At 40.3% G+C, this 288,358-nt stretch overlaps 15 protein-coding genes across 27 annotated transcripts; 7 read left to right on the forward strand and 8 right to left on the reverse strand.

Annotated features, from left to right (window-relative positions):
* Nucleotides 1-23,929: 23,929 nt before the first annotated feature.
* LOC117810946 (myocyte-specific enhancer factor 2A-like) lies at nt 23,930-55,061 on the forward strand. Its single transcript, XM_034680955.1, is given in 11 exon segments — nt 23,930-23,974; nt 24,679-24,869; nt 29,831-30,034; nt 39,274-39,304; nt 39,307-39,407; nt 41,194-41,395; nt 42,234-42,287; nt 45,527-45,687; nt 50,821-50,947; nt 51,272-51,374; nt 53,344-55,061. Coding segments are annotated over 10 exon segments (1,368 nt in total). The 5' UTR covers nt 23,930-23,974; nt 24,679-24,815; the 3' UTR covers nt 53,675-55,061.
* Nucleotides 55,062-56,816: 1,755 nt separating this feature from the next.
* mctp2b (multiple C2 domains, transmembrane 2b) lies at nt 56,817-114,740 on the forward strand. 6 transcript variants are annotated; one of them, XM_034680743.1, is made up of 24 exons: nt 56,880-56,903; nt 58,100-58,191; nt 74,668-75,241; nt 82,519-82,566; nt 86,191-86,308; nt 90,862-91,004; nt 92,235-92,311; nt 94,327-94,441; nt 94,607-94,639; nt 96,769-96,939; nt 99,259-99,389; nt 99,994-100,180; nt 101,474-101,567; nt 101,662-101,764; nt 101,869-101,971; nt 102,147-102,248; nt 102,361-102,435; nt 103,519-103,638; nt 107,196-107,309; nt 109,727-109,768; nt 111,732-111,841; nt 112,092-112,201; nt 112,704-112,801; nt 113,740-114,740. In XM_034680743.1, exons 3-24 carry the CDS (start codon nt 74,717-74,719, stop codon nt 113,785-113,787), a joined length of 2,667 nt encoding a protein of 888 aa, XP_034536634.1. In that variant the 5' UTR covers nt 56,880-56,903; nt 58,100-58,191; nt 74,668-74,716; the 3' UTR covers nt 113,788-114,740. The 6 variants fall into 6 exon arrangements, with proteins under 6 accessions (XP_034536635.1, XP_034536634.1, XP_034536636.1 ...); XM_034680744.1 differs by lacking the exon at nt 58,100-58,191 and having other exon boundaries at nt 56,817-56,903; XM_034680745.1 differs by lacking the exons at nt 56,880-56,903; nt 58,100-58,191 and adding an exon at nt 62,376-62,491.
* Nucleotides 114,741-121,793: 7,053 nt separating this feature from the next.
* LOC117810967 (high choriolytic enzyme 1-like) lies at nt 121,794-149,637 on the reverse strand. Of its 5 annotated transcripts, XM_034680982.1 has the most exons (5): nt 149,373-149,637; nt 149,161-149,248; nt 148,810-149,011; nt 148,508-148,640; nt 121,794-122,810 (listed from the first exon to the last, which is right to left on the reverse strand). In XM_034680982.1, exon 5 carries the CDS (start codon nt 122,696-122,698, stop codon nt 121,895-121,897), a length of 804 nt encoding a protein of 267 aa, XP_034536873.1. In that variant the 5' UTR covers nt 122,699-122,810; nt 148,508-148,640; nt 148,810-149,011; nt 149,161-149,248; nt 149,373-149,637; the 3' UTR covers nt 121,794-121,894. The 5 variants fall into 5 exon arrangements, 2 of the variants coding, with proteins under 2 accessions (XP_034536873.1, XP_034536872.1); XM_034680981.1 differs by having other exon boundaries at nt 148,791-149,011; nt 149,161-149,637; XR_004630894.1 differs by lacking the exon at nt 121,794-122,810 and adding an exon at nt 145,516-147,958 and having other exon boundaries at nt 149,161-149,637.
* A 3,100-nt stretch (nt 149,638-152,737) lies between these two features.
* Nucleotides 152,738-159,613, reverse strand: LOC117810696 (COUP transcription factor 2-like). Its single transcript, XM_034680625.1, has 3 exons — nt 158,577-159,613; nt 156,904-157,428; nt 152,738-154,622 (listed from the first exon to the last, which is right to left on the reverse strand). The coding sequence occupies exons 1-3, from the start codon at nt 159,079-159,081 to the stop codon at nt 154,348-154,350; spliced, it is 1,305 nt and encodes a 434-aa protein (XP_034536516.1). The 5' UTR covers nt 159,082-159,613; the 3' UTR covers nt 152,738-154,347.
* An 11,759-nt stretch (nt 159,614-171,372) lies between these two features.
* LOC117810287 (solute carrier organic anion transporter family member 3A1-like) lies at nt 171,373-218,660 on the reverse strand. Its single transcript, XM_034680045.1, is given in 12 exon segments — nt 171,373-178,147; nt 178,493-178,557; nt 180,863-181,035; nt 183,543-183,678; nt 185,203-185,401; nt 185,583-185,747; nt 185,852-186,121; nt 186,327-186,425; nt 211,477-211,705; nt 211,707-211,906; nt 211,909-211,936; nt 218,335-218,660. Coding segments are annotated over 12 exon segments (2,103 nt in total). The 5' UTR covers nt 218,497-218,660; the 3' UTR covers nt 171,373-177,770.
* A 2,214-nt stretch (nt 218,661-220,874) lies between these two features.
* On the reverse strand, nt 220,875-221,839 carry LOC117810293 (high choriolytic enzyme 2-like). The gene has a single exon (XM_034680052.1). The coding sequence runs from the start codon at nt 221,773-221,775 to the stop codon at nt 220,969-220,971; it is 807 nt and encodes a 268-aa protein (XP_034535943.1). The 5' UTR covers nt 221,776-221,839; the 3' UTR covers nt 220,875-220,968.
* A 2,641-nt stretch (nt 221,840-224,480) lies between these two features.
* LOC117810288 (high choriolytic enzyme 2-like) lies at nt 224,481-226,395 on the reverse strand. Its single transcript, XM_034680047.1, has one exon. It carries the CDS (start codon nt 225,457-225,459, stop codon nt 224,647-224,649), a length of 813 nt encoding a protein of 270 aa, XP_034535938.1. The 5' UTR covers nt 225,460-226,395; the 3' UTR covers nt 224,481-224,646.
* Nucleotides 226,396-228,478: 2,083 nt separating this feature from the next.
* Nucleotides 228,479-229,624, reverse strand: LOC117810290 (high choriolytic enzyme 2-like). The gene has a single exon (XM_034680049.1). It carries the CDS (start codon nt 229,455-229,457, stop codon nt 228,645-228,647), a length of 813 nt encoding a protein of 270 aa, XP_034535940.1. The 5' UTR covers nt 229,458-229,624; the 3' UTR covers nt 228,479-228,644.
* A 3,337-nt stretch (nt 229,625-232,961) lies between these two features.
* LOC117810292 (high choriolytic enzyme 2-like) lies at nt 232,962-233,885 on the forward strand. Its single transcript, XM_034680051.1, has one exon. The coding sequence runs from the start codon at nt 232,962-232,964 to the stop codon at nt 233,772-233,774; it is 813 nt and encodes a 270-aa protein (XP_034535942.1). The 3' UTR covers nt 233,775-233,885.
* Nucleotides 233,886-236,551: 2,666 nt separating this feature from the next.
* Nucleotides 236,552-237,673, forward strand: LOC117810289 (high choriolytic enzyme 2-like). Its single transcript, XM_034680048.1, has one exon. It carries the CDS (start codon nt 236,776-236,778, stop codon nt 237,586-237,588), a length of 813 nt encoding a protein of 270 aa, XP_034535939.1. The 5' UTR covers nt 236,552-236,775; the 3' UTR covers nt 237,589-237,673.
* A 2,381-nt stretch (nt 237,674-240,054) lies between these two features.
* LOC117810291 (high choriolytic enzyme 2-like) lies at nt 240,055-241,144 on the forward strand. Its single transcript, XM_034680050.1, has one exon. It carries the CDS (start codon nt 240,225-240,227, stop codon nt 241,035-241,037), a length of 813 nt encoding a protein of 270 aa, XP_034535941.1. The 5' UTR covers nt 240,055-240,224; the 3' UTR covers nt 241,038-241,144.
* Nucleotides 241,145-256,059: 14,915 nt separating this feature from the next.
* LOC117810446 (putative gonadotropin-releasing hormone II receptor) lies at nt 256,060-275,142 on the reverse strand. The gene is made up of 3 exons (XM_034680293.1): nt 274,494-275,142; nt 260,955-261,159; nt 256,060-259,154 (listed from the first exon to the last, which is right to left on the reverse strand). Exons 1-3 carry the CDS (start codon nt 275,040-275,042, stop codon nt 258,643-258,645), a joined length of 1,266 nt encoding a protein of 421 aa, XP_034536184.1. The 5' UTR covers nt 275,043-275,142; the 3' UTR covers nt 256,060-258,642.
* On the forward strand, nt 262,532-265,856 carry LOC117810447. The gene is made up of 7 exons (XM_034680294.1): nt 262,532-262,667; nt 263,013-263,683; nt 263,776-263,817; nt 263,905-263,996; nt 264,424-264,534; nt 264,998-265,274; nt 265,495-265,856. Exons 4-7 carry the CDS (start codon nt 263,908-263,910, stop codon nt 265,708-265,710), a joined length of 693 nt encoding a protein of 230 aa, XP_034536185.1. The 5' UTR covers nt 262,532-262,667; nt 263,013-263,683; nt 263,776-263,817; nt 263,905-263,907; the 3' UTR covers nt 265,711-265,856.
* On the reverse strand, nt 265,845-271,549 carry LOC117810445. Of its 4 annotated transcripts, none has more exons than XM_034680289.1 (15): nt 271,273-271,549; nt 270,362-270,558; nt 270,046-270,271; nt 269,870-269,945; nt 269,420-269,691; nt 269,220-269,283; nt 268,737-268,830; nt 268,255-268,403; nt 267,963-268,160; nt 267,796-267,882; nt 267,405-267,658; nt 267,197-267,325; nt 266,971-267,111; nt 266,714-266,840; nt 265,845-266,234 (listed from the first exon to the last, which is right to left on the reverse strand). In XM_034680289.1, exons 1-15 carry the CDS (start codon nt 271,285-271,287, stop codon nt 266,017-266,019), a joined length of 2,247 nt encoding a protein of 748 aa, XP_034536180.1. In that variant the 5' UTR covers nt 271,288-271,549; the 3' UTR covers nt 265,845-266,016. The 4 variants fall into 4 exon arrangements, with proteins under 4 accessions (XP_034536180.1, XP_034536179.1, XP_034536181.1 ...); XM_034680288.1 differs by having other exon boundaries at nt 269,214-269,283; nt 271,273-271,548; XM_034680290.1 differs by lacking the exon at nt 271,273-271,549 and adding an exon at nt 270,805-271,261 and having other exon boundaries at nt 269,214-269,283.
* Nucleotides 275,143-275,182: 40 nt separating the features above from the next.
* LOC117810467 lies at nt 275,183-282,866 on the forward strand. The gene is made up of 4 exons (XM_034680314.1): nt 275,183-275,369; nt 275,572-276,110; nt 276,204-282,543; nt 282,746-282,866. Exons 2-3 carry the CDS (start codon nt 275,841-275,843, stop codon nt 282,294-282,296), a joined length of 6,363 nt encoding a protein of 2,120 aa, XP_034536205.1. The 5' UTR covers nt 275,183-275,369; nt 275,572-275,840; the 3' UTR covers nt 282,297-282,543; nt 282,746-282,866.
* Nucleotides 282,867-288,358: the final 5,492 nt, after the last annotated feature.

The following is a 288,358-nucleotide window of genomic DNA, read 5'->3' on the forward strand; positions in this document are numbered from 1 at the left end:
TCTTCACACTTGAAGATATAAAGCTAATGCCACTACTTTTGAAAAAAGCATCTAAGGAGCTTATTTAATTTCAGCAATTCACTTTCAAGCCTGTTCCTTATTGTGTACAAGTCTATATTGAGAAGAAGGTGATGCATATTAAAAGAAGGAGAGAAACTGAAACAGACCCAGAGGCCACAGAAGACAACTCACATTGTATTGGTTGACACATTATTGCAGCAGCAGAACATTATGTTTGGCGTCTAGGGTCCTCATCCCTCTTTGCAGATTAAGTATACATGCAGAGGAATGATGAGGTAATTTCTTAGACCACCGAGGCGATGGTGGGGTTTTAAGTTTCAGTACACCACAGATGCAGGCAGAGGTGGAGGGAGCAAACAGAAATCTTGCAGCTTAAATAGACCACCAATGTGGGCTGCGTTTGTGCTGTGAATGTGAGTACAAATGATAGACTAGAAATAAAATAAGAGATGGACGTCAATTAATAATTAGCAGCACTCAGCAGTAAAATATGGACATAACTTGATAAAAAAATGTAAATAAAGATTGTCTGCCATGGTCAAACAAAAGTAAAGAAGCTGAGTTTGACCAACTTAACAACCCATCTTTACAAATCTTAATAATATTTGATATTAGTATTTTAATCTTTGCTGCTGGGCTGATTTTTTTCTCTGCTAGTTGCAACATCCCACAGCAGTAATACAGTCATATCCACTTGCTTAATCAACCTTAAGTAGACCCAGACTTTTGTTGAACAGCCATCTGTAGCGACTCTGTTGGGTTGAAAAAGTGTGATAAAATATCTAAAAATGTTGACACATCATATCACTGTTACTGCCCAGAATCTAATCCACCTCTCCGCTTACATCAGACCATAATGCAAAAACCCTGGTGTCATATTTGACAGTGATTCATCTTCAACAGACAAATAAATTCAGTTGTCAGGTCCAGCTTCTTCCAACTAAGAGCTGTGATGAGACACCTCCTATCACCCTTTCATTTAAAGAGACATCCGCCTACTAATATCATCCCAGCTAGACTATTGTAACTCATTGTACTGAGACATTTCTCAAGCTCCAATTTCAAATCTACAACTTGCTCAAAAAGCAGCTGCCCGGTTAACAAGGTAAAAGTATCACATCATTCTTTTTCTTGCTTGGTTACACTGGCTCTCTGTTCATTTCAGAATACTTTTCAAAATACTTCTCATGGTCTATAAACCTCTCCATGGTCTCACCCTCACATACTGTATATCTCAGAATTCGTTACAGTACCACCAGTCCTCCCCTATACCCCCAACATGACTTATTGGCTGTGCCTCACACATGGAAGGCCAGGACAGAGCTTTTTCTGTAGGAAAATCCTGAGGAGGTCGCTGGACAGACAAACTATTTTGGGGGCTTTTGAGAAAAATCTCAAGCCTTTTAATTATTGACTGACTTTTAATTATGTTTAACCTGATTAAACATGTTTCTATTTCAATCTTCTTTTGTTTCCATAACATGTCCCATGTAAATATACTGAATGTCTCTGTGCCTGCATGTGCACATTCTATATGAAGCTCAGTGGTGCAGAAATCGTTTGCTTTTAAGATGCTATATAAATGTTACAAACTTAGGCTTAATCATTAATTCCTAAATCTGTATTGTCCCCAGGGGCAATTTAAAGGCCTTATAGCAGTGCTGTAAAAACAAGGCTTGCTGTCACCTTTTAAAATGACTGGAAATTGTAAATCTTTAATTAGGGCTATCAACCTTGAATTGCATGCTATTTGGCACTCTTAGCAACCACAGCATCTCTCAGCTTCCTTATGAGCTGTGATAAGATAAAACACCACTGCAATTTGAATGGCACATTTCAACTAGAAAAACTCCCTGATCAGTCGACAAATTAGATGTGACTTGCACATTGTGTCAAACAGAATTAAAGAGTTCTGTGACTAAGACCTCAGGTGCAGCTAATCAGATTGAGGTCAGCGGGAAAGTCTATCACTAAAGCCAACAGAGCACTATCTTGGAGAGTGTAAATCCCCACAGACATGTGGAAAAATTGAAGTTAGCTACAGTGCTTGCATAATGGCAGGCCAGTCAACATAGGGGAAGACTTGTCCTCAGGTTGGCATGCTGAGACCAATCATGAGGAAGATTAGTTTCATGCACACAGGACCTGTATGAAACAGAGAAAGCCAACCAAACTGGAACTCTAGAAAGTGCAAATGCTGTTACATTGACCAGGGATCTCTGGACGTCAGTGAGTAATCAAAGTTATCTCTCTTTGAATAACTGCACACCATATTGACACTGGACATTTAGTGCACTCCTGCATATTTTTCTGAATGTTACACAGTGTTTTTCCTTTAAAACAACATTAAGAATAAACATTATATTTGAGAGAAAAAGAACTTTGAAGCTGTCTTCTGTCTCTAAGTCATGGTTTCAGACCACTCTGGTGTATCAGTACAGCATTTATTTGAATAATAAATCTAAAAGTCTTAACATTTGATTCCCAAATCAACACAGACAATTGTTGCTTTGAATTAAAATTGACTTAAAAATGTTTTGAAATGCAAGTAATGGAAGTCTAAGCATGTAATAAAATGTGATTGATCACATTAGAAATTAATCATGATTTAAGTCCTGTGACAGTCCTGTGCTGTTTAATCCATAATACCAGATCGTTGTACTTCCTGAAACAAGTAACAATGTAGGGGGAGACAGAGCCTCAGACACAGAGTTTGAGCTCTCTCTCCCACAGTGATATATTTGGCCAGCTGTTTCTACCTGGTGCTTCAGCTGTCATCTGACTCATGAACACATGATGGCACCAGAGGTTTTTTTGTTCTCCCTTCTGACAACCTTCTGATGAAATAACTTTAATCCCTCTTCTATTCTTCTTCTCTCTTTTCTTTTCTTTGAAGCCTTTGCACAGAAGGTGGCATAAGGACTCTCTCAAAACTTTCCATGAAATTCTTATTAGTTAATGACAAGCATGTTGCTTTACTACACTCATGCCACCACTATTTGTTTTGAAATTCTGAATCTACACAAAACACATTCAAACAGGTAGTAAAAATATACTAGTGAGAATGAAAAACTGCAGGCTCTTACCACATACTCTATGGTTTAAGAGAAGAAAAATGTCCCATTCAATGTTTAGAAAAGTAAGATTGAGCCATGTGCTGTGAAAAAAACAAAACATTTCGGTCTGTTGAGTGAGATTATCATTGTACAGAGAGAGCATAAATGATACAGATGATACTGAGTAAACTCTAAGGTCTTAAAAAAGGCAACTTTAAAACATCTGCTCAAAACCTGTTTTGAAGATTTCTGGATGGATTCCCTGTAGAAAAGAAAAACCCACATGACTGTATAGCATAAATTGTTCAATACTTTTAATATGCTCAATAGTTTTTGCTAAACTGATGCAGAATGTGATGGTTTTCGTGTAGTGCTGATATTGGTTTAATGATAACACCATGAGACATGATGACAGGAGGAATCAATATTTCCAGTAAGATGTTAAACAATAGAACACACGTATCAATTGTGCACTTTCACAGCCTGAGGTTCAACAAAGGCTTTATAAGATTTACTCAATCGGGACATTGCATTGCATTGAAAGATCATTTTGCAGCAAAATTAGACAGTGGTGTCATATTACTTCATTGCAAAGCTCCATCGTAGCCCATCCCTGCTGTCGCAGAGAGGAGTGTGTGAGTCTGCTGAATAGAGCCTCAGAAACTTGAACCTGTAATCCTTGAGTCATAAGATTCCCTCTTCTTCCTCTAGGCCAGGTGTGTCAGACATACAGCCCGGGGGCCAAAACCGGCCCGCCAGAGGTTCCAATCTGGCCCGGGGGATGACTTTGCAAAGTGAAAAAATAACAGAGAAAACAAGAACAAATTTTCAATAAAAGTAACTGCTATGTCAAATTTATCTTCTTGGGGACGCATAAAATCAAACAGCTGATGGAGTGCATCAGAATGGCGCACAGGGACTTTCTTCTCAAAGTGAGGAAAAAGAACATTGCAGTTTGCATTATCCAGTTTAAATTCATAGACTTTTTAATGCACTTCATGATCCAATCAACACTAAAGTTTACATACTGTATATAATAACTTGTCACAGCAGGTGCGGTGGAACCACAATTTTTGAAAGAAGCCACATATCTTGTGTGTGCTTAATTTATATTTGCGTGCATGGTAGGTGCGCTCCTTCACTACTAACACTAGCACCACTACCCCTCATACAACACCATCCAGCAAGAAAACTGTTCATGCTGGAGCTGAAGGGTCCATTATAGTCAACTTTACCTTCTTCATTATCATAATTATTATATATAATTATCGGTTCTTTTGCTGTAAACATTACACACTCTGTGTCAGGTGAATGGGAAACCTGTGTGTTTGCAGCAGGTGGTCTCAGGGCTTAAAGAATCTAATATTCTGCCCCACTTAATATGAGACTGGTCATATTGAAAAATACGACAGCTGTTTTTGTAAAAAGATAATTCATTAAATGTGGACATTTTCAGAATGTAATTTTTTGAGCAAAACAAAGGGACATATTTGGAGTTGTTGTTATTTAAAGGTTATTATGTTATGATTTTACTGGTGCGGCCCATGTGAGATCAATTTGGGCTGTATGTGGCCCCTTAACTGAAATTAATCTGACACCCCTGCTTTAGGCCAAAGCTAAATAAAGAATCAATACATCAGTTATCAGGCTGGGTTTGTGTTTTGGCTGACATTCTCTTCGGTTTTTCTCATCTCAAAAGTCCTGTATCAACATTTTTGAAATAGTTTGATACCTAATTTAAAATGTCAGATCAATGTTTTGAAATGCTTCCCCTAAGTATCTCTTTTTTTCTATTTGAAATGATCATAATTACATAGAAAACCAAACACACATCATACATGCATCATCATACAGTACATAATAGGAAAACTCTCATTGTCTCGTGCACATGATGGAACTACCACGCGCACGCAGACGTAGCTGCAAACACATACGGTGGTGGGAGGGGCTAGAGCTCGCGCTGACCTGAGTTTGTCAGTTTCCTAAATGTAGCGGATCTTTGTGTTTACCTCCTGGAGACACTCTGAGAGGAAACTAGTCTTATTTACTCAACCACCGAGATAGCAGAGGGGTAAGTAGTGCAAAGCCGTCTGTTTTTGTGCTCAAAAACTCTGTTTTCTGTTTATCTTCCTGTGCTTCATCGACTGAGGGAGAGGGAGGGGAGTCACTACAATGATACCATATTCTTGTTAACACATTGTAGCCTGGTCCGTGAGTTATTTCCAAAACAGCCTGAAAGATGACAACAAATGTTCTGTACAGCTACATTTTCATTAGTTACAGTCCAATCACGGTCATTTGCATGATATGGTGGTTTACAGATACACTGCGTGTGGCTAGGATACGAAACGTGTCTACATGTTGTGATAAGTCGAGGTTCTTTGATGGAGAGCTTAAAAAAACTTTAATAAATAGTGTGAAGCTGCTATCTGCTGTTCTTTCTCCATCGTCTCCTAATATACTGTAATCGGCTGTTGTAAAAACAAACTGCAGTATTACAATTCAGCTCCCTTTCAACAGGAATTACGGTATTTCAGCTCTGTTAACAAGTCAATGTTTATGACTTTATAGCAGTAAATACATCCAAAGTTCATTTGAAATTTTGTGTCTGTTTATGAAAGAGACTGCAGTTAATATTGATGCTCTTTTATCAGCTGCCTTAATAAACCAGACCTTCAGCTTAAAGATTGACTGTTTAACTAATTCTATGTTGTTGTCAGAGGAGATGCTGAACAACCAGACTTTTTTCTTTTCAGCATAGATTCACAACAAGTGATGCATTAAAAACTTGAAGGGGGATTAAAATGGTCAGAGAACAGGACTTACACATGGGGCACAGACAGGGGCGTAGCCATCTTTTCAGGAGTGAGGGGGACAAATTGTTAGGGTTGTTAAGATTTCACTGCAAATGGTATTCTTATCTTACTGTTTCTATCATTATTATTTTTTTAAAGTTTGCCTTTAATAATAGGACAACTGGAGAGAGACAGGGAACATGGGGAGTAGCGAGAAGAGAAAGCCTCTTTTCTCTATAGCCTCTGTACATGTGGCGCACTTAAACAGCTACGCCGTAAATTAAAATGCAAATAGGATTTTTGAATATTGATTTTATTTATGAGTCAAATAATGTGCACATATTTAGAAAAATTAAAAGGATTTCTGTTAATGCAATTTAATTTTCAAATTTGCTTGTTCATTTAATTTTGGTACATATATGCTTCCATAGAAAATAAGTTAAGAGATGTTTTAGGGACTTTAAAAGAAAGAAAGAAAGAAAGAAAGAAAGAAAGAAAAAAAGAAAGAAAGAAAGAAAGAAAGAAAGAAAGAAAGAAAGAAAGAAAAAGCTGTCCCAAGTGACACTTTTTATTGACTTGGAGTGGGAAACACATTCCTACATCCTACAAACTAGCATGATGCACAAGATTTACCCCAGTTGTCTATGTTAGAAGTTTTACTGAAGCCTACTGAAGTAGACCTGACTGTATTTATTGACATCATGAAATCTGGCTGTAGATGTCATACAGGTTGACATACAAACAAGTTTGTCATGTTTTTAAGTGAAAACATAACAAAAACAACACTCTGTGGACCCTGATTTTAAAAATCTCATAATTGCATGTGATATGAACCTAATATATCTCACTACTGAAAAGTATATTACATATTCATATTACATATGAAAAATGATGCCCTTTTTTCCACAATATGAAAAACATGCTCAGTTTTTTCGTCCAGTAGAACAAGGGTTGAGTCAGTTAGTTTGATGGTCACAGGTAGAAAATACCTCCTTGGGTGCCCAGTGATCCTGGTGCTCATCAAACCGTCTTTGATTGAACTCCATCGCGGCATGCTCAGGGTGAAAGGTGTTGTCCATGATACTGAGCAGTTTCCACAGCATTGTCTACCAAGATTGTCATATTTATTTAGTGATTTGCAGTCATGCTTTGTGGGAGAATGTGCTATGTTCACAATGCACGTCTCAAGACATGATTTTGCACGGCGTACAGCACACATTGTGCCCAATTTGGACTGTTTTCCTGCCTTTGAACTAAAATTAAAATTTTGACTTTGACTTGGGTATTTGTTCCAGGAAACATCCCTAATGATGATATCTATCCGTACTGTATTGTATTGTATCATACCATGAGATACCCTGTATTTCAGCCAGGAAAGGGTATCTTGATTTTATCTCTAGACTAATACTACCACGTTTTGTCTGCAAGCATAAAGAAAACTAGAGATTAACAGTGAGGTAAATGTATTTGAAAACTACATGTCCCCGAAAAGTATTAGTTTTTAAAGGAGTCCAATCCATAGATCCTCATCCTGTATCAACATTTCCAACTTCTAATTGATAGCTGAGATGAAAAGCAGCATGTGAATAGACAGAACATATCCTGCTCTGGAGCTCAGGCCTCTCTGGTGCTCCGCTGCCTTTTCCCTGCTTGTTTTTTTCATATTTCATTAGCACGGCTAGCAGCATGTTGTATCAGCTCCAATTATCCTCCCTGTCAGCGGACTGACAGTGGCTGTCTGCTGGCTTTAGTGATTACAGCCTTCAGGGGACAGGTAATCAGGTCATGGTTACACTGCCGCCCTGTCAGACTGCTGAGACCACAGGGAGCACACAGGATGGAAGAACTCCTCCATCTCGACTCAGTTATCTCAGAGCGGGCGGAGATATCCTTGATACTGTCTGGTCTGGAGTGGATACACTTTATTTTGTTAGTCAATGTGTGTGGCTGTTTCTATTCATTTTTCCTGCTTCTTTATGGGTTAAGTTAGGTCATTCAGTGTTCTATGATAAGATAAATAGATTAATTACTTTTTTTTTTTTACTTACAGCCAAGACACAAATATGGACTAAATAACTCTTGAAATCATGTTTTCAGTTTAACAGAGTGATGTTGAATTTAAAAGCTGATATCTGAACAAGAGCCATTGTGAAGTTATTATAAAATGTATTACACAGTTGTCAATTTATTGTTTCAATTAGAGACGGGACATTATTTTCAAATGCTCGAATATTCGTTCTCTTATTAAAAATTGAAGACTGCCTGGTTGTAATACGGTACCCGTCAGACAGTGGCTACAGAGCGTATTATAGCTGTTTGCTAACCGCATTCAATAACAGAAGAAGAATGCTAACTGCATTAAATAGCAAAGTCGAAAACATTAGCGACAGTCGCTGGACATATGCGCGTAGTGGTGTGAGGTTCAGGAGCGGAGGACACTGCAGAGACTGAGTGTGGATGTAAAATGTAAAAATACCAAGCCGCAACCTCTGGTCTAAAAATATGAGTCCAATGCGGAAGTGCTAAAAACTACAGTTCATCGAGGATCTGCTTGAGGCTGGCTCCAGAAGTACCGGAAACCACATACACACCAATTCATAAAGCCGATATTTACAGCAGAAATAAACATGTTTACAGCCTGGTACAAAAGACCAGTGTAGTCTGGATAGCTCATTCCTAAATCGGCACATACTGTACGGGGGTGAAGTTTTTTCTAACGCAGCAATTTCTAAGATATTGAGATTATGAGTCTTCCAATGAGAGGCACAGCTAACTTGACTGACAGGTGGGAACACTGTAGCTGTTGGCTAGGAGGCTCAAAGCCCGCCTCTTTAACTCACAATTGCTCAACAACAGCAATATGGCTGCTGCAGCCGATTGGCCTCAAAACTGCGCTTCAGAAACAGATGGGTGACGTCATGGATACTACATCAATATTTTATACAGTCTATGAAAAATACACGCCACACAGCTGCGTCAAAGAAAAACCAGCACGAAGGTCTAGTCCGACGCTTTTAGTGCCCGCTTCTGGCAGCACCTCGCCCTGCTAGATTATTACGAATAATGACTGACGAGATGCCAGTGGTTATCGAATAGTATTTTAGATTGAAATGCCCATCCCTAGTTTCAATATCAGTGATTACTTGATTATCTGAGTACCGGCAGCCCAAACCCACACTTAACCCAAATTAAGACTCAAGCACAGATGTTTGGATGTAAATCTTTACAGTACAATAAAAATGTATTTGATTTGCCATAATTTGTGCTGGAATGACAGGGAACCACATCTAAAGCCTGTTTTACTTTCCCCTACATGGTTTGTTGGATGTCGGTATTGTTTCATGAAGGACAATCAAAACTGTTTAAACCTGGCTGGAAACATTTCTGGGATCACTGCCATTTAATCACATACACTTGAAAAATGTTACTACAAAGTACAGATGTGAAACTTCTTGTGCAAAAACTTGTGGCTATTCAACACTGTGGAAAATGCTGGCTTTTCTCACATATTAAAGACACTGGAACCCAGGTATGTGACTCCATGATGGCGTTATATCAGAGAGCTATAAGCTGAAGGAATCTTGAGCACAGCAGACATGGTTTGCATACACGTGGACATCTGTGGCAGTGGATTCATATGGGGCTAAAACAGCTTATTACATGATAGATGACTGGCAGCTGCTTCTCCAGACTATAACAGAACACCAAAGTCACACACGGGCAGAGGAAGCTCTTGTGTCAGTACAGTTCTCCATACATGTCTGCATTCAGGTAAGTTCAGTTAATATCATGTTGTTACTCAGCCAGCCAATGAGTCCTATTGTGGAGATCAAACTTGTCAACATGACAGTCCCCCTGTCAGTGAGGTTCCTCTGTGTGGCTGTGTGGACTTCATGTGTTCCCTCCTGGTATTTCCTTTCCCTCCTAGTTTAGCTAATGATAGAATATTTGGGGCCTTGTGGTAAACAGAAATAGCAACACTTCTGAAGGACAGGCTGCTCTTTTTGCACCACATGCTGAAGAAATAGAGGCTGCACTGTGTGTTCTTGTTTGTGTGTTTTATTGAGAGGGCTATTTTGAGTCCTCAGTGACTGACTGACTGACTGACTTAGTTTTTTTTTAATTAGCTTGCTTTAGCGGGCACAAGCTAATGCAGGCTGCTCCTGTGTGGACTTAATGCATTTCTGATCCACTTTGATGGGCTGAGGCGATGCCTTGCTAAAGCAGCGACTTGTATCACACTCAGCAGAGAAGATGAGAGATTTAGCTGACTCTTCTTACAGCGGAGGCTTGCTGTGGGTTTGTTCCTCGTGCTTGTTAATGCTAACATGCAGACTGATGTGAACAGCACACTTGTTTCAACGCACTGAAATCTCAACTGTCAAGATATGCTGAGTCACATGATTATCCATCCAAAAAAGTGTATTCTCGCTCATCCCAGTGCTTGTGTATGCTGTGAGAACACACATGGACCGCTCACAGGACCTCAGTGTTTACTTTTAGAGTCTCCACCCGGAGTGCTCGTGCAGAAAAAGAAAGTGAGTTTTTGTTGAAACAAGGTAATATCAGGGAGCTGATGATGCAGATTAAACACATCTTTAAACATGGTCCGAAATTATTGATTGCATCTGAGTAAGAAAATTGCGGGTATTAATAATGTTCATGAAGAAAGAATGTTGCTCCATCTGTACTTTCTCCTTCTCTTGTTGTAGAACCATAATGTCATGTTTTGGATATTCACTGCAGGACACTGTGCATAGAGCTAGGGCTGGGCAATAATTCAATAACGATAATTATCGTGATGTAATTTTTCTCCATATAAATATAAAAAATGTTTGGTACAAATTTGTCACATTTAAATCTGTAATTACATCCCCCAACCACTAGAAAGGGAGGCGGCGCTAATGTGCCTTAAACGCTAATTGCCACCCAACATTAGACAGAAGAAGAAGACGGCATTGAACAGCCAATGATGTTGCAGGGTGAGAGGTAGGCGGGGCTTAAAGAAGTTTGGAGCAGAATGTAAACACAACTGAAACGAGGGACAGCGTCACTGAAGAAAACTCAAAACCTACCAGCTCAAAGCAGAGTCGTTAGTCTGACACTGTAACGACTCTGCGTTAACTATTTACTTATTACACTTCATTAAAGATACTTTCAGGATGTTGGTAAAAGAAGTGCACGGAGACAAATTCTGCTGTGCATTTCCAACATGTTTCATGTCCACCCAAGCATTGTGAATAACCGTGATGCATTCACTGCACTGTGGGAAACAATATCACTCCGCCATTAACCCTTTGTAACCTTACAGGGGAGTGCACTACTCAAAATGATATTCTATAAGCTGATACACAGTACAAAATTTGATATATATTTGTTGTAAATTTAAATCAAATTATGAAAATAATCTGAGAAAAATAACGATCTACCAACTCTTCTAAAGTGTTACCCTCTCCTCCCCTCCCTCTCCTCTGTCATTTGTGGAAGAGCACATAAAACTGTTGGACTCAACATCTCTATGCAGGGTCATCCAGGTAATCAGGCCCTAGCTGCTTCTTCCAAACCATCCAAACCTCTGGCTGCCTTCCGCCTCACCGCTGGGCCACACACACCTGCACGTTTGATGCTAAAAATGTCACTGAGGGGCACAGAAATTAGGCTTAATAAATACAACCATCAAATAAAACAATTTCCAAATATTAGCCTTGCAATCGGCTTTCCTGCAGTCTTATAAAACTGCCTTTGTTGCTCACAGTAAATAGGTTTCCCTCTGCCCTGCCAACTCAAACAGTAGTGTTAGGTCAATGGCGTTGTGGTTTGGCTTAATTAAACTCAGTGTTGATTCACAGGGACAGGATCCAGACCGGAGTGTGGTTTGGGTCTACTCAGAGTCCTGACTTTGTTGATAATGATGCCAACACTTCATTAATGCTGGCTCTACATGCAGACTCTCACTCTGGAGCAGAAAACAAGGTTGTACCAGGAACTTCCAAACTCTCTGTTTAAGACTGTGTTTAACCAAAGTCCTTCAGACAGGAAACTATACAATGAGAGTTTAAAAATCAATTACGTTTGACCTTATCGACTCTGCTATATAGTCTTGCGGGTTCAGTTCAATTCACATCATTAATATAAAAATGTTCCCAGCACGTTTTTTAATCGATGCACAACTTTCACTTTCCTCAAACCAGACCTTGAAGAAGTGTGTGTTGATTACCACATCGGAGGAACCCACTCATTTCTTACCTTTAAATAGCTTCAAAGTAGCTCCAAGCATACCATTAAAAAACATCTTTTAAAATGTATGCTTTGAGATCATGGCAAATATTCAACTCTGTAATACACCCTGAAGCATCTTAGATACGAAATGCTTTAGTAGCTCTCACTGAAAGGGCCACAGTGTTTGATACTTTAGTGAACACCACTGACGAGAGATTCAGTCAGGATCAATGTAAGTGGAAATGACTCCAACTCAACGCTGCTTTTCATGTATACCAACTTAGAACAGTACACAGTGATTTTTGAGATAGAGATGGTTTAGCTGGAGTGCTTGTGTGTGTGTGTGTTTGTGTGTAGTAGGGTTTAGGGGTGGGGGGATAGGAGACTGCATGAAGGACCCTCAGGATAGAGGCCTCAGATCTTCTTACCATCTCTTCACAACATAAAAAGGAAGATGTAACTTTGCTGAAAGCACAGAATTTCAATGAGAGCTGGTACAAACACAAATGTTAGAGAATTCATTATAATATCATTTATGAGATCAAAAGACTGAGCTGATGCTACTGATCCTCACTGATGAGTAGGGTTGCAAAGGGGTGGAAAATTTCCAGAAAGTTTCAGGTAAATTTCCATGGGAAGGTAAGCTGGGGAATTTAGGAAATATTCCAAATTGGAAACTTTCCATGGGAATTAATGGGAATTAACTGGGAATTGAGGGTAAATTAATGGAAAGGTAGCATAAATATTTGTTTTGTTATAAGCAGACATCCATCCAAAGTAATACAATTAAAAACAGATTTATTTGTAAGTAGAACTTTATCAAGTGTTAAATATTTTATTGAACAATCAATTATATCATTGAAGAACAAAAACATGAATGTTGAGTTAAATATTACGCGTCCCCCGACCTGACCCATTCAAAAATGAACAAAAACGCAATCCCAACAAAGTCCCATTCAAAATGTTAAATGAAAAGTCCGATTCAATATACAAATAAAAAAGCATCTTCCCTCAAGCTTCTCAAGCCTAGCCTCTGCAGGATTCTAGAAATCATCTGTGCATGTGATGGAGGAATGCACAGTGCATGTAGGGGGCATGGTCTCAATAGCCCTGCAGTAAGCAGTGTGCTATGTGCATGTGATTGAGGAATAGCATAGATATTCAGCTGTACTTGCATGAAATCTGGTTGTTTTAGTCAGGATTATGCTAAAATATATTTTCCCCAACTATATTTAAGTTCCCTATTAAGAGCCAACCTTCAATTTAGTAAATTCATGGTTTATTCCAGTTTTCCCCATAAATTCACATTAATTACCATTGAGGTTTTCCAGAATTTTGCAACCCTACTGATGAACTCAGTTGGCCTGCAGGAGCATAGAGCAGTACAAACAGTCCACACTCTAACACTCTTGTGGTGTTTATTAGGGATGGGCACTTCAAGCACAAATACTGTTCAATAATTACTGGAAACTATTCAACAGCTATTCCAAATAGCTCTTTCTGATGCGGCTTCTCCAGCTGTCCCGTCCTTTGCAGAACTGTGCGAGCGTTAGCTGTGTGTCATACAGTGGTGTTGTAAGCATTATTGTAGACTGTCACCCTTGATATTCCAATGTGCCTTAATGACAGATAGCCTTCAGATTCTTCTGTCATTGCTCGGAAAATTAAGTAAAAATATTGAGTAACGCAACTACCGCTCTGCCAACTATCAGCAGCACTGGAAACATCATTTTGGACACACAGTTTGAACTGTGCTGTCTGATGCATTGGGAGCTTACTCTTGGAAGAAGATGTGCCAGAGGTTAGTCCCTCTGTTTCAGAGCTCTACACCATCAAGTTTCAGATCAGCCACAGCTTTTAGATCACAAACTAGATCTAAGGTACAAAAGACACTAATGATGCAAATGTTTGTAAAATCCTAACTAAAGCTTTCCTCAAGAGTTTTCTGTGTAAACTAGGGCAGAACAATTGAACAACATTTAATTGCAGTCACGATCTTGGCCTTCTCATGATCAAAGACACATGATTGATGTGTGCTCTGCTTGTGGAAAACTCTGTGTGGTCATGTATTGAAAATGATTCAAGAACAAATTACCCTGTTTAGATAACATTAGCTAACATATTATATTCTCTGACGTGTATTAATGTTTGTTTATGGACAACTTAATCCACTATACTTGCTCCCTTTCAGTTCTTTCTCACTACACACACACACACACACACACACACACACACACACACACACACACACAAACATGCAAACACTCAGGGCCTGATCCACAAATGAATTGCGCAGCTTTTGCACCCACTGGACCGGAGCAAACAAGCAAAATAGACATTGTTTAATTCACAAATAACATGCAAAGTGTTAAATGCTCTGTCGAGTAAATAGCATCTATATGCATCAGTGTTATTTGCATACATTTTTTTGTACGCCGCCGGACTAATTATGACCCGGTTGCGCTCCCGGCTGGCACTTGACCACCTACTCATGCTTATTTTTCTCAATAAGAACAAGTAGACAGAAAACTTGACACTGTGAGTCTAAAATATGTTTCTGTTCAGTTCCCTTGTTGAAGTCTGAGCCTTCACTTTTATGACTGTATTTTGAACGCCTCAATACGATCCGTAGCTATTCAGTACTGTCAGTTATATACATTGTGTTGTGAAGGAAAAATTGATTCAGGGGAAATAGCGCATTGGGCATTGTTTTTGACACAGAAAACGTTTACGTTTTTTTAATGATTTATCAATAATTGATCGTTACATTTCCAAAGATCGATTACAGAAAATACTTCAAATTTGCATCCCTAGTTTTAACCAATCAGAATCAAGTAAAACTGGAAGACCAGTAAGAGAGCTGAGTCATAATTGGATAGAATTTAGCGCTATCAGGATGAGAGCTACACAGAGCTGCAGAACTTTGTTGGTGATATTGTGTTTGAATATAATAAGCACACTTGCTTTTTGCTTTATGAATTAGAGCTTGAGGTTTTCTCCTTGCAATGCAGTTGATTTGGTTTTTTTTCTCACATTTTGAACATGCTCTTTATTCTTCCATGGTGTAATGCGTGTAGATTTCAGTCTTGGGTGAGCAAAGCATGAAAAGCAAATGCTTTATGTGTTTGAATGTGTTGGACTGTTTTGCTGTCTTTTACATGGAACTGTTTGGAAACTCTTGAGGTTGGAATTTTGTATTTTATTGGCAGAGCTAAAGCCTGCTTTGCTTGTTTTAAATATTGCACTGTGCATGCTCACTGTTACACTTTGGAAACAAAACATTAACCAAGACAATGACTCTTAGCTTTAACACAGGATGGTTTGACCTCAGTTTCACAGCTGAAACCTGCTTCACAGGGAAACATGACCATGGATGAGGAAAAATGAACGTGTTGTGTTGGTTTTGAAAGTTCATTTGAAGGCCAATTAGCGTTTTTATGAAAGGAACAGAGAGCATGGAAGCAGAGCTGTATTTTACAGGGCAGCTTGACTTTCAATCTGTGTTACAGGCATGACATCAGTGTCTGTGTTGAGACAGGAAAATCTTATCCCACTGCCACTGTCATAAAAGCAACACAGTAATGAAATGACATCACAGTGGGTCGGTAATTAAATAAGCAGACTGCTGTCTTGGACTTTTTACAAGGCTGGAAGATTGTAACACTGCAGCATGCTGGAGAAGGGGTGTCGTGAAGGCAGCACGGAGGCTAAGAGTCTTTTGAGAGCCAAATTTACAATGAGTACATTTTATATTACTTTTTCACTGTGCAGCTGACATAACTCACAAAGTCTTCCCTTCTTTTCATCACTTTTGGACACACCTTGCTAAGTAACACAGCATCTTGATTTGCTAAATGAGCTGCAAAATTAATTAAATAATAGACCTGATTACAACTTTAGCCTTATCACAATTAGATAACATTACTGACAGCAATGTAGAAGATTAAAATGTATGATCTGGCCATAAAAATCCCATCTGCATATGTTACGGGTCCCAGGAATGTTACCGCAACAAAAATAAATCCTGCAAAACACAGGTAACACTCAGGAACAATGAAGACACAGGAAGAGCATTTGTTGTCCAGAATGAGTCTCTTATTCACAAGCTTTTGTAACACTTAGATAAGAACATAGATAAATACTGTCAGATGACAGTGCATCACATTCTCTACCAACAATAACATTCTTCAGTAAATAAACCTTATAAAAACATATGTAAGTAACTGTACAGTGGTGAATAGTATTTTCTTGAACCTATGAGATGTGTGGGAGCCTTCCTTCTTAGTATATACAAACCTAGCGACATGTCTGCAAGACAAAACTCTGGTATACAAACTCTTATTTTACCTGAGGGGCAGACAGGCAGCCTAGCAAAGCTTGTGCCTGTGGTGGGAAATACAGCAACTTTAAATAAACACATTAACAACTTTAGAAATTAGACAGAAGTCACTTATCTCAGTGCTCTGAGGATAAACATTTGCGATTTTCCCACAAAGTACCAACCTGCAAAATACAGGTAACACTCAGGAACAATGAAGACACAGGAAAATCATTTGTCATCCAGAATGAGTCTGAGATGTGGGCGGAAGTGTTCCCCACAAATGACCCCTGGCATAACCGCTCCGGCGACAACAGTTCCACCTGGAGTTCTGCTCTGTGTCAGAGTCATTATATAAACACAAAAGTGGTCACCCATTTTGGGTGTGCCACACTAATCAAATAAAGATCCCACTAGGCTAAACGCCATGCCCATGGAGCTCAGTCGAGAAGTTTTGGCTTGCAGCGTGCAGCAGCAGAGAACAAGATTAAACAGCAGTGTCATCAAGAAAAACAAAGGGCCAATATTTTGGAACAGATGGCAAAGAACTGACCCCACTAAAACAGCTTAAGTGTTTGGAGATCTGTCAGGTGTAGTTCAGGGATGTTTAGCCAAGAAAAATAATATGAGTGCGTGAAGGTGTCAGTATTGCCAAACAGTACAACTAACTTTTTTAACCACTGCAAAAACACCACAAAGTGCTGTATGTGTAAGAGGAGTAGTGTTGTGACTCTCATCCTCCAAACTCCCAAAGACAGATTGAAGTCACCAAATGCAGTGATCTTGTTGCTGTGTTGATTTTAAACATGGAAGTGCAATTTAACAAATTGTCCACAAAATAAATAAGTTCTTGACATGAATAAGCATGATCTTAACTTTCATCAAAACAATCGTCATTTTTAACCATAACCGTGCATCTCCAGTTGAAGCCACCTGATCCTTGTGGTCTTCAGCTTGACATTAAATGGCTCTGCTGCTGTTGCATGGAGAGGAGTTTAATAATTACATTTCAGGAGAAAACTCATTAGCTCAGTGACCTGCTGGGCTGCAGAGGCCAGCGTCGATACTCAGGCTGCATGACACCAGAGGCTGTGGGTGAAAGATTAATCACAGTCTGTACTCCTGCCATGCTAGACAGCCGACAACAACCGCATCACTAAGTTTCTTTGCTTCTGTCTTTGTATGAAGGATGGGATAGGGAAATACATTGATTCAGCATCAAAACATTTTGTGAATCAGCATTCATACTTCTAAATAATGAGTTGACAGGTGAACTATAGAGTAGGGGTGGGCGATAAACGATAATGATAATTATAGTGGTATCATTTTTCTCTATAAATATAACATGTACAATAAAACGTTGATATTTAAACCTGTAAGTACACCCCCCAACCACTGGAAAGGGAGGGGGCGCTAGTGTGTCTTAAACGCTAGTTCCCACCCAAAATTAAACAGAAGAAGAGGTCGGCATGGAACAGCCAATCATGTCGCAGAGTAAGCAGTAGGCAGGCTTAAAGACGTTTGGAGAGGAATGTAAACACAGCTAAAACGAGCAACACTGAAGAAAACGCAAAAGCTACCAGCTCAAAGCAGAGTGAAAACATCCTCGACAAGAATGGCCACTAAACTTTATTAGTTCAGATTTTTTGGCTATTTACTAGACTACTAAAGCCCAGATATAAACTAATTAACTGTCTGTTTTTTTTAAATTTCACTCAGGACAAAAAAATCTGCCTTTATAATGATATGAGAGAATGATTTGATATTTATCTTGAAAACTATCTATATTGACTGAAAAATGGCCCTGTGATATGTTGACGACCTGTCCAGGGTGTACCCTGCCTTCTGCCCGAAGCCAGCTGGGATAGGTTCCAGCCCCCTGTGACCCCTAACGGGGTAAGCGGTCAAGATAATGGATGGATGGATGGACTGAAAAATTTTGTTTTCAATATTGCCCAGCACTACTATGAAGTACGATTAAAGGGAAAAATCAGGTCTGTTGATTATAAAATCAAAGATGTCAGTTTCATGAAGGGGACACTGAAAACTCAGATTTTAAAATCTATAATCTATAATCTAAATAGCAATATATTATATACTGTACATCTTTTTTTATTCTGAACATACCTCAACAGTTCTAAAAGTGCAGTAATATTGTTCACTAATTTAAGTATCCCTATAATAAGAGGTGGGTCTCTGTGAATCACATCTTTACGATGGAGGCACACCACTGGTGAATTGACATTTTGAGGTTAATTTAACTGAGTCTCAGGTTTTGTCATTGAACAATGACACAGGTTTGCAGCTCCTGGTTATGACGTGCGTCCTAACTTCTGCTTTTCCAGAGTCTTCATTGTACCAGAGAATCATTTGCATGAGAAAATGTAAATTTCACTGTTAGTTCTTTTAAGATGCTGCATCTCTGTTATGTTTTTACATAAATTGTCATTCGTGCTCCCTACATCAAAGAAAAACTCCTAACCACAGCAGGGCATGTGGGGAGGGACGGCACATTGAGAGACTTTCTAAACAGGGAAGTGTTAAACACTTCAGCCAGTAAACAAGCCTAAGCTCAACCATCTCCCACAGGAAGCAGGTCCACCACACAGCCTGACTGTTTACCATGTAGAAGATCCCCAAAGAACTTTTATAACACTCCATTTATGAAAACTTCAAAGGAGGTCCGGGCTTGCCAGGGGGGAGGAAGAATCTTCTTTCAGTCGGCCTGATTGTGCCTTAAGCCAAAGAGATCCTCTCTTTCCTCCTGCTGATGGAGAGGATGCAAATAAGCTGCTCGAGGTAGAAGGACAAGATGGAGCAAAAGAAGTGAAGTAGAGCAGAGCAAGGAGATGAGCAAAGCTGCAGGGAAGTTAAAGACATGAATAAGGAATGTGATCTGTGTCATCAGTGAATAGTACATTAGCAAACAGTAATAAAACAGAAACTCTTTCATCTTCTTTGAAAAGCTTATGAATCTAACTGTGGCTTTTTCATTACTGATAGCGTTTTTAACTCACCACACAACGACGGCCATAGGTCAGGGCAGTAGACTGAGGGTTACCTAGAGGATGCATACTGTGTACTATCAGCTTGAAGCCTCATTGATTCACACTGAAAGCGACTGGAGCAGGGGTCATGGTGAGGTCAACACAATTAGAGATGAGGCCTTGGTCTTTGATGAGGAGGAGGAGGGATGAAAGGGTTGCCAATTAATCTGCATTGCTTTGTACTGAAAACAACCTGGTGCTGTTCAGACCCAGCATGATTAACCTTCTGCAGCTCTGACTTTGTTTATTCTGTGTATGAGAAGATGTGAAAGAGGAGAGAGAGGGTGTTCATTAGTGCTCACTATGATGGACTTTTTCACGTCTTGTTGACCCCCTTTATTTAAACCTCCGGTCTAAAAATATGAGTGCAGATCATCGAGGATACGCTTGAGGCTGGCTCCGGAAGTACCGTAAACCACATACACACCAATTCAAAAAAGCCGATCTTTACAGCAGAAATAAACATGTTTACAGCCTGGTACAAAAGACCAGTGTAGTCTGGATTTCTCGATCGGCACACACTGTGAGAGGGGTGAATTTTTTTCTAACGCCGCAATTTCTAAGATATTGAGGTTATGAGTTTTCCAATGAGAGGCACAGCTGACTTGATTGACAGGTGGGAACAGTGTAGCGGTTGGCTAGGAGGCTCAAAGCCCGCCTTTACGTCACAATTGCTCGACAGCAGCGATATGGCTGCTGCTGCCGATTGGCCTCAAAACAGTGCTACAGAAACAGATGGGTGACGTCACGGATAATACGTCCGTATTTTATACAGTCGATGATTTACACATATGAAACGTTTAGGTTTATGTATGTCAGAGCTTGCATTCTGAAATTGTAATGATGACTGAATTTTTTTTTATAACTGCAGAGGTTATTATATCTACTATAGGTCTACTGAATTTTATTTTGTGACTCCTATTTTTCTCAGAATGAGATCATTTGCATAATTTGATGAGAAAGAAATATGATAATGTAAACTGTGCATGAGTTTAGTAGTGTCGTTTTGAGTAGTGCACTACGCTTTACTAAGGGTTAAGAGCATAGTGATATTGATTCCCACAGAGCCGTGAATGCATCACAGTTATTAAATCTCTCGGTGGACATTAAAACATTTTCGCAATGCACAGCAAAAGTTGTCTCTGTGCTCTTCCTCTACCTACATCCAGAAAGTATATTTAATTAAGTGTATTAAGTTAATAGTTAACACCCAGTTAACACAGTGCCAGACTAACGACTCTGCTTTGCGCTGGTAGGTTTTGAGTTTTCTTCAGTGTCGCTGTGTTTACATTCTGCCCACCTCTTAAGGCTGATTCATACTTCTGTGTCACCCCTACGCAGCAGGGGCTGACGCAGACATGAGCACCACATACTGGTGCGTCGATGTGTCCTTGTAGTGCAGCAATTCTCCACTGAAACGCTTTGGGGCAGAGTGGTCTCTCCTGCTTCCGGCCCCGCTGCGATCTCTGTTTACTTTTCCACATTGATTCAGAGTGTGTTATGTTATTAATTTACAGCTGATACATGTTGCTGTTTATCATACAGACATGATTACATGAAAAATAGAGAGGAGGAGATGAAATACACAACCGATGTGCAGCCGATGTCCGGGATCCAGGAAGTGCTGGAAATGCTGGAAACACAATGCCATCAAGCGGACCAATCATAGGGCTTGCTGTCTGCATCGATTCCACGTGTAGTTACATTTAAGAGGAGGTGCATGTCAGCTGATATGATGACCATTGTCTTTGATGGTGGACCAAAAGCTGTGAAGAAGAACCACATGAACCACTTATAAAAATAAAGCTTTCCTGAGGTGTCTAAAACCTGCACTCTCTGTTAATGCAAGTCTACCAGAAAATGATCTGACTTGTCGTAGATTTTTTCTCTCTCTACATTTGTGAGTTTTTATGAAACATTTCAATACCAAAATCCTGAAACGCCTAAAAGCAGCTCTTCGAATCATTATAAAGAAATAACCAATCTTGAAGCTGTCAATGTCATTTTGCTCTGTCTTCATGAAGAGGCATCAGTAAGTGTAAGTAACACTATTTCAGAAGCAGTTAAACACTCCTCACTGTGTCTTTGAATAGATACATTTCAAACATTAGTGACATTATGGATGATTATATTATTACCCTTTAGAAATACAAAGGACCAAACGTTTTCATTCTCTAACAGCTGCCGTTCACTTTATGAGTAGAAAAGCTTCAGATAGAAAACTCCATCAAGACTCCTTCAAAATAACAATTAGTGACATTCAGCTATTGTATAGGCATACAAGATCAAATTCAGTGCAATGCAGCCTTGAAGAAGTGTGTTTCACACCCTCACAAAGCATGGTCACGCTGCTTAAGATCCACAGGAATTGGATTTCATGGCTGAGATAAAGAGAAGGGTGTTTTGCTGTGAGGATCGCTTCGGGGGCTTAGCACTTACTGTTTAAGAAACATCTGAGGGGGTGCATTTTTTTTAAAGAGAGGTGCTGAGAAGGTCAGGGCAAGTGTGGATAACTACAGACCTGTTTTACTGTGATATGATAATATTTCAGACCCTTGAAAAAAGATAAAAAACATTGAAACCATTTGATCTGATAAGATATAATTTGTTGTTAGTGTTCTTGTTCACAAGATTAGGACCTGAAAGAAACGAGGGAGCGATATACCGCTCAGTCTTGTTGATGTTGGTGTGAGTGCTGTTTGCTGCAGCCTGTTGGCTCAGCCCGTGGGTCTTATTGATTTCTTCTTCAGCCGGATAGAGTTTCTGCCATAGTAACATATTACATCTGCATTGATCAGGACTACTTGTCTGGGTAGTACATGTGAGAGATGTAGGGCAGACTCCATTGTTGCTCCACAGACTCTGCAGCATGAGACATAGATTTTTTCTCACAAGATAGAAAATCATTTATCACCACATAGGTAGTTGTAATGTAGGGATGTTCTGAAGAGACTGTTTTCTTGGTTGTTTAAAAAGAAATGTAGATTCTGACTAGCAGACTAGTATAAAGTAGGGATTGGCATTTCAAGACAAAACACTATTCAATAATCATTAGCATCTATTCGGCACTTATTCCGATAACCCCCCCCCCCCCCCCCCCCCCCCCACACACACACACACACACACACACACACAGACCTGTCCCGTTAATGGCCCATATGAGTGGCAGTCTCATTAACCAGCAGCAGGATGAGGTGCAGCTAGAAGCGTGCACTGACAGTGTCTGTCTCAGCTTTAAGATGCTCTATAGCCACCGTCTGGCGGGAATACCGTATTACAACCAGGCACTGGTAAAAACAAGGAAAAATTGTACTTTTAAAATCAGAAAATATTTGCAGTAACTGTTCGATTAGTATAAAGGTAAGAAAACAGTCCAAATTGAGCACTATGGGTAAACAAATTGGTTTACAGATTGTGGCTAAAGTTAGCAGAGCTAGCCCCACCAGCCTTCAGTCCTCCCAGTAGGTTAACATCCACATGCATACTTTGCTCCAGTCTGGAGGTTATATAGACACACTATCTGTGTGTTCATTTGCAGCACTACAAGATGCATCTGTCATACTTGTTTACACAAGTACACAATAAAGCTCCTGGACCATCTCTTACAGAGAGACAAAAGTCTAATTACACCAGGATGGAAGCATTTATTTGTATTGTCTTCAAAATGTTTGTGTCTTGCCATTAAATCACTCACATCACAAAGGGGATCAATGCTTGAGATTTTCATCCAAAATATGCAGTGAGTCCTTAAATGTTACATGGTGCACCCTGTGTGGACTCGGGAGAGTCAGCTAAGCTCTGGGATGGTGATGAAGTGGATGGGTTAGAGGGTTGCGTGCAGTCTATCACAAACCGATAGCCATAGTAAACAAGTTAGTGATCAACAAGTGATCAACAAAAAGGCAGCAGTTGAAGGCTTTAAGTATATTTTCAATTGGATGCTTTTAAACAATCACTCATGGGAGGAGATACAATAATGGAAAAAGACTTAGGTAAGTAAAACAAGGTTTCAAATGCATTTTAAATCAACATGGGATTTTCCATTTCATCAATTTATTCTACATTTACAGATCTGTGGTACATTTATGTGGCACTCAGTGATATTGTCTTTCAGCAGATGTAGAGGTCAGTTAAATCTTTAAATAATCACCAATAAATTTCCACTGGTGCATGACAAATGTATCTGCCCCAACTCCCATCCGGGTAATGAGGGGTCTGCAGTGGGGGTTTGGGTGGCTCAGCTCTGGGATCCACATGCTGCAGTAATCCAGAGAGGGTTAGGATAAAGCCAGGCTTTGCCTCACTCCCTGCCTCCTCCCAGATCAGATGAGATTAGGAAAGAGCTAAGGAGCTCTTGGGGAAGGCAGGGCTCAGAAACACCAAGGCGGTGCCGAGGAGGGACACTACCAGGCAGGTGGGAACTCCTGCAGGAAAGCAGAGGCGAGTTCACCAAGACTACAGGGCTGAATATTTAATTTGGTGTTTCTGTGGGAGAGAGCTCCGAGCCAGCTGGACAAGGTGTGTGATGAAGTACATACTCTACATCTAGTTCTCTTGGTCTCTCTGAGTCAGTGTGCTTTTGAGCTTCTCTGTATGTGTGCACTGCAAATCCTGTGGTGATTTGTCAGAGGACTTCTGAAGCCCAAAGGACTTTAAAAGGAATTTTGAGGAACATAACTGCTTTTCTTGGATATGGAAAAATGCTGCTTCACTCCCTGGTAGCTGAGTATTTGGTGTTTTTGAGCATTTCAGCAAACAAAGTTGGATACGTTCATGGATGAAATAGCAAAGAGATAATGTCCGTGTCTCTGGAGTCCTCTCTGTTGGTCTGTGAAAAATTGAGTATTTAATGCCTGACTGGTGAGGTTCTTCCGATAGGATGATTAGAAGCAGTGAAGTGGGCCCAGCAGTGGCTAAGACAGTGGTTAAGAAGAGCTGTGATGCCAATTGAGGAGAAAATTGCTGATGTATAAGTATGAGAAGAAAGCCTGGGGTCTCATTGCAGGAATGATCCAGCAGGTCTTTCCAAACTGACTCAGAAAACTCTGCTGGTGTATTAAACAGTAATGAGTGTACAGAACTATTTGAACTAGAGTAAGAATCTTCTCATGGTAAGCTGATCAAACCCTGTCCCAGAGTACAGACAAGGTGCTGACAGTGGATCATACTGTGATGACTGAATAACATTGGGATCGAGATGTGACCCTGTGTCTGTTTTTCAGAAAACCATGCTGCACTGATGCTGGAGTAACAGAGCTGACAGCTGAGCTATGTGTTAAGGATCGTCTGCAGTGAACCCTTGACTACACGGAGCTTTCTGATATTCTTCTTCTTTGGCTGTGAGAGGAAGTTTTTTGCAATGGGGAGGAAGAAGATCCAGATCACCAGGATCGTAGACGAGAGGAACCGACAGGTCAGTATCATCATCTTCTTTCTATATCTGAGCTATTTAGTTTGATAATTATTCAGAGACTTTTACAGAACCCTCCCCCTAAACTATTGAAATGTATAGATTCTGTAAAAGAACATTATCTTCTTTAGATTCAGAGTCAGTTGATTTCTATAACCAGTATGAGAACCACATCACCAACAGAGCAGTAGTGGATTAGTTGTTTTCTGGTCAAATGATCTATGTGCACAGGAGCTTATGTTCTGCATGAGCTCTATGTTGCTCATATTTCTCTTTAGGACCTATTCTAGGGCTTCTTCTTCACAACTTCTGAGGGCATACTTTTAAAATCATAGTAAATATTTCTGCAGTGGTAAGCAATGTCTACATCTAGCAACATGTTTGGGTTTTTCTGATGGTCATGTTTTCCTGTAAGTACCAATGTTTGGCCCATGAAGCCATAAAGGTTTCATATTAACAACTAGCGTTCCCCTCCATTTGTACCAAGATCATAAAGTGTAACCTGCAACATTAGGAGTTTACTACATTTCAAAAGTAGCTTGAGTTTTCAGAAGAGTATTGTAGGCATGCACAGTATATATTTTCCCAACTAAGTATTGGCAGATAGTGGGAGTATTTTTGTATTGTTTATTACACCAATAATACAATTTTATCAGAAAAAACAATAGATTCTAACACAGCACTTTACAGTGTGCAAGCCGCCATTACATCCAGTTAAGAAGAGCAAGTGCAGCTGCAACAAGCTGAGGAGAGAGTAAAAATGGTGTCACAGGGGGGATAACACAGTTTCAATTGTATTTTGGAAGTTTACAGAGCGGAGGGAAAAGTCCTGAAGTTTTAATGTGACAAGTCTTACAAGTCACCTGAAAAGTCGCCATCGCAACAAAGAATTACTGTAGAAATATGAAGCAGCAGCATACGCAGCTGGCATTAGCACCAAAAAAGTGGCAGGTGCCGTAACTATAGCAAGTAAAGACAAAATCTGTGAATTTACAACACTTGATGACCCACCTTTTTTGAAGATCAAGGAATTTAACATCTAATGGTGTATTTGGAATGGTTTCCTGAGTCACTGCTACTATTGAGACTCATCCTTTCCTGCAATAACAGTGACAGATGTTTGAACCACAGACATTTGGACTTCTGACATTAGTTCAGTTAGTATGTTCAGTTTACGGTTTAGTGCCTGGGTGAAGACTAAAACATGATAAAGACATTATTGTATGTACAGACATGCTCCAGTTCACAATGCAAAAAAACAATGCAAAACTTTCGCACCCCTGAGATAAATCTTAGTATATGTAAGTCCTGGAAGTCTCATTCATCACTTAAAGAAGGGATCCCTCAGGGAACCTTACCTGGTCCCCTGCGTTTTCAATCTAAATAACTCCTAAAGATCCTCTAAGCTGTAACTTTTGAGAGAGCAGTGGTCACAGCTGGTGGCAAGGGCAGTAATTTGGGGTTAGCTGGGTCCGGACGGCACCCTGTCATTAGCAGGGTGGGTCAGTGTTTGGGACACACAGTGGCCTTCTCTCCTCGCTGTCTCCTTGTGCAGCCACACCGCTGCCCACTGGAATCCCTCTCTGTCTGTCTCCTCTATATATATCACCCCCAACAGCACAACAAATACCAGCCTGTCTGGAAGGAGGGCACAAGCCCTGGAAATAGGGATGTGGCTGGAAAATAAATATCTTGGATGATGTTTATATTTGATGTTTGGTTGTCTTGGCCAGAGCATTTTTAGATAGACACTGCTTTTGCTGTCAGGCTTGCATCACTGGAGCCGGCTGTATATTTAGGCTTTTGTGCTCTATTTTTGGAAGTTGGCTTGTATTCTCCTTTCATCTGTCAAGTTATATTAGCTTGTTTTTACGTTTTAAATTTTTTGCATTATTACACAATCTGCAGAAAAAAGTGACTGCATTAGTTGTAGAAATATTAACAAAGGAATGCCTTTTCTGTCTTTTCACAGTAATTGATTTGTCAGACAAGATCAAGAAATAATGAGAGATTTTCAAACCTCTTTGAATTGGTCATTGATGAACATTTAACAGTGACTTCCATTGGAACCATGATGAGAAAAACTGAGGTGTCCTTGTTAACACTATTATATAATATACATTTTCTAAAGGGATGCAACTTTTATTCAGTCACAAATGTTTCTGGTTGTTATAAAAATGTTCAGCTTGGGTAAACATGAACATATGATGCAGCCTTCACCAAACATGTAATGCTGAAGAAGCACAAGCATCTTTCTAAAAACACTTAGCTCCTTATGTGTTTTTAAATACAAATACAACTTTACTGGTGACATTATACACCCTATCAACCCAATGGGCAGATGTTCAAATATCTATGCCCCTTCTCTATTGTGCTTTCTGTTCTACCAAATATATATTTCCATTATTGCAACATAGTAAGGAAGTATAATATTTAAACAATTACACATTTTCAAACTTATGCTTATATCTGTATCTTTTAAAAAAAAACAGTTCTACATGGGCTTGCCCCTCCAGCATTGAACACATGCATAAAAAACATCTTATGATCAGGAGCACAAACGAGAAGATATTGTGATGTACCAAGATGTAAAACCAAATTCAGTCCAATGGTAGTGTCTGTTAGAGGCATACACTCCTGGAGCAAATTACCAGCTCATATCAGGGAGCTTGAGAACTACTTGACCTAAAAAAAAAAAAACAACACTGAAATATTGGTTAAAAACAAACCAGTCATTTTATTTTATTTTATTTTATTTAACCAGGAGAAACCCACATTGAGATGTACTCATGAATAATATCTGTCTCCTCATTTGATGCCTGTTGCCGGGGGCTTTGGCCTCCCCTCCATCCTGTTTTTATAATGTAAAATCTGTTCGTAAGTCACTTCGTTTAGTGTCCTGCTAACTGTCTTGTGACATCCTGTAACTTTAAACCAAGTTTTTTTTGTTTTATAAGTACCTGCCTTAGGACTATGGATGAAACTTAGCTATTGTGCTAATTCCTGCATATTTACATTGAGGCATACTGATGAAATGTTTGTAATGTGCATTGTTCTAATCAAATAAACTCAAATTAGTTAATTGAGAACAGCCAATGTGTTAATATGCATATAATGTAGACTAGCAGTTTCCTGAGTTAAAGCCTCCAATGGGGGCTTGAAGCGAATCACCAGTAGGTCTCCAGGTTCAATACATTTACCTTCAGAACTTTTAGGTTTGCGGTGTGGAGGCTGCTCTTTGCACTCTGCATACGTTAGTAATTTAAAATCACTGTTTACAGAATACATAAAAATGTAGAGTCTGAGTCATGGGTGTGGATTTTCTGCATGGGAAGTATTCTGGTTTGCAGACTGGGCAGTATTGACCCATCATGTTTGGTTTTGGTTGGCGAAACGTGTTCAACTTATTACTCCATGTGTATGTTCCTGACACTGACTGGCACCTGAGTGCGTAAGTTGGCTGTGCAGAGAGCCCTATTTGCTGTTACTATTTTTAATTCATATTGGGAACACTGAACATTTACAACCCTTACCTTTACCAATGATAAATCTTTATAATTTACATTTCAAATATCTCAACAGGCCTGTGAAACCTCTCAGCAGCCAACAGTAGGAGGTCATCTTTTAGCTTCAGGGCTGTAAGTGTGTGGAGGCAGACATGGAGGAAAACACCAGATACTTACACAACATTGCTGTACGTCTTGGAGGTGTGAGAAGGTGTCAGAGTCAGCTTCGAGATATGTGTTGACATGAGTCAGGATCCCAGAAGCTCTGATGGAAGGAAGACATACCCAGATAAATACAGTTGACTCACTGCAGGGAGTCAGCTCCGCACCAAAACAAGGATGAGAAAGTATGATGGATGTGTGGCTTGTGGGATGTGTGTGGGTTTAGTGTGAGCTCTACATTGTTCATCCTTAAGTTTCTCATTTTGACGTTATGATAGAGAAGGAGGGGAACATGGGTGATTTTTCTTTTAAAATGAAATGCGACCCTATCCACTTGGATTTATAATATAAAGACTCTTAATGACAATATTATATAATATTATTCCAATCATGAGTGATCACATTAACATTTCTTAGTTTCCTATCCTCCCACGTTTGTCAGCCACTCTATCAGTGGCTTTCAATTCAGTTCTTCCAGTTTCTTGATCTAAGAGTCAGATCTTGCATGGGAACCTCCCTCCCCCTCCTCTTCCTCAGAAACAGTCTGAGTCACTTTGTCAACAGTTGAGTAAATATCAGTGTCAGTAGCTCATGCTACAGCTTTTATTATTTGATATGCTATCAGATGTGCTGAGTAACATCACTATCCAAATATTTAAATGTACCAAAATGTCAGTTTGGGTTGCACACCATGTCCCTCTGACTTGAAGCTGCAGTGCTATGTCTAAGAGGTTGCCTCTCCTTCTGTCAGTCGATGACCTTTTGGTTTCTGGATATTGAGGTTGAAACGGCTTCTGTTATTTTAATTTAAAAGTTAATTTTCTGCTCAGAGTAGAAGCACTTTGCATCTTTGATAGAGTTTTGAATTGGATGACATTTACCATGGTATCAAAAATGTACACGTGATTGAGTCTTTGTGCTGCTGTGGATGTTCTGGACTCAAGCTGCTACGGATGTGCCGGACTCCAGCGGCAACAGCTACTACTATCCGCCTCATCACTGTCATCTCTCTCTTTCTCTTAATCTCCTCTATCCCTCTTTCCAACCTCAACTCAGTCGAGGCAGATGTCTGTCTAACATGAGTCTGGTTCTGCTCGAGGTTTCTGCCCATTAAAAGGATTTTTTTCCTTGCCTCTGTAAATACACTGCAAGGTGCAATGCTCATGGTGGATTAAGATGAGATAAGACATTTCGTCTGTATGAGAGTAAGAGAGAAATTAATAAAATCTGCAAAAAAGCTCAAAATGGCTAAAAAGAATGAATCCGCTGTTTTCTTTTCTGGTTTCGTCTCTCCAGGTGACTTTCATGAAGAGGAAGTTTGGTCTGATGAAGAAGGCCTATGAGCTGAGTGTGCTGTGTGATTGTGAAATCGCTCTCATCATCTTCAACAGCTCCAACAAGCTGTTCCAGTATGCCAGCACTGACATGGACAAAGTCCTGCTGAAATACACAGAGTACAACGAACCCCACGAGAGCAGAACCAACTCTGACATTGTAGAGGTGAGTGTTGGTATATATCAGATTCAAAGTTGGTCTCCATCTTGTGCTATGATGCCAGCTCTGGTGTTATCATGGGAAGCTCTCGCCTGACAGAATGGTTTATCCAGTACAAGCTTTTCTATAACTGATTGTGATGTTCTGACAGATGATTATTAAAACCTAGTTGCCAATTCCCAGTAGCAGCTGTAAAAGATGTAAAGTGATTTTTTATTTTAGTTTTATTTTAGTTTTCCAGATCAGAAGAGAGCAGTCGTGGCTGATGAATCAATCTGTTTTTCTTTTTCATGGACATTTAGGGCCTGTGTCCACTAACATCATTTTTGAATGGACAAGGTTTTTTCTTTTTATAATACCAATGCAGTTCAGCACTTGAATGTTTGGCATGAGATGTCACAACTATGCTCATGTTACCCTCAATAGAAAGCAGTTCAACCTCTTGAACACTTGTCAGTTTCCCTTCTCTCTTATCGCTCCATCAAAATTGTAAAAAAGGGCAGAACTTCTGACTTCAACTGTGTCAACAACAATGGCGGAATAGAAACTAATCATATTTTCAGAGGTGCTGCTAAGGCCAGGACTCGATTCCCTTCCTTTGTTTTTTACAGTCCCTTTGCAAAATGTCCTTCAGTGAAGCAAACATGAAGCACACAGAGCCATGTAACACAGATTTAATGGTCACTACCGAGGGAATCAAAAGCGCAGCGAGATTACTCTCTTGACCTAGCAACAGCTGGCGTTGGAGGAATAGATATGTTTCGTGGGTAAATGGGCTCTCTGACAGCAAAGTTAGGTGCAGAAAATGATCTAAATAGAGTTTACAGTCGGACTGAAATTAGAGTTTGAGTCCATCTTCACATTAGCTAAATGATGTAGTACAGTTGAGCCTGTCTGCAGCGGTTGACTGCTTAGCTTATGTTTTGGTTCTCCAGCAGGTTTCTCAACAAAGAAGCTGAGCTGACTAAGATCACCTTTGGCTAATACACCTAGTATAGACAACTACTAATGCAAATTTACAATAGATGAAACACTTTTACAAAGTTGGGGACAAATTTACATTTTGGAAAACAGTTATACATTTTATGAAACAAAATTACAATAGTGAAACACATTTAACAAGGCCTAAACACATTTACATAGAAAAATAACCCATTAATAAAAAATTATAGACACCTTTACAAGCGGTGAGACAATTTTAAAAGCGATGAAACAGTCCTACAACAAAATTCCAAACAACAGATTCTGATGGAAAGGGAATGTACAAAATGCAGAGTGAGCGGTTTGTTTTGGGGGACAGAAACGGACTGTCCTGTCAATTACAGGTCATTCTGATATGTCCTTTCAAAATAAAAGTCAAATGAAATTTGAAAAAATAGCGCTTATCTTGGATATTTTCAATAAGAGATTTTGAACAAAGAATCTCAGTTTCCACTGAGTCATTTTAGTTCAGATTAAAAGTGGAACGCTATTTTTTAAAATTTCAAATGGCTGATATTTTAAATTTGCGCATCAGATCAAGCTGTGATTGGCTGGATTATATTATGAGGTTGTCCACTATATTTGTTTTTTAATGTAAATTGGTTTAGACCTTGGTAAACGTGTTTTGCTAATGTAATTTTGTTTTATAAAATTTTAAAATGTTTTCCTAAATGTAAATTTTTCTCCAACTGTGTAAAAGTGTTTCATCCTTTGTACAGTTGCATTGCACTTCCCAGACACCATAAAGTACCCCATACAACCCCACTTAAAAAAAGAACTATCTTTCCCTTAAGTAAATCAGTCAATCAATAGTTGTAACCTATAGTGCAAAATCAAAACTAAAGTTACCTCATGCCACTTTAAGAGCAGATCTAGACTGTGCCGATTGTGAAATTGCATTATGATGCACTATAACATTTATTTAATGTTTGTTAAATATTTGTACAAAAATGACAACTCTCAAGTCAGTACCTGTTACATACCCATACCCATGGTTACAGTTCCAAATGTTTGAAAAAGTTAACATATAGTAGCTTTAAAACGTTATCTTCATTTATTTATTCATTTATTTATTTATGACCAATGACAATGCATTGTTTGATGAGTTGAAAATATCGACAATAGATTGAAAAGCACAACTTTTGCCTCAACAGCCCTTTCTTGGAGACAGTTTTACATGTTACATATGAAGAATTAACATACAGACACACACAGAGTCATAACTGTCTCACTGAAGACCCAGATAGAGAAGAGAGCTGATAGCCTATTTAGTGGGGTCCTGCGACATCATCAGGGTGTTGACGCTGGTAATGTTGCATCATGGTCCCTGAGCAGCACTGTCCTGTCTCTTAGAGCACGCACTCACTGCTGCTGCCTTTAAAAATGAATGCTCATCGTGACTCACGTTCTGCGTGTTTATGTAAGCCTCTAATGTGTGTTTGCCTAGCTGAGAGCTTGAATTTGTTGCTCTTTCCCGCACATATACACGCACGCACGCACGCACGCACGCACGCACGCACGCACGCACGCACGCACGCACGCACGCACACACACACACACACACACACACACACACACACACACACACACACACACACACACACACACACACACTCTCACACACACACACACACACACACATTCATAAGCACTGTACAAAAATCAAACTGTCAGCTAAAAATGAAGCAAAAACTTCCCAAACCTAAAAGTGCATATTTTCAAAGTGCCTCTTTCCTCCTTCTTGAAGCTCTGAAGGAGAATCACAGCATGTCACAGACTCTTAACCTTCCAAAGATGTCTCACAATCGGGATCGGACCAGAGGATCAGAATGCAAGAAAGCAAGTTACAAAAACAATTAAGATCAGGGATGAACCTGGAGTAGACTTAGCCCACTGTTACATGCAGGCTTTTGTTTGTGATGAATTGAATAAAAAGATAGTTACTAAACGGTTCTTATTTTGTTATCAGCTTTTAAATGCAACATTACTCTCTTAAACTCTAAACACCTCTTAGTTCTAAAAGTCTGTATCCATGTGAGATGAATGATTTAGTTTTAATGTGTAGCGTAGTCTTGTTATGATGTAAAGATTCAGGCAGCTCTTTTTTTGAAGTGTTTAGGCTAAAATGATCTGACTTGAGAAGTTTTGTTTGATGTCAATGGTGTTGCATCGGCCACCCCCATGTTTTGTATACCATGTTGTTTCCTGGTCGCTGTTTTGCATGCCCCATTTTAAGCAAAGATAGTGAGTATATGAGATGTCTCATTCCTACGCAATTTAACTCTAGAAAACAATGTTAGCTTCTCGTACAGCACCAACTAATTAGAAAATAATTATTATTAATTATATTAATCAGCAATTAGTCAGTTTCTGTTGACTTCCTCAACGAATTGTTGCGTCCCCGGTTTGTGAATCAACTTTTCAAAGACTAAAGCATAGTCGGCTTTGTTTGCTTTGTGACCCTTAGTTGAATCATATTGAGCATGAAAAAAACATCATCCTTTGTTGAAGAAGACTTAAAACTAGGGATTGGAACCTTAAACTGATCTAGGAAATGTTTCCTTACTATTAGAAAATCAGGCTTGACATTATAAATAAGACAAGTTCAAGACACTTCCACAGTAGCTTCTCTTTTAAACCACTTCTTATTCACAGTTTGTAGGTTTATCTGGAACGTGCATGTGAAACAATACGACCACAACTGTTCAAGGCTGAATTCACCCTCTCAGTTGCAGTGACAGTAAAAGCTGTTAACATGCATCATTTATCCAGCCCATAATGATTCCAAGCAGCATAGTTGTTTATTCTGCTGCTGTAAACCACGAGCAGACACCTGTGTTAGCTCTGTGAGCGTTTAGCCAGCCTTGATTTGCCTGCTTTGAGTTCTAATTTGTTTTCACCCACAAGTGTCACACAGACAGACACAAGTGAATAAAATGAGGCCTGGAAAGTGAGAAGGGTGATCATTTTACATATTGGTTGGTCCATTTGCAACATTCAGGCATGAGATTTGTTTATGTGTAAAGTTAAATCCCCGCAGGCTGCAACAGACTCTGCATGTCGTGAGGGAGCAACAGAAAGTTTTGTGGGTTCTTCGTCTTCGTTGGTATTTGCTGATGATTATCGGTCAGACATGAACCCACAAACAGCTCTCGTGCTTCTTTGTCACAAAACAATTGTTACTGCAGCATTAACACAACCAACTCATGACTGTGTTTCTGTAGTGTGAGTATTTTGTCAAGATCAGTTGAAATTTGAAGTCTCCCCTTAACACAATGACACTGCACCTATTGATGATTTCATTGGTACCATTTATTCAGATTCCTAAACTAAACTTAATTTTAAAAGTAACTTAGGCCCTTTAGATCTGTCTCCATATGCTAAACATAAAAAATGTACTGTCAGCCCCTTAAAATGAAGGTGAAAGCCAGAAAGACTTGTGTCTTCCGAAAATATCGGGTGAGCCTAAAAAACTACAAAGACCTAACTGTTTAGCAAACCTAACACATATTTCCACTGTCATAATAATGAGACAGGTTTGTATGCGGCAGAGTTGAGTTTCAGCAAAAACAAAGCTGTAGTCCAAGGAATGCATTGCAGTGATTTCAGCCTGTAGAGCAATGAGTTGAATGAGGAACATAAAAAAACTACTGTACTGTGAAACTCAACACTATAGCATGACGGCATAGTTCAAATCAAGTGCGATAGGAAGTTTCTTAAAAAGCAGTTTGTGTAAACGGTCTGGACCGGTCTTTCTAAGTGTGAGCTCATCTGCCAGAGATGTGTTGAATCACATCTCAAACACTCCCGTGCCCGCTCTATTCTTAGCCTACAGGGCACTCACCCAACTGGAAAAGACTCACCCGAGGGAGAGACGGGGTCTTATTTTATCTTTGATGCAGCCCCAACAGAAACAAGACATCAGCCTTCACATGTTAAGACTCTTAGTGGAGCAGCTCGTGCCTCATGGTGGCAATGATCCACATGCCTTTGGTAGTCCACTAAAGCCCACTTTGACATTTGAGAAGATAAGGAGACACACACACTCAGATCCTCTAACAGACACTTAAAGATAGTCATCGGTGCCCAGACATGATGTAGTGGTTTAAACAAGGATCTGTGGGGCCACATATAGCACAGTGGGTCTTGGACTAAATCTCACTGGATACTTTATAAAGTCTACACAGTGTCCCTTTGTGCCCTCATACTGTCCACCGCTCCACAAAGATTCTGATCATATTTAAAGATAAACGTTTAAGTCTATGATTCAATCAAACCTTAATTTAAACCTTGTCAACGATTGAAGTTTCCCTCATTTGCATTTATCACAAGGTGCAGAGAAAGACTCGACATAAACACAAGTGTGGGTTGTAAGAAAGTCTGAACATCGCATGTTTTGTACACTGAAATTGAAGACTGGTATTCCAGTTTCACAGAAACATAAGACAGTGGAGTGAATGGTGTGAACATTGAAGAATACCTGGTAATATTATGAGGGACAACATATTTCCTTTAAAAATAGTTGCTTCCCTCCCTGAAGGTTGTAAGGTTAAGTAGAGTTTACACATAAATCAGAGAGTCATTAAAATGAACAAACTCCTGACAATGAGGAAATATAAACGTCATCCCTCCATCTGTTGTAATTTGGCTGCTTTCTCCTCAGTTCATTAATAATAATGACTGAGTCATCGATATCATTCCCTTTAGAGTCCTTTCAACTCCCCGTAATATTCACAATACCTAGAGGGCTTACCTTCACATGCAGGGGTTTTACATGTAATGTTACAGAGAGCCAGATTTTCATCAGCTTCTTTTTGTGTTGGAATTGTGACACCTGGAGTAGCATATAAATCAGGAGTGGTTAATGTGATCATGCTGGCAAGGCAAGGAGAGTTTAGGTATAGAGCACCATTTATAAAGCAATTCAAAGAGCTCAAGTTATACACCAAACAGTAATAACATTAAGGGAGTTAAAGATATATGACATTAAAGGCACTGTGAGGAGTTTATGACTGACTTTGAAATAGCCTCACTTAGGGCTGGGAGATAAAATGATAACGATAATTATTGTGATGTTTTTTTTCTCAATATAAATATAACATACTATGAAACGTTGATGTATTTAAACCTGTAATTACAGCCCCTCACCACTGGAAAGGGAGAGGCGCTAGTGTGCCTTAACCCTCCTGCTATATTGCGGGTCAAATTGACCCATTCTAAAGTTCAAAAATCTAAAAAAAAAATGTTAAAAGTAATTTTGCTAAGAAACTTCTTCTGCTTGGCCTAATTAGTGTGAACAACATATAAAATGAAAATGGTTCATTTCACATATTTGCAACCCCTCCTGCATGTTTATATCACATACTGTTTGTGGGTCAATTTAACCCTGCAACCAAAGTGGAGGCTAAAAGGGTTCAAATGTACATAAAGAAAAGTTTTAACATGAATTTTCATTAAAAACAAGTGAATTATCCTCATTGAACCATGATCTGCGAGAATTAAAGAACACCATTGCTCTAAATATTGATTTAAATGGTTAGTAATGGAGTTAATAATGAGATTTAAAAATGTTTATTGGGATCTTTTTGGGTTCTGACACTTTTGAATCATTAAATATGCCATGGGTCAAGTTGACCCAGGAACATTATTGTTGTCCCTAAGAAATGAACATTTAACAGGGTTAAACACTAGTTCCCACCCAACATTAACAGAAGAAGAAGTTGGCATTGAACAGACAATCATGTCGCAGGGTAAGAGGTAGGCAGGCTTATAGACACTTGGAGCGGAATGTGAACACAGCTGAAACGAGTGACAGTGACCCTGAAGAAAATGCAAAACCTGCCAGCTCAAAGCAGAGTGAAAACCTCCTCAACAAGAATGGACACTAAACTTTATTAGTTCAGATAATTTGGCTATTTACTAGACTACTAAAGCCCAGGTACAAGCTAACAAACCGTCTGGTTACTTTAACTTTCACTCAGGAGACAAAAATCTGCCCTCAAAATGATATGAGAGAATGATTTGATAATTTTCATGAAAATGGTCGATATCGACTGATATGAAAAATGTTGTAGTGACAATATCGCCCAGCATTAGCCTCACTCTTAAACTGATGCCTCTCCATGACCTACAAAGTAAAATGACATGATCAATGACGAGACTCTTTATTTCTTTATACTGAATTTTCCCATGTCTGTAAAACTTTACATCTAAAAGTGTTGATGCATATTAAATCACACTACAGTACTTCTTGTTTACACAGGTGCTTCAGACTGAAGCAGACTTTAAAGTGAAATCTAAATTCAGGTTGCATATTGCAGAGCTCCCTTGTGATAAGTTTTTTGTGGATAAAACTGATGTTTGAAACCAATCCTTTAAATGCAGCAGCTGGACGCAGGGTTTTTACTTCAGGGTAATGAAAGCTGAAGACTCAGACATAAGCTGAGTGTATTGTACACTGCCCCTTGTTTCTCTTCTGACATGACGTTACAATTTGATGGCATAAAAGATGTTCAGTAGGTTTGGTTCCATTGAATAAGAGCTGAAGCTTGAAAGGAGTTCTGTAAGATTCAAGTAATGTACCGCTTCTTTTTAAATGGTCTTTCTGAGTTCTATATCTCTACAACACAGGTCAGGAACTGTGGCCACATCATATGTACCAAAAAATTATCTGTTTCTTATAGTTTGTGTGCTAAATGTTAGCTCACTTAAAGCATAATAAGACAAATGGCTCTCCTATTAAAGAGAGTCAGCATGAGAATGTGACGGGCAGATTTGGGAAGTCTGGTCTGGAGTTGAACCAGCCTGAAGCTGTGTGTCCTCTGGGATTTTAGACTTTTTCTCTTGTGTTTACTTCAGTCTGGAAATAACCAGCCATTGACTTTGGCAGGAATATAGTGTGTGACTTCTTTACTGGTCACCAGTTGTTAAAACGATGTATCGGGCTTGTGGTGAAAATAGACTTGTGAGTGTGTGTTTAAAGCTGCTAATAAGCAGCGGTGTCTGGGAATGCAGAGGACATGTGGTGGACAGAGAGACGGCTGGCTGTCAGTCCGTCCTTTTCACGCAATGACGTGTAACGTAATAAGGAGCAGAGATGAGATGATGGATACCAGAGGAGTGATGTCATTGTCCAGGCCCGTATGATGTCTACAGTATGATATGATTTTTCACAATAACTCCTCTGCCAGAGTCCAGGTGCTGTAAATTAACATCCTTCAATTCATCTGTCCAACTTTTAAACAAGTCGTCTAAACGCCCCCTTTTTGAACCAACTGAATGATGCCAACTCCTTGCTTGGCTTTGGTTTTTATTGAAACAACATGTGGTTTTAATATGCTCCGTTTGACATTTTGAATTAAAGTTTGTGAAATATGCCATCACAAAATGTCTTAAAGATAAATAGGCTTTTTTGCTTGTAGTAGGTAATGTGAAACCCCCCCCCCCAACACACAGTATACGGCCCACAACATCAACCAACTCCACCAACTTTACATCCAAGTCTTTAGCCCATTGCTTTTGGCTACACTGTTGGGGTTCACAATAATCAGCTGACTTTCCTGCCTCGTTTCCAGCATTAAAATACTTCTCAACAGCTCACACCTTCTATACAGAGACAGACAATATTAGAAAATGGCTGGTGGAGCATTTAGCAGCTAAAGAGACAGATGTTTGTCTCAGGGATTGTAGAGTGTGAACACTTGCTGCTGACTACCATACAGTTAACACTAGGGTTAGGGGTTTGAACTGCACCCTATATAAAATGTCAGGTGTTCCTCTCTGGCTGAGAGGCGGAGACATTTGTGTGTGTTTATCTACAGTGTAAGGCTCTTACAGGGAAACTGCTGATGTACATCACATCTCTCCTGGCTTGGTCATCTGTACCGTGTCTGATATGGTCCAGATGACCAAGTGTCTGTCTTTTAGTTTAGTTCCTCAAGTTTGAACTGAGCTTCGTAGATCAGCTTTTAGTGTTCATGCACCATCTGCTTTGAATTTTTCACAAAGCACTTTAAAAATGAACACTTTGGTACCCCTTTGTGTTTTCAAACCCTTGATGGTTTGTTATGATTTCTAAAGTGCTCTCTGTTTTCAGTAGACTGGTTATCATTAGAACATGTTTTTTATTATCAGTTACAAGCACTCATTGCCATATGATTTGCCAAGGAGCTGATAATGTTGCAGTTTAGGCTTTTTACCTCTGCCTTCTTCTAACCAGTCTGTCTCAACTGTATTCCCTCTTACTGTGTGTGTTTCTTCCACAGGCTCTGAACAAGAAGGAGCACCGAGGCTGTGACAGCCCGACGGTGACGCCTCGTATGTTCTCACCCCAAGTACTGAGGAGAAATACAAGAAGATCAATGAAGAGTTCGACAACATGATGAAGTGTCATAAAATTGTAAGCTGCTTTGTAATTCATGACTGGTTTTCCTCTCATCTTAAAATGAATACAGTTACACACAATATTAATGCCCAGTGTGCAAGGGAGTGCCTATACTACACTAGGTATTTGCCTTGCCTTATAAATCTGAATGAAAAAACATCCTGGCTCTCCTGTAAACGCTGCCACCTAAAAAAAACAATAAACACTGAACAAGCTAATAGAAAAGCTACATACTAAAAGTGATGATATATAAGTGCTGATAGTCTCCATCCATCCATCCATCCATCCATCCATCTTCTTCCGCTTATCCGGGTCCGGGTCGCGGGGGCAGCAGCCTCAGCAGGGAAGCCCAGACACTCCTCTCCCCGGCCACTTCCACCAGCTCTTCTGGGAGGATACCGAGGCGCTCCCAGGCCAACTGAGAGATATAATCTCACCAGCTTGTCCTGGGCCTTCCCCAGGGAGACGTCCGGGGGGCATCCTGACCAGATCCGGAGGAGCAGTGGCTCTACTTTGAGCCTCTCCCAGATGTCTGAGCTCCTAAACCTATCTCTAAGGCCGAGCCCAGCCACCCTGCAGGGGGAAAGCTCATTTCGGCCTCCTTTAATTTGCGATCTCGTTCTTTTGGGGTTGGAACGTAGATTGACCGGTAAATTGAGAGCTTTGCCTTTCGGCTCAGCTCCCTCTTCACCACAACAGACCGGTACAGCGTCTGCATCACTGCAGACGCCGCCCTGATCCGTCTGTCAATCTCGCGCTCCCTCTTCCCCTCATGCTGATAGTCTCCTGCTGAAAAACTGGAGGACAGACTTCTTCAGCAGTCTGCTTCTACACTAGAGGGTATAAACTTGACAGCACAGAGGGCAAAAGTAACTACAAGTAACAGTTAGCTAAATCACTTTAAAAGTCTCTACAAAATTTGGAAATTTGTGTTGTTGTCACTTTCACTTCACAGAAAAATCTTGCCTGGAAGTGTGATCATGCATCAGGGCTTTGTATGTCTTGTGGCTTTGCTATGTGTTCTTGCACATACTGTTATTTACCTGCCCAACTTTGAAAAAGAGAACAAACAATGCTCAAGAAGCTTGATTTCTGATCACATAATTGTCCACAGACAACTGTATTTTTGATAAACTGGATTTCTGTCGAATCCAGCAGCTCTTAATTAAAGCAGATATTTGTCTGTTTTACACCCATTTGTTGTTTCCTTTACTGAAGTTAGCCATGTAGCAGGATCTTTGGCCTCTCAGTCTCACTGAAGCGGCATGTCCTGGTGAAAAGTGATGTCGGTGCATACCATCTATAAACTGTAAGGATGTTTAAATATTTCTTCATGAAGGTTCCCTCCAAACAGCACTAACACAACAGCCCCAACCTTTGCAGACAGCTAACAGCATCCACCTGTCATTGTTATTGTTCCAGGTTGTGAATGTGGTATACTCTGCTGTAAAGTTGGCCGTTTTGAAATATGGACTAATGGAGACGTACTCTGTTTTGGAGCCAGTCTCAAGTGGGAAGACGAGGGCCTGTAACCACCACTGGTTGCTGCTTGATTATTGACCTCTGGCTTTGAAATCCAATTAGTTTCAACTGAAATTATTTTCTTTTGTTTCTACAGCACAGCATGTGGGGCAGAGTGTCACATTATGACAGTATGATGAATCGTGGGTAGCTGATCAAACAAACACTAAAACACACAGCACAGGGCAACAGTTTAATAAACAAAGAACAGATTGTATAGTGTATTTTAATAATGATCAAGCTAACATCCACATGTTTTAATCTTTCACTCCCTCTCCAGTCCACAGGCATCCCTCAGCAGAACTTCATGCATGTAGCACCAGGCAACATGTTGTACAGCTCAGGAGGAGGAGGAGCAACCTCCCAGGCTCTTGCTGCAGCCACAGCAGCTCTGTCTGACATCGGGGTCCTCACCTCGCCTCACACACACCTCCATAGAAACATGAACTCTCCACAAAGACCGCCCAGCACGGGAAACACAGGTGAGTGAATGTATGTGCAGGTGTGTGGTTAATATTCAATGGGGAGGGACATGATGAGATATTTGCTTTGTGTATAAACTTTGTGTATGCAAATGAAAAGGTTTATCTTTTGTCTGGACAACAGTTGATATTATGCCTGGACTAAGAACTCACCACAAAATATTCAATAAAACTAAAAAATGCTGTATCTCTTCAAATAAAGAAGAAGTAAAGCACTCACAGCTCAGCTATTATGGCTGCTTCAGAAAGGCTGTGTGAGTTACTGCCATCAACAGTATTTGTGTTACCAACAGATTCAATTTAGTGAATCAAATGAAAGACTTTTTGTGTGTGTGTGTTTGTGTCAAGCAGCAACCTTCAGTCTCAAAATATGAAGCCCATGCGGAAGTGTTATAAACTGCAATTCATCGAGAATCTGCTTGAGGCTGGCTGCAGAAACACCAGAAACCACATAGACACCAATTCAAAAAAGGCGCTCATTGCGGCATTAATAAACATGTTTACAGTCTGGTTCAAAAATAGGCTTGGCTCTACGTAGCTAATCTCTCTATCGGCACACACTGTACAGGGGTGAACTGTTTTCTAATGCGACGGTTCAGAAGATATTAAGATTACGAGTTTTTGCCCAAAAAAGGACATGACTGACTTGACTCCAGGACGGGAACACATAGCTGTTGGTTAGAAGGCTCTAACTCCTCCTCTTTACGTCACACTATGCCTGTTTGAGTTCCGCATTTCCAATATGGCTGCCGCCGTCGATTGGCTTCAAAACAGCGCTCAGGAACAGATACTACGTTCCTTATTTATACAGTCTATGGTTTGTGTATGTGTTCTTCAGGTGGCTTGCATGGCAGTTCTGATCTGGTTCTTCAAAATGGATCTGGACCAGTCGGTGAGTATCTCTTACTCACTTTGAAATCCAAATTAATCAAATGCTCACTGAGCAAGTAAAGCAGAGTAAAAAATGTTATGTGGCTCAATTTTTCATAATGTTTGAGATAAGCACTAACCTCAAGTGTTGAAAAATTAAGCCAATATGAAAATGTAAAATAAGCAGTTTCTCAAGTGACCACTGTCTCCAAAAGCCAAGAAGACCCCGATATACCCCTAATATTAAAATCAGATTCTAACAGCAGAATTAAACATGTTTACCACCTGGAAAAATACATTTGGTCTCTACACCTCATTTCTCAATTCCTGACAGATTTATAGGAGTGAAATGTTTTTATTTATGTTTCACTGTCCAGGGCTCTGGGTTTTACCTGATCAGGCATAATTAGGAGTGCAACAGTTTAATTGAGATGTGGTTGTGTTGCAGCTGTTTCCTGGTGGCAAGACTAAGGTTTCACCTCCACTTCTTTGCTGATTTAGATCAGCAGAAAGTTAGTTTGAACCAGCATTATCAATTTTGGTGAATGCTAACTTTCAAAACCATTGGTTCAATTCACTTTTGATACAGTTTATGGTTTAACATGAATGTCCTCATTTTTATTAGAGACTTTCAAATTCATGTCTGGGAACTCCTTCTTGCCAGTGCAACCTCCTTGATGCAGCTTTACCTCCTCCCCTTCCACCCTTCCTCTCAATCCAATCCAACCCAGTTCAGTTCAGTTTTCAATTCAATTCAATTCAATTTGCTTTACTGGCATGAACAAAGACATGTTGTTGCCAAAGCACATACGATTTATACACATACATTACATATATATCCAGTTTTCTCTCTATTCCTCCCAGCCCCCTCTGTCTCTCTGTCAGTAACTGCCAGTGTGTTTGGTGTCAACAAAGGCCAATAACAGCAGAGTAATCTGTTTGTCACAAACACACACAAGCTCACAACATGCCCAACATTTCTGCTAATATTTATTATTCACATCATTATATCATTGTTTGTCGTATTGCTCTATTTAATTGCAGGATAATTACTCTGAGAGTATATAGCAGACATCAACTAGCAGAAAATCTAACACAGTATATTCTACCACTAACATAATTATTCTGCATATTTATGAGCTTTGTAACACCAGTGCAGTTAAAGTGGTTAAACTCTGTTAAACTAGAATGCTACCCTCTGCTCAGAGTGTGACATTATATTCTAATGTTCCTGTTTGCTCATTCCTTTGTGTTCTAAATGATTCAGATTTTATAATACCAGATTATCATTAGGTTTTCATTTTGATCACTTTATTAAACTTGTGAGAATTTGCACCCTGTCATAGATGTAAAAACTCAAAATCACACCAAGTAGATATGATATTAGAGGAATCCAGCCTTAACTGTGACTGTTGTCTCTTTATCCCCTCTCATAAAATACCAACAGGTGAGTTACACTTTGTTCATTATTTGTAATCTGCAGCTCAGACAACTCTGACAAACTACATGTATATTTGAAGGGACACGTGTTGCTGGGGTGTTCACCTTGTGTTCCTCTTTATCTGAAATGCAGCCCTTACAGAGCTGACAGTTAATGTTGAGTTAAAAACATCCATGTTCCCGCAAACTTAGAGCTAAAACTCTGGATTGTTCTAGCATTATGTAGTAGTAAGGTAGATAAAGTAGGATCACACTGAATGTAACGACCATGTCAACTACGCATATTGTCATATTAATTTGAGAGAAACAGATAAATAACTCAAGCTAGATATTTACAATCTCAAAAAGTGAGAGCTTGTAACCCTTAAATACAAAGGAAAGGCTTTTATCATTCATCTTAAAGCTCCTGTTGGTTGTCGTGATATAAACACCAGTTCTGAGAGAGATTTCGATTGTCAACACTACCCCTCCCCTCTGCTGTCGTAACCCCGCCCACAAAAGATCGTTGTGTGCGTTCTATGAGGACATACTGGCTTCCCAGCCAATCAGGGCAACGTAGTGGGGCCGTCACTCAACCAATCAGGACAGGGTTTTGGGGAGTAACTCTGATTGGTCCGTGATAACAGGAAAGAGGGGAATAATAACATTGCTTGATACAAAGGCATTGGAAAACACAGAGATTTTGCCATAATCTCAAATTACTCCACTTACAGATGAGTACCGATTGGTATTATGACCTTTTCTCCAAACCCAGCAGAAGAAAAGTATAGTTATTTACACCATTCCTACCAACAGCAGCTTTAAAGCTCCTGTGAAGAGTTTTAAACTAGTTATGAAACAGACTGAAATAAATACTGATATCTTGTTTTGAGCTACAAAGGCAACCAAGGCCATCAGCATCAAGACTTCTTATTTCTAAGATGTCATTTCTTATGTCTGTCACTCCCACCTGAGGGTAGGTGTCAGACAAGTGATCGCAGAGCTGACTTAATAGTCTCATTATTTTTTTAAATTTTCAACGAGTGTCGTACTTGACTGTCAAATGAAGGGAGGATAAAATTTACTCTTTAAAAAGCTACTTTCAAATGAAAAGACAAAATCAGCAAAAATACAAGAGGCATCACTTTGTCTGTAGGGGGCACTAAAATCAACACAACCTGAAAGTTTCTCACAGGAGCTTTAACCTGCAGCATAAGAGTGTGACTGGTCAAAAAAAAAAAAAAGGGAATAGTTTAAAGTCACTGTTCATATCAGGAAGTGATTAAAGCATGACTGCTAAAGGAGAGATTTCTGCTCCAGGAAATCATATACACGACAGTCGTCCCTCAGTCTTCACAAACTGTCTTCCTCACAGACGATCCACCCCGTCATCTTCGTGCTCTATCTCCCAGAACAGCATGTCTCATATGAACACTGGCATTATGTAATGTCAGTAGCAAGAAAAGATCAATTATTCATTCTTATCTCCTGTATAATATATAGCTGTACTTCTCCATTCTGTGTTGGTGGACAGGTTGAGCTAACACATGGGACTGTAACCTCCCCACCTGCTAAAACTACTTTTCTAATCTTCAGATATTATATAATCCGGGTGCATTGTGGGTTCAACTGAAGAAAAAGGAGTGTAAGAGGCTCTGAAAATATCCCTGGCACAATGTGTATTTGAACAGAATGCACATGCAGGCCTCCTGCTATGTAGAAAGCTCATATTCTCCATGAACCCAACAGTCAGTCAACCTGTCAGTCAGCTTTCAAGGAAAAGTTGGGATTTTACTGCCATCGTCTCTAAGATGTCCTTGTTTTCTATATTTCTGTGTTCAGTGAACGGTTTCGTGGGCTCATCTGGTGGAGGCAGCTTGGGGAAGATCCTGCAACCCAAATCTCCCCCTGTTCCTCCACCTGGAAGCAGTCTGGTCCCCGCCAGCCGTAAGACTGACCTCCGAGTAGTCATCCCGCAGTCCAAAGGAATGATGCAAACACTGGTAAGTGTGTGTGCGTGTTTGTGTGGTTAAAAACATAAAGAGAGGCAGACACACACACACACACACAGCTTATGAAATGCCCTTTCAAAGTGTTGCACCTCTCTCTGTAAAAACACAGGCCTAAGTGGTGCGAGGTTTATTAGGAACCAACTGTCCGAGGTGTTATTTAAGCCTCTGGGACTCTTGATGCAGTTAAGAGCAGAGTAAATAAATGATTCACATTACCAAAGAACTGGTGAGCAACTTTCCAGAACCATCAGTTTGGCTTCATCTGGTTCAGATGGTTGGTGAGTTTACAAATGAAATCACTGGTTCTGGATGTCTGTCATCTGGAGTGAAAAAAAAACCTTCATTAAGTCTGGTGAAGACTTTTTCAGTACTTAAAAGAGAAATGGCGTGAAGGCATGGGATGTCTGTACTGTAACCACTAATCCTCTTCATTGTGGACTAACACTTTGTTAACATTTCAGTTTGCTTGTCCAAACACAATGTGTGAATTCTTCAGGTCTTACACACGGACTGGATTTCATACCTCATGAAACATTTTACTGTTTTGGCTGCTCTGTTTACAGTCTTCTTCTCTTCTTTTACTGGCACGTTGCTACTCTTCACTACACTTTACTGCAACTCTATGAACACGTGTGTTATAACGCTGTTCATGTGAGTTGTTGTGTATGAGCAGAGTAATGCAGGACCATGTTGGGCTTGTTGGTAACTAAGCAATCATTTTCTTGGATACTTGATTTCAAAATCCATGTCAGTATTAAATTACCTATATAGTTTTGAATCAGTCATTATGTCTAATCATAGAACTCAACAAATCTTATGTATCCAGGGGAGCACTCAGGCTGTTTTAGAGGAGGAGGTGAAAACAATAAAAAGGACACCTGCTGTATGTTACAGAGCACCAGTGCAGAGAAAGCTGAGATCACCTTGTAAGCTCCTAGGTTTTCTCTCTTTCCTTGGCTTTATATGATCATAGGTTAGTGCATAGGTCCAGGTCTAAGCTGTCAAAAATAAGGGCTGGTAAAAATCTTAACATCAAACATCAAAATGTGAAATGTCCAATTTATTAAAAGCTTTAAATCTCACAGAGTTCACGGTTTGGTGTTCAGACTCTTCAGCCTGCAGTAGTAGTCTTCAGAGCAGCTTCAGTCTCTTTCTTCCTTTACATATTTTTCTCAGCAGCTGTGATCCAATACTGAGGTTATTGATTCATACTCCCTCTCTGTAGCCTTTCCCCTCCCACACTACTCTCAAACATGATGTAATGATTAGCAAACATGGAGAAAAAAATGTTTCGTTTTTTCTTTCCTGTTGTGACAATGAGGTGTCATTTATCTGCTGGCTGGTGAGTACAGGGGATTTTTATGTTTTACAGTCATTGACCAGAAAATGACTAAATTAATTATTCTTCTGTCATGGAAATTAACATAAAGTTTGGCTGTTTGGGATAGATATTTATCAAAGTTTACATTACAAAAATCAGCTCATATCAGCTGACCTGTATTAACTCAGATCAGATTATTAGATATTATGGTCATTTACAGTCCCAATGCCTGACACAAAAAGTTGGTGGGGCAAGCAAAGATAAAGCGCTTAATGAATATTTGATTTGAAATTAAACACATTCTGAGGTGTGACGAGTGACTGCATCAGTGGTGCATGTAATGTACAAATATATCAATCAACAACTACCTCCGGCATGATTTTCACTGCAGGAACACATACAGTGCTGCTCATTCTTTACATCCCAGTTCATGGGTTGTGTCCCCCTGCTGCCACCTATTGAGCGGTGATGTGTAATGCATTTGGGGCACATTTTTCCTGTGTCCCAAGAAGCTTCTGTCTCATGTGACCAATTTGTAACTTTAGTCCCTTATAAGATTTTATACATACATTTTATCGCAGATTATACATTTTACATCCTAACGACGTAATACTTACCTTACGCTTTTTCAATTTTATATATTCAATTCAAACACCTTTTCTTAAAGATCCTATTCTATAAACATCTGTCATTCTGTGTGGGAAGTAGTGGTGTGTACCCTCAATTGACCTCTGATCAAGAACAGATCCAAGAATGAAACCCCTCCCTTGTGACCTTTGGATCCTTTGAATAAGACTCACTTAGGGATGGTTTTTAAAGTTGATAAAATCTTGTCTGACAAATACTGAACTGAGTAAACACCCTTCATCCCACGTGTAGCTGTCAACACCACCTCTTCACAAATCAGTTATTCATCAGCATTTCTCATACTTCTGTTTTCTGTTCAGAACTGGATGACGAATCATTGATTGACACCATGTGTGATGGAGCAGTAAGAATTCAGCATCTTCTTGTTTGGTGGTTGGAGCACTGAACACCAGCGTTTTTGGATGACACTGTGGTGTGATTGTGAAACATGCAATGATGTTACAAACAGTAACTGATACGCTACAATTTCCACAATGTTTAAAGCAGCAGGGTCAGAGGTTGAGCCGCTGAGACGATGAAATGCTTCTGCTTTTTATTCACTGCAGTAAATGACGATGGGCTGCGGTTAGACAGCAGCTCTGCTTGATCACTGTAAAACTGTGTCTCACTTCCTGTGTGTGTGTGTGGGTGTGTGTGTGTGTGTGTGTGTGTAATAGAGTTCTGAAACTCTGTTATGAGTGCAATTGTTTTGGAATTTTCCTGACCTATATTGGTGCAAGCTGCAAGAGATATGAGCGCCGTTACTTTTCTCCATCTGTTTAATATCATCATCATCAATCAGTCAATCAGTTAATTCTTATTTTCATATACTGATTCATAACAAAAGTTGTATCAAGACATCTTTAAAAATAACAAGCTCAGACCATTCTCTCAGCTGGCAACATTTAGCAACAGTGGAAGGAATAAAAGTTGGTCTTTACAGGCAGAGACCCCGGGCAGAACCAGACTGGTGTTGACAGCCAACTGCTGGGACTGTTAAGGCAAAGACAGCTGGACAGAGACAAATAAACAGCAACAACAACAACAGCACTGACTGAGAAAAAAAATCAATGTTAAAATCATTTGAAGATGATTTTATAGAATTAAAAATGATTCATGTTTTCAGCTTATAAGAGAAGTCAGGTTGTCATAATCCTTCTAACAAGATGAACAAACACAAATATTTCAGTTACATGTAAAGTTAAAACATTAGCTATAATTAATAAATTACATTTCAAGCAGGCAAGACACAATTTGAAGATTATAGGTCATTACAACTGAATGAATAATGAAACTTGAAAGAAATCTTTGAGCGTAGGATGTGTGAATTTGGCAGCAGAAGAAATTCCCCTAGAGTCCAGACACTGGTGGTGGTTGTGGTTGATGAATTCTAGGAATTGAAGACTTGCAGAGATCAGGTGGAGATGGGGAGGTGGAGGGGTGCGCACCATCAATGCAAGGAGGAACTAGCTGGAGAGAGAGACACATTTAAAAAGACAGCAGAAAGTTGATAGGCTGACGATAAGGGCGTGCCACTGAGCTATTGGATGACAGCCGCCGCTGATTAACCTATGACAGCTCCATGATAAAAGAGAGACTGATTTTAAGAGTTGTAGCAGTTGGAGTCAGGCAGGAGAGCTAAAAAACCTCTAGGAAGATATGTGGTTAGACATGTGGTTCATAATGTAAATAAGACCAAAAGTGAAAAAGCTAAGAACACAGAAAAAGAGTGAGGGAAATGGAAAAACAGGAGCTTGTGTGTCAGCTCCATTGGCAGTCTAAGCCTAAAGAAGCATAACTAGGAGCTGGTCTACGCCGGAGCCAGCTCTAACTATAAGCATTAGTTAAGTTTGGGGCCTACTCTGAGAAGTATAGAGGGAGTCTGCCTCCTAGACCCTGACTAGATGATTCATGTTAGCTTCTTCTTTTTAGCAGCTTCTGTAACCCATAGCGACGGGGATGCCACAGATCACACAGGAAAGGAAAGAGGAAGGAAACTTGAAGTGCTGCAAACTTCACACTTGTCAGCTCTGATGGTATCAGTTAGCTAGACCACCATACTGTGCGTGTACATGTGTGTGCGTTCAGCAGGGAATGATCTCATACAGAGTGATGTCATTGCTGAAATCATCAGGCTGGAGTGCAAACACTCGAACACTAAACTTGTGATTAAAGTTTGATAATTGAGGTTTACTTGCAGCTTTTTTGGAGAGGCATATCGTTTAAAAACAACTCTAGCTTAATTTGAGACAGAGGCTGGTTAAAATGAACTGCCTGCTGGTCTTAGTGGTTTTTTGGGTAGTTGGTGAAACACTCCATCAAGTGAATTAGCTCTGAGGCTGCAGCAGTAAACTTTATACATGTATGAGGCTGATACCAGATTAAATGTAAGACATTTGTGTCGTTGTGAAAAATAGCCCAAAATTGAGAGAAGTAATCAAAAGAATGAGATTTTCGTTACATTATGTTACAGAATCATTCAGTTCCTGACTCCAGACAGACCACCAGAGTGCCTTCTTCCTGATCTATGGGGACTTCAACCATGTATCTTCTACATAGCTTATTTTGCCTTCTGTGCATACTTTTATTATCATTATTTTCATTGTATTTGTATTTATATCTCATGAATTACTTTTGTATAGGAGCAACTTTAATGACTGAATTTCCCCTAAAGTATTTCTGATTCTGATTCTGAACTGTTATACAAACTGGACCCTTTGTGTATCAAAGCTTTGAGTAAATACTCTCAGGTATTTGTCTTGAAATGGGTTTGAGGATTCAGTTCTCTAAAATAAATAAAAGCTAGCAGGCAGGAAGTCTGTCTTCAAGTTGAAAGCATTCTGGGAAATGTAGCAAATTAGACAATCAAGCATAAACAATGTTTCAGGTTAATACAAAGTGCATTTAACATCAACCTAAGACCACTTCATAAAGAGTATTCCAGGTATTTACTCTTGAAACAGTATCACCTCTCTCTTGCTCTGTTAGTTCCTGATTGTTTTACTGACACCATGTGGTTGAGCGTGGCATCACAAGCCATGCTGAGCTGCGTGTAATCGACTGAACACTTGAGCTGCAATCTGAGCTCCTTAAAACCACAGACAGAGCGAGTAAAGATGTCAACTCTTTTTTGATTAAATGAATAAACTGAGCGACTGTGTTTATTTATGTTTCAGAGTAACCAGAGGCTGAGCAGCACTCAGTCCAGCCAGCCTCTGTCCACCCCAGTGGTCTCAATGACAACGCCCAGTCTGCCCCACCAGAGTCTGGTCTACTCTGGCATCAGCTCCACCTACAACGACGGTACCTGACCTTTATTACTGTTTGTAATGTGAAGCTGTTGATACTGTAGCCTCAGAGGACCTAAAGAGAAACAATAAGGCTAAAAAAGACAGTGCTATGTTGATACTTAGAGAGGAAGTCATGACCATATACAGCACATAACCCCTGGCAGATGTACTGAAGAGTTTGCTGTCACTATAAGAGGCCGTATTGTTGTCAGACAAAGCAGCCGGGGTTCTGTAATTGTTAAAGATTAATAAGAGGCTGCCCAAAACGACATGTTGCTGCAGTCTAACTCTGTTTGTGTGCCGTTATGTAACATGATGTCTTCCCTCTCTTTGTCAGATTATTCCCTGAACAGTGCGGAGCTGCCCGGCTTCTGCTCTCCTGCTGCCTCCTCTCTGGGCTCCATGGCGGCGTGGCAGCAACATCAGCTGAGCTCACTGGGGTAAACTCTCGACACAGTTAACCTTTCTTTCAAGTTTTACTGTTTTAACTCAGCAAATAGTCTGCAACACAGCTGTGGTAGTTCACACATATGTATTGAATTATCCACCTGACATGAACAGTCTATAAAGCAGTTGGAGAGTTAAAGTGGTAGTAATAGTAATATTGTAATTGTTGTTACTGGCTAATATGGTCTACTGATCATACCATACCAGATAAGGCTGTAGCAGGAAACCCCTGAGTGTACTGGGTGAGCAGGGTGTATTTTAAAAGTGCATTTTTCATGTGATAAGGTGGAGTGTGTCCTGAGTTGAAAAAGCACCTGACATTAAAACATCTCTGACTGTAAAACAAGTGATCCCAAGTGATCATTTTACTGTAAAACTACATCATTAGATCCTTTCTAACAATGCATGTATGTGTAAATGATGTATTCGTGTATCAGGTGAAGTCAGGTTGTGCCAGTGTATTTGTGGAGCACATTTTAAAGCTACAAATATTGAGTAAAGTGCTTTACAGAAAAAAAAAAAAAAAAAAGACCTAAGAGTGATCAAAAATAAGCACGACCACTAAGAGGATTCAAAATCAATTGAGATAAAAAGTCACAACACAAATGGCATTACATAAACAAAAAATGAAATACGAGTTAAAATAGCTGAGCATGAATTGGAAGCCAGACAAATATGAGTGAGGAGAAGTTATGAAGGTATCAATGATGGAGGAGAAAAGATGTTAGATGTAAACATTTCCACAGTGTAAGGCTGACGAATGAAAAGCTGGGTCACCTTTGGATTTAAGATGAGTGCAGTGAATAAAGAGCAGTGAATGTCGAGTACATCTGAGGAGTCAGGAGATGTTTAACAGTTTTAGCATTTTAAATTTGTAAAGATATAAGATACAGACTACACAGGGCTTTAAAACACTAGTATGAGAGGATTGATTGATGTCAGGAAGTGTGGGGAGATAGAGTTCTTCTTCTTGGTATCAGTTGCAGTTTTTTAATTGAATTGAGCCTCAATGAAGCTGCTACAGGTGAGATATACCTGACAGACTGATTCCTGGGAATTGTAGTACTCCAAGTTCATCCATCCATCCATTATCTTGACCGCTTATCCCGTTAGGGGTCACGGGGGGCTGGAGCCTATCCCAGTTGGCTTCGGGCGGAAGGCAGGGTACACCCTGGACAGGTCGCCAGCCTGTCACAGGGCTACTAAAGTTATCTCAAGACATTTTAAAAAGAACAGGTTCAGACCATACTGTCAGTTGGCAACATTTAGCAACAGTGGCAGGAATAAAAGTTGGTCTTTACAGGCAGAAACCTTGAGCAGAACCAGACTTGTGTTGAACAGCTATCTGCTGGGACTGTGAGGGCAAAGACAGCTGAAAACCTCAAAACTGTCAGACAGTAAGATAAAGAGAGCTGAACCTTCTTCTCTTACTCTCCTCTCTTTCCTCACTAAAGTGGAGGAGTAGAGGAGGTGGATTGTATAGCTGAACCCAGCAGGGGTGGGAGGTGAAGGCTAGCATAAAGGTGGGTAGATTTGGGACACTGGAGCTAACTTTTCAGCCTGTCCAAGATAGGCAATCCAGTTATGAGGGAGGAATGGAAATCGTTTTCTTCACTGAACACTCATTTTTGTTCCTCATCGAGGTGTAAAATATTTTGTACCTCATGGACTCATCTTATGTTTTGTTACTAGGATTGTAGTTTTACTGTTGTCAAATAGATGAATTGAAATTAAGTCAAGTGAAATATTGCTGTGGTTAAGTTGCAGGCTAATGTAGCATACCCCAGTTGAGCACAGTTATACAGGACAGGTTTCAGTTTTAGCCAACCAAAGAAAGGTTCTCTCTTCAGTCTGCAGATCTGTCAGTTTCACCACTAGGGGGCGACATTACTCCACATTCATTACTTTAAATGCTCTCCTCCTCCTCCTCCTCCTCCTCCTCCTCTGTCTCTCTGTCTGTAGTTCTGGGAGCTCCAATCTCTCCATCAACACCAACCACAACGTCAACATCAAAGCCGAGCCCATCTCCCCACCCCGTGACCACCTCAGCCAATCAGGCTACATGACCCAGGCTCATGCCCATCCTCACGCTTCTTCATCCAACCGAGCAGAGTTGGGAAGGTCTCCTGCAGACAGCGTCAGCTCCTCTTGCAGCTCCCATGAGGGTGGCAGCGAGCGGGAGGAGCTGCAGCAGCGGCAGCAGCCAGACTTCCACCCGCTCCCTGTGAGCCGCTCGGAGGGTAGGCAGAGTCCGACAGTCAAACGCATGAGAATGGACAGCTGGGTGACATAAACACGAAGGTCACATGACCACACAACACCAGGGAAACACAGGAAGGACACTGATATGCAAACAAGATGTGTATTTTATTGATGTGTTCAGTTATTTTTCATTAAGATGTTTGTTTTATCTTGAGAAGGGTTCAGCCATTATCTTATCCGCGTTCAGGTTATCAAAAAGTTCCATCCTTTTCCAGCATAAACCATTTTAGCACTTCAGATGATTATAAGGGTCCAATTGCAGTACAATCAGAAATGTTTGTATCAGGTGAGATAGATGCAGTCCAAAAAAGTCAGCTTGGTTTGTCGTCAGTCTTGCTGCTGCTTAGTTTGGGTAGTTAAGCAGTGAAGTGCTTCTGAATGTCTCCCATTGGCAGAGGTGGCCAAACTACGCAGATCATTTATTCAAGTGGAAATACAGAAACGTGCAAAAAAAATGTTCAGAATTCAACTTCTTCACTGAAGTTTAAATTAAACTGTACAGACACTGAAATGTACTGACAGAATAAAGTTCCCCTCTGATGAATGTTTCTGTGCAAAGCTAACTAAAGCTTGTGTAATATTTTTCAGAATATTAAATATGAATTACTCTTTTTTTTAGATACAAAACAATGTTAAAAAAAAATAACCGTTACTTTTTTCTAGTATCCACAGTTAATGTTGGCTTTTTTCATCTAAGTTCTCCCTGTAGGTCAAAGATATAACAAATTGTCTGCAGTTAAGTTTTATTACAAAGTTTTGCCATGCTGCATCTGAATCATTTTCATTCTGTTACAATTGTTGTTGTTTTAGGCACTGATGGATACGCTGAATGCAAAGGCATCATCTTTTTTTTGTGTATTATTGTCCCATTTAGGCTGAAATTGGTCATGGAAGCAATTAAGAATAACAAATTCTCATTAGAGGCATCAAAGCTGTTGTTTATTAGGCCGTTCTGAAAATGTAAGGAGTAAAAAGTACAGATATCTGTGTTTCAATGTAGGGTGTTACATTTAAAGTATAAATTACTTTAACAAATTCCCAGTCAAATGTAACTGTAATGCAGTAACTGAGTATTTGCACTTTGTTTCTAAAGCATTTGTACTTTTTTACTTCCCACCTCTGCTCATTGGGTTTCTTCAGTTCATTTCTGATCTCCTCAGGGTTTGAAACATTGAGTGTAACATGAAAGCAATACTCCCTCCACATCACTCTAAATAAGACACTTATTTATATCAGCCAAAGCAGTATGCTGTTTTATGTTGTTTGTAATTGTTTTTATATTGTGCACAGAGTTAGAAAATGTTGCACTTAGATTTAAACTGAAAGCCATGGACACTTGTTCTGTATGTTCTACCCAAATATGTTGTATTTGTTTTGTATATACTATCTTTAATATATATCACTTTTGGTGTACCTAATTATTCTTGGTCTGTCTTTTCTGTCTGCCTCGCTGACAGGTGACTCGAACACCATGTTTACTGAAGTTTATTTTAGTGGACGATTCCCCACATTTACATGATACCATCCATTATTTTATCATCCTGTGTCAGTCTGAAAATCTGTTTTAAATACGACACACTTCACTGTCTCAGAAAATACATTTTGAAGCTCCTCTGAGCAACTGTCAGTGTGTCGATTCTGGCGCCCCCTGTGGACAGAAGTATATAATGTGTCTTTGCTGATCTTGTCCTGTCCATACATCGTGGTTATTTCTGATGAATAATTTATTTTAATGTTCATCTTATAATCAAGTATAGCACTCATATTTGCAGTGGGAATTGTGGAAAGGGAAGATTCTGTTGCAAGCTCATCTATCACCCTGGCAGGGAGTAGATGCATTTGAAATAACCATATAGAAATGTTCAGTCTTATTGCTGATGGTCTTGTTTGTGTATGTAGATCATAGAAACATCAGTCCAGTCCTTTTCCAAACCAGTTAAAAACAAAGCTTTTTGAGAAGGACCTTAAGAGCGGTGACGACGAGTGTTTTTCAAATTCACACTAAACATGAGTTACTAGTTCAAAGTTCAGTTCATACCATCTAAAATGAACTAGTATGCGTTCATAGTTCTTTTTTATAATTTGAACTAAGTTCATTGTCCAAATTTTTTTTTTTTTCACGCTTGTTTTTTTTAGCTGGGTCTATATTCTTTTACAGTAGAGCCAGTCTCAAGCCCTTAATCACTGACATTTACTAAACTCCATGGATTACTGTTCTCTAATATACAATTACAGACAGGTATTAATTGTAAAAGCCAAGAAAATCTGCAGCTATGAAAACTTTGAAACACGCATCTAACTCTACTATCTGTTAGCTGAATATTTGGTAAAAGAATCTGACTTTAACGCCACAGGGACAATCCCCTAATATAGGAGAGTTAAGGGAAAAGAAACACTGAACAAACAAAAACTTAAGTGAACTATTCCCCCTTCTCAAAAGGTACACCTCTCTAAAACCATATCAGCCCGTTGGGGTCTGTCCTGATGCATTCATGAAACTTGTTCAAATGTTCACAACAGCTGCTTCACAGGCATCACTAACTACATCTTGACTACTAGCCGCATAAGCCATGCTGAATGCCTGTCTGTTGCCGTAAAACTGACTTTGGCTACAGTAAACACAGCACTCTGTATCTCTCGGAAACCCTTTATACCTCTTGGATCCACCCGCAATGTGAGCGGTTGTTCTCTGCATCCGTTCCCGTTTATGCTCTGTAAACAGAGCGGTTCAGTTCCCCATTCACCAAAAGATCAATGCGTTCATGTTTGCGTGTTCACGCACAACATTGTCACAACCATATACACTGTATACAAGGAGGGAAAGGCAGGAGATTGAGCAAACCCATTTATTTACAGTGAACAGTAACACCAACACTAAAAACACCACGTACATAGCCACATGCACCAGACAGACTAACCTCCCTCAGAGACAAAGGGCTTACATAAATACCCTCTCCAATTGGTTGCTACCATGTGCAGGGGTGCTTGACATATGAACCCTATAAAAATCTCCCCAGAAGCCTAAAATATACATAATATTAATCTACCCACACTTCTACCTACATATGTGTTAGTTCCATTAACTCATATTTTCCTTCAGAACTAATTTACGGGGAAATATAAGTTACAAACCCTCGGGCACTAACCACCCCCTATATGTATCAATCTGATGGAACCCTCCCAGCACCATAAAGAGGCTGTTTGTTTCCCCTGGGACTCTTTTGCTTGTGCACCCTGGGAGCGGTCACAAAGAGGTACAGGTAAGTGTTTGTCCATTTTTACTCGCACATACATCAATTCATTTTGCACAGTTAAATACTTGAATGGAACACAGAATATCCTGAGCTCTATCACTGAACACTATCTGTTCCCCATAGACTGCCTGCAGGAAACACACAATTAACTGCAGAACAAAATAAAGGACTTAAACTACAACTTCTCTGCCTTATTATTGTATCAGTCATAATATTTAACTATGCAACTGTTAAATTTCATTGGCTGTCTGTACAACATAAAATGTTATCACAATTCCTGAGCCCAATACTCCAATGGCGGAGACTAACAAGAACTCCGTTACAAGCGTCAAGGTATCTTAAATTGACAACAATTAAAACTATAAGATTACAATAAGCAAAACAAACCAGCTCTTTAGAATTTAACTAAAACATATCCTATGTGAAAACAATTAATTCAGCTTTGAAAACTGTAGCTGCACTGTAACCAAAGAAAAAAAAAACCTGGTTTGTAAAAATATTTCGTGTGTATCTGAGATTAAATTAAGATATTCTGTTTAAAGCAGCGGTGAAGAACATTAATGTGTGGATTTTTGTGACCCCTTGTGGAGAAGGTGGTACCTCTCTTAGTGTCCTACCTGCTGCACAGATGACAAGAATTCAAAATTAGTAAGGCATAAAGTGATAGTCATTATCAATGAAACATTTCCACAGAAGCAGACTGAATAAGAATTAAACTGATTATATTTAGAGCTACTGAGAGATGTATTTATTTCCAAGGAGACTGCTGTCTCCAGCTGATGTCCTTATTTGTCCTTGTAATCACTGGCATAGGAAACACACATGTCCAAAACTAATTAACATGGTGTGACGTGCAAGTTTTTGAGATGACATTGATGACAAAAAAACCCAGACTGTCCACTGCTGTTCACCGCTGAGATAACGTTGATTACAGTAAGAGCTGTGTGAACCTTCCACCTATGCTAACCAACTTCATTCATCTAAACCTCTAACCTAATCCCACACAGCAGCCCAATCGCACCATCTAGTGTTCAAAGTGAGCACCTGTGAATGCAAACAATTTATTTACTAGAGGACAAAATATACAAAAAAAGAACAAGACGATCAATATTTTAATGTGTTTTTGGATTAAATGTTTATGAAGAGGTCAGTATTGGATGACAGTTGATAGAAATATCTACAAAGAAACACTGCTTTTTCAGACTGGCTGGTTTTGACCTGAGTTTTCACAGTGGATCAGTGACTGCTTGTATAGGAGTGCTCATGAGGAGGCTTGAGGAAATTAAACATTGAGGTAAGTGGAAGTTACAAATACATGTTATGTTAGAGGAGTGCAATAGCTGCATGTGTACACACACAGTGGTTCCACTGAAAGTTGGTTATGGATGTGGATAGGAATTGTGATTCTGAATAATGAGTCATGTTCATAAGAAGAGGGAGAGGGAGATTAATGAAGTATGAATTTAAATCCTTAGGTGTTCATTTAGATTCCAGTTTATAGAGTGTGCAAAACTGTCAAATCAAACTTAAACTTAAAATATCCTCATTCTACAGGAATACAGTTTACTGGGCTATGACAGTTTTGTCCATTTCTCATTCATAAAACTAGTTTTTTGAGCACTAGTGAACAACCTTGCACCAGAAATGTAAAAAACATTCAGTCAATCACCTCAGTGAGAGGTGTAAAACTATGAAATGCATTACCGTCTGAAATTAAGAAACTGACAGGACTTGAGGTTTTTACCACACGTATAAAGAAATGGCTTAAACTGAAGCAAGTCTGTGAAGACTAACTTTGCAGTTTAAAATCATGGAACAAAACCAAACATATGTTTACCTTGTGCATATTTTAAAATGAGGTCACTGTTTGTTTTTCTTTATTTTATGATGGTCTCTATTTCAGTTGAAGTCTTACATTGGATTGCACACATTGATCCTATTGTATGTTTTAATGTTTGTAGTATTTCAAATTCAATACTTTAAGCTTATAGAAGCCTAACCAAGGACATGGTTTGCAAATTAGCCATGGCTAGATACTTGTATGCATGGCATCTATGTTGTATACTTTATGAGATAATGTTGCATGCATTTGTCCCTGTCAAATAAAAAAAAAGTAAATAGTGTGGAATGTAAAAAAAAAAAAGCTGAGATAACGTTTTATTCACACTCCTGGTGCACCTTTTCAGCAGAAGAAAGAGAGCATCTTTTATTGGACAAAAAAATAACTGTACTGCACTGTACAGGAGTCTTGTATCAGAATACTTCAGATGCTTCATTTCAATGAGCCCAACCTTAATAAAAGGTTTCCCAAGGGGCAGAGATGGAAAGAAAATGTAGTTTTGGCTTCACAGGTATCAACTTTATGGTTCTTGGAAATGAAAAAATGACTGATAAATTAAAAAGAAAAAAAAAGAAAATGGCTGCTCTGACTATTTGGCTTTATACTACATTAAAGAGGCAAATGGCAATAGTACCTGTATTGACTGGATCTGATTGTTAAGGACATTAAGTAACAATATTTTACCTGGAGACAGAATCGATATAGTTTACTGAGATTATATTAAATCAGATATCACCTGTATAAAGCCTGGCATGAAATGTAAGAGGTTCTCTCTGGTTGTGGCCTGCCCAATGAACTGCTGCATGAATGAAAAATAATTGTGACTATTACAGGAGAGGGAGCCCTGTGTTTTTGTTAAAGCCCCTGTGAGGAGTTTTTCATTGGTTTATCTAAAAAGGCAAACAAGACTATCAGCAGGAAACATTAGTGATTTCTATATTTACAGTTAGGAACACATTTCACTGTAAAATGACAATGTATTGACTTTTTAATCAGGAGCACTACTTACTCATGTACAGGACAAAGTCAGCAGAGAGATAAGAGGCACTGCTGTGTCCACAGAGGGTGCTAAAGTCACTACAAACTGAACATGCCTCAACAGAGCTTTAAAGCAAGCACCATGGATACAAAATAAGCATCAATTACAATAATTTCAAATAATGCATCATGTCTGTGATAAAGGTGAAATAATTAATGTAAGTCAAACTGAACTGCTCTTAAATGGTAATTAATGGCCTTTGTAACTTATCTGTCTTTATTCAATTACTCAGTATAGTAGTAGGTATTCTGAATAAAACACTCTGATCACTCATTCAAAATAGTGTGTTCTTAGAAGAGAAACAACCTTCTGCATGCCAAGGCCTGGTTCGCTCACTCACGTCACTGTAAGGTGGAGGACTGTAGGGTGGAGGGATTAAAAGCTCCAAGGTGAATGGTAATGATGAGAGCAAACAGCTGCCTGATAAAAGGATTAGATTATCATGAGCCACAAAAGACAGCTCAGTGAAACCTTGCAGCATTATTTAGAGTTTTGATGGACACAATTTAAAGGGCTATTTTGTCAGTTTCATTCAGCTTTACATGGAAATATATTACAATGTGTTCAATAATACAATGGAAATAACAATAAGTGATGCCAAGGACAACATGTTAAGACAGGTCATATTAAATCAGTCTGAATAAAGGAGCCCAGGAAGTTTCACCAGTTCTTTTTTTTTTTTTAAACTGTGTCAAAGGTGTTTCTATTAATCTACATTTGTACGCATTGTGTTTGCAAAGTTTCCATCTCAGGTTGGCCTTGAGAGTCAGGAAATACTTAGGGGATTATGTTAACTGAAAAGGTGGGTATGAAAATTAGAATCCTGACAGGGTGAGCAGGACCCTGACGTGAAGTGGAGGGGTCTCGTGTAGGGGGAAGAGCTGAATGAGGACAGAAATGTCAGCATAAACATTCCTGCACAAGTCCTGTTCACCTTGTATAATGTTACATTAGACGTGGAAATGGTCAGTTTGAGGTGAATTATAACAAATAAGCATATAAGCAAATAAGATGAAGTGTAATAATCCCCCTAATATGTAGGACAGGACCCCTTCCCCTTCTTGTAGGAGTCCTACTCACCCCCTCAGGATACAAAAGTGCATAACCTATTCACTATTCATTATCTCTTTCACAATACTAACAAAAGAATTACATGATCCTCCCAAAATCTGTAACAGTTTGCAGGGTATCAGAGTCTCTACTTCAATTTGGGCAAATAAAATACAAAATTCAAACTGACAAGACTCCAAAATATATCACATGGGATGAGTTTGCAGCGTTCTTTTACCAGTGCTGTGGAAGTTAGCACAGGTATAGCCTAAAATAATGTGGGAAAAATGTATAACAAGGAACTTTCCAGTATACTAGGCTGACTACAAAGTATACTGACAACACCACTGACTATGTCCACAAATTAGTAAGCAAAGAGTTGAATCAACATTCAGTAACATTCAACTTAGCTGAACAACAGTGAGGATTTAAGCAGGAAGATTATATTGTACTATTCTTTAAAAAAAAGAGAAAGGATGAGTCTAAAAATGTATATAGTATTTTAAAATGTTGAATTATGTAAGTGGGATTTTTCCAGCAGTATTATAAAATAAATCATTTTTTTGGTAACACACATGGATTGCTTTTGAGTGATCAAAAATGTATTTAACTAAAATTTGTTTTTTTCTTATGTTATATAAATATTGTGTTGAAACTTTCATAACAGTAATATATTTTAGATTTTACAAAATGTACATAAATGACTGTTCCATCTAACAAAATATGAAATTATAGCCTAAAGCTTATTTCTTTTTAATATATTTATCCCCATTCTTCTTTTGAGACAACAAGAGAGGACATTTCAAAATGTGGTGTTTTGGAATGTAACAAAAATTAATTTTCATCAGGTATGTTGTGTGTTGATGTTGTGACCTTATGACTATGAACAGGTACTCTGGAAGCTCTTTCTTTGACGTTTTACTTCACTAAAGAATATTTACATCACCTGATGAGCCGCTCCTCAGCTTTAAAACTCCATGTACAAAAAACTGAACATGCATTCATACATTTTATTTACCTGTACTCTCATGATATGGTGTTAGTTAGATTTCAGTTGTTTTATTGGGATCTTTACTAAATGTCAGATGGTCATAGCTTATGTCCTAAAATAACAAATAAGGACAAATTAACTAAACAAAGTTAGACAGTATATAACAAATAATGTTAGAGCAAAGAAAAAAGAAAGAAATATACATTTATAAGTAAGAAAAGTCAGTGAGAGAAAATAATGTATATAAAAATATATGCCCACATATATAAACACACATACACATATGCTTACATTTGGTAATCAAGGGATCTTGTTCAAAACAAAGGATAATATAGAGTGGATCACCTACTCCTAGTATATAAACAGTGAATGTAAAGTAGGCTGGTCAGTGGTCATCATAGTAACAGTGATAGTGGATGACTGTAATGCACTTTCAATATAATCAGGTCAAACGTATTTTCTCTGTAGCAGACAGCAAAGACTATCACTGTCAGGGAAGTTCATCCAGGGATGTCAAGGGTGTGCAAAGCCTACGTGTGGATCATGCCATGACGCAGCGAATGCGTCTGTCATGGATGTAAACACAGCTCCATCCACGTGGAGAGAAAACACATATTTGCACCGAAGCTCGAGCTTCATTGTAGGCTATGCGTGAGACAAGGAAACAGGGTGAGGTAAGTCGGCCTAGTTTGGTATCCTGTGAAGCTAGAATTTGTACTTCATTTTATTGGCACTGTGACTACATGGAATAAATCAAACACACACCTCTGCAGTTGACTATTTTACCGCAAAAAACAACAACGTTCTGTTATCTGTATCAAATCAAATCAACTTTATTTATATAGCACTTTACACACAACACAGTTGATCCAAAGTGCTTCACAACAGAACATGAGGAAAACAAAGAGAGAATTAAATAAATAACACACAAACAGAGGAAGAGAGAGGGAAAGAAGAGTGGTTAGAGCAATATAATTAAAAATGAAATTAACAGTAATAATAACAGTAATGACAATAAATATAATTAACAGTTAATAGTATAGTTGTGCAAATGTTCCCTCCATTTAACCATGTAGGTTATATCTCTGTTAAAAGCTGTTTTTGAAATTGGGTCGTCACTATAGCACGCGAACGCACTGTCTGTCTGGCAGGGCTTTTATTTTGAAGGTCTTGCTCTAAACAACTGTGTGTGTGTGTGTGTGTGTGTGTGTCTGTGTCTGTGTGTGATATTTGATGCTCAGAGACAGGAGGAAGTTTGAAGGAGCCTCACATTACGGTGCATGCTTTGAGCTGTTACCTCCGGCTACTTTAGCACACTATCTTGCGGTCATGAGATGAATAAAAACCGGTCGTTTGGAGGTTCTTAACGTCCACGGAAGGTAAAAGCATTGTTTATCAGCTTCTTTTTATGAAATAGGTAAGCATGACGTGAGTTACCTGTGGGGGTTCGTAAGGTGGGGCTGCTCAGGTGAGCCCTCTTCCTGCTCGGGAATGCTTCTTTTGGCGGATAGGTGAAGGTGCCTGTGTATTATTGTCTTTTATTGTCGTAAACATAGTGTCTTTTGCATGCCGAATTGAAAAAATGGCACTGTGTCACCCAGTGTAGGATTTGAGAGTATGATATTATAGCTTTTATTTTACTTTAAGCGGGATGACATTCATTTTCTAGATTTATTAATGGAGTTTGGTGCATCCCATTCTCAGGGAGCAACGGGTCACTGAGAAAACACTAGATGCATAGGAGGAGAGAGGTTTCTTACACAGATGGACTTTAATCTAGGCTATAGCCTAATTGGACACTTCTTACTAAACTGCAGGAAATTTGGAAATTCTTAAAGGTGGTCAGTCTGAAAAGTGTATTTCTTCAATACATGCCAACATGTGAGGTTTAATAACCATGTATGAGTTGCCATAGTCTATATCAAAGCTTTTAATCACTAACCTCACCACTAAATGTTTCATATCCAGGGGAACTTGAGATCCTTTGTTTCTTCTTCTGTAGCTTTATTTTATTTTTAGTTGCGTTCTTTCTGCAGTAAAAGTCTTGCCCCATATCAAAGTGTGGGAACCGCAAAGTGTGAAACAGTTTCAGGAAATAGCTTCCCCTCCTCTTGTTCAGACAGAGCTGTTGTGTGGTTGCACAACTTGACTCACCAATCGAGAAACAAAATTCCAAACACATGTAAAGTCAGTATAACTAAGCAGTGTGAGAAAATGTGTATTTGGAATTAAAAATGTCAACATGCTGTTCCCTTTGATGTGCAGAAAATGTGGTTGATATGAATGTGTAGGGGTGACAGTGTAACATGACTGATGTGTTCTCTCCTTTTAGCAGCGTGGTCATAAAGCAGAGCTGTAATATTTAAAGGATCCAGTCATCAAAAGTGCTTCCATGTTTAACAACGGATTAACCCAGTATCGTTTGAAAACACCATCATCCTGTTTTCCTATTCTGACTGGCGTTTGTAAAATCACTGTATTTGTTTGTCTGAAATGATGGCGACCTCATTTTGGAGTGATGGCAGAGATGTGTGCTTGTTTTTCTAGCAGGCGACTGTACATGTGTCAGCCTGCTCCAGCTGCTGTAATAACAACTGCTGAGGCTTACTGTTCACAAGAAACATTCAAATGAATGAAATAAATACAACCAGTAATGTTTAATGTAACAGGATGTATCTATTTTCAGGCAAGTGTAAATTCACAATTCTCACCTCAGACAACACAGCGTATCCCGGACTATGCTTTCTTCAGGCAGAGTTGGAAAATAAGACAGATTAAAACACACAAAAATACCAGTACACATACTTTCCCAGATATTTTAGCTGTCTAACTTATAACATAACATTCCTAACATGTCAGCATCATACCTTTAAGAGTGCTGTAACATTATAATAGAGTTTTTGTATTTGTAGTTTCTGTGAACCTGTGTGTATGTCCCTTTCATTTTACATGCTTCCGAACTATTTATTTATTTTCTATAATTTTTATTTTTCAAAAAGCAGGTAGAAATAACAGTGTAGTTTCGTACAATGATTTTTGTTTTACTTAAACATACATGAACAGGAACATACCCTCCCTCCCCCTCTACCTCTCCCTCCAGCAAACCTGTTGTACAGTGAGACAGACTAGTAGAAACATACACATACAGTACAGGCCAAAAGTTTGGACACACCTTCTCATTCAATGCGTTTTCTTTATTTTCATGACTATTTACATTGTAGATTCTCACTGAAGGCATCAAAACTATAAATGAACACGTGGAGTTATGTACTTAACAAAAAAAGTTGAAATAACTGAAAACATGTTTTATATTCTAGTTTCTTCAAAATAGCCACCCTTTGCGCTGATTACTGCTTTGCACACTCTTGGCATTCTCTCGATGAGCTTCAAGAGGTAGTCACCTGAAATGGTTTCCACTTCACAGGTGTGCCTTATCAGGGTTAATTAGTGGAATTTCTTGCTTTATCAAAGGGGTTGGGACCATCAGTTGTGTTGTGCAGAAGTCAGGTTAATACACAGCCGACAGCCCTATTGGACAACTGTTAAAATTCATATTATGGCAAGAACCAATCAGCTAACTGAAGAAAAATGAGTGGCCATCATTACTTTAAGAAATGAAGGTCAGTCAGTCCGGAAAATTGCAAAAACTTTAAATGTGTCCCCAAGTGGAGTCACAATAACCATCAAGCGCTACAACGAAACTGGCACACATGAGGACCGACCCAGGAAAGGAAGACCAAGAGTCACCTCTGCTTCTGAGGATAAGTTCATCCGAGTCATCAGCCTCAGAAATCGCAAGTTAACAGCAGCTCAGATCAGAGACCAGATGAATGCCACACAGAGTTCTAGCAGCAGACCCATCTCTACAACAACTGTTAAGAGGAGACTGCGCGAATCAGGCCTTCATGGCCAAATAGCTGCTAGGAAACCGCTGCTAAGGAGAGGCAACAAGCAGAAGAGATTTGTTTGGGCATAGAAACACAAGGAATGGACATTAGACCAGTGGAAATCTGTGCTTTGGTCTGATGAGTCCAAATTTGAGATCTTTGGTTCCAACCGCCGTGTCTTTGTGAGACGCAGAAAAGGTGAACGGATGGATTCCACATGCCTGGTTCCCACTGTGAAGCATGGAGGAGGAGGTGTGATGGTGTGGGGGTGTTTTGCTGGTGACACTGTTGGGGATTTATTCAAAATTGAAGGCACACTGAACCAGCATGGCTACCACAGCATCCTGCAGCGACATGCCATCCCATCCGGTTTGCGTTTAGTTGGACGATCATTTATTTTTCAACAGGACAATGACCCCAAACACACCTCCAGGCTGTGTAAGGGCCATTTGACCAAGAAGGAGAGTGATGGAGTGCTGCGGCAGATGACCTGGCCTCCACAGTCACCGGACCTGAACCCAATCGAGATGGTTTGGGGTGAGCTGGACCGCAGAGTGAAGGCAAAGGGGCTAACAAGTGCTAAGCACCTCTGGGAACTCCTTCAAGACTGTTGGAAAACCATTTCAGGTGACTACCTCTTGAAGCTCATCGAGAGAATGCCAAGAGTGTGCAAAGCAGTAATCAGAGCAAAGGGTGGCTATTTTGAAGAAACTAGAATATAAAACATGTTTTCAGTTATTTCACCTTTTTTTGTTAAGTACATAACTCCATGTGTTCATTCATAGTTTTGATGCCTTCAGTGAGAATCTACAATGTAAATAGTCATGAAAATAAAGAAAACGCATTGAATGAGAAGGTGTGTCCAAACTTTTGGCCTGTACTGTATATATACATAATATCTACAGTGACAACCCGTAAAGACCGACAGGTTTAAAAGAACAATCATAATAATAATATAAAATACAATCAAAATAAATTAAGATAACTTAGGTAAAATAAAAAAAGAGAACAAAAAACGTGCAAATAGAAATGTTTTGTGGAGAGTAGTTGTGCAAATACAAAAGTTGCTATGTATGGCTTAAACTATCACGAGAGCAGTGGGAGTTGATTGCTCACGCATTGGTTGACAGCAAGCTTGGACTATGCTTTAGAACTATTAAGCCTAAATGTCCTTCGACTCTCATCAACAGATTTTTACTTCTCTTAAAGCACTTATGGACTTTGTTATTTTTTATTTTCCTGAAACATCGCCCTTCATTATCTTAAAGAAACATCTTTTGATGCTGATCTTTTGACCTTCATCCGTTGTGTCGTGGTTTGGTGGCTTGTATAGGTGATATTAGTGTGATTTGATCTGACTGATCAGGCATGGTTTTTTACTTTTGTTTTTGCTTTACTTTTCATCTTGATTTATTCCAAAACGTTATGTGAGATGAGTGTCTTTACAAGGTTGTCTGCAGAGGGGCTTCTGGAGTTTCCCGTAACCTGGCTGACTCAGCTCCACAGCCTTCATGTGTCCACAGAGTGGGCTGTCTACTAAAATAGAGACACACTTGATCATTTAGACCCCAACAGGCTGACTCTTTGAGAATAAAAGTTTGGTGAAGTCACATAAGACTTTATCCAAGGCTGGTCTTTCCACACCTGGCCAGCTGTAAAATCTGTGCACTCAGATTGTACCTTTGGAGGCAAGGCAACTTTATTTGTATAGCGCATTTCATACACAAGGGTAACTCAATGTGCTTTACATTAAAACATTAAAAGCATTGGAAACATTCAGACAAGCATAAAAGAACACAATTAAAATGAGTCTAGGTGAAAAGCTTACTGAATGGCTTGATTGTCAGTCAGAATCACCAAGAAGACCCACTCACTGAGTTGTAGCCTGGATCTCAATTTGATGAGAACACCAGAGCGCTGTTCGGTAGTATACCAGTACTAAAGTGTTTTTGGGAACATGACTACAGCCTACTCTGTAATATCATCTCTTGTCCTTTCTAATTATTGTAGCAAACATTTAAAGGCACTATGAGGAGTTTACGTGTGTTGATTCTGGTGACCCCTCTAATTAAAATCAGCAGTGTTTCTTGGGATGAAGACTACATATCCCATGAGCACTATCACACACTATTGTAAAGATGCATTTGTAGTGGAATCTAATCTTTGATCAAGACAGTGTTTTGCAGGATGCAGAGTGATTAGTTCATGTATTAATTTGTAGCTATGTAAAACAATTAGCTTTATAAACTCTGATTTATTACCATTAGTTAGCTTTCAAAAAGTGAACAGACGAATCAGTTTAACATTACCCATCACAGCCCCAGTGACATGATGAGAGCTCCGGTGTACTGATAAATGTCTGAATGACATAAATATGCTCAAGTGCTGCAGTCAAGCATACACACACTGGAATAAACATTAACTCCTAGGGGTGTAATGATTCTTTTTAACAACGATTCGATTTGTATAATGATTTGTGATTGCTGATACGATTAAAGGACGATATTGGTTCATTTATTAGATCCGATCCGAAACGATTCAGTGACTCGAAATAGATTCAGTAACTTTTTAGCCAAAAATTCAACCAGTGTGACTGAAATAAATACCTTGATACTGGACAGTCCTAGATTTCTGTTGTTGCCGTGATTTTTTTGGCCCGAGCCGAGGCCTCTGCAGAGCTGACGTTACCTTGCGCTGCTGCTACAGCGGGAACACTGCAAGAGGTGCCTGAATGGCCGGCGTTGTGTGAAATCCCATGGCGCCTTAGTAGGTGGTTGGATAGATTTGCTGAGTTGCCGTGGTACTTTACTTGACCTTTACATATTACATCCATTTCCAAAGCCCCATTAAATTATGCATAGATTTATTTTTGTTGCTCCTGTTACTGACTAAGTTGTTGGTCTAAGACTAAACGTTTTAAGATGCTCTGACATGAGCCCATGAAGTGAAACACCCTGACAATAAAATGCAATGACAAAAGAAGAGATGAAGGCTACTATCCCAGTACACAGTCATGCAGATGAACTGGTTTTTCTGCTGTGACCAAAACTGCATTAGTGTTAAAGTAAACTCCTGTGCCCTGGTCCTTCAGACCGGTGCTCATTGGGCTGGATAAACTGGTCACTGTGGAACTGAGCTCAAATGATTATGTAACTGCCTTGACTGTTTCTGTTGGTTATAAGTAAGTGCTCCTCTACAACCACTTGCTCACTATACAGTATCCAACTACAGATACAAACAAGCTGACCTGAGATGTTGAATTAAACATTACTTTTCTGATTTTGAAATAAGTCATTTATTCAGATTCCTTGCTTGGAAGGCTTCCATGGCAGCAGTCTATTGTTATCAGCTTACCTGTGGGTTAAATCAACATTGAAGTTCAATTGTTAAGGTCTTCCAATCTTTAACTTCTGAAGTCTGTTGCCTTTATCGTTTCACTGAACCTATCCTTTAACTGTGTCCAATACTGCCTTGTGTTTGTTTTCTCCACTTTGGTTGAAGTCTCTTTCATTCAGCTCCTCGTGTCTTTCAGCCTCCCTCCCTGTTTTCCTCCTCTGGTCTTCTCTCTCTGCTAGTCACTGGTCAGTCATTAACCACTTATCTAAAGTCTTGTGCTCTGAAAATTAGGGATGCACCGAAATTAAAATTCTTGGCTGAAAACCGAAAATGAGGAAACCAAGGCCGAAAACCCAAAACCGAAATAAATTATTATGCCAATTATTAGTAGGGAGACAGGGACAGTTGTAACATTTCACTCCTTGGATTTGAGATTAAGCCATGCATTTTCTGTTTGTGTTGCACAGGCGTTTTCTAGGCCATTTATTAGCAGACACTTGAAGCTAGTTTGTATAGCAGTTTGAACACACTGGGTTAAAAGAGCTCAAAGTTATAGACAGAAATGTAAAAAAATGTTACAACTGTCCCCGGTCTCCCCTACCATTGCATTTATGGCTATGACTGTGTACTAACCTCACTAAAATCAAGGATATCATTGAACATATCAGATGACGAGGGTACATGCCCCTCATCTGGATCAGAGACGAGTCCTTTTTTCTGCGCTCTGTTCTCCTTCCTGTACTGTGCGCTTCTCCGTCTCAAGGCCGGTTCTCTGCATCCATCACAGCCTGGATCATTTCTTGTGCGCACTGCTTTATTTACACATCCAAGTAATGATCTTTATAACGCAGATCAAGTACAGTCGGGATGAAGTGCAGAGGATCCGAATAGATCTCAGTGAAACGTGTGCTGACAGACTCTAAGAGTGTACTTTTCATTGTTTTCACTCCGTGGTCCGTCTCAATGTCTTTCCTTAGAAGATGCTTTAGTGCTGCAATTAAAGGAATAACGGATGCAGACATGTCGGCCCTTATCAAGACAAGGGCGTACTGGCCACGTTTTTGCTTGTGTCATCACAACATAACGTTAGAAGAAGTTACCAGAGTATGCTACTTTCACTCAAATATAAGAGTAGTAGCTAATGTACAGCTATAATAAATCCACAGTGACAGCACAGGGCACCCTGTTTTAAGCTTCTGCTTTGGAGAAGCCTAGAAAACTTGATTTTGTTTTTTTAAGACTGGTAAATGATTGTATCTGACTTGTCCAGAGGCTGTCTTACTGTTTCCTGTTTCCCAGTCCTCATTGTGCGATTCATCCAAGCGGCAACCTCCCGTCTCAAAATATTAAGCCCATGCGGAAGTGTTATAAACTGCAGTTCATCGTGAATCCGCTTGAGGCTGGCTGCAGAAACACCGGAAACCACATAGACACCAATTCAAAAAAGACGATCTTTACAACATTAATAAACATGTTTACATCCTGGATCAAAGAACGGATTGGCCCTACGAAGCTAATTTCTCTATCGGCACACACTGTATGGGGGGGAATTTTTTTCTAAGGCGACAGTTCAGAAGATATTAAGATTCCGAGTTTTTGCCTAAATAAGGACATGACTGACTTGACTGACTTGACGGGAACACATATCTGTTGGCTAGGAGGCTCAAACTCCGCCTCTTTACGTCACACTATGCCTGGTGGAGGTCCGCATTTCCAATATGGCTGCCGCTGTCGATTGGCTTCAAAACAGCACTTAGGAACAGATGGGTGACGTCACGGATACTATGTTTATTATTTATACAGTCTATGGATTCATCAGAGGCATGGCCCATCACCACTTGAATAACTGCAGACGTTTTTTTTGCTTAATTTTTACTGTCAAAGTATTGATATGAGCAGTTTTGAATACAAACTTTAATAGAAAGATCAGCTGCTAGACCTCTGAGTGGTCTTTCCCTCTGCCTGCTGTCTCCCTCCATTTTTTAGTGATCCTCTATCTAATCCTAGTATTTGGGTCAGGCTAGAGAGTTTTGAATCTGGGCTACAGGAATCTGAGTCACCACTTCATGCATTTTCTTTGAACTAGAAACTGTCACGTTGAAGTGAATGTAGCTAAACTGCTTCATTTACTTCAGCTCGACCTGTTCCTTTGGGGAAAACAGCATGTAGCAGTTAAATCTGTTGCTATGCTGTATCAGAATCTATTATCAGTGTAACATTTGAAATACCTCGACTATCCATATCAAACTCTATACTCACTTTCAGTCTTTAACATCACTCATCATGTCTGCTGGTTTTGTAAACACAGGCTCTTGTCTTGTTCCTTGATCTGTCACCTCCCCCTCCCCTTCCTCCACTTCCCCTAACCAGCTGATAACATGGCAGGTCATTGCTCATTGCTCACACAATACAAACAAGGCCAGTAAGAGGCTTATGGGGCTGTTGCTATACAAAATCAGGTTTTGTGAGAAGCAGCAGCATTAGCTCTGAGCAGGTATCACTGCTGTTTGTACTGCAGTGATCACTTAGAGAGATGACAGCTTGAAGCATTAGTGACACATCACAACAAGCACAGACTGCGTTATTATCAGCTGTTTACTCGTTTCACTGGAAAGAGATCCAGTTTGATGTAAGAGGAGTGACTGTGCTGTGGTTAACCTGTTGTTGAATGATAGGTGACTCAGTTAAAACTATACAGTATATGAAATTAAATTTACAGTATAATGCACTGCAGTTTTATGTGATTAGTTATTTACTGCTATCATCCACACTTCTAGATAAAACGGCTATTGTCTTTTAAGAATAATTATTAACACTTTAAAATGTAATGTTAATTTAACCTCCAGCTAAAACACGTCTCCTCCAACTGGAATATGAGTTTTATTTATCTCTTGTTCTTGTTCCCAAACCATAGACTGTATAAAATATGGACGTAGTGTCCGTGTTGTCACCCATCTGTTTCTGAAGCGCTGTTTTGAGGCCAATCATCGACAGCAGCAATATTGCTGCTGTTGAGTGATTGTGACGTAAAGAGGCGGGCTTTGAGCCTCCTAGCCAAAAGCTACAGTGTTCCTGCCTGTCAATCGAGTCAGCTGTGCCTCTCATTGGAGAACTCGTAATCTCAATATCTTCGAAATTGCCGCGTTAGAAAAGAATTCAACCCCCTACAGGTTGTGACGATCGAAAAATTAGCTATCCAGACTACACTCGTCTTTTGTACCAGGCTGTAAACATGATCATTTCTGCTGTAAACATCGGCTTCTTTGAATTGGAGCCAGACTCAAGCAGATCCTCAATGATCTGCAGTTTTTAACACTTCCGCATTGGACTCATATTTTTAGACCCAAGGTTGCCGCTTGGTCCAAACAAAGAAACAGTAAATAAAAAAAGTCTTTGAATAAGACTTTAATGATGTAGGCATGCTTTTTCCTTCTGTTTTTCATGAACTGAGATTAAATGCATGAAGTGGAGGAGGAGTCTTGTTTTTATCCAAATTGTCTTCTGATTATATTTTGTTGTAAATGATAAACAAGTATCATCTGCGAATGTGTGGACTTCATTTGTTTCAAATGAACTGCGTCATAAAGTAACTAGAGATGATGGTGAAACTTTAGGGAGAGTAGATGAACCTTTAAAGCTGCTGTTGGTAGGAATGGTGTAAAAAACTTTGCTTTTTTTCTGCTGGGTTTGGAGAAAAGGTCATAATACCCATCGGTACTCATCGGTAAGTGGAGTAATTTGAGATTAATGCGAAATCTCTGTTTTCCAATGCCTTTGTATCAAGCAATGTTATTATTCCCCTCGTTCCCGTTATGATGGACCAACCATAGCTAATCTCCAATCCTCCGTCCTGATTGGTTAAGGGACGGCCCCCACTACATCCTTCGACTGGTTATGAATCCGGCACTATCATGACTGCACACGCCAATCTGTATTGGGGGTCTAAGAGGAAAACTGGTTGGGAGGGATAGTGTTGACATTCGAAGTCCCTCTCTCTGAACAGATGTTTTCTATGTGACTACAATCAGAAGCTTTAAGCTTGTATTGTGTTTTAACACAGATACAATGTATGAAAGTTGTTCCTGAGGAGGGGCCGTGAGAAAACAACTAGCAGTATTAATTTTCAACCTGTGGCTGCTGTAAAATTGAGGGGATTTTCTTTTTTCTTTGAAGTGAGGATGCATAACGTGCTTGTTAATGGTAAACGTATTACCCACAGGGGAGCCCGGTAAGCTTTGTTGAGAAACTAGGAGGAGAACCAGCTCAAAAGCTAGGCATACAACTGCTGCAAACAAATACTATGCAGGACATTATTATCAGTCTTTTAAAAAGAGAAAAAAAATAACAACATAACCATTATGCCATGTTATACACTGAAGTCAAGTCAGCTTCCTCCATGTTTTATATGACTCTCATTACACGGAACATTGATGTTTAAATTGGAATGAAGTTACAATTACAACTTTGTGGTGGCATCTGTCATCGCCTCTCTGCCAGCTACCTGAACGATACAGTTGAGCTAGCCTATCGTTGTATTTAAATGCAAGTACAGACAGACCCAATGCCATGACCAAGTCGCTGAGACTTGCAGCAGGCCTTGTAGCTTGTCTCAAATTTATTATTTTCAATGAAATGTTTAATTAGTATTAGTTGTATTTTCTCAATAGTATTACCACAGTTTTCTTGAAATGCATAATGAGGGAGAAAAGCTGTTCTGAAGTGGCATCGGTGTAGGTACTGGATATGCTTGGGTGGTGAGATTAGCTCTGGGCCCTGCGCCTGCTAGTGAAGTTACACAATATCATGGGGATTGGCTGGATATTGGAGAGGTTATGATATGATAGTGACATTACACAATATGATTGGCTTTTTGTTGATAGCCCATATAACCCTCCCCCCGCTAAAACTCTTCATTTATGCTCTTTATTTAAGGTATTTATTTGAGAACTCCCCCTAGCTGTGTTCTTTACTTGTTTTCATTTTTTATTAACAACTGTTTTTAGATTTCATTTTTCAACAAAGGACATGAAAACTATATGTGTAAAGTCTTTGATTAACATCCAATCAAAAATGTAAAACGTCATCATACAAATGTCCAGCCAATCATATCATGTAATGTTGCTAGCAGGCGCAGGACCTATATCGATCTGACCACCCAAGCACATTTGGTACCTACAACACTTGACTGCTCTGCCCCACTATTTACCCAACATGCTTTGTGCAGCGAAGGGGTCACTCGCTTTTTGAGCGCCGTGTACTGAGTAATATACTGTAATACAATAACTGATTTCTCTCTACAGTTTCTACAGGTGTATTAGTCGCACCCGTGTATAAGATGAAGCTCGCTTTTTAGGGGATATAAAAGGTGTCAAAAGTGTGTCATAAAAAACAAATTGTACAGTATTTCAAGGTTCATGGTACACTTTATTATCCAATAGAGTTTGTTTTACAGCCAGCAGTGAATATAATACTAAAAAGGCCTGACTCTCACACACACAATGAGCCCTGTATTATACAAAGTTGATCACACTGTTGTGAGATCATGACACGTGTTGATGAATAGCAGCTGATTGTCAGTCAGATCTGCACTCAGTGTTTGACTCCTCTCCCTCTGTGTTTTACTGCAGGTGTCAGTGATGTCCAGATCTTAGACACAGAGTAACCCTCCCCGCTATCATGGACTCCAAGAAGCCAGGCGTGCTGCGGCATCTCCGGCAGAAAATGATGCCACACCTCCGACGAAACAAGGCGAGCCCCAGCAAGTCAGCAGTCCAGCTCGAACATGGCATGGACCACCGGATGAGCTCCTCTGTTCCCGACATCAGGAACCTAAGACAAGAGTACGCTCCCAATTCTCCCAGGGCACAGCTCCAACAGTACAGCTCCCCCAGCCACAGCAGCCCATCTTCACCGCAAGTCAAGCCTGCCAGAAGCCCAGGAGGAGGTGGGAGTGGTCTGAGGAGGGAGGTAGTCAGTGGAGGAGCTGGGAGGAGTGAGCATAGACTGAGTGTGCCTACAGACTGCACAGACTGGGCTTCCTCTCAGGAGTCCTTTAACAGTGTGTATGAGGAGGACAGCTCTCCAGAGACTTACTACAGAACTGCACGGGGTATGGAGCCTGAGGAGCTCGGCCTGCCTGAGATGATGACGGTCTACAGCCCAGACCCTCCCTCTGCGGGGGTCTCCAAAGACAGCTTACAGGTACAGACTGTTTTTCATATGTTGAATTAATATGAGAAAGAATAGATCAGCTTTCTAAACCTAGGCTGACATCTACATATCATTTCAGACTTGTTGTTGCAAATATTGGCTTTTACTTGGTTTGTCATGTTGAATGCTTCTGTAGATTCAGTGAGCCTGGCCGTAGGAAAAGCCTTCATAGTACTGTGTTTTGTTTCCCTGTAGCACACAGGTAAGAGATTTTGTGCTCCTGATGAATTGGCGTGTTTGCTTACAGTAGTGGGTGGGGAGTGTCATGTGTGTTTGCACAGGAGGAACAAAGTTTAACTTGGAGGAGCTGGATGAAATTGTAATTTAAGGCCCTTCCAAAATCAATAGTGAAACGCAGCTCTGGGTAAACTGTTGTTGTGCGTGTTATTACACTGCTAAGGCACAAGATTTACTGGCTCACGCCTCTGAGGCACCGTTGTGATATCAGCCATGACAAGGATGCAGCATGTGTGCTGAACTGGCAGGGTCACATACTTGGTACACCTAAGCCTCAGAGTTATTTGTCTATTTCACTACGAAGGTGAAGACAAAAGATCAATGAGGCATTGCTACAAAATTTTAGGAAAGCAAAACCGCCCAATCTGACAACTTTCAGCCTTATCGTTGTCTCTAAAGATGTCTGTGACATGATCTATTGTTTTATCGCTAGTTTAATCTTCGTATCTTGTCAGTCATAAGAAGGGCACGTTAGCAGAAATCAACAGGCTGTATTAGGTGTAACTAGATTTTGCATGCGGGTATTTGTTGTAGGAATGTTTTGAAGCAATTCATTTCCTAGTAATTTAAAATAAATATAATTTCTGACCAACCAACCAACCAATGTTAAGAAAACGGTCAGAATGAGCTCAGTATGTTAAACATTGCTAAATATGGGATGAACAATATCAAATTACTTCGCAAAAGCTGAGTCCAGCTCAGCTTGCAGGTAAACGTCCTCAGGCCTGGGCTGGTTACGTGTTTTTCCGGTTGAGTGATTTTACGTCAGTTTAACCAGATATGATACAATGATAGCATTGGACAGTAATCATCAACTGGGGCCCTGGCTGCACTTCAGCTAAGACATAACACATGATCAGCATTTTGGGCTTAAAAGAATAGAATATCAATTAATTGAAAACCGGCGCGTTATTCTGATGTCAACTACCGAGGGTGACACAGTTTGATTGTTCCCTGTATTTAGGATTGACTGCCGAGAAACTAACACCAGAAAAAAATCTGTTACACAGCCAATAGCCATTTAATTTGTTATTTTATATGACGTTTAATAATTTGTTGTAAAATTGAATTGAAATCAGGGTCTTGTTTGTGTTCTTTAAATGATATAAAGAGATACCATAAGAATGACTGTCAAACTTACATAAGAGAAGGCATAAAAAGGTCATTAAACTTTTGTACAATGTAAAACCACAGTTAAGTTATTCTAACGTCCTCATAACTAGAGCTTGAACAAAAAGCATTATTTGTTGGTTCATAGACCAATGAGAGCAGAGGGATTATCTGTCAGTGGGAAGTAACTAACTAACTTTTGACTGTTTGAAAAAATATTCTGCTTCTTTTTTTCTTTCCATTCCATTGAAAAAATAGATCAATCAATCAATAGCATCAATAGATACTGAAAGGATGCTTGAAAATCATTTTAATATGTTTAGAATAAATATATGAATAATGACAATTACATCACATTAACTCCAGTTAGGTGTTCACATAAGATTTAACTGTGTCCAAAGACAAATCCATCATGCTGGCTTTGCTGGCGTTCTTGGTTTCTCATTGCTGGTTATGTTTTTGTTTTTTACTACCACATTCAGAGCCTGTACCATAGAGCAGGATTCAGTGTGAGGTGACTCTTATAGGGTGGTTCCCTTATCGACAGGGTAAATCACCATGCTTGCGTACCTGCTCTGGAGCAGGTAATGTCAGAGATAATGTACAGTGAGTGGGTGGTTATGTGAAATAGAACCCAGACTGTTCTCTAGACAAGAACCCAACTTGAAGCAGTTTTGTTCACCTGAAAGGATTCTATCTCACTTAATCACATACTTACTTTTAGGATGTGAATTGATGGATTGCATTGATACTAATGCCATTATCCATTCTGCTTATCAATCCAGTTGATAAGCTGGATCAATCCAATTGATTCCTGTGGATATTCCACAGCCTGTATGCTTTGTGCTAATGTTAACATAGGACAAGACATAGGTACCTTCACTGCTCCATTGAGATACAGAAATTCTTGTTGACCGGTGTTTTGGTTTAAAAAGTGACCCTGTTGACTGGAGACTGACACCTGAATGTGTCTTTGATTGTCGTAGTTACAACAGTTATTGAAAAACTCAGTCAGGAATGCTTTTAGGTTTTCAGTTAAGATGTATGAGTATATATTGTCATTATATTGATGAAATATACTAGAACTCACTTTCAATGTTTCAACCGACCGCTATTGTAAAAAAACAACTACACCTTGTACTAGTTTTTTTAAAAGTGACCCTAAACTGCTTTAAATGCAGTTGAATTATGTGTTAATATATTTTCATTAGCTCCACACTGTTCTGTTTGATCACATCAGGGCTGCAGTACATCTGAGCACTGGACTCATGAAAAGGTGTTAGTATAGAGCAACCTCTCATGCACTAATGATGGAGGGTGATATTATAAGGCTTAACTTTCACATTTATACAGTCTGTTTTTCCATTATTACTATTTGCTCTGAGTTTATAAATTATGACTGTTCTTGCAAGTGGATATATGCTGCAAACACTGCCCTGACACCAGACACGCCTTTATTTTATCTGGTAATCTCACAGACCATCAAACAGGCAAATGCGCCTAAAGAGCACTGCAACCGAAAATAACAATGCTGGATAGATCTGAAGACATGCATTTTGTGCATTTTGATTATAACTTTGGTGACAGACAATTCCGTAAGAGTCGAAACATAAGCAGTATGCTTTTGCATCTTGGGCAGGATTTTGTGCCTGTTGGACCAATGCCTTCATTAGCTGCCGGTCAGAAGCCACAGTCTGTATACCTTTATGATGTAATATTTCCCATGTTTACAGAACAAGTCTGTGAGAGTCTCATCTCATTGTCTATTCACAAAGATGTTTGCTGCCCAGGCTGAACATGTGACTGACAAGCTCACAGGTCATAGCTCATTAATACCTCTTTCAATAGAAATACAACCTGAGAGGAAAACAATGGTCCCTTTTCTTCTCCGCCTTTATTTGGTTCTATCCAGCTGCTTTCAGTGTGTTCGTTTTCTGTTAGATGAGGAAGGGTTGCTCTTCAAACACCGTTCAGTTCGGTGTGGCTGAGCTTCCGAAACTTGAAAATGAGCCGTCTTTCGAAGCGTAGGAGCACTGAGCCTTTTTTGTGTTTTTATTCTGTAAGTATTTTTTTTCCTTGATTATTTCCTCCTACGTTGTTCTTTTTTTATTTTAAAATGCAGTGTCGTGAATGCAGCAAATGTTGTCTAATGACTGCACCCCACCTCTGCTGATATTACTGTGATGACATGGCATTTTAGGGCTCAGCATGTCAACACAAACTCTTCTTCACGCATGCATTCATGCTCCCCTCGGATGATCCCAGTTCCAAGTTAGCAAACCTTTCGTCAGACTTCATTTTCATTCATTTTCATTTTCAGACTTCTTTTACAGCCTAATGGCACATTAGATCAGCATGCAAGCAAATGATTTATTACTTGAATAATGCAAATTTTCTTGTCATTAACAGAACATCTGTTTTTTTTCCCTCTTTGTCAGTTTAATTCAGTCAAATTAGTCAGCTTGACGATGGGGTAACAACATTTTACACAATTGTCAAGATGGTTTTACAATTTAATGATTGCAACGTCTGCATTGACATTGTCAGCATGTAAGCCTGCCTTGCATGCAGTTATAGCATGGTTGTAGATTTTTTAGTTTAGGATGGTTTATGAAACTTTAATTACAAACATACATCCATGTTGGCTTGTCTTACACTATATTTCATAAAACCTTTGACCACAGCTACTGCCACTGAAGCCAGTGTTACAGCTAAGTAGTTGAGGCACCAGACTTCAAATCTCTGAGTCACTGAGGGAGAACTCGAATGAATACTCTGTCTGACCTTTTGATGTGTAGAAACCACATTTCATTTATCAACTTGAGATGCTGACTGATCCTGTTGGCATGTCTGGAGATTTAAACAATGAATTGTTCTGGCTTATCTTCGCCACACAAAATTCAAGGTTGAAAAAACGACAAGCATTATAGAAGCAAAAGCTTCACAGATTAAGAAAAGGGAAAGAAAAGGGACTTGAGACATAGGCCACAATGAACAAAAGATGGAGAAGTGCTGAGTCAACCACATGATGGACCGTCGCTCCCAGCACCTCCTACTAAACTAACTGAAAATACAACTTACCTGGGAAAAAAGGGTTTCAACCCCAACTAAATGACAAACTTAAACGAAAAAAAGCAATCTGAAACATGTCGCCATAAATATTCTGCTCAGGGGAAAAAGAAAAAGTGAAGAGAAAGCAAACCCACACTCCTCATCACATGCTGCTCAAGGTGTATGTGCCAGAGAGACTCTCCACTACCTGTCCCTCTGAATCACCTTGCTCTGTCTGACTGCTAATACAGTTCTCAGATGTTCTGCAAGTTGAGCGGTTGGGAAGAGACCTGAGCCACACGTAACCAAGCGGCAACCTCCGGTCTAAAAATATGAGTCCAATACGGAAGTTCTAAAAACTGCAGTTCATCGAGGATCTACTTGAGGCTGGCTCCGGAAGTACCGGAAACCACATACACATATAAACAAATAATAAACATGTTTACAGCCTGGTACAAAAGACGAGTGTAGTCCTGATAGCTCATTTCTCAATCGGCACACACTGTATGGGGGGTGAATTTTTTTTCTACTTGGAAGTTTTGAAGATATCGAGATTACAAGTCTTCCAATGAGAGGCACAGCTGACTTGATTGACAGGCTGGTACACTGTAGCTGTTGGCTAGGAGGCCCAAACCCTGCCTCTTTACATCACAATCGCTCGACAGCAGCAATATGGCTGCCGCCGTTGATTTGCCTCAAAACAGCGCTTCAGAAAAAGATGGTTGACGTCACGGATCCTACGTCCATATTTTATACAGTCTTTGCACGAAACACAATGAGGTTACAGCGCTGTGTGTAGTGTGTAAATACAAACTGAGTCCCTTTCAATGGTGATACGCCCCACCCTAAGGCGGCACTGTGGGGCTTACAACAATCCTCAACATGACCAATAATAATTTACCAAAAGAATCTTGAAACACTTAACTAAAGGGATTTATAATATGACACAAGGAATTAAATAATTAGACAAAGATCTAATTAACAAAGCATGTAAAACACACAAAATCCCCTGAAGGAGAGGCAGCAGGGTAAATAAATAGATGTTGTCTGAATAGATTCACCTGCAGGGAAAAAGGCGACACAGACAAGAGGGGGAGGGAAGACACATAGGGAAACATACAGCCGTAACAACAGAGAGACACACTAATCATTTATGCTCCAGTGGGATCACTGCAGGTGTCTAACAAACTCAAAATACCTGCAGAAAAAACATCTTTAGCCTGTTTGAACTGTCCAAACATCTTGGATCCAGCAGATAAGTGACTGAAGAGACTAGCATTATCGTTAGCTTGCTGACATAATTCTTTATCCTAGTCTTGAAGCATCTCATTTTTCTGGATGATATAGATTTCTGTTAAAGATTTTCATTATTTTCTCCTTGATGGTTCTTTGACTTATCGCACATGTTGCACTGCTCTTGCCTGCATTTGCCAAAACTCAAGATTCATGGTAAGGAATGACGGCACGTCATCATGCATGAAGGTGAACACACGTCAGCCCTTGCTCAAAACTGAATAAACTATCAGAGACTGACACTAAAAAGAAATCTGAGTCCTCCTCCCCATCTTTAGAGTTCTAATCAGGGGTGCAGCTTGCTCGGCTGGAGGTGAAGCTTCCACCAAAGCGTCTGCCCCCTGGTGGCTGGCTGCAGTATAGGTCAAAAAACTCAGTCAAGCTTTAAAAAATAAATACGCGTCGTACGAATGTTTCTCACATCCGTATGCTGTGGTGATATGTAGTTACTATTTGACTGTTTTGTGTTCAAGGCCTCTTTTTTCTGAAAAGTTTCTTTTTCGTTAGTTATCAGAAGTTAAAAAAACTGTGTTTTACTTCCGGTTTTGCTTTCATTGACAGCTGCCGTAGAGGGAAACTCCATAGGATCTTGTGGCACTACACTTTAGGGCGCAGCTTGTTACAGTGGCAACACAGAAATTACCCTGGCAACCACAGAAATTCTCTACAGCGCAGACTCTGGCTGCGCATTGGAACGGGGTTTTTAGGCTTCAAAACCGTACAACGGGAAAAGTCGGAGCAACGCTGTCCATTTTATTTACAGTCTATGGTTCTGATGCTGTCAATGCTCTAACCCGAGTCCAAGTCCCAGTCATGGTGTGAGTGCAGGTTTCGTCTGAGAACTGGACACTGAATGTGGTAGACAAATGCTTTGGGCAAGTCAAGCAAAATCCAACGGGCATGACTTAATTTGACTTTCTTTCCACAATGTTTTGTACACAGTGTAAAATCGACGGGGCTAATAGGCTCCAATTGCTGTGTCTTGAACTTTTTTCTCCCTTTTAAAATTAGCTGAAAACACAAAAACAGAATTTGACCTAAATATGAAAACAAACAGGAACTCATCTGGTCAAGAGGACAAAGTTCACCTCAGGTATGAGGAGAAGAATGGTGTTCCTGTTTGACATTATGTTCCCAACTGATTGTAAACATTTTGAAACTTAGCATATTTAATATTGCTGTGTGTAAAAATAATAATTACATCCTCTTTAGCAATACTAACACACTGAACATGCTCTGCCCCCCAAGGTTCTACAAGGAAGTAAAGTCTCATATCTGGTGTCTCCTTTGTCCACGCTGTCACTTCTGTGTAACGTTTATGCAGCCTAGAAAAAAGTAGCATTTGATGTGAATAACATGGCAAAGAGTCGATTCCTTTTTTCATTAGTGTGTACTTTGGTTTAATGCTGTTCAGTCCCTAGGATACAGGAATTTATAATAAACGCTCAGAGGATTTGTGCAGGCTGGTGGCAGAACTGAAAAGAAAACTGATGACTTAAACCTTCCTCTTTTGTTATCTGGGACTTCTCTGAATTCCACATGATGGATTTCTGATGTAATTATCTTTGTCTCTGCAGAATGATGATTTAAACAGTCATGCCTTGAAAGACGGGGACAACCAAAATGTAAGTGTTGCTCTACTATTCAGGCATTCATTGATTTGTGTATGGATTATGTGTTGTTGAGATAATATGATTTTGATGATTAATGTAACAAAGCACAAAGAACATCAAACTGACAATGGAGTTTTGATGGTTTAAACTTAGCAGCATATTCTGCAGTGGGCTGATTCTGTTCATTTCTGATGCTGCAGATTATAGTTTTGCATTCACGATATATTGAAACAATAGTGCTCAGTGTGAGTCTTCCTGGTCCTTGTGGCAGGTTATGGTTGGAACACTGAGCCGGGCGATTCCAGGCCACCAGGGTTTATTCCCTGAAAGATGCTTGTTTTGGTCCAGGGGCTTAATAGTGATTAAAAAATCCATGGCATAGACAGGAAGCAAATACAGGACAAAACTGTATTAAGCCTTCCAGGCAGTGTGCTTTTTAGACTGTATTTAAAAATATGTGTGTATATTGAAATGATGGGCTAAACAGTTCAAATACTAAAAGTCAAAACAAGGAGAAGCATGTGAAATAGGTAAAGTCCAGTGTGTGACAATCATGTAATATCAAAACAAATAAATGAAAGCAGAACAAAAAAAGTGTCACAATTTATGTCAAAATGCTGTGAAAAAGCCCCAAACAGCTTCTGTTTCCAGGAAAGGTACAATATGAACACCACAATTTGTGTTTTTAGGATATTTTTATGACAAAAAGCTCTGTAGAAAACAGATATATGTTATACAGTCAAACTTTACCTCGCACTTACATTATCATTTATCAAATTAGGATAGTTTGAAAGAAGTATGGAAAAGGTTTAGTTCTGTGCGATACGAACCAAAAATATAGTCATCAGGGATGCACCGAAAATTCAACCACCGAAAATGACCCAAAAGTGCATTTTTGGTTTTCGTCCGGACCACTTTTATCACCGAAACAACACGGCCGAAACATGATATTGTGGTGACGCACTACTAACTGGGCCAACTATGTGTATGTGTGATTTAAGTGAAGTGGCAGGTAAACAAAGTAGCGTAGCAGAGTGATATGTGACAGACAACAACATAGATCGGACCCCCTCCTCTCTGTGTTACCCTCTAGGTATCATTACCTAAATAATCAACTATATAAAAAGGAAAATTATGAATGAATCACAAACAAATGAAAAAATAAATAAACAAATTAACTAATGAAGGAATCAATCAATCAATGAATACATAAATAGGTATGTATGTGTCTATGTGTGTCAATTTTTTTATTGATTTATTCTTTGAAGCATTAATATTAATTCATGCTTTTGCAATGCCTTGATTTTAGTGATGTTATTACACAGTCATAGCCATAAATGCAATGGTACTAATAATTAGCATAATAAATTATTTCAGGGATTCGTTTTTTGGTTTCCAGCCTTTGTTTCCTCATTTTCGGTTTTTGGTTTCGGCCAAGAATTTTCATTTTGGTGCATCCCTATAAAAATCATATCCAAATGTTTTTGCTGAATGGCAACATAAGATGTTCATCTCAGGAGTGTTTTTCAGAAGTGGTAACTGTATACTGTTTAATACAGTTAGCCTAAACATTACAGAACGATTCTTTAGTGTCCAAAAATCATTTCACTGTAATCAGTTTTTATTGTAAACAATGTTTTTACAGAACATCTATTATCATGTTTTATCAGTTCATTCACCAATGACCAGACTGTGACCAAAACACTGCATCTTGGGTAATGTGTCAAGTTGCACCACTTTGACAACATTGCTCCTGTTGTTGGTTGTTAGCAATCAGTCCTGTTGAACTGAGCTTCCAACTTGTGAGGGCATCCTGCAGGGCTTCAGTTACATGCTCTCTACTGTGATCTTGGAGAAAACAGCTGGTTTGGAATCAGGCATTTATTTATCTCCCAGTCGTCCATGACATACAATGTCACATTCACATGGCTCATATCTGTCAACAGTGCGAAGTGAGATCCTTTTGCGAGCTGTGTGGTGAGGCCCCCTTTGACTTAAGTGTACATTTTTGGCAGTGCTTCTCTTGTTAAGTAATTGTGACTAGGCAACTGGTACTTTGGGTGATGGTCATCAGCAGCTGTATAAGGCTGTCCTGTTTTGCTGTTGTAATGAGGACCATGTCTTCAGCTATATGGTAGGCCACTGCCTTAGTAATATCATCCCACTTTTTACTTCTTTTCCTTAGTATGAGTCACAGCACAGATAACTGAAGCGTGGTTTGATGCAGAGTAGGGATGTCAATTTTTAGTAATCTCTGTGATTGATCTTTGGAAATGTTAACCATCATTTATCGATTATTCATTACAAAAGCGTAGACATTTTCCATGTCAAGAACAATACCAAATGTGTTTTTTTCCCCTAATCAAATTTTCCTTAGCGATACAATAGATGTAATTAACAGTACTATACAGATCATATTGAGGTGTTCAAAAAGTTAAAGACGCTGAATATCATTGTGTGGAGCACAAAAATAATCTCCACAGACATACAGCCATACAAGTGGAGACTCAGATTACAACATGTGGATTTACTGCCACAAGAGAATTGAACAGAAACATATTTCAGACTCACGGTGTCCAGTTTTCTGCCGACTCTTTCTTATTGAGAAAAATAAGCATGTGTACATTGTCAGGTGTCATCTGGGAGTGCAACCAGGTTATAATCAGTCCTAGGGCAGAGAAATATAAAAACTTGTGGATACCTGGCGCACAGCTTCAATCCCCAGCAGAGCATCTCCGCTGTGTGGAACAACTTCAGCCAGATGATTCACATCGAAACATGCTTTAAACGTAAAACACCTCCCTGATAGCTGAACAAGATATTGGACCACATGATGTTTGTTCCACATGATAGAAAATTGAAAATCAAAACACATGTTTAAGTAAGTTCTTAACAAACCAATTAATCAATACTCTATTAAATGTTAACATCCCTTGTGCAGAGGGATGTGAAGGCTTCAGGTTCGTGGCTGCAACCTACAGCTTTACGCACTCTTCGTAGTGCACTTTGTGATGGTGTTGTTAATAATGAAAGAGATTCGATGTGCTTGAACTTTTAGTTGAAAACTGTTTTCTGCATTCTCTTCTTCTGCTGCTCATGTGAAAATTAACCCAAACCATCTCTAAAACACTGAGCCAGCTTTTTCCTTTTTACAGACCAGCTTCCGTCTTGTTGTGAGTGAGCGGTGGGTTTTTGAGTTTTGGTTTTGCTCAAAGAGAGTGATGTGGGGCAGGGTGACAGACAATGACAAGAGGAATATGTGAACTGTCTGCTCTACAGAGGGATACTGTCTTACACTATGTCTCGGTTTAAAATGTATCAGTATGTTCTCAAAACTGAATATATCGCATATCGAAATCTCATATTCACCCCTCTCCTTTGAAGTTAATGACATTTTCTCCATACTGCAAACAGAGTTAGATTTTATCATGAGTTTAATGGTGGCGCAGTATCTCTTGCTGCCATGAAAATCCACAAAAGAATACTGGACTCCTCTCCAGAAAGTATACGGACAACACCAAAAAATATGTTCATAGTCTGCCAAAACTAATCCACTACCACAGGCCTAATGTGAACATCTCAATCTACTTATGATTTTGGGTGAAATATTAATCATGTTTTGTTGTGTGTGTTCAGAGTGAGATGGGCAATGAGACTACGAGTGTGTCGGAGAACTCCAGAGATCTGTCCCGGTCCTTCCTGCTCACCATCAACCTGAAGGAAGGACGGAACCTGGTCATCAGAGACCGCTGTGGTAAGAACCTTAGCCTACAACATCTGTCAGCATCAGGAATACTTTCACTATGAGCTACACAGAACTACTAGAAGCTCTGTAGTATCCATTAATGATTATTATTCAAACGACTGTGTATGCATGTGCAGCAGTTTATTTTTTATTTATTTTATGTATTTTTAATTTAAAAAGACCATGCATGTTAATTAACACTTCTGTAAATAAGCTAGAATCAGCTAAAAGGCTAGTTTACATCCGTAGTCCATTGCCAGATGTTAAAAAGGCGCCGCTGCTGTGGCTTATATTGCTGGACAGGATATAAGACCCAGATCCAGACCCAATATGAAAATGTCCATAACAGAATTCTAACCGAAACTGATGTTTATCCACACTGTTTTGATGCGAATGGAAACTACTGGCTTTACCTCACCTTACAGTTTATGGTATCAACCACCGGAATAAATGTGCTGGAACTCCTTTCCATGGATTGACGTGTGATCAGTTTGTCTCTGGCGTTGCTCATGTTAGTGAAAATGAATAACCGTTGTCAAGGGGTTTTGACCAATCAGGATCAAGCATCATACACAACCAGAAGATTAGTAAGAAAGCCAGGTAGTGAGATAACCTCAGTGCACACATCCTGGATGGTTGCAGAACATACTTTGGCTTGTTGGGAAACACAGCAGCTAATTAGAGTTGTATTACCAGAATAATATTTTATTAACACCCGGAGCCTAGTTGATGAATTAGACTACATTTAATATCCTCCCTTCATCTGATTTTGACTCAATGTCTGTTGTGATTATAGATTTGAATTCATGGTCAGAAGTTCTGATACCATTTTAGACTTGCATTTTGGTCCAAGTAATTTCTTAGTGGGGTCAAAGTACTTTCTACGCTCAGTCATGATGAAGCATCATCGTTTTATGGCTTGGCACACTGTGCTGAAGGAATCCTAACAAAGACACAAGCTGAGCTAATGTTAGCCGCTGCATGGTTTGCTGATCCTCCTGTCACCCTGTGAATGATGAACACGGAACATGAAACTATTTCTTTTTTATGCTTGTGTAATGATTTAATTTAATGCTTTAAATCTTTACTGCCATTTAAAGCAAATACAAAAACAGTGCTTTTTGACATTTTGCTTGTTTTGCACTCTGCACTCGGCCTCTGTTTTTCTTTGGCTCCTCTTAAACACCAGAGCCTTGTCTCTGCTGTGAGGTCTTGTCCTCACCTGATTCTGCATTTTAGGACGTATGGGAGGCACTTCTCATTTTATTATCTTCATGAGAACTGAGCGAGGTGCATGAAATATGCACAAGATCTTACCTCTGCTACTTATCGATGAGCTTTTGTCATGCATGTTTTCATATGAAGTGTAGTGTAAACAACAGGCTGTTTTCATCAATCAATCAATCAATCAATCAATCAATCAATCAATCAATCAATCAATCTATCTATCTATCTATCTATCTATCTATCTATCTATCTATCTATCTATCTATCTATCTATCTATCTATCTATCTATCTATCTATCTATCTATCTATCTATCTATCTATCTATCTATCTATCTATCTATCTATCTTTAATTGTTATGTCACAACAAACATTATCTCAAGACGCTTTTACAAACACAGCAGGTCTAGACCATACTCGATGTTAAATTATTAACAGAGACCCAACACCAAGACAGGGTAAGACTTAGTCTTATCTCATCTTAATCCACCATGAGCATTGCACCTCACAGTATTTAGCTAGTTACAGCGGCGAGGAAAAACTTCCTTTTAACAGGCAGAAACCTTGAGCAGAACTAGACTCATGTTAGACAGCCATCGGCCTCGAGCGAGTTTGTTGCTTAGCACATTGCTCTTTTATTACTGTTGTGTTTTATGGTTTGACAGTTTGTCACCTTAGTCAACATTTATTACTTAAATGTGTATTTCACTCCTGGTGTGTAAGTGTGACAACTGTTATAACTGACCTCACACCCTCATTCTTTTACACAAATTGGGCTGAGTAGTTTTAATCCAGGTCATCTATAATGTTTATATGATATTTCATCACTTTATTACAGTGATGACTGAAGCTTTATAGAATCTCTAACTTCTTATCTCTTTAACTCTAATAATCATATGTTCAGAAAGTTGTTCTAACCTACTAGAAAAACCTGTCCTGAGTGTGTGTGTGTGAGTTTGTGTGTTTGTGTGTGTGTGTGTGTGTGTGTGTGTGTGAGTGTGTGTGTGTGTGTGTGTGTGTGTGAGAGTGTGTGTGTGTGTGTGCGTGTGTGCACAGTTCTCACTCTGTGTGTTTAGCCTTGGCTGGTTCATGACATCCACGAGTGTGTGTTTTTATTACACACCACGTTAATGATTCCAGGGACACCAAAGACAGCCGAGTGTCAGGTTCACTCCTGCAGTATAACAGCCAGGGCCGGATTCCACACAGCATATTAGAACCTGTCTGAACCACACCCTGTATTCATCACGGTAGGCCTTTCACTGTGGGTATGCACTATTATGATCACACTCACTCTGACGAGGCGGTGTATTTACACGGCCAGGCTCTGGGTAGAGATAATGTAGAAAATGAAAGAGGAGGATCAGGTAGCGGGTGAATTGCCAGCATGATTAAGATCAGATGTCTTTTTTTAACTGTGCATGAACATTCTTTTATTTTTTCAGATCAATCAGTTTATGCCCCACACACTTCTGGGTAATTGAAAAAGAACACCAAGGACAAATAAAAAGCAGAGATGTGCAGCTCTTAAAGGGGCATACCTTGGGAGTAGACAATAAATTAAAAATGTAAAGTAAACTTTTTAAATTTAAGAATGATGAAAAAATGAGGTGATATACAAAAACAAGGATCTGGTTTGACCTTGTATGTTTATGAATAGATTTACACTCATGTTTTTTTCTTGTTTGGCTTTTTACTTGTGTATTGAAAATGGATTAGGCACACTTTTTTGGGGGGGTTTTAATATAAGAAGTTTTTACTTTACCTGTTTGTTTTTTAATGACATATCTTAAAGCTAGCAGTCCAAGGGTTGCACAAAAGTATTTATCATATTATCAAGAAAAAGGAAGTTTTTGTAAGCTGCAGCTTTAGCTTACAGCTTTTTACACCATTATTTGTATTATATTTAACTTCTTTATTTAAGCCCTAATTTAATTTATTTGAACCTGCATTTTTCAGAGGTGGTAATTTTCCAAGCAGACAAAAACAAACTACCACTACTAAAAAAGTACTTCAGCAACTATGCTGACAGTTGTGGACTATGGCAAACCTGCTTTAATAGATTTTTTATTTAATGTTCATATTGCAACACAAAGACCCTACAAGCATGAGGCAGGTCTGCTCATACTAGACATGGATGCACACTCTGTCTTGTGTAGCGTGCTGCCCTCAGCTGGCTGACTGACAGAATCGCTTCACAACACAGATTGTACTTCTTTTATCCTTGGAGTGTAAATAATGTGTCAGAGCAGTAACTAACATCAATTATTAAACTGTTAAACCTAATCTGGTACCGTATCCTGTTTGTTCGTCTGCATGTGATAAAAAAAAAAAAGTCTGAAACACACAAAGATCTGCACTTGGTCTTCACAGTGCTGCCTAAGATCTGATTGGCTTCTGTTTCAGGAAGTTGTGGTCACATCGGTTGGAAAGGAAAGAAACCACATCCTCACTAGAAACACATGATAGATGACACTTTGGTCTCACTGGTCGGTCGAACCGTTTACTGGAATCCAGTTCATTTCAGTAACGTAGAAAGGAGGCAGGGTCATTTCACTTATTAGAGTCATTGATGATGACAGGTCAGTACATCAGAAAGACGGGGAGTGATGTTCTCAGTTGCAACATATTTCAAACTGAATAATATTAAAAAAAAAACTTTTCAGAAATTGTTGATGATCAGTTTGGTTCTGATAAATTATTTTGCCAGTGTGCCCTTATTTTCCTAGATATAGATATAGTGAGCTGGTTGTCAAAGTGGATTAGTAAGTCTTGTCTCATCTTAAAGGGGCTCTACTTTAACAACCAGCTTATAGTTCATTATCCTACTCATAATAATGATTTTGAAAGGATTTTATAGATGATTATATCTCTAGAAAACAGTCTTTGACTCTCACAGTTTGAACTGTTTCCATGTTAAGATCAGCTAACTGAGCTTTTATTACTCACATTAAACTGAACATTTCCTCTGCTGGTGACATTACCACATTAATCAATGCTGCACCTGACAGACTTGTTCTGCCTCGTCACTGTCTACGTCCTTAAACACTGCTGTATCCTATATTGTTTCTTGTTAAATGTTGACTTTATATTCCATCTTTTTTAATCTTGTGGATTTTTCATGGCGTACAGTTTTTCTGTCTTTTTGTCTTTGTCTCACCCCTTCTGTCTTTTTTCAGTGATTTGATCTTTCTTTTTAGTTATCTCACAGTAAACAAACAAACGTCAAATTAAACCAGACTTCTTTCTGCGCACTGATGAAGTGTTGCTATGTAAAGACCAATCCAAATCAGTTAATTAACACAGCTGTGTAATAATGTTGTATATCATTTTCAGGCACCAGCGACCCCTATGTGAAGTTCAAACTGGAGGGGAAAACGTTCTACAAAAGCAAAGTGGTTTATAAAGACCTGAACCCCACATGGAACGAGACCTTCTCCTTACCTGTGAAGGATCTGAGCCAGAAACTTTACATCAAGGTAGCTTTATATCCTTTTTTATGAGTTAAATGTATCAATGATTGGATCATTTGTTACTCAGACATATGTAGTTAGGAACTTCAGCTTTCTGAATGTGTTGAGCGTATTTCTGTGGGTGAGATTATTTTCAGTGCTCAACACAATAACTGTTATTGCACCTCAGCCCTAGAGGCATGCATAATTTGCAGCTGCATGGAGTTGGTCAACAGATGATTAACATATTTCATTCAACAACTGTTACTACAACACTTTACCTTAGGTCAACTCTTGTTTCAGCCTCCCACCCCTCCAGTCGAAACCTTAGAACCTGTTACCCTGCTTTGCACCAACAGTGTGAGCAGCATGTGACAGTTGCAGAATGGCTTCATTTTTATTCCGGCATGCATGTTAACAGATTAGAGCTTTCAGGCTGCCAGCATAGGCATGCACATCTCATGCCTTGCCTATTTTTACCACAAGCTGCAGTTCTTGGCCAAAGTAGAATGTTTTTTGACCTTGTACCAACTTAATATATGTTTGTGTATGTAGAATACACCCCAGGTGTGAAATAAAACCTATATCAACTCTTCCTTTTCAAAGTAAAAGCTGATATGGTGTTTCTAGGAATGACTTCACTTGTTTTTTCACATTGCTTTTATTCTAAAGATATGTCGGGGACAGTTATTTTGTGAATGGAGTCAATTGTAAAGCTTTATATTCCTTAAGTCCCTGGCCCTGCAAAACTTCCTTTTAAAAAATAGAACATAAATCTTTTAAGCCATAGTTATGCTGTGTTAATAATCAAAAAACATTAACTTACAGGAAAGATTCAGTCCTGTGCAATATCCCTGCTTTTTGTCTTCCTCTTTCTATGTATGCAATTGTTCTTACGCATGGATGTAAATTAAGAACCCATTTTAAAAGTTCATCAGATCGTTTTCTAAAAGCTAACCCTTTTAAACTTGTGTAGCACCTGAAACCACTCCTGCATAGGTATGGAAAGCAACCTGTTAGGTTAAAGAGTATCATTTATTCACGGTTGAACACACTCCCTTTCCGGTGTAGTAATGGTCTTCAAAATATTTATAAAACCAATAGATAGATTTAAAAAAATTGCCATAATTTAGATAAAACTTAAAAACAATTCAAGCACACAGCTTGTATGAAGACCATGGTGGTGTTTTCACAATGAAAACCATGCTCTCCTTAATGCTCTGTGTGTTAACAGCCTGTTGTTATTTGACATGACAGGTGTACGACCGTGATCTGACAACGGATGACTTCATGGGCTCAGCCAGCGTCACCCTGAGTGATCTGGAGATTGACAAGTGAGTTCCTCAGTGAGAGGAGAGCCACACTCTGAGTCACTGTGTTGTATGTGCTAAAAGCAGTTAACCCTGAAGACGTGCACTTTTAACAGATTTTGACTGCCAGTATTTTTACAGTTTAAATGTCTCTCAGTTTTTTTTATGGCCTCAGAATCATTTATAGTGAAGCATCCCTTAAATGTGAAGGTTATTATAAAGAATATAGATTTGTAGAGTCAGACAGTCAGCTGATTAAAAAAAAAACTTCTGATTGCTATTAAGTGAACACACACAGTTATTAAGACACTATAATAAGTGAGCATTTATTTTTTTCTGTTTTACAATCCTCCAGTATTTTAGGAGCCAAATAAAAATATATAAATAGAACTTTAGTTAGTGAATAACTTATAGTGTAACGGTAATTTATTCTTCCAACTTGCTGTCCTTTAAATAATCTCCTCTGATTCATCCTGAGACGCTTGGGGAGCCCCCAACCAACCACAAAACAACCGTTCTGACTTTTTACTCCATATAGGTATCGTGTGGGCTAACGGGGAGTTTTGCAAAAACTGTGAAAGGTTGTAATTTAAAAGGGTTCCACATTAATGAGTTAAACTATTTTAAATCTAAATATTATAATTATAATAAACTATCAGGACATGTGAAAATCTATCTTTTTCTCCTCTTACAAAATGTCAGCGTCAAAACACTCTTAAAGCTCCTGTGAGGAACTTTTGGTCTGTCCCAGTTTGGCCGCCCCTTGTGGTCAAAGAAGTGTGTCTTATCTCTTTGCTTATCATGTCCTGTACAGTTTGTATGTAGGGTTTTCTGACAAAGAGTCTCATCTTGCTGTGGTTCAATAACTCATGTATCAGCCACAGTAAATATGTCTGTAGACGTCTCCTCTGATAGCTACCCCATTGCAGAGGTTACAGGCATTAACTTGTACAATACAGGAGCACCAGTTAACCTACTTGGAAAAAGTGCCCACCATGTAGCCTTGGCCTCAACTCCTAACCATGTCATCCCCCACTATCTCTTCCATCTCTCCATCCTTTCAATAACAAAACTAAAAGCCCCACAAGCTTATATTATAAAGAAGTGTCAGTATACATTTCAGGCTGGTTTTATGAGCAACCGAAAAATTCCTCACAGGAGCTTTGAGTCTATGCACCAAAAACCACATTACTGTGAGCCATACAGCTGCAAAGTTCAGTACATCAGACTTGTGGTAAGTATATTAGAAAAAAACTCTTTTGTAGGGGTCTTGCCTCTCATGTTCGACACCGGGAATAAGACTTCTGCAGGAATTTTTGTGTTTAACATTTCTGTTTTTATTCAGCTTTTCTTATTGAAGCCTAAAGTCAGCAGGCAGCCAGTGTAGGGATGCTGAAACTGGGGTGATATGGTCACATTTGTTGGTTCTAGTTTAAAGCTAATCTTCTGCATTATGCCCTGTCTGTAGGTGGTGGATTAATTTCTGAATGAGACAAGTGAAGAGTAAATAAAGGCAGGAGGAAATAGAAGTGTGGATGAGTTTTTCTAGATCTTCAGCTGACATGATGGACTTCTTCATGGTTTAAGTTACTTTGTAGCAACCAGCTCTGCTGCCTTTGCCTGGATTGCAGGACAGGATGTTGCTCCACTTTTCTCTAACAGAGATGGTTGGGGTCCAGTAGCTCCTCAGGCTGCTCCACATCTGTGCCCAGTTAACTATCATCATTATACCGACTGTCATCACCAGCCTTAAACTGACATTTTGTGTCAACAGGCAGAATTGAAATGTGCTGGACTCCTTTACACAGTTTGATTTGATATGATGTGGGTGATCAGGTTGCCCCTGATGCTGCTTTTGCTATTGAAAATTGATTACCATTGTTATGGGATTTTTATAATTAATAAAAAAAAATTCATTAATAACCATATTACCTACACTGCATGAGTGCATTAACTCAGTGTTCAATATTGAAACTCTGCTGGTTTGTTTCCTCTCTCTGGTAAAATGTGTTTTTTAACTGAAGCTGAAATGTTTTCAGGGTCCACGAGATGTCTTTGCCCTTAGATGACCCGAACAGCCTGGAGGAGGACATGGGAAACGTGCTGGTGGACTTCAGTCTGTCGCGTAGAGATGGAGACAGCAAAAGAGGCCATGTGTGGCAACCTCCCATATATATTTACTGCATGTTGTCTAGCAGTAGGGATACTTGTGCTGCATTGTATTTATCACCCCTTGGTTTTACACATTGTTTTTGTCCATGTCGTACTAACCACCGTGTTGTTTTGTTTTGCGCCTAACATGCATGCTCCTGCTGACAGCGGTGGCCTCAAAAACAGAAACGAAGCTTTAGGGTAAGGCACGGTGAAGGAGCACACTGACAGACTTAAAGTGTACTTTTAGTAGGGATTTGACTAAATATAAAATAGAGACTTCAGATGCAAGATAAAAATGCGATGATGTATTGAAAGAGTAAAAAAGTTCTTAAATATGTATATCTAAATTGCCCCACAAGGTGCTGTAAAAGTGATTTTTTTTTTAAACATTTCTGTCATCTTCTCCGTCTGTAACAGGCATAGAAGTTGATCAGAGTTATTCATGTTTCTTTACACAAGAGGGCAGCAAATCACCATATTCTTTAGAGACTGTGTGTCTTCAGCAGAAGATGAAATCTGCTCAATAGATGTAAAAAGTCCCTTTAAGATTTAATATTAAAAGTCATCAACAGTCAGGTGTCACTGTGCTTGGTTCTAATGGACCTTAAAAAGAAGCAGAATCTTCAATGATCAATAAATATATTGTTTTAAAAATTGTGATGAAAGTAAAGTCCAGTTAGTGCAGGAACTGAACAGCTTCATCATTTAAAATCTTCCTCCTAAACAAACCTTAAGAGTTTTTGGAAAATATGTGTGTAATATCAGCTTTGTTCTTAACTTACAGGATATATTTATATTTAACCTGTTGTCAACAAATCCCATGAAAAGACCAATAATAGCAATATATTTATACTACTAACAAGATCTATCATCCAATCAAAAGCTTTATTTGCTAGATTTGTTAGCTTGTGTTGTTGTGCAATAATTATCATAATAATTAAGATGAACATGGACACTTCAGTTCATGACCCCATATAAACTTCTCAGCTGACACTAAAAGATATTCCGGAAATGTTTTCACCTCTAAAAGGCAAATATGTAGCTGTTGCTAAAAGATTTTATACAAATGGTGAAAATAAACTTCTTATAAGAAGTACAAATGTATAGAAGAGTAATAAGTCTAATTTTAGTTCCTATCTTCAGGTCGGATTTCCCTTGAAAAAAGCTGAGTCAATATTCTGCACACACCCTGAAGTGTCTCTGTTTAGAGCTCTGCTGGTAAAGTTTGAGCAACAATCAGGCCACTTACCGTCCCTGAATACAGCAAACTTAGATAACCATTAGAGAATTCAGAAGTATCGAGTGACAGTCTAACACATTGCATTTTGTTTTTCCATGGGATTTGTTTACAATAACAAAACATTTAAAAATAGCCATATCCATAGAGTCTGTTGGTTGTGTTCTTCACCCACAGAGCAGCTGCTGGATGCATGCTTTGTTTTTGTTCTCATCCCATCTGTACACTGTCTCTTCTGTGGTGCTTGAGTCTGTGAGCGTAAGCAGGTCAGCTCCGTCTGAAGGTGCTGAAACCCGCACATCTGGCATTTTTGCTCAATCTGGGATTAGTGCAGACACTTGTTTCCCTATCTGCATGTTTATAGATGGAGTTGCAGGCGCATAGACCTGTGTTTGGTAGCTGTGTGCATTACTGAACGTGTGAACCTAACAGTGTGGTCACTAAGTGCATGCTCACCTGCTACCTCAGACACTGCACGAGGTTTTAGCTCTGGATGTAAACCTGATGTTCTGCCTGTGCATGTGGCAGAATATCTTCAGACATCACAGTCAGCTTGATCTGCATTAATTGAATCTGAGTTAAATTTATCTCCCTACAGTGCCGTGTCTCCATGTAAGCTCAGCTAATTATCTTAGAATATGGCTCCCCATTATTATAAATGGAAGAGAGACTTAGCTCTGCATTGTAGCCATGCAGGCTTTAGCTAATCTCTGAGTGAAATTATGGAACAATTTCATGCTCTTTTCACTGGAGAAAAGCGATAATGCTATATCTCATTCTGTTTTGCCTGTTTTAATGTCCAAAGCACTGACATAGAGCGTCTCATCATCTGATTTGAATTAAGCTTTATTTGCTGTATAAGAGACTGTTCAAAGTAGCATTGCTTCTATTTGCTGTACTGGCTTTTTTAGTTACCTCTTTTTATTGTAAGAGAATTAAAATGATATAGATTTAATATTTAAATATTTTTAAATCTGTCACAATTTTCAAATTTCAGTGTTTATCATTCTGTTTTCTATTTGTTAAACTCAATTTCTGCCCCCTCCTGTTTCCCCCCCTCTCTCTTTTGTCTCATGTCCCTCTCCTGCAGTCAGGAGGCCAGTCTCAGAGCTTTCGTATGTCAGAAACACTGAGGAAGAGCCAGCTGTGGACGTCTGTGGTGTCAGTGACTCTGGTCGAGGGTCAGGAGCTGCCGCTGGACACGCTGGGAGGTCAGCTCTTTGTTCGCTTCAGACTGGGAGAGCAGAGATACAAAAGCAAGGTAGTGACTGATGTTATTCATCTCCTCCTCCCCCCTCCTCATTATCCTCCTTCTCCTCTTTGAATCTTTGTTATTCTAAAATCTCTTCCTCTGCACTGCTTCATTACCTTTCTATGCGCCTTTTATGTTCTGCTGAATTCCTAGACACATAACTTTATTGTTTTTCACTTCTCCATATGATTTCCTCTTTTTCTTTAGTTGTCAAAAACTCAAATCTGCAAGTCTGTTTTTTAAACCAAGGTGTATCAAGCTTGAGATGGACATCAAACATCTATAATAATAGTCCTCAAGTATCATACACTACATACTAACATACTTTTAACTGGTTGTGAAACAGATTGAAACTGATACTGAGGCTTCTTTATGATCCACATAAACAAACCAGACCATCAGCCTCAAGACATTTCTATATAGTGTTTTTGAATGCCTGAAAACCATTGTGAGGGGGCAGGTGTCAGACCAGACTTGATTGACAGCATGCTGAAGAGACAGCGAAATCAGCAATTATTCACAAGGTGTGACAGGGTTGGCTGTTAAAGAAAGCAGGGTGAGATTTTATTGTCAGAAAAATCTACCTTAGAATTCAGAGGAAGAGATCAGCAGAGGGATGAGATGTAGTTTCTGTCCACACGGGCCACCAAAAGTGACACAAATCATAAGTTCCTCAAAGGGGCTTTAATATTTACCTGCATGTTAAGTTTATGAAACCCTGTTATTTCTGTACACAAGCTTTGATACAACTACAGTGGTCTAATAAAGGTTTCCAAAAGTTTACCAAGAATAATATTCAAATGTGACAGTGCGGCTCACTGTTGAGTTGGTGTCTGTGTCAGTAATCTGGTTGTCACAGTATTATAGTTTCACGTTATGGTTATCTTGGCCCAAAAAATGTCACAATTACAATATTTTCATAAAAATAATGGGAAACTAAGAAAGGACAATGCTATAAGTCAAATTAAGGATAGGCAAGGCAAGGGTGAAGTGATGTTACGACACATTAGTCCATTACTATGAATCAGTTAATTACATGGTATGACCCTATGTTTATTTATGCCACAATATTAGTATTTGTTTGAAGATGGCTATCTTCAATTTCATTATATTGGGACCATAGCCTGTATAAAACATAAACGGACTCTATGATGTTACCTATTGGTTTTGAAGCAGAGTTTTAAACCCTATCAATGGTGGTCACCATATTGGAAATGCTAATTTCACCTAACTCTCATTAGATCATACATGAGGCAAAGGGGTGGAGTTGAGGTCCCTTGGCCTCCTCGCTCTAACTCTTCCGTTATAAAATAATCCACACTCCATCAGGATTAGATTTTTTGAATGGGTGTGTATTCGGCTTCCAGTGCTTTCAGAACCAGCCTCAAGTGGACACCGGAGGAACTGCAGTTTTCAGCAATTCTTCATCTCCCTCATTTTTCAAGACCGGAGGAAGCTATTGTTTGTAGGCTGAAAGATGAAATCATGCTTTGATCAAAATTGCTTTTAACTACTTTATACTACAGAATGTTGTTTACAAAAATGCCACTGAGGGTTTCAAGTCTATGTTTATTTTTTTTGTGATCAGAAAAATATTACTCAATAATGTGATATCCTCTGGCCACTTAAAAAGTCATGAAATAATGATATTATTTTTCACATGTTTCAGCTTGAATTTATGAAGAGCTGGTGTGTCTTGCTCTGCTGGACTAAATACGTTTCCACATAATTAATTTTGCATTCAGGTTTTTGAATCTAATACTGCGTCTACAGAGACCTTTAATTAATAAATCAGCACAAAACGAGATAAATGGATTTTGTTGTGTGACCTGAAATGCCTGAGCTGTAATCCGGCTCATCCTGGCAGCTGGATGATGTCTGGCAGTGATGATGCTCATTTTTCTGCACTGCTGGCTCTGTGGCTGCTGTCATTGATGATTATCTTGTTATTCTGCAGCATCATCCATTACACATCAAAGCTGCAGCACATGCTAATGAGCAGCATCGCTCTCTTCCTTTGTCTTTAATGAAATGAAGGTTCCATGCAGAAACAGTTATTGTCATACAACAGTTTGTGTTTCTGATGCAGATCTTCGGAGTCTACATCACAATTGTTACTTGAAAGTCAAATTTACGAACAATCTTAAAATTGTAAACCTGATCAATTTTCCTAATAAGAACCGTGACAACCAACTATTTGACTGACCCAATTTTCAAGCATGCAGAAAAAGTGATAATCTTCGTAACGTAACAGGAAAATAAAGGTGCTGTCGTATACTGTCAACGATCAATATGAAATAATGTAAGTTTGTCTTTAATGTTTGGCAGAATCACTGCAAAGTGCCAAACCCTCAGTGGAGAGAGAGGTTCACCTTTAACCAGTTTGCAGACGGCTCAGACCTCCTGGAGGCGGAGCTCTGGTCCAAGGAAGGGCGAAGGAATGAGGAGTGTTTGGGAATGTGAGTTTGCAGTGCTTTTATACCTCTGTGTATGCTGACCATTGTGCATGTGTATCCACGCATGGTTACCCTTAATGTTTGTAAATTTTCATATTCCTGTGACTACAATTGTACCCGCACATGTGCACCTTCATGAGCAGAATGATAAGGAGATCCTAACAGATTGAGGGATTTGTGAACCAATAAAATTCAGATTTAAGGAGGAAAATTCACAGGCGGACCATTTGTGGTGGAATCAACATGTCATTTTGCACTCATATTATTATATGACAGCTATCACAAGGTTGCTTTTTCTCAAAAGCATTATTATTTGGGGCGTCAGTTTGACTTAGAAGTTGAATTACCTGCCCCATGTACAGTCCCTGAAGCAGGCGGCTCAGGTTTGATCATGACCGACAGCTGTTTGCCACATGCCATTCCCCGCTCTTTCCTCCCAGTATCATTCTCTATTAATTGTCCTATCTCTCTCAATGGAAAAAAAAGTTAAAAGAATTGTACAAATATTACAAAATACACTGACACTTCCTCCTAAACAAACCTAACTGCTGATTAGACCACGTTCTGTCTCTGATCTGAAGGCCTGTATGTGTGTGATTCTGCACAGGTGTGAAGTGGACCTCACCAGGGTCCCTTTTGAACAGAGGCAGCTGTTCACACACACACTGGACCAGGGGAGAGGACGCCTGGTCTTCCTGCTCACGCTGAACACATGCAGCGGCGTCTCCATCTCTGACCTCTGTGCCGCACCGCTAGATGAGCCTCAAGAGCAGAAGAACCAGCTGGACAACTACGTCAGTACCTTCACTCTGCTCTGTTTATTCTACATCTGCTGTGCAGCGGTATTACTTCTTCACCTTCTGTACTTTCCCAGCAGAAGTGTCAGTGTATCTGACGTTTTAATGTGATTATTAAAAAACTCTGTACAAACTTTCGAGTCTTACGAGCAGCAGTTGACGGAGAAAGAGATCCTCACCCCACTCTCTAGAGGAGTGGGGTCAGTCCACAGTCTGTTCAGTCAGGTTAAAGCTCACAACGGCAGGTTATGTTTGAAAAAAGGCAAGTTAGCTTTTCTTCAAACTGCAAAGTAAAAATTCAATCAAACTTTTCATCTGAAGCTGCAAAAATCTTGAAGTAGCGATTCAGGCTTTCAATTTTTGGAGTCCGTTTTTGGCTCTGTAAACAGTTCCCAGATTCCTGCAACTCTTTTAGTGTTGAAGAGCTCAGCGATGGCTGCATCTACCTTTTTATGTGCTGAAGGTCAGTAACAAAAAGAAGTCCGCCCCATCAGTGTTATGTGGTGGTTTTTACATCCTCCTTTTGATAGCAGGTAGTTAGGTCTTGAGTGAAGGCACAGCCAGGCGGCATAGACAGAACAATGAAAGGAGACAGTTTCCATTTAAGTTATCTTGAGATGGACATGCATTGAAAAAAAGGTCCACCAACTCTAATCGTCTAAACCTTTTAAAGTACGCTGGAAGATTTGAAAAGGAGAGGATGGAATTTGTCTTTGGTGTCTGTTTTCAGATTTCTTGTGTTTTGGGTGATTTATACTTGGACATAGTTTGGGACTGTCCTGTAGTCATTTTCTGTTTGGATTATATGAAAACACATGAGGTGGCATGTTGCTCCCTCTGGTAAGTCTCCTAATGTAATGTTTTTTCAAACACCATTTTTAAGTTTCCATGAGTTACTTTGTACCCTGTGTTAATGTACCTTTCTCACAGCCACTGGTTTCAGTTTACTCAGGGAAAGTATAAAAATAAACCTTCAGTGTGGTGACATTAAGATGTGTAATCCATCATGGGGAGCATTAAGTTGGATTATCTGTTAAAATTGGATTTCAGTCATATTGCAGAATGTCTTCTTAATAGATTAAAATGATGTGAGATTTAAGAGTCAGCTGCTGAGGAGAAACTTTTCAGCTGCAGAATGAAAAATGAACAGACTAGACAGCAGTGTTTATTAGTTGTTCTGTCTTTGTTCTAATATATTTTTGTGAAATGAGCACTGTCTTGTTGGTGGTAGGTGCTCTCAGCTTTTTCTAATATCAGCCTAAAACCTTCTTTCTGCTGACTGTCCACCAGTGTTTGAAACGGTCCCTGAAAAACCTGCGTGATGTTGGTTTTCTTCAAGTCAAAGTCATCAAGGCAGTAGATCTCCTGGCTGCTGATTTAAATGGTACTTTTCCATTCATTTTTATTTATGATCTGTTTTATTTGGTTTCACTGGACAGAGGTAGATCAGAGTTTTGTATTTTTGTTGTAATCTGCAGGCAAGAGCGATCCCTTCTGTGTGCTGGAAGTTGCCAACGACAGACTGCAGACCCACACGGTTTATAAGAACCTCTACCCGGAGTGGAACAAAGTCTTTACATTGTGGGTCTCATTTTTACAAACCACATTTCTTACAAACACTACAAGATTGTTCATGTTTTGTAAGCTTGATCCTGAGGAGTCCCTTACCTTGTTTGTCTCTGCAGCCCTGTCAAAGACATTCATGATGTCCTGGTGGTGACCATCTTTGATGATGACGGAGACAAGGCGCCAGACTTCCTGGGAAAAGTTGCCATTCCCCTGCTCTCGGTACACACACCTCTCCTAGAGGTCTCTCCTCATCTATTACCACTCCTAGTGTAAATTAAAGTGAAGAGGGCGATCACAGCCCAACGGGTTGAGGACTTGCTAAGATGTAATCCAGCTTGACTGATGGTCAGGTTCAAAGCAGAGGTTAGCACCTGATGCCCTTTCTGTCCTGCAGATCCGCAGGGGACAGCAGATTGCATACCCGCTGAAGAAAGAGGACCTGGGTGGGCTGTCGAAAGGGACCATCACTCTAGAGCTGGAGGTTATTTTTAACCCTGTGAGTAAAAGTTCAGCTTGGAAGGAGGACATAAGTGCATGATGGCTGTGAAAGATGGGCTTGCTTCTGTCTGCTTTTTATCGCGTCATGATGATTCTTTTTTTTTTATAAGGTCAGAGCGGGTATCAGAACGTTCCAGCCACGGGAGAAGAGGTTCATGGAGGATAATCCAAAATTTTCCAAAAAGGTTTGATTCAACTGATTTAAAATCAAAATCAACATTTTGGGAGACTAAAAATATTTTTGCAAACATCAGATATGTTTACATACATTAGATTTTAACTGTAGTTGTTTATAGCCAAGTATGAAAGGTAGAACAACCTTCAATTCTGTTACCACTAAGGCAAAAAAAAAAAAATTCAAAAAATCTAGTGAAACAACAGATCCTGATAAAATAGTTTTAAATATGCTGGATTCTGTTGTGATTGAGATAAGTTGTGATTTTATGGACCAAAGCTTATGGCAGTTTAATCATGGCAATTAACATCAGGTTTATAGATTATGAAAGTGGTAGCAGGTGGTAGCCCTGAAATCCATAACATGAACCATTTCTGTAAACAAAAGTAAAGAGGGCAAGGGTCAAAGGTCACTGCACTTTTGACAACATTACCGTGATGTCTGTGGGATTAGAAACTTAAAAATGTGAGCAGGAGAAATCAAAGAGGGTGGTTGTAAGAATGTTATGATAAAAGTTCTCAGTTATCTTGTCAAAGTTAGCATGAACATTCTTGCTCTGCGTTATTTCCTCATAAGCATCAACCGCAAGAGGAAAGTCTTTCCTCTGCCTGATTTTGTTGAATTGGGTTTTAATTGACCCCGACTGTGCGGAGTTCTTGTCTGCTGTTATGCTGCATTAGTTTGATATACAGTGTGCAGGACAGGGTGCGAGACAGGGTGCCTGACTGTCTGTACTCCCCACAAAGGCTCATTGTTGTCAGACAATACATTGCTCACTAACGCCGAAATTGGCTTACACACTGAGCACTGGGCTGGTAACGTGCGGTGTTTCACTCTGTTTTAATGTAGAAAGTCTCAGTTGACAAAATCAGGTCAGATTACTGACATTTTTTAACCTGACCATAATGGCTCCTTCCAAAACATACCAGCTACTCTCATTATTTCACTCTCTGCCAGGGTCAGTTTCCTGTTTGGTATGAATACATCTTTTATAAATTCAAGTGTACACACATTATTAGGAGAACTTTTTTATCCATATTTAACTGCTGTAATATGAATGTGTTTTGCATGTTTTTTAATCTGTGTATTTCAGGCTCTGGCCAGAAACGTGCTGCGTGTTCAGACACTGTACAGGGCCATCATATCCACTATGCAGTACATCAAAAGCTGCTTCCAGTGGGAGAGCGTTCAGAGGAGCCTGCTAGCCTTCCTGGTAATATGCTTTAACTGCTTATCAACACACTATCTGCATTTCTCTGGGTTTTCCCTCCAAGCTGCGGAAGACAGGCGCTGTCTGGCCAGCCCCTGCTTGAACTCTCCCAGAGAGAATCTTAATCAATGCGGTGTTGGGCTCAGCAGAAATGCAGGCTTGGCCCCGACTCTCTGTTGGAGTGGACGCTTTTTAGTGTTGCGTGTCTCGTGGTTGCAGAGTTAAGCCTCAGCTGGAGCGGGTACAGTCCCAGTGGAGACGAGATAGAGTCTATTTTTGTTCTACTTCCCTGACAACTCATTAACCCTCTGTCCAATCTGTACTCAGTTTGATTTAGACCCCATTATGCAGACAGAAGTCCAATTAAAAGCCTCTTCAGAGATAAGGCTTATTCTCCATCCAGCCATTGTTTAATACAAGTGTTAAGCAAGTGTGAACACAGAAACACAGGACAAGCCTCTCAGGCCTAGTCTGGAAACTGCACAGTGGAGTGGGTGCTGATCTTTTTGACTTTCTTCTCTCCTAGATCCAGCTTGATTCAAACCAAACAGCCAGTTGTGCATTAAGTATGCAGGCAATCAAGGTCATGAAGAGTTCTTTTTGTTTTTGCTTTGGGCGTCCTGTAGATGGCACTAAAGTTTTGCTCAGCATCTTAACAGAGGGAGACTGGTGAACAGATACTGTACGCTGGCCAATAGCACAGTTTGTTCAATTTGCTGTGAAAAATGGGAGCTGCTACACAGAGCTGTTATCTGAACAGAAGCTACTATTTAGCTTTGAGCTGTGCATTTCGATTTGTAATTTAGGAAATCTTGGACCGACAGAAACTGAGCTGGCCAGGGTCAGCATGCTTTAATCACAGACTGCTTTCAATGAAAATAATAAAAACAGTTAATGCACACTGATGGCAGATGATTCTTTAAATCAAAATGGAGAAAATTACCCAACTCCCCCTGATAAATATTATGGATAATATTGTTGTTTTGCCTGACAGCTCAGACACACACTCACACAGTCCAGCACATATCACACAAGCAAGAACAAGCACACGCACACACACAACGCACGCACACACATGAATACACATCCTCCCACTGCATCTGAGTGTTTGAAAGACAGTACCATCTGTACTCATGTTTTCACACTTCCTGCCTTTTCAAGCCTCAGTGAGAAGAAATAAATGGCTGCTTAATATCGCCACATGAGAGTGATGAAGCAGAGCCTCACTCTACATGACAGGACAGAGAGACGATCTACCTGCAACATCTGCTGAGTGTCACACACCTTCATGCACAGCGCTTCGCTCAGTGCAGTTTGCTTCAAAAGTTCAGGATGTCACTTTCTTTCTCTGCCTTCCTGTCGTAAAAGAAACGTCTGTAAGCCATATTTGAGGAGATAATTATTCGTTCATATTCTGTATAACTTTCTGTCTTCAGCTGTAACTTTTAAAACTCATTACTGTTAAAGAACACTCCTGAGTGCACCCCTCTGTGTAATCCTTAACGTACAATGATGGTGGAAACTAAACATCAACTCCTGTCATGTTTTTATATAGTGTAGGACAGAAAACAAGATACTTAGATGTGATTTTCTGAATATAACAGTGGACCTTCATCCACAAATTCAGAGCTTGTTACTTCCAAACCACCTTTACAGCTCCACCAGGTTTAATAATTTTTTAAAACGAGTCAAAATAATTGAATGAGGATCCTGGAAGAATAATTTAATCTTATAGATTGTTTGACTGCTGTTTGACTTTTTAGATGATCAGTAAAAATGACTATTTATCCAACTTTTAGACTCCTCAGATCCAGGAGACGTTGCCTGTGCTTTTCTTAGAATAATTACGGTAATTCCACATTAGCAATACCTTTGCATTTAAACTCATTTTTAAACACTCTCCACAAATGTGTGGACCAAAGTGATGTGTGCAATGTTAGAGAAATATATGTTATTAAACATCATGATTAGCAAATTTTGTGAAGCTCACTGAAATTAATGCCACTCATATGTCCCACAGTTTAACTTTTCTTTATGGCCTGCGAGCAAGTTCAGACATTTGATCACAGTTTGACTAGTATTTTAAAACGCTTGACTGTAACTCAGTGTTTTCCAAAATTATGAGCAGTTTGCACAGCTATACTTTCAGTCTCATCTCCAATACTGAAAATATGTGACTTGAACAACTAAATGAAGAAAAAATACTTGCTTCAGTACTCTAAGGGGTTTGCTGCCATAGAGGTCATCTGTTATGAACATTACTTCAGTTAGAAAATTAAAGGCACTCTGACATCATGACTGCTCCTCACTTGAGCTATTGTTAGTGTTCTTTATTGTTGCAGTAAGAATTGGTCTCAATGATTGCTGTTGAGTGAAAGTAAGTCGGTCTGGCTTTAAAACAATGAAGGAGTGAATGACATCAGTGTTTCGGTGCTCTTGGATTACCGCTGTGCCATGCAAACCCTTCCTCCAAGCATTAGTGTGGAAATCCTGCTGCACTCTGAAAATGTGCTACCCTCTTGTTCAGTAGCTCCCCTAACATTAGGTAGCCTTTTATTTTTTTCTCTCTCTCTGATCTGGATTGTATTTCCAGAGCCCTTTTTGCTGTCAAAGACTGTGTAATGCCTCTCAAGCTGAAATGGGCTGCAATTATCACTATCTTTATGGCCTGAGTATACGTTTCCACCAAAGCGTGACTTGGCTTCCCCCTCCGTCCCGGCTCTCGCAGTCATGACAAAGTCCTCACTAATAAAACATAACCCTTTCAGTGAGGAATTGGTTTCATCTCCTCTCCCAGGCCCTGTTTTGGCTTATGATAACACAGACAAGAGCAGGCTTGGCTTTTTGCACATTAAAGCTGGTGCTGGTGCTGGTGCTGGTGGTGGGCTGGTGGTGGGCTGGGGGGGGGGTGTCTGCCATCTTTTATGTCAGTTGGTGCCTCAGAGGAGAGCGATGTCTTTACCAGATGTTCACTTCTATTTTTATTAGCGTATAAAAACCTGTAAACCCCTTCCCCACGCCTGGTGGCTCGCTGCCATTTTGGCTGCCGCTACCTCCCTGACAGGATTATTTTATCGCTCCATTTAGAGACATCAAAAGCCATAGTCCTTTATCCTCTTATCCTTTTTACCTGAGCCACGCACAGGTGGAATGTGCATCACAAGTGCCATTATGGATGCTAATGACATATTCACACACAGGCTCCCTGTGGCTGCGTGGTCGTCTTTAATGTACATGAGATGAGAGAGACAGAGCAATTAGACCAACGTGTTTAATGTCAATGCATATGCAGGGGGTGGAGGGCAAGCGAGTCCAGCTGAGCTGCGTGCTCGCCCTGCACAGAGAATGCAGAATAACCTCACAGCTTTGATAGTGGCAGGGTAGCCTTCATCCGTTGACCAGTGCTTGTGTAATCAATAGCAGATCGGATCAACCTTTAGCTAGCAGGGATTCAGGATCTATTGGAAATGTCTTAATGAAGAGCACTTTTTGTTTTATCCTCCCACCCCCCTCCTGTCGGCCCTCACTGATATCTGACCTCTGACCCCCTCTGCCTGCAGGTGTTTATGGTGACAGTGTGGTACTGGGAGTTTTACATGCTGCCCTTCTTCCTTGTCCTGCTCATCTCCTGGAACTACATGCAGATCCGTTCCGGTCGTGTCAGTCATGATGTGGTGAGTCCAGAACATACTCGTCGTCCACCGTCTTCTTGTCCTGCATCCCAAAAGTCCCCCCCCCCCCCCCCCCCCCTGTTTGTTTTGTATGATAAAGACCATCTTCCTGAACCACACTTTGTTCCCCTTGATTAAAAGCTGGTTTGTTTCCATAGCAACCAGCTGCAACCTAGCTACATAATAATAAAATAACACATAATACACAAGCATAGAAAAATCACTGGATAGACTAATGCATCGTATGATTACAGCCTCGGCTAATTTGCAGTTCTTGTCTGCTACTAACACGGCTTTCTTTTTTCAACCCCTGCTCTCGTTATTGTCCTGAGTTCTGATGTTTCTTCACTGTAGCCGGTCTGTTGGCCTCTTCTTGTTGTGACGGGTCAATTAGAAAAAGTTTTCAGTCCTGTGCTCACTAAAAGTCACAGTTCAGTGTTTTTTCTTTCCAGCTATTAACACCCTCCACTTCACAAGCTTCACAGAAAGGATGTTGTATCTTATGTGAGCTCGGTGTGGAGCAGCAGCTGTATTTACAGATGTGAGCAACTCAACTCAGACTGTAGGTTACAGCAAATTATATACACAGAACAATGTTCAGACAGTGTTCTTTATTATACACAGGAATCGGGAGTAAATGTGCTGTTTTACAAGCCTGATGAGCTGCAGCTTAGTCTTACCAATCAAATCAATTTAAGAATGTTCCTGTCAAAAATATGTCAAAAAAAGACACACTTACAATTATTTCATTATTAATCTGCCAATTATTTTCAGAGTTAATCAATAAATCTTTTGCTCTGTAAATGTCAAAAATTGTAGAAAATAGCTCGGCCCAGTTTCTGAAAGCCTGAAGCAATTCCTTCACATTCTGTGTTTTGACTGATATACTGTCAGGAGTGACAGTGAAACACAGCAAGAGACGATCAAACTAGTAAAGGACTGAAATTTTCTGAAAAATGACTGAAATATTCAATAAGTAATTATCATAATAGTTGGCAAGTCATTTTTATTCATCAATAAATCTGAAACATAACAGCTCTAACTACGTCCCAGAGCCTGAGGCGACTTCCTCCAGTTGTTTTTCTTTTTGTTTGATGTTTTTTTTAAAGATCAACAGTTCACATGAAAAAGAAAATAAATATTCATAATTGAACAAAAACACTCATAAATATATTTAAAATATTACTTTCAGCAAAAAAGTTGGTGTTTATTTCCTTTTGAGTCAAATTAAAGATGATTTGATTAATCAACATTTCATGTTTATGAATATAATGTAAAGGCATAATATGATAAGATAGTCCTTTACTCGTCCCACAACCGGGAAATTCAAGTGTCACAGTAGCAAAGTAGACAGTGCAAAAAAGAAACTATAAATATAAAGCAAACAAGAGCCTCTAAAGTAACAATTATTAAAAAGTTATAAGCAATTAAAATTGAAATTAAAGAGGTAAAAAATAAGCATATCTTACAACATATATATATATATATTATTGGTTATATAGTCTTGACCACTGCAGGAAGAAAACACCCGCGGTATCTCTCCGTGAGACACCGCGGGTGAAGACGGATTCAAAAACGCAGTCTTAGTCCACGTTTGTAAAACAGGCAAGTAGTGAGCAGTGTGTTTGAGAGGTTTTTTTTTTAATGAAGCAAAATGGAACCAAACAGTGAATTTAAATGCAGGAATACCAAAACTTTAAGTTGAAAGAGGCTTAAAGGCTCAGTGGAAAAATCAGGGAGTACTTTCCTCTCTCTATCAGCTGGTCCACCAGGCAGGTTAACATCTATATGCTTGTGCTGGTTCCACTAACCAGCTGGTTGCGTGGTTACATGTCAGTTCAACCAGACACAGCTTGTCATCTCTGCTGGTTTACATCAAGGTTGTAGAGCATTATAGCATTTTGACAGTAGCCGTTAACGTAAGATACAGCCCTGACTAGTGGCAGGTGACAGTATTAAAGCTTAGATGCAACATATGATCAGCATTTCAGACCTACATAATATAAATATTAATAACTGACCTAACAGACCAGTGATTCTGGTGACAAGGATTGATCATTCTGTCAGCTAAATGCACACATCCTGAATTAATCCTGTAATCCTCTGCAAATATAAATATGTATCTGTATTAATATATATAGAATTAAATAAATAAATATTAGTGTTTAAAAACACAAGTGTGTTCTCTCACCTCCAGTTGTCTCTGTGTGTTGTGAAAAAAAAAAAGCCGACCTGTCAATCAGCTGTCCTGCAGTGTTTCTTCAGGCTGACCTGGAGGTCACTGCTGGTCCCTGATCTTTGACTCATGAGGACCTCGTCAGCCTGCTGGAGTTCTTATGAGAAAGTGTTTGCAGTTTTATTAAAGTATAGAGAAAGACATCAATGTCTTTGATTTTAATGCATTTCTGTTTTTATTTCAGGACAATATGGATTTGGGAGATGAAGAGGAGGATGATGAGAAGGTGTGTAGCCGTGTGTCAGTCCTTTTTTGTCTAAGCATCTTTATATTTATGTATATACTGATAGAAGAGATGAAGTTTGCTTTATTTTCACATGTTGACAAAAGAATCTGCCTCTGATCTGTGATTTTCTCTTGTTAAGCTCTTTATTCAGCTCTAAATCTTCGGATGCATTTTGATTCCTGCCAGCCTCCACTTGTATTTTTTGTAAACTTGCAGTTTCCAAAAGACATTTGGGCTTAATGAAGACCTCACCAGCCCGTTCCCACTTGTCAAAGCACATTCATATGCTAATGGAGGGGCGGGGGAAGGAGGTTCTGCTGCATTTGGGAAAGTCCCTGAGCTTAACACGCCATATAATACCATCAATATGGAACTAATGACAGCACTTAGACATGCCTTTTCAAAGCTCGTTTCAAAGTTTGTGTTCAAAGTGTTACAATGCTTTTAGGCAATGAAATATTTCTTCACAATGACAGCAGTTTATGGCAGACGTTGTGAATGGTCCGCGTGGGCCTGATGTGAAGTGGTTCTCATACTGGTTCCAGTGGGAACATGACCCTGAAATGGCTGAAGTGGTTAAATGCAGTGAGTAGGTTTGATGGATATCAGACTGGGTTGAAAGTAAATTGTCTTACATGTGATTTTTTGGGAGCAATAGTCACTGTACATCTGGAAAATCGCAGGTTTGATCTCCTTTGCAGCTCTTTTCCCAGGATCATCCTCCCACTGATGGTTGGCAACCATCCAGAGATTTCTCACAGAGTTCCTGAGTAGAAGCAAACATTTATCACAGAGATCACATAGTGACAAAAACCATAGCTATAAAACAGCCCCTTTATAACCACCACAGCTCCCCTATAGCCCATGCTCACAGACCATAGCTCCTCTCTTTAGCCCTCCTCCGCTCTGTCTGTTTGATGTGGACATGTGTCCGTGTCTGCGTCTGAAGTCTCCTCTGTTTACTTTGAAGCCGTCCGTCCCTCCTGGGATCTGGAGGAGCCTGAGAACAGTTGCTCTTTTCTTTCATAATGTGAAGTCCAGTCTCCTTCTGAAGAGCTTTCCCCCCTACAAAAACTTTGAAAACTTTGTCCTCAAGTTTCTGCATTTCCATTCACATTTTGCAGAAAGTCTTATAAACATAGAGCGAGTCTGTTTCAGCATTTTTCTCCAAGGCACTTTGAGGGGTTTTTATTATGAACGCTTGTAGCCATCCAAACTGTGGCCTTGAGGATTTGTCAGACGTGTCTGGCCGTATAGAGCTGTGAAAGCTCTGTTATTTTATAATGGAGCTGACAGAAAGAAAAAGGGTTAGTATATTTTCAGTTTAGTTATTTATTTTTTATGCTTTTATGTTTCCAATCAAATAAAAATCATACATTCATCTTTCTCACTAATATATCTCAGTGTGTATAAATCTGTCCAATAAAATATGCTCACTTTTTTAATATAAAGTTTTTCATTTTTATTTTAAAAATCCACTTGGACCTGATATTAGTTTGTGATCATTTCTTTTTATGATAACATTTTTGATTTATATATTTCATTATATTTGGGTCTAGTATTTTAATTTAAATTAATTGTAATACTTGTGTAAATCTGCATTAGATCACACAACAAAATAATCTCCCAAAACAGCACTTTAAAAGTGTATGTAATATAAAAATGCTGTCTTGTTTTTCACTGTATTAGGTTTTTAAATATTCAGTTGATTTGTCTTGTTTGTTAAATTGTATATTTACCTTTTTACTTCAGAATTAAGAGTTTTATGATATAGATCAAACTAAACCAGCTGCATGTATTATGAAGTCTTGTATTTGTTTAAAGTTCTAACATAGCTGCAGAAAAATATGCACTTTCTACTCAGTAATTTTCCCCACCTATATCTACTAAGATAATCTGGTAAACACGCTCAGAATAATACATTAAATGTTCAGTGTTGTGTTCTTTTTCTGTTCTGCTGCAGGAGTCGGAGAGAAGAGGGCTGATGGAGAAAATCCACATGGTCCAAGAAACCATCATCACCCTTCAGACCCTGCTGGACGAGATCGCCTGTTTTGGGGAGAGGATTAAAAAGTGAGAATAAAAGATTCATAGAACAGCTCGCTGCAGTGAAATATTCATTTGTATTTCAGCTGGAGGGATCTCAAATGTTTACGATCACTGCAGGAATAAAAGCAATGTGGAATGTTTTCTTGAGGAAATGATTGTAACATATTAATTACCTGAAGAAAAGGCACTTTGAGGAGTTCTGTGTTTGATGTGAACTAAGTTGAAACAATAATCTTCCTTGTTAAACATGTTTTTTGTGAATTTAATTTTTTAGCACTTTCAACTGGTCGGTGCCGTTCCTTTCCGGCTTGGCTGTCCTGATCTTTGTCATAGCAACAATCCTCACATATTACGTCCCTGTACGCTACATAGTCTTATTATGGGGTGAGTCTAAATGTTCATAATGTCATCTGTTTCCTGATTATTTGCCTCTTTATTTAGATTTTAGTTGAGCGTTTCACATCACACCATAAAACCCCTGTCTGCTATCTTTTGCTGATTGATTTTGTTGTAAAAAAGAAAAAGCATCTTTATGCTTGATTTAAGTTTTTCTTCCCTTTGTTTACTCTGAAGATTATCACGGTCACAGGAGTAATGGATTTTCAGGCTGATTCGACTTCTCTTTTAAAGCCGTACATGAATTAAAGCTTATCTCATTGTTAATCGTACAGAAAATAATTACTGTCTGACAGTCCAGAGTATAAAATGTTGCTGTTTTTCCTCAAAGTGAAAGTAAAACAAAAAAAAAGGCACACACAGACTGTGGTTCTCGAGGCAATATTTTCTTGGACAACATGAGTCTCCTCTTACTTGTTTGTGTGGAAACAAAGAGCGAAGCCACAGGAGACTAGTGCTAATGATATGTTGGTGTGAATTTCTGTTTTAGGTATCAATAAATTCACCAAGAAACTACGGAACCCGTACAGCATTGACAACAATGAAGTGCTTGATTTCCTGTCGAGGGTGCCTTCAGATGTGCAGAAGGTAAGCCCCGCCGGATCAGCCGGCCAGGAAGCCCGAAATCCCAGAGCCCTGCAGCTTTGAGTTTTACTACGACAACTCCCAGGCATTCAGCTCTCCTGTCTGTATAATTAGCTTCATCTGTATAATTATGTAGCCCTGTATAATTTCTGTTGTGTTTTGGTCATGATACATCCCTGGTGGAGGTCTGCTGTTCCCAGGATGAGACAGGAGACGCTGCTGCTGCTGGTGGTGTCTCCTTCATGAACTCAGCAAGAGTACAATATCACCCGCACACAAAAGAGCTAATAAGAAGTATCATTTACTTAAATTTAGTCTGAAAAATAATCAGATTCTTTCTGTAGTAGTTTGCAGAATTTTGCACTGATGGTCCTAAATGGATATCTCATGATAATAAACCTGACACCTTTTTATAATTCTGAATTATACAAGAAACCCAGCATGCAGTGCCTCTCATATTTTCTCTTCTATTTATGGTCATCTGTGCAGCCTCCCTTTCTTCCCTTATCCCCTATGTTCTGTCATCTCTCTTTTTAGCCACAGTCGTCTCTCCCCCTCTCTCTCTATCTCTCTCTCTCTCTCTCTCTCTCTCTCTCTCTCTCTCTCTCTCTCTGTCTCTGTCTGTTTCTCTCTAAGCTGTTTGACCCCGTTTGCCTTCTCCTTCTCCTTCCATGCCCTTGGGCCTCTGGGTGCAGTGGCGCTCTCTCTGTAGCTTCTCTGCTGACCACTGTTTTTCTGTCCTCGCTGCTCCAGTCATCATGCTCTGCTGTGACTCTACTTTATGCACAGTCCCGGGGAAAAATCTTGGTTGTTTAACAGCAGAAATTCAATGAAAGCACAGCAAGATAGACGAGACTAAATGCATCAGAGGTTGAATGATGAACAGTTATAGACTTTTGCTTCTCTCTGAGTACTGAGACTCTGTTTTTTGTTTCCTGCAGGTTCAGTACAGCGAGTTAAGAGGCAATAAGAAGAGGAAGATCTTGTAGACTGTAGAAGGACAGCGTGGAAACTGGACCTGGGGCTGCTGTTCATGGGTTTCTTGCTGAAAACAGTTTGCAGAGGATCTGCTGGAGGTCTGCAGAGTCTCAGTGCATTGTCGGTTTGAATCATAATCTGCTGTGTCGATGCACAGTGCAGAAGCTCTCACGTTGATCAGACCTCTAAACCAAAGAAGTGCACACTCACTGTACCACATGTCGTGTCAGATTTTTCGTATCTATCTGTGCTTTTTTGGAACAATGTGTCAGATTACTCCCAAAGATTGTGTTTATTTGTTTGTACAGTTTATTCTTAAAGATGAACAATCAGAAGCTGCTTAATATTATGATCTTTGCTCCAGGTTTGTCCTCCTGAACGCAGCACAGATATCAGGCTGGATTTTACTGAATGTACATGTTTGATTACATCTGTGTATTTTTATAATATTTACATCTTCAGATGAGAAGTTTTAACTTTAATAATGAAATACATTATCCATACCATGAACCATATTTGAGTATATGTCAACTGTAAAAGTAAGAGTCTTCGTTGGGCCTTTTCTTAAAAAAAATTGTAATTTTACACTCTACTTTTCGAAATGACACCTTTTAATTTCCATACACAGAAACATATCAAAAGGAATATTATGCACTGTAGGCTATGTTTCTTACCTTTACTTTGTGAGAGATACATACGTTCATACAGAAATGACTGAGTAATTTTACTGCAACCTGAAATTACAGACTCATTTTACATGCAAAGATAAGTGCCTGCATTAAGTTTTACATTTTGATTCTTGTTTTCATACATACAAGACTGTCGGTGCCCTTTGTTATACTTTATTTTCTGCTATGAGCGGTAAGGGTCCAGATCTGTATACACGTAACTTTATTTATTAATGATAACCACTGACGACGACTTTGTGTCTCATTTCTTACAGCAATAAATGCGCTCGACCACACATTGAGTCTATGTTCTTCTTCTGTCTCTCAGCTCTTTGAATTCCCCTGCACGCTGTATTATCCCTCCTCTCAGTGCTGCAGGATTGTGGGCGTCTATCTGCACTTTTTCAGAGCCCCCTCTCTTCATTAGGCTTTCATGAAGCGAGGCGAGGCTGTGCGAGACCTTGTCGGCACCCGGGCTCCCCGCTGCGTTGATGGCCCTTGGGCGTCGCCACTAGCAGGAGGACCTCCGCGACCTCCTCTCAGCTGCTGTGACGAGATGCCTGCAGCCAGCATCCTATCAAGCACAGCAGCCAGACAGACCAGCAGCAGCTCGCAGGCTGCACGCGGCTCAGGAGCAGGAGGAGGTTTTAAAACCAGCCACAAGCAACAACAGCACCAACCAATTTAGGGATTGGAGAATCGGAGTAGTTAAGATGTTGGCGTTCACAGTAATACCTGGGGATTTCTTCCTTTTAAGTCAAAGCGCGTGGGCTCTCTTTTGCAGTGTCTGAAATGCAGAGAATCAGAGTAAAACTGCCCTGAAATACGATAACAATCCCTTTATTTAGGTATCAAATGCTACCAAATGTTTTGCATAGGTTTAAGAGTTTGATTACTGAAATGAGAAGATACTTAACAAATATAATTAATGTGTATTAAAACAGTTTTGATCATATATTTATTTAATGACATCATCTTTGGAGAAATAAGACTTGCATCCTTTAACTTCCTCATGTACAAACAGCACAAACAAATAACAATGTCCCACATAACGCTGCACCAAATAACAATCCGATGAGGCGAGTGTGGCAGATGATGACCTATGTATCTCTTCATCTAGTTATAATGTTGACTTAGGTATTCAATATTAATAACCCGCTGTCAAGGACACTGGGAGGACATCTCAATCTGACACTTATAGGCTCAGCATGAATATGTAAAGGCAGCGAGACGCGTCAGAATTACCAAGTAAAATCACAGTTCACACGTGGGGACTAATGTGAGGTGGCACACGCATCCTGATGAGCCGCAAATACAGCGGCTGATCGGTCTCTAAAGACTTGTTATAACTCCAAACTGGACCTGAGAATCTGCAGCTGTGTGTGTGTGTGTGTGTGTGTGTGTGTGTGTGTGTGCAGACAGAGTGGCTGCCTGTACAGTAAAGCTCTGTAGTGGCTGTGAATGTCCACCGTTATCCACTGCAGTCTTTATTTACTAATTAATAACTATATCTAGAATTTATTTTGTGTGTGTGTGTGTGTGTGTGTGTGTGTGTGTGTGTGTGTGTGTGTGTGTGTGTGTGTGTGTGTGTGTGTGTGTGTGTGTGTGTGTGTGTGTGTGTGTGTGTGTCTTACTGCTGACAGTGTTTAATTGCTTTGCAGCATATAACAGTGGCCGTGCAGCAGGAAGATGTCTCCACAGTGATAGGTGTGTTTTTTTTTTGTGCCTCACTTTGTCTCCATTTCTTTGACACTTCCGTCTGAAACTGAATGGCAATTGAATTCTTAACTTGAGTGTTTTATTTTTATTTTTATTTTTATTAATTTTCATGACAAAAGCTATAGAGCATGGCACAAAGGCTCAATTATGGTTAACCTTCACACTGAAAGCTGATTGGATCCAATCAAAACACTTTCATTGGGAGCAGTAGAGTCAATATCTGTTCATTCTTCAGAAATATCTGTCTGTTTTCATACATCCCACTCATCATAAGAGATGTATAATTATCATGAAATTGTTCTGATTATTAGAATAATAATCATCCAGTCCCATCACTGCTGTTAACCTCTCAGTAGAAACCGTTAAACTGCTAATGTGTTTAATAAAGCAAAGCTTTTCAGTTTGCTGGATTTGAATAAGAAAGAACTTTTCTTTCACTCCTCGCTCAAAATATAATAAACTATCTGTTCTTTTATAGATATCTTATGTCATTCTTATTCTTGAGCATGAATGGCACATACACACAAACACACAACCTTAAACGTGGTCATAAACTGAGAAAACAGTGAACTAATGTCCTTCAGAGTTCTGATTTAATCAACATAATGTTTGTTGTTTTAACTCGTCTATGATCCACTATCTCAAACTTGGCTTCAGTTTCTGGATGTGCCTTTTTGCATTTTGTTTCATCCTCATTCAACAATCATTGCTGCAAATAATGAGCTTGATTGTGACCATGTGGACCGCTCACATGCCCCCATCACTCCCCACAGTGTTTACAATCCTTCAGGGAGTCTGGGTGCAGGTAAATCACAGGCGCAGTGTGTTCGAGCTGGGCTGCTGCCCAGAGGCTGTGGGGCGACTGTGTCGTCCCCGAGCCGGCCAACATCAAAGCTCTGATCCAGAAGAGCCTGAGGCTACGAACAGCCGACAGCTCTGACTGACAGAGGAGACGCACAATGATTTCTTTTTCACAGAGAATGAAACCAGCACAGAGATATTAAGTTTGGCTGTTGTTTCAATATTTCTTAAACTCTGCAGACTTCTAAAGAGGCAAAAACAAAAATGCTCATCTCAAAGAGTAAAGCTGGCATAAATATATATATTTTAGTTATTATTTATAAACTCCATGAAAATCATCCAAACTGACTCTCAGTACTGTTGGAGCCTGTGTGTGGCACTTAGTCTAAACTTATTAGTTCCAACTTAAGATATAAATCCCTAAACGTTTCCGTTAAAACAGTTCAAGTTTTACAAAAGGCTGGAGAGTTGCTGAACCAAACTGAACCAGTTTGGATATGTCGAGTGTAGCAAACATTAATCAAACTGTTTGTTCATTAGTTAGGAACTATTTTTAGTTTTAAATCCTCTACTATAAGCGAAAGGGCTTCTTACTTTGTGTCTTATAGCCGTAGAGCTCCCTGTCACAAACTCAAATATCCCTTTAGTGTCACCACCAATCATCCTTCACATTTTTTCGCCAATACTGAACAACAAATTTGATATTATTTGACTATTGATGATACAAAAGTGGGCATTGTGTGGATGCTTATTAGAAAGGGATAGCGTGGGGTGAGAGTAGCAGATGGAAACCTTTTCCTGGAGGGGTCTTATCTCACTCTGAAATGGTTCCTATCCACTACAACAACCTCACTACATGTTGTCCAATGTTTTACATAGACACTTCAGAAATCCATAAAGAAAAATGTTGATTTATAATTGTTTTTCATTGATAGGAAATAGTAATACTTCTACTGTTGAAAATAGTCTGTTACCCTCACAGTGTGAGCTGCGTCCACAGTTTACTCTGTAGCTGCCCCAAAATGAGCTGACTCAGCTGTTATTACTCACATTAACCTGAACATTTCCTCTGATGGGGAACAGGACCTCATGAATCAGTGCAGCACCTGACTGACTTTTCTCTGCCTCTGCACTCTCAGAGTCCTTGACATTTCATTTTGTCAGTCCTTTAACACAGCCGTGTCCATGTTCTGTCAGTTTTGTAGATTTCTCTGTTGTAGCTGACAGATTTGATGTCTTTAACCTCTCCTGTCTTTTCTCCACTGTTTCCTTCTCTTCTTTTTCCCACAGTAAACAAACCAACGTCAAATCAAACAGACTTTTTTCTGTGGATTGGTGTGACTACACTCTGCCCACCACAGTCTGTGATCGAAGCCATAGCAGTAGCAACAGTGTGCTGCAGAGAAACAACAGACTGTTGTTATGATGTATTGCCCAATCAGAATCAGGTATTTCACACAGGTGTGTAATTAGGAAAAAGAACTGTCAGTGTTTTGGTTTGAATATGATTACATTGACAACTACTACTTGAAAAGGCCTGTGCTGGACATTTCATCCTTTTAGCCTTCGGGCTACTTTAAGCTGTTGCCAGTCTTCATAGACCATGAGGCCAACCACAATGTACCAACCTAATTTCCTAAGCAGCACTGTCCACTGCAGATAAACCCATGAATGTCAAAACAAATAAATGTCACAACTTTTAAGACTGTTAATATTATCACTTCTATTTAAGTGACTTCATAGAGATCAGCAGCTTAGAGATGCTCTCACCAGCTCTGCTGCCATTGCCTGGATTGCAGTACAGGATGTTGCTCCACTTTTCCCTCTCAGACATGGTTTGGTTTCAGTCGCTCCACAGGCTGCTCTCACATCTGTACAAGCTAATTGTCATTATTTTCCCACTCTCAAGACCAGTCTGAGGTTGAAATTAGCTTTTGCCACAGTCAGGCAATTGCTGGACGTCTTTCAGTGGACTGCTTTGACTGATCAGGTTGTCTCTGGTGTCCCTTGTGCTGTTAAGAAGTAAAGGAGACATATTATGCTGATCCGCATTTTTATACATATAATGTTACAATTAAGCGGCAAACCTCCGGTCTAAAAATATGAGTCCAATGCAGAAGTGCTATAAACTGCAGTTCATCCAGGATCCGCTTAAAGCTGGCTCCGGAAGTACCAGAAACCACATACACACCAATTCAAAAAAGCCGATCTTTACCGCAGAAATAAACATGTTTACAGCCTGGTACAAAAGACGAGTGGAGTCTGGATGGCTCATTCCTCAATCGGCACACACTGTACGGTGGGTGAATTTTTTTCTAACCCGGCAATTTGGAAGATATTGTTGAGATTACGAGTCTTCCAATGAGAGGCACAGCTGACTTGATTGACAGGCGGGAACACTGTAGCTGTTGGCTAGGAGGCTCAAAGCCCGCCTCTTTACGTCACAATCGCTCGACAGCAGCAATATGGCTGCCACCGCCGATTGGCCTCAAAACAGCGCTTCAGAAACAGATGGGTGACGTCACGGATACTATGTCCATGTTTTATACAGTCTATGGTTACAATGTTGGATGTCCTCACTAAACCTCAGCAAAGTTTCAAAACATGAGATATAAGGATGTGTCCCTGAATGTGTTTTCTGGATTCTATGAAAAACTCACTTCGATACCTTCACAAGACTTGGCCTGAATCTGATATCAAGCTTTGCTGTCCTATAAGATAATGTTAAAGGACAAGCCCACATTGCAGCTCTAAGGACACGCCTAGCCAGAAGGTCTTTATAATTTCCCTCGCCTAAAAAGACAAGTTAATGTCTCAGCATTTTCCTCCTCTCTGCACATTGTTGATTCAGTATGTCTTGAAAAGTTGCTTGTAAATGTTCGTTTGATTGTGAAGGAAAGTTGCAGCTTCAGCTGTAAGCTGTTTCACACTCTTCTTGTATGCATGCTGAAAGTTTTCGCACACTTCTAAATCTACTGTTCAGATGTTCTAGCTGAAACTGAAGGCGGACATTTTTCTAAAATCAAGTAGTTATTCTAAGAAACCAACTCCTTACATTTTATTCTGGCCCCTGAGAACCACAGAGATATCTGCTTGTGTACAGAAACCTCTTTTTGGAAATCACTGGTCCTGGATTCACTGCAGCCGGTTCATCTATTCGGGATTCACTCTTTTAACTTCAGGGAGCAGTGTGGCTCACTGATGTGTTTTAAAGTGTTTTGGGGAAGAAATTGACAGTGTTGTGAGTAACGAGTAATCGAGTAACAGATTACTGTAATGCATCTACTATTTGCTGTAACTAGTGTATTTAGATACTTCTCAATTCAATATTGCTATGCTATGTTCTAATCATAGCAATTAGAAATGACTTGTTACTTGACAATAAATACCTGACAACTGCATAAGATTACTCACCCAACTGTTGCATGTCAGCACAGAAGCATCCTTAGAGAAAGAACATTGCATTTAGTAAACACACACTGGCTGATGATCATTCAGCCATGAGCCTTCTCTCTTGGATACATCAGCATTATTTTCTCCTCATCAAGGTAAAGGATATAATATAGTGTTGGGTTGTAATTAGGGTTGCCAACCGTCCCGTATTAGCCAGGACATCCCGTATATTGGGCTAAATTGGTTTGTTTCATACAGGACCTTAATTGTCCCGTATATTGACTATTAACTCTTGTAAATACAGCAGACTGCACTCTACATATCCTAGATCAGATAAAACGGCAGTGGCAGATCATGTACCAATCACACCGACTGTCATCCAATCGCAGACCCCCTCACACACATCAGTTAAGTCCTGCAAAAAAGTGTGGAGAGGATTTTCTCTCTGATGGCCATTAAATGGTCAGACTCAAGAAACAGATGCAGCACAGAGCTGATCAAAAATGAACTTCAAATATCTGTAAACTGGGACATGTCATGTAAGGACTTCTCTCTGGCTGTGCAAAAGGACAAAAGACTGCTTGAGTCAGTCAAGAGCAGCAAAAAGTATCCATGGAAAAAGCTAATTTGGGAATCATACTCCTCTTTTGCATTTAATTTTTCTTTTGCCTGTTTTTTGATGTAAAGAGCCACATTGTGGTTTCTTTGAGTTTTATTCATATGAGGTTACATAATGATACAGTGAGGATTAAAGGGATTATACACACTTTCTGCATTTCCAGTTGAATCAGAATCAGAATATACGCTGAATTCACACATCATGCTCACACCACCATGGCACTGTGCACCTGTCCCTTATTTAGTAGTGAGAAAGTTGGCAACCCTAGTTGTAATCTATGTGCAGGAAGGAAAGCTATGTCCAAGCCAATACGAGTAATTCTAATCTCACGAAGCACCCAAACAAACAACACACTTTTTCAACTAGTTGCCAGATAGCCTGACGATGCAAGTGCAGCTCACGTTAGCTTAGCAGACTAAGTAGTCACTCCATCTGAACAACCAAGACTTGATTTCAAATCACCACCAGCTCCATGACTTGTAAGCCAGAGAGGACTAAACAGACTGGCAAGATAACTTAAGTAAGTAATTACTAATTTTCAGTAACTTGCCAGTCACTGGAAGTGGAGCACTTTGGCACAGAGACATAAACTATGAGGATAAACTGAACCCGCAAGTTTTTGGGTCTTTTTGCTGAATTAGCTAACAACAGAAAAAACAAATAACGGTAATAAACTATTCTTTTACGTGGTGAGATTGGATTAGCCAATGCATGTATGAGCAGATTACTGTTAGATTTATCAGTAGAAATAGATAAATGAGAAACAGAAGCAATGGTTTGACATATGTATGCAGTTTATTACATTAACTTTGTTAAGTTTCACAGGTTCATTGACTTAATCCTTGATTCTGCTGTCAGATTGTTACAGAACATATCAACAAAAACCTAAAAGTGAACTCTGAAACATTAGCAACATTGTTAGCAGCTGTAGAGCAGGTTGATCCTCCTGATGTCCCAGTAGGACATGCCCCTCCTCTGTCCGATCTGGACATTGGCGTTGGGGATGGGGGTGATGGAGTCCCTCCCGTATGCAATGGAGAAGGCTGTTCTTCCATAGTGCATGATGGAGGAGTAGTCGTAGGGAGTGTTCAGGTTGTTGGTGGACTGCTTGTAAAAGTTGTAGGCCATCTGCTGGTTGATGTTCTGCCAGTTGATCCTGACGTAGGAGTCACGGTCGCTCCTGGTCTGTTCGTGCTGGAAGCCCAGAGCGTGGTTCATCTCGTGCTGGATGATGCCGTGGTGGAGGCAGCCTTGTCTGTTGAGAGAGAGCACCTGTCTGCCTCCAGTTCTGCCCAGAGAGGAGAAACATCCAGCTTTGTTCTCTATGCTGATGTAGTCGTACTGGTTGGTACGGGGGACGAAGCGGATGCAGGTTTGTCTGTGGTACACCTTCATGGCGTAGTCCATCATCTGCCTCTCCCGCCTGGTGAAGTGGCTGCTCACGGTGAAGGGGATAATCACCTTGCCGTTGGAGGCTTTCCTCCACTGGCACTTCTGGTACCAGCACTTCATGGCGTTTCTGGTTCTGGGAGCAACCAGGTCTCCTTCCAGCAGGATCTCATCGGTGGCATTGTTAGAAGTCAGGATCCTGGTGCTGATGTCCATGGTGTCTGGGACTTCGTCTTCTTCTTTGAATTCCTCTGTGTCTCCTTCCTCTAGGAGAGGAAGTGCCTGAGAGAGGCCTAGCAGGAGCAGCAGCAGCAGGCTGGCAGAGGGAGTCATCTTCAAGGAGGATGTGGAGTTTCTGTGGAGAGCTGCTGTGGAGAGACTCCTTGAAGCTTGATGTTTGACTCAGGTCAGTCCACACTCTTTATACTCTCCTCTACAGGTGTGTCTGCAGGAGGATAATGGGTTGGGGTCATCTTTGTTAGGCCAAAATAAACCTGTGAAGGGAGGACTCCAGGGACAAACCTACTCTTCAAACATTGAATCTAATCCCCCAAATGTTTCTTTGTCCACTTTGTGCGCTCTTTGGCTGCACAAAGCTCACAAAGCTGTTCCTTTATTTAACAAACAGCTTTTGCCAACCTTTATTAAAAAATGTTGTATGTTTAAATTAAAATAATGTGACCTAAATACAGTTTCTTCACTCTCTGATGACCTGCGTAATTGAAATCCCCGGTGCGCCTCTCATGACAAGCTGTTAAAGTTGTAGGAGAAGCTGCGTGTCCCTCTGTGAGGATGATAGACGGCCTATTGAAACTCGTGCATATGTAGAGGATGCTAATAGGCTCCTAAGGGACATGTTGCTGTAGCCGTGCTCGAGAGGGTCGTCGAGTAAAAAAAAGAATATTAAATTGTATGAAACAGTAGAAGCTATTGTACAAAACCATCATGGCCGCCTGTCCATCAGAGACACTTGCAGGGTGTTCCAGTAAAATTTGTTTACTGATGCATGCAGGCTCATTTATTATGCATTTTCTTTGAATTACTTTTCTGTTACTTTGATGCACATGTGATTTCACTTTTACAACTTAATTTTTTTCATTTTTACTTATCGTTATGTTTTCTTTTTTATTGATCTGGTGAAGAATGTTTTTATTTCAGGGCACATATTTTAATCTTCACTCTGTAAAACAAATGAACCCACAACCAAACAGGGATGTTTATTAGTTTTAAACTTTACAAATACTTATTGAGTGTGCTCTTGTTTGATGAAAATATAAACTCTGGATTTGTTCAATTTAATTATCACATATAAGCCCACTACACCTTCCTTGAATCCTGGCCTCATATAAAGTGTAAAGATGAATTGTGAAAAGAATGTGTGTTTTCTCTCAAACCCCCTCCCCTCCCTCAATCTCATCAGCCACCGTGATTAAGGTTTGGCATTGGGGATTGTGCTGTCTTTTTGGAGAGATATTTCAGCTGCATTTCTGACACTCTGAAAGGAGAGGAAGATAAAGGAGGCGTCGGGGAAAAAACTCCTTCCCGTTGTGTGAGTCCTAGAGAGGGCCTTGAACCCTGCCATTCACGCCTTTCTCTCCATCAGCTGAGTCTAATTGCCAGAGAGGACAGGAGACCCCGGGCCCGATCGTTCCTTATCCTCTTTAGCGCTTTCAGGCCAGTGAAAGGCGAGCTTCTGCTTTTGATCTTTTCTCTGATTCGCTTTTTCTTCTCTGTCATCCCTACCATCCTCTCCTCAGGAGTGACACCAGCTCCTTTCACTGCCTGCCCCCGTCTCCATCTGCCCAAAATAATGACCAAGGCCCAGGCTTTATTAAGCAGAGGTGGAGAAGGGAGGTCAGCACCGCGAGAGGGAGAGGGAGGTCTGGATGGGGACTCCAAACTTGTCTAAGGAGGGGTGCCCCTTTTCCAAATCTACTCCGTAGCCTCTCAGATTCATCCCTTACAGTTTTCATGGCCTTCGCCTGCAGAAAGCCCATTCTTCAGCGGCCCGCGGACGTGAAGGCTCGTCCTTTCCCAGAGACGCTGCTACAATAAGACCCCAGGCTGCTTGAGACAATGGCGCCTGTGTGATCTTGCAGCCAGACTCGGGATGAGACGATGCCTTGCTTGCCAGTCCCATGGGAGGGTGGACCCAGTGGTCATTGTTGACAGCTAATGGAAAGCATCTTTCCACTGGCAGGCCCCCCTGCAGACTGTGTCACTTTAGGTTGCTTAATAACAACACTCAGGCCGGACCGACGGAGGAATTCTATCAAGAACAGCAGTTTGTTTGCAGATGAAAATCATTCCCCTCACAAATCTGAAAAGCTAACACTGGGGGGTGATTGGATGAATGCAGCAGGCGAGCATTCAGCAGGAAAATGCAATATAACTTATGAAAAGAGAAACTGGTCATATGTCTGAAAAGAGCAGAGTCTGAATCCCTTCATTCAGCTGGAACAATTAAATTACTGCTTTTGTTTTTCTTGAGCCAAAGCAGATAAGAGTGTTTTACATTAACTAGAAGCAGGAGGAAAAACTCTAATTCACAATTAAATGTTTAACACACGGAGGTTGTAAATGCTAACTTTGTGTTTGAATTAAATTAGTTGTGTTTGTAAAGATGCCTAAGAGTCATGTCATTGTCTCTCTGGTGACTAATCAGTGTTGCCGTACTGAGGAAGAGCATGCTGTCCAAGTGAGGGTATACACACAACTGTTTAAAGCTTTATTTATCTATACTCTTTTGTACTCTTAAGGCTGTATTGCATTTACTGACATGAGCACTTTCGTGAGACAAGTAGTCTTTTAACACCATGGAGGCTGCGTTCAGGGATACAAACAGTGCTGTGGACCGGTTGTTGTCCTTGATGCGTTTTCATCATTAACAAGAAGGACTGTGAGCTGAAAATGACAAATAACAAGTCTGAAAGGAAAATATGTGCCATCATTTCTATTCACTGTAGTCAAACTCCTAATAAACCATACGCTTAAGTCAATGTTTGCCAACCAACATTGGCATTCATTTTTTGAATCTACTGAGAACTAAGATTAAGTTGTAAGCATGGGTGTCATGGTGGGAGGGGGAAGTTGAGTTAACTATGCAGGGCCCAGACAGAGAGAGAGGGGGGGCTCAATAGGCCTAAATACAAAAATAATGTTGTTTTTTATTTTGCATCTGTCTTTTAACTGTAATTTGTAAAATGATGAGAATAAATGAACACATTTCACAGTTCTATTCTACATCTTGAAAAAATGTGGGTGAGGTCTGAGGTCCCTCTCACCCCTATTCAATGCTCGAAATGGTTTAGCCTGCCGCGCATGAGTAGACAGGATTTATCTGACCGTAATCTAGAGAGCTAAGTGACTGATTCTGAAGCACCATATCTGCTCTAAGAAAACTAGATCAGGTTGTTAAAAAATAAAAGGAAAGACAGAAAGAAATGGAGATAGAGAGGGAAAATGTTCTTTTAGAATAAAAATGAGCACAACTAATTTTATTGAGAAAGACAGTTTATCGAAAGCTCTTCCATAGGACATTAATTAGAGCAGTAAAACAAATTCTATGTCTGAATGATATTAAATACCATAAATCAATGAGGACTGGTTTGAACCATGACATAATGGAAAAAATACGGAAAAACCTTTAGATGCTTTCAAAACAGTTCAAATGTTGCAAGGATGCATTTATTGCATGATTCTGAGGAAATGCCATTCGTGATTATTGACACCTAAATGTTCAGAGCAAACAAAGTATAGATATTGTACTTTAGTGTAATTGAGGTGTGGTTTCAAAAAAATTGCAGGGTTGGCTTGAGCCTCAGTGTGATATATTTTATTGGGACCCAGAATGATGAGCAGCGCCCCTGGTTGTAAGGTTAAATAAAAATCACAGATGATATTCATGGTGTCTCAGCAGTGGTCAGGCTACACGAATGTCTTCATACTCTGCATGAAATCATGAAGCATGCTCTATGATTTTCCTTCATGTCTACACGCAGCCAAAAATCTGTCCTGTAAACAGTATCACATCTGTCACTGTATCTATTTCACTTTGAAACTCCGGTGGTCTGAAAGTGAGCCATATTTTCAAAAAGCTTGTAAAACTAATTCGCAGAATTCTCCTGAACTCTTTTGAAGTTTCACACAGCATCATATTTAAGCCTGCAGAACATAACAATACTGTTGTTTATATTAACTTGTGTATTATTTTGTTGAGAATATAAGCAAATTGAATGCTATCAAAAAGACTGAAATGCTCCTGGGTGATCAACATGATCACATTTCAAAGTTGCTTCTTTGTATCGCACTCTTAAGGATCAGTGAAAAGTCAAGCCCCTCAGTTAAAGTGCAGCATACAGATGTACGTAGAATAATAGGATAGTTTGATAGAGTCCAGACTGTTTTAGTCATCCTCTAAATCTAATGCTAATACTTAGCTAACATGTTCACAACATGGAATGTATAAGAACAAACCAAAAGTGAAGCCAAGAGCTGCCACTGGTAACCGTCTGCAGTTTAGGTCATCAAGCCCTCCTCCACTTTGATCAGTGTTGTGCTGGTTCACACTAAAAATTAATTAGCTTAAAGTTTAGTTCAAACAGACTAAAATGAACTAGTTCGTGAACACGTTCATAGTTCCATTTTTTTCTTTATTTCATGGTCCAAAAAATGAACCATTTCATGTTTCTTCTTTGTTTTGCTGTACCTATATTCTTTTTCAGAGCCTCCTATGCTTCAGTCCCCAGTCCTCAATCACTGACATGTTCTAAACTACATAAATTAATGAATTATATTATTGAGTCATAAACAGGCATGAAGAGTAAAAGCCAAGCAAATCACAATCAAACATTAGAAAAGCTTTGAAAGCTTAGAAACACAAGTAAATATAATCTGTTGGCTGAATATTTGGCTAAGGGTTCAGACTTTAACACCCCAACACACAGGGAAAATCCCCTAAAATAATATGGCTAAGGGTCAAGAAACACTAAACAAACAAGTTAACTATTCCGCATTTTCAAAAAGCTACACCTCTCTGAAACCAAACCAGTTTCTAGCCCGTTGTGATCTGTCCTGATTCCTTCATAAAACTCCTTCAATTGTTCACAACAGCTGGCTTCAAAGGTACTTACTACATCTGGATTGCTAGACGCATAAACCATGCCAAATGCCCATCGGCTACAGTAAACACAGAACTCTGGAACTCTCTGGAACTCTTAAGGTTGCCACCTTGTTTTTGTGGAAAAAAAGGGACACTCGAACAATTGTTTGGGGTGGAGGGCTCGGCCACTATTACCAGTTCAGACTGACCAAATGAACATAAAATTCGGACATAGGACACTGGTAAGCTCTGCCGCTGCAATCTTGTCTTCTACTGGGGAACCTTTTTTGGTCATAAAAGCTGCAATGGCTGCCTGTTTTTGTTTGTTTGATACCACAGCTTGATGCTTTTTGGTTTTTGCGTGGATTTCTAATGCCTTGTTCCCTTCATATTGTACAGGGTTTTCCGCCGGACACAAAACGCATGTGGTGTAAAAATTGTCTCCATGGGTCGGCCGTACCCATTCAAACTCTGACAGTGTCACCCAGTCAGTATTGTAACTAGTATATTGTTTTTTTCGTGCTGCTGGCTTGCATGTATTTGCTCCATCTCCTTCCTCATCTGTTGTCTCAAAATCAAATCAAATGAGGTTTTCTCATTTTTTCCCAAAATACAGGACAAATTGTGTCTCAGGACAGATTTTTATTTTACCGGGACAGCGGGCGAAAAAAGTGAACAATTCTGGGAAGAACGGACAGGTGGCAACTCTAGTAACTCTCCATAACTCTCTGTAACTCTCAATAACTCTCGATACTTCTCAGATCCTCCCGCAATGTGAGCGGCCTTTCACTGCCTTCAGAGTAAGCAACACTCACGTTTCTATTCATGAGTTGCAAACTGAGGGGATCTGTTCATTGTTAACCAAATAATTACACGTTCACACACAACACAAATTAGCAAATTTAGCATTCGCTACAAACACTATGATACCTGCATGGGATGGAGGTTCTCAGTTTTTCTATGTAGTACCGGATCTGTCCCTAACAAATAAACAATAAATAAATCAATAAACATTTACTGTTATACCAGATGGAAAATGGACTAGAAAATCAAATACATGTGAAATAAGACAACAAAACATACTCTCTGTCAGTACACTATGGCACTGATCTACTTAAGGTTTCCGTGTATAAAAACATGTGCAAACTTGATAGCGAGCGCAAAGCAAATTAATATCCAGAATACATGCAGATTATCAGAACGCGCAAAATACTGGGAGGAGATGCAAATGTAATCATTTAGCACATGCAATGTGATTTATCAAACCTGCGACCGATTGCGGTCCGTGTTTTTGTGTGTGTCTATATTTTGCACCTTTGAAAGGCAGGTGCAAACTGGTACAGCGTTGCAGCGTGCACAAATGGCTGCGGTCATTGTGGCAAGAAGGAGGCATAGATGCAATGACAGACGACGATTCATCTTAGGTTCTGATCATTTGCATGTATGCATATTCATGAAGGCAAACACACTAAATGGATTGCGCGTGCTATTTTGCTCATTTGACAGATGCAATCCTCTGTGCATCCGGTTAGTAAATCAGCTTTGCACGTGCTATCAAGTTTGCACGTGTTTTTATACACTCAAACCTTTAGTAGATCAAGCCCTATGTTCTTATTGTGCTGATTTAAGAGCAGGTGTTAATTTTTGGAGAACTTTACTTTTATTAGTTATTTAATGCTAAAATAGGGAATGTGGCATCATGATAGACAGCTCTGTTGACAAATGAGGCTAACTAACACTTACGCCAACATAAACACGAGGGTCATTGACCGTTCCATAGCCATAAGTGTCCGCTTTAAGATCTTGAACGTTTTGTTGGTAAGTAAAAAGTGTGATGTTGTTTTTTTATCAGAAAGGGTGAGACCTCAGTCTCCACCAGCCAAAAAATGTCCCCAGTGCAAAGTGTCAGCGCCCATTGCAGCAGTATTTTGGCTTCACCTCTTACAATTGGCAGAGATGGAGCCACCATCACTTCTATACACAGTCAGTGGTTCATAATAACATGACAGTCCTAATGACCGCACCCTCTGAGTTAAGAGTGTTAGCGGGCTTAAATTTGGTGTTGGCAAATCGTATTATATTGGCACAAGATACATCAGTGGGTCATCCAATTCATTACAATTGACCCTGAAGAATGTATGACACAAATTTTATGAAAATCAATGATAGCTGTTGAGACATTCACCATAAAGCTATAAATGTTCAGCTCATGGCTACTCTACCATCATCAGACTATTTTTCATGCCGCAGGTCATTTTGATTTTAAAGGAGTGTTAACCAGACAAAATTCTGCTTTCACTAAACAGAGAAACAAAACTTGACAGAGTGGAAGGCTGCTAGGCTTGGTGACTATGTTCAAACCTCCTCTGAACAGTGACACTTACATTTTACCGCAAACCCACAAGTATGATCTCATAGTACAACTGGAGTTTTCATTCCTGCACCTTAACTACCAGACTGTACCCACCGATTGTGCTTGCTTGTATGTTAGCATTTTCACCATGGGCGACTGAAAATGGACTCTTGCATTGTGCACATTCAGTGCCTGGTACTTTTCAAAGGAGGCTGCAACACTCCTGAAGCTCTTTGGGAAACGCTGACTTCCTTTTCAGCCTACCTAACGTTACGCAGAAGCAGGTCCTGTGAGTTTGATAAGCTAGGCCAGCTAAGAAACAGCTGAACACTGAGATTGTTTGACACAAGTAATGACACAACAGTTCTGGACTTTGACTCACCGCGCATTAGAGATGTTTTTGTGTCGGTCAAAACAGCATCAGCCTTGGCAATGACACTGATAGTCATATACTGTACAGACAAATCAGTTTTGCAAGCATGGTGCATTGCTTTGGTATTTCAATTGGCTAAACTGGAACAGGGATTGCTCAAATACAAGACGGATTAGTATTTTAAGGATATTTGTTCAGACACAGAGCTTAGAAACAGGACTGCCTCAGTCAAACCTTGTGTTAGGCTAATTAGTTTGTCCGAAGATTGTTTCTTGTTTAAAATGAACACACTGAAGTTTGGAATAACATAATTCAATACGTACACTTTCTACGACTGTTCAAGTCATGCTCTGTTCAACTATTTCATACAAAACTCACAAAATAGATTCTCAAGGTAACTCAAGGTAGCCCTAGAGGACAAAGCCAATAAAGAAGTGCACCATTATGGATTTAACAGAATATATAGAATCTGAACAACCAATGAAGCATCATTACCATCCTTAAAGGAAAGCTGCAAACACTGTTAGGGAATTTATTTTCTGTTACTTTCCCTCAAAGTTATATTTTCAGTAAATTATTTAAAGAATAGTCAGGAATGACAATGATGTGACTTAAAGGATTCTGTCTAGACATAAACATATCATAGCTACAGATAAAACGCTAACCAATTAAACCTGTGGATGCCTCAGAAATACCTCCTGGAAATATTTCTCTGAGTTAAGAAAGAGACTTTTGGAGAGTCTTATCTAAATTACTGTGATGTGCTGGAGGCAGTGAAGTGTTTATTTCATGTGCTGTCTGCAGGAAAGGAAACTTTTTTCTTTCTTCTTAATTTTTTTTATCCTTTATTTAATTTTTTTACCGCAGTAGTAAGCGGCTAGGAGCCAAATGTGATGGATCCTGGAGTGCAGGAGGAGGAGAGGAGAGAGAGAGAAAAGGGCAGAGTGTTAGGTCAGGCTGATAGAGATGTCAGCATTGCTCCAGTAATCTTGTGACGCCTAAGAGAGCAGCAAAAAAGAAAAAAAGTGGGGAGGGAGCAGGATGGCTGAAAGACCAGCGGCGTGGTGACAGCAGAAGCAGAGACCACCCCAACAACAGCAGCAGGGGATGCTAAGAGGGAAGGGGAGGAGGAGAGAGAAGGGGAGTGGAGGTGGGGGAGGAGGGTGTATGTTGGGGAGGAGGGGGGTGTGAGGAGTGAAGCCAGAGGGGGGAGCTGATCTTCAGTTACACATTATAGCTGATAGTTAACCCTCCTCCTCTCAGCAGTGTGTCAGACAGAGACAGAGTGGTGAGCCAGTTATCAGCACAGTGGAGGGTTTAAGCCTTGTCCACCTCATTTAACGTCCCCACCAGGATCCAGTCATGTCTCCTACCGCCAAGTGCAATGCACCTAATGAAAAGCAACAGAACACACGCTGACGGGAGCTCACCAGGAAACCTTTACACAAGTGAAAATAGATTTTTAGGAAGAGAAAGGTCCCGTTTTGCAATACTTTCCCTTTATTAATTTCTTCTTGTACTCGCTTCATGTCCAGCTTACTGGGAGGATTTCCAGCCAGCACTCCTCTACAAACCTTGGGACAGATGCAACAAGTTTTTATCTTACTGCACATGCTCAGTCTGGCCCTCCACCCTATGCAGGCACATTGAAGACTTCTTTCATTGAGACAAATATTCTGGGGCATTTAAGTAATCTTGTTAGGAGATGTATATTTTTCATACTATCTCAAACCTTAGTATAAATTGACCCAGTGAGCACAAACACAGGAATACATTACAATACAGGGATTTCAATACTGGGCGGCTGAATTAATGTTACATCAGCATGTTAGAAAATAAATTGTAGCTCTATTACTTGGTAATTAATTGCAAGAATCAAACGGATGACAAAAACAATGATTAAAGCCACATTTCTGAACTCTGCAAAGACATATTTTACCTTGGTAACAAAAAATATGGCGCATTATAGACTGTGTGATGTTAGGCTGAAGGTTAAGAGACATAAGTTGCGTTTCAACCAGAACCAAGAACCTTTAGTTGCAGGAGCTTCTTTTTAAGGATCCAGATAGTTCCTGTGGCCCATGGTTGTCTGTGTTTCAATTGCAGCCTGAAGTCCTGTGAGGATTATGCAGATCAGGCCAGTGATGTGTGCAGAAGCAATAAAATAAATTTCACTACACCACCAGACCAGTAGATGGCAGTAAGAAAAAGAATGAGGCAATACAGCAAAGATGAAGCAGTCGACGAACAGGCTGGCATTGTCACTACCGTTAGCTTGTTAGCATGGAGGAGATTCAGCTTGTGCTGTTTTTAATCAGGCTTTATAACATTGCAAATGGATTAGTCAAATCAACACTTGGAAGGAGATGAGTGTGAGTGGCAAAGTGGATTCAAAACAAAGAAAATGCTCAACTTAAAGCAAGAAGACGGATTAAGATGAGAAACCAAACATCATACAACTATTACTTATAATGCAATAATCAGAATAACCTTTATTTATATAGCATCTCTAGCTTCAGAAACAGCTCCAAATAAAAATACACTAGAAAGAAAAAACAGAATCATGTTTCACATAGTAAGAGGTTTGGGTTCTTGTTTTGTTGACTTCTTACTGACCTGATTCAGCACACAATGTTCTGTCATAGCTGATATATCGAAATATAAAAAAATGTTTCATAAGGACTTTTTCAAACTCAGGTTATTCTTTTATTTCTGTTTTACACTGGAATAAAGAGATTGCACATCTGTTCACTGAATCAACATAGGCCTTTATTCTGAGCATGAAAAAACCCCTGAAAAATAAGTTAATCTTTTTTTAAACATTAAATAAATCAGGTTGTGGTTTTATTGTGTAAATAAATCATATAATATAACTATTAGCCATTGTATATGTTCAGTTCTGGACATATACAATGGTTTTCCTTTTCAAGAAAAAATCTGAAGTTAATGAGTTATATGTGATTTATTTTTTATATCAAGTCCAAGTTGAGTCCAAGTACCAAAGAAGAGTTCAAGTCCTGTAGCCACTACCTGAGGATTTATGAAGGGTGTATAAAACATATATGATTTATTAATATCAGACTCTGACTGATCCTGTTGGCCTGTCAGAAGATTTAAATTATCAATGAAGTTGTGGCGTTGTATGTAAACTCAAAAAAGCCCATGCAGCCCATCTGCTATCATCAGAATTTCAACCAACCAAACATCTTGGAGCGTTACTAACTTATATACTGTATATCCAAGTAACTTTAGCATCTCATTACTTTTCACTTAGCATCTCATTACTTTTCACATTGCACCCTGGACAGATGTCTGTTAAAGTTTGATGTTGTCCCCGTCTTCTCTTTGATGATTCTTTTAAAATTCAAACTTGTCACACTGATCTTGCTTCCTTTTGCTGTAAAATTGCTGTAAACACACGCTAACCCTCACTCTAAACTGAGTACATTATTCCAGCATTGTACAAAGACAATTTTAAAATAAATAAAATAAGTCAGAGTCCTCCTCGCCATCTTCCACAGTCATTTGAGTCCATGCAGTAGCCCAAGTCACTAGAGCTTGATTTTAAGTCAAGTTGCATGTACTAAGTCCAAGTCCTGGACTCAAGTACTATAACGGTCTGTTGCAGTTACAGTCAGATGCTTTACCTGATGTCTCATATTTAATGAATATTATGTTTTATTCAGGAAAGAGACGTTAAAGTTTAACTGATATTATTCGGTCAATCCTGTTTAAGTGGTCTCTGACTGCTTGAGAGAAATGCAAAATATGTTGCATCTGCCCCCAGTCTCCCCTACACGATTATACACACTGTTGCTCTCCTTCTACAGCAACACAAACACACACATACACAAACACACACACACACACACACACACACACACACACACACACACACAAACACAAACACACACACACACACACACACACACACACACACACACACACACACACACAGACTTTGTTTGCCCTTGTCATGCACTCTCATAAACATTTAATCTACCAACAGTCACTGTGCCATGTCGTGTATGAAGCTGTTAAAGTGGAGCTTTAGGAGTTGGGCGTTCTGTTTAATGGCTGCCTCAGTAATGAAATGTGATTCAGGTGCTAGATGGATATCTGCTGTGAAATCTCTCTGCTCGCTCTCTGGCTGCAGCCCAGACGTCGCCTCCTGCTCACTCCTGCTGTAAAGTGTGATCTGCCGTGTTTGGCCTTTTGTCTGGGACAATTATGTTCACCATTAACAAGCTTTCTTCTGTTATTGTTCATATCAATTAGAGGTGGACGGTAATTTGAGCTGATGGTGGAGACGGTGCTCAGAGATTTGGTGGTGGATGTTGTTGGGGGGGATATGGAGGGCGAATAATGCCATGAGAATGGAGAAGTTTGACACTATTACTGCTTGTCTTTCTCTCTTAATGAGATTTTACAGCAATTTGTTGCAGAGAGTTTAGTACAGAGACATCCTTTTTATGTACAGGCTGCTCTAATAAAACTTTAGTTTAGGGACACCAGTGCAATGGCACAGCAATGCAAAGGACACTGTCAAATAACCTGCAAAGATTCAGGTCTTACTTTTGTCTCAGAGTGACAAACCATTCAACCATGATTTAAAACTTGAACAGGGTCATTTTACAGTATTTTGTGCTCAGAGGTTAAAACATTTGCAGTTGGTGACTTTCCAGAACTGTAAAATCAAGGAGCCCCTGCACCTCCAAATCCCTGCTGCTTAATAGTGTTTATTCACATTGGGGTCTTGTCTCACCCTGTCGGGATTCTATTGTGCATAACCACTGCTTCCCTATTCACTATCCCTAACTTAGCATAAGTAAACGCTCCTCCAATGTCTTTATGAGACTGCAGTGCCGTGTGCACACAAGATCAAAAAGAGAAGTTGAGGGACATCAGGAATGCCGAAATTGAAGTCTCAAAAGGATTGCACAGTAGACTTCAAATGTGAGGAAAGCTTTTGGAGTGCAGACATGTAGAAAGTTCTGCAGGACACAAACCTGCTGATTAATTTTTTTTATGTAGACGCATCAGTAGTGGATTTGAAACACACACAAAAAACAACTACATTGGATGATATCTCCTGTTCAGAGACGGCTGAGATCAGAAAAAGACGCACCAAATATAGTGAAAGGAGAGTTTAATCCTTGAGGGGAGAAGATAGAATCTGACCGTATCCTATAATTATTCAAAAGTAACATTACCATATTTATTGTGAAAGCTGCCACTGTAAAAAAATTAATATATGATATACTGTATGACATGTTTGTCATCTAAATAGCTGTGTGTTAGGACAGGTTATTATTGACATGAAGGATTCTCTGTTCAACAACTATTTAAAATCTGTTCTGAGTACTTGATTAACATTCATAATTTTCAATTTTGCAGCTTAGAACAAACTTTGCATGACTGATTTAAAAGTTCACACAATCTAAATGATTTATTCATATTTGCCATTTACTTATTTTCAGGTACAAATTTAAGAACAAAAGATAACCAATCAATTTGCACTAATATCTCAGCACTAAGATGTGTGCTTTTAAATGCTTGTAGATTTATACATTTTTCCACGTAGTTTATATATGGTTCAAATGTTGGCTATACTGCTATGTGTAAAAGCAGTATTAAAATAACCTTTCTTTGCTCATGCAGACGTAATGTTAACATTGTATTTCCAGCTGTCTTACCTTTACTTATGTTTGCCAAAATTGGCTACTTTATCACATCATGATAACACGCTATGATAACATGTTGTTGTTGCTTATCAGTGTTATCAGCCAATCCTTTCTTGTACTCGCCTTATCGACACGACTTCACAAGTTCCATTTGAAGGCAGCATTAGTTGTGTCTTATTTTTGGGTGCAAATTTCCACACTTAACTATATGTAATGTAAGTCCTATCATTGTTTGGCTGCACCTCAAAGACATATGATTCATCGTAACAAGTAGAGCTTAACAATCTAAAACAAGCCAAAAACAACGACCTAGAAATGACGTTGTCACTTCCTGTGGCCAATCAGTGAAAAGCTCTTTTCCTAATGGGGTATTTGTTACAGTGTTGCCTCTGATACATCATGTCTCTGAACAGGCTAACAGCTACGATTAATACTGTTAACTTATGTTAAGCTATACACAGCAACTCAAAGGTAAGTAAAAAATGACAAAGCATTTTAATGAGGTGATAAGTAGGGCCTCTATCCTTAATTTACTAGTGTAACGTAGCAGTTATATCAAGTGGGGAAATCAACCACCACGACAAACAGGAATAACGATGCTGATGACATTACCTCTGCTTGTGGAAAACGAAAGCGGGAGTACATATCATGATGAAAACCCTCTGCTTCTCCACATCCTCCAAGTTATCACGTCTTTCAAAACCATGCACCTTGTGTTCCTCTTATTATACACAGGAGTTTACACTTAGTTAGAGCTAGGTGTGAGATTTAAGATGTAACTTTTGCTGAATTTGGAACTGGATCAGCAGATGCAACCCAATGTTGTTCTTTACTGCATTACCATTTATGATTCATTTTATGTGTTTATGTGTGCTTTGAGATGAACAGAGCACAAATAACTGCTTTATGTAATTAGAGGACAACAAGTTATCAGTATATCATTAAAATTCCTGGTGATATTTTTAACAGGGACTTTGTAACTATATCAGAAACCTTTATCTGTAACCATACTTTCTCTTGTTTTTACAGTAATAATAATTGTTAAAAGAACAAATTACAAAGTAAATACTTGAGTAAAATAAAGAGTAACTGCTCTTGTATTGTAACAAGGGGACTCTGATGAGTGTGACAATGTATATGTTTCAGCATATCTATATATCTAATTATACTTTTTTAAATTCAGTGCTAATCTCAGTTCAAAGCGGTTTATGGTGGCATTAGTTCCCCTGCTTCTCTGTGGCATGAATAGCATCTCATACATGGCAGCATTCCAGCACCAAACCGGCTCGTCCTCTTTGTGTGAGCTGCAGAGCGGCTGCATGGTGCCCATCAGTGGCACGGCTCAGATAATGACTTATTGATAGGGAGGGATGGCGGGTGCCCCACGCATATTAGCATGACGCCAGCTGGTCGCAGCACCACTGCTTCTCAACCCAAAGCATGGCTAATGCAATTACCTGCACTGGGCCGCTACAGTGACGCTCTTCTGATGGTTTATATCTATGTTTGGTCTACTGAGTCTATACATGCAGCTGTTTGGGCAGATTATCAACAAAAAATAACTTTAGTATAATTTATTTTTATTATTTTAGTTACATCTAAGCCCACAGTTCACAGATTAAAAAATGTGTCAGTCCTCTACTCAAACTTGAGTAACCCTTCTTTTTGCTTCATAGATACACAATATCGACAATTAATACAACAAAGAATGAAAGGAAAGTCTTTCACTGCTGCACTATAAAAGTTACATCTTATGAAGTGGAATATTTTCTGTATGGGCTGTGATTCTCATTGTCTACTGTCTTACACTGAACAGATGAAACCATGCAATTCAGTATGTTCACAATATTTAGCAGGAAAAATTACATGTTCCTTTTATTATTTTTATTTTTTTCTCCTTTTCTCTAAAAAAACACTTTTAATCTCTTATTCCATGTATTGTCTAGTTTATTCTCACTGTACTTGGATTTTAGTACATTTAAATGTATTCCTGTAATGCACATGGGCTTTATCATGAAGCCTTTTTATTCCTCTGAAATATAAAATCCATGCAAAAACATGCAATGTGTATAATCTTAAAGAAAAGGCACTTAAAAAGGTGATCAGCAAAAATAATCTTCTGTTTTCAACCTGCACTCACATCATGCAGTAATGTTGGTGTTTTTTGTGCACAGTGGACATGTGAGGTGGCCCCTCAGCAGAGAGCAGCCAAAATCTGCAAACCTGCTCCTCTGATGTCTGTACACTGAGAAGATGATGCCATGAGGTCAGTGTTACATTTTTGATTTCATTATATTTAAAGATGAGGCTCACAAAACAATCAGTTTAGAGGAAACACAGGTGCATCTGCTACATGATATTATCATGTTTTAGGTTTATTTAAGTGTATCTGTAAGTACACTCGGATACAGCCCAGATAAATATTAATCTCCTCTCTCACTTGATGTTAAAAATAGGAAAGTAAACACTAAATGTTTAGCAGAGGAGAGGTCCCATGTTTCCCAGTCGACATCCTTGTACTCAGAGATGAAAAACATTTCTAACAGGGCACAGAAATAATTCTGGCGTGTCAGAGGAGCTGTGCAGAGGGGAGGGAGGGGAGATGGTTGCTAGATTCCCAGCATGTCCACATATGACAGTCCTTCGCCCAGGGCCGGCCGACGCAGAGACATTGTGCGCCTGTCATAGCTGCCCTTCAACAGCAGATGAAGCTGTCAGCAGGACGATGACTTTATCCTGACAGCCGCTCCGCCCTCTCTCTTCACAGCCGCGCAAATAAATATGTTGGGTCTCAAAGCTGCCAAGGCAGACGTTGGACAGTGGGTCAGGGGGCCAAACGCAGAGCAAAAGCATTCCCTTCCCCTCCTAACCTGCTCTCAATGAGCCTGGTCACCTCGCCAGGGCACCCATTCAGAGTGAGCCATCCAGAGGGCCCCGGGGCCTCCAGATCTCACACACAGTGCCTGCTGGGGGAGTTTCTGAGAGCCTCCCTCTTCGTGTGACAGCCATCACTCTCTCTCTCTCTCTCTCTCTCTCTCTCTCTCTCTCTCTCTCTCTCTCTCTCTCTCTCTATCTATCTATCTCTCTATCTCTCTCTATCTCTCTATCTCTCTCTCCCTCTGTGAGAGCCAAAAATATCCTCAGCATAGAGAAGCAGGCAGCACACCGAACAGTTGAAAGCTTTTCTGACAGAAAGTGATTCAGTCTGATGAGGATGAGCTGACCTCCCCCCACTGACTCAGTGCGAGCACAAGTATTTATTCAGAAAGTTTCTCTGCATGATGAAGTCAACGTTTCATCATCAGAGCGACACGCAGGTGAGAGAGAGAGAGGCTGTGCTGGTGTGTGTTTGGGTGTTTCAATGGAGCTGACAGACCATCTGCAGTGTGAGATCTCCTCTTCCTCCCCCCATCAACTCAGCTTTTTTCTCTTTAGTGAAAACAGAAATCATCACTCTCTTCTCAGCTCCACAATCCATCTTTTTCTAAACTAACTCAACATTGCACAAACGAGTTGCCATTTTAATCAAGGCTTTTTAACATAATCATAGCAGTACAAAACCATTTTTTCTCATGATGATCATGATATCATTTAATGGTTATTGACATTACAAAACATTAGAGTGAGATTGAGCTTCTTAACAACTTACAGATGGTTTTCTGTTTGTGTTTATTGTGTATTGTGTATCATTGGTTAATCAGTGAATCAATCATGAAGCCAGAATCAGAATCAACTTTACCAGCCAGTTACTGTATGTGTGCAAAGACTTATACTGAGGAATTTTACATTGTGCTTGATGTAGAGAAACATAGATAGACATAAACTTAAAACAATGACAACAAACTTAAAGACAGAGCTCTAAATAAAAAAACAGATTTTAAGAAGTTAAGTATTTAAAAAAAACATAAAGCAACAGCTCATTAAGAGAAACAGATGAAGCGGATGCTGAAATTAATGTGATAATATAGCTTATGAAACGTGCATTAACAGCTTGCACTGGTTTACTTATGTATATAGCATTGAATGATGTGAACATATACAAACATAGAAACAGTGCGTACTTAAAAAAATTAAATAATAATAGTTTATGACTGAATGAAACAATAAATATTATTCTTAATTAAGTTATTTTTGTTGTATTTTTATCTGTGAAACATAAAGTATTTAGTTTAGTCCACTGTGTGTTGTCTTAGTGGATGTTTCTATGTTGAAATATGGCTTTGCAGAGAAACAGTTCCTGTCTTTCACATGAAGTGGTTAACACTTTAGACCTGATGAGTGATGAGTGCAGCAGACATTTAATGACCACGCACATGTTAAAGAATTTAGCGCCTGTATTCATGCATTGTTTGGCTGTGCTATGCACTGATATCCAGTGCCGTGCACTGGTTAAAACCTTGAGGTTAAATAGACTTATCTGGGGCTCAGTGGTAGAGTCAGTCATCTCTCAATCGGAAGGTCAGGGGTTCGATCCCTGGTCCTGCTGTCCACATGCCAAAGTGTCTTTGGGCTAGACACTTAACTCCAAGCTGCCCCTGATGGCTGTGTTATCAATGTGTGAATGGGATTAGTTAATACTGATGGGCTCTTTGCATAGCAGCCTCTGCCATCGGTGTATGAATGTGGTGTGAGTAGTTGAATGTGACCTGTAATGTAAAAGCTCATTGAGTGGTCAGAGGACTAGAGAAAGGGCTATATAAACACAGTTAATTTACCATTCATCTGACCTTTTCTACATTCCTGTTAAAGAGCGGTGCACAGAGCTGAATATCTGCTGGATATTTATGGTAACATGTAGATGCACTTAAAGCTTTTTATATTCTTATATATAAGTATTGTAAAACATCACATAAAGTATATCAGCCTGCATTTCAAAATTATTAACTGCTTTGTGTTGGTTAATTCCACATAGCCTATACTTTTTTTAATTTGCAGAACTAACATGACTACAATAATAATACAAAAAACTTTATTCAAGGAGTAGACTTTAAATTTTGTCATTGTCATTTCATTTTCTTTGGACAGTAACAGATATAATCCCACGGTGCTGATGTGTCTCATTTTAATGAACTGAAGGTAAAATGTATTTTGTAGATTATCGCAATAATGTTTTTTTTGTGTGTATGTGAAGTACGTATTTGTGCAATGTTAATTTAAGTCAATAGGAATATCCATACACTGCAAATCTCACTGAGTATATCTGTCTCCTTTCTTGTCAGACGTCTCACTACACTAAACATAAGCCACAATCACAACTCCAAATATAAATCTCATTTCAGGATACGAGCCAGAAATAAGTCCTGGATTTCTTGTAATGGGTAAAAATGGCTGCCAATGCAGCAAGCACAATGTTTTTGACCAGCTTCTTTACACAAGACGTAAAACTTATTCCAAAAAACTTAGCATGATTTTTTTTTGTAACTGCAGTGGCGTCCATTTTTACTCATAACAATCAGTTAGGTCCTTATTTTCACCTGTACTATCTTTAGTGAAGATTTATAACTGTTGTGTCTTAAACTGAAGTATTAACCGAGTATTAGAGAAATAAACACTCTGCAACAGTTTTTACAGTTTATATTGTATGTTTTATTTTAATATATTATGTATTTCATGGTTTTATATGATGTGTTATTGCCTTTTTTGTTCATTTATTAATTTAAAGCTGTGTTGGGGTGGTTTCTGTCACATATGAACTTTTGGTCACTTCCTGCTGTTTGAAATACATTTATAGATGAATAACTTGAATACATGTAAAACAAGCAAAGCAATCTGTAGATATCGTCTTGGACGGGATGTAATCAACATCTTGTTTAGATTAGAGACATGTTGTATTTGTTTAAAGTGAAAGTATCCGTTACATTAAACTCACTTACTCACTATGTTTTCTTTGAACAATAAATATTGTAAAGTCTGTATCCTTTTTCATTGCATTTTTTTTTACACACGTGTACTTTTCACTGAGGTTTAGATTGTCCTGTGCAGTGAGCAATTCCATTCTGATGCAGGAAAATATTTATCAAAGTTCATTTTTACAAATCGACATTTTCCCCCAAACACCATTTCAAGAGTTTATTGGACAAACCATGTCTGATTCTGTTTTCTAAGCCTGTTGTTTCCTCTTTAATACATTTCTTCACACATGGCCTCCAGAAAAGTCTTTCCAACAAAGAGTAGGGTATGTGAAGGTCTGATGCACAGAGCGCTGAATAAAAAATGCCTCGACTCTGAGCAGCAAAATATCTTGGGGAGAAATTTTGATTGCTTACAACCTTGACATGTTTTATTTCCAAAAGATTACATTTTCCTTTATTTGACAGCAGCAACATTGTTAAAATAGTGTCAGAGTAAACTAGCTTGACCTGTGTCTCTGCTGCAGCTCTGCTGTCAGCAGCCAGGCTGTAAAGGGTTAATTAAACACTGTCAGCAATATTTCATTTTCAGTGTAATTTCTTCTATCTTACAGATGTTTTAGAGAGCAAACAATTCTGACTGAGAGATAAAAACAAATCCTGGAACCCACCAATTTAAGTGCAGTGCATTTCACTGACTATGTTATTATATAACAGATTACAGCCTCCGTTACGTAACACGGCTAAATGGAGAGACTTGCTTTGCACGCAACCTTACCCAAAACTGATGCTACTTTGTGGATTAAGATACGTTTGCTACATTAGTTTTACACAGTGACATTATGAGTTTGGGCTTTTAAATGAAACACTTTAAATGTGCAGTAACATTACTGTGACACAGATAAATATAGAAAATGATCTTTTTAAATGATTTCATGAAAAACAAACTCTTCTGCCTTTTGTAACATGAAATCAAGCTTTTTCCTGTTATCTGCTTTATTCTAAATAAATGCTGTTGTTGCTGTTCTAAAATGTACTCAGATGGAAGTTTAATAAATCCTGCAAAATCAGTCTGATGTATTTTAACCTGTCACATATCAGCTCAGTAGAGTAATGCCAGAGTTTGAAATCAGATCCATTTTGAGATGCACAGTTTGAGTTTGGAGCAGATTTACCTTCCTCACTGGTGACTGTAACATTTAACCCTTTAAGGCAGCGGCAGAGAGGAGAGTCCATCAACTCTGTCGAAACACTGAAGACACTCACATTTACACCAATAACAGAGATCAGTGGGCAGACCTCTAGAAGGTCTAGTTATTTGCAGACCTTGCAAAATTAGCTCCCCGATGCTTTTTGTAAGTTCAAACAGGGAGGGTTTTCCTCATGTACATATGAAGGCTCATTTTAAGTTAATAAAAACAAAAACAAAAAAATTCTACTCAGGTGATTATGTACTAATTTAAACATAATTATGAATATCATGATACATTTCTACAAAGTCCATTCTTCTAAATGTGCTAAATACTGCACACTGCACCTTTAAACTCAAAAACAACAGACGAACCCTTACAAAAAAAAATTAGTGGAGTGTCTTGGAAAGTTGGACACAGAACATGAGCTGTACCTGTTTTCTGCAGTTTTAGGCTGATAACGTGCAAAAAAAATGACATACTGTATTATAATACCAACCCCCACACCACATATCTCAGGGCCAGAGATGTACAGTCCTAAAAAGAAAGAAAAACAAGACAACTTCTTCAACCGTGGTAAGTTAAACTTGAGTACTTTCAGTAATGCCCTGATTCTCTGCTGTCGTGTCTCTTGGATCAGAGGGAATACAAACAACTGGCGGTCAGGAGATCAGGAGGTCAAAGGTCACAGCACACAGACAATATTCCTGTGACCCATGAATGATCAGTGATCATTAAGAAGGGTTAAGAATGAGACCAAAGTCTTTCCATCTTTGTCAGGAACAATGGTACACGACAGGAAACAGCAAACACGGCAGACAAATGTACGCAAGAGAGGCTCCGTTATCAGAGAAGCAACACGACTCTATGAGCCGTGTTTTCTTAGATTATTACCCACAAGTGTGTACATTGTCCCTGCTCAGTCACAGTATCATAACCGCTACACTCCTGTCTGTTGCACGTCACTGATACAAAATGCAGAAAAACACATTGATAAATGATTTAATGATTACATTTTTTTGACCTTTTGAAATATGTTCTACTGAAATTACAGAAAGAATGGATTCAATATGTGCTGCTGTTGATCCAAAAGGTTAAAATAAGGACGTTGCCCTAAAACTAGACCACCCTCAGTAAAATAAATGGTCTGGGCAATGGACATCTTTATAAAAACATTTTGTTGCCAAACGCAATGAAAGTCTTCATGCAGGAAGGTGGTTCTCCCTGGGAGCACCCTAAAAATAGACTCTTTTTTATGTGCTGGTTGACTCATACTATATTTTACGGTACTTACTAACTTGGCTGTCCCATCATATTGACATAAAATATTCTGTAATGGACAGTTATTGGTGTGAGCCTTGTGTTCCGCTGCTTATATAAGTCTACATGACATGCAATGGATGAACAGTTAGGTAAATAACTCACTTATATATTTGTAAGTTTGGGTTTGGCTGATTAAATTTCATGCACCAAAAACTTAGTCTTTGAACCATGTTATGACCATTTGTTTTGAAAATCTGCAGCAAAGTCGTCCTCTGGTCATTTCAAAAGATAATTTTGTCATGCCTTTGCATTATTGGGGACTGAAGTTTCCTGCAAAACATCTTTAGATTTTGTTATGTTTTTTGTAAGTTTCTTTTTAACATAGTTTTAAATGCATGTGTTGACAGATGACACAATTCTAGCCTACCACACCACACCTAAACTATCTTAATTCACATTCTGCAGAGACAGGTCCTTGTGACTAAGAGGTTAACATTTATTTATGTCTTAAGGCTGTGTAAAGGTTGTCAAATGTACTGACCTGATTTACTTAGTCCTTTCAAGTCTGCGAATGGAGCCACATCTCTAGCAACTATCTGTTCTTCAAACTACCATCTGCTAGCAAAAATTAACAGACTGCTGCTATGAAATGTTGCAATGGAACAACCAATTAGAATCAAGTTAACAAAAAAAGCTATGTAGCTATTAACTTTATCTCTTGAGTATTACAGCAGTTGGATTATCCATTTTGATAAATTAAAACAAAAGAAGCTGGAGTTGGAGCCAGCTTCAACGACCTCATATTTACAAATAGAAAATGAACCCTGACCCAAAGACCAGAACCCTCAAAGAGGTCAAGGGGTTTAAAATAACTTATATTTGACTTATTTTATTGGTTTGGGTCATTTTCACTTGTATTTTTTTATTAATTGGATAATTTTGCTCGTTTGAGCCTCCGGTATCAAGTGGTTAACTGAACCATGTGAGGAGTTTAGTGGGGAAATCTCTCCTTGGCAGATGTGCTTACACTCTCAAACAATGAAACCTAACAGGCGGTCACATCAAGGCTCTGATTTTTGAATATCGTCCAGCCTTTAAGTTCAGAGACCTCTGCTTTAATTTTCAAGATGCTTTGTATTTTATAACATTATCATATTTTTTAATTTAAAATCTCCAGTCAAAGCAGAAGTAGCTTTAAGTATGCAGCAATAGTTAAAGTGCATTATTATTTTCCTCTGGAGTGTATTGACATTTAATTTTAAATGTCATTAAATGGAATCACTTTGGATGAAATACCTTTAAAAATCAGTTCTTTTATACATTCATGTACTGTTAAAAAATGGTGTTAAATATATAAAAAATGCAGTACAACCGATATTCTTGGAACTTTTGTAACAACAGCTAAACTGACCTTGGATATTCAGAAGTAGATGCAGGAATTAAGGACACTGCAAGGAAAGCAGCTTTCCCTAATGTCTATTACACTGAAAAACATCAGTGATAAAATCTTTTAGACAAATATTTCCCCTTCTACAGGTTGATGGAGATGTATTCCTTCTTTTTGTGATACCGTTTTTTTATTTAATCTATAAACCATGAATAATCTATAATTGTTTATAATACTTCCTGGAGCCTGATGTGACATGCAGTAGGTCACACTTTTCCATCCTTTCAAACACATTAAAGTGTTAGAAGAGTTTTGAAGCAACCAAGTGAACCAATTTAATCAAAGACATCTGGCATGAAATATCCTGTGAAATAGTTGAGTACATTCTAATCACTGTACAGTTACATCTGTATGTTTAGCATTGTGTTGCATCACCTCTTCTTTTAACAACACTCGAGACCAGAGACCAGTTTCTGGAGTTTAGAAAGTGAAATGTTGTCCCATTCTTGATATAGCTGCTCAATCGTTTGAGGGACTTTTTGTCATGTATCATTTCATGATGCCTGTACCCTGACGACAAGCTGGGCGGTCCCTTCCCTCTCCAGAGTGAAGGATGAAGCCTCCATGATTTCCAAAAGGAATGTCAAATTTGGATTTTTCAGACCACTGGACAGTTTTCCACTTCGCCTCAGTCAATCTTCAACGGCCTTGGGCCCAGAGGAGTCACTAGTGTTTTTGGATCATGTTTAAAAATGTTTTCCTCTTTTCATGGTTCAGTTTTAATCTTCATTTTTGATGCAGGGACAAACTGTGTTCACAGACTTAGGCTTTTGAAAGTGATTTTCAGCCAATGCAGTGAGTTCCACGACAGAGTCATGTCTGTTTCTGACAAAGTGCCGCCTGAGAGTCTGAAGATCACAGCCATCCAGTATTGGTGTTTGGCCTCAACTCTTTTGTACAAAGATGTCTCTGAATATTTTATGATATTATGCACTTTAGATGATGAAATCCACAAAGTCTTTAGAGGTTTAACTCTGAGGAACATTATTCTATAATTGTTGAACTATTTGCTCAGTCTCCCACTGAGTGGTGAACCTCTTCCCATCTTTACTCCTGAGACTCCGCCTCTCTATACCGTCTTTTCCAGTCATGTTACTAACCTGTTGCAAATTAATGTTATCAGTAAGGAGATGTTTTTTCCAGATTTTCATTTTTATTTTTAGCACTATATAAGTTTTTCAGTGTTTTGCAGTCCATGCCCCAATCCTTAGAAAAATGTTGTTGGAACCAAACTATTCTTATCTTTTTTCATAAAACAATACATTTTCTTACTTTCAACATTTGATATGTTGTCTTTGCACAATTTTCAATTAAATATAGGCTTTAAAGGTTTTTTTTAAAGCATTAGGATCTCTTTTAATCAAACTGTTTATGACAATCAACATTATACACAGCTTCCCAACTCTTAAGGGGTTGAGATTTTATAAAAGCATGTAGAATACTGTCATAGTTCTTGTTTATTGTCCTACAGTTTAATGTATCTGGTACATGTGCAGGTTCCTTTAAAGTTTTTTTTTGTTTCTTTCTGATGTAAAACTGATATGAATTGTAAATAAAACTGACAGTGTATCAATTATCCTGGACTTTAAATCTAATAAAAAAAATATAAATGTTACACAGCACTAACTATCAAGCCAATTTTTAAGACTGCCTTTTTTTCACCAAACCCAACTCTGACCATGTGTTCCTGTATTCAGAGCCTGGGACTAATTTCATTAGATAATCTGATATTAAAAACATCCTCAGAGAAATCACTGTGGCCTACTTTTATCTCTGGTCTCCTCTGACTTCACCATAGTGTCTGATTTAATTGCTGGCATGATTTCATTCACTCCCAGTATGATTTTTCCTTTTGGCCCAGTTGCCTTTTCATTCAAATAATACAAAAAAAACTTTTCATAAAGGAAGATTTGCATCTTAATGGATCATAGCAACAGAAGAGGCCCTCTGTGCTTTTCAGAGTCAAAAACACCACTGCGACAAACAAACAAAAAATACTATTTCAGATGTCAGATTAATGCTGTTTCCAGGAAGCGTGTTTCGATTGTGTTGTAAAATCAGATCACTGACAGTGATGTATTAGAGGAGGATTAACATGACTTTCGCCCTGCTTTCTGGGTACAATAAAGCTTTAATCTGAGCTCGGACGGGGAGGCCAGGGCTACTGCACTGGGCCAATCAGCTGCCTCTGAGTCTGCAGCATATCCCCGCCTATCATGGAGTCTTCTGTGCTGCTGCTGGTGGTGTTGGTGGTGGTGGTGTAGCGGCCGGGCCTGGCAGCAGACGCAGTGACAGATGCGCCCCTGGGATTCCACCTGTCAGCCACAAACGCACTAATCGACAGGCCTCGTATGAGCTGAACTCTCTGTCGCCTCTCTGTCAAATCTTCATCTTCTCATTCGGCTGACAGATTCTCCTCTCTCCCTACCCCCACCCTTTTTTTCCCTTAACCATCCCAAACTCCGCCCATCCACCCGCCTGCATAAAAACACAGCAACATCATCCCGTCATGCTGGCTGCTACACCCAAACCACACTCATTCTCTCTGTTGAAAAATCTAAGATTTGTGTGTTCTTACTTAAAGGAATAATCCAAAATCTCTTGTGCAGTTTCCTATTAAAAAAAACCCATCCCTCCTTCACCCTCCTCCACCACCTCCTCCTTCTCCTCCCTGCCTTTCAGCTTTAATGTGACGGAGGTGGGCTTTAATGTTCTGGAGTAATTGGGTAGGAGAGGGAGAGACTGTTTGGGAGGAGGAGGAGGAGGAGGAGGAGGAAGGGTCATGGTCAGGTTTCTCATGGAGGTTATTCTGCATCTGTCTCTTAGCAACCACAGGCCACTCTTTGTACAGTCCTTGAGTTGATTGGTGCTTTTTTTCATACCTCCTTGGTTGCTGAAATGTTTAGCAGAGGGGCTCCTCAGCAGACAGACAGGCAGGCTTCCTCTCATATTCACGCTGCTTTTAAGAATTTGTTTCCACACGCATCAGATGGACTCAGTGAGGCGTGGCGCCGACTGTAGACATGCATAATTTCAAAAAATGACAGGGGAAGAAATTTAAAACAAGCTAAGAGATCAACGTTGAGATGCAAAAATGGGATTAAGAAGCATTGTTTCAAATTCTTTGATAAATCACATTCATTTAAGTGACTGTATCATCCTTACCATTATCATATACGCCTACCTTCTCTTTAGCCAGTGTCAGGGAAGGGGCAACATGGGGTCAAAGGCCGGTGAAGGAGCTGGGGGAACCTCTTGATTCACACGTCAGCTTGAAGACATCAGAGCAGAGTGGCCTGATGTCAGTCCGACACACGGAGAGGGATTAAAAGGCCAATTTGGGGACAAGGGGGAGAAATAAAGGAAGGAGGAGAAACCTGGTTCTTCTTTTCCCCAGAAAAAAAAAACACACACACACACACACACACACAGACAGACAGACCAGTCAAAACTGCATGATGGTTTGATTTTTCGGGTTAATATATTTCAAACATGTAATTAAACGACAAAAATGTGTTCAGCAACAGCCAAATACCTCTATTGATCACCTGTAGAAGATTAAACGGATCTTTTCCTTTGATCTGGAGAGGTATTTCCGTGTTAAGTGTGTCCCACTGATATCGCTGTTTAACAGAAAGTGAAACTAGCTGTCAGATGTTTTAGCCTGCAGGTCCGTTTAATGCCAGATTCCAGACAGATGGAGCTTCATTTCAGCGATGAAAGGGCTTTTAATTCTCCTGAACGTACAGTATTTCCCCAATAACAACAAAGAGAAAAATGAAGGAAGCCGCCGAGGGACATCAGAGCTGCAAAAGTGAACTTTCACCCACACGAGTCATCTTATTGACGTTTAACAAAAAACCCTGAATAAACAGTAAAGAGGATTCGGGTTGTGTAGGTTGGGTCTATAAGGTAAGTCTGATTACAGGCGTTAAGTTAAGCCAATGCCCATTAGCCTATGTGGCTGATACAGCTTTACTGAGAGGACAAAAGTTCAACACAGCAGCGCAGTGTAATGTTCACACTCACCAAAATAAAAGCTCAAAATCAGAAATAAATACCCACGTGAAAAAAAAAAGTCCAGGGTCGTTTTCAATGGATAAAAACTCAGGGTGACTTGAAAAGATAAGCCATGTATTTAAAAATAAATAACTCATTGAATTAATGACTTTGAATTTAAACGTATAGGCTATGAAGTAGCTTTAGTTTTTTTTTTTTCAGCCAGTACACTCATGTTAATATAGCCTTATTATTTATTTTTAACTTGATGTTTCCCTCCTTGTGCTTCTTTATTGTGTTTTACAATTACGTTTTTGTTTGAGTTTTAATGCAAAGTAAATGTGTAAATTGAAATGAATAATTTTTTGATTTAGACTAACTTTTTACTGTATAGGATACTTTGTGCGCATACGTTAAGACTGTGCTATATGTAAAAACTAACGACGAGAACGAGATATCCAAAATTAAGTGTAAGCAAATAAGAAAGAAGCACTGTTTTCTACATTATATCAAATGCTTATTATGTTCACTAAAACACTTTAATAAAATGAGACTTTAACTGAGAAGTGACCGAATCAATAGCGTGAAATTGTAATTGAAATATGTTGCTATAAAATGAAATGTGTGCATATCTTAAATTTCAAATAGCCCAGTGTATTTAATAAGACCATTTACTATGACATATTTCAGCAACAACTGATTGAACAGTTAATTGAGGAGCGACTTTCTCTGAAACAACCATCAGATTAGCGTTTTTTCTATTGAATGTTTCCCCGTTTGCTTGTCAACGGACATTGATCTTTGAATAAAACATTAATCTCGGCTAAAGCCTGATGCAGCCTCTAACTTTTTTTTCCCCAGTAGCCTTAAAGAAAACTCGACAAGGTCTCATCTCATATCGACTGCTTTCAAAGAAAAGTGAAGCTGCAACAGCAAACGACATCAGGAGTTTTCTTTCATTCTTTTCACGACTATAAAACTAAATCGTTGCTCTCAAAGACGTCTATATGATAGACTTGAATGCAAAAAAAAAAACTCTTTTTCATTTAATTTTAATTCTGTTGCTCTGCGGATAGCTTACAGACTTGAGTGAGAAAATGAGTCGCTTTCAGTTCTCTCTTTTCGATCTGTTCTCTAACATTTTTTTCCTTTGTAAGTCTTCTAGCTTTAAGTGGATTTTTTTATGGCTAAAGTAGATTTATTTTTTCAACATTAAAAATAAAATATATAAATACAGAAACCCTGTTGAAACAGTTGTGCTTCATTGCAGATTTGAGAGTGACAATTACCGGTTATTCTAACGGCATGAAAAGCTGCAGTCAGTTTTTATTTCATTCCACGAGTAAACAGAAGACGACTCAGAAAACGTTAAATGTATTTAAATTGTGTTTTAATTTTAGTAATAATTTTTAACTGTTGATTGTATTTTACAACACTGCTTTTACTGCTTCAACTTCAAAAAGATGAAACGACAGGAACTCACGCGGCTCAAATTGTGTCCCTTGCTTGCATTCAGTCAGCTCACGACACGTGAGGCTAAATGCTATAAAACATTTTACACCGACAACCGACATTTAAAAAAAAATCCTAGGATATTTTTTAATGATCTTTTCTCCTTGGCTTTTTTTCCCCAAGACATTTCCAGAAGTTTTCAAGCTAAAACAATGTTCACACGATTTTACTTGTCTTTTTGGTAGCCGATAATCTAACCAGAGGCTGTCCTGCATGATGAAAAAGGTTACATATACCTCCCTACATAAAGTTAGAAAAAATAAAAGCCAGTGGTATCATATCATAAACATATTAGTTATTTAAATATATGATTCGTGCCTCTCAGTTGTGTATTGTTACATTCTGATATTGGAGCTTCTTCTGGACTTCAGCCTCTTATAATCAGACCTCACTTGATATGATTATTAATATTTTAAAAAGGAGGATTAAAAAAAAGAGTCTTTTGATTGGCTGCACACTTTCACTGCTGAGAGCTGATTGGCTGATTGCAAACCCTGCTGTTTAATGCCTGATGAGCCTCAGCAGAGACAGAGCTGGTGTTCCTCCTGCTCTTACAGAACATCTCAGCCTGCTGTTCCTCCTCCTCTGCACACCACAGACTCCTTGGCGTTTTCTTCCACTTGGACCAGTACGTGTGTGGGAAAGTACTGCATTGTTTTACTGTGGCCCTTTGGCCCAGAACACCCAGGGGCCGTGGAGCGCCCAGCTTCATCCTCCTCAGGGTAAACTGTTGTGACAGAGCACTCGGGGGCCCCTCATTAGCTCTCTGTCCACTAAGAAGCAGAGAAGCTGCTTTAATCCTCTCTGTCCTCCACAATCTGCCAACCCAGACACCATTATTATTCCTTTCTCATTCTGCACCTTCTTGTCTTATGCACAGTTTAACCACCTCTGGGATTTAATGCCGCCCCTTACAGCAAAAGAAATCAGGATTTCCACGAGGTGTTAAAGTGGAGTAAAAACTGATTTAAAGTTGTTGTTGTTTTAAGTCTGAACTTTATATTGAATATTATTTTGGTGTATTTCTTGTCTAAACCCAATGAGAACATCTGAATCCAAGTGTTTATATGCATTTTCAAGTGGTTGGTAGTGATTAATATGCAAAGTCGAAATTTGGTCTCATAGTTATTAAATCATATAACTTCAAAATCCAACACTGAAATCTGCATTATGTTTGAATTAGTTTTAAGTGTTTATATTTGTATTTTGGGGTGTTTTCATTGTTTCAGTTGCCTTTCTGCCTAATACAGCTCATGCTGTAGTATAACTGCAAGGGTAAAGATACATATTTTACCTGCAGCTGGTTTTTAATACATATATTTCAAATGTATCCTTATGAACACATGAAGTCTTTCAACAGGAAGAAAACTGTTAGATTAAAATGTCTGATGAGTGACAGAAACAGGCTCCACATCAGCAGACAGGTCTGCTCTCACTCTCCTCATCAGTATATGGCCAAGTCATGTACTAGCTTACACACACACTCTCTCTCTCTCTCTCTGTCCCTGTCTCTCATACACGCATGCACACACTGAAATATATGTATATGAATACATTTGTCCTGTCTCAGTGGAAGGGAATCAGTCATAAACAACATCAAATTGAAATGGCAAAGTAAACCAAATACACTTTATTTATAAATCTTGAGTTATAATTTAATACGGTACCAATATGTTAACCAATATGCTTTCACAGTACATCAGAGTGGTTGTCAAAAAGAAGTAATCACAAATACACATTCACACAGACACAGGCATACACACACATCCACATACACACACACACTTTCAGTTCAGCAATACCCTGCAGTGGTCTATTGTGCCATTAGGCGGCCTGGGCTCATAAATGCATGACTTAAAAAGAAATAGATTTGTTACTTGACCTGGCAAGTCGAGTACAGTCCATTTATCCCATTAAGAAACTGTACAGAATACATCAGGCCCAGTGCTTCAAAATCTCTCTCAGTCAGTGGAAAGTGTTTGGTAATGCATTTATCGTTAATCCTGTAAAGTAATGTCATTACTTCTCCCAGTACCAGTCAAAAAAAATACCAATTCAATTTTAACTCCCCTACAAATACAAATATCAGCTTAGCCCACAGCTATCTAACATTCAGCCTCTTTCCCTTTATCTTTTTCACCATGGTTTCTCAGTTAAGATGAGAAGTAAGAGAATTTATCAGGAAAAAAAAATCACTAATTTGATGAGAAACAAACATGGTGCGGAGTTTCTGCTCACTAAATGGAGACAAAGTTAAAATATGACTTTTTAAAGACAGAGAAGAAGCCCTAAAGCAGGATCAAATCATCATATCTGCCAGGAAGTATCAACAAAAATATTTGTGGTAATTGTGATGTCAAAGTAATGATGTTAATGATGAAAGGAGAAATGCATTACTTTTCGCTGTCACACAAGAAGTGCATTTTTAAACAATTTTGCTTTTACTCTCCTCCCTCTCTGTACGTCCACAATGCAAACAGAATAAGACTCCAAAGTAACACAGCATTAATCTCACCATTCTGTCTATACACCATTTAGCAAACAGGTTAAAGTCAGATGATGTCAGGCGTCATACACCTTTGTTAAATCTGTCTAAAATGTTCCTTTAGTCCAAAGTGCCATGTCTGGAAGGTATGAAACAAAACAAACAAAAAAAAGATGGACACGAGACAATCCCTGCAGTTTTCTCACCGGCCGGGGCAAAAATACGTAAAACATTTAAAAAAGAGGAATCAAAACATAATTTACAAGCACGATAAGATAAATATACACACAGGGTCCAATAAATATTGTTTGTTATCCCAAAAACCATAGACTGCGAATGGACACCACACTGCAAAACGAAGTCTGTCATAAGCAGTCATCTCATGTCAGGAAATATTGTTTCTCTACGAACAAGAAAACAACTCTGCCAGTATATCAAATGTTCATCGTCTGCAAAAAGGGTTAATTCATTACAGGTCCTATAGAGACATCATGCAGAATAAGGCAGATCATTCCTCTGGTACAAAGACAATGGCGGTCTTGTAAGAAAACTACGAGCTGAGATCATTTTTTAGGATAGAATCGCTTGTAATTATCTCATCCCACTGGCAGTTTTGTTCTCTTGTTTTGATCAACAGAGATTTTACGCAGCACTGAAATTACATGATTTGAGGTGTGGTTCCCTCTCCTGACCTTAGCAGCACTGCTGTAGCTTCATCCTCCTCCTCTACTGAATGGGCATGTAAGGCCAGTTGAAGCTGCTTCCAGACAGCAGCATGTCCCTTATCAGAGTCTCTATGGGGGTTTTTCCCACCAGACGGACGAAGAAAAGCTGCTCTATGACAGAGGAAGAGACGGTGCGGAGGGAAGGCAAGCGGAGCAGCAGCTTCCCGAACCTGTTGGGCTGGTTAGGGTACTGGCTCCTCACATATTCCTCTAAAGCACACTGGGATTTCTCCTGCAGACCCTCCACATGGGCTATGTCCGACAGACCACAAGCATCTGCAGACAGAAAGAGCAGCAAGACAATAAGAAAAGGCAGGACAGGAAGCGGTCAAGAGCAGTGTTTGCTGAATGCTGAAGGTATCTGACTGACTGTGTTAGCACAGGCCAACTACAGCACAGAGCAACACAGTGACAACAGAAACAATCATAGGTTTATGTAATGCTGTATTTAAGTTAACTGGGATCATCGAAAGAGCAAACACCAGAAACCCATACCAATTCGGTCAGCAGGAAGAAAAGATGCTTTATTTTACTCCTGAAGTCATTGCTTTTATTTTGAAACCACAGATTGGGGAATGAGCTGAACTGCAGACCGCTGAGAATTTTTCCACTGGCTTTACGTGGTCTACTATCTCAGACCAGGTGAGACAGTAACAGCGAAGTTACGTATGTTAATAAATAAATGAAAGCTGAATGGGTCATTCTGTTATGGTGAGGCAATGACGTACGACACTACAGCAAATGAGGAAAAATGCTTAACATCAATAAATTTAATAAAGCACCCTATTAAAGTAGTGCTGTAGTAGAAATTCAATAACAGGAAGGGCACAATTATCCACATATCTGCCCTGCTGTCTGAATTAAAGGTTTCTCTTTTATCTTAAAGCACCAGGGATCCTGTGTGGTGCTTCTGTTCCCATTGAAGAGTACAAGCTGATGTTCAGAACAATTAAAAGGAAACAGTAATGATGTTTGAGTGCACATGCAGAGCGTCGACTGCTTGTTTACACACATTGTGTGTAGTATTCAGGAGAACCCCGTGTTTGCACTGTAACACTGCAGGCCGCATGGCAGCAGGGGTTAAAGAACGGTCTCGGTGTCCCAGTTTAACGGCACGCGCTCAGATGTACTTGTTGGGACTGAAATAGACATGGACAGCGAGCTTTTTCACATTTTACTCTTCTGCTTCTCGCCACTTTGATCCCGTTAACCATTTTATCATCAAACATCATTCTGACTTTAATTAAAAGGCTCATGAATAAAAGTTGTCTGAGCGGTGGGGACACACTGTTTGATTGCTGTAAATGAAATACTCAGGAAAATTGAAGTGTATAGCCACTTTTAAAACTTACAAGAAATTATACATTAATTTGCATTCACATATTGTAATTCACATTTTAAGCAATAGCCAGAATTATTTTAAAAATACACATTTTAACTATATAAAATTGTTTCATGTATTTAGTAAATAGATATATATATAAAACAAAGAAATGCCAATTCCACAAATTCAAGAATTAAGAAATAATTCAGCTTAATGTAATATCTTGATTTTACAGTTACAAAAAAGGCAGGAAAAAATGCTAAGATTTAACGGTCTATGTCGTAACTTTAATAAAGCATCTTTACATTAGGCAACGACTGAAAGCAGCATCTCTTACTTAGTTCTGTTTATTGATGCAGTTTTGTTTTTTTAGTGTTTGCAGTGCCTACTCTTGCTTTTACATCTCATAAAATAAATAAAGTACAAAATAAACTATTTAAATAGGCCTACTGACAAAATGAGTTTAAAGTGGATACCAATCAGTAACAAAATGATTATAGTATTTTAGCCTTTGTAGTGAAGACATTTCATTTTTACATTTTCATTTATTTGATTTTGATGTCTTATTGGTTTTTGCTTTAGGCTAAACTGGCTGTGTAATTCAGGTTGTGAACAAAGAGGAATTTATTGGAACATTTATGTTTTGTATCGAAGTACATTTATTTACTTGGGGTACGTCCATAATTAATTAATTAATTTATACATTTATCTATCGAGGAACCCCATGGTCGAACCTTCACTCTAGCTTTAACAAAACAAAACTCCTTTAATAATTGTCTGATTCTTTTAAAGTAGGATTGTATTTCAATCTTGTGAACTTCACAGAGGTCTACATAGCCTAGGTTTCTGAGATTACCAAATTATTTTTAGCATGCTGACTTTAACGCTTTTCGCCATTTTAATGAGTTCCAAATGTTCAAGCCGTCACCTTCATCATCGAAATATTCGTTTTTAGGCCTACGTTTATTTCGGCATTTACAATTAGGCGGCCATTTGTGAGTGGGCCTATCGCCTGTATTGAAAACCAATATGGTGTCTGTTCATCCATCTTTATCATTCCACAATGGTGTCTACATCAGAGTGGTGGTTTTTTTGTTTTTCTGTAAGTGTGTCAAGTAAGGTAGTTTGCCTGGGTGTCTTTTTATTTAGGCTACTAAATCACATTGGTGTGTTGCTCCAACCCCATGTATGTTAGCGGGCCTCCATGTTAGGGTGTAGAAAGAGGTTATGTACCTGTGGTGAACAGCACGATCGCTTTAATGCAGCTGTACTCTGCTGAGTCCACGTGCAGCACCTTCAGCTTCTCCACCTGCTCCTGGAAGACCCGGATGTGGTCCATGAAAGCCACCACCCTGTCCGCGGACATCGGGGAGGCATGCAGGCCTGCTGCGGCTAGCAGCGGGGCGACGTGCACCGGCATGGAGCACTGCGCTGCATTCAAGACGAACAGTTCGCTCCAGGTGAGGCGAAGCAGGGCCACCTGATCCGTCACCTGCAGGTCCGGGAAGAATGGGATGTTGCGGGCCCACTCCACGGCACTGAAGAGCATCCGGGCCGCAAGCTCACAGATGTTCTCTATGCCCATGATGTTGTTGCTTTGCAGACACTGGGAGCCGAATCGGGAGGTAGGGTAGGGCTCGGCCCTCAGCAGGAGAGAGATGTAACCTGACAGGTAGGAGTGACACTGCAGAGGGTCTCCGTTCGTCAGCGCAAACTGGCCGTGATAAGACTGCGTAGGAAGCCTGCCTCTCTGGACAGCTGCAACAAAAACACAGAACAAATGTCAAATCCAGCTGGAAGGCGATTAATACCACACATGACATTTAGAGAAAAACACTTTAAGGCGGTAGACATATTTTGGAGTAACACATGTGTCAATTAAGCCCATATAACATCCTTCAAACACTCACACACATAGCCTGATGTAGCATTTTAGCCATAAGAGGTCAGATCTACGAAGCAGACATTGCTAACTGATTTAGACAGCTCTAGGAAAGAAATGGCACATTCTCGGTAATGTAGTCATTTCCCGGTTACGAACTGCACCTGAGAAATGTGTGGGTATTAGGCTACTGTCGTATTATTTCAATTGATTTAAATAAAGGAATAAAATTGTCAAATTTTCACTTTGAGCTGGTTGGTAACTTTGGTTGTAGCCCGCTCTGATAAAATGCTCCTAAGCCTCTATTTTGTTTCAATCATCTCCTTATTTGGCGTTAAATTCTTTATTCATATTTGCAGCAATGATGTTCTTACAGCTCTTGAATATAACTCAGTTTTTTTTTGGAAGGCTAAAACAGGCTACGTTGGGCCTGTACGACCCGCATGCATAATGAATACACACTCATACACACTCACACACACAGACCGTGCACGCATAATCTACTAACATCGTCACGCACTTGTAGACTACATTTTAAAGCAAAAACAAAAAAATCGAAATTGAGCTAAATGTTGCAAAAAAATACACTCGAATTTGAACACGTGACATTTAAAGCACCTTCAGGCTGTTTCAGACAGTAGCCATGAAGCCAGCCAACAGCAACAACAATATGGGCTGCTCCACATGCTACACGATGCTAGCTGGAGCACTCTTATCTCTGGAATATCACAGGCTACACAGTGTTATGGTGTAAAGAGTGGTGGAGACAAATGTGCACAGGCAGAGGAAATGCATGTGCACATGTCACGAACTAGACAAAGGCAACACAAATTGTCGTACATGAAGAAATTGTATTCGGTAAACAGATGTAGCATACATATAATATATGTAGCAGTTTAAGAGTGTAAGTCATGGCGTCAAGGGACAATAAACAGAGCGCACATTGAATGTGTCCTAAGTTTTGAATGCTGGATGTTTTATATGATAATATCGACAGCGACAACAAAAGGACGCCAGCCCGTACCTTCCCTCCTCATGCCGACTTTGAGGCATTTCTTGAGGCGACAGTACTGGCACTGGTTGCGGTGGTGCTGGTCCACGGGACAGTTCCTGTTGGCCCTGCAGGTGTAGCTCAGGTTCCTCCTAACGCTGCGTTTGAAGAAGCTCTTACATCCCTCACATGTGAACTGTCCGTAGTGCTTCCCGCTGGATTTGTCCCCGCAAACGATGCACTCGATCTGCTGGCTCTGGTGTTTGTCCATGGACGAGGAGGAGGAGGAGGAAGAAGAGGTGGTGTTGTTATTGTTGTTAGTGGTGGTGTTCGCGGTGGTGCTGCTGGACGGATTGGGCGGCGGTGCGCCCTGAGGTGCAGCTGCAGCAGCCGGCGGTATTTCCAGAGAAGGCGGCGGGTTCATGTGTCCCGTCAGCTCCCCGGGCAGAGACAGAGGGGCAACCTGGGATACCGGGGAGGAGAGGGTCCCCTGTGCGTCCCCGACACCCTCGGTGTTTCTCCACGCCACCATCGCCATATCGATCGTCTCCAAAAGTTTGCGCGCCCAACTTTCCTCTTTTTACGCGATATAATGCACACAATTTGTCTGCATGGATTATGTCTACGCTATCAAAGAAACTGTGGCATTGTTTGACAATTTTAAAAACAAGTAACGCCTCACACTATGCATATAGAGCTCATAAGATAACGGCGATAGAATTATAACGCGCGACTTCACAAGTAAAGAAAGGGCAGTCACCCAGAAACAGGTTCAGCGCGGCGGAAATCCAAAAAGAAAGCTTCATTCAGAGCGAGATAATGCACTATAACATCCACAGAGGAAACATAAAGACACACAACACTGAGCCAACATCCACGGAGAGAAGCAATGTTATCCAAAAGAAAAAATAAAACACAATCTGATCCTTTCTGTCCTCAGTGTCCGGCTTCAAACAGGAAAGCACGCGAGCAGATGCTTCATCAGAGACCAGGCTTTCCAGACGCTCCCTGCTCTCCTGATCACTCGGAAGTTACATTAAAAAGACAACGGACGGAGAGGGGGTGATGGATGATGATTCTGATGATGCTTTGCTCCGGGACGGAGGAGGAGAGTGGTGCGTCTAAACGTCACTGGCTGTGACTCGGTGACGCGTTGTTTGGGGCGTGGTTAACGCGCGCGGGGAAGCTGGTCTGAGAGCAGCGTGGGGCTCCATTTGGATTTCTGTTAATACACACACAGTCGAATGTGGTGTGAGTGCTCCCCCTCCCCTAATCTTTTCTGCTTGTCTTGTGTGTATTTGACTATGGTAGACCTGCGCGCGCGTGTGTGTCTGCGTGTATTTTGGCATGTGTGCGTGCGCGTGTATCTGACTCCAGTATTTTCGGTGATTCTACCAGCTAGTCTCCATCGTATATCCGCTGAGAAAAAAAAATTATCTTCACACAGCATGAATCCCTATTAAAGAATGTGACAGGAGCAGCAGATTCTTTCTGCAGTAATTTGATGCCACCTAGTGTCATCATTAAATTACACAGAATATTGCATTAGCCTACAGGATTTACTCATTTACTCACAGGGCTTCAGGAGATGGACTTTCAAAATCTGTGCAATCTTTTAACATGTATATTATTCATGGCACACATGAAATAAAAAATGTTTACATTTGATCTCCTCTGCCACATGTTGCATGTTTGCACCATATTTTTAAATGGGTCAGTTGCTTATGGATCATTTAATTTACAAGCTTTTGCATCTTTATGGGTCAAATGTGAAGCCAGTTCGAAAATAATACAGGTTCTCTATTTCTTTGATCATCAATTTGAGTAAATGAGAAAGTTATTACTCAACTTCTTGATTGCATGTAATTGTATTTTGTTATTTTATTCATTTTAGTTTTGAACAAATACATTTGATTCACACAAAACCAAACCAAAGACCAAAAGGGATCAGTTCTTACCATAGTCACATATCATGTCTGAAGGAAAGTTAAAGTCTTAGCCCACTATTGTTAACAATGTTAAGTGTTAGAAAACTTTATGTTAATTTTTCCCATGTATGAGTGAAGATGCTGTATTCAATCATTCACTAAACTAGAAATGTCCTGAATTTTCGGGCATGTGTGAACGCAAATGTCAGTATTTTTTATCTGGGCTTTTTCAGCTAGTCCCCTAGTAATATTTCCGCAAAAAGTTGGGGTGAGTGGATGTGTGGACACAGCAGGTAAAAGTTGGGGAAAAAATCCACTGCAAGTGCAGGAATGAAGACACATATCATGCAACCGATGTGCAATTGATGCGATTTTCATGAACTTAATGAAGTTGCCTTATACTGTTTTCTGCTCACCAGTATATTCTTTCCTCTTATGTGTTTATCCTATGAATATGTAATTGCAAGTAAAACTGATATAAAGGCAAACAACTAATGATATCAAAACACTTTGACACCAAGTATTGATCTAAAGGTGATCTTATTGATTTAAAGTTGATTTATTAATATAGCTAATAAATATTTACCCAGATTCAACGGTTAGTATTGTGCAACGTTCTCATCCGCCTTTTTACCGGTCAAATAGATATAAAATTTTGCATTTTCATTCAAATTTAAGTCTTCATATAACCCTATTATACTGCTATCACCCTGAACTTAACATTGAAGTGGAAACATTAGCTTTTTTCTGTTGCCACCTGTTTTAGGCCCTCTCTCTTGTAACTTTTCTGTTGGCATTTTCTTCTCACTCAACCACTCAACTTCGCCACAGCCTGTACTGTGTGGCAGTTTGTAGATGCTTTGTTTCTCTTTTCTTAAACTTTTTTGACGTCTCTATCACTCAGCTCCTTGTGTTTTTAAAATTCTTGTTTCTGTAAGGTTTACCTACCATCGCCTTCCCTTCTCTGCTTCTGACTGGACAACCATTAACCATCAATATAAAGTTGTGATCTCCCTGCATGTAATATTAAAGCGTCCTCCATGTTGTTTATTGAGGCAAATGTTTTTGCCACGCTGTCAACAGAATAAAGTTAAATCCTAAACTTATTAGATATGCTTTACATTCTCTGTGGATTGATTTGATAAGAGGTACATGACCAGGTTGTCCCTGGTGTCAATCTTGCTATTCATAATTAAATACTGCAGGGGTTTGAACAATCAGGATCAAGTATGTCATACTGCCAGGTACTAAGTGCATATAAGAATTTTGGGAAAATGTAAACAGCAGGCTGTCCTGATATTTTCTAGAACTTTCCACAGTGCAGATTTGGAAATGGTTGAACTGCTTTTTTTTTTAAATAATATAGCCAGGAGTCTAAGTTTGACTTACCAACAGGTTTTTTGCATTTCCATGCACTGAGACTATTTGTAAAGTGTCTGGCCCCACAGATGTACAACCTTTAACATGTGCAGCGGTGACTTATTTTAGTCCATTTTGTAGACTCAGAGATAAAGCTGTCTTGATGTTTGTAGAGCCTTTTGGTAGCAACATAGTGCCTTAAAATAAAAACTCTGCATTGCCATTTCTCTGTTGACTCATGCTCCATGAGTCCTGAGGCTGAGTGTGCTGTCACGTTCCTCCAGACGGCCAGCTCTGCAGTCATTCAGCAACTGCTCACACACAAAACAAGCTCTGCCCTGCCTGCTAACAAAACACACGGCTGACGTCCAAGACCAATCAACAGTGGAAGGTCAAGGCTAAAGTGTTTACTACACTGTGGGGGGATGATGCATTCCTCCACAGTTTAAGTCACTGAACCCTCCCCTCCCCGGTCTATTTAGTGACAAGTCCTGTAAGCATTAATCACAGATTTAGGAGTTTAAGGATGATAATTCCCCCTGTTTCTTGTGATCCGCTGCCCTTTAAGACTTATCACATGTGGGGAGCTGAAATCTAGCTAATTGAAGACAAAGTGAGAGAGTACGGCCAGGCAAGTCCCGCTGTGTGTGCAAAGCAGCAGGATGTGACTGTTTACAGCTCAGTGGGAGGCGTGCTGCTCTGCGAGGTGGCTCCGTAAATATATATTGTTGAATCACAGCTCCCTGCTAAGCTCTTTACCCTCTGAACAACAAGTGGCACCATATGGTTATCTGTTAAATCCTTGCAGTGTTTAATATGAGGACAGATGCAGAGCAGGTCCTCTAGAGGTGACAGGTTTGGAACTATGACAGCCTCTGTGACTGTCCGCTGAAGGGACTCTAAGAGGACAAACTCACACATACACACAGAGGAGGGTCAAAAACTTGAAATCTACTGAAAGAAATATCTCAACTTGAACATTGAGTCTGTGATCCTAGAGTTAGAAATAATCTGCAAATCTTTGGTGATGAAATGTGTCAGAGTTAACATTTTACAGTTTATAAGAGCTCTACACATCATAGACTTCAAGGAAAACGCAGTAGTATTCTGATCCATCGGAGTAAATGGGTGTGGTGTAAGCTCATTATGTCAATGGGATTATCAGTGGTGATCTAAAAGTATACTACAGCCTGTCTCATACCCTCCGGCGGACTCTTCCAGTAAGAAATTGGCAGACTCAGAGCTTCAGTGAGCGTGCAAATCTAGGAATGTCATGACCCAAACCTGCAGGCCAAAACAGGTTGAAGGAAAAACAAACAACAGCATATACTTATATGTGAAATGGTTATTACTCTTAGTGTTTGTGTTGATGTGTAAACTTGTACCTTTGTATGGTATGAAACAAAAAGGTAGAGGAAAACCAACATAGAGAGAATGAAGGTGTAGTGAATGTTTCAGAGACATCCCTATGTTTATCAATTTCTTATATCTGTCTCTAATTATCAGTTGAACACAAGTATCTGTCTTAATAAAGACTGTATGTTGTCTTAATGCAAACCCATGTCCACAACAGCCCTTCCATAGATTCATGTTTAAAAGGAGACAAGTAAATATGCAGGATGAAATGGCATTCTGCTAGCTGTAGTTTCATGTGACTTTAAATGCATGCTGGGAGGCGAGCCAGGTCTCCCAGCATGCAGCTGGGTGTGTGATGCACTGTCACGCGCTTTGCCAAATAAGAACTGACAGAGAGACAACCACATGCACACATATGATGGGGCACCATGCAACTGACTGTGCAGAGCCAGAGGGCTGTCATCCCCTTAAAAACAGGCTGAGAAACCCCAAACATATTCAGAGTAATCATATGAAATAAGATAGAACAATATTTAAAAAGAGCTCATCATCAGTTTTCTTCTAAAATCTACAGGAATTCAGACACAGACACTAAATACAGTTGAAACTCAAAGGGTGATGGTCAGTGTAGTTCACAATCAATCCAATCCAACATCAACATCATAAAGTCAAGGGTGCATTTCCTCTTTTGTTGCTCCTGCATAGATCGTCATGGTCTATTTTTAACATTTACAGTAAAGCTATGGTTAATCAGATTATGTGTCTGCAAAGTATGTTAAACAAGTAATTGTGAGTAAATGTGAAGGATGCTGCTCAGTAAACGGAGCAGGCAGATCGTCTCTTTGCTGTTAACCTTGGCAGCCTTTGAAACAAAGCTGGGATCTCTTAGGCAGCTAAGCAGGGTCAAATCCTGGGCATGGAGCAACAATAACTTGTCAGTTAGATTAGCGCACCTGAGCTACAGCTTCACCTGTGACCACTGCACTGCCTCTTAGCTTTCATTAACACCAGACTGCTGACCTCTGACCCCTTCAGGGCCACCGCAGAGGTCAGCATGAGGAGGATTTCATGCATGGGAAACACATTTTGCTACAGGTCAGCGTGCAATGATAACACAGCACCACTCGTCTCCACATTTGTGAACAGAGCCATCGTGGTAGGATCCTCATTGGGAGTGGTGCAGAGCTCTACTTAACCTTTGACCTCACTCAGACTTGAACTCATTATCTGGCGCAAGATTGACCCACATAACTGTTGAAATGATCAGTCTCATAGAACATAACTGTGAATGGAGACAATCTTTACAGGGAAATGAACATAATTATTTTTAATAGGACAATGACTGTTGATTCTCTACCAGCACTACATATACAATGCTAATGTTATCATCTGCATAGCGCTGTGGAGAGTGCGCATTTAAGTAAGTGCTATCATGAACTAGCCAACTGCTGGGGCATTTACCATTTATCTCATGGATCAGCTCCAAAAAAGGTAAAATGTGCCCTAAAAATTTCTACTGCTTTTTTCCCCTGCCCTTTTTCTTTAGCTTTGCTTTATTGTATGGTTTTGTAAAAATTTCACTCATAAATGTAAAGGTACAGTGCGTAGAAGTGGGAATATTTAGTGATATCTGGCTGTCAGATTCTATACTGAAACAATCCCTTGCTCACCCCTCCTGTCGGGGAAGCAATGGTGGCATTTGAGGACAAGAAGCTCTTGTGATGCATGATAAGTATGATCCTCTAAATACAAAAACGCTTGTTACTAGTTTGTCCATTCTGTGTTACTGTATAAACATGGCGGTGCAAGATGGCAGCGAAGAGGATCCGATCCTCATGTAGAAATAAAAAGGCTCTTTCTAAGTTAAAAAAAACATACAAAGATATACATTCAGGTGTTTATACACCTATTTAAACATACTGATGAATATTATGTTAAATTTCTACCAACTCTGTTCTGCTGAATGCCACCGAATACAACACACTACACATTTAAGAATCTTTACCTTGAGTTTCCTTTGTCAGGTAAGAAAGTTATTCATTGTGGATCACATTAAATAACTTTTGGTTTGTGTTGGCACTCCCTGTGGACAATAAACTGTATAATTACTATACGTGATCTCCGTGACGTCACCCATCTGCTTTGAAGCCAATCGTCGGCGGGAACCATGTTGGAAATGCTGAACTCAACCTAACTGCTGTCAAGCGATTGTAAGGTAAAGAGGTGTGCTTTGAGCCTTCTTGCCAACAGCTACAGTATTCCAGCCTGTCAGTCAAGTCAGTCATGTCCTTAAATGGACAAAACTCGAAATTTTGATATCTTCTGAACCGTTGCGCTATATAAAAATTCACCCCCCACACAGTGTGTGCCGATAGAGGAATTAGCTATGTGGTTTCCAGTGTTTCTGCAGCCAGCCTCAAGTGGACGCTTGATGAACTGCAGTTTATAACACTGCCGCATGGGCTTCATATTTTGAGACCGGAGGTTGCTGCTTGTGGACAACATGGTATGTTAATTCTTATCTGACATTGCCCTGTACATGTCCAGGTAATGTTTTCTGACAAATGTCATCCCTCTGTCTTTAGACAGTCAAATGTATCTCTCAGTGTGAAACTGAGCAGTGGAAAAGATACAAAAAAAATGTCTGTGTCTTCAGAATATTGTGAAATGTCTTGTCTGACACCTACCCCCTCACAGTGGTTCTAAGCTTTGAAAATGACTGCATAGAAACACTCAATCTTGTAGTTGATGGTCTGATTTGCTTTTGTAGGTCACAAAGAGGCATCAATGTAAATTTAAGTCTGTTTCATAACCAACATTATCTCTCAAGACAAAATAGTGTTTAATGTTTACATTTTCAATTCTAGCTTTAAATTATTAATATTCTGAGGTGACTGCTGTGTTACACAAAATGTACAAGTATGTGGGGTAAAATGAGTTCTCCAAAGATGATTAACATTAGATTACCAGCTTTAACACTAAGGATGTGTACAAACAGAGGCTTTGCCGCTTAAAGAGATACAAATATTTATTTACAAGACTCATTTGAAACTTCATTTGATGCTGATTTGTGATTCAAAAGATATGTTTCTGTGTAATGTAAAACAATGTTTATATTTATGTAAAAATGGACGACTGTAATAGGCAAGAGGGCTGTATGACGGGGAAAGTCAGGGTGGTGCTCAGGGCCTAAACAATTTCCCATTTGGGGTAGTGAAGTGTTGGGGCCTGATGAAATTTTTGAAATTGGGCCCCAAATCCCTGGTACTGCTCCTAGGTAGGTGTCATTATCTCTGTATCTGTCTTTTCTTTTTAAATATATTTTTTGGCCTTTCTGGTCTTTATTGGATAGGACAGCTGAAGAGAGACAGGAATGTGGGGAGTAGAGACCGGAGCAAAGGGTCGTGGCTGGAAGTTGAACCAACGACAGCTGCAACAAGCACTAGAGTCTCTGTTCGTGGGGCACGCTCAGGCCAACCGGCGCCCCAATAGGTGTCATTTCTGACTCACCTTTTTCCCAGTGACCTACACTTCAGTCTGCATCCAAGGGTAGATAGTGTGTTCCTCTTATTCTACCTGTCATTTTCTGAGGTGTTTTTCCCCTTTTTGTCTCCTCTGGCGGTGAAACTGCCAAAGTAAAGCTGTGACGACTGTGAGGATTTTGTTCTTCCAGGAAGTTTTCTCGTCCTTGATCTGTTTATCGGTTAGCGTCTGCAGCGAGGTGATGCTAGGACGTTGTGATGTACTGGGTGTTACATCGGTTCAGACGGCTGTGCAAAGGCCGGGAGGGACGCAGACAGTTGGCGGCTTATCCAAATGACACTGAAACTCAAAAACACCGGTCTTTTCAAGGTCAGGTGGCAAAAATGATTGTCATTCAGAGAGACTGTCTCTACATCTGTCTGCATATAGTTTTCAGAGATGGTGGTTGGAGGCAGGTAGCATGTGTAGTACTGGGAAACAGGCATTTTGACTGCAAATGTAAGTTAAAAAAGGGTGAGATGTTGCAGCCAATTCTCTCAGCACTTACTCATATTTATTTTCACAGACAATTCAATTCAAACAGCTTTATTGGCATGAAAGTTAAAAAACAATATTGCAAATTACATAAATAGACCCGCCCCCCTCAATTTGTGTCACTGGACCAAATGTCATTCAAAGAGAACACACTTCTTTCGTCTTTTATGACGACACATTTCCTCTTCCTGAGAACACTGCCTTGCTTTTTGATTGATTGTGTATTTGTTTCTATTCATAGAGGCCAGATTCATCATTCCAATTTGTCAAGTTGCCGGTGTACTGAGTTAATGATGTGCAGGAAGAAGAGGACTGTTTAGACTCATCTGAGGGTTCCTTTCCTCACCTCCGCTCCAAACGAGCAGCAGAAGCTTCACCGGGCTGCAGGAGCTGCTTGGCACCATGCGTAATTAGTGTGATGAATGCTTTAGCGGGACAAATAGTGGCAGTCCCCTGTCTCTCGCTCATCGTGTGGCTGTGCTGTGCAGGCTACTGGGCTGCGGCTTATCAGGGTAATGGATGATTCTGCAACAGGACAATCCCTCAAACAACAGTGCCTCTACTGAGCAGAAACGCAGAGTTTTACAGGTTTTTCTTTCCCTTTTGAAATTCTGTCTTATTTTCCTGAAAGCATCTCAGCTGGATCTCAAGTGATTAATTTAAGGCTTACTAACAGCTTTAAAAAACTGTTAATTTTGCTATCAATGAAACTTGGAGATAAAAGGAATGGTTTGAGATGATATGTTTGTATAAGGTTTTCCCACACAGCCTCTAAGGACTTCTTGTATGGATATGCAAACGTCTTCACTCTAACTCTCTGTGGGATTCTGTTCCTGGTAGAGTCGTCGCTGCTGAAATGATGGATCACATTATTAGATTAGAGGAGAGCAAGGACAGCCAGTGACTGGATTTGCAATTCACGCAGCTCCTTTTGTAGGCAGACCTCTTCTGCATGGAGGGGATAATTGGGCCTTTGTCACTGAGTCAGAGATTGTTTTTTTAACAATGTGGAGAACCTTGTAATAAATCAGGTCAGCTGTCAGAGCCATGTCACCAGACGAGGCATTAGTCAAATATGCAGAATAATCCTTTAACATACAATGTAAAGAGGAATACATCATCATTTATTTGAAGTCTAGATATGTCTAATTTTTCCAACAAATGAAGGGCATATGGTGATTTAGTCTGGTGGATGAGCCTCAGGGTGAAGCAGCCATGAAGGTCTGGCTCTTTGTGCTGTCATTTCAGTACCAGCTAATGGCCTGTGCTTACTCTGTGCCGTGACTTTTCAACCCACTGTGACAGTGAATCATACACGGCACATAAGGCTGAATTCTCAGCCATGTCATCCGTGTAGCGGAAGGTGAATATGTTGACTGCCACAGACAGGTAATCCATAGCTGTATCAGTAGAAAAAAACACAAGTTCAGTGAATTGTTTCGATAGCAGGCAGACCCAGGGCTAACAGAGCGTGAAAGACAGGCGAGGTCGTGGAAAGGTTATTTCTGGGTCCAGGAGGTGAGACTTTGGGGATGCGGACACGTCAGTCCGGCAGAGTCCTCAGGTCAATGTGAAGACAAGTGGAAGACACATTTCTCTGTCAGCACGCAGAGAGCCCATGCGGGTTCAGGCTTTTGTCGTGAAGTCCCAAGTCATTGAGTCAATAGCCAAGGAACATGACACAACCTCTCAGAGTCACTCGGCATCAAGCGGGACAGGGAATGGCATGCTTTCCATTTCACTGCACCATGGCCCCGCCGAGACCCCGTCTGCACTCGAGAAACAGGAGAGCTCTCAGGCCCTGGCTATCGCTTAAAAGCAACGCGGCAGCCTGGCCCCGGACACGTACACGGCTCCCTCAGAGCAGTCAAACAAGGTGATCCACCGGTCAATCCATAACCCCGACTATTATCTCCTCCGGCTGTTGTATCGTGGCTGGTAGGCAGGGGGGATAACCACGAGGCAGGGATGACAGGAAATTAGATCATGGCCAAGCACAAGCACATTTCGATTAAACTGATGTCAGGATTTATCTTCTTCTGTCAGTGAGCTTAGACCAAAGGGAGAAAAAGTGATCTTTCACTGTATCTGACCGAATAAAGGCCTTCATCTGAAGCACGGCTCTGCATGTCATATATAAACTACATCACATTATGTGGCATTAAAAATGAATATTACAGATGTGTCATGGAGGCCTTTACCAATACCACCATCTGATTCCGTTATTTTCATCCAGCCAACCAGTTTATAATTATGAAGCAAAGTGAATTTGAATTCTCTCTTCTTTATCATGTACATTTTTTAACCTGTGAACTGTTGCTCTTTTACCAAATATAGATCTGCACTCAGGTTAAAAAATTGTGTCCTTTTTTGTGACTGGGTTATTGCCAAACTTTTGTAAAAATGTAATTGGCTTCATATGTGCATGGTACGTTGTTGTATTTCAGAAAGCAAAGGGATTTTTATGTTGAAATGATCACAATTTGAATAGATTTTCTCCTGGTTCATGTCCTGACCTCTCAAGCTTATAAAATAGCCTGCTATGGGGTCTTAATCCTTAGGTGGGGAACCACTCATTGGGTGAACGAGAAATAATAATTGCAGTTACTTTGTCGAGATGTGTTTCACAAAGTTCTGGCTCTGTGAGATGAACAGTAGTTGTTCTCCTGGTAGGCTCACCAACATTTTATCAGATTCATTATTTTGAAAATAATATTTGTATTTTAGGAAATTTGTCACATATGTTCATACCTCCTCAGGATAACTTGATGGTACTACTTTTACATTTATTTAAGTATTTTTTTTCCTAGTCAAACTTTTGATATTTCCATCTACTTCAGCCAACTACTTCAGCCTCTGTGTTCATGCTCATCAAATGATACAAAGCTAACATGGTTGAGGCTAACTGCTTTGAATCATGCATTCAGGTTTGTACCATGCTAATGTCAGGGCTGTGCTCTGCCTAGAGCCAGAGATAGCGTTAGACTTGTTGCATGTTCAGTTTTTAGATGTAGTAGTGATTGGAAGTATTGAACACAGCTCTACTGCCACAAGTAATTATTTTGTTGTGAGTTGCTGTTGGATTGTTGTATAGTTAAAAATGTTTCCACACTGCTGACATTTTAGCCACGGGATTGCTGATGCTAAATAACTTGCTCATTTGCTGAGCCCAAATACTGTGCTCAGTTTACGAAAGCTGACGAAATCAATTAGAAAAATGTCCAAATCGCCTCTGATTCGACAGTTGAGATTGGGATCAGGATGTACTAAATGGTCTGGTGGATCACCCTCAGTGGCCTGTTGTAATCTGTCAAATTACGAATAGCCTTCACATTTTCTGTCACTGTTCAAAATTCCATCAATGACAGACAATATTTGATGTACCTCTGCCTGCAGCATGCAAACTCTTTGTACTATTTCATAATGCAAAACAAATCAGGTGTTGTTAGACTTTTGGCTGTAAGTCGGTGCAGGTGTTAGGATGACAAGTTTGTTTGATTTTGGAATGATGAATTTGAAGACTGCATTTTTCAGTGGTGTGAAAACTTTCTCAGTGACACTTAATTTAGATGAATCAGGAAATCATTACTGTGAGTAACAGACAGGCAAAAAAGGTCATGTTAAAAACAAAAATAGTATATTTAATGTATTTACAATAAACATACAATCATGTAATCTTTTCCAAGAAATATACAGAACATAAAGCTTTTAAATATAAAGTCATATAATTTAAAGAAAAAATAAAATAAATCCAAAGAAGCAATAGAGCGTATCTAAAAATCTTTAGTGATGCTTTGAAAATATAGGTGATATTTTTTTATTTCAATGCCCTTTTCTGTTCAAGGTCCTCCTGCAAAGAGCCATGAAATCAAATACTGAATACCACCCACAACAGAAGCAAACACATCACTCTAAAACCGTCACTAACATGGTTAGCACGTGGTTTCACTTTAGTTAAAGGCAACATGCTGCCTAAAGGCTCCAACCAAAGATTATCTATCTACATACGAAGAGTTTGCTTCCAAAATTACAGCCATCATTTACAAAAAGTGACTATCCGTAAGAAAGAATGAACAGCAACAAAAACAAATGATGGACTTATTTACAGGATAACTGTCCCTTGATGTTAAAATGCCTGTTGAATGATAAACCTCAGGACTGTGTTGTTGTTTTTTTTTGCCTTTAAGTGTTGTATTTTGGCAGTAAACTCTTCATATGTCTCGACTTCTGTCACTAAAGATCTGCTATAAAAGTCAACCTGCTGTTACCACAAGGCAAGGTCATCAAAGAGAATAATGAAAAAAATAGGATGTAAAAAAAACATTTATGCTTCAAAGGTATTTTCTCATCACAAGGCAAAACAGTCCTGTCGCCGCAGGTGAATGCAAGGTCAAGCATCGGACAGACCTACTATATGTTGGCTTCTTCTTCGCGAGTGTTGAATGTTACAGTGCACAGGTTGATATGGCACAACGTCAGAAAGTCTCAGAGCTTAATATCCAGGCACAGGTGCAGGACTGCTATCAGTGAAGTTTTTCTACAGTCAACCTTTTCTACTGTGCAATGTCAGGCTGTAGCTTGACATTGGTGCCACTTAATTGAAGCAAAGTATTGATTTTATTTGGACCAAAGCAACACACAGTTATCAGCTCTGCCACTGATGGAAAGAGATTATTCTAAATTAGACAATACCTTCACTAGCAGAAAAGTCCTACATATTAACAGTTATTACATCCTAAATAATACTGCTTTTCTAGACCCATGTACAATATTTTATAGGCAATATGTTTTCGGGACACTTTTGTATGATATGGTGAAAGTAAGTTGAGGGATATCACAGAAAGGCTACATACAGCTGGAGGATCTGCTCTGAGCTCCAGCGTGCTGAGACAAAGATCTCTGCAGGACGTCACAGAACACTTCTATGGTGTCACTTTGGCACTTGTATGGCACTATTATATACAGAGGAGTGAGCACTATGACACACTGGACGGTACAGTTATCAAAGACAGCGCCACCTGTTGGCAGATGCCGAGGAGGAGATGGTGGCGAGCTGGTAATGTTAGTTAACGCTCTCCTCCCTGTTTTCAAGCTTTGTTTTGAATTGTTTGTACATCCCAGCACAACGTCCGGCTGTCCTGAATGTCCTGCTGGGAACAGTCCATTTTAATCAGTGCCCCGTGTTCTTCATTTTAAGAAAATTCAAGTCTCAATGAAATGCTAAGAATCTGTACTCAAACTCTGTTAGTTCACATCAAAACCAACCAGACAATAGTTCAGTCTGGTGTGGTTTAGCATGGCTCTGTGTTGAATTCAGGTCCATTCCAATATTCTCCAACAACAGCCCCTCTTCCCCACTCAGTATTATATTATCAGTATAATTTATGGTTTTCAAGAACCACCAATGTATTGTTTTGATCTTATACTATGAGGTCGATGAAGGGCTTTGCTAAATACATCATATATTCAGAGTAGGTCCAAATTAACTTCCACCATTTGCACAAAAAAAGTACTCAAAAACATAAGTGGCAGCATTAAACCAAACTGAATCATGGGACTTCTTAAAGGGTGCTAGGAGCTTTTCAGTAACTCAAACTAACATTGTAGAAAATATCCTCAAATGCTTTCTTTGCAAGAGATAAGATGGTCGATACCATCAACATGTCTGTGAATATGAAGCTAAAACAAGCAGCTGGTTAGCTTGTAAAAATCATACAAGGTTCATTTCTTAATACTAAGGCTGTCAGATGATTAACTTTCTTTACACTGCAGAGCCTTCACCAAAGTGTCAGCATGCGGTTGAAAACACAATAAGTTCATTTAGGACCTTGATCGATCAGCGATTAAGGCGTTAAACAGCTCTACTCAACATCTCATTTTTTTGCCTATATGCACAAGAACCTGCACTGGGTCGTACCAGCTATGCTTAAGCTCAAACGTAGCCTTGTTCAAATGTTATTTGTAATAAAGGCAGAATTCATACCTGTTTTACATTTTAAGGTTTGAACCAGCTGAGATTGTTCTAACTTAAGCAAAAGTCACATCTTAGATCTTACACCTAGCTCTGTGTTGGTGTAAAGTCCTCTGTTGTCATGACACATCGTTTTCATTGTTTAGCACTCAGGCATGAGAGCCAACACTGTAACAAATACCTCATTAACAAAAGAGTGTTTCAGTGACTGGCTACAGAAAGTGTAAAGGTAATTTTAAGCAACAGTATTTTGGCTGGTTTTGATGTTACGCTCTACCGGTTAAAATTTACCTTACATCTCCATGGTTGGTGCAAAGAAGTTAGTTTCAACATATAGTTTAGTGTGGATGATTAACCCTAAAATTAAGACAACCTAAACAGAGCGAGTGCAAGTTTTACTTCTATAGGGGTTTAACTACAGGACTATGTCTTGGTGAGTACAGTGACTCCCTGGAGCTGTCACTGCAGTTTTGACATTTTAATTTTGTTTTTGGATTAACAAACAAGAAAAAAATGTAAATAAGCCTCAGATGTGTCTGCAGTTAGTTTGAAAAGGACTGGGTGCGTTTATAGTCTTTTTGCAAAGCTAAGTTAACCAGCAATTAGCTATAGCTTCATATTTATTTTAAACACATGACACTGGTATCAATCTTTCCCTTAAACTCTTGGCAGGAGAGTTAATAGGCTTATTTTCTGAAATGTAGAACTAGTCCTTTACCCCCCAACATTGAAAACATCAAAAGGAATAACATGTTTTAGAGATGAAATCTATTAGCATGGTGAGTGGCCAGAAAAAGGGCCATATTTTTGATGCAAAACATATTAAATTCTTACAAAGTAAGGCAGGAAAAACAATATATTCTCTCTATAAAGTGGATATGTCAGAAATCTGAATCCCAAAGAATTCCTTGAAAATAAATAGTATTTGAAGAAAAGAAAAATCTGTGTTTAGACAACCACTGCAGTGTGAGTGATTATGAGTCAGCTCAGGTTTGTTAAAAATTGTCGACATCACAATGCAGTATGCATTATAAAGCTTTTCCATGGTCGTAAATTTCAGTTAAATCTGTATTTAACAATTACCATGGCCACTAAACCACATAGTCTGTGCAGCTTAATGACATCCTGAATATTTCTTTGTTCTTATTGCATGCATTGCCAGCATGCTTTTAAATGTACTAATTCTGGCTGGACACTGTGCGTCATGCTATGCTGTGTCTGCTGACAGCTAGCCCACCACCATCATCACGTCTCGCCGCCTCGTCTTGGCGTTTTTCTCAGATGCCTTCACACTCTCGGTCTGCTGTAACTGATTCTATGAGTGGAGGGCCCCTCCCCCACCCCACAGCTTTCACCTGCTTTGGCCTTACTACATACAAACATGTACCCTGGAGAGTCTTATTTGGAGTGTTCCCTGCTTGTTATTTATCATGATGCTACGTTTTCCATGCATTGCTGCTGCAGGGAGCGTTCCCAAGAGTAGAGTAACACCACCGAGTAATTTCTATCTCCATTATCCATCACCTTGAGTGTTTCTGGCAGAGTTTGGATGGTGGTGCGGTCAAATCAGTGGTTATAAGGGATAGTCATGTAACTGATGTGTCACAGGTTCAGTTACTGAGTCAGTCCTATGTTTGATCAACTAATTCGAGGTGGGCCACCTAACTCCAGTATCCTGACTCATTGTATTCATAAGTGATGCTATATTATCTCTTCAGGCATTTTCATGAATCAAACCTATCCCTCTCCACTCCTTTCATTCTCACACTCTGCACCCCCACCTCCCACCTCCCACCTCCCACCATATTCTCTGTATTTTCCTCTGTTCTTCTATCTGTGGGGCCCTAAGGGGGTTTGCCATGTCTGGGAGCTACAGTATATCAACTAATAAGCTTCCCCAAATTGAAGGCAGCAAGAAATTCAACATCAAATTGAGAATTATTGTTCTAATATACTCAATGAATTATTGTCAAATTGCATCCCATTGATGGTGGGTCCTTGCTCATAAAGAACATTTGTTTCTAGAAGTTACACTACTTTTTTTTTTATAAAACATCAAAGAGAAAAGGCTGAAAATCAACAAATTGGCATTAAAATAAAATTAAAATAAAAGTTTTGTGGCTCTGAAGCTAAAAAACAGTCTCAGAAAATCCTTCAGCATTCACAGCGAAACTCCACTCTGACATAGCAAAGGGACAAAATAAAACACACTGGCTCATCACTCCTCTACCTTCAATAAGTGACCCCTAAGGATATAAAGAAACTCACTTTATATTTTCTAAATCTGAACTATATATGCAACATCAAGTCAAACTTAAGACTTGTACCCACCAAAGGAGGCACATTAACCTCTTCTCCTAGTAGCGCAAAAGGATAAATAAAATCTGTTTCTGTTACAAAATGTCGTTGTAAACTTCATTTCTGGGTCATTTTATTAAGATATTGAACAGCAAACCTGTTAATATGATTAATTTTTTTTTTTAAATATAACACCAACTCCAAATAAAGTTAGGATGCTGTATGGAGTGCTAATAAATACAAATTTTGAATGTTCTACATTATTAAAACCACATTTATAATTGAAAATAGTGCAAAGACCACATATTAAATGTTAAAACTGAAAAACGTTATTACTCATCATGAATTTGGTGCTAGCATAGTTTCAAACTGTTTGCCCTGGGGCATGCTCACTGTTGTGTTGCATCAACTTTTCTTTTAACAACATTAAACATTAGGGAACTGGGGAGATTCTGGAGTTTTTAAAGTTAAATGTTGTCCGCCTGATAGAGGATTTAAGCTGTTCAACAGTTAGGGTCTCCTTAGATGATTTTCTTTATGTCATGACGTGCCAAATGTTTTCAATAGGTAGCAAGTTGGGACTACAGGTGGGCAAGTTCAGCACCTGGACTGTTCTAATACGGAGCCGTGCTGATGTAATACATGCAGTGTGGTTTGACATTGTCTTGCTGAGGTATGCAAGGTCTCCCCTGAAAAAGGCATTGTCTGGATGGCTGTATGTTGCTACAAAACCTGTATATATCATTCAGTATTAAAAGTGCCTTTCCAGATGTGTAAACCACCCACGTCATGGGCACCCCATATTAACAGGTATGCTGGTTTTTAACTGTGAACTGGTGATAATTTCTGGCATATCTGGATCATGTTTACGTATAATTTCTTCTTTGCATGGTTCAGTTTTAACCTGCATTTGTGGATGCAATGATAAACTGTGTTCACAAATTCTGGTTTATGGAAGTGACTTTGAGCCCATGCAGTGATTTCCACAACAGAGTTATGTCTGTTTATAACGCAGTGCTGCCTGAGAATCATGGCCATCCAGTATTGGTGTTTGGCCTTGTTCTTTTATACAGAGCTTTTTCCTGGATCTCTGAATCTTTCATGATATTAAACAACTTTCTCAGCATCTTTTGAAACATTTTGCTAGCATCAAATTTAAATTGAGCATATGTTTTTCATAAAACAAACAAAAAAAATGATGTGTTGTCTTTGCAGTTTGCAGTATTTTCAATTAAAAACAAGCTTTAAATTCTTTTCAAACCAAATTCTATTTTTATCAACATACAGTACCTCAACTTTTTGATGATAGGGTTGTACAACATATTAATGTCCCACTTCCTGTTAATAGAGTTAGGGTCATTTGGGTTTAGATTAATAAAGTTACGGGTTTAAATAATGTTGGTTTGTTATCTGTCAGAGGCGATGATAGTTGTGTTTTATTATTGTAAATTTTGTTTCTGTGATACTCACAGGGTTTAAAAGCCACTAAATAAAGACGCCAGGTTGTGGCTCTAATACGTTTCCATTCACTTTTTTCTGGGTTTATTTTTCTCAATCACTGGGATTTTTCCTGTTCTGGGTAACTGCCTCATTGGCCACGTAGTAGATAAACACTGTTTCTTTTTCCATATAAGTATAGTTAAACTTAAAAATCTGAGAGACGGAACACAGTAATAAATAAATCTGAGTGTTGCCTCAAGGTTACGCCAGTATGCTGTGTATGTTTGGAAACTGCTCCCCCCTTGAGTTCAAATATGTCTCATCTCACAGTGAACAGCTAACCTTTCTGTCTGATATCTGGACCTGAGAAGAGCTTCCTTCTGAAGGAAAATAACTGTCTAATGAAGCTGACGAATAACAAAAATGTCCAAATTCTACTCCTTAAAAAACTCTAGTCTCATTATAAATCTAAACCTGGTTTAAGTGCAGTTTCAAACTAAAGATTGTTCTCTGTGTGTAAGTGTCTGGTTCAGATTTTGCAGGGATATTTGTTGCATGTCACTCCTAATTTCTTTCCTCGTGTTTGCTGTCAGTCTCTATTCTGCTGTCAAAGAAAATTTTGTATATGAGATTATGATTTTGTTTGACAAAAAAGGACGAGATCATCCGTATTTTGGTGAAAAAATAAAAAGTGCAATGTTGATACAGAAGCATTTCGGCATCATTTGTTTTGATTTGTTTGATGTTTTAGATTTGAAGAAAATAAGATCCTCACCAGGAACATTCTTCTAAACTGATACCAGAGAAACACAAGATCAGTCTCACGTTAACAGCCTCTGCTCCAGTCTGCAGTCTCCACTATAAAACAGACTCCATGTTGTCACACATCTCGTGGTCCTCCAGGTTGTAAATGAACTTTGTCCTGTTGGCTGGGTTCTGGGTGATCTCTTTGCCCAAATTGTCCAGAGTCACATTGGAGGCAAAGAGTTCGGTAGGTGTGAGGTAACCCTCGTTGTTCTTGATGTACTTCTTGTAGTTCTTCCTCAAACACTGCCACGTGGTGGCGTACAGGAGAAAGGCAGATGACTTGAGGACGATGGCAATGCTGACGTACAGGTGCCTATAGGCCACGTTGTCGTACAGCATGCAGGCACCCTTCTCTCCGCAGACTGTGCTCCAGAACAGACAGGTGGAGTCGATGCCCATGCCAAAGATCAGAGGAGGGGGGATGAAGCCTGGAGGGGAGTTGGGGTGGGGTGAGGGTGAGGGTAGACAGACAGCAGGTCAGAAGGTCAAAAAGCACTCCAGTTTGTTTTCAGGAATCCTTTATATCTGCACAGACGGACCGATGAAGTTCATTTCACCCAGGGGAAAATTTGCTCTGACATTTAAATCAAAGAGCTACAAAGTATAGAGCCACAGTGGACATGTCATGAACACGATGGATAGGACAAACACAGCAGACCGAGACCAACCACAGAAAGTAAAATACAAAGTAGAGACTAACAAAAGAAAGGGGGTTTATATTGGTTTAAATGTGAACAGTAAATAAATTAACAACAATGTGTTACATTTCTTACCTATCAATCTCAGGAGTAGAAAGAGAACACCAAGAGCATACGATTTCAGCTCTGGACTCACAGTTCTGAAAACAAAGACAGAATGAGCATAATGTACAATATAAGTGTAGCCAAGTGCAGGTAAGAGAAGTCACACCAAGTCCCCACAACAGTTCACCATGTGATCAAAAGAACGATCATAATCTAAACCTGTCTCTTGTCTGTAACATATTACAAATATCAAACTATATGAGACCTTTTTTGACTTCACTATCAGCAAAAGGTTTTATGGGTGTAATGATACCATCTCACATAACATTGTTTTTCCTGTTAATGCACTGAAGTTTACACCGTATATTACATTATCAAAGGAAACTGCATGAGGTTCATCCAGATCCCCCAGAGATCCAACCTTCAATGACAGTCTGATGTAAACTCACCTTTCAGCCAAAGGACAAGCTACATGTGTTCTTACAGCACCCAATTGTACCCTTTTAAGAGGGGCCATTGTCAACAACATGACATTTTAGTCGGAGCGAAAGGTCTTACCCGCCCAGTAACACAACAGCTTTCTGGACTTTTTATGAACTGTAAGACTACATATATTATTTATGCACTTTCTTTTTCTTTAGTGATGCTTTTTATGAGGGACGCACTAAATGACACCTATAGGATCACTGATCATGATGCCAGAGCTAGTAGCAGCGAGTATGCTAAGGTGAAACCAAGCGGCAACCTCCAGTCTCAAAATATGAAGCCCATGCAGATGTGTTAAAAACTGCAGTTCATCGACTATCCACTTGAGGCTGGCTGCAGAAACATCAGAAACCACATACACACCAATTTAAAAAAGACGATCTTTACAACAAGAATAAACATATTTACAGCCTGCTTCAAAAGACAGATAAGGTCTGAGTGGCTAATTTCTCTATCAGCACACACTGTGCAGGGGGTGAATTTTTTTATCACTTGGTATTTTTTAAGATATTAACCTTACGAGTTTTGGCTATTTAAGGACAAGGCTGACTTGATTGACAGACAGGCACCCTGTAGCTGTTAGCAAAAAAGGCTAAAGGCCCGCCTCTTTACCTCACACTAGCTTGGACGAAGTTTGGTTATGTTCAGCATTTCCAATATTGCACCTGCTGACAATTGGCTTCAAAACAGCGCTCGGGAACAGATTGGTGACGTCACAGTTACTACGTCCATTTATTATAGTCTATGGGCGAAACATTATCTTGATACTCACTATCCTAACTCTGTCTCAGCTATCGCTATCGGTATAAATCATGTACCTTTTACATGTAGAAGAGGGAGACAGACAGAACACACGTAATGAATGAAAAAGGTTACATGGTCTCTCCTTCTACAGATTTGTCTTATAATTTTTTGTATTTGTGATGATATTTGTTTTAGATGTTTGCACTGAGCTTTGGTGTTGATTGATCAGCAATGAGGGCCTCACAAGCTGACTGCTATCTGACTAACTGTCAATCTGCGTTAACCGATGTGACTCTCTTTCACTGTAATGAAGGCCGTATGTGAACAAAACATGTTGGCTTGAATGTATCCTCTCTTTTATGAATTAGCCTTACAGTAAAGCTTTTTACCTTATGCAGTTTCCAAACTTTTCTCATACTTGTCTTATTTTAAAAGCATTAAACAGGATTGCCCCGCTCTATTAAATCAATTCTTCCATAAAAAACACAACAGTAGGAAATATACCAGAGCACAGACTCGAGGAGACGGTAATATCCCTAGGTGTAAAACTAAATGTAATCAAGTACTGTTGTCTGTTAGATGCACCTGGAACAAATTAGCCGCACATATCAGTGAGTGTATGAACTACTTCATCTCTAAAAACATGCAAACATTGGTTAAAATCAAACCAGTGAGGTACTCTTGCATAATATTTTTACCCTCATGCCTGTTTCCAGAGGCTTTAAGCTCCTCTTGCATTTGAACCAGCTTATTGTGAGTGGATCTGTTGTTTGTAATGTACCAAATGTGTGAAGATTAGAATCAGTTTGTTTCATGAACAGCTAAATTAATCTTTACAGGAGCTTTTAAACTCTTCTGGTTAGGCTTTCCTCTGCCTGCTTCAAAGCAATTTAGCTATGCCCTTTGAGAGACAGAGGTCAGGTTAGATAATATGGACAATATCTTTCCATTGTTAAAGGATGTATTCTTCTGAAATATAGCTGCACTGTATGTGAAAAGCTGAAAATACACAAATAATTTTGTAACAGATCTGAATCATTTATCTTTCTTTAATATCTTCCCTACTAAATTTCATAAACACTGTATGCAACATACAGATGTGTGTCACACTTTAAAATGCTGACAGCTCTCTCTAGTGGACAGTCTGTGTATTGCAATTGGGCTCCTCACCTGATGAGGATGATGACAGAGGGAGTCTGGGCCATGGCTCCGATCATGCTGCACACACAGATCACACAGAGGAAGGTGAGGAAGGCCTGCTGACAGCCTGGACTCGGACACTTCCCCGGTAAAGCCACGGCATCTTCAGTGGTGCTGGATATACACGTGCAGCTGGTCAGGTTCTGACGAAGAGACAAGAAACCAGAGAAAATGCTGTGATGAATAGACAGATCTGAGACAGCCCTGCTGCACGTTATGCATGTTTCATCAATGTTTCTTGTCCCTGTTGTTTAGTTTGAGCTCCCAGTGTTGCAGTTCAGATGCCAAACCTTGACTTCAGGTCGAGTCTCAAGTACCGAGTGTTCATGTCTGAGTCAAGTCTGAATTACCAGACAAGAGTCCAAGTTGAGTCCCCATTATCAATCAATCAATCAATCAATCAATCTTTATTTGTGTAGCGCCAAATTACAACAAACGTTATCTCAAGGCGCTTTTACAAACAAAGCAGGTCTAGACCACTCTATGTTAAATTATTAACAGAGACCCAACACCAAGACAGGATAAGACTCAGCCTTATTTCATCTTAATCCACCATGAGCATTGCACTTCGCAGTTTTTAGCTAGTTACAGCAGCGAGGAAAAACTTAATTTTAACAGAAACCACGAACAGAACCAGACTCATGTAACTAATCATCTGCCTTGACCAAGTTTGGGTTGGAAAGAGGGATAGAGAAAAATAAGAGAGAGAGAGAGAGAGAGAGAGAGAGAGAGAGAGAGAGAGAGAGAGAGAGAGAGAGAGAGAGAGAGAGAGAGCGATGATGGTGATGAGATAAATAGTAGTAGTAGTAGTAGTAGCTTTGCAGCTGGAGTCCAGCACATCCGTATCAGTCTAGAATGTCCACTCATTACCTAAGGTTTAGGAATTACCTCTAGCTTTAGATTCTGACTGATCCTGTCGGCCTGTCTGGAGACATGACTGGGTCATGTGTAAATGTGCACTGTGGCTCTCTTAAAGGTGAGACGCAATCATCGATTATACTGCAATAGATCACTGCAAGCGCCTTATACACAAAAATACCTGCATCCTACACGCTACGGTCAGAACTTTAACCAAGCTAACAACTTGAAACATCACTGTTAGCTAGCAACTTGCTGACAGTATAAGTAACTTTAGTATCTCACCTACATATCTGGGGTGCATCCAGGAAAAATGTTTGAGTTTGTCAATGTCTTCTCCTTAAAGGTTCTTTAATAAAGAAAACATGTTGCACTACTCCTGCTTGCATTTACTATAACATCTTTGAAAGTAGAATGTATAATTCATGACACCTCTTTGAGCACCCTTTCACACTGGCACTTGTCTTATTTCTAATAAAAAATAATCTCATCAGGCTGAACACATGCCACATTCCCCTGACAAATCCTGACAAATGTTTTATTTTGAAGGAATAGAAAAAATGTGCCAATGAGGTAAGAAGAAATTGACATGAGTTTCTGTTGAATTAGGACATTTTTTCTGATCTCAAGAAACTTCACTCTCAGTTCAGTCAGTCAGCTCACGTTGTATCGATCAAAACTTGAATTCAGCAGGAGAACATAGATTGTGTTGCCATCTAGGCTCCGAAACTCATCACTTCTTGAAGATTCATTTTACATGCAGAAAATAAGGGGTGATTAAATAATATCTTAAAGCCTGCAGGTGGATGCTGGGGTGGTTGGGGCGAAAGTTTGAGCACAGCACTGGTGCAGGGCAGCAGTAGCATTGGCAAAGCAGGGGCAGAGAGGCTTTCAGCTTAAACAGACCACCTGATTGGAGGATACTTTGTCAGGTGATTGTGAGAATATCGAGTTGCTTGCCTGAATTAGTGTAGCGACATTTCACGAAATTTAATGAGTACATTTTGTTTGTCTCAATGGCAGATTTTTCTACACATTACAAATAATTCAGGTCTTATTTTTTGCTTGTAATATCTTGAAATAAGACATTTATTTAGACTTGTCAGTTTATTTAGTCTAATGAATGATTTTGTAATAGAAATACAACAGAAGCACATGTTTAGTTTTGAGTTTTAGCAGACTGCTGCAGTACAAGAGGCTATGAATGTGCATGCAGGTGAACAGAACAGCCTTTGCTTGAAAATGAGTAAATCATAAGGACCTTGTCCTCAAAATAAACAAACAAACATTAGTACAAATGGAGTCAACACTTAAGTCCAAGTTGTCAGAGTCCAAGTCCAAGTCGAGTCCCAAGTTCTGAATGTTACAACAACAGTTCCATCTTGTTTCAGTCAGAGTCAGAGTTCAGACAGTGCTACTCAGGTAAAAGTACATATACCTTTGTAAAAAGACTCTGGAAAAGTAAAGGTTTAGAGTCAACTTTTTAACTTCAGACAGGCTGACATGTTCAGAAATATTTTCGCACTTTCCAAGTTTACAAGGTAGACCTCTGAAGAACATCTCCTCTTGCTTTTTAAGTGCAAAGGTAACTCCACCACACATCATTATTTAGAATGAATAAAACTTCAATCATTCCGACTCCAAATTAAAAAGCACAGTTTAATACACACAGTAAGTCTGTATGTCTGAAATGTTCAGATTAAGTTCAGATATTTGTCTTACTATGTAAAACCTGAAATTTAAGTAAAAAAAAAAAGTGTTTGCATCCATCAGAGTTGAAGGGTTCACTCACTGGTTTGGTGCAGCCAGCAAAGCAGGCTGAGAGGTAGGTGACTCCATTAGATCCACAGACAGGACTCACTGACGCTGTGTAGCAGTTACAGTTATTGATGCACGCTGACTCAGGCCGCTGCCAAGACTGCAATGTCCTGCAGGGGAGGTCAAAAGTCATGTTAGTGTCAGATGTTCATATTAAATGAAAGCAAAATGAAACTAGGTGAGTTTTTTTGTGTGGCTTTTTTTGCAGAGTGTTGACCTTCCATGATTAATTCATCTTTAAAAGTAAATTTGTTTTTTATTTTCATATTTATTGGCTGAATATTCGTCTATGCAGAAACAAATTTGTCTGACAACTGTCAAAATCACAACACTGTAGTAACTGTTGAAGGCATTTAAATTATTTTGTAGTATTTGTTCATTTGCACCTTTTCTATTTCTTAAATCGGCATCGGGGTCATGCATAGTTTGCACAGTGACAGGTGCAGAAAGGTGCAGATGTTTTTTTTAGCAGGACAGGGAAAATAGGGGAGGAAGCCACTGATCTTTGGTTGTAAGTAAACACCAAATAACTATGTCCTCATCTTGACATTGACCTGATCTACATCCCACAGGCCTCAGTCAGTTCGATTCTAGTTTCTTTTTAACTAGTCGGTCATAAAAAAATTCCCTCTACAATTACAAAATGCTCAGTATCTTCATCACAGAACTATCAGTTGTTTCTAACTCATGTGATTCAGTGCAAAATAATCTTTTAAAGAAGTAAAATCTGCTGATAAGAACGTCATATCAAAAACAGAAAGCACTGTTCCCGTACAGTCATAGTGAGAAGCTCCTTTAATCGGCAACAAACCCTCACAACTTGATCACTTTGTCTCAGTTAAGTTAGTGTTTGGCATGTCTGAAGATTCCAACACAGACCTGAGCACTGCAAAAATACTAGGGACAGGCAGTTATTCAAACAGTCCCCTCCTTTGGCCAAACGCAGACATAATCAGAGACTAATGACTGAAATAGCTGTTCTGCTACAAAGATGTATGTATGGATGTGAAGATAAGCTCATTCTACCTGATAAAGTTTGCACTTGACCTCAGTTTTGATCAATAAAGAGTTGCAGAAGTCTCTGCATTTTTCTTTAGTTCTGAATCTAACAGCGCATTACCAATTTCACCGGCACCCTGCACTTACACTTAGTTCTTCTTTTGTTATTTATAGCTCTCAGGTGCACTAAAGCCACTGTCTCATAGCTGTACAACATTACTGCTAGGCACCATAAGAACAATTCAAAATATATATTCTTCAGATAAGACAATACTCCTATTTGATTTCTTCTTGTTAAAATAATATTAGAAAATGACTGTCCATCCCTCATAATTCACAAATTTTTATGTTACCACAACTCATAGAAATGCTAAAGCCACAGAGCTTCATGTTCTTTATTTTGAAACAAAGATATATAGCAAAAAATGCTAGTCTCCTTTTCAGCCACATGCATGCATTTTGATGACATGAAGGGATTGAGGATGTTTTAGTTGAAATGTATACATGTGCAACACTTTTATTTGAAATAGCCATGTTTGTTTGATATTTGAAAAAAACTACAACAAAGAGCTGACAAACACTTGGGCGGACACCCTCGTAAAGACTCCTCACTCAGATCAGGTTTCCCTGCTTACTCATTGCTGTAGGCGACCGTCACCCCGGCCACAGGCCCGGTGTCACAGCCCAGGAAGAGAAAGGAGACGTAGCAGGCGGTGGACACCAGGTTAACCAGCATCGCCATACGGACAGCGCCAAGGGCTGACAGGTTCAGCTTCTTCACCAGCAGACCCCCGAGGAAGATCCCCAGACAGGCACAGGGGATCGCTGTCATACCTGAACAGGAAAACACATGTGTTCCAAAAACTATCTCAGGCATCTTCATCAGCAGAGGTTGATATTACACCCTTTGATATTTGTCACCCTTCACCTCCTCCTTGATGGCTTGTTGGTTAAATATCTTGATTTTAAAACAAAAAGAGCTTCAACTTTTAAGACAAGGTCATGACCTGCCTACCTAGCAGCTGATTGGCTGAAGAGGTGGTAAGGTTGAACTGCTGTTCCAGGTATTTTCCCAGGAAGGCAGCAAAGCCAGCAACCACAGCGATCTCCATGCAGGCTGCCAGCGTGATGCAGCTGAACACCGGGTTAGAGAGGAGGTGCCTGGTTACCCTCGGGATTACTGAGTCATCGGAAGAGAAAATGAAGACAGAAACATGGTGATAAGTGGAAGAACAGGCAGAGAGACCAATAGAAGAGTATCTCTGATTATATTTTCCTCCTTACCTCTCAGATGCTCACAAACTGAGAGTCCGCTGTTTATGTCAAAGCCATAAAAAGCCCCGTTGGGTTTTGAGCCCTGGTACTCCATGGATAGGGAAGAAGGTAGCATGGCCTGCTCACTCTCCCCTCCTCCATCCATGTCCTGCTCATCCAGGGCCTGGGGGAACCCAAACATGAAGAGGGCCGACAGAAAGAGTAAGGCACCGCAGAGGAGGAAGCCGCCCCACCACGCCCCGATCCAGCGAGGGTCATCCGGGGTGATGTCCAGCTTACCTGGACAGAAGATAAAAGTTGTACCACAGAGGGGTCAGAGATCAATGAGAACAAGCCAGACTCCAGAAGAACTCAAATCTGTCTGTAGATTAGTTTCTAAAATCTATATGGTGGCATAATATTCTTAATTTTCCCAGTACCGTCATTAAAACTAAAAGTACAGAAACACTAAGAACAAAACTCAAGCAACACAAAAAATACTTACTGGTGTCGATGAAGACGGCATCAACATAGACTTTGGTACAAACAGAACCTAAGATGAAGCCACAGGCCGGCCCAAACACTAATGTTGAAAATAAAATACCTGCAAGACAAAAGAGAGGGAGAAAAGCAAATAAATGTAAATAAATCAGCACATTTCTTCCCAGCATTTTAATTTAGTTTGCTTAAGCTTTACATAATGTGACAGAGATGAAAACTGTTATTTAAGTTATATCTATCTGATCGAGTTCAAGTGTTTTCTGGTTGATTTTAATGATTTTTGAAGTCCTCACAGTGAAACTGAGCCAGACAGCAACAACAAAGAAGCTTTTATCAGGCTTTCCATCACTGATACCTGTAGTGTAATTCAACTCATTTTCCAGCAGAGGGCAGCATTGTGTCAAGTCTGTGAGATGTCCAAAGCCTCTTTATGAAATAAATGGTCAAATGGAGCTTCCGACCTCTTTCTGTTGTTAAATCCACTGCAGGACCGAGTATTGCATGAGTATTGAATTCATGCCAGAGGACTTTAAATTTGATCAGATATCCCCTCCTGACAGATTTATCGACTGTCACTGTAATATGCAGCTCATAGGTTGCACAGCGTCATTGATCTTAGACTGAATTATCCCAGAGGATCATAAATAATCAGGCAGGAAATGGGCTCTTATTGTAAGCAGCCGAGAACCACTGATGCAGCAGCTCCGGCTGATTTTCTCTCTCACTGCTCTGTTTCGGTCCAGAGGCTAAGTGCAGGACAGTGTGTGTGTGTGTGTGTGTGTGTGTGTGTGTGTGTGTGTGTGTGTGCGTGTGCGTGCGTGCGTGCGTGCGTGCGTGCGTGCGTGCGTGCGTGCGTGTGTGTTTGTGTGTATGTTGGTGGTAAGTGGAACAATGGGAGTGACCTCCAGTAGCCTGGCTGCTAATAACAGAGCCCAGAGCAGAGGAGTGCAGCATGAAGAGTGCCGGTCAATGCTTCTGTCAGAGATAAAATGATCTGCGCTGTTGGTGATAAATCTGACAGGGAACACTGCCCTTTGATTTTTACAGCTCTGTCAATATTCTTCTAGAGATAAATATCCTAAATCTCAGTCAGAATAAAATAAAAGGTTAAATGTACCCTAACCCTTTGGCTAAAGCTGCAACAAGTTATCTCGTCGTGGTTGTTGATAAATTAAAAAGCAGTGTGGTCAGTAAACGACAGAGGTGCAAAATGTCAAGCAGTGTTTCTGAAAGCAAAAGATAAAAACCTTAAAGTCTTATTTGGTCCACAGCCCAAAGAGATTCAGTTTACTGGAGAAGGCAACCAGAAATATTCACATTTAGGAGGCTTTTTTTCTGATAATAACTCAAACCATTAAATGGTTTTCAAATAGGATGGAGCCACATTATAGAAGAAAAAACAAGATTTCTATAACAAAGTCTTAAATCTACAAGAATATAGCTGTAATCTTAAAAGAACATATCACATGATTAACGTCGAAAATAAAATAGGTAAAGTACAGTAGATATTTTTTTATGATGTTATATTTTGGTATAGGTTTCATGGATAACTCAATTATCTTTAAGCTCATTAGCACCACATCATCTTAAGAAACCCTTTGAGTTATTGTACAGTACACTGAATCTATTCTGAAGGTAGCCTGTGCTAGCTTCTGTGACTGCTGTTTGTCCTCAGCTGTTCAAATAAACTCCACAAGAAGATTCACATTCCTCATTTTGAGGCAGGGAGCTGGCTGCTCTTCTAATATCACCTTAATGTTATTTTATATACAGACCAATTGTAGCCTTTTATTATGACTGCTTTCTCGGGATATTCAAACTCTGCTCTTGTAATATTCAGCTCTATTCTCATAATTTAATGAATTCACCCTTGTACATTTATGACTTTAATCTTGTAAATATTTTAGGGTTGTTTTTTTGGGGGGAAAAGACAATGTGGGGAGTTGAGAGTACGGTAAGACATGCAGCAAAGGGTTATAGATGGGAGTCAAACCAATGACTGCTACAACAAAGACTTTAGCCTCTGTATAAAGAGCATGTGCTTAAACCACAAGGCCAAACAGTTTCCCAGATTTTTGTCTTTGTTTTTCTTGTAGCTTTATTATTTTAAAATGATTCTCATTATATCATAACTTAGTTCTACAAACAAACAATATTCACATTTTATAGACTTCTTTCTATAGTGGTATTAGGGCGACATTATAGACGTAACAGAAATGTAGGTACAGAAAACAAAGCCGTAAATCATGACCAGGGACATGAATACCCAAGAGCCACATCTGTAATGCTTCTGACAGGTTTAGGACCTTTCAGAGTCAGTCCTCTTCTTAATTTAAGGTAGGGGTGTTTGAGAACTAAAACACCTTGCAGAAGCTTTTTGTTAAAGGCTAAAGTCAGTTACATGACAAAATGAATCAGGAGTAAAGTTTCCTGTGTTCAACAGCTTAGCATGTTTGAAAGCTATCAATAATTATATAGCGCTTTTCCAGTCTTTCTGACCACTCAAAGCACTTTACACTACATGGCACATTCACCCATTCACACACCACTAAACATTGATGGAAGCAATTTGGGGTTCAGTGTCTTGCTCAAAGACACTTCGGCATGTGACTGCCAGAGCTGGGATCGAACCGCCAACCTTCTGGTCGATACACGATCAACTCTAACCACTGAGCCACAGCCATCCCACAGATGTTCACTGATTGGTGTGGTTCAGCACATGGTGACAAGAGCCACTCTTACCAAGTGATTACTGACAGGTGGATTACTGTAGGGTCTCTCTAAATAATATGAGAAGGGAGGAAGGAAGGAAGGAAGGAAGGAAGGAAGGAAGGAAGGAAGGAAGGAAGGAAGGAAGGAAGGAAGGAAGGAAGGAAGGAAGGTAGGTAGGTAGCTGGGTAGGTAGGTAGCTAGGTAGGTAGGTAGCTAGGTAGGTAGGTAGCTAGGTAGGTAGGTAGCTAGGTAGGTAGCTAGGTAGGTCTAAAGGCTTTTAGGAGTGGGGTCAAAAGATAATTCTCACAGTTAACAAGCAGATACAGATAAAAATTAGCAGAAGAAAAATTGTGTAATATACTGCCATGTCATTCCCATGAAACGAGCCTGCTCTAAAGCTAAGCTAAACTGTAAAGACAGACTGACGCTCTCGAACAGACAGTCCTCTCTCCCTCTCTCCCTCTCTCCCTCCCTCCCTCTCTCACTCTCTCTCTCTATGGGTCTGACTCTCTCTCTCTCTCTCTCTCTCTCTCTCTCTCTCTCTCTCTCTCTCTCTCTCTCTCTCTATCCCTCTCTCTCTGTCTGTCTGTCTGACTCTCTCTGTCGGCTTGAAGCTTTTTGTTCATTCCAGCAGAGTCACTGATGCCTGGGAAGCTGAAGTCAGGTGACAGAGCAGATCTGGGGTTACAGCTGGGCTGAGCCAACAGCAAACCAATGAACAAACTCGCATCTCCTGCTCTGCCATCCACTACGATCAAATCACAGACAAACACAGGACAACACAACTAATCCATAATGTATGTGATGCAGGGAGGCTCACACACAAACACGCACGCACGCACGCACGCACGCACGCACGCACGCACGCACGCACGCACGCACGCACGCACGCACGCACGCACACGCACACACACACACACACACACACACACACACACACACACACAGTGAAATATTGAGTCCCGGGCAGTTTTTGCATCAACAAACCAAAGCTCTATCTCTAAACTTCTCTGTGTCAGCGCTGCTGTGGAAGAAGGTGAGAGCCTGAGGTGGCCTTTCAAGCGACTCAGCAGATGACAACAGCAGCACAGAGCAGGATAGCGGAGCTTTGTTATGCTGGGAGGAAAGACAGAGAAATGATAATCCTTCAGAACAGCTGCTGGACGGACATCAGGAGAAACATTCAGCACTGACGCCAGTCTGTTCAGTACTTCTGAGGCCACTTCCTCTGACACAGGGCTGAGGGATCACTGATGTAGAATGACTGTGTGTGTGGATCTTTCTATAGTTATTACTATAGTCAAGTCAGTTACACTTTACGGCAGCGCCAAACTACAAGAAGAGTGATTTCAGGGCATTTCTTCATGTAGAGCAGGTCCACCAACAGTGCTCTGACATGTTTTTGACTATCATATCTGACTGAAAGTCAAAATGTTTTTCCACAGAAAGATTTCATTCTGTTTTCAAAATAATGTAAAATCACTATTTTTTATATTTCTAAGTTAAAGCTCCTTTGAGGACTTTTATTTATAACTGACTAAAATGATACTGATGCCTCTATATGACCAGAGCAAACAAGACCATCAGCCACAAGATAAGTAATTACTTAAGAGCTGAGCTTGGCATGCGTCCGTTCATTCATTCATCGTTAATTATCAGTGTTACTTTTTTTCAAACCAGTGATTAACACTCTCAGTTCAAAGACAGCAGGATGAGAGTTTTCCTCTGAAAATACTTCTTACAAATATAAAGAATATGATTATTAAGGACAGAGGTACAGCTTTGTCCATACGGGGCAGCAAACGCAACACAAAGTTCCTCACAGGAGCTTTAATACACTGTATTTACATTATAAACCTGTAAAGACTGCTTCATAGAACGTATCCTCTCAACAAAAATAAATGCCTCAAGTTGCTGTCATAGTTTATGGCTTATGATCTCATGTTCATTTTTAGATTTAATATCTAGTGTTTTTAACACTTCTATTACATCAGCAGCTCTGAACAATGTGACTGGCATAATAAGATTTGGGCAATCGGTCACAACAGCAATACATTGGGTCAGTTTGTGGTGATGTGCATAAATTAATGATAAGGTAACGCTTGTGTAGTCCACACAACTTATTTATGTAGCTGACTCCCAGATGCTTGAAAAAATCCTTCAAAATGTTAATGCGCTGTCTGTTATTTAGAAGGTTGTTATAGGGATGCTTTGGGTTTTTTGAAGTGGGGTTGTATGAGGTACTTGTCAATAGTAAGTGTATTACCCACAGGGGATGCCAGCCATTAAAGTCCCTTCATTTTGAACAGCTGGTCAGTGCTCTGCAGGCGGGGGAACACATATGTAGCGCTGCAAATAATGCTGAAACACATAGACTCTCTGACAGCAAACTAAAGCACTAAATATTGGAAACACTTACACTGACATTTGTGTTTTCATTATTGGGTCAGACTTTATCAAAATTAGCTAAATGACGTGGTATAGTTGTCCCTGTCTGCAGAGGTGAATAGCTTGCGTCTGTGCTGGTTGTCTGGCCAGTCTCTCAGCAAAGGGGCCGTGATGACTTGTGTCCCCTGTGGTTAATATGCCAATCACTGACAAGTACCTCATTCAACCTCACTTCAAAAAATAAAATAAAATAAAATATAAAATAATAAGAATAATTTGGCAATCAGTCTTTTTATATGTTTATAGCAGATATGATGTAGTGATGGCTTTAGATATGTGTGTGTTGCTTTATGTGACACAGGCTGCTGCAATAATCTAATGGTTTATGAAAAGTTTTAAAGACCTGCAAACTTCTTTGTTCGAAAACAAATGCTAACAAGAACTATAAGAAAGGTTGAGTGTTAAACAGTCTCTATGAAGAAATGCAGCCTGCTGTTGTATCCCTCTTTGACAGTAAATTGATCTGTTGTATCTGAGAGATTTGACAATGACACAGGCTGTTTTCGAAATGGCCTACTACCTACTATTGTAATAAGCAGTAGATACTGCCTACTACACATTGCGTTTGAATTTAGTCTGTATGTCTGTTCTGTTCGATCTGTGTTGCAGAACGCTGGGCCAGACGTCACCGAATTTCCGGTCTCGGAAAGCGGAAGTAAACAACGGCCAAGCTGATAGAGAAACTGCTTCTTTAGCATCACTTATGATTTAAAAAGTTAGGAAGCGGTTTATATTGAATTTAATAATTTCACACCACCTAAAAACAGAGTTTCCCCCATCAAAAAAGAAGAGAAAAGAAAAAGCGTAATGAGCGCTGTCAGGGTTCCCACTCTTTTCCAGAGATCATTTTCCAGGACATTTCCAGGACATTTTCATTGATGATCAAGCTGGTATGACAGTCTAAATTTAGTTCCTAATTCAGTTCCTAAATAGTCTAATATGTTCCTCTCAGTGGAAGTCTACATTGAAAGACATTTAGTCTATGGCTATCAATGAAATCATCTCTTACATACTTAAAAAGTATGGCAAATTGATAATAGAATAATGAAACCACAGATGTACAGCACTTCACTTTATTAGTGCAACCAGGTAACAATGATGGGCAACTCTCATCTCAGCTTTCTCTTTTCTCAAAAAAATATAAAATGAGCTAAGAAAAAAAACAAAAGAGACAGCAAAGGAATCCGGAAGCTGCCTTACTGAAATAATTAAATAATAATAATTTTTATTTGAGTTACCGTAAACTCTGAAAAAATTGTAAAGACGCACTCTGTATTTGAAGATCTCTCAGATATTTAAAAAGATGTAAACTGTCTTCCCGCATGGCGATGTTTATTATGATCAGCGATGTCTACAACATGGAGTTTCTGTGCAGCTGTGTCGCTCTTTTTGTTCCGTTTGTTTTCACTATCTGGATTTGAACTCCTACTAGCTAGAGCAGGGGTTCTCAAACTTTTTGGAGCCAGGGACCCCTTACAGGTGAGAAAATTGTCCATGGCCCCCTCATAATTGTAACACAGATTAAGCACATTAGTGATGTGTCATGATCAAAAGCTGCGGCTCTGAGAGCCGATGCTTTATAGTGAATCAGAAGACCCGGCTCGCATCGAGAGAGAGACAACTCCCAGTGTTTTCCTTTCGCTGCTTAGCTCACACAGTGCTCAGCCCCAGCTCTGCTCAGCAGAACTTTGTTTTGATTGGTCAGTCTTGAGTTTGGTTCTGGTTCTGTTTGCTCCAGTTTGGTTCTGGTTCTGTTTGCTTGAGTTGGTTGTGTTACTGTTTACTTGAGTTGGTTCTGGTTCTGTTTGCTTGAGTTTGGTTCTGGTTCTGTTTGCTTGAGTTGGTTCTGGTTCTGTTTACTTGAGTTGGTTCTGGTTCTGTTTGCTTGAGTTTGGTTCTGGATCTGTTTGCTTGAGTTCAGTTCTGGTTCGTTTCTGGTAGGGTTCTGGTTCGGTTCTGGTTCGGTTCTGGTCTGGTTTTGGTCTGGTTCTGGTTCGGTTCTGGTTCCATTCTGGTTCGGTTCTGGTTCGGTTCTGATTTTGGTTCGGTTCTGGTTGGTTTCGGTTCTGGTACAGTTCTGATTCGGTTCTGTTCTGGTTCGGTTCTGGTTCGGTTCTGGATCGGTTCTGGTCTGGTCTGGTTCTGGTTCGGTTCTGGTTCGGTTCTGGTTCGGTTCGGTTCTGGTTGGGTTCGGTTCTGGTTGAGTTCGGTTCTGGTACGGTTCGGTTCGGTTCTGGTTCAGTTCTGGTTTGGTTCTGGTTCAGTTCTGGTTTGGTTCTGGTTCGGTTCTGGTTGGGTTTGCTTAAGTTTGGTACCAGTTCTGTTTGCTTGAGTTTGGTTCTGGTTCTGTTTGCTTAAATTTAGTTCTGGTTCTAACCCTAACCCTAATCCTAACCCTAATCATAACCCTAACCCTAATCATAACCCTAACCCTAACCCTAACCCTAACCCTAAACCTAACACTAACCCTAACCCTAATCACAACCCTAACCCTAACCCTAACCCTAACCCTTATCACAACCCTAACCCTAATCATAACCCTAACCCTAACCCTAAACCTAACACTAACCCTAAACCTAACACTAACCCTAACCCTAATCATAACCCTAATCCTAATCACAACCATAACCCTAACCCTTATCACAACCCTAACCCTAACCCTAAACCTAACCCTAACCCGAACCCTAAACCTAACCCTAACCCTAACCCTAACCCTTATCACAACCCTAACCCTAACCCTAACCCTAATCATAACCCTAACCCTAATCACAACCCTAACCCTAATCATAACCCTAACCCTAATCATAACCCTAATCCTAAACCTAACCCTAACCCTAATCACAACCCTAACCCTAATCATAACCCTAACCCTAACCCTAATCACAACCCTAACCCTAACCCTTATCACAACCCTAACCCTAACCCTAACCCTAATCATAACCCTAACCCTAACCCTAATCACAACCCTAACCTAATCATAACCCTAATCATAACCCTAACCCTAAAATTAACCCTAATCCTAAACCTAACCCTAATCCTAATCACAACCCTAACCCTAATCATAACCATAACCCTAATCATAACCCTAACCCTAAACCTAACCCTAACCCTTGTCACAACCCTAACCCTAATCACAACCCTTACCCTAATCACAACCCTTACCCTAATCACAACCCTTACACTAGCCCTAACCCTAATCACAATCCTAACCCTAACCCTAACCACAACCCTAACCCTAACCCTAATCACAACCCTAACCCTAACCCTAACACTAATCACAACCCTAACCCTAATCACAACCCTAACCCTAATCACAACTCTAACCCTAATCCTAAACCTAACCCTAATCATAACCCTAAACCTAGCCCTAACCCTAACACTAATCACAACCCTAACCCTAATCATAACCCTAACCCTAATCACAACCCTAACCCTAATCACAACCCTAACCCTAATCACAACCCTAAACCTAATCTTAACCCTAATCCTAACCCTAACCCTAATCATAACCCTAGCCCTAACCCTAATCCTAAACCTAACCCTAATCATAACCCTAACCACAACCCTAACCCTAATCACAACCCTAACCCTAACCCTAACACTAATCACAACCGTAACCCTAATCACAACCCAAAGCCTAATCACAACCCAAACCCTAATCACAACCCTAACCCTAACCCTAATCACAACCCAAACCCTAACCCTAATCACAACCCTAACCCTAACCCTAATCACCACCCAAACCCTAATCACAACCCTAACCCTAACCCTAACACTAATCACAACCCTAACCCTAATCACAACCCTAACCCTAATCACAACCCTAACCCTAACCCTAATCACAACCCTAACCCTAATCACAACCCTAACCCTAACACTAATCACAACCCTAACCCTAATCACAACCCAAAGCCTAATCACAACCCTAACCCTAATCACAACCCAAAGCCTAATCACAACCCTAACCCTAATCACAACCCTAACCCTAACCCTAATCACAACCCTAACCCTAACACTAATCACAACCCTAACCCTAATCACAACCCTAACCCTAATCACAACCCAAAGCCTAATCACAACCCAAACCCTAATCACAACCCTAACCCTAACCCTAACCCTAATCACAACCCTAACCCTAACCCTAACACTTATCACAACCCTAACCCTAATCACAACCCAAAGCCTAATCACAACCCTAACCCTAATCACAACCCTAACCCTAATCACAACCCTAACCCTAACCCTAACACTAACCCTAATCACAACCCTAACCCTAACCCTAATCATAACCCTAACCCTAATCACAACCCTAACCCTAATCACAACCCTAACCCTAACCTTAATCATAACCCTAACCGTAATCAGAACCCTAACCCTAATCACAACCCCAACCCTAGCCCTAACCCTAATCACAACCCTAGCCCTAACCCTAATCACAACCCTTACCCTAACCCTAACCCTAATCACAACCCTAACCCTAACCGTAATCACAACCCTAACCCTAATCACAACCCTAACCCTAGCCCTAACCCTAATCACAACCCTAACCCTAATCATAACCCAAACCCTAACCCTAATCACAACCCTAACCCTAACCCTAACACTAATAACATCCCTAACCCTATCCCTAACCCTAATCACAACCCTAACCCTAACCCTAATCACATCCCTAATCCTAACCCTAATCATAACCCAAACCCTAACCCTAATCACAACCCTAACCCTAATCACATCCCTAACCCTAACCCTAATCATAACCCAAACCCTAACCCTAATCATAACCCAAACCCTAACCCTAATCACAACCCTAACCCTAATCGCAACCCTAACCCTAACCCTAACACTAATCACATCCCTAACCCTAATCACAACACTAACCATAACCCTAGGATGAGGGTGAAAATGTTTTTTGTAACAGCATAAATGCACAAAATTGGGCAATTATAAGGCTTATCATAAAAACACTGTACATAAAAGGGGTTTCAACACACAAACCATTAGTTTTTGCAAAGTTAAGGTAAAATATACGGCTACAAAAGATCCTAAATTAAGAGATGTTCGGGAGACGAAAGAGCCAGCTCTTCTTTGGGAGCAGAGTCAAAAGAGCCGGCTCTTTGAAAAGATCCGAACTTCCCATCACTAAAGAACATGCTTACTACCATTTGCACTCTTAGTTGCCCTTGGAACTATTTGTATTGTAAAACGTATCAATGTAAATACTTCAGACCTGTACCATAGTGATAAACAGATAACACTTCAATTTGAATCAAGTAAATACCACTTGTATACTTTAAAACAGAGGGTCATTTCATTCCTTGTGGACTCAACATGACAGCATTTATACTTTTCAAGTAATTGATCTTAAACGCTTTCAGAAAATTAACAGTAGCAAGACTCACATATCCCTTCCAGCCACTTAATGGTATCATAACAATGGTGTATGCTGTTTTGTAATGACACAGCACAATTTTATAATTTATTAGAAATGTATTCAAATCATTTCATGGACCCCCAGGCTATGGTTCACGGACCCCCAGGGGTCCCAGGACCCCACTTTGAGAACAACTGAGCTAGAGTACGGTAATTGAGCTCTCAGCCTGCAGAGAAAGTTGTGAGGCACAGACCCCCAAGCTCTCTGCCCGACTCCACTGGTCACACTATAACTTAAATAAAAGACTCTTTGAATCAAAAGAGCACTCTACAAGGTTAATGTACCAAAAAACTAGACAATATACCCCCGTTTTCTGTGAATGCATGATTATGAAGTGAAGGAGAAAAGATGTGAAAAAAGTTGTGCAGTGTTGCTGTCTTTTCCAGCACAGCGTGCACTCAACTTTCAATGAATGGGGATGTGTTATGTTAATAGGGTCAGGTCGGACGCAGCCATGTTGGAATAATTTTCCAGGACTATATGTGATTTTCCAGGACATTTTACTTTTTCTCCCATTTTCCAGGTGTTTTCCAGTACTGGAAAACTTGTCAACTGTTTTCCAGGTTTTCCAGGACGCGTGGGAACCCTGGCTGTCCATTGTGGGAAACAGTACGCGAGGCAGACTGGTCCGATGCATAGTGTGATATTTTCCCGAATCAGTAGACATCCGGGGAGTTTTGGCATACTGCAGATTTTGCTCTTTTTCACATACTGCTTCCTACATACTGAATTTTGGCCAAATCAGTACGTACTGCTAGTACAGTAGGTGGTTTCGAAAACAGTCACAATTTCAATACCTGCTGCAGCTAAAGGTCAAGGTGCAACACAGAGGTCACACTGGACAAAGAACCAATGAAAGATAACTTAAACTCTATCTGATGCACTTACTCCTTTCACACTTTGCACAAAGTGACGTCATGTGCTGTAGGAGATATGTATAATTTATGTACTGACTCTTGGGGGCTCAGAGCTCCAGAGAGGACAGACATCTGTGTAAAATCTGCCAGCCTGTCTCACCCAGAAATTATGAAATGGCAGGTAGAGACACTTCACTCCAGCTGAGAGCCTGTCGAGGAGGATTTGACGTCTCCACCTCACTGTGAGATTGTACAGCTAGGTCATCTTAAATTATAAAGGTCTGCAGCTTGGCCTTTACCTGACAGTTTTCACCTCTAAATATAAGTGTAACTGAATCAAATGTATTCGTTAAATATTAATCGGATAGTTATTCATGGAGAAAATTAGAACTTAACAAATCCAACTTTTGACTCTTCTATACAGAGATTTAGTTAGTTAGTTGTGACACGATGAACTAAAATACATAAAAAATAACAATTTAAATCAAATAACAGTATAAATATGCTCTTTATATTTAGCAATACATGCTCACTGAGCCTATTTTATTCAAATAAAACTTATTTTTAGGAGTGAATTACATTTAGTGCATGTCATCCCTAACTCTTTCCTCATATTTCCATTCCAAGCTTTCCTATCAGATAAATGCAAAAACAACCCAAAAATTAATCTACATGAATAAATAATAACAGTAGCTCATTTTAGTAATGCACCTCCACTTTAACAGGCTGTATCAAACAGTTTGTAGAGACTTCTGGAAAAACAATAATTGTCATTTAACAACAGTCACCTGATTAAAATCCAGAGTTTATGAAATTGTTCTTCACATGATGGTAATGTCTAATAAATGCAGCAAAAGGAAGGTCATACAATATGAAGCCGGGATGCTCTACCTGCTCGCTCAGCCTCAGCATGAATAATTTCTCACTCAGACTCACATTATGGCACGGTTCAATCACTGGCACTTTGTATCTTGGCAAAGGTGCTCCTAAAAGGTGCACATATAAAACTGAACAGACAGTGTGTGCTGAGTCAGCGTCCATTCCTTCCTCTGCTGTCCTACAGAGGAAGAGTAATAACTCCACGGGAGAACAAACATTTTGCTGCAGTGGACGCTCACAGCGCTTCATTACACGCATTACAGCCATGAATAGAGGCTGAGATGTGAGGGAGGAAGCTGACCCAGCGGCTGCAGAGTGCGACCCCTCAGGCTCACACTGCTCTTTTCTTTACTGTACTGTTGTTTAATATTTGTTGCTGGGCTTTGTAATGTAATATAGTGCAATGTGCAACCATTTATGTCATAGACCTTCAGAATTACTGTTGCCCAACATAAGAAAGCCTAACTTGATTTGGGTTACTGAGAATGAAACTTTACCACCTTGTTCCATTAGAGTTGGGAAATATTGTTGAACAATAAGTATGGATGTGATGTTATCTCACTCAATTTTTAAAACTGGAAAATTCTTCTATGATGCTTGTAGTCATTATGTGCTTTTAAAATGATCAGTAAAATTTTGCGTTGGTTAAAACAGACTTTGATTGTTTGCAAATCATTTCAAACCTTTATTTTATTGAAAATAGTCCAAAGTCAACAAATGTTGAAACCAAAAAAAAAAGTCTAAGGAAATAATATTCTGTGGGATACAATCCTTTGTCTGTTCACATGGGGTATGATCTATCCCAATCTGGTGTTTACATGCACAATGCGTAGATTGTACCTTTAGTGAGACATCATAGCAGTGTGTCACACTAATAGAGATGGAGGTCAAGCCCCTGTTGTGTGGATTAGTAGCTTTCATCATCATCTTGTTTTTAATGGTGTAATGTTACTATGTGGAGGAGATGGCGAGAAGCTGGCTGTTTTGTAGAAGTGATCATTGTATCTTTGTTTTTTTTGCCCATCATTCTGATTAACAATGATGTCTAAAAAAAATATCCAAAATGAACCTTGCTTGGGTCTCTAACCAATTTTTCACTACCATTTTGCTTCAAACTGTTCTCACATGATCTCAAGTTAGGAGAGATGTGAAAGGTGGCTGCAAACAGAATACAATCAGATTGAGTGTAAGCATAGCTGTTTCAGAGAAAAAGAAATCAACCCCACTTTTGTTCCGATGAAAATTCCAATCAGATCAGCCATTATATTTTGATCAAAATGTTTATACAAGTTTTTTTATTCAGATTAAATTGTATTAAAAATTGTAATCTGATTAGAACGGGTCATGTAAACCCAGCTATTGAGACATACAGTAAGGCCAAGAGAAATGGTAGGATGGGACAGACTGCTGTATGTATAAAAAGGGGAATGCTGTCAGTGTGTGTGCGAGGTAAGTGAGGCAAATTAAAGTTGCTTGTGGATAAACTAAATTAAGTTGAAGAACAAAGCAAAATAATGTAGAAACTAACCTAACAATGGAGTTAATAGATAGATGCCATAACATATTTTAGAGAGATAATGAATATCAATACTTCCCTACCCACAGCCACATGTTTAGTGTCCTTCTGTGGGAAACACTTGGCTACATTACAGCAAAAACAAAAAGCAAAGAGCATGAATACCCTGATTAAATAGCTGCTTTGCTGTTAGCTCTGTGAGCGACACAATAGGTAGAAGGGTTTGTTACCTTGGCCTGAGATATCAGTCAAGCTGTAGACAGCAATCAATAATCCAATCACAGTGTGGCTCCGACATTAAACTGTAGCTAACAGAGCTCAGTCAGGAGCAGGTTGCTCTTCTGCAGGAAGCTCTTTTCTTCTTTAACCTACCTATGCTACTATTAATCCCCAAATCCACATGTCCAGTTATTTGATACTGAAAGACTCTGACACAGTGTTACTTAAATGTGGATGGATATTTATTAAATAATCGAGTGTAAAAAAACTAAAGGGGGATTAGATTTTTCACAATAACGACATGAGTATCAGAATGACGAGTCCATCTGCCATCAGTGTGTCCATCACTTTAATCCTCAGTGAAATATATACTATGGTTGGGCTGCAATCAAACTCAGTACAGATTTTAATAGTGCCATGAAAATTAATCATGCTAACTTGAGCATCCTATAGCACCACCATGTCATAATATAACACCTGTAGTTTTGAATGAAATGTCAGGACACTGGGGGGAACACTTCATTTGGTTCAGCAATGTGCTGATGTTAATGAAGAAGAGTAAAGTACAGCTGCTGCTCCTCTGCATTGAAAGGACACAGCTCAGATGGATTGGGCTCTTTAATGTGAAGATTTTAGCGGCACTTCCAACTAGGAAGAGACCCAGTGGTATTTATTATCTCATGCATTGGAAAGCCGTCGGAGCCTCCAGTAGGATCTAAAATAATTGGTTTGGACAGGAACTTCTGGGCTAAATTAGCTAAGCACGCTGCAACCACAACCCCACTGTGAAGAAATAGAAGACAATTATCAAAGAGATGGTTGGAATTTATCAAAAGTTCTAATTTTAACTTTTCAAATATGTTCTGATTCTCTTTTATCATAAAGGAAAATGGGAGAAATAGATGAGGAAATATTGTTTAGGAACAGTAAGTATGGATGTTATGTTATCTCACTCAATTTTTAAAAGTGGAAAATTCTCCTATGATTGCTCGTAGTCATTATGTGCTTTAAAAATGATCAGTAACATTTTAAAACCATTTCTAAAAGAACAGGAATCTAACGCAGGGAAGCAAAGATCAGGGTGAAGTGGTGTTATCTGTTAGAAACAGAGGGAAGCTACAACAATATTTTAATCCATCTTGTTCAGCTCTCTATGGCAAGAGGGCAAAATTACTTGATGACCCACTGAGAGAAGAATAGTCTCTGTTTTGTTGTCAACAGTTAGCTGCCTGATGTGCAGCTCACATTGATGAGGACAGACACTCAAGTTGAGGGAGACACACACAGTGACGTACTGGATGTTAAGTGGAAAACAGACTGCAGTACTGACACAGAACAGATACAGGACAAGTGCATGCTGGGTAATGTGTGCTTGACAAGTGAGTTGTGTTTACTTGTTCGTTCTTGAGTATTTGCAGTGTCTCTCATTCAGGCAGTATTGATCCACGTGGGGTGAAGATGTTGCCACAACTAAGCAGCCTCTCCCTCTATCATCCAGCCTGTGGAGAGCTGTTGCTTTAATATTTAATTATTTGTTTAGGTGTTTGCTAAACATCAACTAAATGCTTCTCTGTCACACTGCATTATTCAAGAGTCTTTCTTACAATGTGTCTTCACACGTCAGACTCATCAAACGATGCCACAGCTCAAAGACAGGAAGAAAGCAGCAGAAACATTAAGCAGCGAATGACACATGCAGGCTGCTGTTAAAAGACTAGGATCCATGCAATTACAGAGCCACAACAGACAACCCAGCAGTCACATTGTAGGAGGTAACCATGGCAATCAATATGCCTGGATTGTCAAAAATGGAGAACAGAGAGGGGGTGGTGTGGAGAGCAGGATAATAGACTATCTGTAAGTGTCAGAGGAAGAAGCTCGGGGGACGTTATGAAAGAAAGAGCCCCAAATGGATGAGCAGGCCGAGGTGCACTGAGTCAGGACACACAACAGTGGCCATGACACCAAATGGGAAACACATATTTCTGTGTGAAATGCTGGACTCAGTTATTACTGACTGAATAGGATTTTAGAACCACAGATAAGACCCTAGGTTGTATGAAAGGACTCTTGTGCTAACATAAAAAGCACACTCCAATTCAAGCTAACAGGCAGTACTGAAGAGAAAGTGAGATCAAATCACAGCTTGTTATAACAAAAATCATGCCATATTGCTCCTAAGTGTCTGGTATTTTGCCAGTGTTGGTCCACTGCTATTCAAAAAGCAACTTGCTGGTTGAATACTTTAATAGTAACCCCTGTCTTAAAATGTCTGTTGAAAAATTTCAGTCTGATTTCATGTTTTACAAGACTTTTTTCCCTCAAATCTATTGGAAAAACATCACATCATATTCAGTCACATTATAGACTCTGCCTGAGCTCAATGTGCAGTAGTCGGTGGCTCAAACTATGGGCTCACATTTCCAACAGAAATCATGAGCTAAGATTGACAATATTTTCAATACTTTGATACTTTTTCAACGTGCTTTCGGCACACCCCTGTATGTATGTCCATGTCTGAGTGTGTATTTGTGGTGCCTCTTCTGTGTGTTTACAAGTTGGGCCTCTTGTATTCATGCAACTCCATAATGCAATGTGAAATTGCACATTGGGACACTAATATTTCAGTGTTGCGGGTGCAATGTGTCATGAGAGGAGATAAGCACGAGTAGCAAAGATGTTTCAACACGGCTTTAATATCCTTTTTAACTCAAAAAGCCGTGGCAGGGATCTGCCGGTGTTTTGGTTTAAACAGCGACCCTGTTAACAGGGGACACTCAGCCAGATGCATCCCTCATAAACGTCTTAAGACAATCATTAAATACTTATCTGATGGGAATATTTTAAAATCTTTCTAAAAAACTAACTAGTTTGCATTCCCAGGAACTCCCTCTGTGTTTCAACAGCTGTGTAAACTCAAGCTTCTAATCAAGGGAATCACAGCTTCTTCTTTTGAAAAGTACACACACATACATACAAAAAAGATAGAACAAATTAAAGAAGAGAAATCAAGTGAATCACACGTGTGTGATGTTATTATGGACGGTGGGCAGAATAAAAACACTGCGGTAATCTACCAATCAGACACGTTCATCATTGCAGGCCCTGTCCCCCAAAAGCCCCGGGACCTTTGAAAAGTACTACTCCCTATAGCAGGGGCTTTTTAGGTGGGAGATTATCTACCCCTGAACTAAATGTAGACCCTGGGTCCACTGGTCGAAACCATGTAGTTTCCGGGGTAAAGTCCCTAGTTCCGGGGTAAAGTTCCTCCAATCGAAAAACACCTAAAGGTGCATGTGTTCATCTGAGTTCAGTCTCGGTTTACTGTCAATAGTATGTTACAGGGAGGCTCCACTCTGTCTTACTGCAGAGATACAGTATGTACCCCAAAAAGGAAACAATTTTCTTATGATTTACTCACATTAAGCTGATCTTAAGTTTCCAGACAGCAACATAGTGATTTATATTAGATTAAAATGTAATATTAGATCAAATAAAAGCTGTGTCTAATCTGCCCCCAATTGAAAGAACTTTTTAAATGCTTGTTAATTAAATGGATTGATAGCTGTAACAACCGTCAGTCATTTCTAATGCATTGTGCATAGTCAGGAAATGAAAATGCTGACTGGTTTAGGTTTTAAAGAAATTTGTAGCTCAAGTTAAAATGTTGGATGGTGAACATATTGTTTAGCTAAACTTCTGTTTATAGAGATAAGTAAACCGTCATCAGACTGCTTCGACAGTAGCCGAGTTGTCATCAAATCACGTGTTTCAGTCTGATGTTGCTCTTCACATGGACTGCTTTTCCTGCATACATGCACAAGCCTGCTGTACATGGCTTGTCAAAACCAGTGGACTACAAAGATACTACAAAAGAAACCAGAACACTTCCCATACCAGAGTCCTGCATGTTTGGATTATCTTCTATGAAGAACCTATAAATAGGGATGAGTATGAAATAACATTGCATGGCTGGCATGGCTGTAGGACTGTTAGACTGTCCTACTAGAGAAGGACATAAAAGGGATAAAACATATGTAGTTTATGTAGCACATCATACGAAACAAAACTTAATTACCAGCTTTCATCTTTTAAGTTATTCAAACTGAAAGTTTCTAGAATAACAGAAAACATGGAAACATAACAAGGGGAGTGTGATGGAGATTTAAATACAGGAGCTTCTTGATGATGAATAACTACTGTGATAGTGTGCTCAAAAGCGATGAGATGTTAAGTATTCTTAAACCTGTTTTTATTCCTACATTATTATCCTTGTTTTTTCTTGTTTCTTGTTTCTTTTCTAAATATGAAACATTAAGTTGTCAATGTTTCGGTATCAGTTATCAGGTTATGCTGAAATGAAGGACCAGTGCGCCACAATCACTCATACTTTGCTTACTCTACATTTTCTACAAAAGCAAAGAAACACAAAGTGAAACTTCAGACATCTGGTTGTCTATGAGTTGGCCTGTAGCCAGGCGGGGGTAGGGTGAGTTGTTGTGGGTGCTGCAATAGCCTTGTTTTGCCCTCCGCTCGGTTTCCTCTCCTCCTTACTCTGTCCAGCCCTTCCTCCCTCTCATCCTCCTCGGCCCTGAGCGGGGCTGGCAGAGACTGTACAGATCAAAGCATGTACAGAACAAAACCACAGGACTTCTCACCCAGTGAGAGGTCTTGCACTGAAACATGAGCAAGGGACAACGAAACTAGCCAAGGACTAGCAAAGAAGCTTGGATGATAAGCAATTAGCCAAATGGTAGCTAACAATGATATTCTTCTACTTTCTGTTTTCACGGGGGAAAACTGATTATAGAAGGATACATGAATTAGAAAAACTGACTACCATATCCAGCTTATAATTGCACATCCCTGTGAGCTGAAATACAAAGAAACGGTCAGTATGGACGTTCAGAATCTACGATACTAATTCTTAAAATTACAGATTAAAATTTTCCTCAAGGGGACAGTACAGGATAGCTATAATGATCGGTCAGCATATCCAAGGCTGTTAGGAATAGGTAGGTAAATGGTTGGAGTCTCATCCACATCCACATAGGTAGTACAACTAGACTCCTACATATAGTAATAATAATAATTATAAAAACAGTAATAATAACTTTATAAGTATAGAGGCTTTCATGCAAAGATGTAGCCCAGGGTGTGAAATAAAACAGATTGGAAACACCACAACAGCCGGTGTATGGTAAGCTAGCTAATGTTAGCAGCTAGCTTAGCCCGATGTTGAAGGAAAACACAACAAATTATCTTTTATAAATAGCTCAGAGTTTAATAACGGTCTTAGTCTGAGCATTAGTTATTCTCTTTCGGGTCTGTCTTTTATTTTTTTACTGGAAAAAAGAGTCCTCAGAACATTATTTGGTTTACTAGGCTATGATGCATGAAGAAGGCCTCATGATTGATCTTACCTAAGAGCCTCCACATCAATAAGACCGCCTCTGAGTGTATTTTCCCTCTCTCAGTACAGTTTTTGTTGACCCACCACAGTTTCATGTTACATGTGAGTTATAGCAATCGGATATTCTGATGATGCGGTATGATATTCTCAATCACAGAAGAAGCAGTGATTTAGTTTGATGAGACTCTAAATTATTAGATTTAGAAATTCTCATGAACATATTTTTAAAAGTTTTTTTTTTTACATTTTTATCAATGATACTATTTTTTTGGTCTTTTGTCCTTCGTCTCATTCTCTGTGTCTCCCCAAGTGGAGCCGTCCTACTCACAGGTCGCTGAGCGGTGAGAGGAGCAGGAATGAACATACTGTAGCCTCAGTGTCTGTCTCTGTACTGTTGCCTTGGCAACTTTGGCAGACAGGCTGTACTGTGTGTTATGTCGACCTTTTGGTTCGGGCTGTAAGTATAACTGTAGTCGTCTGCTGCTGGACACTGAACATTCACAGAAGTTGGAACAAAATGCTCAAGGGCACTCACGAGAGAGACGGCATGATCAGTTTTTGTCAACCACGACAACGCTGATCCGAAACACACAATTTCCACCTGACACACACACCAAAAACCCTCAAATATTAACAACAAACTCTGAAACACCAGTAGTATGCTGTGAGACATTCCAGGTGTTATTAAAGATATTTTAATTTATTGTTACATAACACCCATTGCATAAATGCAGTACTAATACTACAGCATGAAGACACCATGGAGCAAATAGGAGTTTAAAATAGCACAAGTACAGATGGATTGGGCTTCCCCTCACATATTGCCTACATGTTTAATAGTCTGGGATATTTCCATCCACAGGCCAAACTCATTATCTGGTTCGGTCAAAACTATGTCACTATGCTGCAGATTTCACAGGAACATGCTGCTACATGTGTCCCAACTCCTACAACTACAGAGTAATATAGCCCATTTAACAATTACTCTCAAGAAATAAAAGTATGAATACTTGCAGTGAGATGATAAAAATGTACTCATTTGTACTGTCTAATGAGAACACCAAAGTGGTTAATGCATAATTTTTCAATGTGAGAAATTAATCTGCATTTTAATAGCATGATGACACCTCCATGTTTGTTTTTTCAAGTTCTTAGAGATATTTAAGCTTTCTGATTGCTTAGAAAAATGACGAGTAAACCCTTGTGTCACCAAACCTCAGTCTGTGATCAGGTCTACTTTTCAGGTGTGCTTACTCTTGGACTCAAAATCAGCAGTATGAATAATGTGTACAGCTACACTTACACCCCAGGTACAAAAACCACAGAAGGGCAACATCAGCAGACAGTCTGACTAGAGCTGTTCCTTCATCTAAGGCATCCGACAACTTTATTGGAAATGCCTCAAATATGGCCTAAAATATCTGCTCTCAGCCATCAGCGAATGTGCGGGTCACTGCCCGGATCTGATACAGTAATTCATGAGATTGACCTAAATCGACCTGTTTCTTGTCTTCTGCAACAGAAGCCTGCACAGCAGTATTATATCATGGCTGGCAAAACACAACTACAGAGTAAGAGCAGTAAAGATGAACTGACTTCAGGTAAATTATCAAGTGCAAACAATCCAGTGAAGAGAGTGTCATGAGTATTACATTTCCATCAATTAAAAGCTCACAGACTGTGGGTTTGTTGCACCCTGTGGACAAAGCAGTACAGTCCTGTCTTGCTGATCCTCTACCATAAAGGTGAGTGTGTTGTATTCTCTCCTATATCTTTGTCTGAGTAAAATTTAAACCGAGTTTTCATTTATAGCCTGCTGTAAATCACTTTGAGGAAAACCAAACAAGAAGCAGCTGTGACAGACTTCAAAAATAACAAAATAATACCTCATCTTTTTGCTGCTGGTCTGGTTTGCTTTTGAAGGTCATGAAAAGACATCAGCATTAAATCAAGTCTATAGATTAAGAACTCATTTTAGATATTCAAAAGCATATAAAAAATACAAAATAAAGCAGTTTCATGTTAACTCAGGTTTCAGTAGAATAAGCAGTATCACAACCTTATGAGGGGGGATGAGCCGAGCTAATGTTAACATCAGTTTAGTTTGTTGTTATCATTTATTGCCCAGCTTTCTTACTTAATACTCAGCTGTACTAAATACTTATTTTGATTGGTTAATAACCCAAATTAATGGTTATTAATTTTCAACAGTCAAGGTGATGCAAGGGACACAAAGATCCTATTACATCAATCTGCTTGAGGGAGTCCTGCAAATTTGGAGAATGTTTTTTAAAATTCCTGCATCTACATTCGCAGAGCTGGAGAGTGAGGGAGTTGCTGATTGCTGTGTGTCTCTTCAAAGTTCAGAGAAGTAGGAGAGCTGAATTATGGCAGAAATGTCAACATAAAGATTTCTTCAGATGTCCTGTACAGCTTGTCTAACGTTACCTTCAGTGGAAATGTCCAGTTTAATGTGAATTATGATAAATATATAGGCTAATGTTTTAACTTGACCACAATGTGGTCATGCTGTAGTATTAGTACTGCATTTAATTATTTAGCTGTATAATAAATAATTTCTTAATCAATAAATTATTGAATAAAAACATTAGATCAACTTGTGTACACATTCTGTCGGTAGCTGGGTAATGAGCAGGTTAATGCATAGTGAGCAGCAGTGATTGCATTTAGGGTGAGACCAGGCTTCACCCTGTCAGGATTATATTTCGAATGACAAGTTGTTCACTATACATTATCCTGTATTTGGATATTATTGTCTCAGTGTGCAGAGCCAGGCCAAGAAACATGATGTGACCATTTCTAATCCATAAAGCGTTCATAGAACAGCTGAACAGTGTACATTAATATCGAGGTTGCATTTAAAAGGCACTGAGTTTTAGCTGATAACAGTCTAAGAAATGAAGTTGGTATTGTTAGTATTGATCCACAGGTAGTAAAAAATAGCAGCTACTTAACATGATACAAATACAGATGTTTAAACTACTACAGATTAGGATAATGATCATTTCCAATCCTTCTTTTTTAAACCGATTTTCAGCTCTTTGAACACATTTCAGGCTCATAGAGATGAATTTAAGATTTGATTGTGACCATAATTGTCTCTGTGTATTGCATTGCCCATATTCTTGACTAGGTTTGATTCAGATTTGATTAAATTTGTAATACAAATGTGTTTAATATTATGTATTTTCATACAAATTATACAAATTTTAGAACAAGCCTTTGTGTTCATTAAGAAGAGTTGATCATTTAGTGCACATATGGTTATTTGATGTAATAGTTGTTTTTTAGTTACACCAACACAATGACCCCGCGACTTTGACAGACATCGACACTGTTCAGTTTTTATTACCCATTTGTCTTTGATTCTTATGACCTCCAGTAATGGGGTTGTGAAGCAGCCAAATGCAAGGTATGCAGGTATAGTTGTAAATCCTCAAAGTCATTGATTAGTAGCTGTAAATTTTAGCTTCCACAGCCTGTGAGTACCATGTTCTGCATCATTTATTTTCTGGTGTGAAGGACATCAGTTGGCATTAAGTCAACCTGCATTAGCACCTAACGCCAAATTCAGAAGTCTATTCAACATAGTACATTGTAATAACAGTGATGTAGAAACCTAGAGTGGCCTCAGCCTCCAGCTAAAGAGACAGTCTCTGGAAAAAAAACATGCACATCAATAGGGACCAGTCCTGCAAAATATCCTGAAATGAGGCACAACTCAGGGTAGACATACGGATAGCAGGTCATTGATTTTTAGCGACTTTTTTCAATGACCTGACCTTTGTCATGACTTGTTTAATGTCTTGTTTGAGCACTTTGAAATACCTTGTAGCAGAAACATGCTATATAAACCTGCCTTGCCCTACTAAAGCCAGATAAGGATTTAATTAATGCGCTCAGAACTGCAGTCCTGGAAATCAGAATCCTGATTTGAATCACTTGCAGGTTAACACTGACCTGCTAACTAGCAAGTGTGTGTGTGTGTGTGTGGTGTGTGTGTGTGTGTGTGTGTGTGTGTGTGTGTGTGTGTGTGTGTGTGTGTGTGTGTGTGTGTGTGTGTGTGTGTGTGGATGTGTGTGTGGATGTTCAAATTCCGTATGATAAAGGCACAGTTTTACATTCAGGTGAGTAGGTATACATAATTAATTGAACGGAGTTAAATAATAAGATTTATATATTGAGGTTCCAGGTGATTATCTTTAAGTTTCATGAAATCAAAATACATGTTTCAGTTTTTTCATCACATGTATTTGCATTTCTTTAAATCTTGATGTCACTGTTTGGTCAAATAGTGACAAACAGTAGTTTTGTTTTTGTATTAAATGGCATTTTACATTGTGTAATTCTTTCAAAACATTTAAAAATGTTGAATCATCCTGTGATAAATCAAACACTTCTTCTTCAGCATGCAGCATATTACCCATAAGCCCCCTTCCAGTACTGGGTTACTTTAAATGTTGTCAGATTCAGCACTGCTGGTTACTGTCAACTGATTATCTTCAACAAGTCCCCGTCTCGTTGCTGCTTTCAAAGGTAACAAGTTTGCAGGACTGCAACACTTCGCTGTTTGACAGAAACTTTAGCTTATCATTGTGGCTGAACACAGGGTAACTGCGAGCCTTACTCTCTGAAAGAATTCTAGCAGTAACTTAAAAATGTCACCACTTTAGATCTTAAATCGTGTTTGCTTGAATAACAGAAATGGAAAACCAAAGACTTGTAGTCTTACAAAGAGTTAGAGAAAGGCTAGCTGTCCCTTCCTGCTACACTGAGGTCAGCAGATTGTTTCTTAGCTCTAGCTCTGTATTTTGTGCACCCATAGAACAGTTTCATCAGTTTGATCTCCCAAATATGGAACAATTACTTCAAGCAACTCAGATAAAAACATTGTCCATGTTGATGTACGTAACATTATGATGCTGTTTGGTCCTTAGGAGAGTAAAATTGTAAAATACTTTCAGTTTGATGCCTTTCTTCCCGTTCTGTTCAAAAGAGGGTTTATTGCATGTCTGTGTTAAAGGTACAGTGTGCAGAATTCAGCAGCATTTAGGACAACAAACTTGGAAGAAATGGAATCTAATATTCGCCAGTATGTTTAAATAAGTGTATAATCACCTAAATATAAAAAATGTTTTCTTTTGTCAACTTAGAACGAGCCTGTTATATCTACATAAGGAGCCAGTCCTCTTCTCCAGAGGCTGTGATCTTGCACCGCCATGTTTCTACAGCAACACAGAATGGACAAACTAGTGACGTGTGTTTCTGTTATTAGTGAGTGATGAAGAGCACCAGTTGGAAGACGAAAAGTTGATGTAATATTCCACTTTCTACACACCGTACCTTTAAGTATTTAATTCTGATTGTTCACTACATACAGTAGCAACATTTCAGAGTGAGTGTTACAGACTGTTTTCAACAGCAGAAATATAATCATTACATCTGGGGTTCTGCTCACCCGGTCAGGATTTCAATACGTTATTACAACCCACTCACTAAGTTGACCACCAGGAAGGAAGGACCTGTAAATCAGGGCTTTGCATAAAACATTTCTCAGTCTGCACTGGCGGAAGCTGCACAGACAGATGGATCACATTTGGTCACGGACACTATCAATTATGCAAAACACCAACTTTACAGAGATTCAGTGTGACTCACCTATATACAGCGAGGAGTCCTTCCTGTGGACATGGTCGTCTATGTAGGACACTCCAAGAGGCTGGACTGGTGTGGCTCCGATGCCCAGGAGAACTTGGGCTCCGATTAGCAGAAGATACATCATGTTGGTGTTGGCTCTGTTGCCACATTTAAACCCAGAGTCTCGATTTTCTGATCTGGTGATGTTTGAGCAGACGTCCCTGCCGTCCTCAGCAGGCCATGAGTCCCCCGGCCTCGTACTCGTACTGATGAGTAAGAAACTCCGGCAAAGCTGACAGCAGTGCCCCCAACGCCATTACAATCCCTCCACAGCCAATCAGGCGTGGTCTGTGGGCTTTGGCGCCAAAGTAGCTGACAAACAAAATGAGGGCCAGGTTGCCGATTTCAAAGCTGCTGGCGATGACGCCCACATCGGCACTCTGGAGGTTGAGCGTCTCTCGAGAGTGGTCAAGACACTTACCTGGCAGAAAGGGAGAGAGAGCAAATGTTTTAAAGGGATAGTTAGGATTTTTATAGGTGGGGGGGGGGGGGGGGGGGGGGGTGGGGGGGGGGGGGGGGGGGGGGGGGGGGGGGGGGGGGGGGGGGGGGGGGGGGGGGGGTGGGGGGTGGGGGGGGGGGGGGGGGGGGGGGGGGGGGGGGGGGGGGGGGGGGGGGGGGGGGGGGGGGGGGGGGGGGGTATGAGGTACTTTATCAATATGAAGTCTATTTTCGACAATAAAAGCTAGTCAAACCCTGCTCCTGTTTGGATACGCGGTGGGAGTACTGACACAGGGGCTGAAGCTATGATGACCCTGGAAAACGGGATTGTCATAAAAACATCCACATCCTTAACTTTAACATAGCCCCAAATCTGAAAAGGTCTGTGAAGTTTGCACAGTTTTCACAGCTCCACTCTGCCGTCAGACAACCCTTTCTTTTGACACCGCATTTCTCCACTAATCTGCTTCTGTATCTCAACACAGACACATAACACATCCACACATGTATCAGTTGTTCAGGTTCAATTTCTTGGACTTGTCACTCTTTGAATGGTAATGCCCTATCTTTGAAGTCTCTAGAAATGTGTTGTTTGATTCAGTTTCAGCTTAAAAGTCAACTTTCTGACCTAAATGCAAAAAAAATGTAGATGTAGTATGATGAAGAACACATACTGTTATTGGAATGGGCTGGTTTCAGGCAAGGTGAAGCATGTGAAAATATTCAATGACACGCTTATTCTGATAGGATTAGTTCAGAATTCTTTAAAGGCACTGTAGGAGTTTAGTGTGATTGATCTCATGACCCCTTTGGATGAAAGAAGCACAGCTTTTCTCGGATGCAAACTGTATTTCCCATGAGCACGATCACCCACTGTCATAAAAATATGGCTCTTGCTAAAGCCTGCATGTGTTGTTAAAGCAAATTAAGAACATGCAGGTCATCTTTGTAATACTAATTGTCTTTGTTCATGACAACTTTTGCAGAATGCAGACTGACTGATGTGTAGCTTTGTCAAATTATTAAATGTAACAACAAAGAAACTTTGTAACCTCCGATTTTTTAACATTAGTTAGCTTACAAAGGTGTGAGCAGATGTAGCGGTTTAATGTTACCTGTCACAGGACCGCTGTCATGATGTGAGCTCCAGTGTCCCAATAAATGTCTGAATAATGTACAAGTGCACATGGTTTAACTCTGTAGTCCTCAAAGAGCAGTGAAGCATTCACACCCCTGCATGAACAGTAAATCCTGTTTATAGCCTTGTAGCTTTTTTAGCTGGTTAGTCCTGGTTGAAGAGTTTCTCCATCTAACACAATTAGTAGACCTAATTCGTAATGCTACACGGGGTTAGATTCAGTGTTGTTACTCGGACCAGCTTCTCCACACATGAGCTGTGCTTACCGCCATCTACAGCATAAAGTACACTGTCTATAGGTGAAGTACTTCATACAATCCTTTCCCAAAGAATCACAGCTACCATTCAACAAAAAACACCTTTTAGGACTACAAAAGACATGATGTTGAACAACATGCTAACTTTGAACAAAGATTTTCACAGTCTTCTTAGTTAACAGTGAACAGTTTTTACACTTTTAATTTATGCAGAAACCACTGTAAGTATATTTGTTCATATTATCTGGTCCACTTTAAAAGAGGATGTGAAATACTGATCATGCAGGACGATATGCTGTTATTGATATCTGTTGTTATTCATTAGAAGCTCGTATGAGCAGCCATCTGCCACTCGGACCCACACCAGTAACCTGTTGATTTCCCATAGTAGTCGAGCTGTGCTGCTGAGTGAGCTGCTTCCATCATCTTCCTCCTCCTCTTCCAAAACAAGCCTGAGGCTATCCTGATGCCAACCTGGGGAAAAGGGATGTGTGCATGTGTGTGGCTTTAGGCAAGAAACCTCACACAGCTGTTCTAATTATGAATCGGACACAAACACGTCGTAGCAGCCTGTGTTCTGAGTGTGCGTGAGTGATGAACTGGCTGCTTGCGATAAACCTGTGCTCAATCATCTCCAGGAGTGAAGATAAAAAAGATGGTCAGGAGTTATTTTAAACTTTATTAATCATTCATCAGATGCAAAAGGTGCAGTATCAGCCCCGGGACTTTTACGAGAGAGATCAGGTAAAATGGAGAATTTAACCGTGACTACGCAAAAAAAAAAAAATTCCATCTAGCCCTGTGCACCTCTCCTTTCCACGACATTCCTGTCTGAATCTCAGATAATGAACTAGAACTCAATTCAAGAACAATGAATTAAATACAGAAAAAATGTGGTTTGATCCAATTTGATCTGATGCAAATTGATAACTGCATGTGAGAGCATTTTTAAAAAATTGAAACAGAAAATAATCTAAATTATTGTGTTTATTACTTGTCCAAGAGAGGAAAGACTAGGCCCACTGTGCAAACAAATGTTTTTTCAAATAACACTAAAGTCTTTATCACAACCTGTCCAAGTGACCCACTTCAACAGATACTTGGGGGATAAATATGAAAATGTGTTATAATCAACAAAGACAGTCTGCAGCACACTGGAGTTGAGCTCAAATGAATCAATCACTTTTTTCTCCTTTCATAATTCTCTGTGATTGTCATATAAATTGGACAAACAGACTGACGTTCAGGCATTTGTTCTTCTCTTTGATAAACCATTCTGAAACTTGTAACCAGTTTCTGTAATTGAATTACATTTGTAATGCAGTAATGTAACAAAGTACTGTTGCTAGTTAGTATATAACCAGTACTAATCAAAGTATTATCTCATTACTTGCATTACTTGAAGTTCTTTAACTATCTGCATAACAAGAGGACAAACAAAAAATCAACGTCCACTTTTATGCACGCTTCCACAACACTCTCTGACTTACTTACATGATGTGTCTGTGACTTCGAGTTCACGATACTACACCAGCTGCAGGCAGGGACCCATGCCCCTCATATCAAAGCACCTAGCGTGTCTAGGATTCTACTCTGAGGGTCATGGAGGGGGAGAGCGAAAACAGCAGAGTGGCTAAAGCAGAAGGCAACTTTTGAGGCTTGGAATTACACACATTACTTTGAATTTGTAGCAAAAAAGTACAAGAATGTGACGGTAAAATATAACCTGTGCCGCACCCAGAAACAACTTTACACTGCTGCGGACTCAACATCATACCTTTCCAAACACCTGTAAGGCAATATGAACACTCAAGATAATGTATGTTTCATTTGATCTCGGAAGATATGTATTGGATACATCACCTGGAACGCCACCTGAAGTCGAATCCTAACCCAGAGACTTGGAGCAACTAAATTAACCCCAAGCTCAAATCTAACATGGCTTCTCCCTGCATCAACAGTAAAAAAAAAAACTATGTGTTCACTTGTGTTGATTTGCAACATGTGATTCTCTTATAATCATATCAATCACACCGATAGTATAGTTTTTTCTATCTGTGGAATGTAGTCATGTTGCTTTCACAACAAACCATCACTTGGTGTGTTGTCCTCACCTAGAATTGGCTATCGTTGCTAACAACAACATGCAGGAGCTAATGGCTCAACAATTCTTGGAGTTGTTTCAGCTCCTAACTGGAATGCAGTCAACTCAGATCTGACATCATTTCCAGCACTAACATCATGTGTAGTACATTATTTTTTTGAGTGACTACCCCAACACTGCTCACAACTCAGCGCAAATGTATCAGCTGAGATGTTCTGAAGCGACTAATTACCTTGTTGTTTAAATGGCTGTTCAAACACCGCTAAACACAGGATCACAGAGTCTGCAGGTAAACAAGGTCAAATCAGTATAATGAGTGTGGCAAACATTAGCAGAGCTAGCACCACCAGTCTTTGGTCCTCCTTATGGTTACACATTGCTCCAGTTATGGGATTATCTACCAGTTTGATATGACACTTGGATACAAGTTAATCTCCACTTTCTAAATGTAAATGCTTGCCAACCCGCACCATGCTACAAGACGCCATCTTCCACCTGTGCTTGTTACATCTAGCATTATGGTAGTAGCCCTGAACCAAGATCCAGCTCCAGCTAGTGGTGAGTGGCTGTATTACAGCTTTGATACAACATATGACTACCATTTTTTGCCAACATAAAAACCTATTACACATTTTTTAATCGACTAGTAATTCTGGTGATGACTGGCAAGCATGACGACCTTTTATTGTTTCATTGACTTAATGCGCACACATATCCCCAATTGAAGCAAGCAGCATTAGTGTAATTGCTTGAATTTCCAGCTGATAACTCGTCTCTCAAAAAATTACCTACACATAATTTTATGTTTCACCAATCCGTTTATCTGCAAATCTACTAATCTGCCAAACACTACAGTAGCCGTTCATACTCTAGAAAAGACATAAGACTTTTATGATAAACTTGGGGTCCAGTTGGTATCCTTTTATCTTTAAAACAGTACTCAGGGAAGATAAGGAGCAGCAATAAAAACTCCATGTTTATAAATATATGTGACTAAATTCATATTTGAAAGGGAATACTATGGCTTGCCATCCTGGGCCTGTCCTCCGTTGAAACACAATCAGATGTGTCTGTGCAGCAATCCAAACGGCCCTAACAACTGCTAGCCCCCCATATTCCCAAAAAAGGTGTGAAAAATGTGTTATTCACTTCTAAAAAGGAAGATGGCTGTCAGGGGTCTATTATTTCAACTGTGAGACACTAACCTAGTTCTGTCACCAACCAGCACCTCACACATGGTGCAACTGACGGATAAAAAGACGCCACAGCCTGACAATTAGATATTTTCAAACGGTTTAACATCCCAGATCAGGTTGATGAATATATGCTAAGCCATGAAAGGCTGTGTGCTATGTTGACAGCTGATGATCAGTGTATATAGCATCTGAAGATTTACTGCGTATAATATGCAAAAGAAATAATGAAGAAGGAGAGTAAAATAAGCTGAGTTTACAGAGGATAAAAGATGGTGAAACTAACAATATTTCACACAGGAGAGGACAGGCAGTGCTTCTGCTCTGCTTTTGTCTGCAGTAGGATTTGCCTAAAGGTGCACTTTTGGTTTGTGAAGCTGTTTTAAAGGAGGAAGTTCCACTGCAGTCTTCAAGGTAAACACTAATGCACTTGAATTTGTGACTGGCGCAAAACACATTAAAACCAACCCAGTCGTGGCTTTTGCCAAGCTGCAGTCCTCAACGAACAACTGACAACTCCTAACAAGGCCTCTTTTATGACATTGCTGCAAGCAAATGAGACAGTGTACAGTCCAGCTGGATATTAGGGATGTTACATGGCTCTTTTTTCCACACAATGAAAGGTTTTCTCTTGTTTTTCTCATTACAAGCTGTGAGCAATGGTTTGACTTAGTAGAGTAAAGTAACTGACCTTTGACCTTGCCAATTAAGTGAAGTAAGATGAGTGCTTTGTCAACAGACTGTCCCTCATGAAGAGCCAAATGAGGCAATCAAGTACAATTATTTATAACATCAAGACCATGCTGACATCAGAGGAGCAGGCTTTATTCAGGTAAATCATGTCTCTGATTTAAGTGGAATCTTTTATCTTTAGAAAGATTCACATCAGCTGTAAGGTACAGCCATCACCTAAAAATTAAATAAGCAGCTCTCACTGCGGTTCTTTTAAATTCATCAGACACATCTCTTCAGTTTCAGTGGATTTAGAATATGCTTTTTGTTAGAAGAGAAGATTCAGAGTCTCTTCTGCCTCTCTGATTGAGCATGAAATGTAATTCTGTCAGATATTTATTTTGTCTTTGAGCTCCAGAACTCAATTAGTCATATTTTAACCCTCTGAATGTGTCTTCTCTGCTATTAACACCAATCTTACGGTAATCTTACTGTCACCTGGCATGCAGGTGAAAATAAAGCTAATCTGAAAGGACAATAAAAGCAAGTGGTCGATCACGTCATCTATAGGCCTGCATCCTCCAGTGTCAAAGGCCTCCTGCATTATGTAGCAGAGCCGGCGCGCTGGATGGAGCCCCGGACCAGCGTTTCGTAACCTGCTCTCCAGCAGACCCTCCGTGTGCGCATATCAAATTCTCCAACAACAACAACGTGGAGCCGACGGCCGCCGTGACGCGCTTTGTGTCATGCAGATGGTGCATAGGCCTGATGGATATTACGCAGCAAGTCATCAATCAGTGAAAGCAGCGCGTCCCATGGCTGCTGGAGGATGTGATTATTCTAATGTGAACTGAATAATGTGGTTATTAACCGCATCAGCTGAAGCAGCGCGTCGTTACTCACTGTCTGTCTGCCTGAGCCAGTTTGAAGGGCGCCGTGTTAACCCGATGTTACCTGAGATAAACTGAGACACAACGATCTCTCACACCAGCTCTGTGTCCCTCTGTTGAAACTCACCAGATACGCTCCCACGGTGCCCTGTGCCAGCATGAGCGCACATTCCGACACCAGGAAGATCTTAATGTTGGAGAAACACGAGGTTTTCTTCTGGTTGTCATCCTGCTCCGGGTCGTCGGTGGTGCTGCTCCGCTCGGTGCAGATCTGGTTTTTAACCTGCATCCTTCGGCTCAGGCTCCGGTCGGGCTGGACGTCATGAAACTGAACGGGTCCGGTCCGGCGGAGAGCATCTGGTTGTAATGAAGAGCTGCACTGCAGGAGAAGTGCGAATCTCTGGTCAATAGCCCGTCTAGGCTGGAAAATACAGCGAGAAATACTGCTGTCCACTCAGCATTACGCACAGTCCGTCAGCGACCTCTCTTCACCGCCAGTCCAGCCAGTGCGTATCGGCTACATCATATTTAAATACGTAGCTGCGCGTGTACATGGAGCTATGACGGTTTCCAATACTCGACGTAGAACTACAGGACGCTGTTTCTTCACATCCGGGATGTTAGATCTCCACCCTGGACCGGTACCGACTGGATTTGGTTCCTCTGCCCGGTTCCGAGCCGCAGCTCTGCGTCCTTCAGGCGGCGTTGTGATGCTCCTCCTCCTCCCATCCGTAGACCAGAGCAAAGAGAAGGAGGTGTGATATCTCTCTCTCTCTCTCTCTCTCTCTCTCCTCTCTCTCTCTCTCCTCTCTCTCTCCTCTCTCTCTCTCTCTCTCTCTCTCTCTCTCTCTGTCTCTCTCTCTCTCTCGGCTCCTCCTCCCCCTTGTCTCCGTCAGCGTGTTTCCAACATCATCATTTTACCTGTACAGGCTCCAGGCTTCATCATCGCCTCCAAGCAACATTTCATAGAAACCGTCACTTACGACCAGTAAATAAAACACACACTGAAGGTGCCATGGTATTTCTTTCTCCCCTTTCCAGTAGTACTGTGTTCTTATCTTACTCCACCAATAAATGATGAAACAATACATATATATGATTGGCAGATGGATTTATAAAAAATTATGAAAATGTCCTCCTCCGAAGGCCCCCCAAAAGCTATATGAGGTATTGTGGTCTTTTCCCCCTCAATATACAGGAGTGTCTCTTGAGTGGTTGCCAGAGGTGGCAAGGCTCCCCTTTGAAATCTGATGGACTTCCCAAGTGCCACCCTAAAATCTTTTTACCCAGTTGGAGGTGGGACATGATGGTAAAATCAGCAATTTGGGCTGTATTGCAACAGGATGAGAGTAACTTGCCAAAAAATGCCAACAAATGTATTTACATTTAGTTTAAAGTACCTTCAAATTTGACTTTGGGCATAGATCTTCAAAGAAATAAGCTCAGATTCAACCATAAACTTGGAATTCTGTATGGTAACGTCTCTAGAGGGATGTGACTTGTTTTGAATGGATGTATCAACACTCCTCTGTATTATTATAAGCTATGATGGACACATCAAAGGCAACATACCTTATTATGCATCCTAATATGATACTCACTGTATGATCACCAGCATGCAGTTTCCCTTCTTGACAGCAGTGCTCTTTTACTGTCTGATGTCAGGGTGTAAAACATTCAGAAAGCGGCCTCAATTAGTATGTATTAGAGATGAATGATGAGGCCTTGTGTGTCCCTACCCTCTTTCCCTGGCCCTTTCTCAATCCAGTCCCTCACCACTTTGTGTTTGAACTACTAACACTTAAGTATCACATATATGTTGTAATCCAGTGTACAATTTCCTACTTCAAAAAGGTAACATAACAGAGCGACAACATTAAAATCTCACACAATAAATTATTTGAGCATTCAATTAGATTCATGCATGTCACTCCCTCTGGACAGGCCCTTTGGACAGACCCTTACCTCTGCCATGACAGTAGATAAACAGCATTACATCTGGTCAGTAAGTCATCATCAGTGCAGACACTGGTGATGAAGGTGTTAGCTGATGTCATCTGAGGCTGATGAAGCTGCGGAGGTGGAGAGTCACACACAGCAAATGCATGAATTAAGTGGAGGAAGAGAGAACCATGTTTAAAAAAGACAGCAACTATGTGGTAGGCTAACAATGAGGGTGAGAAGCAGTGCTATGAGATATGTCCAGGTGATGAGAAAAAGTGATGACCACAGGAAATAGGAGTGTGCATGTGTGGGTGAGTGAGCACAATGAAGGAAGTGAAATGTACAATTAATTAGCATGCAGTCTTCCTAACTGAACTTTGTATAGCGCTTCATTTGAGAGACCAAAGTCTATGTTGATGTCACTTGTGATGATTTAGCCTCATACTCTGGTACCTTGACCAATACCTGGTATGATTTGATAGTAAATGAGAGAAAGAAACTGAGGTTAGGGACAGTCAAAAATATGTTGGCTCTTTAGATGTCACTCTGAGAGACTGTTATAGTTCATGTAACTTTGATGTGACTTACTGCACAAAGTACAGGGCCACAAACCTGTGCTATGTTGTTGGTGTCTTTCAGTGCAGCCTTCTTTGTGTCCTTAAAAAACTAAACACAAAAGAAAAAACACACAAGACAGTTTGTAATCTTTTTGTGATGGCTTTATTGAACTACACTTGTTAAATTATTACAGCCAGCTGGATTTTGCTATTTTTTCCGATTGAGAACATTAACTAACAACTTTGAAAACAGATGAATATTAGCAGCTGTAGAGCAGGTTGATCCTCCTGATGTCCCAGTAGGACATGCCCCTCCTCTGGCCGATCTGGACGTTGGCGTTGGGGATGGGGGTGATGGAGTCCCTCCCGTATGCGATGGAGAAGGCTGTTCTTCCATAGTGCATGATGGAGGAGTAGTCATAGGGAGTGTTCAGGTTGTTGGTGGACTGCTTGTAGAAGTTGTAGGCCATCTGTTGGTTTATGTTCTGCCAGTTGATCCTGACGTAGGAGTCACGGTCGCTCCTGGTCTGTTCATGCTGGAAGCCCAGAGCATGGTTCATCTCGTGCTGGACGATGCCGTGGTGGAGGCAGCCCCGCCTGTTGAGAGAGAGCACCTGTCTGCCTCCAGTTCTGCCCAGAGAGGAGTAACATCCGGCTTTGTTCTCTATGCTGATGTAGTCGTACTGGTTGGTACGGGGGACGAAGCGGATGCAGGTTTGTCTGTGGTACACCTTCATGGCGTAGTCCATCATCTGCCTCTCCCGCCTGGTGAAGTGGCTGCTCACGGTGAAGGGGATAATCACCTTGCCGTTTGAGGCTTTCTTCCACTGGCACTTCTGGTACCAGCACTTCATGGCGTTTCTGGTTCTGGGAGCAACCAGGTCTCCTTCCAGCAGGATCTCATCAGTGGCATTGTTGGAGGTCAGGATCCTGGTGCTGATGTCCATGGTGTCTGGGACTTCCTCTTCTGCTTCTTCATATTCTTCTCCGCTTCCTTCCTCCTGGAGAGGAAGTGCATGAGAGAGGCCGAGTAGGAGCAGCAGCAGCAGGCTGGCGGAGGGATTCATCTTCAGGGAGGCTGTGGAGCTTGTGTGGAGATCTGCTGTGGAGAGACTCCTTGAAGCTTGATGTTTGACTCAGGTCAGTCCACACTCTTTATACTCTCCTCTACAGGTGTGTCTGCAGGAGGATTATGGGTTGGGGTCATCTTTGTTAGGCCAAAATAAACCTGTGAAGGGAGGACGCCACAGACACACCTACTATGTAAACATGGTTTGTTATATCTGCTTATCAGACAGGGCCTGTTTGTAAAAAGACACATTACTGTCCTAAAATAGCCTCTTATTAGAATGATTTTAATGTACTGTTGTAGAAGATATTGGGTACGCATGATGGACAATCCATCACCATAGTGATCACAAGAAATACTGCAGGGGCCATAAATCCCTGTACAAAATCAGATATGATTCCATCAACAGTTGTCGAGGCATCTTGCTGACAGTCAAACCTCTCGATTGCACACTACAGAAGAAGTCACAGAATCGCTGAAGTCATGGATAATTAATTCAGACCAAATCTCATTTGCTGGGAAACATTCCAATAGATATTTCAGTCACCTTTGAACTCATAGTTACAGCCATGAAGTCAGAAATGTCAGTGATAAGAATGCTGAGTTATTTTTTTGCTAATTAAAATAAGAAATAAATGTATTTGATACAATACTGAAACCTTCAGTTTTGGGCCATAACTTATTTGTCTAATGTTGCTAATATAACTCTGTATTACAGGATGAATCACTTTTCAAGAGAGGTGCTGACTTGATAACGCCAGTTTTGTGTTGGCTTTCACTGCCCATCTATCGTCATGTTTTGTAATGTAGGGGCCGCGTGGTGGGGCAGGTAGTATCTGCATTCTCAATACCTGAAGCTTACAGGAAAAAAGCCTGAGTCCGTTGAACGGGGCAATGCTGTTTGGGTCGTGTTGTAATATGAAGAGCTTCTGCTTGTGTCACCGAAACGTTTCTGTGTTTCCTAAATCTTTTATTCCAATCACTTTGTTAGGAAGATGTTTTAGACTTAACATCAGACAAACGCTCCTCTCATTCGTCCGCGCTTTCCTTTACATCGCAACACATGACAGTATAAATTCCTCTGTTAGTGAACATTGGTTGTACACTACTTTTCATAATGCATTGTGGGAAACAATGAGTCCACAATACAGGGTATAATTCACTATATAGTGCTCAGTGAGTCGCGAGGGATTTTGGACACAGCCTCGGTTTCTCTTGTTCCTCTCTGTCAACTGTGTTCAACACATCCATCATTTCTTCAAAGACACCATGCAGTAAGACTGTAAGCATCATGGGATAGTCCATGTGGTGCAGATTGTGGGTGTGTGAAGCTTAGAGATCAGTTATTGATGAATTTGGCATTCATCTGATGCCATATTTTTGCATATAGAGTTTTCTTAACCATGATTTTTGGAATGTTTTGGGGCCTCTGCCTAAGGATAAAGTGTGCCCCTGATTTTAGTTATGGCTGTAGATGAGAGGCACGCAATGACATTCAACAAGGTTTATTTCCAGTGACTTTTAAAGTTGTTCAGAGCAGAATGAGACCTGACTGATGTAATTGACCTGATAATATGTTGACATGACCCATACCTATGATTCACGAGACATTTTTGATGACTTTTGCCTTTATTAGACAGCTTGAGAGAGTCAGCACAGGAAATGTGGGGACAGAGAGTTAGAGGTGACATGCACCAAACACTGTTGGAACTGGGATTTGATCGTGAGACCAGCGAGATTAGACTGAAACCTCTGTACATGTGGCACCTGTCTTAGCTGAACCAGACTCACACCAAGGATGACTTGAAGGTAAATGAGAGAGAGACAAGCTGAGGTTAGGGGTCGTCTATGAGTTGCGGGTTTGTCACTGCCCGTCTCGTTGATCAATCCATATGTATTGGCAAGAACAGTTTTTTTTTTTACTTTTCTGGCTGTTCACATTACTTTTTAAATGTGTCCTGCAATTTATTTCCTTGTGAACAGGTCACAGTCCTGAACTCACCCACATGCACGAAAGAACAACAACAACAAAGATACATGCAGCAAGATGTTTACAGAAGTAAACATGGTAGCCACTGAAGTATGTTAGCTTTACAGTTGATGTGCAGTGGAAGCCAGTGAATCTATGAGCAGGTGATGAAGAGGACAATGAAGAGAAAAAAGAGAGTCATAGTTTAAAATGGCTTTCTGTTTGTTTTACTGAGTGTGAGTGACTCATCTTGCCATTACTGATATGTGACAAAAGTCATTAAGAGTGTTGTCCAAGTCACATGCAATCTGACCTGGCTGTTCAGAATGAGGTCTAACTGTATCTGATTCAGTACCAGATGTGAAGGTGCCCTAAATCAGAAGTGATGAGATCAAATCTGATGGTACTTCTGCTGTTCAAACTATCCTAAAAAAAAATCACATCTGAGTCACAGATGAGATAAATAATCTTGGTATGGAACAGTAATTTACAACAGTAGAAACAGAGCCATGAGCTTGTGTGTGTTCTTGGTGTCTGTGTTACACTCGTGGAAAAAGTGATGAAAGAATCACGAGCGTGATCGTGTTGTGTTTCCTCATCCAGAGCGTTTAACATAATGCAGAAAAAAGCGCGATCTCCCTGCTCTGCAGGTGGAGACCATAGCAATCCATTTTTAATATGTGTTGTGATGTATGTGTGTCATTACAAGATACAGGAACTGAAAAGAGCAGTTGGTCATTTAACAATTGTTTTATTATTTCAGAATATGGACGAATACAGTTAAGGACAGGAATCAGATGTAGACAACAGTTGTTTGATTATCTAAGACAGCTGGGTTAACCTATTTTTCCTATTGAGAACATTTATCTGCTAATAAACAACTTTGAAAACAGATGAATATTAGCAGCTGTAGAGCAGGTTGATCCTCCTGATGTCCCAGTAAGACATGCCCCTCCTCTGGCCGATCTGGACGTTGGCGTTGGGGATGGGGGTGATGGAGTCCCTCCCGTATGCAATGGAGAATGCTGTTCTTCCATAGTGCATGATGGAGGAGTAGTCGTAGGGAGTGTTCAGGTTGTTGGTGGACTGCTTGTAGAAGTTGTAGGCCATCTGCTGGTTGATGTTCTGCCAGTTGATCCTGACGTAGGAGTCACGGTCGCTCCTGGTCTGTTCGTGCTGGAAGCCCAGAGCGTGGTTCATCTCGTGCTGGACGATGCCGTGGTGGAGGCAGCCTTGTCTGTTGAGAGAGAGCACCTGTCTGCCTCCAGTTCTGCCCAGAGAGGAGTAACATCCGGCTTTGTTCTCTATGCTGATGTAGTCGTACTGGTTGGTACGAGGCACGAAGCGGATGCAGGTTTGTCTGTGATACACCTTCATGGCGTAGTCCATCATCTGCCTCTCCCGCCTGGTGAAGTGGCTGCTCACGGTGAAGGGGATAATCACCTTGCCGTTGGAGGCTTTTTTCCACTGGCACTTCTGATACCAGCACTTCATGGCGTTTCTGGTTCTGGGAGCAACCAGGTCTCCTTCCAGCAGGATCTCATCGGTGGCGTTGTTGGAGGTCAGGATCCTGGTGCTGATGTCCATGGTGTCTGGGACTTCATCTTCTTCTTCTATTTCTTCAAAGCCTTCTGTGTCTCCCTCCTCTTGGAGTGGAAGTGCCTGAGAGAGGCCGAGCAGGAGCAGCAGCAGCAGGCTGGCAGAGGGAATCATCTTCAGGGAGGCTGTGGAGCTTGTGTGGAGATCTGCTGTGGAGAGACTCCTTGAAGCTTGATGTTTGACTCAGGTCAGTCCACACTCTTTATACTCTCCTCTACAGGTGTGTCTGCAGGTGGATTATGGGTTGGGGTTGTCTTTGTTAGGCCAAAATAAACCTGTGAAGGGAGGACTCTACAGACAAACCTACTCTTTAAACGTGGTTTGTTATGTCTGCGCATTACTCAAGACCTGTGTCTAAAAAAACATGTATTACTGTCTAAAACAGACCCTAATTTGACTTATCTTGATGTCCTGTTTGGGTACATGAACCTTGAACCAAAAATGGCCTGTCCATCACCACAGTGATCACAATAAAAAGGCATCTCACTGAAAGGCAAACCTCTTGGTTGCACACTACAGAAGAATGCACAGAATCTCGAAAGTAATGGATAATTAATTATGACCTAATCCAATTTACTGGTAAACATTCCAATAGATATTTCAGTCACCTTTGAGCTCATAGTTACAGCCCTCAAGTCAGAAATGTCAGTGATAAGTGATGAGTCCTGTGAATGGGGCAATACTATTTGGGTCGTGTTGTAATATGAAGAGCTTCTGCTTGTGGACATGGTGGGCATTGAGAGCTGGCATGGAGGTGGCAGTTTCCAGGGCACCAGAGCTAACTGGTAAGTTGTGATGGGTCTTACTCAACCACATACTGGGGAAGGGAGGAGCCAACTTGATAAACCTGTGAAGTGCTGCTGGATCTCACTTCTCATCTATCCCCATTTATCGCCATGCTTGAGTGTTGGATTTTTAAAGGCCTAATGGTTGATAATGTCAGTCATTGGTAGAGCATAGATGTTGGGGTGAAGGTTTGATGGGATAGATTTATTCCCTGAGCGTTTATCCTTTCATCTAAGCATCAGTAACCCTGTTTTTCTATGAAATTCTAAAAATCTTCTATTTTCATAAAGTGGCTTTATTACTTTAAAAATGTCACCAAAACATTTCTTTGTTTACTACATATGAATCAGACTTAACTTCAGAGAGCTGATTGTGCTCCTCTAATCTGTCTGCCGCTGTCCTTCACACCACAATGCATGATTGTATAAATTTCTCTGTTAGTGACCATTGGTTGTACACTTCTTTTCATAATGCATTGTGGGAAACTATGAGTCCACTATATTGGGTATAATTCACCATTTAGTGCTCAGTGAGTCACGGCTGATTTTGTACACAGCCTAAGTCTCTCTCGTCTCTCGTTGTCAACTGTGTTCGCCACATCCATCATTTCTTCAAAGACACTGTGCAGTAAGATCATGAGCATCATGGAATAGTCCATGTGGTGCAGATTGTGGGTGTGTGGGGCAGAGACATCAGTTATTGATTAACTAGGCATTCTGCTGATGCCACATTTTTGCATATAGAGTTTTAGAAAAATATAATCAATTACACTATGGTCATAAACTACTTTCTTAACTATGATTTTTAGGTATCTTGTGGGGCCTTTGCCGACTCGTAAAGTGTGCCCCTGATTTTAGTTATGAATGTAGATGAGAGGCACACACTGACATTCATCAAGGTTTATTTTCAGTGACTTTTAAAGTTGTTCAGAGCAGAACTAATTTATGTATGTCACTACAATATTGGGATAGTCTGTTGTGTGTTTGTTATTTGTTTGTTAGTATGTTGTTGTTGTCTCTCGTCTGTTGACACTTTATTTGTGGGAAATTGGGCCTCCTATTAAAAGCTTTAAATAGTTTCCTTTGGGACACCCCTTTCCACACATCCAACCATTGTGAAATGTTTACCGAATATATATAGATGTATATTTGTGATGATGTGTGTGAATAAACTAAACTAAACTAAAATTTGACATGACTGATGTATTTGACCTGATAATATGTTGACATGACCCACACCTATGATTCAAGAGACATTTTTGATGACTTTTGCCTTTATTAGACAGCTTGAGAGAGTCAGGACAGGAAATGTGGGGACAGAGAGTTAGAGGTGACATGCACCAAAAACTGTTGGAACTGGGATTTGATCGTGAGACCAGCGAGATTAGACTGAAACCTCTGTACATGAGGCACCAGTCTTAGCTGAACCAGACTCACACCAAGGATGACTTGAGGGTAAAGAGAGAGAGACAAGCTGAGGTTAGGGGTCGTCTATGAGTTGCGGGTTTGTCACTGCCCGTCTCGTTGATCAATCCATATGTATTGCCAAGAACAGTTATTTTTTTTTACTTTTCTGGCTGTTCACATTACTTTTTAAATGTGTCCTGCAATTTATTTCCTTGTGAACAGGTCACAGTCCTGAACTCACCCACATGCACGAAAGAACAACAACAACAAAGACACATGCAGCAAGATGTTTACAGAAGTAAACATGGTAGCCACTGAAGTATGTTAGCTTTACAGTTGATGTGCAGTGGAAGCCAGTGAATCTATGAGCAGGTGATGAAGAGGACAATGAAGAGAAAAAAGAGAGTCATAGTTTAAAATGGCTTTCTGTTTGTTTTATTGAGTGTGAGTGACTCATCTTGCCATCACTGATATGTGACAAAAGTCATTAAGAGTGTTGTCCAAGTCACATGCAGTCTGACCTGGCTGTTCAGAATGAGGTCTAACTGTATCTGATTCAGGACCAGATGTGAAGGTGCCCTAAATCAGAAGTGATGAGATCAAATCTGATGGGACTTCTGCTGTTCAAACTGTCCTAAAAAAAATCACATCTGAGTCACAGATGAGATAAATAATCTTGGTATGGAACAGTAATTTACAACAGTAGAAACAGAGCCATGAGCTTGTGTGTGTTCTTGGTGTCTGTGTTACACTCGTGGAAAAAGTGATGAAAGAATCACGAGCGTGATCGTGTTGTGTTTCCTCATCCAGAGCGTTTAACATAATGCAGAAAAAAGCGCGATCTCCCTGCTCTGCAGGTGGAAACCGAAGCAATCCATTTTTAATAGGTGTTGTGATGTATGTGTGTCATTACAAGATACAGGAACTGAAAAGAGCAGTTGGTCATTTAACAATTGTTTTATTATTTCAGAATATGGACGAATACAGTTAAGGACAGGAATCAGATGTAGACAACAGTTGTTTGATTATCTAAGACAGCTGGGTTAACCTATTTTTCCTATTGAGAACATTTATCTGCTAATAAACAACTTTGAAAACAGACGAATATTAGCAGCTGTAGAGCAGGTTGATCCTCCTGATGTCCCAGTAAGACATGCCCCTCCTCTGGCCGATCTGGACGTTGGCGTTGGGGATGGGGGTGATGGAGTCCCTCCCGTATGCAATGGAGAAGGCTGTTCTTCCATAGTGCATGATGGAGGAGTAGTCATAGGGAGTGTTCAGGTTGTTGGTGGACTGCTTGTAGAAGTTGTAGGCCATCTGCTGGTTGATGTTCTGCCAGTTGATCCTGACGTAGGAGTCACGGTCGCTCCTGGTCTGTTCGTGCTGGAAGCCCAGAGCGTGGTTCATCTCGTGCTGGACGATGCCGTGGTGGAGGCAGCCTTGTCTGTTGAGAGAGAGCACCTGTCTGCCTCCAGTTCTGCCCAGAGAGGAGTAACATCCGGCTTTGTTCTCTATGCTGATGTAGTCGTACTGGTTGGTGCGAGGCACGAAGCGGATGCAGGTTTGTCTGTGATACACCTTCATGGCGTAGTCCATCATCTGCCTCTCCCGCCTGGTGAAGTGGCTGCTCACGGTGAAGGGGATAATCACCTTGCCGTTGGAGGCTTTTTTCCACTGGCACTTCTGATACCAGCACTTCATAGCGTTTCTGGTTCTGGGAGCAACCAGGTCTCCTTCCAGCAGGATCTCATCGGTGGCGTTGTTGGAGGTCAGGATCCTGGTGCTGATGTCCATGGTGTCTGGGACTTCATCTTCTTCTTCTATTTCTTCAAAGCCTTCTGTGTCTCCCTCCTCTTGGAGAGGAAGTGCCTGAGAGAGGCCTAGCAGGAGCAGCAGCAGCAGGCTGGCAGAGGGAGTCATCTTCAGGGAGGCCGTGGAGCTTCTGTAGAGATCTGCTGTGGAGAGACTCCTTGAAGCTTGATGTTTGACTCAGGTCAGTCCACACTCTTTATACTCTCCTCTACAGGTGTGTCTTCAGGAGGATTATGTGTTGGGGTTGTCTTTGTTAGGCCAAAATAAACCTGTGAAGGGAGGACTCCACAGACAAACCTACTCTTTAAACATGGTTTGTTATGTCTGCGCATTAGACAAGACCTCTATCTAAAAAAAAAAAAAAATTACAACAGTTTGTGGTCTGAGCCAACCAGAGGGACAATGAGAGGCTGGGCTCAGCAGCCATGAATCATGCATTCAGAAATTATTTTCCTTGGAACATTCCAATAGATATCCAGACAGCTTTGAACTCATAGTTTCACTCCCTCAGCTCGTTTTGATCATTTACAATCATGGTGCAGGTTTTTGGGAACCAATGTTTACATTAACATCAGTGGCAGGACTTTTTGTCATGCTGATCACCAATCAGTCAAGAACAGCTGATATTAAGTTTCTTGTTGATTTAGCATAACAATTAAATAATGTTCCAGCAGTGTGTTACCAGACCCAATAATGCCACTGTGCCTTTGTGTCAGCTTCTTTGGTAAAGTGTAACAGACAAAGGAATGAGCTCATCTGTGGTTTTTCAGAAAACAATAAAGTACGTTATGATGGAAATGATCATTACGCATCATAGATTTATCAGTGTTACTCTTTTGTATAAAACAAAACTTGAGCCCACACATCTCCTTGGAGAGCTTTTCTGCTTTTAAAGAACATAATCTGGATGTAAAAGCTGGTTCAGCATACAGACTAACCATACGTCTATCAATCAGCTGACTGAATATTGACTCATACATGTCATTTTAATGATGCTTTTAGTCATTAAAATGTCCAGTGAGGTCAAGAGAAGAGTGACCTTGTTTTGCTTTATCACCAGCAGTACCACCCACAGTAAGAAGATCTGAGTCTTGATTTCATTCTCTGGTCTCTTAGATTCATTGAAAACGCTTATTCTGTTCAATAGATCAGAATAAAAATATTTAATATATGGAAAATAAAGGTTTTGTAAAAAATAGTCAGAACCTTCAGAGGACATGAAGGTGTCAGCATTAAATTTAAACTGTGATATAATTTGCATTAGTGTTCTAGTAATTTATTTGTTTGTTACAGGATTCAAGTGTAAATGCATTCTTCCTCCTGTGGACCTGTGATTAAGAGGCATCCTAAAATAATGTCTTCAGTTTGCTTGCACTGCATCAGCAGGCACTGTGGTTGATCTTAAATCACCCGGGTACTCTGAGTGACTCCATGACAAATGGTCGCTCCTCCTGCTGAGTCCACAGTTTGCCTGATAGATTGTGCTGCTTCAGATGCTATTGAATTGGTCCTGATAGAGCATCTGAGCAGCCCGACAAATATTGTAAGCCAAAAGCTGTACAGCGAGCAGTGAGTGACCCTGGCACTCAGTGCTCTCTTATTTCACGGTTATGATGGAGGATTGCTGCCCTGTGTTTTTTTATCACTGTCCCTGTGGCACTTTGTCCAGCCACTCTGCTGTCATTCTCATTTTTTCTGCATGACAAACTGTACAGTGGATTAAGTCCATCACTGTGATCCCTGATACAAATCAGACCAACGCTTGAGTGTCTTTTGATTTCAGAAAAAAATGAAATACTAGTGTTGGATGATTGTTTGCAATTCATATCTATTACTATGGTTAAATGAATTAATATGTATACAGTAAGATGTAGAAATATCACACAGCTAAGTTACAAACAGGAGCCTTATGCATGTATTAACTCAAACATTTCAGGACACATTACATGATATAGAAAATCATAAAAAGTCTGGTAGCTGTGTCGTTCACACCTTTAACTTTTACTATTTTTTAAAGATTGTCAGTGTATAGGAAGTACAATCAACGCTTTAACTCAACATTTAACTCATGATGGATGATATCCTTCAGTAAGCTCCCTAAATGAGAAGTCCAAATTTTGAATCACATCATAGCTACTAAGAACGTTGTACGAATGTGCCCTTTAACAAAATACCTGCTACCTTCTCATCATATACTCCCTCCAGGAGGAGAAACATACCATCCTAAGTGTCAAAACATAGCAGCTAAAGTACACATTGAAAATCATAAAATAAATATGTTGTAGGTTGTTATGGTCCCTGAGCATTTGTCCTCACTGATGCTGCAGCACTTTATCTTGAACGTGTTCATGTTGAACAGCTGCAGCACTACAATACACTGGACTGCTGATGTGTGTAATAGAGTGACTGTGTGGCAAGCGTTACATTTTTAACCACCTCTAAGCTAGCTGAGCACACCTCAGTAAAGCATGAAGATAGATTACCTACACTTAAGCTACAAACACATGAACTAAAGAGTAACCTAACAGGGCTGTGCACATGGGAGGAGCTCTGGAGGCTGCTGCCCAAACTGACAATTTCTATAAGGTCATTTTATACCAGTAACCAGTTAGAGGTTTGGTGTCAGACGAGATGATTTAAAGCAGGCTGCAGAAACAGCATTTATACGTATACACAGAGAGCGACACATTTCACTGTTAAAAGAAAGTAGGATGAGATTCTTTGTCAGTAAACACTACTCAAACATGTAGAAGACAAGATCAGAAAAGATGTAAAAGGTACCACGTTGTCCATAGGGGGCCCCAAAGTCGACATAAATTGAAAGTCCTCACAGGACCTGCAAAGTCCTAATTTAATCTCTGTTCAGTGAGATTCTTTAATGTCCAACGTTTGCAAAAACAAGACATGGGGATGTGCCCAGACATTCTCTACGGGCCACTGCCAGCTGTTTATTTTACTGTTATCACAGAGTTGTGTTAAACACTTGAGTCTGATTGGTCAATTATGGCATTTTATAGTCTGCTATTTCTCTGTAGTAGTTGTTTGTTATGAAAAACAGACTGCTCTTGAAGAGGCAGCCCTGAACACAAACTCTGGAGGAATAACTACACTCCTATTAATACAAATAGAAAGGTCTGGTAAATTTGACAACAGTCTGTTTGGAGTGGGGAAAAGGGGGAGAAAAAAGAGGTAAAATAAGGAAAAAGCTGTATGCTAAGGTCATTACTTTTCCTACACAATGACAACAGTTTTTTTTTTTGCAAATTTTGAAATTCATGTGTACCTAGTATTTTGGCTCGCTACCAAACATCATCACATCAACAGGACATTCCAATCAGTGAATTCAGAACCTGTTTTAAGGAGGTAAAATGTATTTTTTTACAAACAGGTCCTGTCTGATGAGCAGACATAACAAACCATGTTTAAAGAGTAGGTTTGTCTGTGGAGTTAGGTTTATTTTGGCCTAACAAAGATGACCCCAACACATAATCCTCCTGAAGACACACCTGTAGAGGAGAGTATAAAGAGTGTGGACTGACCTGAGTCAAACATCAAGCTTCAAGGAGTCTCTCCACAGCAGATCTCTACAGAAGCTCCACGGCCTCCCTGAAGATGACTCCCTCTGCCAGCCTGCTGCTGCTGCTCCTGCTAGGCCTCTCTCAGGCACTTCCTCTCCAAGAGGAGGGAGACACAGAAGGCTTTGAAGAAATAGAAGAAGAAGATGAAGACCCAGACACCATGGACATCAGCACCAGGATCCTGACCTCCAACAACGCCACCGATGAGATCCTGCTGGAAGGAGACCTGGTTGCTCCCAGAACCAGAAACGCTATGAAGTGCTGGTATCAGAAGTGCCAGTGGAAAAAAGCCTCCAACGGCAAGGTGATTATCCCCTTCACCGTGAGCAGCCACTTCACCAGGCGGGAGAGGCAGATGATGGACTACGCCATGAAGGTGTATCACAGACAAACCTGCATCCGCTTCGTGCCTCGCACCAACCAGTACGACTACATCAGCATAGAGAACAAAGCCGGATGTTACTCCTCTCTGGGCAGAACTGGAGGCAGACAGGTGCTCTCTCTCAACAGACAAGGCTGCCTCCACCACGGCATCGTCCAGCACGAGATGAACCACGCTCTGGGCTTCCAGCACGAACAGACCAGGAGCGACCGTGACTCCTACGTCAGGATCAACTGGCAGAACATCAACCAGCAGATGGCCTACAACTTCTACAAGCAGTCCACCAACAACCTGAACACTCCCTATGACTACTCCTCCATCATGCATTATGGAAGAACAGCCTTCTCTATCGCATACGGGAGGGACTCCATCACCCCCATCCCCAACGCCAATGTCCAGATCGGCCAGAGGAGGGGCATGTCCTACTGGGACATCAGGAGGATCAACCTGCTCTACAGCTGCTAATATTCATCTGTTTTCAAAGTTGTTGATTAGAAGATAAATGTTCTCAATCGGAAATAATATGTTAACCCAGCTGTCTTAGATAATCAAACAATGGTTGTCTACATCTGATTCCTGTCCTTAACTTTATTCAGTCATATTCTGAAATAAAAAAAACATTGTTCAATGACCAACTGCTCTTTTCAGTTCCTGTATCTTGTTATGATACACATACATAACAACACATATTAAAAATGGTTCTAACAGACACCAAGAATACAACACAAGCACCTGGCCCTGTTACTAGTGCTGTAAATTACTGTTCCATACCAAGTATATTTATCTCATCTGTGACTCAGATGTAATTTTTTTTAGGACAGTTTGAAGTCCCATCAGATTTGATCTTATCACTTCTGATTTAGGGCACCTTCACATCTGGTCCTGAATCAGATACAGTTAGACCTTATTCTGAACAGCCAGGTCAGACTGCATGTGACTTTGACAACACTCTTAATGACTTTTGTCACATATCAGTAATGGCAAGATGAGTCACTCACACTCAATAAAACTATCAGAAAGCCATTTTAAACTATGACTCTCTTTTTTCTCTTCATTGTCCTCTTCATCACCTGCTCATAGATTCACTGGCTTCCACTGCAAATCAACTGTAAACCTAACATACATCAGTGGCTACCATGTTTACTTCTGTAAACATCTTCCCGCATGTGTCTTTGTTGTTGTTCTTTCGTGCATGTGGGTGAGTTCAGGACTGTGACCTGTTCACAAGGAAATAAATTGCAGGACACATTTAAAAAGTAATGTGAACAGCCAAAAAAGTAAATAGTAGAATTAGTTCGAGAAATACATATGGATTGAGCACTGAGACTGGCAATGAACAGCCTGCACCTTTTTGACCATCCCTAACCTCAGCTTGTCTCTCTCATTTATCTTCAAGTCATCCTTGGTGTGAGTCTGGTTCAGCTCACAGGTGCCTCGTGTACCGAGATTTCAGTCTAATCTCGCTGGTCTCACGATCAAATCCCAGTTCAAACAATATTTGGTGCACGTCATCTCCAACTCTCTGTCCCCACATTTCCTGTCCTGACTCTCTCAAGCTGTCTGATAAAGGCAAAAGTCAGCAAAAATGTATTTTGAATCATCCTAGGCGTGTGTAAAGGCAACAGATTATCAGGTCAAATACATCAGTCATGTCAAATTTTAGTTTAGTTTAGTTTATTCACATACATCATCACAAATATACATCTATATATATTCAGTAAACATTTCACAATGGTTGGATGTGTGGAAAGGGGTGACCCAAAGGAAGCTATTTAAAGCTTTTAATAGGAGGCCCAATTTCCCACAAATAAAGTGTCAACAGACGAGAGACAACAACAACATACTAATAAACAAATAACAAACACACAACAGACTATCCCAATATTGTAGTGACATACATAAATTATTTCTGCTCTGAACAACTTAAAAAGTCATTGTAAATAAACCTTGATGAATGTCAGTGTGTGCCTCTCATCTGCATTCATAACTAAAATCAGGGGCGTACTTTACCAGTCGGCAAAGGCCCCATAAGATACCTAAAAATCATAGTTAAGAAAGTAGTTTATGACCATAGTGCAATTGATTATATTTCTCTAAAACTCTATATGCAAAAATGTGGCATCAGCAGAATGCCTAGTTAATCAATAACTGATGTCTCAGCCCCACACACCCACAATCTGCACCACATGGACTATTCCATGATGCTCATGATCTTACTGCACAGTGTCTTTGAAGAAATGATGGATGTGGTGAACACAGTTGACAACGAGAGACAAGAGAGACTTTGGCTGTGTCCGAAATCAGCCGTGATTCACTGAGCACTAAATAGTGAATTATACCCTGTATTGTGGAGTCATAGTTTCCCACAATGCATTATGAAAAGTAGTGTACAACCAATGGTCACTAACAGAGGAATTTATACTGTCATGTGTTGCGATGTAAAAGAAAGCGCGGAAGAATGAGAGGAGCGTCTGTCTGATGTTAAGTCTAAAACATCTTCTTAACAAAGTGATTGGAATAAAAGATTTAGGAAACAGAAACATTTTGGTGACACAAGCAGAAGCTCTTCATACTACAACATGACCCAAACAGCATTGAACCGTTCAATGGACTCAGGCTTCGTTCCTGTAAGCTTCAGGTAGTGATAATGCAGATACTACCTGCCCCACCACACAGCCCCTACAATACAAAACATGACGATAGATGGGCAGTGAGAGCCAGCACAAAACTGGGGTTATCAAGTGAGCACCTCGCTTAAACAGTGATTCATCCTGTTAGACAGAGTGACATTGGACATATAAGTTATAGCCCAAAACTGAGGGTTTCAGTATTGTATCAAATACATTTATTTCTTATTTAAATAAACATACTTATCACTGACATTTCTGACTTCTAGACTGTAACTATGAGTTCAAAGGTGACTGAAATATCTATTGGAATGTTTCCCAGCAAATGAGATTTGGTCTGAATTAATTATCCATGACTTCAGCGATTCTGTGACTTCTTCTGTAGTGTGCAATCGAGAGGTTTGACTGTCAGCAAGATGCCTCGACAACTGTTGATGGAATCATATCTGATTTTGTACGGGGATTTGTGGTCCCTGCAGTATTTATTGTGATCACTGTGGGGATGGACTGGCCGTCAGACGTACCCAATATCTTCTACAACAGTACATTAAAATCATTCTAATAAGAGGCTATTTTAGGACAGTAATGTGTCTTTTTACAAACAGGTCCCGTCTGATAAGGAGTCATAATAAACCATGTTTACAGAGTAGGTTTGTCTGTGGAGTCCTCCCTTCACAGGTTTATTTTGGCCTAACAAAGACAACCCCAACCCATAATCCTCCTGCAGACACACCTGTAGAGGAGAGTATAAAGAGTGTGGACTGACCTGAGTCAAACATCAAGCTTCAAGGAGTCTCTCCACAGCAGATCTCCACAGAAGCTACACAGCCTCCCTGAAGATGACTCCCTCTGCCAGCCTGCTGCTGCTGCTCCTGCTCGGCCTCTCTCAGGCACTTCCTCTCCAAGAGGAGGGAGACACAGAAGATTTCGAAGAAATAGAAGAAGAAGATGAAGCCCCAGACACCATGGACATCAGCACCAGGATCCTGACCTCCAACAACGCCACTGATGAGATCCTGCTGGAAGGAGACCTGGTTGCTCCCAGAACTAGAAACGCCATGAAGTGCTGGTACCAGAAGTGCCAGTGGAAGAAAGCCTCAAACGGCAAGGTGATTATCCCCTTCACCGTGAGCAGCCACTTCACCAGGCGGGAGAGGCAGATGATGGACTACGCCATGAAGGTGTATCACAGACAAACCTGCATCCGCTTCGTGCCCCGTACCAACCAGTACGACTACATCAGCATAGAGAACAAAGCCGGATGTTACTCCTCTCTGGGCAGAACTGGAGGCAGACAGGTGCTCTCTCTCAACAGACAAGGCTGCCTCCACCACGGCATCGTCCAGCACGAGATGAACCACGCTCTGGGCTTCCAGCACGAACAGACCAGGAGCGACCGTGACTCCTACGTCAGGATCAACTGGCAGAACATCAACCAGCAGATGGCCTACAACTTCTACAAGCAGTCCACCAACAACCTGAACACTCCCTATGACTACTCCTCCATCATGCACTATGGAAGAACAGCATTCTCCATCGCATACGGGAGGGACTCCATCACCCCCATCCCCAACGCCAATGTCCAGATCGGCCAGAGGAGGGGCATGTCCTACTGGGACATCAGGAGGATCAACCTGCTCTACAGCTGCTAATATTCATCTGTTTTCAAAGTTGTTTATTAGCAGATAAATGTTCTCAATAGGAAAAATAGGTTAACCCAGCTGTCTTAGATAATTAAACAACTGTTGTCTAAATCTGATTCCTGTCCTGAACTTTATTCAGTCATATTCTGAAATAAAAAAACAATTGTTAAATTACCAACTGCTCTTTTCAGTTCCTGTATCTTGTTATGATACACATACATAACAACACATATTAAAAATGGTTCTAACAGACGCATGCACCTTTTAGACCATCCCTAATCTCAGCTTGTCTCTCTCATTTACCTTCAAGTCATCCTTGGTGTGTGGCTGGTTCAGCTCAAACAGGTGCCTCATGTACAGAGGCTTCAGTCTCATATCGCTGGTCTCACGATCATATCCCAGTTCCAACAGTATTTCGTGCATGTCACCTCCAACTCTCTGTTAATACATTTCCTGTCCTGTCGCTCTCAAGCTGTCTAATAAAGGCAAAAGTCATCAAAAAGTTATATTGAATCACAGGTGTGGGTCATGTCAACATATTATCAGGTCAAATACATCAGTCAAGTCTCATTCTGCTCTGAACAACTTTAAAAGTCACTGTAAATAAACCTTGATGAATGTCAGTGTGTGCCTCTCATCTACATTCATAACTAAAATCAGGGGCGTACTTTACCAGTCGGCAAAGGCCCCACAAGATACCTAAAAATCATAGTTAAGAAAGTAGTTTATGACCATAGTGTAATTGATTATATTTCTCTAAAACTCTATATGCAAAAATGTGGCATCAGCAGAATGCCTAGTTAATCAATAACTAATGTCTCAGCCCCACACACCCACAATCTGCACCACATGGACTATTCCATGATGCTCATGATCTTACTGCACAGTGTCTTTCAGGAAATGAGAGGTGCTGCGAACACAGTTGACAACGAGAGACGAGACATACTGAGGCTGTGTCCAAAATCAGCCGTGACTCACTGAGCACTAAATAGTGAATTATACCCAATATAGTGGACTCATAGTTTCCCACAAAGCATTATGAAAAGTAGTGTACAACCAATGGTCACTAACAGAGAAGTTTATACCATCATGTTTTGCGGTGTAAAGGAAAGCTGAGGATGAATGAGAGGAGCACGATTAGCTGTTTGTCTGACGTTGAGTCTGATTCTTCTTTTTTAAAAAGTGATTGGAATACAAGTTTGAGAAAACACATGAACGTTCTGGTTACATTTTTACAGAAACAAAGCTGCTTTATTAGAGTTAAGGATTTTGGAATTTCATATAAAAACAGGGTACTGATGCTTGAATGAAAGTATAAACAGTCAGTGAAGAAACCTATCCCATTACACATTCACCCCAACATCTATACTCTACTGATAAGTGACATAACCTGCCATTAGGCTCCAAATGTCTCCCAACGCCTGGTCATTACGATAAATGGGGATAGATGGGAAGTTAGATCCAACGCATCACCAGGGGTATCAAGTTGGCTCCTCCCTTTACCAAGTGTGTGGTTGAGTGAGACCCATCACACCGTACCAGTTAGCTCTGGCGTCCCAGAGCCACCCCCCTCTATGCCAGCTCTCAGTACCCACCATTTCCACAAGCAGAAGCTCTTCATATTACAACACAACCCAAACAGCATTGCCCCGTTCAACGGACTCAGGCTTTGTACCTGTAAGCTTCAGGTAGTGACAATGCAGATGCTACCTTCCCTACCACAAAGCCCCAACAACGTAAAACATGATGGCAGATGGGCAGTGAGAGCCAGGACAAAACTGGGGTTATCAATTGAGCACCTCTCTTAAACAATGATTCACCCTGTTAGACAGAGTTACATTAGACAAATAAGTTACGACCCAAAACTGAGGGTTTCGATATTGTATCAAAAATACATTTATTTCTTATTTTATTTGCAAGACAATAAACTCAGCATACTTATCACTGACATTTATGCTGTTACTTAATATTAATCTCCACTGATGTTAATGTAAACATGAGTTTGGTTAAATTTCTAAAAACTTGCACCATTATTGTAATGATCAAAATGAATTGAGGGCTGTAGCTATGAGTTCAAAGGTGACTGAAATATCTATCGGAATGTTTCCCAGCATATAAGATTAGGTCTGAATTGATGATACATGACTTCAGCGATTCTGTGACTTCATCTGTAGTGTGCCCTTGAGATGTTTGACTGTCAGCAAGATGCCTCGACAACTGTTGATGGAATCATATCTGATTTTGACTGAGGGTTTGTGGTCCCTGCAGTATTTATTGTGATCACTATGGTGATGGACTGTCCATTTTTGGTTCAAGGCTCATATGAACCCAACATCTTCTACAACAGTACATTAAAATCATTCTAATAAGAGGCTATTTTTGGACAGTAATATGTTTTTTTTTACAAACAGGTCCCGTCTGATAAGGAGTCATAATAAACCATGTTTACAGAGTAGGTTTGTCTGTGGAGTCCTCCCTTCACAGGTTTATTTTGGCCTAACAAAGACAACCCCAACCCATAATCCTCCTGCAGACACACCTGTAGAGGAGAGTATAAAGAGTGTGGACTGACCTGAGTCAAACATCAAGCTTCAAGGAGTCTCTCCACAGCAGCTCTCCACAGAAGCTCTACGGCCTCCCTGAAGATGACTCCCTCTGCCAGCCTGCTGCTGCTGCTCCTGCTCGGCCTCTCTCAGGCACTTCCTCTCCAAGAGGAGGGAGACACAGAAGACTTTGAAGAAATAGAAGAAGAAGATGAAGCCCCAGACACCATGGACATCAGCACCAGGATCCTGACCTCCAACAACGCCACCGATGAGATCCTGCTGGAAGGAGACCTGGTTGCTCCCAGAACCAGAAACGCCATGAAGTGCTGGTACCAGAAGTGCCAGTGGAAGAAAGCCTCCAACGGCAAGGTGATTATCCCCTTCACCGTGAGCAGCCACTTCACCAGGCGGGAGAGGCAGATGATGGACTACGCCATGAAGGTGTATCACAGACAAACCTGCATCCGCTTCGTGCCCCGTACCAACCAGTACGACTACATCAGCATAGAGAACAAAGCCGGATGTTACTCCTCTCTGGGCAGAACTGGAGGCAGACAGGTGCTCTCTCTCAACAGACAAGGCTGCCTCCACCACGGCATCGTCCAGCACGAGATGAACCACGCTCTGGGCTTCCAGCACGAACAGACCAGGAGCGACCGTGACTCCTACGTCAGGATCAACTGGCAGAACATCAACCAGCAGATGGCCTACAACTTCTACAAGCAGTCCACCAACAACCTGAACACTCCCTATGACTACTCCTCCATCATGCACTATGGAAGAACAGCATTCTCCATCACATACGGGAGGGACTCCATCACCCCCATCCCCAACGCCAATGTCCAGATCGGCCAGAGGAGGGGCATGTCCTACTGGGACATCAGGAGGATCAACCTGCTCTACAGCTGCTAATATTCATCTGTTTTCAAAGTTGTTTATTAGCAGATAAATGTTCTCAATAGGAAAAATAGGTTAACCCAGCTGTCTTAGATAATTAAACAACTGTTGTCTACATCTGATTCCTGTCCTTAACTGTATTCGTCCATATTCTGAAATAATAAAACAATTGTTAACTGACAAACTGCTCTTTTCAGTTCCTGTATCTTCTTGTGATACACATAAATCACAACACATACTCAAACTGATTCTCACTCAGACACTAAGAACACAACACAAGCACCTGTCCCTTCAATTATGGCAGGGTGGGGGAAAGTAGGAGTCACCTGTACTCAGTGAGAAACCCAAATACCTAACATCACAAATTTGACTCATCCTTCTCTCCCCGCTCATCCTCACTATCATCTGGTCATTGATTTTCAGCTTCCACTTCACATCAAACCACACATACTTGAATGGCTGCCTTGTATTTCTGTAAACACTGCTGCTTTTGATGTTTTTGTTGTTCTTTTGTCATGTGGGTAAGCTCAGAACTGTGACCACTTCATACAGAAATATGATACAGGCCACATTCAAAGAGTAACATAAACTGGACTCCATCTCCCTCATTCCTGGGAATGGGACTGATCTCCATGTGGGACATCATGTGGATGAACTTGTCCTACAGCTGCTATCAACTATGCTAAATGCAACAAATTCACACTTTTCCTCTCCTCCTCTCTAGCCAATTGAATCAAGGTTGAGGATTGAAGATTTTTTCCATCATGTACAACCAACCAATTATTCTACTAACAAGCCCAAATCAAAAGCAATAAATTAGCGCAAGGTGAATGATTCCTGTTTAGTCATTTCCTTAGTTTGTGATGCCTCCAACCATGTTTTACAAAATGAAAAATATAAAATGCAAAAAGGCATTAGATTCCCGAGAGCTAATATTTTTTGCATCTGAACCTTCCATACAAACCAAATGCATTCAAATGGCTTTACAGCCATTGAAAACAAGACAGAAAAAGAACAAAAAAAACCATCAACATTATTTACAATAAAAAAGGATTTAGAAGTTGAGACTAATGCACACATATAGAAATATTGTATATTGTATTCAAAAATTAAAAAGAGTTGAAAATGAAATAGAGCAGAAAAAATAGTAAACATTAAAAACAATGACAACAGTTTGAGATAAAGAAAAGCACTGAAATAAAATATAAAGTTGAGTTGTTAAATAATGAATGATCAGTGTACATCAATGTCTGCAACTACAGATAACTTACAACATGACAATCTTGAATAGAATAAAACATAGGCAATTGTGAATGGTTTGAAATGAAATACAACAGACTGAGACAAAAGTGGATTTTCTCGTATTAAATCAAATAACACAGAACAAATACTATGATCTCTGTCAACCAGCTTAGTGTCTGTTAACAACAATGCCTCTGTTTCAATACTTTTCTCACACATACTAAATAAGCTCAATTAATGCATCTCGTGTAATAATTGAATCTACATAATTTTGGCTTGTTTTTTTGATACTCAATTCTTTGGAAACTGTGAATACAATCGGTTTAAAATAACACCATTCTCTCATTTTGTGTTTTTTTTTAACACACAAGAACAAACAAGCCACAAGAAAACAAAACAGGCAGCTGGCCCTGTGTCTGATGGTGTTCATCTCTGTAAAGTATCAGGAACACTAACAGTCTCTCAGAGTGACATCTGAAGAGCCAGGTCTTTTTTTAGCTCCACAATGAAACAGGTGTTCAGATCCTATAGCTCAGTGGGGGTGTGATGTGTGTGGGTGGGTGAGGGTGGGGGGCTTCATCTGCTGTTTTTATGTGAGTGAGGATAGATATCAGCCTGAGACAGAGTACTTACAGACTGTGATGTTTCATTCCCCTTAGTGTCTGAGTTATTGGGCTTTCCTTTGTTCATGAACCTTAAATGAACTGTGCGTACGTAACGTGATTTTCTTTCCCTTTACCACAGTGAGAGGCAGCCATGGCATGTTCAGCCCATCTGTTTTTATTTTCCTGTGGTAACTCTCACCTCGGCTGTCTGCCTGCCAACTATCTCTGCCATGAAGTGAGGAGATTTTCTACAGGCAATCCATATGGAGCACACCAGCTTGAAAACTGCCTCCAAGACGCTGCTCATCTCTGTGAATCTGTGAGTCCTGTATGTATCAGACTGGACCACTTTTTCAGTTTCCAAGATGAAGCAGCAAAGTCCAGTGTTGAAAAATAAAGCCAGTGTGCAAACTCAAAAGACCACTTCCTCGAGTGTCCACTTTTATTGCAGAATCATACAGAGAACATGAAATCCCATAAGATGTTCATTCTTATCTTGCACAAAAGTTTTTAAACTTTGAAAATATAGCAGTGGTAATGATTTTACTTGCCATCAATTGCCTTCATTTTTCATTAAAAACAGTTGTTTGTCAGTGTTTTGCTCCTTTGGTTGTAGGACTACTGTTTAAAATGAATTTGTAAGTGCGTTTTACAGGACCTGGTATTTCATGAGTGACACCCCCCCCCAGGCCCTCCGTTGCAAGGACTTGATGGTGGCGCCCCTTGTCATGATGATTTGCATTAAGTTCCAATAAAACAAATTATATGAAGTCTTTTTTTTTTAGGGTAAAGTGTTGTTTATACATGTCATATGATTATACAGATTGATCATTTTTTTAAAATCGGATTTATAGTAGAGTCCATGTTGTACAGACCTGATGTCTCCTCTGTTGTTAACTTTCTTTTGTTAAGGCCCAAATAGAGATGGCTTTTCAATTTAGCTGAGGCTTTACTGGGTGGTATCGGTTTTCTCGCTTCCTTCTTGTCCCTACCCAATAAAACCTGAATAACGTTATTTCATTTTAAAATAAGATTTTTTTTTCTTACATTTTGAAGTGGAACAAAACATGAATACTCTATTTATTAATGTCCTCAATGGTTTTTGTAGAATCACTGTTATTGAATCTATAGACAGTATAAATGCCTAAATTTGCACTGACATCTTATAACGTGTTCAATAGTTCCATCTGGAGGTTATTGAAAGTATTGCATTTAAAGATTCAATCCATACATCAGTCCATTAAGATTATGCACATCCTGCGGGTTGGCTGGAGCCAATCTTATGTAAGTGCAGTGCCGGAAGCATCTGGTCTGTCACTTGTCAGGGAGAGGGCTAAAATGTAGCCTTGTTTACAACTACAGGGAAAGAGGTACTCATTAACCTTTGAACTCAGGCATTTTGGGTGTGGGTTTAACTGTAGTTTGCCTGCTGCCCCATGCACAGAGAGCACAGTCCATCAAAGCAGCAACCTGGGGTTGACTTCTGCCCACAGCCTTTACCACATGCCATCTTCCACTGTCTCTTTCCTGTCTCTGAGTCCCTCCACAGTCTCTCTCTGTTAAGCTCCAAAAATGACTGGTGTGTCAACAAAGAGTGAGAGGAAATCAATGTTTTTATCTGTACCAACAAGAATACACACAAAGACACAATCATGGAAAAAATATTCTCTCTGAATTAAAGTATTATTTACAAAAATGTAATACCCAGAAATACTCCATTAAAAGTGAAAATGCTTCATTAAAAAACAAAACTTAAAAGGTACACAATATGATCATCTTTTAACAAACAATACAAGGGAACAAATGTTCATGGGGTAAATAATAATATTAGACTGATATTTCTTATTAATCAATGCGCAGAATTTCAATGTTTTGGTAGCTTAATGTGGAGCTACTTTTCACCCCATCACCTTTAACACTTCATCACACAGATGATCATAGATGGATATACTCAAATATAGTACATCTACCTCACAACTGCAATCAAACTGAACGCAAAAAAAGTACAAGCAGAGTGAATAATATTATTACACTATTATAAAATGGAATAACACCGCATTGTCATATAAAGAACAGTTATAAGTGCTTAAAAAGTACCTCAACAGAACTTATTAAACTACAGTCATCCATTTATATCATCTAAGACATGTCATCAGCTAAGTATAGATATTTCTTAATGCAAGATCAGAGTTATTGTGTTCACTGATTGAACTGCATCACTTTGGTAATGTTGTTTGCACAGACAACATTTTTTTCTTGTCAAAGGTAAAAAAAAAAAACAGGGTGTAAATAATCAAATCAAATAAGAATAATCAAATGTATCTGCTTCATCTTCAGGCTCATGGTGTTGTAAGTCCTGTATCTGCTCTGTCCTAGCTCACTGTGACACTAAGATCGAACAGAACCAACATTAATGTTGTTAATAACACCTGTGTCTGTTCCTCTGTGACAGGACACAGTGTCCTCTGTGAAGAAGGCTGATTGGATATAGCACTGAGGCCGTCATGACATCAATGTATTCAGTCTGTTTTTTACAAATGTTGTACTGCATGTTTCATGCCACCAGATGACAGCAGAGCACCAAATTATCATGTTGGATAGAGGGATGGGAAGTTGGTCGGTATATGATCTACCTCCTCACTCAATCCTGCCCACAAATTAATTTCTGAATGTCAATAAATTGTAAAGATGAATAAGCAGCAGATATTTTAAAAAACCTAATCATCTAAGGTGTCCAGCATCGGATCCAATATGTTCCCCAGGCAACCCTACTGCTTACCTGCTCACTGAGTGTACAATAGTTACAAGGTGTTCCCTAATACTGTGTTAACCATTAAAAGAAAATGTTTGTGTCTGTAGGTCAAGAAATTTAATTTATGAACTCAAGTCACTCTGCAGACGCATTCAGAGGCAGACAGTTTCTGAAGACCAAACAGCTTCAGAAGAAAACCATTCATCCAGGCACTTCACATAACACACTTCAACTTTTTTGTAAAAGTAAACTTGAGAATTCTTAAATTGGACCACGACGCAGCAACCCCTCAAAGTGTGGATATCATTTGTCAATAGTATTATCTCCACCATGCAGTAGTATGCAGAGAGAGCAGAACTTCTGGAGCTAAGTGGACCTAAAAACACTGTACAGGCTTACTAATTCCATTTTAAGCAGCTTCACTTAGAAGACAGAAGTTTCACTGCTTCCTTTGTCATTAGTAACTTTTGTTAGGCTCTGTTTCTATTTTGTTTTGTATATTTTTTGGTCTTCCGGTGTTATTTGTAGCCTTTTGCTTTGTGTATCATGTCTTGTGTTCTTGTATTCCTTGTCTGTGTTAATTCTGTTACCTGTTTTATTTTGTGGTTCTTGCTCCCTGTGTGTCTGGTCTAGTTTTACCTCCTGCCGTTGTGTTTCCCTCCTCTTTGATTTCACCTCAAAAGTTTCACCCCTTCTCCCTCCTTAGCCTTGTGTTTTCTGGATTGTCTGTTGAACTGTTTCGATTGTGTGTTTTGGACTTTTGAAGTTAGTTTTCAGTTTTACCTTTTATTTAGTGAAAGTTATTATTTTTGTCTGCATTGGTCACTTTTGTGTGATCATCACATGTGACAGCCTTACAATGTGAGTTTGACTAACTAAACTTAATCATTTCATACATTATCCTCTGAGTCCTGAATAATGAAAAACTGAATCAAGTTTCATTATTCAACTCATTGTGTAACCCAAACTTTGGGAACCCCTTCTGTAAAGTGTTAATTCAACTAACACTGACTCATTTTAAAGACTACTCTTTTTCATAACCTGATTGTCTCACTTGTGGTGAAATTTTTGCAAGTCTTTGAATCATATCAAATCAAGCCAAGGCCAACTAGTTTAAGGTCTTTAGTAAGCTGCATTGATCTCTGAAACACGGAGATGCAAAGTCTCTTTATTCCTTTCCTGTGAAGTGTTATATGATATCTGTGTGTTCCTTAGCTATGATGGCCAACAAAGGGCAACAGGGCTTGCAACAGCAAGAATGATTTCAATTAAGGTAAAACATGCAGCAGATGCAGGAAGGATATAGATTCAAAAACACAAACTGAAGTCTAAAGAAAATGCATTCGCAGAAAAGCGTTGCAGTTGTAAAATAAAATAAAGGTGCAGCAAAAACTTAAAAAACTTGCATGATTTAAAACAAGCTGCAAATCTAAGACAGACAACAGCTGCAAAAGAAAAATGCTGCAAATCCAGCCATCTGCATCTGCACTGCATCAGCGGTGCTGCAGGCCTGTAGTGGCATACCCACTATATGTTCTTATTGTAATAAGCTATTTTGCCCTGTTTTTTCATCATTTACTGCATTCACAATGAGTAAACTTTAGTGTTAACACTTTGTATTGTTTCAATTACATTTTTAGGTCATGGTCATGAAATGTACATTTCCTGATTGTGAATAAGGTTCAGGACACAGACTGTTAAACATAAAAAATCTCTTCACAGTCAACGGGAAACACAGTCTTCCTGATGAACCATGAAACGAATAATCCACAAAGACATGAGGATGTTCTTAAAGCTCATCCTCCTTTCTTGCTTCAGAAAATCCATCTGACATGTTCACCACAGAGCGAGACACAGCTGCAGAGAGGACAGACAGGAGATGAAATAAATGGAAAAGCACTCTGAGATTCTGCTGTCTCTTGATAACACACTTGGAAGGACTACAACAGTTGCCTGAGTCAGAGAACAATGCAGAGCTGATCATATACCAGACCTTTTTTATGTGTGTAAGAAGTTGAAGAATTATTCAAAAAGGAAGTATGTATCATTTCAAAACTCCTGACAAAATAAGATCTGCATGCAGAGGTAGATATGACACTTTCATTGGAGTTTCCCAAAAATGTAATTGATTGCTGGTTAGGCAGATTAAATGTTTCTTGGAGGAATAGTTGACTTAATGGATGCTCTCTTACAGATTTTTTTCCCTAGCACTTCTTTTGTCACCCTTAACTAGAGCTTGTGTTGACCGATCACTCATGCATCAGTGCTCTGATGTTTACTTCTGCATGTTTGCTTTACAAGGTTGAGTCTAAACCCCTGTGAAATACATCCACATACAATTTATATCCTCCACTTACAGGAGAACAATCAGTTCAAACAACAAGAAGAGTGTCTACCATAATCATCCTCTTTTAATGTAGGAACTGCAGCTCATATTAATCCTCATGACTAATAAACAGAGCCATATCTTGTTGAATCATAAAAGGCAGTAATCAGGCTCTCTCTATAATTCATTATTACCATATTATCATTGTCCTTTGAGGGAGGGAAAGCAGCTTTTGTGTTGTTTTTCACACCATTATGAGCTGCTTCTATTTATTATGAGATTAAGATGACAGGAGAGGTTTGCTTTTTTATTCATAATAATATGACAGAAAAATAACCACAATTTCAATGATTACAATTTTTCAAGCCTGTCGGTGGCTTTCATCAGCAAGTCCATTTTTACCTATTAAATATGTTTATCATGGAGTTACACCATCATCCTTCCATGAGTGGATCTTGTAATGAGGACAGGATTTGTCATTGTTTCAACTTAACTGACTTTTTGTGATGTAATTAATAATCACAGAAGCAGCAATATCAACTGAGATATACCACAGTGTTACTTTAGGGGAAGTAATGGACAAAGAAGTGACTGCATTCATGTTGCAAACATGGAGAGGCGAGGGAAAGTCTCTTCTCAAGGAGCTAATTGGACTGCAAACAGTGCAGCACATGGAAAACAAAGGCTGTTTTCGAAATCGCCCACTATACAAGCAGTACGTATTGATTTGGCCAAAATTCAGTATGTAGTATGCAATACGTGAACAAGAGCAAAATCTGCCCGGATGTCGGACTGATTCAGGAAAATTTCTCAGTATGTATTGGACCAGTCTCCCTCGCATACTGGTTCCCACAATGAACAGAGCTATCATTCTCCTCCTTTTTTTTCCTGTATATGACAGGGGGCACTCAGTTTTTAGGTTCTGTTAAAATTATTAAATTCCATTCAAACCATTTAATAATTTAAATCATAGGTGATGCTAAAGAACAGTTTTGCTATCATCAGGTTGGCCGTTGCTTGATTCCGCTTTTCCGGAAACCGGAAATCCGGCAACACCTGGCCCAGCATACTGCAAAACAGATCCAGCCATACTATATACTTAATTCAAACGCAGTATGCAGTATGAAGTACGTACTGCATACTTCATTTGTAGATAGTATGTGTCAGGCAGTTTCAAAAACAGCCCTTTCTTGGCTGGAAGTAATTTATGGCTCATTGCTGATTGGCCACACCTGAACTACTGAGAAGTTGGCATCTGTTCTCTGAGGCATAAATAATCATCAGACAATGATAGGCAGGGATTGAGATTGACTTTACTCATAATGTTAAATTAACAGTTAACTCAAGAGGTTAACAAACAAAAGTGTTAGTCACAAACCTGCAGGGAGGGTGGTTGTATAAGGTTGTATTTGGTTAGGGACAAAAAGATGAAGCATAAAGTTTTGGCTCCCTGTGATGTTTGATCTTTGTTTATCTGCAAATATACTTGACTTAAGAGATCCAGCTGATGCTCCATATTGAGCGGAGCTGATTGAGGTGGTTCCAGTACCTGGTAAGGATAAAGTCTATTTGAAAGAACAGTTGGCAACAAAGAGTCCATACTACAAGTCATGTATGAGAAATATTTAAAAGGAGCGACTTGAAATTACAAATTCACAGAAGGTGTTTTTGTTGGTCTTTTTTCTTTATATAATGATTTTTTTTTAAATGATGAAAGACCAAATAATTTTTTTATGATAGTATTTTATTGCATAAAATGCCACCTAAATAAAACTGTAAACAGGAGCAAGGAGCAGAGTAGTTAAAATCTCTGCAGCAGGCCTCAAAGTGCAGTCAAGTTCCTGATAGTGTTGATAAATTTGTAAAGGTCACTTAAGACAAAACCATTGTCTAGTGACTGCAGCTCCACGCATCTACAAAATCAGCAGGACTTGCAGTGTATAAATAAGTTTCAGCTATCTCAGCACTTTATCTGATCAGATGTCCAACAGAGAAATCGCATTATATGGCAAAGAGGTTCAACTGCACCAAGTGTTCAACGAAACCAATCTGCCACTACCTGAAACTGACCTTTAAAGGCCAAACAGATTTGGTACCACAGTGAGATTTTACCTTCTGGAGAAAAGCACAAGCTCAAGTCAAGCAAGATTTATGTTAACTCCTTTTGCTGGAACCAAAGACGCCAAACAGGACTTTCAATTTGTGTTCCCTATTCTTAAGTGGAACTGTTTACTTGTGGAATTCAAACAGTGAAATTAGGCATCTGAGGGCTAAATGTGGGCTCAAGAACCCACAGACAACATTTGCTCAACACTTGATAAGAGATCATTTCACATTTTCCAGAGACATAAATTAAACTTCACATATTTTCATTGACACTAAATAGAACAGCATGTTTTAGTGAATTCACTGTTTGTGAGGGTGAACCCAAAAGCAGCACACTGGAGCCCAGAGGAAACAGCGGATAACAGTCTTGACAAACCAGGTGGCACAAAGTCTTTTGAGATGCTGGATCTCCTCAGCAGGAACGCGAGCAGCTTCTCAGGTGCCAAGGTGGCAAAGACACGCCAAGCCGTTGTGTGGAGGAACAGGCTGGAAACAGACGAGGAGCAGGCAAATCTATTGGTTGGGGACAGAAGGCTGAGGAAGTTACGAGGGCAGAAACGAGGAAGGAAGGTCAAGGACAGGCAGGGTCGAAATCGGTAGATCAATCCGAGGAAGAGTGCGGGAGAGTCTTGCATTGCAGAGAACAATCTGGCACTGAGTGAGCTGAGACCGGGGATTAAATACTGGCAGCAGGTAATGAGGAACAGGTGATTTGTGTTGGTCTAATGAGGAGAGTGTGGTTCAGGTAAAAGAAGGGAAACTGAAGGGGAGTGGAAATGTACTGGGGTTGAGAGGCTGAGCAGGTGTGGCACAAGCGTGCCGGATACGGCCCTGGTGGTGAAGCTTTCAGCAGTGTGTCTGCCCCCTGGTGGCTGGCTGCAGTATAGGTCAAAAATCCGTCAAACTTTAAAAAATAAATACACATCGTACAAATGTTTCTCACACCCGTATGCTGTGGTGATATGTAGTTAGTATTTGACTGTTTTGTGTCCAAGTCCTCTTTTTCCTGAAAAGTTGCTTTTTCGTTAGTTATTAGAGTTTAAAAAACAGGGTTTTACTTCCGGGTTTGCTTTGATTCACAGCCGCCGTAGAGTGAAACTTCAAAGGACACACAGCGTCTTATGACTCTGCTGTAGGGCGGAGCTTATTACAAAGGCTTCACAGGCTCTGGCTGCACAATGGCTGCGCCCAGGAGCAGGATTTTTTGGCTTCAGAACCGTACAACAGGAAGAGGCGGAGCAACGCTGTCCATTTTTATTTACAGTCTATGGTGTGGCAGGTGATAATTGTGACCTTCCCTGCACCTAACGATTATTATTATCCATGATATGCAAAATCGTGTATGGATTTACACACACAGCAGCCTCAAAAAGCATGGTATGTAGTTCACTTGCCTTGTAACTATTGATCCAACATTAATGGCAGCCCTGAAAAACACTGTTCGGATAAGGTAAATATAATGTTGATTTACTTAGGTGCTGACTACAGACGAATATATGTTTAGATTTTGAATTCCACAGGCAACCAAGCTCAACATCCCACCAGATGGCTTGCAGCTCCATGTTCTCCTGCTTGGCTCCGGACTATCGTTGGTAAATAATTCTTTGTATTCTGATTTTTTTTTAGTTCATTTATCGTGCAGAGTGGCATGCACTAGCTTTTCTACATTGTGGCGAGTGGTCTGTTTTCCCCCTCATCACCAACCGGATGTGACGTTTTCTGTGATGTTGACTGTATCTATTAAGTTATTTAAGGACCCTAAAGCTCCTGCAAGAAACTTTCAACTGGTATTGACTTTGACGCTCCCTTGTGGACAAAGTAAGATGTTATTTCTTTTCTGATTATTGTCCCACAACAGATGGTGGTTTCCGACAAAAAATGTAACCCTTTTATTTTTCAACAGTAAAACTTATTACGCATTGTAAAACTTAGAAGTAATACTGTGAAAAAGCCTGTTAGTTCAGCCTGCTAGAAGTTGTTTTGTATGACACCTACCACCTCTTAATGGTTCCTCGTATTAAAACTTACTGCATATATTTACTAATTCTTGTCCTTGATGGTCTGTTTTGTTTTTTTATAGGTCATAAAGAGGCATGAATATAAATTTTAGTCTGTTTCATTAACAGATAAAAAACTTCTGACAGTGGCTTTAAAGTTTGGCATTGTAATGAGGTCTTATGGGGCCTGATTCACTTTTGAAGCCAGCCTCAAGTGGCTACCAGAGGGACTGCAGATTTTGGCGCCTCTGCTTTTGCTTTATTTTCAGCCCTTTAGGGCAGGGGTTCTCAAAGTTGGGTCCTGGGGGGTCCATGAACCATAGCGTGGGGGTCCGTGAAATATTTAGAATACATTTCTAATGAATTAAAATTGTGCTGTGTCATTACAAAACAGCATATATACCATTTTTAAGATACCATTTAGTGGCTCAAAGGGATATGCCAGTCTTGCTACTGTTAATTTTCTGTTAAGTTTTACAATCCAAATAGTTCCAAGGACATCTAAGAGTGCAAATGGTAGTAAGCATGTGCTTAATCTATGTTACAATTATGAGGGGGTTTCTCATCTGTAAGGTGTCCCTGGCTCCAAAAAGTTTGAGAACCCCTGCTTTAGGCGGCTTGACTAAATATAAACTAAAAATAAACACTATTTCCTATTAAATACTTTGAAGCTCACAACAGCTTAATGTAATCCAGCTAAAAGTATCTCAGTCAGAGACATAATGTGAAGGAACTTAATGCACAGCAGGGATTTTTCCTGAGGGTGAGAGATCCAAACCAGCAGCAGTTTTTTCTCTGCCATACAGCAATAATTTAAAATAAATTATTCAAAGGAAACATTCTGGTCTGTAACATTGAATTGTGTTCAAGTGGTTGCATAATCACACAATTTACTGCATCTTTGTTAATTATTTTCTATATGTACACTGACTCACAGCTTCCACAAGGACAGCACAAAACACATTATAGGCAGCTTGAATGGGCCACAGGTCGGTAAATCTGTTTTGTGAGCAGTGAGACTCAGATAAATGTTGAAAGGAGGCCTATGTGATAATTCGGTCATAAGACAATGTGCTTTCCTATCACTACAGGAAGATAATAAGAAATGACAGGCCTGAGAAGCATCAGTGAGCAGAAAGTAAGTTCTATTCTCCAGCTGGAGGAAATACAAACTTGTTAAAAAGAAATGTCAGCAGTGATCGGTCATAACACACGTTTTCTTTCAGTTGTGGCCGAAAGAAAGGAATACACTGAAACAGCTTCTGTGTTGGTGATATGGATCCCGGTAGATGAAGAACCATATTAAAACCTAAAAGTTAATTTAAAAGCTAAAAATGCATCAGCGTTCTGGTAACCAGACTCACCTACTTCTGTGAATTATCTCTTTTTAATGGGTCATTTGTTGTACATGGTTATTGCATTGTCAGTCCCAAAGGATTGTTATTATTTGGCTCAGTGAGCCTGCCTTTTTGATGTTTTTACTTCAACTTATTGTATTTCAGTCAGGATCACTCTCGTCAAAAAGATGTAAATGAATTATTTGGCTGCAATAAGTTATATTTGGCAGTATGACTCTGTTCTGGGAGCTCCTTGCCCTTCCACATGCCTACAACACAATCTAGTAAAGCTCATCACACTTCTTTACAAGCAGTTGTTTTGCATTACCAAAGTCATTGCCCTATGGTGGGTTAAGCTATTTAAACATGTTCATACAGCTGTTTGTCATGAGTTTTAATGGGTAATACAAAAACTTATAGAAGTTGTTTGGCATTTTTGGAAAAAAAGTAGTTTGCTCTCTAACCAAAAGTCAGATAAGAAGTGTAATGCTGCTCTTGTGTTAGTGTGTGTAGCTGAAAGTTGTGGGAAGAACATTTTCTTTACTTAGGTTAGTGCTGTACAAGCCAGTTGAAAAAATGAGACCTCTAGAGCATTCACCAGTATAAGAGATAGTTTGGTATTTTTCAAGTGGTGTTGTATGAGCTACCCATAAAGGTATCCTCTTGTGTCCACAGTAAATAGCATGTCATTTTTGTTGTCAAAGTCACCTATTTTCAGTTTTGTTTTACTTTTGGTTTCTTTTGAAGCCTACAGACCTGAACAGCTGATTAGTGGGAGTAGTCTGAGAGTAGTGCAAAAACAATGGGCATTAAATTGAGGCGCTGACTAATGTCGTAATATTGCGTACATTTACACAGACATTATAGTGTTTGAGTCAGACTTTATTAAAAAAGCTAGATTAGATTGTACAGTTTCCTCACTCCCCTCATACCACTCCTGGCATGTCTTGAGGATATCAAAGCCTGGATGGTTTTAAACTTTTTAAATTTCAGTGAAAAGAAAACAAAAGTGATGGTGTTTGGTCCCAGTGGCCCATGTGAACCTCCTGTTGACTTGGGGCCCTTTGGCAGATTATTTGAGGCCAACAGTCTCAAACTTGGGTTTTAAGATTAACAGTGATTTTAAATTGGATCGTCAAATTAGCTCTGTAGTGAAGTCCAGTTTTTTTCAGCTTGGGCAGCTGGCAAAGGTGAAGCCTTTTCTTGCACAGCAGTACTTTGAGACAGTAATCCATGCTTTTATTACTTCTCGGCTGGATTACTGTTACGCACTTTATATTGGAGTTATTCAGTCCTCCCTTGCACGTCTCCAGTTGGTGCAAAATGCAGCTGCTTGCCTTTTAACTGTAGTTCGTAAGAGGGAGCACATTACTTCGATCCTGGCCTCCCTCCAATGGCTACCTGTGCACTTTAGAGTCCATTTTACGATTATTTTATTTGTTTTTAAATCTTTAAATAGTCTGGCCCGCCTTATCTCTCTGAGCTCCTTCACCCCTATGCTCCTGCTAAATAAAGTTGAGTTGAGTTGAAAGTTGAGTTGAAAGTTGAGTTGTTGATAGCCAAGCTTTGGTTCCTCTTCTCTGCACAGTTTCCCGCTATTTGGGCCGAGCTGACAAGGATTCCTTGTGGGTAAAACACTTACTATTAATAAGTACCTCATACAACCCCACTTCAAAATAATACATACAAATAAATAAATCCCTTTAACATATCATATCATTTTAAACTGGTACAAATATATATAAAAAAAACGATGTGTGCTGCACAGACAATGAGGGGGAGTCTCCACTTTCATTCTAACTTCAGAAGATAAATGTTCACCATTTTTGCCAAATTTGAATTTTTAGATCACTGTTTTTTACACATATTAAATACAAGTGAATTAACATTTTAAGTAGTCAGACTCCAATGTGCCTTTCTTTTATTTTTGTTACACTGAAGAGACATGGGTTAGCTTTTTACGCCTGTTTTCAGTCTGAATGCTTATCTACCTAGTCACATAGATCAATGTAGGAATTAAGATGAACACTGATGACCCTCAGAGGTAGTTATCTCCTGTGGAGCTGAAGATGAGATCTTCATGGATGCCTGAACATCTGATGTTGTTTTTTCTTGGTGTCCTAGCTCCCTTAGATCTCTTGAGACACTTACTTTTGGCATTTTGGATCTTCAATGTACCATTTTTTCATCCTTCCCACGCTGAAGGCTACAGGTTATACAAAAGGTTGGGGAATGGAATAAAGATATGTCCATTGAAATGAGAGTTTTCCCCATTGCTCAGCTCTACCTCCGGTCAATGGTCCTTAATATGGCTGCAGTTCACATGACTTTAATTAGACCTATGTTAAGAGATATAGTTAGGAATCAACGTTGTGTGAACATGAGGTCATACTACAAGTTCAATGAATATACTTCATAACCCACTAGCTACTGCTAGACAACAGCAGACACTAGCACTTTATGCCAAACATGTTGGTGTAACTTGAAGCAAAGCAATATTTTTATTTCCTGTTATCGCATTAGTTGCTAATTTAATGGAGAGAAAGATTATTTTAATTTTTTTATTACACAATTTACAAACTACGTAACTCAGCATTACAATATAACTGCTTATTGGATTGGCCAAAATCCCATAACACAGGAATCAATTCGCAATAGAAAAAATGACACCATTCACAACTTGATCACACATTTCATATCAAATCCATCTTTGTAAAAGACTCCAGCTTATTAACTTCTGTCTGTTGACACTGTGGCAAAAACATTTGTTTGTCCCGACAACAATGCAGACACTGTTAAAAACACCCACATAAGCATGCAGAACCAGTCGGTGGCAATGAAATATAATCAGTCTGTCACATCAAACTTCATAGGAACAGTGTGTGCATGCTTATTAAGTGTATTCTGGAGAGAGCAGTGACTGTGTGTGGAGTGATGAATTAAAAACTATTGAGTATGACATACTAATTCAACTCTGCACTGCGGTATGATAGTGACGGACAATACGGCTTCCTTGTTAAACATGCAAATAAATCTTACAGTACTGAGCAGACATCAACAAACCAGTAGCCTAGTAAATTGAAATTTTGTGTTTAGTTTTTATTTTTACCGAAGGCAGATAAGAATCTGTTGCCATGGGAATGCAACGGACCGTGGAATTCGAGGAACAATTAAAACATTTTTTAAGTGTACTAAAATATAATTTTAAATCAATAAAAACACATTTAAATCAGTATTTTGTGTAAACATATGTCTTTAGCTGGAAGCCAGGTATTAATGCTGGATATGTTTAGTGATTGTTTGGTGATTCAAAGAGTCCCTTCATGTGGAGCAGGACTTCAGATTGTGATTCGATTAACTGCAATATCTATCACTTTAAGCTTCCCAAACCAGGAGGTAATGTTGTAGGAAACAGCTACTGATTTATCATGCTGATGGGTCAAACAAACACTCGACTTGAACAAAGTTTCATGTTTCAACAGGAAACAGAAAGTCAACAGTGTTTTCACATGCATCATTTCCACTTATAAAGGCACGGGTTGTCAAGGTATTGGATACGAGTTGAGTGACATCCCAGTAAACCAATCAGAGAGTCTGAATACAATTAGGCTTAGACGTACAGTACTCATGGCAACAAGCAAGTCAGGTTACGTCTTTGCACGCACTGTAAGCTACATGTTGTGCTGGTGTCACGATTTTAATAAAAGACCTTGTTTGAATACAAATAAGCTGTATTGGCCTGCAGTCTTATTTGACACGTGTGTTCATAGCTTTCCTATTAAATACATGGATATCATAGGCATTAATTCAGAATACACTCCGATCAGCTGTATAATCATGGAGGAACAAAGAATGTGTGTTTGAGGATTTGATGGGCTCTAAAGGTGAGATGATTGAACTCATATCTGAGCAGAGTTTTGGGCAGCCCTGGATCTGACATTTAGATCACTGCTTGGTCAGCCAGTCCCAAAGGTGAGGTAAGGTAACAAAGCATCCTTATCATTGTACTGCTTCCAGCCTTCTGAAGGTTAGGACATGCCTGATCCCACATGCAGATTAGAAGCCAAAGTCAGACTGTGACATTCAGGTCGGCCAAATCAATGACTAGTGCTTCAGTTAGAGTCATGAAATGGACATTAGTGAAAACTTTTGACTGGCCACAGAACAACCAGTTCAGAGTGACAACATTTCACCATTAGTCAGTTTGTTCCTCATGAAAACACAACATGTAGCTACATTTTCCAACCTTAACCATACCAGCTGTACACATGAGTTGTCGGCAAGTCCCCTGTGTCTAAGTCAATGCTCGGGTCTAAGTCATCAGAGCTTAAGTCCGGAAAATCCTAGCTCAAGTTGGACTCGCACAAGTACTACAACACTGTAAGTCAACTGAAGGATAGTTTTGTTTTGTTCTGAAGTGAGTTTGTATGAGGTACTTCTTAGTAAGTGTTTTACCTACAGGAGATCCCAATCGGCTCTACCTCTATGTTGAGAAACTGAGCAGAAAACCAGCACAGAAGCTAAGCAACAAATGTTGAATACGGTAGAGTTGATTGTGTCTGTAGCAGTTCATAGCTTAGTACCTGTGCCAGTTCAATTGCTTGCTATCTGGCTGAGCAATCTGGGATTACCTGTAGGTACTACACTTCAAGTGACAAGTAGGTCATACAACCAAACGAAGAATCACTTCAATCAGTCAACAGTGATATTTTCAGCAGTTATTTTTAACAATCACAACATCTTTTAAGTAATGCACAAAGCTCATAGTAACCAAGTTAAATTTGTGTCCTACACAATCTTCAAAAGAAGCTTTTTCATTTCAGACTGTAAGCAATTTGTAACCATGTACATAAAGAGCTGTTGTGTAACCTGACAGTGACCCTCTTCTTTTTTTCATTCAGCCCTGAAGCTTTTTGGTAATGCATGCTGTAGATTGCAGACTCGTCTTAAAATGAGAGCCCATTACACAACACACATACAGCTCCTAACAGGTCTACTGAGTTCATAAAGGTGTTGCATAACCTTCAATGTAGTATCCCTTAAAGGCACTACAGCTTCTATTTATTGTACAACCCTGAGTTGTTGATGATACACCCATATAGTGGATAGTGGATATTATTAGTTTCAATGCTTAGTCTTTAGATGCATGAAATCAATGGATGCATCTGGGACTGTGAGATAAAAATGCTCAGTATACAGACAACAGAAAAAGGTTCAAACAGCAGCTAAAGTCCTGCTTCTACTGAACGTTTCTGTCATATAGTGCTTTCATGACTGAAAAGTCCAGACTTTCCTCCTCCCTCTTGATTCAACACAGTCAGTGGCTTGATTTCCAAGGCTTTTGTCTCAGCCTGGGCACAGTTGCTGTCTGTTCCACCAGCAGTCATTTCTCTTTTGGTGGAGAAAGTAGTTGAAGTACATTTCAGGGACTCCATTATCACAGCGTCAGTTTGCAGGTCTGTCATCGCCGGAGATTTGTTGTAGCAGCTCCTCAGCCCCTTGCGAAAGCGTATAGTGAACAGGCCGTAGATGACGGGGTCCAGGCAGGTGTTGAAAAGCCCAAAGATAAACAGAATGTGGGTGAGAGAGTGAGAGACTTTTCCCTCCAGGTCATCTGGAAAGAACCAGTACCACAAACCCAGCAGGTAGTACGGAGTCCAGCAGACTATGAAGCTGATCACGATGACAATGCTCATCTTTAGAGTCCTCATTCTGGCTTTGGGGATATTGTTCTTTGAGCAACGCAGGTGTGGTTCATTTGATGACACTGGAGGAAAGAAAGAGAGTTAAAGGTGACATATTATGCTCTTTTTCATCAAAATATATTGGTCTAAGGGATCCCCAAAACATGTCTTTAAAGTTTATTGCTGAAAAAACACTTTGAAATCAGAGTTTGGCATGCCTGTATGCACCTCTTTTTCAGCCCTGCTCAAAACAGACTGTTTTCTGTGTCTATGCCTTTAAATGAGAATGAGCTCTCTGACCACGCCCCCTCAGGAAGCGGATGTGGCCTCAGCTCTCCAGCACGTTGATCTAATGTTTACATGTTGGCTGCTCACAGACCCGCGTTACTTCAACCCTCTGAATTTGATCCAGAATCTGATCCTGACGGAGAGGCGCCTGCAGCAGGACCTTTCTGAACGATTGGTCACAGATTTAGTGTTTCTTGTTGTTTTATTTGTCAGTATGTCGACGTGTGTCTTGGTACACAGCTACGAACATGTAGCTATGTGGCTATGCTAACTAGCGCTAGCACTTTCCATGAAAAATAAAAATCATCCACTAGATCTTTAAATCTGCAGACGTGGGGAGTAAAACCGACCTTAAGACAGCCTACAACTAGCATGCCTCCCTCCTAAGCTCCTTGTTAGCACACATGTGTGCAGGTAATGAAAAACGGAGGAGGAGTTGAGTTGTATTTTATACAGTCTATGGGCTGAACAAGGTCCGAGCTCTGACTTCCGTTACAGACCGTATGTTGTTGTGACGTATGAAAAACACTGAAAACTGAAACGGCTCGTTTGAAAGCACATTTACAGAAAGGTGGAGAAATCAGAGCAGGGGCAGAATGTTTTTTTTTATTTTCGGGGGGTTTGTAGACATGCCAGGGAAACATATTTCAGGTAGAGAACCATTAAAAACTCGATTTTGCATGATATGTCACCTTTAAGAAAGATGCAGCTATGAAAAAACTATTCTACCACAGGGTGTATAAAACAAGGGGAGCCAAATTGCCAATGGTTTATAAAGTTTGTGTGCCCACCTGTTAAAGCCTCAGCATTTTGCCTCATCAAGGCCTGTGTCCATTAACTCTTACTTTTGCACTGGCAACGCCATCAACCTCGATTTAAGAGTGTTTTTGACTTGTGGAGACTGTTACAAAAGTGGACTCATCACACTTCTGCTTTCCTTGGTAGTGACTATTAAGCCTGTTTTAACATGCTCCATTTGCCTCATTTAATGCCATTTAACAAAGAACACCTAAAAGCAATTGAAAGAAATCATGTTGTAGCATTCCCAGCAGCTCAGAACCTGGAAATTGTACCTAAGATAAAACAAGTTTCATCATTGTTGACTAAGGTATTACCAGAAGCCCTCATCCTTCTTAGTTTTGATTGTTCAGTGATGGACAAGTGACATTTATGACCGTGGTGGTGTTCCAAAAGATGAACTATTTTCAACTGAGAGTGCTGTTAACACAACGTCACAAAACAGCTGATGCTGAGTGAGTATCTGTACTCAGGATGCTGAGCACTGATAAACCGCACTGATTTTGTGTAGAGAACAGTCACTGCCTTCCAAAAAGGCAGAATAATTGGGGAAATGTTTACCGAGGTAAAAAAAAATACCCAATAAGTCGTCAGTTTGCTACATTGTTGTATTAAAACAGACTTATTTTTACAACCAGTGTAGTCGCCCCCTGCTGGGAATTAGATAAAAAGTTCCAGCACTTCTACATTGGCTTTACTTTATAGACTAAAGGATAAGTACACTTCTTGTATCTAGTCACTCTAACTTTACATTTTCTGTCATGAATGCATCAAATTCAGGTCAGTTGTGAACTCACATCCTTTTTGTGTCATCTGTTTGGAGATCTGGATGAAGATCCTGGTGTAGCAGACAATCATTATCACAAGAGGTAACAGGAAGAGGCAGGAGAAGGTGAACATGTTGTAAGCTGTCTCCTGCCAGTGCATGACAAAGCTCCCCCTGGTGGTGCACTGAGTAAAGTTTGCAGGATAGGTGATTGTCACATTATGGAAAATAAACATCTGTGGAATTAAAATTAAACAATATTAGTGATGCATTAGTGGCAGCAGATGTCTTACTGTAATTTGATTGCCCTGTTTGTTTGGCAGAGGATAGAAAGAATGAGCATTTAGGTCATTTAGGTTGGACCAAAAAGCTTAGCATCCCTCATTATGTTCATGTAGGTCACATAATGTACTTCCAAATGCAAGCAAATGTGAAAAATAACGACCTAGGCCAAGGGACTTCACAATACAACATTTTTTGGCATTATAGTATAACTAAAAGATAAACAGATTTTTACTTTTGTATTTGATATCTGAATTAATCATGTTTCCCTTCAGGTCATCATTTGGTGCATTAAAATATGCAGAGCCTAGACCGCCTGCTGAGTCGGGGCCTTAGGCTCTGGTAAATATTCAAAGCCGTGTTGAGAACTTAATGTGAGCTATACTTGTGTTTTCATTTTTTTTCAGCTTCTTGGTGTACTTTCACAAAGAAGAGAGTGGTGGAGTTAGAGTTTATAAAAGTTTACCTACAGTTATCTTTGCTTGAATAAATTCGACCTGGAAAATATCCACACACAGTACTGCTATATAATTAAAGACTTGCAATTACCATTCAAGTTGGAAGCTGTCAGGCTGTAGCGGCTAACTGTTAGCTTCAGGCAACATTAATGACTAGCTAACCTTCAGGGTCCATGTTGCCCCGATTGCTCGGTCCTGCCGTTTTGCCCTCTAAAACTTCAAGAGGATCAGACCCTACCTGACAGAACACGCAACACAGCTCCTGGTTCAGGCTCTTGTAATGTCACGCATTGACTACGGCCGGCCTCCCTGCATGCTCAGTTAAACCTCTGCAAATGATCCAGAACGCAGCAGCACGTCTGGTCTTCAACCAGCCTAAGACAGCTCATGTCACTCCCCTGCTCATTTCGCTACACTGGCTTGCAGTTGCAGCTCGCATCAGATACAGAGCTCTAATTATGGAGCTATTTTCCTGCCAAAACTTCCCACGCGAAGAGAACGTGTTATATGTGAAGAGAACGTGTTTTACGCAAAGAGAACGTGTTTTACAAAGACAATTCTACTCACGTGCAAAGAATGTGTGTTTTACATGAAATATAAATCTCTCTCCTTCGAGTACAAAACAAATTTCCTTCAAGTACAAGTTTTTTCTTCACACAAGTACAAAAAAACATTTGTGTGAGTCTCCTTTCCTTCGAGTACAAAACATATTTCCTTCAAGTACGAGTATTTTCTTCCTACGAGTTTTGGCACAAATGTTCCGCCTGTGGTGTGAAGCTGAAGATTTTCGCACAGATTTGGTTGGTAATTTCCCAACCAGCAGGTGTCGCTGTGGCTCAGTTTACGTTTACCGGCACTGAAAGTTTGAGCGTGACCTACAGTCTGAGCAGGACCTCAAATGCAGCACAACACCGTCCAGCAGCCAATCAGGAGGACAAGACACAGGCGGGTTGAAATGCTACCGGAGGCTAGATTTGGTGAAGAACAAAATGAGCAATCAACAGGTGAGTTTGAGATGTTCTCTGGAGAAAAGCTAGAGCTAATATGACTCCAAGAGATGTTATTTAGTGTGTAACTTTGGATTAAATGTCAGAGCACAGAGCCTGTTGAAGTTAATTTGGCTTTGGAGTTAGTTAGCTCCATAGTTAGCCCTCAGGTTAGCGGTGTTGATTTTTGTGTTTCTGAGTTCATACGCGGCAAATTTAATAATCACAGCTAAGATTACAAAAACCGCCAACAATTAAATTGAGTTTAATATTAAGTGCAGCTAGCATTATACCAAGAAAATGTTCAGCCCTTCCTTCATCAAGCTTATCACATACAGTGTATTTTTTCCCTTTCCTCACTAGGACCTGCTCGTTCAAGACATGTTGGAGAGACTTCATACACGTGTGCTCCATGTTGTCAGTCAGCAACCTCTAGACCTAGATTACCTACAGTTTGTTTGCTCTCAGGAGGTTGTTCTTTTTAGTGCTCTAGCTAACCAGGTCCTCATTCCAAAAGCTATAGGAGATGCACTCACAGAGTTACACAAGTTGGTTGTTGAAGAAAAACAAAATCATGTCCCCACAGTAATTGTTGGAGTCAGACATGGAGTGACTGGACGTCCAAGATTTGACATATCGCAAGATTCACTTGTACATTTTCTCAAACAAGGTCTTCAAGTTCCATGTATAGCAAAATTAATGGGAGTGTCTACTCGTACCATTTACAGGAGAATGGCAGAATCTCACTGCTCCATCAGAGCCCTCTATAGTACCTGTTCAGACTCAGAGTTAGACCACTTAGTAACTGAAATAAAAAAAGACATGCCACATGCTGGGTACCGCCTGGTAAAGGGAAGCTTGCAGGCCAGAGGCTTCAGAGTGCAATGGGAGAGGGTGAGGGCCTCCATGCACCGTGTGGACACCATGGGTATCCTTTACCGCATGAACCAGCTTGGGTGTGTTGTGCGGCGCACCTATTCAGTTCCTGGTCCCAAGTCCCTAATGCACATAGACACCAACCACAAGCTTATTCGGTGTGTATAAGTCAGTGTAGTTTTTGACTATTTTCCTTTTTTGTGTACCGAGTTGTGTAATAAGATGTATACTGTGTTTTTGGTCCAAACAGATACAACCTTGTCATCTTTGGGGGAATTGATGGCTTTTCAAGGAAGGTATGATTAATTAAGAACTAAAAAAAACCCAAACAGGATAGGCTGAGAGACAAAAATGATCACTCTGTTGTAATATCCTATAGATCATGTACCTGGGTGCAGCGAACAACAACCTGTCAGCAACAGCTCTGCACTTCTTCCAGCAATCAGTGAACAGATTTGGATTTCCATTAAGGTAATTGGCACTGCTTTAATCCAGTACTTGGATCATTTTAACAAAACAAACAAAAAAATTATTTTGTCACACTCATCATGTCAAGTATTTTCTGACATGTTATATTTGTTAGTTATAATGTTATAAGTTTTATAAGTGCTTATAAATGACTGTCACAGCAGGGGACCTGACATGTTGATTCAGCATAGAATTATAGAAAACAAAAGCAATGCAGGGATTATCCCACCACCAATAAAAAGAGTTCTGATATACCTTGGCATGCATCCATAATATTGTACTGAGAAGAAAAAGTTGAGATAGTAAGCATGACATGATTTTGTGTGAAGCTCTGTACAACATGCTTTAAGGATCTTGTAATCATATAAGGACAGCTACGGAACAAGAAATCCCTTGAAAATAAACTAAATTTGACCACTTTTTTTTCCAGGGTGAGAGCGGATCAGGGTGTTGAAAATGTGGAAGTTGCAAGGCTGATGTTCTCTGTCAGGGGAACAGGGAGGTCCAGCTTCATTGCTGGGAAGAGCGTTCACAATCAAAGGCAGGTTAAGTTACTTCTTCTTTATGGCAACCCCCCTCCCTCCCTCTTTTTATAAGAAAAAAATAGATAAACATCCTTTTCTGTGATCTAATTTTTAAAATTGAACAATGGCATACTTGGAAAAAAAAAAAAGGCCAGCTCTAGGGTCAATATCCTATCAGGTTATAAATGAGGCACGGTTACAGTCACCTGCTCTTAGAACAAATTCTGAAACATTATCTTTCATTGAATTGTTTGAAAATGTCATCAACTGTGTGCACTAGTGACTTTGGCCAAAGTACTGAATAGGTGCTACACTTGATTAGTCTGTAACCTGCTGGTGTTAGGTACTTTTTTCTTTCATCAACTTGTTTTTGATATGTACAATAGCCTTTACCAAATCAATTAAAGTTATTGGAATATTACAAATTATGATGCATAAATGTATGTAAACCATATCTAATCGTGCTCAAATTCCTTTCAGAATTGAACGACTCTGGAGAGACCTGTGGTGTGCTGTAACTAACACTTACTACAGTGTGCTACACTCACTTGAGGACGAGGGTTTGCTTGACCTGTCGAGCACTGCACACCTTTTCAGTTGTCATTATGTATTTGTGCCCAGACTACAAGCAAGTCTGGATACCTTCTGCAGTGGTTGGGATAACCACCCAATACGCACTGAGATGAACCTGACACCCAACCAGCTGTGGGAGATGGGAAACATTCAGCATCCTGTGGCAGAACCGGAAAGCGGGGAGGTAACTATGCATGGAAAAAGCACTTTGTTTGATGCTACTGAATACAACAGAAGAAAACCCCCCTCAGTAACATAAGGAAAGTTTTTAAAAACAGTGTTCCTCTACTGGAAATGTGGATATAAAAAAATTGTAAAATGAAACAAAGCTTAAAAAGCATTTGGGACAATGACTCAAAACAATAAAATCAACTTCTATTCATGCTCTACAAATGTCATTTCAGGGATTATACCTACCACATCTGGACTGGGAGGACAGTGGTCTACTTGATGATCAACACCATGGCGTCACTGTTCCTGAGACAGATGACATATTGAGCACTGAACAAATGGCAGCACTCAGGACAGCCATTGATCCGCTGGGAGAATCCCAGTTACAAGGCTCAGATATCTATCTAGCTACTATTCAGTATGTCCAGCAATTGCTGGGGGTAAACTAAAAGTAAAAACAGACATGTTTGGGCTGACAATACATTCAATTTTTTTTTACTTTGTATTGTAAATACACTGTAAATCAATATTTCCAGATTTTTCTCATATTTCAATCATTTGAAAACAAATAAAATAAAGATGCTCTGATCCAGAATAGTTTATTTTGTGTGATTCAATCTACAGAACTTATTTTTAAGATTTGATGAATACATTTGAGCATGAGAGGTAACAGCATGCCACCATCCTAGAATCACAGAACTCTTTTACAAAATACCAACATCAGTAAGATGGCGGTGTAAGAGTAACACTGCCAGTTACACCAGTCCAAATCCTGTGTCTGCTGTGTTGATGGATGCAATCAAGTCCCTCTTAAATGTCTGATAATCTTTGTAATGGGCAGGAAGTCGGAGGGTTTCAAAACATGTGGATGACTTGGGAAGGCTGCTGTGAATCACTTCCACTGCAAGGCCACTGGTAGGAGCTTCCCATCCAATCCAGAACTTGACCAGGATTTTCAGCTCTTCACTGGATGCTGCCAAATAAAAATATATATCAGTACATCAGAGAGACACTTTTTTTAAACAAAACGAAGAACTTTGTGTAGTATTTCCAGATATGCTAACAGGCATTGTTTTCAGTCTCTTCAAATCATACTTTGTAGCAATGTTTAAAAAGATGGCTATTATTTAATGAGTATAGAGTAGATTTAGAAAGCCTACAGTCAATCTCTTCAGCATTTCATAGTACTGTATACACATATTCACAAATACACATACATAATACAGACATTCCTTGCATGATACTACACATAAAATCAGGAAACCGAACTAGCTTTTTAAAAACAGATTTATCAAGTTATAAGGGTGGTGAGATATAAACCTGATCTGGTTGTGAAGCTATTCTATTGTCAGCAATGTAAAGATATCTAAATATATCTTTAATAAGGATTAATTTGTGAGAAAAAAAATCCTGTTAACATGAGTGCATCACTTATTGTGGAAGGAAACAAACCATTTTGAATGAACTGACGAAGGTACCCTGTGATGCGGCTCTTGTCTTCCACAGAGCATTCATCATCATCCTCTTCCTCCTTGTCGTCCCTAATCATGGTAGGCCAGCTAATGCAATCTAGAATGCGCTTCACACAAATGTCAGACAATCAAATATAGACAAAACTTAACAATTGTCATGAAACCATGATAATATCCTGATTTATAATGTAATTTCGAGCTAAGATCAAAATTGACAGCTTTGAATCAACTTTTTACCTCTGGGGTCAACACAGCACTTGACTCGTTTGGAAAAAGGATTGGCACTACATCTGGACGTCCACTAATGAGTGGCCACACCATAGTTTCCTTAAGTCCTTTTCTTATTTGCTTTATTTGCCTTGTGACTCGCCCGATCACCTAATGAAAAAAAGAGAAAAAGGAAAATGCATGTTGAGGTTGAAAAATAATTATAAAATTGTGTGTTTCAAAAGTAGTAAAGTACCGCATGATGTAGAAGCCTCTCAAAGAGCCATCTTCGGTTTTTGTTTGTCATCACGGGAAAGTCCCATGCAAGACACAAGGTGTTAACACGTTCCTTTTCATCAGCTGTAAGTTCAGAGGTCCCTTCAACCTGAAACACAGAATATAGCCACACTTTAACACAATCTATACGTCAAGTATAATATATGTGCAATTTATAGAGTGCATACCAACTGAATTATCTCCCGAAGATCAATGTCTGGACAATCACTGATTTCTATAGTGGCAGTTTCAACTGTGCCTCCACACAGGATGTGAACGACAGCAGGGCTAAGGCCGCTCATTGAAGGTCCTCCATGCAAAAAACAATGACCAATCATTCTGCCCGCCATGAGAAACAGGTCACTTTCAACCAGGAAAGCAGACGAAGACGGTACAAGGTGGTCTACCTCCCCGTCAAACAGCCTTGTGACACATGAATTTCCTAGACGAAGAAAAATCCTCAATGATCAAAAAATAAAGATAGCCTAAAGCTTTTAGTTACTGTAGGGAGTTACTTGTATGTAAAACCTCTCTCAAATATGATTTAAATAGTATAAGTGGTAATCGAAGACATCTTACCAAAGTTAAAAGTAAACCCATCTTTCAGCTTCTGCATGACTCTGGAAAACAAGAAGCGGCTTACTCCCTCTCCGATAGCAGGATCACCTAGAAATTATTGGAAATAAATTAATCTGGGTGGATCATTGCAAACATTTAAAATGGACAAAAATTTTAAAATGGTGAACCTTCAAGTCTCCATTGCAGAGGACTCGCCCAATCAACCTTGCATGCTTTATAAAAAGCAATGAAGGCCAGGTCTTGATCTGAGTTGCTATCTCCAAGGTCAAAATGCAGACGGAGTGGCTTCCCTGATGCATGATTTTGAAGCATCGCCTCCCTGTAAAACCAAGCAGCCCTGGAAGGGGTTGGCATGGTCTTCCAATCTATAAATGAATGAAAGAATTAGAAATAACAAAGGCAGTAATTAAAACATTTAAATGAGTACCACTAAAGTGGTGTAATAAGTACACTACAAACCGTCTTTTTTCGCAGTGTCAGACGGTGCTGCAGAACTCGAGGGTGGATTCTCCAAAGGTGTAACTTGTGAATATGAGCAGGATGGTCCATCTATTACCTCTATACCTGCTCCACTGCTGTCAGATACAGGCTCCTCCAAAGGGTATTGCCTGAAACATTAGCATATTATGCTAATATTACAAATATGCAAAGGAGTGTAATTGTTTGACAGTTTTACAATCATATGACTACAAAATACAGAACGAAGCATTACAAAAATGTTTTTAAAAGTGTTCCTTCAGCCCTAAAAGCAGTGGAGGCCCAAAGCTGTGGTTAGAACATTCAAATCAAAACTTCCCCCCACATTCTCTGATTTACAATGATTCTTTCTCTGATACAATTACACTGTTTTATAATTTGATACAGATTAAAAATATTCAGTTTCAACTGAAAACAGGCCAATTTGTTATTCACCATAGCTAACATTTATGGAACAACTATACCTGTCACCACAGCTACTGGCATGCATCTCAATGCAATCTGCAGGGTACTCTTGTTGGCATACTGGACAGATTTTCTCAGGGTTGACTGGGGAAGCTGAAATTATACAGTAGTTAAGTAAAAAGAAGAAAAAGAAGCTTTATTTTTTGTTGTTCATTAAAATGTTTGATATATTGACTTGAAATTTCACAATCAAATTTTCAACTAAAGCTGAAGACAGATTCTAACAACCTGTTGAAATTGGAAAACAACGCAATTTGGAATGGGAAAAAAAAATATATCAAGAAATTCTGACACAAAGGGGTAGACAAAAAAGAACATTGTGTTAATATAAAAAAAGACTACTACAAAAATCCTATCCTTTGAATGTAATACATGGTTTTTTTTATACCAGTTATACAACCTACAGTATAACAAAGGAGCATAATCAAATTATTGAAATTTGTTTACTTGGAAAAGTGTAAATCCAATGAACTTACACATACTGTGTCCACTGGATATGAGAGATAAATCCTCTTCATGTTGGTCAGTAGCGCCCTCATCGCTTTCCTGTTAATTGGACCAAGTTTACAAAAAAAAATGACAACACATAGGTTATAAAACAATTGATGCAGTCCTGAAATTACAAACACTTAAAAAACAGTGCCATTTATCTCAGGGTAGTCTCATGTTAGGCAATACTTACTTGTTCCGTGTGGTCACTTGACTTGCTACAAGAGTCTAAATGCAATGCAAGAGCCTGCAGTGGTAAAATTTCCCCACAGGTCTTGCATTGAGATTTGGGCATTTTGCTGAACTCAGGAGCATCAGCAAGAAGTGGCACAGTGTCAATTTCATCTTGTAGTGGAACAATGAAAATTGTGTGTCTTCCATTATTAGATGTTGATTTAAGAAGCTTTGCATTGTAGCCTTCAGACTCAGGTGGGATCACAGCAAGTTTTCTCTGGCCAGAGCCTCCTTCAAAATGTTGGAAAGTGGGGAAGTTAGTATCAACTTTATTCAGCAATTTGCTCAGTAGTGATGATGGTCAACACTGTCTATTTCAACTGAATAAAACAAATGCAGTTTTAACATGTTAAAATGAAATCCTTCTTAGATGTATCACAAAATGACAAATAATGCTAAGTCTGCTTACCCGATGCCTTATAAAACAGCCATCCACCAGACAAAGTGCCCATTTTGGGGTATTCTGCCAAAAGTGCTGTTGTGATCTTAGAAAGAAAAAAAATTCAATCCAAAAAAACATTGAGTTTTTTTTTCTCTATAGTCTAATAACAAGTGACCACAACAAACGTTATTCAAAGTGCTTACCTCTACATGGTTGCTGTGTTCTTGTAAAGCTATTAGGCGTTTACCTAAACCTGCCATCAAAAGCTTTAGCTCATGAGAACCGTCAGGTGTTCTTGTCATGGGTCTTGGGAGCAAATAAAACTGGACGTTGATGGTCTTGGTTGTTGGTGCTGAAACATGTCTAAGTGGTGTAGGAAATCTCCTTTTACCACTTATCCTGTCTCTTCTGAATAGACCTGGAAAAGACCTATAGAGGAAATTGAATGACATGTAAAGCTAAAATTAGACTGCAACATTTACAGTACATTAGTGGTTTCCACACTGTAATTGTTCTAACTTTGCCATCTCCTGCTGCACATTGGCCTGTCTCCCTCTGGGTTCCTGACTAGGCTCCTGGCTGTGAGTCTGGCCCTGATTTAGAACCTGGTTCGCGTTCTGGTTCTGGGCTGGAACATGGCCCTGGCCTGGACTGACTGACTGCAAAAGAGTGAGTAAGTTTCTTGCAGCAGATTCAATGTGCGAGTACTCCGGCTTCTGGAAACACATACACACAAACACCAACAAAGAAGAGATTATTATTTTAAAATAACCAGTCAGAGAACTCTACTTCCTGTTGTTTTCTTACTAGCGATTGAAAATGTGCATTTGTATGGCGCATAGACTGTATGGCGACAGTATGAATAACGGAGCTGCCAAAAGGACCAATCATAAAACTTCAAATCACGTCATCCTTGTCAGCAAGAATTTTAAAACAATCAGGACACAGCAGATATCCCTCACCCCCTGAGTCCGTGTGGCAGGAGGTGAGACGTCGCTGGGTCTGTCTGACTTAAGGAAAGTACGGTTGCCTCTTTCCCGTGATTCTATACGTCATGTGATGTTTTGGACTGGCGGCTAAGAAATTGTGCATTGATGTACATCCACAAAGTATAAAGTCCAACACACCCACACATTTGCCCATCAACTAGAAAAAAAGTAAGTCATGGTTAAAAGAGGAACTAACTGAATTGTTTAAAAAACATTGGTGGAAAGACAAGCTGTGATTATTAAATTTGCCGCGTATGAACTCAGAAACACAAAAATCAACACCGCTAACCTGAGGGCTAACTATGGAGCTAACTAACTCCAAAGCCAAATTAACTTCAACAGGCTCTGTGCTCTGACATTTAATCCAAAGTTACACACTAAATAACATCTCTTGGAGTCATATTAGCTCTAGCTTTTCTCCAGAGAACATCTCAAACTCACCTGTTGATTGCTCATTTTGTTCTTCACCAAATCTAGCCTCCGGTAGCATTTCAACCCGCCTGTGTCTTGTCCTCCTGATTGGCTGCTGGACGGTGTTGTGCTGCATTTGAGGTCCTGCTCAGACTGTAGGTCACGCTCAAACTTTCAGTGCCGGTAAACGTAAACTGAGCCACAGCGACACCTGCTGGTTGGGAAATTACCAACCAAATCTGTGCGAAAATCTTCAGCTTCACACCACAGGCGGAACATTTGTGCCAAAACTCGTAGGAAGAAAATACTCGTACTTGAAGGAAATATGTTTTGTACTCGAAGGAAAGGAGACTCACACAAATGTTTTTTTGTACTTGTGTGAAGAAAAAACTTGTACTTGAAGGAAATTTGTTTTGTACTCGAAGGAGAGAGATTTATATTTCATGTAAAACACACATTCTTTGCACGTGAGTAGAATTGTCTTTGTAAAACACGTTCTCTTTGCGTAAAACACGTTCTCTTCACATATAACACGTTCTCTTCGCGTGGGAAGTTTTGGCAGGAAAATAGCTCCATAGCTCTAATCATGACTTACAAAGCAGTAACCAAAACTGCTCCAGTTTACCTAGAACCCCTCATCCAGGTCTACAGCCCTTCTAGCCCGCACGCTCAGCCTCAGAAAGGCACCTAGTTCTTCCAGCACACAAGGCCTCAAAATCACTAGCTCGACTCTTCTCTTCTGTTGTCTCTAAATGGTGGAATGAATTGTCCAACTCCATTTGATCTGCAGAGTCCCTCTCTACTTTCAAAAGACAGCAAAAGACCCAGCTCTTTAGGAAGCACTATGCACTTAGCTAGACTGTTTTCCACTGTTGTTCCCAGTGGCAGATCGTGTCTTCCAGCTACAGTTGACTCGCACTGTCCTGCTCTACTCTGGGAATCTGTGTTCAGCTCTGGAGTGACCCAGCACTTGGTACTTTGGTAATTCTTTTGGTGATGACAAGTTAATTGTTGATGATGATAATGGAAGGTCTTAAATTGTTTGGTTGCTTCATTGTAGATGTTCCTTATTTTACAAAAAAAAAAAACTTTTGTGCATTGCCTTCACACTGCTTGGCAGTAGCTGCACTCAAATTGACTTGAAGCACTTTGTTACTCTTACTGATCTTGTTTCCTCTTGTATAGATCTTTGCTTATGTTGTTCTTGTTCTCTTACGTACGTCGTTTTGGATAAAAGCGTCTGCTAAATGACATTGTAACATTTCCTCTGAGTCTGCACCTTTGATATGAGAAAGATCAAGTTGACCACTCAAAGATATAGTCTCTTTCTACAGTTTCTTGATACCTTTCTATTGAGAACCTTGTAATACTAGGACTTAGCTGTAACCCCAGTACAAAAAATTCTGTTTGTCTTTTTTCTTTTCTTCTGCTTTGGTCATCATCTAGTCAAGATTTTTCTCCCCATGCAGCTTTAACTTCAAACCTTTCACCTTTATGTCACTTTTAATGTATTATTGAATGCAGATAACAAGTGCAAATTAAAGCCTTGTTCAACATTATTTGTAACAACTCAGCTGGAAACATTTACAGCGTGCCTGAGGCAGCTTTTTCAGCTAACTCAAGCAGCTAATGTTAGCTTCATTAGCTACGCTAGAGTTTCATTTCAGCTGGCTGACTGGACATGAGAGGGCTGGGTCTTTGCCTCAACTGAAATCAAGAACCCGTTTTTAAGATTAAAAAGCATGTATGACAGACAGACAGACAGACTGACAGAAGGACAGACTGACAGAAGGACAGACAGGCTGATTAAAAAGTATAGGAGAAATACCAGCAGAAGATGGAAAAAGAGGCTCTTATCATTAAATGTTAAATGATAGCAAGTATAAATCTAAAGTACACATCTCGTATTATTTTCAGTTGTTAAGACGTGTATTTTTTTTATGTTAATAGTGCTCAGAGTGCATAAAAAAGCATAGAAATAGAGCTTGATCATCAAAAAAAATTTCATGGGGAGGACCCTGCCTTCCCTGCTGAGTTTGAAAACCCTCAAATAGCACCATAGTGTGTTCACATCCAAACAAATTGTTACCTAGTAAATCTCTACAGAATTATCAACGCAATGAGTGAGTAGATTAGTGTGTGGTAACATGACACAAAAATAAAAGTAAGACCACCGATGAGTAATTAATTTTATTTTTATATGTTAAACTGAGCCTATATGTTCAACTATTGGTAGATGTGCTGACTTTGATTTATGATGTTACTCTTCTGGAGGTGAAGAGCACTGGTGGTTATGTTTGTGTGTGTTTATCTATAATTCAGTTGGCTCTGTCCTGCAGCTCTGGGGCTTTGGTTACTGGAAATAGATGTGTCAAAATATTTGTGTTCACCTGCTGTGATTTCTTTAAGCTGATAGAGGCAGTGCTTCACTTTGAGCAGTATGCTAGTCCTCCCCACAACTCTTCTCACCAGCCACCACTGGTACTAACCATGTCCTTGTCTTGCTACTAGAGTGCACACTTTTCTGTAAAATCCTCAAACATTAACTATGTGTTTAGACATAAGTTTGCACTAAAAGGCTATAGCTCTGCCTCTGGTGTCACAACATGATCAACAGTGAAGCACGCTGGGCTGCCATACGCTCTCTATTTACAATGAAGCATCTATAGGTTCTGCCAGGCTTAAACATTGTGTGTATTTCAGTAGAGGGGCCACTAATCCCTGACGTGTATATCGTGCTCCCCAAAACTATGCCGCAGGTTTTCCTGCTGTAAAGCTTTCAGAAATTGCCTCATTGTATGCGAATATATAGAGTTATCCAACCTTATTAAAGATGCTGATGTAAAGGAATTTATTTCTTGCTGAATTGAAATTTCCTCTATCATTCAGTATATGCATTCAGCTTAATACTGCTCTGTCACTGGGATAATAAATCCAGCATTTTATCAGGCTACATGAAGGCTGGTCCTGTGGAAAGAAGATAAAACAGAACACATACATAAGCCATATATGCATGAATTATGTTTTTCAAAATATAAATGCAACCAGCCTACTTACAGTATTACCATAAGGATAATAGAGAAGAGGTTTCTATTTTTCAAGGGGAAATATAACACTAGAGAAATCAGGTCAAAACCTCTCCTATGACCCAACAATCCTCTCTGAATTAATTCATTTAAACTCTCTCTGTGTAACCCCACCACACTATCTGTAATCACCTGTTAGGTACAACCTGAGCTACCTGAGCCTACCTGAGGAATTGAGAGCAAGACGCTCATCGTCCATGCCACCATCAGCATCACCCTGTTCCTCTGGCGGGCCATGCTGATAGCCAGAGGGTTTAAGATCGCAGACTGTCGGTCCAGACTGATCACCACAGTGACAAACGCGCAGGAGTACATAGCCTGCAGCTTGAGGAACATCAGGAGCCTGCAGGCCAGGTCGCTGGCCAGCCACTGAACTGTGATGTTCCACACGGCGTCCACAGGCATCACGATGAATGTGACCAACAGATCAGCTGTGGTCAAGTTGATAATCAGCACTCTGACATGGGATTTGCGTTTGTGGCTGCTAGCTGCCCACAGCACAGCCAGGTTACAGAAAGTGGAGACGCCACAGAGGATGAAGGTGATGATGACTCTGACTTTGGCCGCTGTAGAGAAGGTTGGCAGCTGTGGCACTCTGTCCACTGCCGTCCAGTTACAGGGAGGAGGAAGCCAGTCACAGCTGGCATTAAGGTCAGACCCAGCGCTTTGCTGATACATGATGACAGGAGGATCACAGCAGGAGGAGGCGTTCATTGTCTGACTCTCACCATGGAGTCACATTGTGTGCAGCTGCATGTGTCATCAAACAGAAACAAGGAAAATTATCTATATGAGCCTCATGCACGGTGTGACTTTGAACAAATAGTTCTGTTAGTGTAACTGTTATAAATTTCCTATGTTTCGTTAGTATTTTCGTTTAGGCACCTCTATGGGCAGCCCAGGGACTTTACTGTTTTACGTTATTTGTGCTCAGGCCTGCCCACGGGCAGCTAGGGGTCCTGACTGTTATCCTGAGCGGTACCCTCCGCGAATGTTGTGCCGATAAGTTTAAAGTTTTATATGTGATGCGTTCGTGAAGAAGTAAGTTATGCTCACTATGAACATGTTTATATGGTTGTTCATTTCTTATAAGTGTGGTGTGCAGCGCGCACTTTGTTTATGTGACGGCGGTGTCATACGTTGATTGACGCGGATTGCTAACGCTAATGCTATCTCATTCAATGCATGTTATGTTACGTCTCGTGGGTCCCGTCATTAATATTTGCATTTGTATTGTTTACAGGATACCATCACGTCATATCATATCACACCCCCTGTTGTCATCATCACCCTTTAATGATGCTAAATAGCCAATTCGCCATTGCTGTTGCATATGAGGAACATTAAAAGAACTGAACTGTGAACTGTGTATCCCCGTGTACTCTCTGACCAGAGCAACTGGGTGGATGAGGTGTCCCAGCAGTCATCATAAATACACGCTTTCATGCACAGGAGAAGCACAATCTCCAATATTGGTCCTTCGAGCCGGATTACTTCACCCACCACAGCGCCATGGATTCACAGAGAACAGCAGCGTCTGAAAGCGGACTTCTAGGAGGTGGAAGACTGCGACAGCTTCCAACACACCTGCAAGGCTATCAGGTTAGCTTACCACCTGCCCTAATGCCTTATACTGCCCCCATCCATAACGTCAGCGAGAGTGCCAGCGCACAACGGCTGCAGTCACCCTACCAGCGGACCGAGTCTCCTGCTAAAGATGACCAGCTCTACACTGCGCTCGGGCCTAATCCCTGTCCCTCCTCGGTTGGTGCAGTCGATAGGGTAAGAAAATGGGACACAGCATCTAATGCTAATCACCAGCTTGGTCTGCTAACTGTTTGTGTAGGCCCCCAATCTCCAACTCCGTCTCAACAGAGCTACCACAGTCAGGACCTAACAGAAAGCAGCTTCAGCATCGGCGATAGCGGCCCCCCAACACCTTATGGCCTAGCTCAGCCCGATGTGAGTACCCAGCTAAATCACACATCTCGTTCCAATTCTCCAATGGGCACAAGTGTTCTAGTACAGCAGCTATCACTCTCACAGCCAGGACCCCCTACTCAGCCCCGAGATAATCTGCCTCTAACATCACTGCTACGAACGACAACAACAGCGTTCCAGTCGCAAGCTACTCTGGCTTCTATACCAAGCAGCAGACAGGAGAGCTACATGCTAACACAGTCTCTCCCAGCAACATTAACCTCAGCAAAGCTATCTGGGGTTTCAAGGCCACTACCCCTCACGGCAACCGGCATGAGCCTGCCACAGGCTAGTCTTCAGGCAACACAGGTCGTAAGCCACGCGGGCACACAAATGCCAGCAGCACCTGTGTACCAGCTTGTCTACTCGCCATACCAGCCTCCTCCAGCTGCATCGTCATCAGTATACCAGCCTCCTCCAGCTGCATCGTCATCAGTATACCAGCCTCCTCCAGCTGCATCGTCATCAGTATACCAGCCTCCTCTAGCTGCACTGTCACCAGTATACCAGCCTCCTCTAGCTGCACTGCCACCAGTATACCAGCCTCCTCCAGCTGCATCGTCATCAGTATACCAGCCTCCTCCAGCTGCATCGTCATCAGTATACCAGCCTCCTCTAGCTGCACTGTCACCAGTATACCAGCCTCCTCTAGCTGCACTGTCATCAGTATACCAGCCTCCTCCAGCTGCATCGTCATCAGTATACCAGCCTCCTCTAGCTGCACTGCCACCAACATACCAGCCTCCTCCAGCTGCGCTGTCACCAACATATCAGCCTCACATGGCTCAGTACGCCACGCACCAACCACCGGCTGTTACCGTGCATCAGCGCCCACCGACTGTTTCCGCACAGTCAGCCTATCACCCACCAGTGTATCAACTGAGCTATCCACCACAGGTACTGCACCAGCCTCAGCCACCTCCACAGACTCAGCCAGTCTATCAGTTAGTGTCTCTGTTGCCTGCTCCAGCTACGCATCAACCCGCACAAGCCCTGCAGGAACATTATCCCTTTCAGCCTCAGTATACACCACCACAGCTGCCATACAACCAGCAGCCTCCAAGGCAGCCAGTTCCAGTACCAGAACTCCCTAAACTGGTCCACGACAGCGAGAGAGAGTTCACTGACCTCAAGATGGCACTGGACCACCTACTCAATTCGCACACTGAACTCTCCGAACACTATAAATATCGTGTGCTTATGGAGCACTTGGTCCTGGACGAGGCTAAGCTAATAACTCAGGCCTGCAGGCACTATGCACAGCCCTACACTGCTGCTATGCAGGCCCTTCAACGCCAATACGGGCAGCCACATCAGCTTGCACAGAGTGAGATCGCAGCAATCTTGAACTCTCCTGACATAAAACCGGGAGACTCTAAGACCTTCCAGAGCTTCGCCCTTCGTGTTGATCTACTCGTGGGGATGCTGACATCACTGGAGGGGCCAAACGGGATGGAGGTCATGTCGACTGGGCACGTCGATCGGCTTCTAAGTAAACTCCCTAAACATTCAAGAGACGGGTTTGTGGAGCACCTACAGGTTCAAGGTCGGCTAAACACTACCAGTCTAAATCCATACAACCTACGGGACCTTGCAGACTGGCTCAAGGTAAAGGCTGAAGCTCAACGGCTGTCGGCGAAGATGGCACAGCGGCATCGAACTGATGGAGCACAACTAGCTAAAGCAGATAAGCCTACTGCACCCTTCAGGCCTCGCAACCAGCCCATTGCAGTCTATCATGGTTCCGATAAGCCCAAACCTGTCAGCTGCCCACCTACAGAGGACATTCGGTCAGAGGCTAAGCAGCAGCGGTTTAAGAGGATGTGTCTCTTCTGCAAGAGTGCCGAGCACTACCTCTCACAGTGTCCAGACATCGTCCAGCGCTCACCTGAAGAGATCGAAAAGTGGATCAATAGTGGTAAGCGATGCCGCAATTGTGGTCGGACTAACCACAGACAAGATGCCTGCACCTTAAAGAAAGCATGCAGCGAGTGCCAAGATATTCATCTCAGGGTACTTCACACCATCGCCAAACCAGGCTCCCGTGTCTATCTCATCACCCCGAAGGATCGTGCTTCACTTGCCAATTCTAAGCGAGGGGGAAAGGTGTACCTCAAAGTGGTGCCAATCATCATCAGCAACGGGAGTAAATCACTTCAAACCTACGCAATCTTGGATGATGGGGCTGAACGCACTATTATCCTGCCAGCAGCTGTCAGACACTTGGGACTCAAAGGCGAGGCTGAGTCACTCGCTCTTCGGACCATCCGCCAAGACGTGACCTGCCTTACTGGGTCTTCGGTCAACTTCCACGTGGCCTCCCTGACACAGCCCACCGAACGGTATTTGATTGAGAGCGCCTTCACATCGAAGCGGCTAGCTCTGTCAGAGCAAACCTATCCTGTAGCTACACTTCAGAGACGCTACCGCCACCTGAGGGACATCCAATTGCAGAGCTTCAGCAAAGCACAGCCACTACTGCTGCTTGGATCAGACTGCACCCACTTGATCACCGCCAGGGAGCCCGTCAGGTTTGGCCCCAGAGGTGGACCTGCGGCGGTTCACACAGCTCTTGGTTGGGTTCTCCAGGGTCCGGATGGCCTTGGGTCTCAGGCCTCCTCATGTTACTTCACTGCCCTCAAGCCAGTGTCAGACGACCTCTACCAACACGTCGAACGTCTATGGCAGCTTGATGTGCTACCATTCCGGAGTGAGCGTCTAGCAGTACGCTCCCGTTTGGATCAAGAGGCCGTGAACATCTTGGAAGCAAGGACCGAGAGAGTAAAGATCGGCGACATCTTCCGGTATGCCACACCTCTGCTCCGCATTAAAGATGCACCACCATTAAAGGCTACTGCCGATGCAGTCACTCCCATGCTCCGTAGCACCGAACGGCGGCTGGTAAAGGACCCAGCCAGGGCCAAGGTACATGAGGCAGAGATCAAGAAGCTCATCGATGGAGGGTGCGTCACTAAGCTTTCAGCAGAAGAGGTAAATGGTTCGAAAGAGTCATGGTTCATCCCTCACCACCTCGTCCATCACAATGGGAAGGATCGGTTGGTGTTCGACTGTTCCTTTACCTACTGTGGTCTCTCTCTCAACGAGCAACTCCTCCCGGGTCCGACCCTCGGACCGTCACTAATCGGCGTCCTCCTGCGATTCAGGCAGTATGCAGTTGCAATCAGTGGAGACATCCGAGCGATGTTTCATCAGGTTCGTCTTCTTCCAGAGGATCAGCCTTTGATGAGGTTCGTCTGGAGGAACCTGCAACAAGGGAAAGAGCCGGACGTCTATCAGTGGCAAGTCTTGCCATTCGGCACAACGAGTAGCCCATGCTGCGCAACATTCGCGCTTCAAAAACATGTCAAGGACCAAGTAGAAGGAAATGAGGACATCCTGCAGTCCCTGGAGCGGTCCTTCTATGTAGACAACTGCCTACAGAGCTTATCCTCACCTGAAGCGGCTAAACAACTCGTTGACAAGATGAGGCGGTGCCTGGCTTCGGGAGGATTTGAGATCAGGCAGTGGGCAAGTAATGTCCCGACTGTCGTCTCCCATCTACCCTCCACCGCCAGATCAGAGAGCACCGAACTCTGGCTAGCTGAGAAGCAGACTGACCCTCAGGAGCCAGCTCTGGGTTTGCGGTGGCACTGTCCCACGGATCAACTTGGCTACCGATTCAAAGCTATGAAAAGCGAGACCCCCACTATGCGGTACATATACAAAGTGCTAGCCCGACAGTATGATCCTCTTGGAGTGATTATTCCCTACACGACGAGGGCCAAGATTCTTGTCCAGAGGCTGTGGGCAAAAAAGAGGGGCTGGGACGACCCAAACCTTCCATCAGACATCGTTGAGGCCTGGTCTAACTGGGAGCGGGAACTTCCTGAGCTGGCGAACATCACCTTACCACGAGCTTACTCACCACCAAAGGTTGCCACCGAAACCACCGAATACACTCTACATGTCTTCTGTGATGCATCGGAACAGGCATACGGCTCGGTTGCTTACCTCACTACAAAGGTTGACGACGCAGTCAACGTCTCGTTTGTGATGGCAAGGTCCAGGGTAGCCCCAAAGCGTCAACAATCAATGCCACGACTAGAGCTCTGTGCAGCATTGACCGGAGCCCAGTTATCCTCCCTTATCCACCAGGAGCTCACCCTCAGTATCACCCAGACCTTCCTATGGACAGACTCCACGACAGTCTTGACCTGGATGACATCTGAGTCATGCAGGTTCAAAGTCTTCGTGGGAACAAGGGTCTCTGAGATTCAGGAGTTGACAGCCATGCACACCTGGCGGTATGTTGACACTGCCAACAATCCAGCCGACGACCTCACTCGTGGCAAGACTTTGGCTGAGCTGGCGACATCGAGCAGATGGATTCAAGGACCCCCGTTCCTGGGTGGTTCACCTGACAGCTGGCCGTCACTTCCTTCCTCCACTGGGCCAGCAGATGCTTCTGAGCTAAAGCAAAGTATCTTCTGCGGGCTCATACAGACGGGCCCAAGACTCCATACACCAGATGTCACCAAGTTCAACAGTTGGTCCGACCTGGTTAAAGCTACTCAGGAGGCAGTTGTGGATCCCTCCTCACCTCAGCCTGAACTTTGTGATACTGAAACTCTCCTACTCCAGGTCAGCCAAGCAGACTGCTTCCCAGAGGAGATAAAGTGTCTCAGGGCAGGTAAACCAGTGCCACCAGGCAGCAAGCTCAGTATGCTTTCACCAGAGATGGATCTTACCATGGGTCTCATTCGCGTGGGTGGACGTTTTCGGAAAATGGATGACTCCTGTTCTATTGAACTCCACCCTGTTGTCCTTGATCCTCACCATGCGGTGACAAGACTCCTCATTCAGGATTTCGACCAACGCCTACTCCATCCAGGGCCTGACAGGGTCTTCGCCGAGATCAGACGCCAGTACTGGGTCCTGCGGGGGAGACAGGCCATCAAGCACCATCAGAGACTCTGCACTGAATGCAGGAAGTGGAGAGGGAAGCCGGTTGTGCCACAAATGGCTGACCTACCTCCTGCTCGCCTGCGGGTCCTCAAACCTCCATTCTTCTCCACCGGTGTGGATTGTTTTGGTCCATACAACATCAAGGTTGGACGACGCAACGAGAAACGTTGGGGAGTTGTCTTCAAGTGCCTCACTACACGGTGTGTCCATCTGGATCTACTGGCTAGCCTGGATGCGGACTCCTTCCTCCTAGCCCTTAGGAGGTTTATCGCTCGTCGAGGAACCCCTTCAGAGATTCTCTCTGACCAGGGGACAAACTTTCGGGGCGCGGAGAGGGAGCTGAGTGAGGCCTTCAGTGCCATGGAGCCACAACTTCAAGACCGACTTGCACAGAAGCGGATCAAGTTCAAGTTGAATCCACCAGCAGCACCTCATTTTGGTGGCGTTTGGGAGCGGGAGATTCGTTCTGTCAAGCAGGCGCTGCAAGTGGTCATCGGCACACAGGCTCTCCAGGAGGAGGTCTTGCTGACGCTCCTCATCGAAGTGGAAGGCATCCTCAATGCTAAACCGTTGGGATATGTCTCATCAGATGTCGCGGACCCTGATCCTGTCACGCCAAGTATGTTGTTGATGGGGCGGCGGGACGCCTCTCTACCACAAGTTTCCTATGCTGCGGACACTCTCACGAGGAGGCGCTGGCGCCACTGCCAGGTGATGGTAGATCACTTCTGGGCGAGGTTTCTTCGGAGCTACCTGCCAACTCTTCAAGTACGCCAGAAGTGGCGACGACCTACAGACAATATTGCCCAGGACACTGTAGTGATGGTGGTTGACCCTCAGTTGCCACGGGCTCACTGGCCTGTCGGGAGGGTGGTGAAGCTAAATGCAGGTTCTGATGGATGCATTCGTTCGGCCGAGGTCCAAGTGGGGGATAAAACTTACCTGCGACCGGTGGCACGTCTGGTCCAGCTTCCAGCCGTTCTGGATGGCTGTACTGACTCAGGGACTTCTGTAGCACCTTAGGAAATTTATGTGTTCTTACATAATAGCCATGCTATTCTGGGGGCGGCTGTTATAAATTTCCTATGTTTCGTTAGTATTTTCGTTTAGGCACCTCTATGGGCAGCCCAGGGACTTTACTGTTTTACGTTATTTGTGCTCAGGCCTGCCCACGGGCAGCTAGGGGTCCTGACTGTTATCCTGAGCGGTACCCTCCGCGAATGTTGTGCCGATAAGTTTAAAGTTTTATATGTGATGCGTTCGTGAAGAAGTAAGTTATGCTCACTATGAACATGTTTATATGGTTGTTCATTTCTTATAAGTGTGGTGTGCAGCGCGCACTTTGTTTATGTGACGGCGGTGTCATACGTTGATTGACGCGGATTGCTAACGCTAATGCTATCTCATTCAATGCATGTTATGTTACGTCTCGTGGGTCCCGTCATTAATATTTGCATTTGTATTGTTTACAGGATACCATCACGTCATATCATATCACACCCCCTGTTGTCATCATCACCCTTTAATGATGCTAAATAGCCAATTCGCCATTGCTGTTGCATATGAGGAACATTAAAAGAACTGAACTGTGAACTGTGTATCCCCGTGTACTCTCTGACCAGAGCAACTGGGTGGATGAGGTGTCCCAGCAGTCATCATAAATACACGCTTTCATGCACAGGAGAAGCACAATCTCCAATAGTAACATTTTCTGACAGGGAGGGAGCAGCCTGCTGAGGGAGGCACTTCTCTCTGATGCTCACTCATGTGGAAGATGAATAACCTTTAATACACATTAGGGCACAAAGTGGTCTCAAGACTATTCGATTTTGTAGCAACACCACTGGTTAAACACTTTTGGACTAAAAGAAGATGTTACTGGCTCAAACAAATTCATGTAGCTTATGTTTTCGTCTGAAATGGACCTCAGCCTTGTATTTTTACACATACTTACCAACTTGGTTACATGAAGCAAAATAAGTTTGAGTGCAGATAACTGTACCATAAAAAAAAATAAACAATTGATTTTGAATGGCTTATAGCACTATTTTGCTCTACCACTTTGTGCTTTACCTCTTTTTGTTGTTAGTTGAGGCAGTAGTGCAAAATTAAATGTAAAAAAATACTATAAGAATTGAGTATCATTAAAAGACTCACCTTTATGTCTGTGATATCTTGGAGTGATGTGTTTCCTTCATGGGTCAGTCTTAAAAGTAAAAATCCTCTCTCTGAAAGTCCCATACCTTGAATCCCTGCTGGTCTCCTCCTCATGATAGCTCTGAATCTCCGGTCCTGCCTTTCTCAGCTCTTAGTGTGTGTCTGACTGGATATATTGTGCCTGCATCTGTGCGCGTATACTGTGTGCTCATCTGTGAGTGTGTAGAGGAGGGGGTGGGGGTGGGGATGGGGGTGGGGGGGGGGGGGGGGGGGGGGTTTAAGAGCATCTCCACATCCCAGCAGCAATAAGCCAGTGAACCCTAGGCTCCAGCAAAATGTCTCATTTTAAACTTGCCAGACCAAAAGTAATAAGAGCCTGCAGCATCCGTTAGCTTCTTGTTAATTAATGCGAATCGAATCTGCTCTGTAAAAATTCTGGTAAGTTGAGTGACACTGTCAGAGTTGTTGAATTTACTCTGTGGTCATTTTTAAAGCCTTATTCTGTGTCGCTGAATGGGAAACTAAATGGTTAATTCCATTAGTGACACCTGCCCCCCATGAGAGACTCAGTGGTGTGTTTTTCCTTGTCAGAACACGAGGTGCACTTCTTCTGGGTCTACAACTTTATGATTAAAAGCCCATAAAGACATTTGTTTTGTTCAGCCTGCATGGGTGCTGTTCTGTATAATAACAATAAAAACAATAATAATACATTTTATTTTTAACACACTAAACAACATTTGAAGCAAAATCTCATAGTGCTACAAAACACATCATAAAATGCCGCAAGCTGCAATCAATGGGCTCTGGCACCCTGTCGCATCGACATAATGTGCAGCAGGATCTGCCTGTGCAACAGCCATTTCTGTGCTGCAGTAAGAGATACAATCAACTTGACTTTCATGAATATGTAGATGAAGCTTAGGCCCAAACTGTGAGAAAACTCATGCACTCATACTCAAAAACAATTTATTGACGATTTAGGATAGCCTGTTAACCTATCCTGCATCTCTTTGGATGTGTGGAAGGAAACCAGAGCATCCCAGGGAAAAACCCACAAAGGCATGGGGAGAACATACAAACTCCACACAGAGACAAACCAGCGGGTCAGCAGGTTCTTCCTGTGAGGTGACAGGGCTAACCATAGCACAACCATGCTTCCCTTACAGGACAAGATGTGAAACCTGCAAATACACCATATGTGTTTTATTTAATGTTTTTTCATGTATAAATTGGAATAGAAAAAAGAAAATTCATGCCAAACTGGGAATTAAAAATACACCAGTATACAGGAATTAAAGCTTTTGACACTAAATATGTTCTGGGTACACAATTCTGAATACACGTCATATGTGTTTTGACCCCTCTCCACCGCCCATACTTTGAAGCCCAGATGTTGGCAGGTATCTCCCTATCAGCTGTGAATTATCAGCAGCTGGCTCCTCAGGGTGAGGGAGCAGCTGATTGGCTCTGGTCGCTTCAAGCAGTGTCATTTCTCCCTCTGTCATTGAAATACTGTTTCGCTTTAACTCTCAGCTTTTCCTGCAAAGATCTTATTTGAATTTCAACATGCTACGTGCCTAACATCAAAAGGGTGTACTTGGATTTTGGAGCTAGCCTCAAGTGAACATTCAAGGATCTGCTGGGTTTTTTACATTTCTGCACTGGCTTAATTTACCAACACCAGAGATGGCTGCTCGGGCATAACATTTCTGACTAAACATTTAGTAGTACAAAATGGTGAACCATAGAGCGGACTAAAGAGTGAGTAGTAAATGATCTGGGCTACTGCCCTGACTGAAGCTTGTTAGCATTCTAATTCAGTTGGTTAATTCAGCTGATGGTACATATCTCTCAGACACTCATACGTCAACCTTAAGAGAGTCTTAAAGGAACAAAAGCGATCAGCTTAGCCATCAAAACTTGTTAGGATAGGCCTTATGATTAAAACTTGTTTAAACCTTATGATTTAAACTTTTAAATAACTTCTGAGTACCGTTCTATACTTCAGTTTGCCACACAGCAAACCGTTGTAAAACTGACCTACATTTGAGCCAGATGGGATTTAACAGGATAAAAGCTCCTGGCAGGGAAGTCAGCTGAAAAGCAAACTACTGAGACTTTATCACAGGAACAGATGTGTGCGCACACTACACAGTGCATGTTTAGTGTTTAAATTAAAAGTGATAAGTCCAGTGCTAATCTGATAGCATTAGATACAGCCAAATTGCCACAGATAGCTCAGATAACGCACAGGCTTTGTACAGGACCTAATATGAATGCAGCTCTTATGGATCATGAATTTCGATCCATACACAATTAATTGGTATTTTTTTCCAATTGAAGTAGTATCACTGCTACTTTAACATGAAGGTCAACCCATAAAACCAATAAACAATTGATAAGCCATAGGTAAATGCAGGATTTGGACAAAAGTGTGAAATCAATAAGCAGGCAAAGAGTTTCAAAAGCTACCAAAAATGTGTTGTAGTCAGAATCTTGGGCTTGAAGAAGCAGTAACACATCTGGACGTACGTTGCAGACCTGACTCAGTTCATCCCTGAGAGCAGTGAAAGCACTGTTAACCTTCATAAATGCTAAAGCCTGTCCTGATCCAACAAATAAAAATCAGTGACTCAGCATTTCATTATCTGCGGATGAGCGATTCCTGGAGGGAAGGTCACCTGAATCAAATCATTTATCTGGTAATGCTCCATTCAACCTGCTGCAATAAACTTAACCTTTGATAGAAGCTGATATGGCATGGTTTGACACACTGAGAGCAAAGTCACTTTAAAATAATTACATTTAGTTGCAGTGTCATCACAGTGGAGGGATGACTGGAAGATGAGCCATGTTTCCTGAACCTTTAATAGTAACCGTGCGGATGTCAGAGACACTGCAGCTGTATGCTGCTGATCTCAGATCTTTCTGTGATCTGTAGTGTTTACAACATGTCACAGGGACAAGAATGACACAGCTCTCTTTGGTGTAACACAAGATTCATTCATTAAAAATTGACTGCAGCTACTAATTGCACAAGGAATTCTGCATCATTTACCCCCTTTATCTGCTCCATCTGTAGGTACAATTCACACAGCATATTACACTACTGATACTGAAGTGGAAAAACACACATACAGTTTTGCTGGTCTGTGCAGTTTGCTCTTGTGTTGTGTCTGATTGTGGAGATGAACGATCAGCATCTCATCCTTTTGCTGTGCAGAGCTGCGCTGTGTGCTCTATCCATATTGTTGTGCTGCTACTTTGTGATTATAGTCTTTCATACGTGAGTGGGAAATACTTCACACAACAAGGGATCTTCGTTTTTAGCTTTTACTGATGTCACTTCAGCAGATACAGAGGGAGAACATGGGCTACTTTTATGTCTGGTTGTGGTCTCTGGCTCGGTCACAGACAGCGAGATAGCGTGTCCATGCAGTGAGCCGTGAGCACCATCAGAAACCAAAACTGAACATCAATTCCAGAGAATCTCGCCACATCCTCACACACGCCCACGTCACATGCAACAACCAATCACTCGCCACACTCAGCAGTACGCACACACAACAACATATAACAACATAACAGAGCATCACCAATACTATGGTGAGCTGCCTTACAATATATAGATTGTGAGCTGAATGGAGAGGGGACACTTATTCCTGTTTTATTGTGGAGTCAATTCATGACAGATGTGACACAAATATAATGGTTCATATCCAGATTACTTCCTGGAGCAAGCTAGCAAAGAGCAACTCTTTCAGATTAAAAAAATCAAAACAACCCTCAACCCTGTCATTTGTAAATGTACAGCCCGTATGTTTGGTGGGCTGAGCCCTGGACAACCCCAAGCTGATTTAAACCCTGATTATTATAGTTGTGTATAGGCTAGAATTGTCCATACTTGTTTGTGTCCTTACACAACATGTACCTCAAAAAATGTGCTACACTGGGTTATCGTGCATCTAAGTCATGCCCTGTCCGGGGGCCAAGAAGAAAGTAGAGGAAGAAAGTAAGGAAAGCAACTGACCAGGTATTTTATTTTTTTTGGGCAGGCCCAGACGATCAAAGTAATTTTATCTGACTCTTCGCACACTGAATTGTTCAATATGTTTATGAAAAAAGATTACTATGAAAGTCTACATTCACTAACTCTATACCTTGACAAATCAGTCCAAATAAAGGAAGTATGACAGCAATATGACACATCTACTACCTGCAGCTGCACCCGAAAGTACAGTTTATCATTTACAAGATTTGCATAGTTGCCTACACAAATCTATGAGTGCAAGAAAAAGTCACAAGCACCGTGACATCTTGACAGTCACATCAGCACCATGGACAACTCGACACATCAAACAACAACGCAGACAGCAACAGCTCAGAGGTCACTATTCTACTGTCTCACATGTCTACTATTCAAAATATTTTAACCATCTAAGGGTTGGAAGCCTTGTTATGGAGCTATTCAGAGTGCTTGGAGAGTATGTTTTAAAGTGGGAAAGGAGTTTTCATGTAAACCAATAAGCCCACATAAGAATACAAGATTCATTCTATAGCTGAAATAGCAAAAATACACCCACCACCTAAATAGTTGCAGAGATAAATGCAAACAAAATTTTAAAAATTCCTTGATGGGCAGGCCCTGGTTATTATATCTGAAAACAAACTCACCTTACAGCTGAAAACGTTTTTTCTGCAGAACTCATTGTGGGATTTAAGAAAGGGTAGAGTTTAGTTCCCTGATTTAAAACAACCTGTCAGGAATATATTTAGCCTGTCTGGCTTCATTCAGAGAGTCAACCCTTGTCGGCTGCTGTCTTCTCTCTCTGGGACTACTCAGGGATTACTCCGACTGAGGGAGTCATCGTCAGACTATACTACCTACATTAGTAGGTAGTATGTAGCAGGCTGTTTCAAAAACA

This window comes from Notolabrus celidotus, chromosome 3 (assembly GCF_009762535.1).
Source record: "Notolabrus celidotus isolate fNotCel1 chromosome 3, fNotCel1.pri, whole genome shotgun sequence".
NCBI lineage: Eukaryota > Metazoa > Chordata > Actinopteri > Labriformes > Labridae > Notolabrus > Notolabrus celidotus.

Excerpts from the sequence above, each read along its gene's own strand:
- mctp2b (XM_034680744.1), top strand. The coding sequence starts at position 74,717 with ATGGACTCCAAGAAGCCAGGCGTGCTGCGGCATCTCCGGCAGAAAATG. Across the intron at positions 86,309-90,861 it reads GGTCATCAGAGACCGCTGTG|GCACCAGCGACCCCTATGTG; the intron begins GTAAGAACCTTA and ends TATCATTTTCAG. Across the intron at positions 107,310-109,726 it reads GTCGTGTCAGTCATGATGTG|GACAATATGGATTTGGGAGA; the intron begins GTGAGTCCAGAA and ends TTTTTATTTCAG.
- LOC117810967 (XM_034680982.1), bottom strand. The coding sequence starts at position 122,698 with ATGACTCCCTCTGCCAGCCTGCTGCTGCTGCTCCTGCTAGGCCTCTCT.
- LOC117810696 (XM_034680625.1), bottom strand. The coding sequence starts at position 159,081 with ATGGCGATGGTGGCGTGGAGAAACACCGAGGGTGTCGGGGACGCACAG. Across the intron at positions 157,429-158,576 it reads AGTCGGCATGAGGAGGGAAG|CTGTCCAGAGAGGCAGGCTT; the intron begins GTACGGGCTGGC and ends TTTTTGTTGCAG. Across the intron at positions 154,623-156,903 it reads GATCGTGCTGTTCACCACAG|ATGCTTGTGGTCTGTCGGAC; the intron begins GTACATAACCTC and ends TTCTGTCTGCAG.
- LOC117810293 (XM_034680052.1), bottom strand. The coding sequence starts at position 221,775 with ATGAATCCCTCCGCCAGCCTGCTGCTGCTGCTCCTACTCGGCCTCTCT.
- LOC117810288 (XM_034680047.1), bottom strand. The coding sequence starts at position 225,459 with ATGATTCCCTCTGCCAGCCTGCTGCTGCTGCTCCTGCTCGGCCTCTCT.
- LOC117810290 (XM_034680049.1), bottom strand. The coding sequence starts at position 229,457 with ATGACTCCCTCTGCCAGCCTGCTGCTGCTGCTCCTGCTAGGCCTCTCT.
- LOC117810292 (XM_034680051.1), top strand. The coding sequence starts at position 232,962 with ATGACTCCCTCTGCCAGCCTGCTGCTGCTGCTCCTGCTAGGCCTCTCT.
- LOC117810289 (XM_034680048.1), top strand. The coding sequence starts at position 236,776 with ATGACTCCCTCTGCCAGCCTGCTGCTGCTGCTCCTGCTCGGCCTCTCT.
- LOC117810291 (XM_034680050.1), top strand. The coding sequence starts at position 240,225 with ATGACTCCCTCTGCCAGCCTGCTGCTGCTGCTCCTGCTCGGCCTCTCT.
- LOC117810447 (XM_034680294.1), top strand. The coding sequence starts at position 263,908 with ATGTACCTGGGTGCAGCGAACAACAACCTGTCAGCAACAGCTCTGCAC. Across the intron at positions 263,997-264,423 it reads AGATTTGGATTTCCATTAAG|GGTGAGAGCGGATCAGGGTG; the intron begins GTAATTGGCACT and ends TTTTTTTTCCAG. Across the intron at positions 264,535-264,997 it reads AAGAGCGTTCACAATCAAAG|AATTGAACGACTCTGGAGAG; the intron begins GCAGGTTAAGTT and ends AATTCCTTTCAG.
- LOC117810445 (XM_034680288.1), bottom strand. Across the intron at positions 268,831-269,213 it reads ATCCAGTGGACACAGTATGT|CTTCCCCAGTCAACCCTGAG; the intron begins GTAAGTTCATTG and ends GTATAATTTCAG. Across the intron at positions 267,883-267,962 it reads TCTGCAATGGAGACTTGAAG|GTGATCCTGCTATCGGAGAG; the intron begins GTTCACCATTTT and ends AATAATTTCTAG.
- LOC117810446 (XM_034680293.1), bottom strand. The coding sequence starts at position 275,042 with ATGAACGCCTCCTCCTGCTGTGATCCTCCTGTCATCATGTATCAGCAA. Across the intron at positions 261,160-274,493 it reads TCTTGCTCTCAATTCCTCAG|ATGTTTATTTTCCATAATGT; the intron begins GTAGGCTCAGGT and ends TTAATTCCACAG. Across the intron at positions 259,155-260,954 it reads ACAGATGACACAAAAAGGAT|TGTCATCAAATGAACCACAC; the intron begins GTGAGTTCACAA and ends TCTTTCCTCCAG.
- LOC117810467 (XM_034680314.1), top strand. The coding sequence starts at position 275,841 with ATGGATTCACAGAGAACAGCAGCGTCTGAAAGCGGACTTCTAGGAGGT. Across the intron at positions 276,111-276,203 it reads CGGTTGGTGCAGTCGATAGG|AGCTACCACAGTCAGGACCT; the intron begins GTAAGAAAATGG and ends CCGTCTCAACAG.